The sequence below is a fragment of the Pelobates fuscus genome, chromosome 3 (assembly GCF_036172605.1).
Source record: "Pelobates fuscus isolate aPelFus1 chromosome 3, aPelFus1.pri, whole genome shotgun sequence".
Classification (NCBI taxonomy): Eukaryota; Metazoa; Chordata; class Amphibia; order Anura; family Pelobatidae; genus Pelobates; species Pelobates fuscus.
The window spans coordinates 322,543,027-322,783,778 of record NC_086319.1 but is presented as its reverse complement, the minus strand read 5'-3'; the positions used below and the strand labels follow the sequence as shown (position 1 = coordinate 322,783,778).

The following is a 240,752-nucleotide window of genomic DNA, read 5'->3' as shown; positions in this document are numbered from 1 at the left end:
GCCCACTGTCAGTCCCTTCGGGATCCATCCCTCATTCATCTTAATAAAGGTGAGGTAATCTAGACTTTTTTGACCTAGGCGACTTCTCTTCTCAGTGACAATACCTCCTGTGCACTGAAGGTCCTTTCTGACAGGACACTTGAAGCGGGGCAGGCCAGAAGTTCTATCGCAAATTGGGATAGCTCAGGCCACAGGTCAAGCCTGCACACCCAGTAGTCAAGGGGTTCATCGCTCCTCAGAGTGTCGATATCTGCAGTTAAGGCGAGTTAGTCTGCTACCTATCGGTCGAGTCGTTATCTGAGGGTGGATCCCGAAGGGCTGTGGCGATGCGTAGGACTTAAAAAGCTACGCATGTCCTCCATCAACAACACGTCTTTAAAGCGTCCTGTCCTTGCCGGCGTGGTCGTGGGAGGAGGAGGATGACTTTCACCTCTTCCCCTGTTAGATTCCTGTTGTGCTGTGACATCACCCTTATACGCTGTGAAAAGCATACTTTTTAATTTATTTTGCAATTGCTGCATCCTTTCCGACTTGTTGTAATTCGGTAACATTTCCGCCACTTTCTGCTTATACCGGGGGTCTAGTAGCGTGGACACCCAGTACAGGTCGTTCTCCTTCAGCCTTTTTATACGAGGGTCCCTCAACAGGCACGACAGCATGAAAGACCCCATTTGGATATCGTCATCATCACACCGTACGTCCATGTGTATAATGCTGCCTGCCTGAGACTTGTCCCTGTTATCTACATCCTCTGGCAATAATGGTTGTGCATCACTCATTTCTTCAAACGGATGTGTAAATAACTCCTCTGACATACCAAGTGAACCGGCTGTGGTGCTAGTGTTGGTGGTGGCGGCAGGCGGGTGAGTGGTATCTTGAGAGGTGCCCGAAGCTAAGCTGGAGGAGGATGGTGCGTCAAGGTTCCGAGCGGAAGCTGTAGAAGATTGGGTGTCCTGTGTTAGCCAGTCAACTATGTCCTCAGAACTTTTCAAGTTCAGGGTACGTGGCCTCTGAAAACTGGGCATTATTCTAGGGCCAAAGGGAATCACAGCACCACGACCACGATGGCCCCGGCGGGGTGGCCTGCCTCTGCCTGTCATTTTTTTTTTTATTAGTGGTACTATGCGTGCAAGCTACTGTGAGACCAGATATGAGTGGCAATGTGCACTGGCAGAGGTTGGCAGAGTACACGCTGTAGGCCTGACACCCGCTTGAAGACAACTAACTGCTATTCAATCTATAACAGTGAAAAACTTTTTCTTTTTAAATGCACACTATACTGACACCAGATATGAGTGGCAAAGTGCACTTGCAGAGGTTGGCAGAGTACACGCTGAAGGCCTGACACCCACTTGAAGGACACTGACGGCTATTAGCTTACAGTGAAAAACTTTTTTGCTTTTTAAAGGCACGCTATAGTGACACCAGATATGAGTGGCAAAGTGCACTTGCAGAGGTTGGCAGAGTACACGCTGAAAGCCTGACACCCACTTGAAGGACACTGACTGCTATTAGCTTACAGTGAAAAACATTTTTGCTTTTTAAAGGCATGCTATTGTGATACCAGATATGAGTGGCAAAGTGCACGCTGAAGGCCTGACACCCGCTTGAAGGACACTGACTGCTATTAGCTTACAGTGAAAAACTTTTTCGCTTTTTAAAGGCACGCTATAGTGACACCAGATATGAGTGGCAAAGTGCACTTGCAGAGGTTGGCAGAGTACACGCTGAAGGCCTGACACCCACTTGAAGGACACTGACTGCTATTAGCTTCCAGTGGAAAACTTTTTTGCTTTTTAAAGGCACGCTATAGTGATACCAGATATGAGTGGCAAAGTGCACACTGAAGGCCTGACACCCGCTTGAAGAACACTGACTGCTATTAGCTTACAGTGAAAAACTTTTTTGCTTTTTAAAGGCACGCTATAGTGACACCAGATATGAGTGGCAAAGTGCACTTGCAGAGGTTGGCAGAGAACACGCTGAAGGCCTGACACCCACTTGAAGGACACTGACTGCTATTAGCTTACAGTGAAAAACTTTTTTGCTTTTTAAAGGCACGCTATAGTGACACCAGATATGAGTGGCAAAGTGCACGCTGAAGGCCTGACACCCGCTTGAAGGACACTGACTGCTATTAGCTTACAGTGAAAAACTTTTTTGCTTTTTAAAGGCACGCTATTGTGACACCAGATATGAGTGGCAAAGTGCACTTGCAGAGGTTGGCAGAGTACACGCTGAAGGCCTGACACCCAGACGCTTGCAGACAACTAACTGCTATTCAATCTATAACAGTGAAAAAACATTTTTTGTTTTTAAATGCAAGCTATTGTGACACCAGATATGAGTGGTGGCACTGGGCAAGTGGGCACAGTATCCACTGTGAGCCTGACACAGAAGCTGGCAGACAACTAACTGCTGTTCAATCTATTACAGTGAAAAAAAATGTTTTGGTTTTTAAATGCAAGCTTAAGCTATTGTGACACCAGATATGAGTGGTGGCACTGGGCAAGTGGGCACAGTATCCACTGTGAGCCTGACACAGAAACTGGCAGACAACTAACTGCTATTCAGTCTATTACAGTGAAAAAAAAAATGTTTTTAAATGCAAGCTTAAGCTATTGTGACACCAGATATGAGTGGTGGCACTGGGCAAGTGGGCACAGTATCCACTGGGAGCCTGACACAGAAGCTGGCAGACAACTAACTGCTATTCAATCTATTACAGTGAATTTTTTTGTTTTTAAATGAAAGCTTAAGCTATAGTGACACCATATATGAGTGGCAAAGTGCACTTGCAGAGGTTGGCAGAGTACACGCTGAAGGCCTGACACCCACTTGAAGGACACTGACTGCTATTAGCTTACAGTGAAAAACTTTTTTGCTTTTTAAAGGCACGCTATTGTGACACCAGATATGAGTGGCAATGTGCACTTGCAGAGGTTGGCAGAGTACACGCTGAAGGCATGACACCCAGACGCTTGCAGACAACTACCTGCTATTCAATCTATAACAGTGAAAAAACATTTTTTGTTTTTAAATGCAAGCTATTGTGACACCAGATATGAGTGGTGGCACTGGGCAAGTGGGCACAGTATCCACTGTGAGCCTGACACAGAAGCTGGCAGGCAGGCAACTGCTATTCAATCTATTACAGTGAAAACATTTTTTAGTTTTTAAATGCAAGCTTAAGCTATTGTGACACCAGATATGAGTGGTGGCACTGGGCAAGTGGGCACAGTATCCACTGTGAGCCTGACACAGAAGCTGGCAGACAACTAACTGCTATTCAATCTATTACAGTGAAAAAAAATTGTTTTTAAATGCAAGCTTAAGCTATTGTGACACCAGATATGAGTGGTGGCACTGGGCAAGTGGGCACAGTATCCACTGGGAGCCTGACACAGAAGCTGGCAGACAACTAACTGCTATTCAATCTATTACAGTGAATTTTTTTGTTTTTAAATGCAAGCTTAAGCTATAGTGACACCAGATATGAGTGGCAAAGTGCAGTTGCAGAGGTTGACAGAGTACACGCTGAAGGCCTGACTCCCACTTGAAGGACACTGACGGCTATTAGCTTACAGTGAAAAACTTTTTTGCTTTTTAAAGGCACGCTATTTTGACACCAGATATGAGTGGCAAAGTGCACTTGCAGAGGTTGGCAGAGTACACGCTGAAGGCCTGACATCCGCTTTAAGGACACTGACTGCTATTAGCTTCCAGTGGAAAACTTTTTTGCTTTTTAAAGGCACGCTATAGTGATACCAGATATGAGTGGCAAAGTGCACACTGAAGGCCTGACACCCGCTTGAAGAACACTGACTGCTATTAGCTTACAGTGAAAAACTTTTTTGCTTTTTAAAGGCACGCTATAGTGACACCAGATATGAGTGGCAAAGTGCACTTGCAGAGGTTGGCAGAGTACACGCTGAAAGCCTGACACCCACTTGAAGGAAACTGACTGCTATTAGCTTACAGTAAAAAACTTTTTTGCTTTTTAAAGGCACGCTATAGTGACACCAGATATGAGTGGCAATGTGCACTTGCAGAGGTTGGCAGAGTACACGCTGAAGGCCTGACACCCAGACGCTTGCAGACAACTACCTGCTATTCAATCTATAACAGTGAAAAAACATTTTTTGTTTTTAAATGCAAGCTATTGTGACACCAGATATGAGTGGTGGCACTGGGCAAGTGGGCACAGTATCCACTGTGAGCCTGACACAGAAGCTGGCAGGCAGGCAACTGCTATTCAATCTATTACAGTGAAAACATTTTTTAGTTTTTAAATGCAAGCTTAAGCTATTGTGACACCAGATATGAGTGGTGGCACTGGGCAAGTGGGCACAGTATCCACTGTGAGCCTGACACAGAAGCTGGCAGACAACTAACTGCTATTCAATCTATTACAGTGAAAAAAAATTGTTTTTAAATGCAAGCTTAAGCTATTGTGACACCAGATATGAGTGGTGGCACTGGGCAAGTGGGCACAGTATCCACTGGGAGCCTGACACAGAAGCTGGCAGACAACTAACTGCTATTCAATCTATTACAGTGAATTTTTTTGTTTTTAAATGCAAGCTTAAGCTATAGTGACACCAGATATGAGTGGCAAAGTGCAGTTGCAGAGGTTGACAGAGTACACGCTGAAGGCCTGACTCCCACTTGAAGGACACTGACGGCTATTAGCTTACAGTGAAAAACTTTTTTGCTTTTTAAAGGCACGCTATTTTGACACCAGATATGAGTGGCAAAGTGCACTTGCAGAGGTTGGCAGAGTACACGCTGAAGGCCTGACATCCGCTTTAAGGACACTGACTGCTATTAGCTTACAGTGGAAAACTTTTTTGCTTTTTAAAGGCACGCTATAGTGACACCAGATATGAGTGGCAAACTGCACTTGCAGAGGTTGGCAGAGTACACGCTGAAGGCCTGACACCCACTTTAAGGACACTGACTGCTATTGGCTTACAGTGGAAAACTTTTTTGCTTTTTAAAGGCACGCTATTGTGATACCAGATATGAGTGGCAAAGTGCACGCTGAAGGCCTGACACCCGCTTGAAGAACACTGACTGCTATTAGCTTACAGTGAAAAACTTTTTTGCTTTTTAAAGGCACGCTATAGTGACACCAGATATGAGTGGCAAAGTGCACTTGCAGAGGTTGGCAGAGTACACGCTGAAAGCCTGACACCCACTTGAAGGAAACTGACTGCTATTAGCTTACAGTAAAAAACTTTTTTGCTTTTTAAAGGCACGCTATAGTGACACCAGATATGAGTGGCAAAGTGCACTTGCAGAGGTTGGCAGAGTACACGCTGAAAGCCTGACACCCACTTGAAGGACCCTGACTGCTATTAGCTTACAGTGAAAAACTTTTTTGCTTTTTAAATGCATGCTCTTGTGATACCAGATATGAGTGGCAAAGTGCACGCTGAAGGCCTGACACCCGCTTGAAGGACACTGACTGCTATTCGCTTACAGTGAAAAACTTTTTTGCTTTTTAAATGCACGCTGTAGTGACACCAGATATGAGTGGCAAAGTGCACTTGCAGAGGTTGGCAGAGTACACGCTGAAGGCCTGACACCCACTTAAAGGACACTGACTGCTATTGGCTTACAGTGAAAAACTTTTTTGCTTTTTAAATGCATGCTATTGTGATACCAGATATGAGTGGCAAAGTGCACGCTGAAGGCCTGACACCCGCTTGAAGGACACTGACTGTTATTAGCTTACAGTGAAAAACTTTTTTGCTTTTTAAAGGCACGCTATAGTGACACCAGATATGAGTGGCAAAGTGCACTTGCAGAGGTTGGCAGAGTACACGCTGAAGGCCTGACACCCACTTGAAGGACACTGACTGCTATTAGCTTACAGTGAAAAACTTTTTTGCTTTTTAAAGGCACGCTATAGTGACACCAGATATGAGTGGCAAAGTGCACTTGCAGAGGTTGGCAGAGAACACGCTGAAGGCCTGACACCCACTTGAAGGACACTGACTGCTATTAGCTTACAGTGAAAAAGTTTTTTGCTTTTTAAAGGCACGCTATTGTGACACCAGATATGAGTGGCAAAGTGCACTTGCAGAGGTTGGCAGAGTGCACGCTGAAGACCTGACACCCAGACGCTTGCAGACAACTAACTGCTATTCAATCTATAACAGTGAAAAAACATTTTTTGTTTTTAAATGCAAGCTATTGTGACACCAGATATGAGTGGTGGCACTGGGCAAGTGGGCACAGTATCCACTGTGAGCCTGACACAGAAGCTGGCAGGCAGGCAACTGCTATTCAATCTATTACAGTGAAAACATTTTTTAGTTTTTAAATGCAAGCTTAAGCTATTGTGACACCAGATATGAGTGGTGGCACTGGGCAAGTGGGCACAGTATCCACTGTGAGCCTGACACAGAAGCTGGCAGACAACTAACTGCTATTCAATCTATTACAGTGAAAAAAAAATTGTTTTTAAATGCAAGCTTAAGCTATTGTGACACCAGATATGAGTGGTGGCACTGGGCAAGTGGGCACAGTATCCACTGGGAGCCTGACACAGAAGCTGGCAGACAACTAACTGCTATTCAATCTATTACAGTGATTTTTTTGGTTTTTAAATGCAAGCTTAAGCTATAGTGACACCAGATATGAGTGGCAAAGTGCACTTGCAGAGGTTGACAGAGTACACGCTGAAGGCCTGACTCCCACTTGAAGGACACTGACGGCTATTAGCTTACAGTGAAAAACTTTTTTGCTTTTTAAAGGCACGCTATTTTGACACCAGATATGAGTGGCAAAGTGCACTTGCAGAGGTTGGCAGAGTACACGCTGAAGGCCTGACATCCGCTTTAAGGACACTGACTGCTATTAGCTTACAGTGGAAAACTTTTTTGCTTTTTAAAGGCACGCTATAGTGACACCAGATATGAGTGGCAAACTGCACTTGCAGAGGTTGGCAGAGTACACGCTGAAGGCCTGACACCCACTTTAAGGACACTGACTGCTATTAGCTTACAGTGGAAAACTTTTTTGCTTTTTAAAGGCACGCTATTGTGATACCAGATATGAGTGGCAAAGTGCACGCTGAAGGCCTGACACCCGCTTGAAGAACACTGACTGCTATTAGCTTACAGTGAAAAACATTTTTGCTTTTTAAAGGCACGCTATTGTGACACCAGATATGAGTGGCAAAGTGAACTTGCAGAGGTTGGCAGAGTACACGCTGAAGGCCTGACACCCAGACGCTTGCAGACAACTAACTGCTATTCAATCTATAACAGTGAAAAAACATTTTTTTTGTTTTTAAATGCAAGCTATTGTGACACCAGATATGAGTGGTGGCACTGGGCAAGTGGGCACAGTATCCACTGTGAGCCTGACACAGAAGCTGGCAGGCAGGCAACTGCTATTCAATCTATTACAGTGAAAACATTTTTTAGTTTTTAAATGCAAGCTTAAGCTATTGTGACACCAGATATGAGTGGTGGCACTGGGCAAGTGGGCACAGTATCCACTGTGAGCCTGACACAGAAGCTGGCAGACAACTAACTGCTATTCAATCTATTACAGTGAAAAAAAAATTGTTTTTAAATGCAAGCTTAAGCTATTGTGACACCAGATATGAGTGGTGGCACTGGGCAAGTGGGCACAGTATCCACTGGGAGCCTGACACAGAAGCTGGCAGACAACTAACTGCTATTCAATCTATTACAGTGATTTTTTTGGTTTTTAAATGCAAACTTAAGCTATAGTGACACCAGATATGAGTGGCAAAGTGCACTTGCAGAGGTTGACAGAGTACACGCTGAAGGCCTGACTCCCACTTGAAGGACACTGACGGCTATTAGCTTACAGTGAAAAACTTTTTTGCTTTTTAAAGGCACGCTATTTTGACACCAGATATGAGTGGCAAAGTGCACTTGCAGAGGTTGGCAGAGTACACGCTGAAGGCCTGACATCCGCTTTAAGGACACTGACTGCTATTAGCTTACAGTGGAAAACTTTTTTGCTTTTTAAAGGCACGCTATAGTGACACCAGATATGAGTGGCAAACTGCACTTGCAGAGGTTGGCAGAGTACACGCTGAAGGCCTGACACCCACTTTAAGGACACTGACTGCTATTAGCTTACAGTGGAAAACTTTTTTGCTTTTTAAAGGCACGCTATTGTGATACCAGATATGAGTGGCAAAGTGCACGCTGAAGGCCTGACACCCGCTTGAAGAACACTGACTGCTATTAGCTTACAGTGAAAAACATTTTTGCTTTTTAAAGGCACGCTATTGTGACACCAGATATGAGTGGCAAAGTGAACTTGCAGAGGTTGGCAGAGTACACGCTGAAGGCCTGACACCCAGACGCTTGCAGACAACTAACTGCTATTCAATCTATAACAGTGAAAAAACATTTTTTTGTTTTTAAATGCAAGCTATTGTGACACCAGATATGAGTGGTGGCACTGGGCAAGTGGGCACAGTATCCACTGTGAGCCTGACACAGAAGCTGGCAGGCAGGCAACTGCTATTCAATCTATTACAGTGAAATTTTTTTTAATTTTTAAATGCAAGCTTAAGCTATTGTGACACCAGATATGAGTGGCAAACTGCACTTGCAGAGGTTGGCAGAGTACACGCTGAAGGCCTGACACCCACTTTAAGGACACTGACTGCTATTGGCTTACAGTGGAAAACTTTTTTGCTTTTTAAAGGCACGCTATTGTGATACCAGATATGAGTGGCAAAGTGCACGCTGAAGGCCTGACACCCGCTTGAAGAACACTGACTGCTATTAGCTTACAGTGAAAAACTTTTTTGCTTTTTAAAGGCACGCTATAGTGACACCAGATATGAGTGGCAAAGTGCACTTGCAGAGGTTGGCAGAGTACACGCTGAAAGCCTGACACCCACTTGAAGGAAACTGACTGCTATTAGCTTACAGTAAAAAACTTTTTTGCTTTTTAAAGGCACGCTATAGTGACACCAGATATGAGTGGCAAAGTGCACTTGCAGAGGTTGGCAGAGTACACGCTGAAAGCCTGACACCCACTTGAAGGACCCTGACTGCTATTAGCTTACAGTGAAAAACTTTTTTGCTTTTTAAATGCATGCTCTTGTGATACCAGATATGAGTGGCAAAGTGCACGCTGAAGGCCTGACACCCGCTTGAAGGACACTGACTGCTATTCGCTTACAGTGAAAAACTTTTTTGCTTTTTAAATGCACGCTGTAGTGACACCAGATATGAGTGGCAAAGTGCACTTGCAGAGGTTGGCAGAGTACACGCTGAAGGCCTGACACCCACTTAAAGGACACTGACTGCTATTAGCTTACAGTGAAAAACTTTTTTGCTTTTTAAATGCATGCTATTGTGATACCAGATATGAGTGGCAAAGTGCACGCTGAAGGCCTGACACCCGCTTGAAGAACACTGACTGCTATTAGCTTACAGTGAAAAACTTTTTTGCTTTTTAAAGGCACGCTATAGTGACACCAGATATGAGTGGCAAAGTGCACTTGCAGAGGTTGGCAGAGTACACGCTGAAAGCCTGACACCCACTTGAAGGACACTGACTGCTATTAGCTTACAGTGAAAAACATTTTTGCTTTTTAAAGGCATGCTATTGTGATACCAGATATGAGTGGCAAAGTGCACGCTGAAGGCCTGACACCCGCTTGAAGGACACTGACTGTTATTAGCTTACAGTGAAAAACTTTTTTGCTTTTTAAAGGCACGCTATAGTGACACCAGATATGAGTGGCAAAGTGCACTTGCAGAGGTTGTCAGAGTACACGCTGAAGGCCTGACACCCACTTGAAGGACACTGACTGCTATTAGCTTACAGTGAAAAACTTTTTTGCTTTTTAAAGGCACGCTATAGTGACACCAGATATGAGTGGCAAAGTGCACTTGCAGAGGTTGGCAGAGAACACGCTGAAGGCCTGACACCCACTTGAAGGACACTGACTGCTATTAGCTTACAGTGAAAAAGTTTTTTGCTTTTTAAAGGCACGCTATTGTGACACCAGATATGAGTGGCAAAGTGCACTTGCAGAGGTTGGCAGAGTGCACGCTGAAGACCTGACACCCAGACGCTTGCAGACAACTACCTGCTATTCAATCTATAACAGTGAAAAAACATTTTTTGTTTTTAAATGCAAGCTATTGTGACACCAGATATGAGTGGTGGCACTGGGCAAGTGGGCACAGTATCCACTGTGAGTCTGACACAGAAGCTGGCATTCAACTAACTGCTATTCAATCTATTACAGTGAAAAAAAATGTTTTGGTTTTTAAATGCAAGCTTAAGCTATTGTGACACCAGATATGAGTGGTGGCACTGGGCAAGTGGGCACAGTATCCACTGTGAGCCTGACACAGAAACTGGCAGACAACTAACTGCTATTCAATCTATTACAGTGAAAAAAAAATGTTTTTAAATGCAAGCTTAAGCTATTGTGACACCAGATATGAGTGGTGGCACTGGGCAAGTGGGCACATTATCCACTGGGAGCCTGACACAGAAGCTGGCAGACAACTAACTGCTATTCAATCTATTAAAGTGAATTTTTTTGTTTTTAAATGGAAGCTTAAGCTATAGTGACACCAGATATGAGTGGCAAAGTGCACTTGCAGAGGTTGGCAGAGTACACGCTGAAGGCCTGACACCCACTTGAAGGACACTGACTGCTATTAGCTTACAGTGAAAAACTTTTTTGCTTTTTAAAGGCACACTATTGTGACACCAGATATGAGTGGCAATGTGCACTTGCAGAGGTTGGCAGAGTACGCGCTGAAGGCCTGACACCCAGACGCTTGCAGACAACTACCTGCTATTCAATCTATAACAGTGAAAAAACATTTTTTGTTTTTAAATGCAAGCTATTGTGACACCAGATATGAGTGGTGGCACTGGGCAAGTGGGCACAGTATCCACTGTGAGCCTGACACAGAAGCTGGCAGGCAGGCAACTGCTATTCAATCTATTACAGTGAAAACATTTTTTTAGTTTTTAAATGCAAGCTTAAGCTATTGTGACACCAGATATGAGTGGTGGCACTGGGCAAGTGGGCACAGTATCCACTGTGAGCCTGACACAGAAGCTGGCAGACAACTAACTGCTATTCAATCTATTACAGTGAAAAAAAAATTGTTTTTAAATGCAAGCTTAAGCTATTGTGACACCAGATATGAGTGGTGGCACTGGGCAAGTGGGCACAGTATCCACTGGGAGCCTGACACAGAAGCTGGCAGACAACTAACTGCTATTCAATCTATTACAGTGATTTTTTTGGTTTTTAAATGCAAGCTTAAGCTATAGTGACACCAGATATGAGTGGCAAAGTGCACTTGCAGAGGTTGACAGAGTACACGCTGAAGGCCTGACTCCCACTTGAAGGACACTGACGGCTATTAGCTTACAGTGAAAAACTTTTTTGCTTTTTAAAGGCACGCTATTTTGACACCAGATATGAGTGGCAAAGTGCACTTGCAGAGGTTGGCAGAGTACACGCTGAAGGCCTGACATCCGCTTTAAGGACACTGACTGCTATTAGCTTACAGTGGAAAACTTTTTTGCTTTTTAAAGGCACGCTATAGTGACACCAGATATGAGTGGCAAACTGCACTTGCAGAGGTTGGCAGAGTACACGCTGAAGGCCTGACACCCACTTTAAGGACACTGACTGCTATTAGCTTACAGTGGAAAACTTTTTTGCTTTTTAAAGGCACGCTATTGTGATACCAGATATGAGTGGCAAAGTGCACGCTGAAGGCCTGACACCCGCTTGAAGAACACTGACTGCTATTAGCTTACAGTGAAAAACATTTTTGCTTTTTAAAGGCACGCTATTGTGACACCAGATATGAGTGGCAAAGTGCACTTGCAGAGGTTGGCAGAGTACACGCTGAAGGCCTGACACCCAGACGCTTGCAGACAACTAACTGCTATTCAATCTATAACAGTGAAAAAACATTTTTTGTTTTTAAATGCAAGCTATTGTGACACCAGATATGAGTGGTGGCACTGGGCAAGTGGGCACAGTATCCACTGTGAGCCTGACACAGAAGCTGGCAGGCAGGCAACTGCTATTCAATCTATTACAGTGAAATTTTTTTAAATTTTTAAATGCAAGCTTAAGCTATTGTGACACCAGATATGAGTGGTGGCACTGGGCAAGTGGGCACAGTATCCACTGGGAGCCTGACACAGAAGTTGGCAGACAACTAACTGCTATTCAATCTATTACAGTGACAAAAAAATTGTTTTTAAATGCAAGCTTAAGCTATTGTGACACCAGATATGAGTGGTGGCACTGGGCAAGTGGGCACAGTATCCACTGGGAGCCTGACACAGAAGCTGGCAGACAACTAACTGCTATTCAATCTATTACAGTGAAAAAAAAGTTTTGGTTTTTAAATGCAAGCTTAAGCTATTGTGACACCAGATATGAGTGGTGGCACTGGGCAAGTGGGCACAGTATCCACTGTGAGCCTGACACAGAAGCTGGCAGAGAACTAACTGCTGTTCAATCTATTACAGTGAAAACTTTTTTTTGTTTTTAAATGCAAGCTTAAGCTATTGTGACACCAGATATGAGTGGTGGCACTGATCAAGTGGGCACAGTATCCACTGTGAGCCTGACACAGAAGCTGGCAGACAACTAACTGCTATTCAATCTATTACAGTGAAAAAAAAATGTTTGTTTTTAAAGGCAAGCTTAACCTATTGTGACACCAGATATGAGTGGCAAAGTGCACTTGCAGAGGTTGGCAGAGTACACGCTGAAGGCCTGACATCCGCTTTAAGGACACTGACTGCTATTAGCTTACAGTGGAAAACTTTTTTGCTTTTTAAAGGCACGCTATTTTGACACCAGATATGAGTGGCAAAGTGCACTTGCAGAGGTTGGCAGAGTACACGCTGAAGGCCTGACATCCGCTTTAAGGACACTGACTGCTATTAGCTTACAGTGGAAAACTTTTTTGCTTTTTAAAGGCACGCTATAGTGACACCAGATATGAGTGGCAAACTGCACTTGCAGAGGTTGGCAGAGTACACGCTGAAGGCCTGACACCCACTTTAAGGACACTGACTGCTATTAGCTTACAGTGGAAAACTTTTTTGCTTTTTAAAGGCACGCTATTGTGATACCAGATATGAGTGGCAAAGTGCACGCTGAAGGCCTGACACCCGTTTGAAGAACACTGACTGCTATTAGCTTACAGTGAAAAACATTTTTGCTTTTTAAAGGCACGCTATTGTGACACCAGATATGAGTGGCAAAGTGCACTTGCAGAGGTTGGCAGAGTACACGCTGAAGGCCTGACACCCAGACGCTTGCAGACAACTAACTGCTATTCAATCTATAACAGTGAAAAAACATTTTTTGTTTTTAAATGCAAGCTATTGTGACACCAGATATGAGTGGTGGCACTGGGCAAGTGGGCACAGTATCCACTGTGAGCCTGACACAGAAGCTGGCAGGCAGGCAACTGCTATTCAATCTATTACAGTGAATTTTTTTTAATTTTTAAATGCAAGCTTAAGCTATTGTGACACCAGATATGAGTGGTGGCACTGGGCAAGTGGGCACAGTATCCACTGGGAGCCTGACACAGAAGCTGGCAGACAACTAACTGCTATTCAATCTATTACAGTGACAAAAAAATTGTTTTTAAATGCAAGCTTAAGCTATTGTGACACCAGATATGAGTGGTGGCACTGGGCAAGTTGGCACAGTATCCACTGGGAGCCTGACACAGAAGCTGGCAGACAACTAACTGCTATTCAATCTATTACAGTGAAAAAAAATGTTTTGGTTTTTAAATGCAAGCTTAAGCTATTGTGACACCAGATATGAGTGGTGGCACTGGGCAAGTGGGCACAGTATCCACTGTGAGCCTGACACAGAAGCTGGCAGAGAACTAACTGCTGTTCAATGTATTACAGTGAAAACTTTTTTTGTTTTTAAATGCAAGCTTAAGCTATTGTGACACCAGATATAAGTGGTGGCACTGATCAAGTGGGCACAGTATCCACTGTGAGCCTGACACAGAAGCTGGCAGACAACTAACTGCTATTCAATCTATTACAGTGAAAAAGTTTATTGTTTTTTTTTTAATTTATCACCATAATTTCACTTATACAAAAAAGTATTAAAAAATTCATATTCATACACATAAACACTTAGACAAAAAAAAGGACAAGAACACAAAACAACCCACCCCCCCACAAAAGCTCTACATACTTCCAGCTTCTACTTCTTATTTCAAATGGTATCGATATTACATTTGTAATAGTTTTTTTTCCCAATTTGCCCATAGGCTCAAATTATCATTCAGAAACTTGCAGTGATCCTTCTCCATTTTAATTTGGTATATCAACTGTATTGTTATTAATTTGATATTAAATGCGGTATCTCTCTTCCAGTTCCTTGCTATTATTATTTTACAGGCTATTAAACAATGAGTAATTAAAAATGGATTTATTTTGTTTAATTGTGGCCATTGATAGTGTAATAGCATTATTTCAGGTTTTAGGAATATTTTTACACCACACAGTGTATGGATGATAAATTGAGCCCACTGCCATACAACAATCACTTGTTTACATGACCACCACATGTGGATATAATTTCCTTTTTCCTCTCTACACTTCCAACACTTTGTGTCCATGGATGTATCAAATTTAGCTATTTTAGTTGGCGTCATATACCATTGATAGGCCAACTTAAAGTGTGTTTCTATCAATATAAAAGAATGGACGTATTTATTGATTTTTTGTAGAGTAGCTAACCATTCATTTGATTCTATATTTATTTTTAATTATGAGTGGTGGCACTGGGCAAGTGGGCACAGTATCCACTGTGAGCCTGACACAGAAGCTGGCAGACAACTAACTGCTATTCAATCTATTACAGTGAAAACATTTTTTGTTTTTAAATGCAAGCTTAAGCTATTGTGACACCAGATATGAGTGGTGGCACTGGGCAAGTGGGCACAGTATCCACTGTGAGCCTGACACAGAAGCTGGCAGACAACTAACTGCTGTTCAATCTATTACAGTGAAAACGTTTTTTTTATTTTAAATGCAAGCTTAAGCTATTGTGACACCAGATATGAGTGGTGGCACTGATCAAGTGGGCACAGTATCCACTGTGAGCCTGACACAGAAGCTGGCAGACAACTAACTGCTATTCAATCTATTACAGTGAAAAAAAAATGTTTGTTTTTAAAGGCAAGCTTAACCTATTGTGACACCAGATATGAGTGGTGGCACTGGGCAAGTGGGCACAGTATCCACTGTGAGCCTGACACAGAAGCTGGCAGACAACTAACTGCTGTTCAATCTATTACAGTGAAAACGTTTTTTTTATTTTAAATGCAAGCTTAAGCTATTGTGACACCAGATATGAGTGGTGGCACTGATCAAGTGGGCACAGTATCCACTGTGAGCCTGACACAGAAGTTGGCAGACAACTAACTGCTATTCAAGCTATTACAGTGAAAAAGTTTATTGTTTTTTTTTTTAATTTATCACCATAATTTCACTTATACAAAAAAGTATTAAAAAATTCATATTCATACACATAAACACTTAGACAAAAAAAAGGACAAAAACACAAAACAACCCACCCCCCCACGAAAGCTCTACATACTTCCAGCTTCTACTTCTTATTTCAAATGGTATCGATATTACATTTGTAATAGTTTTTTTTCCCAATTTGCCCATAGGCTCAAATTATCATTCAGAAACTTGCAGTGATCCTTCTCCATTTTAATTTGGTATATCAACTGTATTGTTATTAATTTGATATTAAATGCGGTATCTCTCTTCCAGTTCCTTGCTATTATTATTTTACAGGCTATTAAACAATGAGTAATTAAAAATTGATTTATTTTGTTTAATTGTGGCCATTGATAGTGTAATAGCATTATTTCAGGTTTTAGGAATATTTTTACACCACACAGTGTATGGATGATAAATTGAGCCCACTGCCATACAACAATCACTTGTTTACATGACCACCACATGTGGATATAATTTCCTTTTTCCTCTCTACACTTCCAACACTTTGTGTCCATGGATGTATCAAATTTAGCAATTTTAGTTGGCGTCATATACCATTGATAGGCCAACTTAAAGTGTGTTTCTATCAATATAAAAGAATGGACGTATTTATTGATTTTTTGTAGAGTAGCTAACCATTCATTTGATTCTATATTTATTTTTAATTATGAGTGGTGGCACTGGGCAAGTGGGCACAGTATCCACTGTGAGCCTGACACAGAAGCTGGCAGACAACTAACTGCTATTCAATCTATTACAGTGAAAACATTTTTTGTTTTTAAATGCAAGCTTAAGCTATTGTGACACCAGATATGAGTGGTGGCACTGGGCAAGTGGGCACAGTATCCACTGTGAGCCTGACACAGAAGCTGGCAGACAACTAACTGCTGTTCAATCTATTACAGTGAAAACGTTTTTTTTTATTTTAAATGCAAGCTTAAGCTATTGTGACACCAGATATGAGTGGTGGCACTGAGCAAGTGGGCACAGTATCCACTGTGAGCCTGACACAGAAGCTGACTGTTACGGTTACCCTTAGGCTTGCTGAGAGCTGGACCGCTTAGTCGTCTGGATTCCTATTTGCTGAAGAGGAGAGAGCGGCTTTCCTTAATATTCCATAAGAGTCCTGTAAGTGTAGAACAATCCCACTAGCTATAGTATAGCTAGGATACCTTTCTGCCCAACAAAACGAGTCGAGGCTGCGATTTGAGGGTCAAGTAAGAACTGAGGACTGGGCTGACCAGCCTGCTTTTTATTGTGGTTACATACAAAAAGGATACTCCCAGGGGGAGGCATAAAATCACCAATCACATATTGGATACCTCCCACACATCTCCTCCCCTCAGATAAACAGTTAACATAATTATGCAGTACCTATTTCTAACCAAGTTCTGGATGTACCCCGAAACCAGGGGGTACCCCTTTAAATCCTACACCGCTGTACAGATCTTGTTCAGGGGAGCAACATATCCGAAAACCAACCCGTTCGGATGAATGGTTCGAGAGTTATGGGTTTTCAAAGTTTTGACCGACCGCACAGACTTCCTGGCCGAAAATGGTTCCACACGTTTAGGCCTTGCGGTCGGTCTCCGTTCGTACGGTGAAACTCCACAAACCCATTGCCATCCATAGGTATCCTGGGGGTCGCTGTACTCCCCCTGCGAAGGTTAATCGTCCTACCGAACGGTGAGCCGCTCGGTAGGTCCAGCACGAAGTTATACTATCCTGGAGGTCTCAGCGGTGTTCGCCTGGGTGCGTCTCCGTTTTCAGTTCCATGCGTTCACAGGCAAACACCGCTGTTCGCACGCAAGATGGCCGCGAACACGTGTAAAAGTCCCGAAATGGCGGCCACCTATACGTTTACACAAAGGATTCGTGCTGAACCATACCAACGACTGCAAATAAGTCAGACAAGTGAAAATAACATTTAAAGGCACATAGTTCAATAAGGTTTCTGTAACAGTGCTCCCTTTTTGTGGAACACTCTGGCAGACACCGTCTGACCCCTTTTCGGGGCAGACTAAGGCTGTCCAGACCGCTGGTTATGCTGGGCTGAGGTCCGTTTGTCTGGACAACCCGTCCGCGTTGCCATTCTGTTTCCCGGGTCGGTAGGTAATGGTAAAATTGAAGGGTTGCAATGATAAACTCCAACGTAATAACCTGCCGTTATCTCCAGAGACCCGGTTTAGCCACACCAACGGGTTATGGTCGGTGACCAGAGTGAACTCTTGTCCATATAAATAGGGAGTCAATTTCTTTAATGCCCACACCAAGGCCAAACACTCCTTTTCGACCGCTGCATAGCTGACTTCGCGGGGTAGGAGCTTCCGGCTGATGTAGGCAACTGGATGCTCCCCTCCATCTTCACCTACTTGGCTGAGGACGGCTCCCAGCCCGAACATGGAAGCGTCTGTATGGACGATAAAACGTTTATTAAGAGCTGGAGCCGCCAAGACAGGAGCATTAACCAAAGCGTTTTTGAGGGCCTGGAAAGCCTTTTCACAGTGGGGAGACCACAGGACCTGTCGAGGTAAGTTTTTCTTGGTCAAGTCAGTCAGGGGTTTGGCAAGTGTGCTGTAGTCGGGTACAAATCGTCTGTAGTACCCTGCTGTGCCCAGAAAGGCTAAAACCTGGGTTTTTGTGATGGGGGTGGGCCAGTTGGCAACAGCTTCTATCTTGGCCGGCTCTGGTCGCTGTTTTCCGCACCCCACCCGATGACCCAGGTACTGTACCTCGGCCATCCCAAAGTGACATTTTTCTGGTTTCAGAGTCAGGCCAGCAGCCCGGATCTGATCCAGAACCATTCCTACATGAGCTAAGTGGTCCTCCCAGGACTCACTGTGAATCGCTATGTCGTCCAGGTATGCACAGGCAAAACTCTGGAAGCCATCCAGGAGCCTATCCACCAAGCGCTGGAATGTAGCTGGGGCATTCTTCATCCCAAACGGCATTACCTTAAACTGGTATAAGCCGAATGGGGTGACGAATGCCGACTTGGGGATAGCCTCCGGGGCCAGGGGAATCTGCCAGTAACCCTTGCAGAGGTCGATAGTGGTCAGGTAATTTCCCCTGGCTATACGATCGAGTAGCTCGTCTACCCTGGGCATCGGGTACGCGTCCGTCACTGTTTTTTCATTGAGCCTCCGGTAATCTACACAGAACCGGGTCGTCCCATCTTTCTTGGGTACCAGGACAACCGGGGAGGCCCAGGGACTATCGGAGGGCTCAATCACCCCGAGTTGGAGCATCTCATCTATCACCTGCTTCATTCCTGTTCTAACTGCCTCGGGGATGCGATACGGGGGCTGGCGTAAGGGTGTTTGCCCGGGGGTGTCGACCTGGTGGGTAGTTAGGGTAGTGTACCCTGGCTTCTGGGAGAAGGTGAGGTGTTTGGCCTGGAGGAGTGTATTGAGCTGCTCCCTTTCAGTGGGGTTAAGTCGGTCTCCTATCTGAACCTGGGATACTATCCCTGTGGGGGGACTCTTTTCTAATAGGTCGGGGATGGGTAGACTGTCGGGGTCTTCCTGGGGAGGACAACATACGGCTGTCACGTTCTCGGGTCGCTCCAAGTATTCTTTGAGCATGTTTACATGGAACGTCCTCCTAAGGTTGTTGTCGTGGCAACTGGCTATGACATAAGTTGTGTCGCCCCGTTTCTCTACAATCTGGTAGGGGCCCTGCCATGATGCTTGCAATTTGTCTGTCTTTACCGGCTTAAGTACCAACACCTTTTGTCCTATGGTAAAGATTCTCCTTCGGGCCCCCCGATCGTACCATACCTTCTGTCTTCTCTGGGCCGACTGGAGGTTAGCCTGCACGGATCTGGCTAGCTGCTCCATTCGGTCTCTGAGTTCCAGCACGTATGGCACAATGGGGACACCGTCAGTTTCTGTCTCTCCCTCCCAGTGCTCCCGGATCAGGTTTAGGGGGCCCCGTACCTTTCTTCCGTAGAGCAACTCAAAGGGAGAGAACCCTGTCGTTTCCTGGGGCACCTCCCGATAGGCAAACAGGAGGTGCGGCAGGAAGCGTTCCCAATCTCGGTATTCTTGAGTGAACGTTTTGAGCATTTGTTTGAGGGTTCCGTTGAACCTCTCACAAAGTCCGTTCGTCTGGGGATGGTAGGGGGAGCTCAGAAGGGATTTAATTTTGCAGACCTGCCAGAGTTGTTGGGTCAATTCGGCTGTGAATTGGGTGCCTCGGTCAGACAGGATTTCCTTTGGAAATCCTACCCGGGAGAACACTTGTACCAGTGCATTCGCTACCGTATCCGCTTGGATGTTGGACAGGGCGACAGCCTCGGGGTACCTGGTAGCGTAGTCTACTACGGTAAGGATGTAGCGCTTACCGGAGGGACTAGGGGTGGCCAGTGGTCCTACTAGGTCAATAGCAACTCTGCTAAAGGGTTCCTCTACGATGGGCATATTGACTAGATGGGCTTTAGGGTGATCGCCTCGCCTTCCTACTCGTTGACACACATCGCAAGTATTACAATAAGTCCTAACATCAGCGTGTACTCCTGGCCAAAAGAATGTGTGGGTAATGCGGTGTAGCGTACGGGTCACAGCTAGATGACCTGCCAAGGGGATGTCGTGTCCTATCTTGAGGATTTCTCGACGGTATTTGTGGGGCACTACCAGCTGTCGCCTACGTTGTCCCTTTTTCTCCGTCAAGCGGTATAGTTTGCCTTTTTCCCATAGAAAAGTTTCGTTATCTGCCCCGCTCCCCCCGGTCTCTGCTCGTTCCCGGTATTTTTGTAAAGTCGGATCATTCCTAGACTCGGTCTCGAAAGTATCTGGGGTGTCCCAGGGTATGGGACCTAACATGTCAGGAACAGTCGGGGTCGGTCTTACCTGGGTCTCCCGCACTGGTGAGGGTTCTCGGTCCGTCCGGGCTTGTGCTCGGGTAGTCACTGGGTTCGCCTCGTTGTTGTACGCTGGAGCATAGGCAGAAGTCATGGGGCCCAAATCGTTGCCCAGTAGTACTTCCGCAGGTAAATTATCCATTATGCCCACGTTCACAGCCCCCTTTCCCGCTCCCCAATCAAGGTGTACTTTAGCGGTCGGAATTTTGTACACATCCCCCCCCGCCACTCTAACGGCCACGGTCTGCCCTGACCGCCTGTGTTCTGGCACCAAATGACTCTGCACCAGTGTGATGGTAGCCCCTGTGTCCCTCAACCCCTCGGTAGATCGCCCTTCGAGCCATACCTTCTGCCGATGGTGCTGGCGGTTATCTGAAGCAGCATATACAGGGTCTGCCTCGTGAAGCGGCCCCAAATATTCCTCCATCGAGGCCTCTTGGTTAACACAGAGGGCGTGGGCAGAACGGTATGGCCCCGAGGGGTAATTGTAATTCCTGGGTGTCTGGTGCGTGTTAAGAGGGCAGTTAGCCATGAAATGCCCTGGTTGCTTGCATCGGTGGCAAGTTGGTCTGGGACGATCAGAGTTGTTATTGGGTGGCCCTGAGTGTCGGGTGGGCCCTGCGGGTACCGGGGCTCGGAACTCCGTACGAGGAGGTGCACGGTAAACCTCTCTGGGCTCAACCCGTGCTGGAGCCCGGTAGCTCGTTGGCTCGTGAAGACGTGAGTCATAATGTTCATCCGCTAATTTGGCTGCTTCTTCTAGGGTGGAGGGTCGCCTGTCTCGCAGCCACTCCTTCCCCTGCTGTTCCATGCCATTATAAAAATGTTCTAAGAGAAACAATTGTAAGATTTCCTCACCAGTCACAGCTTTACTCCCGCTCATCCAGTGATTTGCCGCTCTCCGCATTCGGTGCGCCCATTCCATATGGGTGTCGTTAGGCTTTTTTTTCGTGCCTCGAAACTGCCGGCGATACGTGTCTGGAGTTACAGCGTACCGTCTTAGCAGTGTCTCTTTAACTCGCTCATACTGTGTCACTTCCTCAGTACCCAAGGTACGAAAAGCTTCCAGGGCTCGCCCGGATAGTTTCCCAGACAGGATCGTGGGCCACTCTCTGATGGGAATCTGGTGCAGGGCGCATTGCCTTTCGAAGTCCGCCAAGTATTCATCAATTCCCGTCTCGCTCTCTAGGAAGGATCTAAATGCCGCAAAGGGTATCTTGGGCTTCCCAGCGTTTTCGACAGGAACGATTACCTGCGGGGCTTCAGCATTGCGTTGTGCGTTTACTAGGTCAAGTGCGTGGGCTCGGGCCTTTCGTATATCCTCGTCTGCCTCCGCCATCAACTGCTGTACTAGTTCTATAGGTGGGTTTGGCCCGTATAGGGAGAGCCTTTCCCGAACAATCCTTGCCTTTTCATCACCATTCGTGGTTGGTGCTTCCGCCATTGTGAAGCTTTGATCCAGTTCGGTCAGTTCTGCGATCAGTTCTCTCCTTGGCCGGTTGCTGGCGTACCCTCCTCTGCTTTCCAGTAAATCTTTTAGGGTGGTACGCTTCAATTTTGTGTAGGTGCTCTCCATCCGTTCCGTACCTCTCCTAGGAAATCCAGGATAATCCCACCGCTGCCACCAAATGTTACGGTTACCCTTAGGCTTGCTGAGAGCTGGACCGCTTAGTCGTCTGGATTCCTATTTGCTGAAGAGGAGAGAGCGGCTTTCCTTAATATTCCATAAGAGTCCTGTAAGTGTAGAACAATCCCACTAGCTATAGTATAGCTAGGATACCTTTCTGCCCAACAAAACGAGTCGAGGCTGCGATTTGAGGGTCAAGTAAGAACTGAGGACTGGGCTGACCAGCCTGCTTTTTATTGTGGTTACATACAAAAAGGATACTCCCAGGGGGAGGCATAAAATCACCAATCACATATTGGATACCTCCCACACATCTCCTCCCCTCAGATAAACAGTTAACATAATTATGCAGTACCTATTTCTAACCAAGTTCTGGATGTACCCCGAAACCAGGGGGTACCCCTTTAAATCCTACACCGCTGTACAGATCTTGTTCAGGGGAGCAACATATCCGAAAACCAACCCGTTCGGATGAATGGTTCGAGAGTTATGGGTTTTCAAAGTTTTGACCGACCGCACAGACTTCCTGGCCGAAAATGGTTCCACACGTTTAGGCCTTGCGGTCGGTCTCCGTTCGTACGGTGAAACTCCACGAACCCATTGCCATCCATAGGTATCCTGGGGGTCGCTGTACTCCCCCTGCGAAGGTTAATCGTCCTACCGAACGGTGAGCCGCTCGGTAGGTCCAGCACGAAGTTATACTATCCTGGAGGTCTCAGCGGTGTTCGCCTGGGTGCGTCTCCGTTTTCAGTTCCATGCGTTCACAGGCAAACACCGCTGTTCGCACGCAAGATGGCCGCGAACACGTGTAAAAGTCCCGAAATGGCGGCCACCTATACGTTTACACAAAGGATTCGTGCTGAACCATACCAACGACTGCAAATAAGTCAGACAAGTGAAAATAACATTTAAAGGCACATAGTTCAATAAGGTTTCTGTAACACTGACAGACAACTAACTGCTATTCAATCTATTACAGTGAAAAAAAAGTTTGTTTTTTAAATGCAAGCTTAACCTATTATGACACCAGATATGAGTGGTGGCACTGGGCAAGTGGGCACAGTATCCACTGTGAGCCTGACACAGAAGCTGGCAGACAACTAACTGCTATTCAATCTATAACAGTGATTTTTTTTAAAATGCAAGCTTAAGCTATTGTGACACCAGATATGAGTGGTGGCACTGGGCAAGTAGGCACAGTATCCACTGTGAGCCTGACACAGAAGCTGGCAGACAACTAACTGCTATTCAATCTATTACAGTGAAATGTTTTTTTTTGTTTTTAAATGCACGCTTAAGCTATTGTGACACCAGATATAAGTGGTGGCACTGGGCAAGTGGGCACAGTATCCACCGTGAGCCTGACACAGAAGCTGGCAGACAACTAACTGCTGTTCAATCTATTACAGTGAAAAAGTGTTTTTTTTTAAATGCAAGCTTAGTCTATTGTGAAAACAGATATGAGTGGTGGCACTGGGCAAGTGGGCAAAGTATCCACTGTGAGCCTGACACAGAAGCTGGCAGACAACTAACTGCTATTCAATCTATTACAGTGAAAAAAAAGTTTGTTTTTTAAATGCAAGCTTAACCTATTATGACACCAGATATGAGTGGTGGCACTGGGCAAGTGGGCACAGTATCCACTGTGAGCCTGACACAGAAGCTGGCAGACAACTAACTGCTATTCAATCTATAACAGTGATTTTTTTTTAAATGCAAGCTTAAGCTATTGTGACACCAGATATGAGTGGTGGCACTGGCCAAGTGGGCACAGTATCCACTGTGAGCCTGACACAGAAGCTGGCAGACAAATAACTGCTATTCAATCTATTAAAGTGAAAAGGTTTTCTTTTTGTTTTTAAATGCAAGCTTAAGCTATTGTGACACCAGATATGAGTGGTGGCACTGGGCAAGTGGGCACAGTATCCACTGTGAGCCTGACACAGAAGCTGGCAGGCAGGCAACTGCAATTACATTACACAGAAAAATAAAATAAAAGATAAAATGCAGACTGATGTTCTAGCCCTAAAAAGGGCTTTTTAGGGTGCTGTTCTTACAGCAGAGATCAGATGAGTCCTTCAGGACTGTAGTGGACACTGAATACCCTAGCCTAGCTATCAATTTCCCTATCAAATGAGCAGCAGCTACACTTTCCCTCCTCTATCTAAGAACGCAGCTTCAGAATGAATCTAAAATGGATGCTGTACAGGAGGTGGGAGGGTCTGGAAGGGAGGATCTGCTGCTAATTTGCTGGAATGTGTCTGCTGACCGTCAAAGTTTACTCAATGATGACGAATAGGGGGCGGATCGAATGTGTTCGCCTGCCGTGGCGAATGCGAACACGCTATGTTCACCAGGAACTATTCGCCAGCGAACAGTTCGGTACATCACTAATCACAACTCACAAACACTTTTTTGTTAAATATAGGGGAATATAGTACTCAATAATACTCGAAATCCTAATGTAACAGAGCTTCCTCTACCCCAGTTGGATACCTCCACCAGCCACAGCTTATGGACATTTCCACTTAGGGGTGTACTCACTTTTGTTGCCAACGGTGTAGACATTAATGGCTGTGTGTTTGAGGGAATTACATTGTAGTTAAAGGGAAACTCCAGTGCCAGAAAAACGATCCGTTTTTCTGGCACTGGAGGGTCCCTCTCCCTCCCACCCACCAATCCCCGGTTACTGAAGGGGTGAAAACCCCTTCAGTCACTTACCTGGGACAGCGGCGATGTCCCTCGCCGCTGTCTCCGCCTCCGCGACGCTCCTCCTAGTGATTACGTTGGCCGGTGGGCGAGACTAATCTCGCTCACCGGCCGAGGAGACCTAATGCGCATGCGCGGAAATTCCGCGCATGCGCATTACGTCTCCCCATAGGAAAGCATTGAAAAATCATTTCAATGCTTTCCTATGGGGTTTTGAGCGACGCTGGAGGTCCTCACACAGCGTGAGGACGTCCAGCGACGCTCTAGCACAGGAAACCTGTGCTAGAACCCAGGAAGTGACCTCTAGTGGCTGTCTAATAGACAGCCACTAGAGGTGGAGTTAACCCTGCAATGTAAATATTGCAGTTTATGAAAAACTGCAATAATTACACTTGCAGGGTTAAGGGTAGTGGGAGTTGGCACCCAGACCACTCCAATGAGCAGAAGTGGTCTGGGTGCCTGGAGTATCCCTTTAAGTACCATTTCTTCAGTATTGTCACATCAAAAGATATGATAAAATATTTAGAAAAATGTGAGGTGTGTACTCACTTTTGTGAGATACTGTATATATATATATATATATATATATATATATATATATATATATATATATATATATATATATATATATATATATATATATATATATATATATATATATAAAAAAGACAACTTCAATGCCAAATGCTTTCTAAGCCACAGCCAAAAATTATACAAAAGTTGATCAACATTGTTTGTTGATCCTGAGGAAAGCCCCGGATGTGGGCTGAAACGTTGATTTTATGGAGAATTCCCGATAAAGATTCTTTTTTTTACACTACAAGACTGTGAGTGCTAGCCCCTTTTTCTACTTTTATATAGCATTATCTAAAGCATTTCAAATGTCTTCTAAATAAAATTTAAGTGCACTCAATTAATGCTTTTCGCTTACAAATTTCACGTTAACAACCTGTCACAACCCAAGTGCTGAGTACAGAAAGTGCAAATTAGTATGATTACCATAAACTGTATAATCAAGTTTTCATAAATTCTGAAGAATCCAGCATTAGGTAAACAAATTTATAAACAAAAGTACATAAACACATTTATAAAAAAATACATTTATTTCACAGAAATAAGTGGTTAAGTAAAAGCTGCAAAAATGCTTAAATAAGAGGTTAAATCAAAACAACAAAAGTGCTTACGTTTCTAAATTGCTTAGTAAACAAAGTGCAACAATAATGTTAAATTAAATGCATCATTGACAGTGTATACTTACTAAAAAAAAATTCCACCAGATTCGTGAAATGAAGGAAGAAATCTAGCACCAAGTTTTGAATATATTATAAATATATCCTAGGTCTGTCATCTCGTCTAATCATTTTTAATATGTATTGTCCTTTTAGCTTTATAATGTTTGTACAGATATCTATTTTCAATTCTTGGTGCTCGTTTACTTCTACACTGACAACTGTGGATATAAGTCATTATATCCCTCCATAGATCGCAGTGTTGTAGTCTCGCGCATGTACGCGGGTGCAGCACTGAGTTGGGCTCCTGGCAGGTGAAGCACCAGGAGGGCGGACACCATCATGTAAGTATTGCTCACCACACCCAGGAGCCCACACACAAAGTGGCGATATCACAATTGGGGTTGTCTGCAAAATATGCAAAGACCCTTGAAGATGATCCTTCAAGCCAGAGGTCAGCAACCTTTTTCTGGTTGTCATGTTGGATGCCATGTTGACTTTCTTCACTTAAAATTTATGGTGAGCTCATACAGCTTGGCTCTTTCCTCTGCAAAAGTTAATTACTTCAATACCCTCATAACCACACTCTCCCGCGAACGCAAACTACTATTTCACACATTTTATTCTCTTCTTCGCCTTGCTGTTCCTCCTCCACCTACTAACTTGACCGCCTCAGACTTTGCAACTCACTTCACTGACAAGATCTCTACAATCAGAGAAGAGATCTCTCATCTTTCGTCTTCCCCTTACAATACTTCCTCTAACTTCACTCCCTCTGCTGTTCTATGTTCATTAGCACCCTCTACATTGGAAGAGGTTTCTGCTCTGCTCCAGTCCTCCCGCCCCACCACCTGCTCCCTAGATCCAATTCCCTCGCATCTCATCCATACTCTGTCTTCTTCTCTTTCTCCACCTCTCACTAAAATTCTCAATCTCTCTCTCTCCTCTGGTATATTTCCATCGCCCTTCAAACATGCAACTGTAACCCCAATTCTAAAGAAGCCCAATCTTGACCCTAACTCCCCATCCAACTATCGTCCTATCGCTCTACTGCCTTTTGCATCCAAGATCCTTGAAAGAATTGTGTATGCGAGATTGACAGACTTCCTCGAGTCCAACTCTCTGCTAGACCCGCTTCAGTCTGGTTTCCGCGCTAAGCACTCTGTGGAAACGGCACTGACCAAAGTATCCAATGATCTACTCGCTGCAAAATCTCGTGGTCACTACTCTATCCTAATTCTCCTTGACCTGTCTGCGGCTTTTGACACTGTTGATCATCAACAGCTTCCTCCCTACTGCCTCCCTTGGTAAACTCATTAGCTCCTTTTGCTTCCAATATCATTTCTATGCAGATGACACGCAAATCTACCTTTCGTCTCCTGATCTCTCCCCGTCCCTCTTGACTAGTGTCTCTGACTGCCTCTCTGCTGTTTCTAATTGGATGGCTGCCCACTTCCTTAAACTAAACTTGACCAAAACTGAAATTCTGGTCTTGCCTCCCTCAAGTGTTGTTATTCCTGTGTCTGTCTCCCTCCAAGTCAACTGTCAGGTTTCAAAACTGACATGTAATACTTTTTTGTTTATTACTGGCCCTTTAAGTGAACTTCAGGATTTTCTCCTCTAGTGGCCTCCCTAGCCGCTAATCTATTCACTCACCCTATCATCCTCACCTGGATTAACTAATTAGGAGGATTGATAAGTCTACTCCCAGCACACAACAGGGCCTTGACATTGAAGTCTATGCTGGACAATGAAGTCTATGCTCTGATAAAGATGAAGTCTATGCTCTGATAAAGAATCTCTGTTCCTGGTAATATCCTGTATTTTATCTACATGATTTCATCTGTAGAGAACTTACCTGCAGTGCCTCGTCCTGTACTCATCTGCATTTCCTCATACTGAAAGGCACTAACCTGCATTACTTCATCCTGAATTTGCCTGAATTACATCTTACCGAATGACTTTCCTTATCAGCTTCCAAGAATCCTGATTTGTGGCGTATTGCCTTCATTGAAGAAGCTTAACTGCTTCAATTGCTGCATCTCTGCATGATCCTTTATTGCCTTATCCTAAAAGGTATTTACCTATAACTAGCTGCATTGCAAAGTATCCTGGAAATCCTTAACTACTTGGTATAACTTCAAGCCTGCTTGTTTACAAAAGACTTTTTTCATTTACCTTCTAAACCCTGTTTTTCTCAAAGTATCCTGTTTGTAGCAGACTGCCCTTTATTCTTTATTTCAGTAAATTTGTTATGTCTAATACGACAAATAAAGTTTTAACCAATAACCCTTGCAATCGTCTCCTCTCGGACCTGATCAGAAGCATGACATCAACGGTGCTACCATCAGCTCCACCATGCAGGCTCGCTGCCTAGGTGTTCTCTTTGACTCCAACCTCTCCTTCAGGCCTCATGTTCAATCTATCGCCAAATCCTGTCATTTCCATCTCAAAAACATTGCGCGCATCCGCCCCTACTTAACGCCAGATGCGACTAAGGTGTTGGTCCATTCCACTGTCCTTTCTCGCCTTGACCACTGTAATCCGCTTCTCAGTGGTCTTACGTGCTCCCAACTTGCGCCGTTACAGTCCATAATGAATACGGCGGCGGGGCTCATCTTCCTGTCAGCCAGCACCTCCCATGCCTCAACCTTCTGTCAGTCCCTACATTGGCTTCCTATAAAATATAGAGCTCAATTTAAAATTCTAGTTCTTGCTTTCAAATCGCTACATAATGCTGCTCCCACCTATCTATCCTCCCTTATACACAAGTATTTCCCGTCTAGGCCCTTACGATCTGCTGAAGACTTACGTCTATTTTCTGTCCGTACTCCCACCTCTGATGCTCGCCCTCAAGATATCTCGAGGGCTGCACCGTTCCTGTGGAACTCGATTCCCTCCTCCATTAGATGCTCTCCCAGTCTCCACTCCTTCAAAAAATCGTTAAAAAAACAATTCTTTATAAAAGCATATCATTTAAACTGTTAATAGCTCCTGACTGATTCATCTTCTGCAACTGTCACTAGTCTAATACTATCCTTACCTTTTTGTGTCATTTTACCCCACTCCCTCTAGCATGTAAGCTCATTGAGCAGGGCCCTCAACCCCTCTGTTCCTGTGTGTCCAACTTGTCTTGTTACAACTACATGTCTGTTCATCCACCCATTGTAAAGCGCTGTGGAATTTGATGGCGCTATATAAATATAATAATAATGGATGGAGGGCCACATTGATCTATATAACTACTCTTCCCTCAATTCTCACTTCCATTGACCCTCTTCTTTAGCAGCATACACCCCATGTTCTCCCCCAGTGCCACCCTACCCTCAATTCTCACTTCCAGTGACCCTCTTCTTTAGCAGCATACACCCCGTGTTCTCCCCCAGTGCCACCCTTCTCTCAATTCTTATTCTCTTGTTTATTAGTGTCCCCCCAGTATAATGATGCCTGATCATATATTAGGTTTAAAAATGGAAGTCTTTTCAGAAGACAAAAGGAGCCTTCACCACACTGTGTAATTAGTAGGCCTTCTTTGGCATTGAAAGGGTTGATTCAACATCCAGAATGCATGCCTTGCCAAATTTATGCTAGCCACTGATTTTATGTCAGAAAATTGCCTTTTCCACACCCAGAACGCTGCTACAACAACTAATAAATGACTAATTCTTTATACTTTCCTAAGGAACAGTTTTGCTCTAGAATAGATGGAAGCTTTTTATTTCTGCCAACACAGCTCAGATATATCAGCTAGTAAATCACATTTGGCTGAGCTTTGCTGTCATTGCAATTTATTAACACCATTTAGAAAATCGAGCAACAAGCATAGAGCAATCCAATAAATATCTTGTTATAAACAGAAAACTATGTATAACATCTTACTGATCTGTTACAAAAATAATACAGTTTAAAGAAACGAATCCTTATGCATAGATCTCCTCCAAAAATCTTGAACTCAGCATGGGGATTGTCAATGATGCTACAAAGGATTACTATCTCATGTTGTGCCTCTAGAGGATGCTGTGGTGCAACCTTTAAAATATATTTTATGGTTCTTTGGCCTGATGCTTGCCAACAGCAAAACAGCTCAGTGCAATAAGAATCTAATAAAAGCCATAAATTATTACTCTGTGGTTATAGATAGGGGCGTAACAGTATTCGTGGATGAATATCAATAACTGCAAAATATACAGATACAGTTAACACTTTATTTGAGTTAGAGAGCAACTACTACTTAGGAATTTTTTTTATATATTGCCCATTGTGATTGCAAGAGGGGCTGATACTTGGTAAATATTACGTACAGCAAAAAGCCCTCAATACAGGTCCTGAAACAACAGTCCTGTTCTCTTCTCTGGTGCTGAAAAGTAAAGTAAGCATGTAAAATGTACACTATACACTATATGGACAAAAGTATTTGGTCAACTGACCATTATACTAACAGAGACTTTTATGGCACTGCAGATATTAATATGTAGTTGGTCACCCTTTTGCAGCTATAACAGCTTTCACTCTTCTGAAAAGGCTTTCCACCAAATCTTGAAGTGTTTCTGAAGGAATATTTGCCCATTCATCCAGTACAGTATTTGTGAGGTAAGGCACTGATCTTGGACGAAAAGGCCAGGGGTTAATCCAAGGGCTCTCCACTGGTACTCAGGATTCAGCATACAGAAGGCAGGACACACAGCATAATGCCCATTCCCAAGGACCACACGACACATAGCCTGGGAGTCAACTGACAATTTTTATTCACGGCTCCAGGAGTTTACTGTCAACTGTCAACTTTTAAATGTTCTGCAATATGACCTAAAGTGGCCAGGTTTGCCACAAATAGGAATAGCAATGCAGTAATAGCAAGATATATGCAAGGACATTCTGTAAGTGGCTAGGTTTGCCACAGGGGACAGGGGCAAGTGATTGCCAAATACAAAGGGAAACACATACTTAACAAGGGAAAACCATCACAGTACATATTGGAGACACAAAATATAAAACCAAACCTCTGAATACTCAGGGGACATGGCACTTAGTGGCGATGTCCTGCCACAAATCTCCCCCTTGTCCACTCCCGGCAGCCCCAACCTGACTCACACGGGTCAGCTGGCTGCTGCCCGGAGTGGACACAGTCTTTTAGTGCCATGTCCCCTCCCAAATAGTCCTTGTCCCGACCAGCCCCCTTTGAGTCCTGGGCACGGCCGGCGTTGCACCCTGCACCCTCCCTGGGTACAAGGTGACTTAGACATAAAGTCTCTTTAGCCTTGGGAGCCATCCATCCCAGGCTCCGTTCCACAGGCGGTTTTGCACCCGGGCAGCCCCCCACCCAAACAAGGGTGCCCCCCTGGCTTGCCAAGCCCATAACAGCCCCCACCCAAACAAGGGTGCCCACCCGACTGGCTGGGGATGATGGGAGTTGTCTGCTGGGCTCATCTTGACTTGGCTTCTGGGAAGGGGAGCCAACTGTGCTCTCCCCCTGGCGCTGTTCGGGATACCGGGGAGGGGGAGAGCCTTCTATCTCCCCCTGGATCTCACTCAGCTGCTGGGGGGCTGTACCGGCTGCCCCTTGGTTGGAGCCGCGCCTCTGCATTTACAGGCTCCGAGGGTCCTGTACGGCTGCTGGGACCCGGTTCAGGCAACAAGGGTGAGCAGAGGCTACCTGCCCTCTGCCCGGAGGCCCGCGCCTCTACACTTAAGGGATCCTGGGGCAACAGGGGTGGACAGAGGCTGGCGGCTCTCTGCCCGGAGGCCCGCGCCTCCACACTCATCTGCTCCTGGGAAAGTAGCGAGCAGAGGCTGGGTGCCCTCTGCTCGGATGCCGGAGCATCCTTAGGGAAAGGGGTAGCGGCCACCGTAGCTTCACCTGCTACTTGCTGACCCGACCATACCAGGTCTCTGGGCTCAGCTCCAGGGAGAGTCGGAGGAGCCAACTCTTCTACCTGCTGGGTGCCCGTGGCGACCGCAGTCCCAGCCACGACACCCTCCGTACCTGTGGTTATCTCTCCTGATAACTCACACTGCCGCTGGGGAACGAGACTGGTTGTCTCCGTTCTCTGGACTTCACACTGCCGCTGGGGAGGAAGGACGGGGCACTTATCTCCCTGGACCTCACACTGCCGCTGGGGAACGAGACAGACTGTCTCCGCTCCCTGCACTTCGCACTGCCACTGGGGAAGAAGGACGACAACTTTGGCTCCGTGGAACTCACACTGTCGCTGGGGAGGAAGGACGGTACCTTCAGCTCCCTGTGATACATATTGCCGCTGGGGAGGAAGGACGGCACCTTCGGCTCCTTGTGACTCACACTGCTGCTGGCGTTTCTCCCTTGCCTGCTCTGCTTTGAACTGCAGTTGCTCTCCTACTATTCTCCTCACAAGCTGCACGGATTTCTCCTGTGAATTGGGTCCGAAGAAAGCCAGCAGACTTTCAACATAGCGTCAAACTCCTCCTGAGTATAGCTGGGCGCCATGCTTGCTCTGTAGCTGTCCTCCTGGGCTGTAGAAATGATCCCGTCGCTTGCCACCAATTGTAGCGGAGCGGCAGGGTTTAATCCAAGGGCTCTCCGCTGGTAATTAGGATTCAGCATACAGAAGGCAGGACACACAGCATAATTCCCATTTCCAAGGACCACACGACACATAGCCTGGGAGTCAACTGACAATTTTTATTCACGGCTCCAGGAGTTAACTGTCAACTGTCAACTTTTAAATGTTCTGCAATATGACCTAAAGTGGCCAGGTTTGCCACAAATAGAAATAGCAATGCAGTAATAGCAAGATATATACAAGGATATTCTTTAAGTGGCTAGGTTTGCCACAGGGGACAGGGGCAAGTGATTGCCAAATACAAAGGGAAACACATACTTAACAAGGGAAAACCATCACAGTACATATTGGAGACACAAAATATAAAACCAAACCTCTGAATACTCAGGGGACATGGCACTTAGTGGTGATGTCCCGCCACAGGCCTGGCTTGCAATCTCTGTTCCAGTTCATCTGAAAGGTCAGGGCTCTGTACGAGCCAGTCAAGTTCTTCCACACCAAACTCATCCAACCATGTCTCTATGGACCTTGTTTTGTGCACTGGGGCACAGTCATGCTGGCATATAAGAGGGCGTTCCCCACACTGTTCCCACAAAGTTGGAAGCATAGCATTGTCCATGATGTTTTGATATGCTGAAGCATTAAGATTTCCCTTCACCAGAAAACAAGGGCCTAGCCCAACTCCTGAACACCAGCCCCATATTGTTATTCATCCTCCAAACTTTAGTTGGCACAAGACAGTCGGGCAGATCTCCTCTCCTTGCATCCACCAAACTCTCTCCCATCAGACTGCCAAACAGAGAAGCATGATTTGTCACTCCACAGAACACATTTCCGATCACCACCGAGGTAAAGTTTTGACCGGTCTTACACGAGGACTAAGCCTAAAACAGGACCAGTGGCTTTGGCCAGTCAAATATCGGGAGCTTATATGGCTAAACAAAAAGGGGCTCTCCCTGGTTCTTTGGGAGCGAGGAGAGGGTCCGCCACAGCTTGATTTTTTATTTTGGAAATACTTCCAAGTGCAATAAAATAAAATACAATAAAACAGACCAGCATAAGTGTAGTACTCAAATAATCATAAAAAGTCTTGCTATAGGGTCCAATAAATCTTGGGTGATGATCTTTTACAGGGTTAAGATTAGTCTTGCAGCTATGTCACAGCATCTGTAGGTACATTGTTGCACTGTGGGCTTTTAACCTTAAAATGATACAAAAAGACCTATCATAGCGTAATACTGCAATATAATCAAGTTAACATACAAAACCCTTCCCGCAAATTAAAGACCCCTCCGTTTGAATATTCATTTGATCAGCGCTGAGATCGGGTGGGAGTGTGCACTGATGGTAACGGCTGCCAAGCCTCTGTGTATATTAAAGTGTATATCGTGGTGTCTTGGAAACGAGTACCACAACTTGCTGATGTATGGGTCTTTAATTTGGGGGAAGGGTTTTGTATGTTAACTTGATTAAATTGCAGTATTACGCTATGATAGGTCTTTTTGTATCATTTTAAGGTTAAAAGCCCACAGTGCAACAATGTACCTACAGATGCTGTGACATAGCTGCAAGACTAATCTTAACCCTGTAAAAGATCATCACCCAAGATTTATTGGACCCTATAGCAAGACTTTTTAATTTTATTTGAGTACTACACTTATGCTGGTCTGTTTTATTGTATTTTATTTTATTGCACTTGGAAGTATTTCCATGAATCCGCATTTATAAGTGTTTTACTTCAGATTGTGAGTGATCACCTAAATTAGTTTTTCAAGTATAGCGCTGACACTTTATTTTGTTGATATATTATGTGTAAAGTTTTTAATGATCTTTATATGTGTATAGCTGCTGAATTTACTCACGTTCTTATTTATATTTAGTTTTATTTACTTTTAAGATCTGCGCTCTCCTATTTTGTCTATATCTATAGGTACAGTATCATGCCATCAGCTATTGCACCCCTTACCATGGTAGGCTGCAGGGAGGCGTGAATGTGGAGCTAGGCTAAGACACCCATAAGGCTAAGCCCAACTTAAAAGCACTCCAGAGGCGAGGGAGCCAGGTACTGCGTTACCTCTTAGGAGGAGATGCAGTGTTTGCAGCTTGAGACAGTTGAGACTGAATAAAACAAAAGATAACAGTAATAATAATATCACAAATAAAAAAGGAAACTTTGAACCGCACTGTAGTATTACAGTCCCTGTGTAAATCAAGTCCCTGGTATTGGGATTGGGTAAAGAGCAGGCAGAGGAGGCACAGTGGTAGCATGGCCTTGTGTAGAGCTGCCTGGTAGTCTGCCTCGGTCCGATGAAGGCACCGGTAGGCCCAAGGCCTGACGGAGAGCTGATGATTCGGTCAGAGGTGTAAAATAAGAGCGGCGTCTTGCTTCTCAGGGCCATCAGCTGGTTCTCTTGTTATGAGACCATAAACAGCGGACAATAACATCCCTGGTCATAGATGTGGAAGCCCCCCCGATCCCTGGGGGCGATATGTCCCGTCCAGGGCAAACTTCTTGGCCTGGTTTGGTTGCAACACTGAGGCCACGAGGCTCCGTACATAGTGTGGGAGCTCCTCAGGTGTGACTGCATCGGGTATGCCCCTGATCGTGAGGTGATTATGGTGTAACATGTCGTCCAGCGCAGTATAGTGGATTGATAAGGCCAGTTGAGAGGCCTGTAGTTGGTGCACAGAGTCCTGTATTGCCTTCATGAGTGGTTCACTGACTTTGCAACTTTTCCTAAGTTGGGTTTCAAAGCTTTTGTATACAGCAAACACAGACTTAAAGGAATCCATGTTTAAAATGGAATGAGGCAAAAAATGGGATTCTTTGTTTAACTAATTTGCATATGCCCACCCTCAATCCTTTGCGGTAGTAACATCACTGCAAATGTGTGATTTCTGTGGGAAAAGCAAGTCTTATGACTTGACTGGTGACACACACACACCCACGTACCGGTACCCTGCACTGTTAATGTGTTGCAAATTCCTATGCAACCCACAGACAGCCTGAATAAGAAATAACAACAGTATTGTTATGCATCTTTATCAGCAAAACAATATAAAAAAAAGAGAGAGATTTAGCTAAAAAAATGTATAATCACATTTTATTGCTGTCACGTTTCTTAGAAGTATACAGCTTCCAATGTCACCTTCCCCCTTAAACAGAGAATATATAGAAAGAAACAGGATACAGCTGTACATGGAAATGATGGATAAAAAAGTGCCTTGAGGTGCCTCCCCTGATATCACTGAGGGCCAGAGCCTCCTTCACCTTTCTTGCCGCCAAACCAGGGAACAAATCTCAGGAATACAGACAGGTAGTTCAAAAGGTTTATTTTAAATAATAGTGAAAATTAAGTTTTAAAATTCTACAGGTCCAAAGTGTTTCGTCCTCACAGAGGACTTTCTCAGGGTTTACCTTTAATGATACAAAAACAACAAATCCAAAATAATAAAAGACAAAAAATATGGTTTACTTTATAGTTACTTCTTTTTATTAGCCTGGCCAATTAGCCTCTCATTTGACCTCATATTCTGGTCTATGGAGTCTGTACTGTAGGATACGTTTAACTCAGCACTGCAGTGGCTAGATGAACAGGCTGATTAGCAGATTTCAAAGCTCTCTGTGTGCAGCCTCAGTTCTGCTTAGAGGGGGGTTTAAGGTACCTATAGTCTTTAGCTTGCTTCTAGTGAAAATTGCTAGGTTAGCTACATCTCCCAGAAAGCTTTACTGTGCTTCCTGATAACATCTGTGTGTACAAATGTGTTATTAGACACTGTCTGTGTGATTATCCTGCATGACTCTGACCCCATGATGACAAATGGTTCCACCAGAAAAACAAAACAAATCATTTTGCATACTACATTTTAAATAATCTAACTTCACAAATTAACTTCTTATCTTACACTTTTGAGACATTTGTTTTCATGTAATTTTTAGTTTTCAGGATATCCCACAATCACAAAGAACCTCAGACTCATTGTGTTCTTTATGTCTTGCTATTTGTCTTGGTACTATTTCATTTTGGGACGATGCCAGTTAAACAAATATCTCTGCAGTGCAGCATAAAGCTTTTCTGGGAAGGCACAGCAGTAAAATATAATAAAACTAATAATGAAACACCTCTCCAAAGTATCCTTAATAACCGCATCTATATTTCTGTTTAAATAAAATGAGTTCACAAAACTTTCAAAAACTCTGTTTTTGTGCTTTCATGACTTTGTGACTGTGTCGTGGACTTTTAAACATTATGGATTGGCTAATATCAGTTAGATATTTTGGTTTTCATACTGCAAATCACTAGATTGCAGGTACTTTCCCAAATTAGAAGATGTATCAAGAATATATAATCGAAGCCTGTGCAGCATCAGCAGACAGCCAGGCTCAGCCCAAATTTACTTTGGGGAAAGTACCGTTTAATAGGTGTTGGGTGATGTTGAAACGGTTGGCTTCAGATGATTTCACACAGTGGTGCCTTCTATTTGGACTACAACTGTAACTTGAGCACTAATAACAGAAATCCATTAAAAAGGTGCTATGCGGGTGCAAGTAATATTAAAGCAAGCAATTTTTAGTTATACGGTTAATGTATAATTTTAATAACTTGCATTTTTTCATAGGCTATGGTGCATAGACTACCTTGGTCCCTGTCTGCATGTCCAAAGTAACTTACACTGCTGCCATTTACAGAAATTGCTGCAGATATAAGACTTCTTGAACCAGTGACATCAAAGCAGAAATTTAACTTTCTCCTTTGCAGTCCAAGATCTGATAAGTTAGTGCATGAAAGAGCCTAAGCCATGACAGAATGCAGATATGACTCTGGAGATCACTTCATCTTTGTGAACCAGGATGTCAACAGGCTACTATCAGTTTGTTTAACAGTTCCACTCATCCTATGCGATAAGTGGAACTGCAGCTCAGGGCTAAATGGCATAGTAATAGATCCTGTTGGTCAGGCTTTTATGAGTTAAGAAAATCACCATAGACCAAAAGAAGAGGCTCCTAACTGGTGGAGCCTCTCCCAACATGGGAGGGGTCTGTCTGCTGCAGACACTTTCCTGAGCAAATGCTGCAGGTTTTAGAAACTTAAAAGGTGGGTATTTTCCTTTTTGCATTGCATTTCTTATTTTTGGATATTTTTTGGTAAATTTCTGTTTATTCATGGTTTTCAAATTTTATATGCAGTTTTAAATATGGACACGCAGGTCCGCTAATAGAACTTTTCCGAGTACTTCTTGAACATGAAGTAGATTCCAAAGAAAAATAACAGTGGCGACGTGCAAGTCACCCAACATCTGTCAGCAATTGTTTCAGGTAGGGCTCGCAGGTCCTGCAACATATGTGTAGGTGGGCCGTGCCCCTTAACGAGTGGTTGCGAAAGCTATTCTGGGACATCTATTGTGGCGGGTGTTATCCCTGTCCTGTAACTTGGTATTTAGTGGGTCACGGTTTACTCCTCGGGGGAGTGTCAGGGCGATGTCCAAGTCATACAGGTGCGGGCCTAAGGTCTTCATCGTCAGTGGGTTTTGTCACTACCAGGCCGGTCTGGGTATTAGGTCTCAAGCCAAGTAAGGAACCCCTAGCTCGTGTCCCGTGTCGTATGGGGCGCCCGTCTGCCTAGGTTCTCTGCGTCCGCCTATCCTCCCTGCTGTGTCGCCTCTCGCGGGTTCCCCCGGGGAAGGGAAGGGGGGTGTGGCAGGGGGGGGGAAGGGGGGGTGTGAGTTAGTTTCGGTACAATGTTGATTTGTGGTATTTGCCCTACATGATTGTGCGTTCATGTCCGGTCTTGTTAGTCTTTCGTCAAGTCAGGCTTCTTCAGTCAGGTCAGCAAGTCTCGGAAGTCTGCTCTGGTCGTTGTCAAGATCCAGTGTGTCCAGATTGTCATATACGCCTGTGTCCTCCCCTCTGCCAGCAGGGAGAGCTCTTCCATTGCTCTCAGCTCCTCCATACGTTGGTACCATGTCTCTAAGGGGGGATTTTTGGATATTTTTAATGCATTATCTACATAACACACACAAGACTTTCAATATAATTGTTTGTCACATTCTTGATAAATGTTGCAAAAAATCTACTGGTAAAATGTTACACAATGGAATAGATCTACCTGTGCTGCAACCAGCAAGGCTGGCAACGATCCAGTGAGCTGCATTTTGTGCTATTCTTCAACAACTATTTATGAAATTTAATGCACGTTAGATGTTAGTGAAACTGCTGGTACTATTTTTTGTTATATGAAAGAAGCTCAGCATTGTGTACTCACTCTACTCCCAAGTGTCTTAGGCCTGGGTGTTCTATGTACTTTCTAAGTTAACATTTAAGTCCTGAGTTTATCTGACCTGTGTTTAATGTGAGTAGCAATGGCTTCTTTATATATACTGCATAACTGGATTGACTTCACCAAAATGATTAGGACTCCGTTTTTAGTAAGCACCCACAAATTTAAAGCCACTTAAACCTAAACCAAATCTGGACAGAGCTATTTGGGCGTAGTTATTGTTTGGATGTATTTTCACTATGTTTGACTAAGAGATCCTCATTGGATGTCTGACAAAATGTGTTATTGTCAGATAAGGCATGCATTTATTCTAGCTATAACTATTATTTAGCAGTTTTGAAACTTGTTTTCCTTGTTGAACTACGTGTAAAAATATTCCAGTTAATGTTTGGATTACTAAATTCTCAACCCAGACATACAGCAATATAAACGCACATTGCAGAGCTGAGTGTTTAAGGGAACATCGATTTCCATGAAAAACTATCTGAAGAAACTATGCCAGAAGATGAGATCAAGCTATGCTTTTTAGCAGAGGTATCTAATAGTGTCCATATCTTGCATTTCACTAGTTACAAGTATGGGAAATTCATTCTGCAAGGATTAAACTTAAAGGAACATTTCAAGGTCAATTGCATAGAAAATATGCATTTGTTGAATTAATAAAAAAAATAATAAAACACCTTTTCTGTGTTTTTGTCTTTCAGGTTTTAAGACGTCTCACTGAAGCATGAAATGGTTGGGTGCTCCCCTCTGTGACCTTCCACTGTTTTTTTCAAGCATATGCTTAGTAACCACTCATCCATATAGAGTATAACCATAACATCTTCCCAACAAATTAACTGTGTGGTCCAATAAATGTTCACTAAGTGCACCAGCAGGTCTCATTTTTTTTTTAATTAAACAATTCACACCTGAATTGGAAATCGCAATGTGCATGCACACAGCGCTCTGCGATCTCCCGGTGGAACGCAACGCAACCTGTGCGTGCATTCCACCGCAAGGACCTCCAAACCTGTGCACGTCATGCACCTTCGTGGCACCTGGCACGGAGGATCGGCGCTTCTCTCTAGGGAACAACAGACATGGGACCGCAAGAGGTAAAATATTTTGCCGGATTTTGTCCGACATAGGAACGCAAAGGGTTAAAGTTAATATGTTGTGTTAACTAACTCTTGTCATCCCCTGACTGTTGTGGGGAACCAACCAACACAGACGTTGCAACATACAGTTACATGATCATTATACAAAACAAAAGTATAGTCACAGTGACAGGGGTGGGGGTAAACACGGAACAAACGCAAAAATCTTACTTCGAAAAATTCATTACCACACAAAAGTATATTGTATTTTTTCATTACCTTGAGCATTTTTTTTTACAAGGTTACATCCAATTAATAAAAGGAAAATATATCTTTATAACAGCAGCACTCTGCGGCTTTCATAGAAACAAAAAGTGTTGGATGCAAACTGTTCCAACGATTTCTTCCTATATTGCTTCACTACTAGACACTGCAAATATTAAAGAACCACTAAGGTTACCCAGGCCATTCCATCTCAATGAAGTGGTCTGGGTGCAGTGTTCCTGTCCTTATAACCCTGCAATGCAAAAAACATTGCAGCTTTTGAGACACTGCAATGTTTACATTGCAAAGTTAAATCAACATCTAATTATTGTCATACCGACAGCCACTCGATGCACTTCTAGTCATGTGACGCAGAAGTGACCATATGAATGTATTGACTCAATGCTTTCCTATGGGGCAGATTGGAGGTGTGCATCCCCAATGCTTCTCTATGAGGAGCTTTGGATTGGACCATGCCTCATCCATGTGTGTCTGTTTTTGTGTATACACCCTGTTCCAAATTGTTATGCAAGTTATATTTTTCTCATTTACCTAAATAATTGATGTAAATAACAGTCAGCATAATTCTCATGTTATCAACTATTAAGAGTACAATTCAAATTGTATTGAACAAACCTCCTACTGATAACAGTATTTTTTTTTAAACATAAAAAACTTACAATGCACTGTTCCAAATTATTATGCACAGTAAGTTTCAAAACACTTTATAGGTTGTAAAGAACTGAAAATTGTCATTAGTTGTGTTTGCAGCATATTTACTGAAATCAAAAGCTATTTCAATCAAACTTATAACAACTGCAGCATATTTACTGAAATCAAAAGCTATTTCAATCAAACTTATTACAACATTTTAACTTTTTTAACATTTTAACAGGTCACGTTACATTCTAACATAGGACCCCTTATTTGATAGCAGCTTCACAAGTCTTGCATCCATTGAACTTGTGAGTTTTTGGACCGTTTCTGCTTGAATTTTGCTTGAAGATGTCAGAATAGCCTCCCAGAGCTGCTGTTTGGATGTAAACTGCCTCCCACCCTCATAGATATTTTACTTGAGGATGCTCCAAATGTTCTCAATAGGATTGAGGTCAGGGGAGGATGGAGGCCACACCATGACTTTCTCTCCTTTTATTTCCATAGCAGCCATTGATGCAGAGGTATTCTTTGCAGCATGAGATGGTGCATTGTCATGCATGAAGATGATTTTATTACGGAAAGTATAGTTCTGTACCAGGGAAGAAAGTGGTCAGTCAGAAACTCCACATACTTTGCAGAGGTCATCTTTACACTTTCGGGGACCCTAAAGGGGCCGACCAGCTCTCTTCCCATGATTTCGGCCCAAAACATGATTCCACCACCATCTTGCTGACGTTGCAGCCTTGTTGGAACAGGGTGGCCGTCCACCAACCATCCACTTCTCCATTCATCTGGACCATCCAGGGTTGCACGGCACTTATTAGTGAACAGGACTGTTTGAAAATGAGTCTTTATGTATTTTTCTGCCCAATGCAGCCGTTTCTGCTGACCATTGGTTAGTGGTGGCCGAATAGAAGGTTTATGCACAGTTGCAAGACTCTGGAGGACTCTACACCTTGATGTCCGTGGGACTCCAGAGGCACCAGCAGCTTCAAATATCTGTTTGCTGTTATGTAATGGTATTTTAGCAGCTCTCTCTTGATCTGAAGCATGGATCTGGCAGAAATCTTCCTCGATGTGCCTTTATCTGCACGAACCCGTCTGTGTTCTGAATCAGCCACAAATCTCTTAATATTGCGATGATCACACTTAGGTTTTCGTGAAATATCTAATGTTTTCATACCTCGTCCAAGGCATTGAACTAGTTCACTCTTTTCGGCAGCAGAGAGATCCTTTTTCTTCCCTATATTGCATGAAAATGGTGCTCTGCTTAATAATGTGGAACACCCTCCTTTAGTAGTTTTTCCTTAAATTGGGCTCACCTGGCAATCTAATTATCACAGGTGTCCGAGATTATTTTCAGTGATTAAAAGAGCCCTGAGACACAATGCTGTCCATGAGTTAAACTGAAAAACAAAATATTTAATCTTTGTGACACTTAAATAGAAAATGCATAATAATTTGGAACAGGGTGTTGAGTGTGCTTGGACAGTGTGGGTAGCAGTATGTGTTTGTGTGTGTAACAGTACTTGTATTAGTGTGTGTAAAAGTGTCTCTCCAATGCAGGGCATAAACCACAAATACATTAAAGAGATACTGTAATCACCAAAACAACTTTAGCTTAATGCAGGTTTGTTATACAGATCATGCACCTGCAGTCTCACTGCTCATTGCCTATAATATCCCTTTAATAAATATCCAAAAAATAAACAGTGCATTTAAATGAGGAGGTAAGGAATGAGATTACTACTCAGTAATATACCCCTATTCGTGTTGAGTTCTTAGTCTATTAATTATGACGACTCTTCGAGTGTACTGAAATAGACTGTCTGCCATAGGGATGAATCGCTATGTTTATGGAAACATTTTGTTTATCCCCAGATCGGATGGGCTTGCTCTCAGCTGTACGCTTTAATAATCGCTGCAGTTATAAGCCGCTCTCAGAGCTGAGAATGCTAGCAGTGTTCTCCATGCACCATCACCACTGCACTGCTGCACATTTATTGGGGTGCCTGGCCCTTTAACTGTCATCTCATGCATTGGCTGTTATCATCCCAGCTCACACAGTATAAAGCTGGTTAATCTCTCCCTATAGGTGTTACACTCCTTATCAGAGTATGTGAGTGATTCTCAGTGTGCTCAGTCAGTGCTGGCATGCAGGTGGTTAATGGCACAGAGCTTTCACCCTGTGACAAGCTGTCCAGCACTCTAAGCCCCGCCCAGGAGGTGATGACGTATCACTGCTGATGGCCTCTCGACCAATCACCGCCCTCCAGACTCTCTTTTAAGAGCAGCAGCGCACTCCCCTCTCTCCTCTCAGCCGCATTGAGCGTTTCTATGGAGACCGAGGCGGGCTCTGCGGAGGCCTTAGCCGTTGCCATGGAGACGGGCGCAGGGCCGGCGCTCCAGCTTCAGCACCACGGAGAGCGGCACACGGCTACTACTACTACTACTACTGCGGCGGCTGCTGCGGCCAAGTGGGACCCTCGGAAATACTACCTGCTCATCGTGGTGGGAGACATCGGCACGGAGGGCCAGCTGCAAGCGGTCAGGGATCACCTGGAGCTCGGTAAGTGGTCCCTGTACGGCGGCTGCCACGTCCAAAACACGGCAGAGAGTGAAGCAGCTCAGGCAGAGCTGGGGGACACCTGGCATGCCAGGACCCTCCTGGGGAACATGGCTCCCATGGTGGGGCTATCCTGCAGAACGACTGGCTGGGCATCATGGGAAATGTAATGCACCAGAGCTGGGGTGCCAAGGGTTAATCCCTGATAAATACAATGCAGCTATCATTTTAATACAAGTCAGGGGTGGCCAAAAATTCCAGTACCTCAACCCTCCCACTGTAAAGGCTTAGACAATGCCATGGGAGTAAAAGACCTTCAACAAATAGAGTGCAAATGGTTACTTTTCAAATATAAATACAATAATGTGATTAATTTAGCCCAAATCAGGGATGGATAGAATATAGGGTCCCCAGCTATAAGTAGAACTATTTACTGGAAGTGTGTATTGTCAGCATTAAGGCTTGGAAAGCATCATGGGATATGTAGTTCTACCACAGCTGGAGAGAGAGGTCTACTTTTTTTTAATCTTTCATTTCTTGGTCCAATGCTGCTGAGAAAATGAAGGTCTTTATAAATGAGTGCTAGTAGAATATTAAGAATATTACGTGACAGCAATAAAATGTGATTATACATTCTTTTAGCTAAATATCTCTCTTTTCTATAGTGTTTTGTTGATAAAGATGCATAAAAATACTGCATTTCTTGTGTGTGTGTGTGTGTTTTGTATAAGTAACCTGTATATCTATAATTAGCTACATTGGTGTAGTGTGTCAGAGTAATTGTGAGTACTCTATCAGCACAGCAGGCAATTTATTACTTATTACTATATCAGCCCAATAGGGAATTTATAAGTGGGTCAAATGCTTTCTTAACTAATATTCAGGATTGCAAACTTAACCTCTTCATGACTATTGGGTTAGGAAAATACTATTATATCATGGCTTGGCATTGTCATTAAAGTCATATTTTTATATTTTTCCATGTTTAAATAGGTAGGAATGTGTGTTGCCTTTTGCACATTATATAGAAAATGTTGTGGTTACACTTGTAAGATCACTCATTTAATTGCCATTGCACTGACTAAAGTTATTTTTCTGAGTCATGGCAATTGTAGGTCAATAATCCAATGCAGTGATCTTGGAGCAAAAAAATCTGCATTGCAATGCTTCTCAGCACTGAGAGCGTTAACAAACTTAAAGCATAATTACCAAATCTCTATTTTCTGGAGTTGTTTGAAATGAAATCATATTGATGATTCATAGTATATCCCTTTTATTGCTGTGGCATTTACTAGAACTAAGCAACTTCTGCCACACCCATAGATATTTCCTAAAATCTCTAAGTAGCCTTCCTGAGAAGGCATGGAGCCCATGTGTTTCAAGGGGAAGATCTGTGGCGCATTGCTGTTTAGTTACTTGAAGCACTGCGTCACATAGACTATTGCAGAGAGTTTTATATTTCCTGTAATGCAGGGAAACTGCTAAGCAGGCAGCTAGTGCAACCTTAAGTCCTGTTAAGTCCACTTTCTGAAATCCTATCTCACTTACCATGAGATAGGAAATCTTTAGCATTAACTGGATTACTTACAAAAGAGTAGCACTCATTTTTGCATTGACTTTATAAGCTGTTGGCTGAGCCTTATGTGTTTTTTTTTTATGTTGAGACATCTGTTCATGCCAATTTTGCAGGCTATTTGACTGTTGGGCTTAACGATTATGGAAAAATAGCAATCTCTGCACATACGTCTTACGTTATCACATTTATGGCTAACATGACGTGGCAATTCACGTTTCATTTTACAACAGTTATCTATTTATTTACCATGTTCGATAACATATGCTATGAATTACAGCTTATGGTATGTTTTCAGACATTTGAATGATAATTTTATTCATTCCTGATTTGTTTTTTTTATTATTATTATTATATATAATTATTATTATTTAATACCAATTATCCTTAATTTATAAATAACCATTGTATTATTTTATTAAGAAGATTTATTTGGGTGTACATTTTGTTTTTGTTTTTTATTCTTTATTTTTGTCTTAGACTCACTGTTGTGAGAAAACATTTTACGACAAACACTGTGAAATAATATAACATATGATGAGATAATAATACAATACGTAGCCAGAGTGCTGATGGTTTTTGGTTTCAAGAGGCTATGTGGCCAACCGCTTATGAACCGCTTATCAGCTAGTGGACCTGCGGGATATAAACTGGTGAGCAAGCAGCACTTTTATAGCACGAGGCATGTAAGGAGGTACACACTTGCTGTTAGTGTGCTTATATGCCAGCTGGCTGGGGTGAATACATAGGGTAGTGTGTTAAAAGATGAGGAGAACCCTGTTTGGTTCGGAATGGCCCCTATAGGACAGGTATGTCTTGTGAATGACGTTTGGTACTAGGTGGAAGGGATAACGCTCTCCCTGGGGTTTAACGCCTCACTGCCTTCAACATTTGTCTCATCTCTAGTAATTCGGAGGTGGAGGCGGGGAGTGATTTGGCCGGAAGGCTAACTTTATGGGCGTGCTGTGTGTTTTCGCCCTTTAATGGGTGAAACAAAAATTGCAGGGTGAATGGGTGACAGTAGTGGACATATGGTGAACTATGTTCAGTCCTGAACTTTTAAGTGGTTAGTGTAGGGCATGTTGCGGGAACCTTCAGGTGGTTGCTGCTGCGTAGGCGTCTGCTTCAGCTCACTGTGGGACGAACGGGATGATGTTTCTCAGATCCCATCTGTGGGTTGCGGCCAGGGCTTTCTTTTGTCACAGAGATTTTTGCGGGAGACCGAGGGTTCCCAGAAGGGCGCCTGCTCCGGTCATATCCTGAACTGTGTAGGTTGCGCCACCATATGTGGTTAGGAGAGAGCGGGGTGACTTCCAGTTGTATCGAATCATGCGTTCTGGGAGTAGGGAGATGAATGGTTGCAGCGATCTTCTCCAGCATAATGTTCTGCCGGAGACGTCATGATAAAATGAGAGGTTCATACCTTCAAATGCGAACTGGGAAGTCCCTTTAAGAGCAGCCATGGTGGATGACTTTTCCCTCATGTTTTGGAAGTGTATGACCAGGTTTCTGGGAGCTGTGTCAGGGGCTCTCTTAGGCTTGGGGATGCGGAAAACACCCTCTTGGGTCACAGACTTAGCATGTTTAGGTGTCAGGAGTGCTGCCAGTAAGCTCCTTACCAGGTGCGGGAGTTCCACCGCCGATATGTCCTCTGGGATGCCCCTTATCTTGAGGTTCATTCGTCGCCTCATGTCTTCCAGATTTGCAAATCTTTGCTCAGCCATAGCCTGCTGATGTTGTAGGTTTTGCACTGCAGCCTCCAAATCAAAGCAATTCTCCATGTGTGGCTGTCTGAGGACGTTTCTAGGGTGCACAGTCTGCCCACGAGGCCAGAAAGGTCTGTACGGAGGGAGGCCACATCGGCTTGTATATTTTTTTGCAGATTGCAGAGCAAGTCTTTCAGTGCCCCCATCGTTACAGGCAGGGAGTCAGGGCTCTGTGGGGTCTCAGGGATTGGGGCCAGTGTAGGTAAATTTACAGCCACCTCGTTCATCCCTGGTCTGGGCTTGTCGGGCTTCTGATGCTTTGTTTTCCTGCCCATGTTCGCCTGATCGCCACCGGCACTCGCCCAGGTCTGTAAATCATTTTTTGGGGGGCTGTTTTGTGTGGTTCAGTACCGGAGCACAGGCAGTGTGCGAACGTCCACTTCAAGTGCTAGGCTCCGCCAGGTGTACATTTTTTTTATGTGCAATCACATTTCATTAACAAGACAAACAAATCAATGCATGTCAATATTTTGTTAATAGTGTAGATAACTGTTTACGTGAGTTTTCTTTTAAATCTATACTTTCTTTGAAATTGTGTTAAATCCCATATTTCAATATAAAAAAGTGTGTGTGTGTGTTTTTTGTTTTTTTTTTTAAAGTATATAAATTCAAGTTTTTCATTTTGATAACATGAAAAATGCTGAACAATTTATTGTAACAATATATTTCCTTTGGAAATGGAAACATGCAGTGGGCCATATACAAAAAGAGCATTTTGACTACAGTGGTGAAAATAGGGCTCTCAGCAGGGATACTACATTTATTTCCATGGTGACTGTTCCACATTTAGGTATATTTCAGTGACAGTTCTATGTTACCTCGCCCTAGTAAACATTATTGTAGCATTTTTATTTCTTTATATATTTATTTGAATCTTTATTTTATTGTAATTAAAGATACAAGGTATAGAAAGGTGCAAGGAGGTCTGTAAAAAAAAAAATAATAATTACAGAGCTAAGAGTTATCGTGACAGAAGATCAGTGGTTCTGAAACTCAAACAAAGAATCGGCCCAGCTCAGAAGTGGACCAACCATACTTAGAGTACTCCTGGGACTATTCTGCTTAAATTACAGACTGAATGAGTGAAAGAGAAAAAAGTAAAACATAAGAGAGTTAGCCCCAGCCCACACCCTACCAGCCGTCCTGCCTGCCCCCTTGGACTAAGCTGGCGAGAGCTTCATGCCATAGTTACTGTTTCCCCACCCTCACCTACTGCAACATTTACAGAGAAATAACCACTATATGTGCACTTTGCATTTTATTCAGCATTGCTATATGAATGCATGCACCATGCCTACAGCACTGAAGGTGTTAACTAATTTACATGCCATGCCTAGTGGGCTTGGCACAGAATGTAAAAGAATATTAATATTTCATTCATGCTGGGATTGCCCTCAGATACATCCCTATTGGCAACATGTACACACCAAATATATCTCAACCCTAACAAGCCCAAATCTTTCACCAGAACTGTATTTATTAAATCGCTATGAAATGTCAGTCAGACTCGACTGTAAATCTGTACTCCCATTATTGGTCAATGCCACCAGCATTCATATCCCAGGGCTCTGGAGACTGAGCTAAAGGATAAATACTTACATAGAGTTTTTACCTCATTCTCAGAGGTCTATTCTCCTTGATCGATGGAGGATTCTGGCAGAATAAAAGAGGACCTTCTCCAGGAGACACCATATTGGGCCAGAAGTCAACTTTGAGAGCGTTGGAGTAGTTTGCCAGTTTCAGGCTAGTAAAGGCTTATCTGCCTTTGGCTTCTTGTTGTGTGGCCCAAAATCAAAAGGAATGTTTTAGCAAGGGTATACTCTCAAAAAATCAAACATTTTCTGTTAACTTGCAGCTTTTTAATTTGAAGTGAGGAACTCAGGGAAAGTGTGTCTGTACAGGTCAAATGCAAACTCCACCACCTCCACACTGCTGGGTTTTTATGTCTATTGTATTTTATATCCCGGGTTATATTAGATGAAAAAATAAAATGTTGTACAGTTTTGAGTACTTTAATAACAAGATATAATTGTAAATATCATACCAGTGAACTTTCCAAGTGCTTACCCACCATGAAATATAGTAGACATGTGCAATTCGTTTCGTTACGAATGTGAATTCGGATGAATTTCTGGAAATTTGGACATTCAGATGCTTCCGAATGTGCGAAGTGCCGAATTGCCGAAGTTCCGAAATCCCTCTACTTAACATAAGCCACATATCAGTTTAATTCATAGCAATTTACAGCTGTGTTAAAAAGTTATGGATGGAGTTTAAACCTTGTCCATTTGCACATAGACAGCTATGAGGTCCACACTCTGTTGTGAGGTATATTAAATACTTGATAGAGAAGACATGTATTAAGTAGCTGGCCTGTCATTACAGAAGTTTGTAAATTACTTAAAAACAAAAACACTGTTAGAGTAACCCTTACTGACCTGGTCCTCCCCACTCAAAATGAAAAAAGCCTAAAACTTACCTGTGTTTCAGCACCAAGGACATCATTTTCCAGCAGCCCAGTCTTCCTCAAGGGGTGGTGATGCAACAGGAGGACAAGCTAAGGGATGTACGTGGACGGCATAGGAGAGGAAGGCTGTGCCGCAATTGGCTATCTTTTGCCAATATGCTGTGCATGTACTAAAATAAAATTAGTTCCAGGCTGGGTAACGACGCTCCGGTAACAGAGCTATTTCTTTGCATGTGCAAAGTTTCATAGTGAAATGCTGCACCGGAAGACTCCAAACACCATGACGAGTTCAAATCACTAAAGTGGTCATGGTGTTTCTTTAACAGAAAACTGCGAAAATTTGCGAAAAGTTTGCAAAATGTAGCCCAAAACAGACAAGCTGGAAAATAGCTAAGCTGGCATTTTTTTTTTCCTTACAGTTTGATTATTTGACTTACATTTTAATTCACTAAATGGCAATTCATCATAATGCCTGGTTTAGTGAATACTTTGTTTTCTCTGTTTTCGTTCACATTCATATATTTTGATCAAACATGCCTGTATTAAATATTCCCCGTTACATGCACTGACACAGCTGAAATGTGGACTTTCTAGCTGACTTGGTATTTTGGAAACTCTGAATTGCTGTATCATTGTGTTTTTCTACCAGTCTCAGCGGTTATAGGTTTCTTTTACTTAGCCCAATGCTAAGAATGTTAAATCCGTTTAGGGAAATAAATGATGAGACAGTTTTAAGATAGCTTTGATGCAAATTTAAGTGTTTGATTTTCAATTATACATCAAATAACTTGCTTGAAAAATAAAGCAGAATTTGTAAAGTCCTTGGAGAATATTAGGGAATTTAAAACTAAGAAAAATAGTCAGATTAAATTATTTATTAAAAATAGAAAAATTACCATTTCCATCATACTGAAAAGTGGAACTGCTATGTGAAAATGAACTAATTATATTATTTTCAGTAAATACTATGATCTTCAAGCTGTAGGATTTAGTTAAACCGAAGATACTTTAAATATTGCTCAACAAACCAGGAATTGTTTGGCATAGTAAAGTTTAGACCAATATGGTCACGTTTGATAAATAACTAAGAATATTTCTTGCAATCCAGATATCTTGGCCTTCAATTTAAAATTCTCTTGAGTTTGGTAAAAACCTTGGCAGTTAATGACAGGAGTGCCCAAAAGGTTGATCCTCCATGTTTTAGAACTACAGGTCCCAATGTAATGTAAAATGTTATGCAGACTGGCACAAATATGAAAACACAAAGTCAAAATACAAACTCTAAACCCACATTTAAATATAAATATGACAAGAACTATGTTTTTAAAAAAAATACAAATATTTATTTTGAGTTGACAGCGTTACAAGTATAGGTCACAGTCACACATAATAAGTAGATCGTCTCATTATGCTACATTAATATCATTTTGTATCTTAAGAAATCAGCATGTTCTAGAAAGTTACACCTGCATCATAGCCACCTGGTTTTTGTATTTTTTTTGTAATATATTTTTTATTAGTTTTCCAGGATATGCAAAGCATGGTATGAACTGTGAAGACGGAGGTAGAAGAGAGTCCATAGTAAAACCAGGGAGACACCCAGGCCTCGTAGTCATTCTGGTAAAGCATGAATGGGAGACGCTCAGGTCTCATAAATTGTACATTGCAAGGGAAAGGGCACGCAGGTTCCAACACAAATGTAATATGTATTGTAAATAGTAAGAGTTTTCTAATACCCATGTGTCAATCGTCTGTCCTGTACTGGTATAAGAGAGAACAAATTAAAAAAGGGTAGGAGAGCTGTCCGATAGCTGGTGACGTTAAGAGCTATGTATTTTTACACTGATATAATTGTCTTTACATGGGTCAAATGTAGCAAAGTGAATGGGAGGCAGAACCTCTACACATAACCCTGGTCATAAGGGGGTTTCATAACCTTATAAATTTAGTTTTAAAGAGACAATTTGACAGCACTGATAAAATTGCATTGAAGGTTATTATGATGTATGAATCCTGGTGTGGAAACCTGTTAAAAAGCCAATTGCCCCCAGGGTTGTCATGTAGAAATGACATGGTCTAATTTATATAGAGCATATCTCGTTCAAATATTTATATTAAAGATTTTTCAAATAATGTATACATTTATACAATAATAATAACTAATACAGGAAATAACATATACTAAAACAGGGGATAAACTCTATAACTATTAACTCATCAGTGGGATACAAGTAGTATTATAATCAGTTTATATACACTATAATATTATATACAATTAAATATATACAACATATTGGCAATCATCATCCGGTCAGGAATGAGCTATAGAGCATATCTCAATGTATCCTTCCTGGTAAAATATGTTATAAATAAATAAATAAACATTAGACCTGTGCAATTCGTTTCGGTCCAAATATGTATTCGGACGAAATTCGGACATTCGGGTACTTCCAAATTGCTGAGGTCCCGAAATTTCCGAAATTCCGAAGTGTCGAAGCACAGTATTGCCTAAGTACTAATATACTTACCCAGTAAGAGAAGAAGAATGTTACATTGTATACAATTTTAAATAAAAAGTATACAAACATAGCCAGGATTCAGCTGTAAGCATTTGCAACACTTACAACAATCAAGTAACATACATTCATATAAAATGTAAGTTACTTAGCCAGTCAATGTAATGACAGGAATGAATGAGTAGATAACTCCCTAATTCCCACGGTATTAGGGAGCTATCTACTAAAAGGCTGAAAGACCTAAATTGGTCTTTCAGCCAAATTTACTAATACTAAGTAAAGATTATTTAGTATTAGTAAATTATGCCCCTACTCGCTATACCGCGAGTAGGGGCATGTCTATTAAACAGTGAGCAGCCTGTGGCTGCTCACTGTAAAAAAATACAAAATAAGTTCCCCCTCCCGAGCCCCTGGCCCCCACCCCTGAGCGGCGGGTGGGGACCCTAAATTATAATAGGGGGGACCTAATGTCCTCCCCTTGGCCCCCACCCCTGAGCGGTGGGTGGGCGCCCTACATTAAATAAGGGGGGGGGCCTAATGTCCTCCCCCTGGCCCCCCCATCCCTGAGCGGTGGGTGGGAGCCCTAAATACTAATAAGGGGGGGAAACTAATGTCCTCCCCCCCACCCCCACCCCTGAGCGGTGGTTGGGGGCCCTTCAGTAAAATAAGAGGGGGGGGGGACCTAAGGTCCGCCCCCCCTGGCCACCTTATGTCCTCCCCCCGGCCCCCACCCCTGAGCGATGGGTGGGGGCCCTACAGTAAAATAAGGGGGGGGACCTAAGGTCCTCCCCCCTGGCCCCCACCCCTGAGCGGTGGGTGGGGGCCCTAAATACTAATAAGGGGGGGACCTAATGTCCTCCCCCTGGCCCCCACCCCTGAGCGGCGGGTCGGGGCCCTAAATTGAAATAAGAGGGGAGGGACATAGTGTCCTCCCCCCTGGCTCCCACCCCTCAGCGGCGGATGGGGGCCCTAAATACTAATAAGGGGGGCCCTAAAAAAAATCCCCCCCCCCAGGTGACCAGGGGTCCCCAAACCCCAAAATTGGTGGATTAAGTAACCAATCAGAGTTATGAGTCAAATTACACAGCGTGGGAAAATAGCAAAGAACTTTTCCACGCTGTGTAAAATGACACAGAGCACTCTGATTGGTGGATTTCAAACCAACCAATCAGAGTGCTGTGACAGGTAAATGTAGAGACTTACCTGTCAGTCTCTTGATTTACCTGTCAGAGCACTCTGATTGGATGGCTTAAACCCACCATTCAGAGTGCTCTGAGCCTAATTGCAGGGCGGGGTAAGGCTTTATAAGCCTTGCCCCGCCCTGCAGAGCTTAGTCTGCGCGGAGCCCTCCATGGTTGAAGATGGATTATTTTTTTTGCGTTCTTTTTTTAATTTTTTTATTTTTATAATTGCGTCGGTTATTATGTTTTTTTATTTGGCCTTTTTGGGGGCTGAAAAAAGAAGATTTTAGAAGAAAGAAAACATTGAATGGTAAGTTTTATTTTTATTTTTTACAGGTACTTGGTTAAAGGTCCCCCCCTCATTAGTTTTTAAGGTGAGGGGGGTAGGTAGGGGGATAATTTTTATTGGGGGGGAAGGGGTGACTAGGGGTTTGGGGTCACATTTTTTTTAGGGCCCCCACCCGCCGCTCAGGGGTGGGGGCCAGGGGGGAGGACCTTGGTCCCCCTTATTAGTATTTAGGGCCCCCACCCGCCGCTCAGGGGTGGGGACCAGGGGGGAGGACCTTAGGTCCCCCCCCTTATTTTACTATAGGGCCCCCACCCACCGCTCAGGGGTGGGGGCCAGGGGGAGGACATTAGGTCCCCCCCCTTATTAGTGTTTAGGGCCCCCACCTACCGTTTAGGGGTGAGGGCCAGGGGGAGGACATTAGGTCCCCCCCCTTATTATGATTTAGGGTCCCCACCCTCCGCTCAGGGGTGGGGGCAAGGGGGGATGACACTAGGTCAATAAATGTAGCACGTTGGCAGCTGACAAAACGTTTGTGCAATAATCCTATGGTACACAGGGTCTAAATAGGGTCTAGGGAGGGGTGAATCTCCCATGGGGAGGAGTTTGGAGGCCTTTATAATTAAAGCGGTAACCTCCCCCAATTTGTATACAGCTATACCCCTTTATGGGCAGGTCACCATACCGGACTTCAAGCCTGTATCACCGCTCTTATCACCACTCTCCTCCCCCCCGATGTCCTGGTCAAGCCCCCAAGGGCTCAAACGCATGGAGGAGGATCCAGCAGGGCGGCAAGTCTTGAACAGAAAGGAGGCTGGCGGTCCAGTGAGTAGACACGGCACACCACTTATTCACCGGTGCACCGTAATTGTCCACTGATTTTGCATCACCTGATGTAACAGCTTAAGGTCATCATATATAGCATGTTGACCGTTAAAATCATTAAAGTGGGCTTAACTAAAAAAACAAAGTTGTGCATTCGTTTTCTTCAAAATTGCAATTTGTTCGCCTTCATGCCAACCTCTGTTTGGCTAAATGCCATATCTCCAAAGCACCATATGGCCATAGAGCCAAGCAAACGACCAGTGCAACAGCTAAAAATGTAAATTTCATTCGCGAGTAAGATTTACGACCAAAGCACCCAAAAACCAAAAAAGAGATGGTTGATAGAAATCGGATGAACTAAACCATTAACTAAACCAGTGTCAGAGTCCTGAACTTAGTTTAATTTGCTGGAAAAAATGGTTTGGCGGAACAAAACCATGCACATATCTACGAAGAACTCTGCAGTAGTTTACACCCGTATGGCCTCATCTAACATCAACCGTGTTTAATGATGTCGTTTGAATGCACCTATTGTAAACTTTGTCTCGTGTTCCCAGAAGCAGGCGCAAACATAGAACAGGTAGGATAGTGGGAAAATCATGAAAAAAGTAAGTACTGCAGGTTTGCATAATGAAAGGGAAAATCAATTATTTGAAATAGCAGAGCTCATTAGACAATTCGGTGAAAAGATAGGAAGGTTTTGACTTTACATAAACTGTTTGCTATGTGACTAAACTAAACATAGAAACATAGAATGTGACGGCAGATAAGAACCATTCGGCCCATCTAGTCTGCCCAATTTTCTAAAATACTTTCATTAGTCTTTTTTATCTAAGATAGCCTTAAGTCTATCCCACACATGCTTAAACTCCTTCACTGTATTAACCTCTACCACTTCAGCTGGAAGGCTATTCCATGCATCCACTACCCTCTCAGTAAAGTTATACTTCCTGATATTATTTTTAAACCTTTGCCCCTCTAATTTAAGACTGTCCTCTTGTTGTGGTAGTTTCTCTTCTTTTAAATATAGTCTCCTCCTTTACTGTGTTGATTCCGTTTATGTATTTAAATGTTTCTATCATATCCCCCCTGTCTAGTCTTTCCTCCAAGCTATTCATGTTAAGATCCTTTAACCTTTCCTGGTAAGTTTTATCCTGCAATCCATGAACCAGTTTGGTAGCCCTTCTCTGAACTCTCTCTAAGGTATCAATATCCTTCTCAAGAAAAAGGTCTCCAGTACTGCGTACAATACTCCAAGTGAGGTCTCACCAGTGTTCTGTACAATGACATGAGCACTTCCCTCTTTCTACTGCTAATACCTCTCCCTATACAATCAAGCATTCTGCTAGCATTTCCTGCTGCTCTATTACATTGTCTACCTACCTTTGTCTTTCAGAAATAATCACCCCTAAATCCCTTTCCTCAGATGTTGAGGTTAGGACTCTATCAAATATTCTGTACTCTGCCCTTAGGTTTTTACGTCCAAGATGCATTATCTTGCACTTATCCACATTAAATGTCAGTTGCCACAACTCTGACCATTTTATAGTTTACCTAAATCATTTGACATTTGGCTTATCCCTCCTGGAACATCAAACATGTTACATATCATCAGCAAAAAGACATACCTTATCATCAAGACCTTCTGCAGTATCACTAATAAAAATAGTAAAGAGAATGGGTCCAAGTACAGATCCCTGAAGTACCCCACTGGTGACAAGCCCAAGCTTTGAATATACTCCATTGACTACAACCCTCTGTTGCCTGTCACTCAGCCACTGCCTTACCCATTCAACAATATTGGAATCCAAACTTAAAGATTGCAGTTTATTGATAAGCCTTCTATATGCAACAGTGTCAAAAGCCTTACTGAAATCTAGGTAAGCAATGTCTACTGCACCACCCTGATCTATAATTTTAGTTAGCCAATCAAAAAAATCAATAAGATTAGTCTGGCATGATCTCCCTGAAGTAAACCCATGTTGTCTCTGATCTTGAAATCCATGTATTAAACCATATACATCAATACATTTTAATTGTAATTTATTTTCAAAGCACAAGTAGATATATTCCGTGTTTTACTGTTTCACAAATTAAGTAGTCTATAAGAAAATAATTTAGTCAGTAGAAATTATTATTGGGATTCTTGAGGAGCTTTGTGCTCATTTTCTGTCTGATATTTTCTCTTTTTACGACAGTGACTCAGCTGAATAAGGAACTGGCTCAGCTCGATGAAAACCATTGTATAATACAAGAGGACTTTGTGAATTCTAATCAATTCCATTGCATCAGCACTGCAGAGCTATCATTCTCAGCTCTGTTATTACAATGCATGCTGGGTTATACAGAATTACAGTATAAAACCAATATCATATTTAGTTACCAAGGGCTTATCTCAAGGACATGTACAAATCACTATCCAATTTCTACTGCCCGTAATATCTTTCAATGATTTGTCAGACTGCTTTAAAAAAACAAAACTTCCTTTTAAAGAAAAGTAAGTACTCATAGTAAATGAACCTTAAATGAAAACCTGTGTTGGTACGTGTGTGCACTTAAAAAATAATATTAAAAAAAATAATAATATTAAAAATAATACTAAACACAGCTATCTATGATATAGTATTGCTATTTCCTGACTCATGAGCAAACTGGAAACATGATGACAGTTACATAAGCTGAAAAGAGACATGCATCCATCAAGTTCAGCTTTTCTCATATTTTTGCTGTTTATAAAAAGAATGCAAAAAAACGTATGAAGCACTTTCCAACTTTGCATCACACCAGGACCTAGAAACTATTACCCCACAAATTAATATGTATTTGGAAATATTCATCCAGTTTCTGTTTAAACATCTGTACGGACTCTGATAAAACCACCTCTTCAGGCAGAGAATTCCACATTCGTATTGTTCCCCAATCCTATTCCTTAGACTAAATCTCCTTTCTTCAAGTCTAAATGTGTGACATTGTGTCCTATATATAGTCCTGATTATGAATTAATTTCCAGACAATGGTTTGTATTGGCTCTGAATATATACCCCACAAATTAATATGTCTTTGCAAGTATTCCTCCAGTTTCTGTTTAAACATCTGGACGGACTCTGATAAAACCACCTCTTCAGGCAGAGAATTCCACATTCTTATTATTCCCCAATCCTATGCCTTAGACTAAATCTCCTTTCTTCAAGTCTAAATGTGTGACATTTTGTCCTATATATAGTCCTGATTATGAATTCGTTTCCAGACAATGGTTTGTATTGGCTCTGAATATATTTGTATAATGCTATCATACCCATAATATACGATTTAGAGAAAAGTCACCACTAGATTTAAAATTTATTTGCCAATTTTCCAAGTTAGTGAAGTAATCCCATCTATTTTACATTGTCTATGACATCCCAGTTGATATGGGGAGACACCTACTGTGTGACAGCATCAGAAATAACCCCGGACAGAGAGTACTAATGGTCACATGGGTAGTGTTGATGTCTGTTGGCATCTGTCACTACTATTAGAGTCCATATTTAGGTTACCTGTAAACAGTAAGGCCTCTGTTTCTGTAGGACATAGTAAGTAAATGATTTTGACACTGACACAATTTTCATTATTTTGGATCTGTACACCATCACAATGGATTTGAAATGAAACAACTGAAATGCAATTGATGTGAAGACTTTCAGCTTATATTGTGTGTAACGTTTAGGAACTGCAACCATACAAAGTCCCCTTATTTCAGTAGCTCAAATGTAATTGGACAAATGAACACAATCATAAATAAAATGTTAATTTGTAATACTTTTTTCGAGAATTCTTTGCAGGCAATGACAGCTTGAAGTCTGAAATACATAGATATTCTCAAACGCTGGGTTTCCTCCTTTGTGATGCTTTGCAAACCTTTATTTCAGTTGTCTTAAGTTGTTGTTTGTTCATGGGTCTTTCTGCCTTAAGTTTTGTCTGCAGCAAGTGAAATGCATGCTCAATCGGATTGAGATCATGTGGTTGACTTGGCCATTGCAGAATATTCAATTTCTTTGCATTAAACTCCTGGGTTGCTTTCCCAGTATGTTTTGGGGCATTGTCCAGCTGTAAAGTGAAGGGGAATTTGGCTGAAGCAGAGTTGGCTGCTTCTGTCACATTATCAATAAACACTAGTTCCCCATTGCCATAGGAAGCCGTGCATGCCCATGCCATGTTTTACAGGCCTCCACCGTGTTTTTTTTTTTTAAATTCTTTATTTTGTTGTGCAGATTCAACAGAAATGTCCACATAGCCACAACAGCTCATGCAGGCATACTTGGCAACATATATTAATACAGTAGCAGCATATTTATATACATAGCACTTTTTATATATTAATTGTGTAGTCGTGTTGTAGTCTATTGTTTCAGGCATGTCTGAGACCTGGTGGATTCTGGGAGTGTGCCTTCTTGGGGTTTGTCTTTGGACATGTGTTGTCTTATGGGTCTGTTTGAATACCAGCTATGGAGGCGTATGTTATATGTGTGGTGAGGTCCGTGGGGTCCCCCCAACGTGACTGTCCGTCTAGTCTCCGGTGTGTGAAGATGAGCCTCGTCTTGGTTGGGGTGCCCTAGGATGGTATGTGTCCCTCGCCAGGGATACCCTTCTGTCACAGTGGGTATGTTTGTGTCTGTGTCTTCCATGTTCGTGTGGGGGGGTAGGTCAAATGCAGTTGCGGTCGGTAGTGAGCCCGGTTGTGAGTATTTGCGTTCCCGGTATAGGGTGTGAGTGCCGCTGTCGATGTGTCTTGGGTGCGTGAAATCTACTGCGGGGAGACCTATATGAACTTTTTGTTAACTAGGAAAAAGTCAACTTTGATCAACAAAAACTCTATGGGAAGGAGGAACTTGGGTGTTGACCATGTGTAAGTTCTCAAGTGAGCAGAGTGGGTTCATCTTGGGCAGGAGGCCATATCCTGGAAGAGTGCATTATCAGCAGTCTCTGGAGTTCTGAGGAGAAACCCCTTATTGCAGTTTCCCTCAGGGTATCCTTCGTTGGTGCGGTGGTCGGGTGGGTGCTACCGGGATAAAGTCAGGGACCTCGGCCGGGTCCAGTCTGTTGAGGTCTGAGCTTTCCCTGCGTGGGGGCAACAGTAGGCCCGCTGTGCGAAGTTGGGAGTCCAGTTCAGGGTAGCTCCGAGCTCGGTATGTGGTATCCTGATGTGTGAAGGTGACCATGTTCGGTGTACCCCATTTATACTGGATGCTCTTGTTCCTGAGGTGTTGTAATAGTGGCTGCATGGTCTTGCGCCATCCCATGGTGCTTTTAGTTAGGTCCTGAAAGAGGGACAGCGTGGCTCCCTCAAATGTCAGGGGTTTTCCCCCGTGCGGCCGCCAACAGCTGGGCTCTGTCTTGCAGGTTTTGAAAACGGAGGATCAGGTCTGTGTGTGCCGTAGCTGGTGCCGTTGTGGGCTTTGGCAGTCTAAATATACCATCTAGTCGCACTGCTTTTGCCTGTTTGGGTGGCAATAAATCGCCAGCAGGCGCCTGATAAAGTGCGGTAGGTCTGTCTGGCCTATTGAATCCGGGATACCTCGGATCTTGAGATTATAGCGCCTTCGTTGGTCCTCAAGGGTGTTTATCCGGTTGTTTGATATGCTTTGTTGTGATTGCACCTCCATTAGTGCTTGTTCTAAGGATGCTATCCTTGCTTCTTGGGAGGTAGTTGAGGCCTCTAGCCTCAGGACTCTGGTAGTGACCCCCTCCACTGCCTCTTTTATACCAGCCATGTCTGCTGCTATGTTGGTTCTGAGCTCTGCCAGCATGCTCTTAAGTATTGTGGCCGTGACAGGGTCTTCTGCAGGGGTATGTGAGGGCTTAGGGTTGGGTGGAGGGGCTTGTGCCATACCTTCTCCGGGGTCTATGGAGAAATCATCAGATGAGGGTGAGTATCCGTCGTCTCCCGCCACCATCTTGTCCCATGCGGACTTTTGCTAGTGTCGGAGAAGTTCCCCGATATCGTGGGTGGTCGGGTCTTTATCCGCTCGGGATTTCTTATGTTTGCATCCCATGGCTAATCCCGGGTCGGGTATGAGCAGTTGAGCCCTGGTGGATGTCGGAAATCGCCTTGTTTAGCGTTTTATTTGCGGTTCGTGTCGCGGAGCTCTCAGTGAGTGCGACCGCTCTGCTCCGCTTCAAGCCCCGCCTCCGCCTCCACCGTGTTTTATAGATGATGTGGTATGCTACGGATCATGAGCCGTTCCAAGCCTTCTCCATGTATTTTTCTTTGGGTACAGGTTTATCTTAGTTTTACCTGTCCAATGAATGCTGTATCAGAACTGGGCTGACTTTTTTAGACGTTTTTTGGCTAATTCTAATCTGGCTTTTTTATTATTGAGGCTTATGAATGGTTTGCAACTTGTGGTGAACCCTCTGTATTTGCTCTGTGTGGAGTGTTCTCTTTATGGCAGTCTTGGATAATGATATTCCTACCTCCTGGAGAGTGTTCTTCACTTACTGAATGTTGTGAAGAGGATTTTCTTTACCATGGAAAGGACCCAATCACTGTTTTTTTTTTTTTTTCCTGTGGACGTACAGGCTTTTTGTTTTGCGTACTTTTTTTTTTTCAGAATGTGCCAATCTGTTGATTTGGTCACTCCTAATGTTCCTGCTATCTCTCTGGATTTTTTTTTTTTTTTTTTTTGCATCCTAAGGATGACCTGTTTCACTTGCATTGAGAGCTCCTTTGACCGCATATTGTGGGTTCACAGAAACCGCTTCCAAATGCGAATGCCACGCCTGGAGTCAACTGCAGACCTTTTATCTGCTTAATTGATTAAAAATAATGAAGGAATAGCCCACACCTGTCCATGAAACAGATTTGTCCAATTACTTTTGGTCCTCTGAAAAAGATGGGGCTACATGTTAAAGAGCTGTAATTCCTAAACCCTTTCTCCAATTTGGATGTGAATACCCTCACGTTAAAGCTGCGAGACTGCACTTTAAGCCCATATACATTATTTAACGGTAACTTGGATTTATTTTGGCAAATAGCAAAACTGGTGTCAGTGTCCAAAAACAGGCCGAACTGTATTTTCAATGTAAGTAAATCATAGACTAGTTTGGATAATTGGTTAGTTCTTATTCCTTTTGATATAAAACAGTAATTGATTAAATGCATACAAAGGTAGATAGTGTGACTTAATAAATAGTAGGTAGGTATTGATGTACTCATAAACTCTGTAAATCTGTAATTATATTATCTGATCATGTCAACTTGATCTAATTAAAAACTGCAATATAAGAATGCATTAAATATATTCATTAACAGTACAAATATGATTTGCTTGAAGAAAGAGTAGGAATAAGTAGGGGGTACAAACCTTGCTAAACAGGTTAATGGCCAATAGTGGAGATAGTTACATAATGGCTAATTAAAAGTTACTCTTTATGGAGGACCCGTAATAAAGGATAATTTCACCAGGGTTAAAAGAAAATGTAATATAGGTATAAGTAACAGAATTGTTAGAAAAGTCTAGTTAACAAGCTTTTCTACGGAGTTGCTTAGGTGAATCAAAGCCTCTGGATAAAGAAATAGGATTTTTAATGGAAATTCTGTTATTCTGAGCTGTGTTTTAATCTACCAAAGAACTTATTGTTACCTAAAGGAACACTTCATCTCATTCAGATGTAATGAAATGTTTAAATCATATGTAGCAATGATTCTCACCAGCTTTCAGCGTACCCCCAGCTTGTAATGCACGTACCTGGGGTACATGTACTACTGGTTGAGAACCAATGATATATTGATATATAGTATTGTGTTCTGTAAAAGAATGTAGATGTTATGGTGAAAGGCATATTTTAAGTCACTATCACTTCATAGATCCCAAAGTGTCTAAACTATAAGCAACTTCACTATGCCACTTACACCTCTGATATTGCATTTACGGTTACAAATATGTATTATACCTTTAATTTAAATCCACTGTTTCATATTCCAGTGGGAGCAGCCATTTTAGATGTTAGTCTCAGGATTTGCAATATCATTCCTCTCAGTGACCTTGTTCCTCCCTTGTGATAGAAGCAATTTTTTGTCTTTCAGCATTAATAGATGTCATGCACATGTAGTGTTTAAGTCAGAGAATGATTATAGATGCTGCTTTTGCTGTATATGTTTAGAAAGCTAGCATACATGAAATAAGATATAGAGGACATTTTACCACGTGAATTAAAAAACAGCTTTGTACCGCGAAGTGAATTTTCATTAAAAAAAAATGCTGCTAGCTGCTCTCATAATGGCTTATATGGCTCATTAAGTGCTGGAGGCTCAGGTGTTGGACACACCTGGTCTTTACACACATGGCTATCATTATTCATACTTTTCCACCGGCTGCTGTACCATTGAATAAAATAGAACGATTTGTAACCTGGATGTAACAAGCTTGAAATTACTTTATTTCAAAAATCTAAAATCTAATGAACATTAAGACATGCTCATCTTAAGTAAAATAATGTATGTGTCTAACACATAGCTGATCTGTATGACTGCATTTCTAAAGCGCACCCAGTATGCCGTGGACTGTATGCTAATGAATGAAAATAGCATTGTCACTGTTAGATATTCCGCCCACATTTCTGTAGGTTTCCTTAGCAACAACCTACTGTTTTATACATAGCTATTCCGACCAGAATAACTGCGCCATTGCGCAATCATTGATTTAGGGCTTTGGTTATATCATTAATTTGTGAAAAATCTAATGGACACAACACATCAAACCAAAGAAATTATAAGCGAACACGTGGCGGATAACGCTTCACAAGCACCCCAGACACCACAAAAATCTGCACACAGCTGACTTAACAACACCCGCTCCAAAGAACGAAAACCGCATGCCCCGCTCCTGAAAAGCACGCATAACAAATTGGACATTATAAGTCCACACATTCAATATACACCCTATACTACTCTGATTGCAGGGATGACAACACTCGGAACAAGACATCATGGTACAGGCCAACCCTCAGCGCCGGAGAGACCCCCACACAGCTACAAAAAACGCCAACTAAACCGGGCGCGCACCTGCACACTCCCGTCTCATTACAAAGATTCTATCCGTTCTACAACCCACGGACCCGGCATCAAAAACGGCTACCCCACACGACCTGAATAGTGACATGATAGGAGGTTGACACACGCTTACCTACCGTTAATTGCACTAACCAATGCTTCCAATTGATTGGCCCCACGAGACCACAACGTCACCTCCCGATACAGAGACCTACAAGTCACGCTTCTGCTACAACTATACGCCTCCATAACACTTTACTACAACATCAGACATTAACATAACATACTCACAAAACTGCAGCCCCTGACTTCCAACGACCCCACCCAACCTACCCATTATAACACAACCCATACACGTACCCTGCCCTATCCCCGCTCTTAAGTGTATAAAGTTTCACTGCCAACCCAAAGTAACATGAAGGAATACTGAACACTCTGATGGCACAGGCTTTTTCACACCTAGCCATACCCTCAGACCTGATAAGATACCAAAGGATACAGAACAGACGCCACCACTAGGGCAAGTATAATGCCCCAACTGCATACTAACAGTTGTTTAACGCAGGGTCTATGCTACACGAGAGACTACAGCTGCTCTGTTAACTAACAGCCTTACACACAAATTGACGGGTATCTCACTGTCTTACTCATCAATGACAAGGCGAGCCTAACACCACAACCTAATATTAAAAACGGTTTACTGCTATGTGTACGCTACAAAGAATGAACATAGTTCCTTATTTGATCGCTGACACTACTTATACGTTGCTAAGGATAATGTCACTATATTACCATTGTTGAACCCAGTTGATATTTAATACATGAACATGTTGCACTTTAATAAAAGTGATATACCCCCTCTTAAAAGTAAAAAAAAATAATATATATATATATATATATATATATATATATTTGGCTGCGTAAAAGAGAGGAATGTACTCAAATGTGACCAAAGACGTTGAAATTGCAATACTGGATTCATGTTTCCCTCACTCCCTTTTCTTTTCTGTGCCCCATGTACCTTATAAAAGCAATAAAAAATCTTATATTAAAAAAAATCCAATGGAATCAGGTATCCGGGGACATACCTAACATTAGAGAATAAGATAATAAGTACATTTGTTACTATGTATTTTCCTGTGCACAGGATGCAGGTAAACGGATAGCACTGTGGCACATAGTATGGACTCAAACTGACAGGAAGATAGTTGTAGCAATGGGCTCAGTATCATCATTTCAGGAACAAGACAAGTATTGATTTCTTGGTCTATTTTTGCAAGGAAAACCAGTGGAAATAATATGTTCTGCCTCAGAAAAAAAAAAGCTTGTCTTTAGAGAGATTCTCTTATTTTAAACTGGTGATATTAAAATGAAAACATTCTATGTGTAAGAAAACAGTGAAGATGTATGATTTTTGTCACTGCCAGGAATATATGATGTGCAGGAAAACATAGGATACTGCAGTTTAATATATCATAAGCAGAACCACTTTAATGTTCTATTATGCCCTGGAGAGAGTCTTATAATAGAAATCCTCTATTGTCTGATATTCATCATTATACACAAAACCTGGCAATAGAGCTTACTGACAAATCATTTAAATAACTGGCTGAATTGTGTAGAAATAAAAAAATGGCTTACAAACCGACCATATACACCAGGGCTTCCCAAACTTTTATGGGCCGAGACCCACTTTTCAAAATGGTAATTTTTCGGGACCCACTTGCTTTTAATGCGTATTTTAAAAAGTGAACACCATGGCAATCCGCTTCAGAGGCATACAATTGGCACACCATGGCAAACCGCTTTAGAGGCATACAACTGGCAAACTATAGCAATCCGCTTTAGATGCATACAATTGGCACACCGTGGAAATCCGCTTTAGATGCATACAATTGGCACACCATGGCAATTCGCTTTAGATGCATACAATTGGCAAACTATAGCAATCCGCTTTAGATGCATACAATTGGCAAACTATAGCAATCCGCTTTAGATGCATACAATTGGCACACCGTGGAAATCCGCTTTAGATGCATACAATTGGCACACCATGGCAATTCGCTTTAGATGCATACAATTGGCATACCATTGCAATCAGCTTCAGAGGCATACAATTGGCACACCATGGCAAACCGCTTTAGAAGCATATAATTGGCAAACTATAGCAATCCGCTTTAGATGCATACAATTGGCACACCATGGCAATTCGCTTTAGATGCAAACAATTGGCATACCATTGCAATCAGTTTTAGATGCATAAAATTGGTACATCATGGCAATCAATTTTAGAGGCATACAATTGGAACATCATGACAGCTTTAAATACATAAACTTGGCACACCATGGCAATCAGCTTTAGATGCATAAACTTGGCATATCATGGCATCACTTTTAGATGCATAAACTTGTCACATCATGGAAATCAGCTTCAGAAGCATTCAATTGGCACACCATGGCAATCAGCTTTAGATGCATAAAATTGGCACACCATGGCAATCAGCTTTAGATGCATAAACTTGTCATATCATGGCAATCACTTTTAGATGCATAAACGTGGCACATCATGGCAATCAGTTTCAGAAGCATTCAATTGGCACACCATTGAAAACAGTCAGATGCATAAAATTGGCACACCATGGCAATCAGCTTTAGATGCATAAACTTGGTATATCATTGCAATCACTTTTAGATGCATAAACTTGGCACATCATGCCAATCGGCTTCAGAAGCATTCAATTGGCACACCATGGCAAACAGTCAGATGCATAAAATTGGCACACCATGGCAATCAGCTTTAGATGCATAAAATTGGCATAACATGGCAGTTTTAGAGGCATAATTTTGATATATCATGGCAGTTTTAGACGCAGAAACTTTACACATCATGGCAATCAGTTTTAGAGACATACAACTGCTTACTCACAGACTCAGAATCAGAAATGTTGTTGTCCTGCTCTTTCATCCAGGCACCTCACATGGATTATCCTAGTGGTGGAACTAATGTAGAGAGGACCGTGGTGCAAGTATGTTTTCTGGGCCCCCATCTAGTGAAAGTGTGGCCAAAAGGTAGATCTCCATCTGTCGGAGAACTTCAACAATAATATGCCAGATGGAGATCTACCATTTGCACATCATTGCAGGGTTATATTTGTGAGTAGTGTTTGAATGTAAGCATGTTTTTGTATTAAGTATATGTGTGCATGTATGAGTGTATTTGTATGTACTGTTGCTATTGGAATGTAGTGGTGTACTTGTTTGTAATGTTTGCATCTGAATGCAGGGGTGTTTGTATATGTAGTGTAGGATTTTAAATGCAGGTGTGCTTTTTGTGTGTAGTGTTGGTGTTTGAATGAAGGGGTGTTTGTAGATCATTTTAGTGTTTTAATGCAGGGGTGTGTTTGTATGTAATGTTTGCGTTTGATTGCATTGTGTGCGTGTGTGTAGTGGATGCAGTGTGTGTATATTGTGTTTATAAAATATACATATACACAATGTGTGTTTCAATGTAAGCATGTTTTTTTGTATGGAGTATGTGTGCAGTGTATACACACACACACAGACACACAAATACACAGCGATACACACAATGACACTTAGTTTCCCACACACAGATACACAGACACTCATGTACACAGATACACACAGATACACACAGACACACAAATACACACACACACTCTGACACAAAAGGACACGCAGAGACAGGAGGTGAGGGTGACAGTGTGGGAGGGAGTGTGTGTACTGGTAACAGTGTGGGGGGCAGTGTGAGAAAGGGTTACAGTGGGTGGGCAGGGGGAGAAAGGGTTACAGTGGGCAGGCAGGGGGAGAAGGGTTATAGTAGGCAGGCAGGGGGAGAAAGGGTTACAGTGTGGGGGGGCAGGGGGAGAAAAGGCGACAGTGGGGGGGCAGGGGGAGAAAAGGTTACAGTGTGGGGAGAGGGGCAGGGAGAGAAGGGGTTACAGGGGGGGAGGGCAGGCAGAGAAGGCGTTACAGTGGGGGAGGGCAGGCAGAGAAGGCGTTACAGTGGGGGCAGGCAGAGAAGGGGTTGCAGTTGGGGGGAGGGTAGGCTGAGAAGGGGTTACAGGGGGGAGAGGGGCAGGCAGAGAAGGGGTTACAGTGGGGGGTGGAGGGCAGGCAGAGAAGGGGTTACAGTGGGGGGGAGGGTAGGCAGAGAAGGGGTTACATTGGGGTGAGGGGGCAGGCAGAGAAGGGGTTACATTGGAGTGGGGGGGCAGGCAGAGAAGGGGTTACATTGGAGTGGGGGGGCAGGCAGAGAAGGGGTTACATTGGAGTGGGGGGGCAGGCAGAGAAGGGGTTACATTGGAGTGGGGGGCAGGCAGAGAAGGGGTTACATTGGAGTGGGGGGGCAGGCAGAGAAGGGGTTACATTGGAGTGGGGGGGCAGGCAGAGAAGGGGTTACATTGGAGTGGGGGGGCAGGCAGAGAAGGGGTTACATTGGAGTGGGGGGGGGCAGGCAGAGAAGGGGTTACATTGGAGTGGGGGGGCAGGCAGAGAAGGGGTTACATTGGAGTGGGGGGGCAGGCAGAGAAGGGGTTACATTAGGGTGGGGGGGCAGAGAAGGGGTTACATTAGGGTGGGGGGGCAGAGAAGGGGTTACATTAGGGTGGGGGGGCAGAGAAGGGGTTACATTAGGGTGGGGGGGCAGAGAAGGGGTTACATTGGGGTGGGGGGGCAGGCAGAGAAGGGGTTACATTAGGGTGGGGGGGCATTGTTTGGGCTCTGTGCCCTACCTTCATTAGACATCCCTGGTGGTCCAGTGTCTCCCTGGTGGTCCGGTGGGTTACCTCTCCGGTCTGAGCTCCGCCGGGTGCTGAGCTGCAGGCCGTGTAATAAAAGTCTCGCGAGTTCCCAGAGTGTTGCCATGGTAACGCTCTGGGAGCTCGCGAGACTTCTATCACACGGTCTGCAGCTCTGCACCCGGCGGAGCTGCAGACAGGAGCTGCTGGGCAGATTGATTGGAGGGAGCCCGGCGGCATACAGGGCAGGCCGCCGGGCTCCCTCCTGGTGTCAGTCTGCCTGACTGCCGGCGGCCCTGGATGTGTGGGTCAGCGCGACCCACTGGGAATCGCCCTGCGACCCACCAGTGGGTCGCGACCCACACTTTGGGAACCGCTGATATACACTATACACAGCCTGCAGCCTCCCATATGATTTGAACTACAACTCCCATGATTCCCATCATTCTGGTACAGGTTCATCTTGGTTTCATCTGTCCAACGAATGCTGTTCCAGAACTGGGCTGGCAGAACCCTGGTCATGTAGTAAAAAAAACATCTGAGAGGGAGGAGGAGGAGGAGGAGGGGGGGGGGGGGGGGGGGACGCAGGTTGTGCAGGCCTACTCTATACTGATAAAAAGAGGACTCTATGTTAAAAGGAATTGTAGATACCATGCTAATTTTTTTATCATGTTCTTTACCTGCGGACACTAAGGTAGATACATGTGAGAGGAATACTCTCAAAGAACTGCAGTAGGTGTTTCTTCTATGAACCTGAAAGTTGTTCATGGACAGGTTACATTCTGATAAAATAAGAAAAAAGGTGATTTGCGCACACAGAAGTAAATGTTGGATTTACCTTACACTTCCAGGTAACCACAATACAAGTACTTCTTAAAAACCTATATTTAAATAAATTAAAACACACATAGTGTAAACTGTATATATAAAACAGTATTGAAAATTAAATATTTATTCAAACTCACAATTTTCAGAGCCTATTAAAAGTTGGCTCCAGACTTATGGTGCTTTTCATCTCATCCGCGAGATATAAAACTATGCTGGTAGCTTAGGCCTGGTTAGCCCATTATGTAAATTTAAGAATTTACAGTGTATTGCACAAAACTGGGAAAATTCAACTTTAATGAGTTTGTTGCCTTTTTCATTAGGAACACCTTAAATATCTATTTTAGGGATATGCTAGAATGTGAATATATCATGCTCAAGGAGAAGAGACATATTTTCTTGGTCTGAGTTTTCTCAGTATATGTCACTATTCACAAGTGCAGTGTCTGCCCATGACCTTCTCCTGTCCGCTGCTCGCACCCATACGGCCAACCCGCGCTTGCAGGACTTCTTGCGGCCGGCTCCCTTCCTATGAAATAGCCTGCCTACCACTATTAGACTCCCCCCTAGTCAATAGTTTAAGAAGTGCCTTAAGACCCATCTCTTCAGGAAAGCTTATGGCCTCCCAGAGTAACCTCTACCTCACATGCCTGCTCCTTGCTCTGTCCTAAAGGGCATCACTCTACTCTCTCCTCCAGCTCTGCTTTACTCCCACCTTATTTGATTGCTATCTCCTGTCCTTTCGTGTTTTATAACCCACCTCCTATTGACAACAGCTCATTTCAGCAGGGTCCTCTTCAACCTATGGTTCGGAATCTGTTGGCACTATATAAATGGCGATATTATTAATAATAATAATAATAAAATATGGTGTTATGCAGATCTGCTGCAGTACTCATCTTTCACCACATGGTGTCACTACACAGATGGGCAGTTCTGCACATATAATATGAACCAAACCAATTAGACATTTTTCCTCCGTCTTGAGACTCCTGAAATGAGCAGTGTCTTTGACCATCAGTGATTAATATTCTAACATATTAGCTGTTATTAATTATGTTTCGATATTGACTACAGCCTACACTTTTTTGGCACAGTTCATGTAATGTCCCTTCCTGGATATATATGAAACAGGTATACTACAGAAACCGCATGAAATAACTATATATATTGTCCTTAATAACTTACATTTACAGTAAATATTTGGCCGCCTTGAAGTTCCTTTTTTGTGTTTGGATTAGTTACATGTGTTATCCAAGCAGTTTTCATTCATGGAGTTTTCCGCCCATCAAAATTAATCCTCTTTTTAACTAATGCTCAGGGGCCAAAACAATGCAAAGTTCAGAACAAATTAAGGACAATTTAGTGTTTGCAAAAACCAGAATGCAGCTGAACATTTCAAAATATCAAAATTGCATAATTTTATGATAAGACAGGAGGTTTGATATTAGGTTAAGAAATATAATACCAAACTATTAGTGTGTATTTGAGGTTCATATATATATATATAATATACTGACCTTAATCCAAAGCATTGCTATCTTTTCCAACATTGATTTTTATTTTTCTAGGATTTTCTTTCTTTGTTATCTATTTTAATCAATAGAGTTTTCTGTGGTCGAACACTTTTTAATTGTCTAAGGGGTTTATGATCTCAGATCATCCAATGCTTTCCCATAGCAAAGCATTCGGAGGCTATTGCACATGTGCGGCCAAATGCACCAATAATCATCTCCTCATATTGAATCAATGCATCTCTATGAGAAATGTTCAGTGCCTCCATGCAGAGCGTGGATATGCTGCACACTGTGCAGCACTGACACAGGAAGCACCTCTTCTTGTGACCGTCTGAGTGACTGCCACTAGAGGTGTTAGTATGTAGCAATGTAAACACTGACTTTTCTATGAAAAGAAAGCGTTTACAAAAAAACATTGAGCTGTAGTTGTTCTTGTTACTATAGTTTTCCTTTAAAGTCTATAAAGCTACATGAGAACTTGCCAGGTTTACACAGTCAAGTGCCATTTGTGGCATTCAGAGCAGCAGAATAAATTGAATTCAAAGGGACACTCTACTGCTAAAAAACAAACAAAACTGGTTAGTAGGTACACCACCAATGAATACCTGCATGATGTAATGAAAACATGCATGCAGCCTTTGCAAGCCCTCCCAATCTAACCCTACCCAGACTTTCTGTGGCTGTCCAATCAGAGACTTACCAATACAGCTCAATGAGAAGTCTTTGCATGGCAGGTGCTCTGAGCAATTACCTGCCTCTGGGCTAACCAAACCAGGAAGTTACAGAACCGTCTCTCTAATGAACCCAGGGAGGTGTAACAAGATTAATTTATAAAATATGACAATTTCTATTGAAATCTGCACTTTCTGTAAAATGTAAAAAGAAGAAGCTCTAAAGGGGGCCTGGAGTGTTTTTTTTAACCCTGGCCATTACTTATGTCATTCTGCCGTGTGCAGTCACTTTCCACCCTCTTTACAAGGGATCCATGGCATTTTAGACTGGTCTTGGTCTTGTAGATTTTAATATGGGATGCAAAAATAAATACTCCATTAAACTCCACCAAAGGTTATCAGAGAAATGGACTCCTTCCTCTGTATAAGAAAAAAAGGATAAAATGGTGTGAAAAAAAAAGAAAGGAAAAAAGCTTCTCACAGACTGACCATATTCAAAACCAAGGATCACAGAGGTACAGGACAGCATACTCCAGATAAGATGGTTAGTGCTCCACAAATCCCAAATCAAGTCCCAAAAAGTCCCAAATCAATCTGCTAACTATTCTTGTATAGTTAAAGATTAACATTTAGTTGTCATAGTTAAAAGTAAAGCAAAGCAATTGTGCAAAAAGAACACCCACTTCCAAAAGTAGATTAGTGGCCCTCCTGGTTACACATTTCGTGCAGCAAAAGGGTACTTAATCCTTGGCTAACTAAATGAAAAACAGACCGGGAAATTAAAGTGTGATGGGACTGCCAACTTTTTTTTTTTTTTTAAATTCTTTATTTTTGGTGCAAATAGGATTAACAAACATTCCTGTGGTGCCACGACAGTAGGCATAGGTGGAATAACGCATACAAGGTCATGGCGATATACAGTTGCACATTTTTTGTTATGAAATAGGATAACATGCTAGGAACACTTATGGTACTTCAAGAAACACTCATATGTAAAGTTGACAAGAATCAATGCTAAGAATATCATGTCGTTCTATACTGGAATGCATAACATCTAATAGGTGGGTCAGCGCAGTACGTAACCAAAGATCAAGAGGTGGCTTGCATTGTGTAGGTAAAACTCTAACGGCAGGCTATGTAATATGCATGTATGTACGCTGTGTACAACCACTACCTCACGCTCAATAAATAAAATAGTCGCAGGATTAGCAAAGTGCATTGCGACAGTTATAGTGCCACATCAACAGCTACTAGTTATGGGAGCTACATCTACAGAAAATAATATCACAATTTTGGAAATACTATGCACTTTTGATATAATAACAGCTTGCTGCCTTAGGTGTGTGACTATGCCCTAGGGCAGGGATAGGCAACCTTCGGCACTGCAGATGTTGTGGACTACATCCCCCATAATGCTCTTACACCCATAATGCTGGCAAAGCATCATGGGAGGTGTAGTACAAATCATCTGGGGTGCCAAAGGTTGCCTATGCCTGCCCTAGGGCTTGCTAGTGTAGCTAATTGTCGTGCCCCGTTTTGCGTGTGTAAAATTATAACATTAGACAGCATGCCTGTCCAAACATAGTCCGAGTCAGTGCACAGGCCAAGAGTGCCATGCCTAGGTTTGTGCCCATGAGTGCAAGCGTGGTCCAAGTGTTCGTCGAGTTAGGAGGGTTCTGTGGGGTCGTCTTTGTCGGCGTCATCACCGGAGCTTGCCAACAGGCAGTTCGGGTCCTCTCACCCGCTCATCCGATGCCCAGTCTGTGGGGAGGTGTCTGTCCGTTCAGACGTGTTTGACCGGCAACCGTGTTGTTCTTTGGTATGCGAGGCAAGTCAGACTCTTGGGCCGGGGTTCTTAAAGGTTGCTGTGGGTGTGCGGGAGGGTACAGCCGAGGGTCTCTGTGGTCTGCTGTGCTGGTTTCCCACGTGGTGGGTGGCGAGGCAACGAAGGGGTAGTCCCTGCTGGGGGGTAGGACGACTCACCGCTGTTCGTGGTCTGTGGTGTCGGGGTTTATGTCGGGGAGTCCTCCTCCTCCCTCCTGCCATTTTAGATTTGCCATTGCCCCTGATAGGAGCCGCGGGTCTCTCCCCTTGGGTTGCTGCTTGTGGGGTCTCCACATCCGTGCCCCTTTGACTGTAGATTTTTGCCCAAAAGGCGTCGAACAGACGGTCCAACCTCTCTTCCAGAGGTGGCAGCCAGGCGCCTTTCGGAGGTTCACATGTGGTGTCCGTCATAGTTGCAGTGATGATCCGGCTGCGTGGGTCTATCACCATTGCGATTTGGCTGCTGCTACTAATGCTGTTGGTACCGGGATATCCCTCACCAGTGGGGGGGCGGGGGGGGGAGGGAGTTTGCCGGAGAGACCTCCAAGTAAATGGCTGCAGTCAGTGCAGGGATCGGTCGCCTCCCCGCCCCGCCTGAGTAGGCCCCCAAGTAGGCATCAATCCCCGGTTAGGAGCCGCCGGCCGCGGTCGTGATACTAGGCTTTTTTCTCTGCAGTCTATGACTCAGTTTTCTAGGTCGCTTAGACTTTGGTTTGCCCCAATTATGGCAAGTTATGAGCGTTTTGGCCCAGAGCTCTTCTCCCGTGCGACCACACAGCTCGGCTGTTTGGCTCCCCCCCGGGACTGCCAACTTTTATTTATAATTAACCCTTTCTGCCCCCTACTAAGATAAAGAAGAGACTTAATGGATCACTATAGTCAACATATAAAAGCAAGAAAGACAGGTCCCCCAGCCTTCTTTCTTGCTTTTATATGTACTTTCATTTAATACAAATAATTTTCGAAGCGTTTTTATATTAAAAACGTACCTCCGTTCCAGCGCCGAGCTCCCCGCCAGGCCACGCCCCCTTTTTCGTCAAAATGACGAAATCGCAGGGCTCAATCAGACGATGTGGTGCGCATGTGCGGCTTCGCGCTGCACCAATCGCGTTCTTCATAGAGCGGCATTGAATGCTGCACTATACCGCGCATGTGCGCGGTTTGCGCGTTCGCAAGCTGAGCTGACTGACAGCTCAGCTCGCTGTGTGTGCCCGCCCCCCTCCTACGGCAATCCTCCTAGTCCAAACTTTGTATGCAAACACTATATCTAGAGATTTCTCTATATATAGTGTTTGCATACAAACATACACATATTGTTAAACATACACACACTTTAAATAAATATTGTTAAACACACATACACACTATTTCTATCTATCTATCTATCTATCTGTTTCTATCTCTAACTCTGTCTATCTCTATCTATCTATATCTGTATTTCTATCTATCTCTATCCCACAATCACTCAGTCACCCACACTCACACTTACTTAGTCACCCGCCCCCACTCACAATCACTCACCCACACTCACACTCACTCACCCACACACAGTCTCACCCACACTCACACTGTCTCTCACACACACTGTCTGTCTCACTCAGTCTCACTCACTGACTGTTTCTCAATGTCTCTCTCACACACTGCCTCTCCCACACTCTGTCTCTCTCACAGTGTCACTCACGGTCTCTCTCTCACTCACTGTGTCTCTCTCACTTACTGTCTCTCACACACACTGTCTCCCACAGTCTCAGTCACTGTCTCTCTCTCACTCACACACTCACTCTAAATTTTTTAAATAAGTGTACTTACAGTTTGAAGTCAGATCTCTGCATCCTCCTGCTTCTGCCTCAGCCTGTCAGCTCCTGCCAACTCCCACACGCTGCTGCTGCTGCTTACAGTCTCTGGGAGACAGGATGCTCGTGCACAGTGCTGCACAGAGCTGCCCTCTGTCTGCTGACAGCAGAACTGAGTGGATGGAGGCATTTTATGCCTCCATCAACTCAGAAGTCCCTCTGGTGGCAGTCTGAGTGACTGCAACTGGAGGTGTTCCTAGCTTTCAATGTAAACACTGTATTTTCTCGGAAAACAGTGTTTACATGAGAGGCTGCAGGGAGCTATAGTTCTCACCTAAACAACCTCATTAAGCTGAAGTTGTTCAGGTGACTATAGTGTCCCTTTAAGAACGTTAAAAATAAGACTTATTTTGACATTTGTTATATCTGACAAATTTTCAAAATCGAGAAAAAAACAAAAATAAACAAAAAAACTTGAGGGGGCGTAGCTTAGCCACCGTAGTGAACAGACGCATGACAGCTGAACTCTCCTTATAAACTTGAAAAAACTCTCGAAATACTAGCCCACAGCTAATTAAATTGAGGTACATTGACCTCTGGGGGTGCAGAGAGGCTACCGGATACCAAACATTGCCTTCATGTGCCTTAAAGGGCCAAAAAAATCAGCTTGAAGTACTTTTGGCCTAGCAGGACCCGATCAGGAGTGGCGGCCGACCTCCCTGCCGGGAACCTAGCAGACTCTGTGGCGGATGCCAATCATATCTGGTGTCTCTTTAGCGTGCTTTTACAAAGAAAAAAGGTTTCCAGTGTAAGCTAATAGCAGCCAGTTAGTGTCCTTCAAGCGGCTCTGTCAGGCCTACAGTGTGTGCTCTCCAGAACTGTTCAAGTGCACATTGCCAATCATATCTGGTGTCTCTATAGCGTGCTTTTACAAAGAAAAAAGGTTTCCAGTGTAAGCTAATAGCAGCCAGTCAGTGTCCTTCACAAAATGTGATGTTCAAGCCTGACCCATTTTCCTACTTTAACTAAAATCCTGTTTCTTTCCCTATATAAAAAAGTACAATGTTTTTAATGCCATACTACCGTTGCCATGTGAATACAAATCTGTTTGCACCAGCAGTTGTGGCAGTGCAAATCTACTTGTTCAATATCTGCACGAACAAAATAAAGAATTTAAAACAAATACATTTTTGATGAATTGCATATTGAGGTGTCAGATCTCAGCGATCTTTGCAAGGATCTTCTTAGCAATAGTTCTTGAGAAATAAAAATCACGGAGTGTAATATTTTGCATAATAATTTACAAGGCATAATAAAAGAACACTTATAAATAAATTGATCGTAAAAAATAAACACATTTCAATAACTGGAGTGAAGGGTTCACCAAACCATGGCACCAGGCACTATGTGAGAAGTTACAAATCAAGTAGACATGTATCCTGGGAACAATTTAGCTTCTGTTGGTTACCGTGTTACCATGGGGAAATGAAAGCTGTTAGAGGAATTTTATGCAGAACTGATTCAAACTCTCAAAATGTATCTATTGCCTGATTTGTAGACCATACACAGTGAGCCATGTATCATCGGAACAAAGACTATCCATGACATTTTCTGGTCAACAGAACCCTGCAAAGTTATTAACGATAGCAAATAGATCATTGTCTATTGTTGTTCAAGATCATTACAACTCTTAGGAATAACCACTCAGCAATGCTGCATTAATTATACCTCTATCATTAAATGCACAACAAAAAGAAATAAGTAGGAATGCAGAGCAGAAGATATAAACACTTCTAAGGTGTAAATAAGAAATATATATACAACCTTATAATAGCGTGGTGGACGATATCTACAGAAAAATATATAAACCACACATAGTGTAATGAAAATATGGATATACAGACACGCAGGATGACTATATAAAACTCACAAGATATCAGTGAATATCAGGCCCATCATTCTTAGTCAGAAGTGGTCTTCAGAGTAGATAGGCACTCTATCTACTCTGAAGACCACTTCTGACTAAGGATCATTTGCATACGCCTACCTAGAATCCCTTGCAGTAGTGAGAGCACTGTTAAAGTGAGATTTCTGTGGGAAAAGCAATTCTTATGGCTTGACTGGTGTGTGTATTTGTGTTTCGCAATGTATTAACTATCCACTTACTTCAGGTGGAAGGGGTTTTCATCCACACTTTTTTTTCCCCACCACAACTCTTTTGGTATGTACTATATATAAATATATAATTTTTTTTCCCAACTTCAATTTAGTGCCAGGTTTTGACTGGTATGAGATGTACTAACCATTAGTGAAGAAACTAAAGAAATTGGGGTACAGCCATTCATAACACAGCTGGAGCTTCTTAGGGAGCAAACAGTCATGTGGGGAAACCTTACTGCTAAACTCATCCCTCCCCTGCAACCGACACAGTCACACTAAGTTATCTGAAGTAATTTCTACGCCTTCCTGCTTCCTACTTCCTACTTAGTTCTAATGTCTATATTTAAGGCTAAAAAAAGTACTGAACTGAAAGCATAACTGATTTAGAGATTTAGAGATTTTCCAGTTTAGCTATTTTAACCTTACATTTGAAACTCATGTGGAATTTTAACTGAATTCTCACTTTAGTGAATAACCCTCAGAGAAATAGTTCTTGCAAAATCATACCCATGGATAATACCCAGATTAAAATAAATCAATGTTAAAAAAGCTGCACCACCACATACCTGTTTCAAGTGGGTAGTGTATAATAAATAGAGAATTGATTCACTTTCTAGGAGTAGTTATTTAATCAAACTGCATTAGTATAAAATTGGAATCAGCCAAACAATATCAACTTGAGACACATAGTATTTCAGGATGCCTCAAAGGACCTCATGGTATTGGCTAATCTCCTGGCATCTCTTGTATTAGCTTATGCCACAGTTATTGGGTGACCCCTAAACTTAGTACTGTACAGAGTGGTGTGGGAGGAGCAACACCAATAAAGAAATCATTTATGTCAACAAAGAACATTGTTTCCCATCTTAAATTATACAAATGTCTTCCTGAATGATGCTTACCACTATTGAATAGTTGAACTATTGACAAATGACATGAAAATGGAGGTGTTTGGCATAGAGGAGAAATGCTATTCTTGGGAATACTAAGCACTGTATTTCACTAAAAACGCCAGATCACAGCAGTGTTACATGTTTATTGAAATACCATGGTTTGCAGCTGATTTGAGGCCTTTAGATATGGACCGCATGCAATCATATGAAGAATAATGAGCTTGGGATTGTACCTGTGAATTCCACAGGAGAAGGTATCATTGTCCATCTAGGAGCTGAAGCTTAGCAGAAGGTAGTTCAGAATGACACCAAATCTAAACAGAGAAGTAAATATGTAAAGCAATTGCACTGGCTTCCCACTATACCTGTAACATGAATGAACTAATGGTTCTCTAGGATACAGGAGGTGTTTCCAAAAACTGGAACAAATCCAGTGACTGGAATAAAACACTAAGTGCAAACTGTTCTAAGCGAGCAGGGTTTATTAAGAAAGATCCCCTGTCTCATCTATTTTCAGGGTGGCACCACGTGAAGATGAATTAAGCATTCGTGATGAATGTGCTTTATAGAGACATAGGCTGATGAAGAGAGGATGGGTTTTCCCATGACCATACTATTGCTAAGGAGCATGTAGTCTGTAACTCCATTGGGTACAGATTATTATTAGTTCTGCATGATGATCTGAGCACTGCCACAAGGTTACTAGTCCAGCACTCTGGTTTACGTTACTGTGTAAGATTGGAGGTGTGCCACATCACACACAGACAGTAACACACTCATGCAGCCCTCCCTATTCATTCAAATCACACATAGTTAAGACGAATAGTAAAGACTCAAAGGAAAATGAGTAGATCTACAATTGTAAGCGAATGGAAACTGGTGGAGTTGGGAAGAAAGACAATGAAAGGTGATTGGCAGAATGGGTAGGAGACTGGGGGATTGAACGCTGGGGAACTATGAAGGTTAAAACACTGATGGAGACTGTGGGAAAAAAAGTCATGGACAGTTTGAGATAAAGAGAGAAAAATGTGGAAAAAAGACTGAGAAAGCAATGACATTACTATAGTATTGGTTCTTCTGTTCAATATGTGATGTTATATTTCAGTGACTGTTTTAATGACTTTAATGAGAGAAAAAAATCTAATGGTAAAGAGAGTAAACATGTGAAAATGAAAAGTAGCGACGCAAGAGAGGACTGGCAAGGAGTGCAATTACCCCCTGGGGTACCAGCATACCTAAATTGTGGGTCTCACTGTTTATTTGATTCATAGCATGGAGGTGAGTTGGAATGCCTGTTAGCAGAGTACTGCTAAAATAAGGCTTCAGGTTAAAACTGTGCAGGGCCCTTGCTAACCCAGCGCTATGTGGATTTGCCCTCTGCCTGAGATTCTAAGGCTATCCAGGCCCATTAGGATATTTCTTGGGATGGGGTCAGAAAGGCTATTCAAGTCCCGTACTTGCTACCCAGTCTAAATGTAGCTAGCCTTCACCTGCAGTTACAGCACATCTCATATCCAGATTTCATCATTACTTACCATTTGATTGAAACAGAACAATCGATGAACGATTGGTTACTTTGATAGTTGGTTTTAGAACCAACAATATAAATAAAAATATCTGTGAATAAAATGGTATAGTTTCTGTCTTTGGTCACATGGTCAATTTCATTGATCCATGAGCCATTTTTATATCTCAGCCAGTCATGGCTCAGTAAGTGGTTTGAACAGATTCACCAGTTGTACTGAGAGATGGCTTTTGACAGGAGGAAAGCTTTCAAGTACTAACCTTGACCCGGGAACTGGTTTTGAGAACATATACCCTGTCTATTCCTTACTGCTTGTGAGATGAGGTTAACAGGGAACATATTTTGACTTTTATGCTTAAAGGTAAGTATGATGCGTGGAAATATTTTGGTTGAGGAAAAATGACAGCTTGTCAGAACCATCATGTTGGCATACCAAAGAGATGCTTTATTGTCAATTTAAAAGCCTCTTTCTTTCTTGAGTATTACTGACGCATTGCTGTCTGTTTGACAGGTATTCGCTCATGGAACATCAGCCTCGACTCCTGTGACCTGAATCAGCAGCTGAAGCTGTTTGTAACCAGACATCTTGCCCATTTTTCTCCAGATGTAAAAGGTCAGTACTTTCCTGAATTAAGGTGCTTTTGTTTGGATCTCCATTATGAAACACTGTTTATTTGATTAAAACTGCATAAATATGGTACATGTTTCTGGTAGGTTAATATTTAATGCACAGATGTTTTATCTAAATAAAATATTTTAGCTAGATCATATAATTGCAAATATTGTATTAACTGCAGATTAAGATATGAAGAATTTCTATTCTTGGATAGCACTGATAAGGAAATATGTTAAGGTACTCAAGACATCAGCGTGACAAACAAAAAAAGACAACATACAACTTTGTTTTGGTAGTAATTAGGGCCTAGGAAATATAAAATGAAAAGAAAGACAGTCACGTGTAACACAGATTCTATACCTCTGGATCCATCCAGGTTAACTGGATAGGCGGCTGCAGTGTAATCCAGAGATGTCAGCATTTTAAAGGGGCAATTTCAAATCTAGGGGCAATTTACTTTAGTGATCTAATTGGCATCTTGTCAATAAACCTACAGACACAGGATATATCTTTCAAGAAGCTGCTGTCATATTGCCATATACCTGTAATCCCCAATTCTCAAATTAAAATAATACATCTCTGTCATCTTGTAGCATTGTGGCTTCTCATTTTTTACCATTTTTTTTTTTGCTTCCTCTAGTGGCTAACATTTCTGAGTTGTATTATTTTATAGGGGCCAATGCTGGCACTACAAGTTATAGAATGGCAAAACATCTCCCCTGACTGAAGTAAATGTTGAAAGGAATCAGTGATAGACAACACTGCAGTCCTACACTGTGTAGTACTAAATATGATAGTGATGCCTTGTTGCCTCATGCCCTTATCCTCTTGGATCACAGGTCTCAAACCCTTAATTCACAGTGAAACCAGTTTGTTGTGAGATGACATTATTGCATGTGGATAAAACTAAAATTAAAAATATATTTGCGGTTGTTCACTCAGGATTATACTCGTATACTACTCATTGGATCATAGGTATACATAAACATGCGTTTCCACAATACAAGTCTTTGGAAATACAGTATATATGGTCACCTTCTCTCACCTAGTCTCATGCAGCATAGAGGTTTTTGGCAACAAGGCTATATTACCCTGCGAATAAGGTGTAATATTGTACATTACATTATTTATGTTATCAGTTGTAGGAGTATCGGAGTATTGAGGTCTGAGTACAGATTATATTTTTTTTGTAGAATCACACTGCAAAAACATTTGAAAATGAAAGTACTAAATTACAAGAATATCCTTTGTATTATAGTAATTGAAAGGTAAATCACATTGAAAGCACTCAACACATCACATTTGCATGACATGAATAATACACTTCTATTTTCAACTTGCCAAACCATAAGTGTCACAGTAATTTAAATATAACACGATTTCAATCTCACTGTGAGAGTAAGGTAAAATGTGCTCACAATGAAAACTGCACCGGATTAGAAAGCTAATTTTATGCAGGTTATAAAACTCCACAGAGGATTTAGAGAAATTGTCATAAACACCCAGCAATATCAAAAGTGGTGAATAGATATTCACAGTATCAAACGTATAGAATGAAGAATCTCCCTAAATACTTTCTTCTCAAGCCAAGGTTTCCCTGCTGTAAGAATGGATTATGAGGTTGTACTCGCTTGAGAACATTTAACTGAAAGTCTGTTTGAGAAAAGGACAGTTTCCCGTCTTGGGCAACACACAGCCATACCTTGTATAAATATGATGGCGGTAGTGGTGGTGAATCATCTATAGTAAGGAAATCTATGGTTTCAATGAAAGATTAATGACACAGCTTAAAGCGACACTATAGTCACCAGAACAAATACAGCTTAATGTAATGGTTCTGGTGTCTATAGCCTGTCCCTACAAGCTTTTCAATGTAAGTGCTTCCTTTTCAGAGAAAAGGTAGTGCTTACATTGTTGCCTAGCAACACCTCTAGTGGCAGTCACTCGGATAGTCACCTAGAGGAGCTTTCTAACTGGCGTTCAGCGTCTCCATTCTAAGCATGAGGGTTCTGAACGTTCCCCATAGAGATGCACTGATTCAAAACATCTCTATGAGGAGATGCAGATTGGCTCAGTGTGGAGTTTTGCCATGCATGCGCAATAGACTCCCAATGCTTTTCTATAGGAACGCATTGGATTGGCTGATATAATCAAAATTGATGATCTCAGAAAAGGTACGTTTAAATCATTTAATGCCCACAGAGAGGGGGCTTGGGGACCCAAACAGTGATTCCTGCACTATAGTCTAACACCATAGTGTTCCTTTAACACATGAGCCCAAGCAACAAGTTTGCCATGCATTTTATTTATTTTTTTCAATTTGACAATTTTTATTTATTTATTTATTTTCTCCATGTTTCCGTATTTGTATTTATTTTTCCACAGTTCGACCCCTAGTGGCGGTGCAAGCATATATTTCAGGTTGGATACAAAAGGGAACGGGGGGGGGGGGGGCGGAGCCAAGCAGGCAAGCAGACCAGACGTGTCTGTTCAGAGCTCCCATGTCTGGAGGAGAAAAATGGGGATTAATGTCGGAATACAACCGCTCACAACCAAACCACTACAATACCCCTACTCAGAGGGGGCTACCAAATCGAACGGTGCCCCTCACGAGCTCCTGCATTGCCAACCTGACGAAACAAGGCTTGCGGCCTACCTGGGACTGAACCGCGGGGAGACGGCCGCTCTCTGGGGCACTGACAGCACCAGGAACCGCAGCAATACACTCCCCCCCCCCCACGACCGGCGGGGGTTATCCCGGTCATGAGAAAGCAACGGGACTCACCCGTCTCTCCCCACTGCCGCAGCACACACAGACAAGCCACTCAAATCAAGATGGCGGCGGCTGGCTGTGAGATGGAGACAGCGGAGCGGCAAAAAACACTGGAGCAGCGTCTGGACGACCTGCTGCAGAGATTCTGGCAAAAGCTTGAACTCAAAGCAGACCAACACAAGCAAGCACAGCGGGGAGGCTCACCCTTTGGGGACAGACCTCACCGGAGGGAACCCCCTCGACTGCAACAAGCACCAAGCGACACACACGTGGCTGGGCCCGCCATTACCATTATGCGCGCCCTGTCAAAAGGCCCACGAGACCCCCCGAGGGTGGACACACTGGGCCAACCAGGGAGACCCACACCCCCCAGGAAAAAGCGAAAAACCTATCACCGACGAGCACAGCGCAAGCTGCGAGCCGTAATCCAGCGGCAAGCCCAGCGGAGACCTGCTAGCCGCACACACCGACACCACCACCTGAGGGTTGTACTAACCCACACTCCCGGCACCCGAACCCAGCCACAAACCAAGACACGAGCCGGTGAGTTGGGGCGCAAGCGGCGGGGAACGAGGAGGGTGTCCTCGGGCACAGCAACAGCACAGCCAAGTACCCCTACTCCACGTAGCCCACCTAGGCTGAAGGCCACCAGGGCTAAAGCCCGAAAGCATCTTCCACAGCAGCTGAGGTCCCAGCGTTGTAACCGGCAGCACAACGCCAGACCCCCCAGCACTCCCACAAGAGGAGGAAACTCGGACTCTGGCAGACACCGGGTTTGTGGCACAGTGATGCAGGCCTGCTCACCAGTCTGGGGCTGGAGGATCACCACTTCCCGTACCCGCACAGCTGCGGCCCTGTACAGTCCGCCAGCGCACACCAACGTTTTCCCAGCGAGCCACAAAATGGACTATCTGCTTCAGCACACCAGTGGCGTAGGGTGAAGGTTTGTAGTAGCCTCTATCCCTGCGGCCACCCGGTCAGCAGAGCTGAACTAAAGGGGTATTTACCTTATTGTTGCCCTATACTCAGCAGCTTAAATGTATAGCTTAAAATGTTTTATATGCTTAATAAACCACACAATACTACACATACCTATGTCACACAGGACCGACAAGTCTAACATTGTCCCCACACTCAAACGCAGGTGACGAACACTCTCATACCTGTTATAATTATACTTCTAGAAAAAAGCCATCACCAGCTCCTTGTCAGATTTACATGATTATACCAGCCTCACTCTACCATCATGACACACAGGCCCAACATAAATATGCAATGTATGTTCTACTTTGTCATTTACCTTTCCTAAACTAGATACTAGCATTGCATGTTCGGTCCTTTTTGCATTTACGTTACCAATTTAAGCTATAATTTTTGATGTTAAGCTATAATTTTTGATGTTACTATGTCTAAAACCCGGTTACCTCACCATACCGGGACCAACCAAGTGTTAACTCTAAGGCACTAATCTTACGCTCCTACATATCCCAAGCCATTGCTATAGTCTAGCTATGTCCTTCATTATCAACAACGTGCCTATAACCTACTGCCCTATCGCACTAGTATAGCACTGTTCCTCATGGCACGTAAATGTTAAAATCCTACTCGATATTACGTATGTCCAATTAGTTTTAATGTTATCTTGTTAAACTTGTCAGTAATAATATGAAACTCCAAACTACCAAAATAAGAATTACCTCTTTTGTTTCACATGCCTATCTAACCATCATCATGCCTGAAAGAATATGCAAATAGATAGCATGTCTAGCCTGTATATCATAATTCTTCTCTTCTTGTTTTATGTACACTGTTATGCCTGACATTACTTACAAAAATTGTGCTGTATATTCAAATGCCATGTAACTGAAATGTCTTGTTTTATTAATATTTCTTGCCAACGCTGTTGTGGCATTGGAGAAAATCTAGGTTAAACTCATGCACACAAAAATAAAGAATTAAAAAAAAAAAAAAAAGGGAACAGGGGGGGAAGTAAAGGGGAACAATAAAACACTCTTATACATTGTCAAGTACTGTGGTCGGACATTGCATACTCCAAGTTAAAGATCTCACAAGTTTAAACCTTCTCTTCCACTCGTGCCCCCATTCCCTACACCCGGGAAGGCCTATTTCTCCTAGGCTTTGTGTGTCGGCTATACTGTATAGCGTCTTTTCCCTAGTGGGTTACCCCTGTTCCTTCCCTGCCTGATGTCTTGAAGGTACAACAGGGCTGGGGGGTGGTGGTTGCTGTCCGTGATCTGTCCGGTGGGTTGGGAAGTAGGGGTGGGAGGTGGGGGAATGTGTTGAAAAGCACTAACCTGGGAGACATGCCTGTGGCTCTATCCATATAGTATTTTTCCTTTTTTCTCTCTCTTGTCAGCCTGGTGGGTGTGGAGTTGTATTCCTGTTACTAGTTCGGTCCCTGTCTTAGTCTTACTGCCGTCAGGGAGGGGTCTGGCCGTCTGTGTTATTCTTAATCTGAGTGTTGATTAGGCTCTATGGTCCTGCTTCTCCCTTGGTTTGGCCTCTGGGTACTCGTTGAGTGGTGGCCTCTGGGATTGTGGTGCAGTTACCTATTCACGTGTCGAGTTGGGTATGGGGCCCGAGGTATATAGCACTGGGTGTCAGAATCAGGGACCTGGGTCTTGGTTGTTTCGCATACGAGTCGCGAGGTATTCCTCCCATCGTTTCCTCGCCCCAAAGAATGTTGTTTGTGGGACATCGCTTCATAGTCCAAGTTGGTCGTAACTTGTTGTATCAGAGCTTGTATGTTTGGGGCCCTAGTGGACTTCCATTCCCGTGCTATAGTCGTCAATGTTGAGATCAGTAACCCACTCTCTCCACCAAACTGGTCCAATGTTGGGAATAAAAGACCTAGTTTGCTATGCATTTTAAATGAATTATATAGCTCAATAGACGTCACACTTTTTTTTAGTCACACATAACAGTAAAGAAACCATACTTGTGCCCCTCAGCTTATGTGTATCAATTTGAAAATTACATAATGTTCTGTTAGTTCCCATGCCATTCCCAAATATTCATTCAATAATATAACCCCAACTGCCTCTCTCTCTTTTTTTCCGCTCTCACGGTGTCTCTCCTGTTCTCTCCCTCTCAGCTTTTCTTTTCTTTTCCTGTAACCATTCTTTCCTTTCTTAGCCTTCATTATAAATGAATTCCCTTTTTGCACCATCTGCCACATGTCATTCCTATTTTTTTAAAATAATTTTTGAAAATCTTCGCTTGTAACAAAATGACAAATCAATTACCTGGAACACAGTGGGATTATGTGCACCATTCCATAAGAACAAGGACAAAAACAGTCCTGCACTACCATTACTGTAAACAGGGAGCTTTTAGCTTCATTTGTTGTACTGGTGTCTATCAAATAAACAAACAAACTAAAACATAGAAAGAAATGTTGGCATAGTATCAAATATAGTCTTTAAAACCAAACATTATAAACTCTTTGATGAAGGCAGGTTATAGCACAGGTGCAATGCGATCAGAAAAAGGAACAAACAATAGACCAGAAAACAGACAAAAATTAAAGAGGACGGGTGTGTCTAAATCATCCTAACTCTAATGCATAACAAAGATACACTGTGAGTGCCCCAAACCTACACTCTGCCCAAAGCATGGCCTTAATGTTGCTCTGTCATCTCAAACTTACCTTTCTCCTATTGTTCCCTCTTCTCTTCCTCTTTAAGAATATATTCTTATTTTCTTCATTTCTGATCCAGTTCTCTTTAAGCACAAGACAGAGTAGGGACTACTTTATCTTATCTTATACTTTATACATATATTTCCTACACTTGACAATCTCGACAAAGGGTGGAGCTTAAGGCAAGCGTCACCCTTTATTAGCTTGACAGACGCCTTAAGCTCCACCCTTTTGTCACAATTGTCAGGAGTAGGAAAAATACATAAGACAAAGTGGTCCCTACTTGTATTTCAAAGATAAATAGATCAGAAATGATGAAAAGAAGAACAGTCTGAAAGAGGAAGTGAAGAGGAAACAATAGGATGAAGGGAATTTTGCAGCTTTTCTAAAATATTTAAAAATAGACAATTGAATATTATCTATCCAGTAACAGAGAGGAAGCCAGGGCAATGATAACAGTTGTAGTATGGTAAAACACAACATACAAAAATATTTGCTCATTGAACGCAAACCTGTTATTTGCATTTCTTTTAATATGTCTACGATCCTCTAGAATAATCCCGTCTGTATAGTTTATATTTAGGTCAGCTTTTTCTACCGATCAGGTGTGACTGTGTGCAGTATATATGACATAAATGAATTGAGAAATAGATTATTGAGATAAAATTGTGTTGTCACAGTCAGCATCTGCTCTTTATGACATTGGTTTATCAAGTGAATCATACACATATCAAAAAAGATTTGAAATAGAACTTTTGATGCTTGTGCAACTGGAAAGCCATTGCTAAAGGTCTCAAATCAATCAATCCGTGGTGTTGCACCTTGCAAATAATTAGAAATTCAATATCTTTATATCTCGAAAGAGTAATTCCTTCCATAATAGCCAGGTCTAAATGTTGTTCACCGCTGCAAATGTCTTCTTGAAAGACGGCCCTTGGTAATGGACAGGACAGAAGCATGCATTGTTATCATGCCCTCATATGACTCACAAAGCATTTGAAAATTCCAAGCATGTGGGGTACAATAGGAGTTGTAGGATGCATTGTACAGTGTCCTGTAGACTTTTTAATATTTGTATTCCTTATGACTATGCATAAAAGGCTAAGGACGTCAGAAAAAACAATCGGAAATGACTATTTAGCTATACATTCCTTAGGAATATGTATAGGACAATGTACAGATACATTTGTGATTAAGTGGTTTCTCTTTTTTAAGTGTTCCTCCACATCTACTTGAATAAGGGATAAGATGTAAAATGCGTATGTCTCTCTACCCTTTAAGTCATAAGTCAAAAGTAAATAACTTTTCTACAGACAGAGCACTTTAAGGATGTAATTGTAGCAGTGCTCCTAGCCCCCTCTTCTTTATCTTTTTTCCTCTTTACATACAGCTCCACATACTCACTTAAATATATCCAACCCCCCACCTTCTCCCATATGTGAGAAAATGAACATGCAAACATGTTAAACACAGCCCCTTGTGTTTATTTACGAGTATGATATGAATGAGAATATTACAATAATGGTAGAATTAGTTGCAGATTATTTCTAGATTTATTGGTTGGCCCAGAAGGTTTTAATAATGTGCTACACAGGAGCGGAAGCACTAGAACGTTCGATTAGGCTCTGTGCACAGAGCATGCAACTGTCTCTAGACTGCAGCAGAACAGGTGGTGCTCTATCAAGGATATGCGTGCGTTGCCATGGTTACAGTGCTCCCTTGCACCTCCCCATTTATATACATGAACTGCAGATACTTTGCAGATAAAGCAATGCAATGCTGCCTGCTCTGAATGTCAAGCAGCTACTATTAAAGCAGGGCTAGATGGTATCTTAGGGAAGTCCACACAGTATGCAGTAATCACATTCAAATACATACTTGGCAAAAGAAACCATGTTATTTTGAAACCATTGCAAAAGGTACATTTTTGATTTGCCTTGTTGTAAATGGGTTAAAAGAAGTGGTGACTCATCAGGTATACTTTATGTGATGAACAGCTCTACAAGTTAACATTTTTAACGATTTGTGAACCATTAAAGCAGTGATGGCTAACCGTGGAGCTATAGATTTGTATTAATTGTATTACTAATCATGCTCATACAACCCAATTCAAAGACACCAAAAGTTTACCATCACTGGGTTAAATTAATGCTTCCTTGTGACATCGGAAATTAAACCACAAAGCCCATTGCACTTGAGTTATCAGACAATTCTTCTTATTATGGAAACTAGTGTTACCATAACGTGATTATAAAAAATACCAAATAATGTTGGTCTTTATTAATACATTTGAATGAATTCTGCGGTTTATATTTTCCCAATTTAGCTCTAAAATAAGTGCTTTGATACATTAATTGACCTAAGAAGAAAGCTCTGATTTCTATTTTTGCCACATTGATGGGTGTTCTGAAGGGTGCTTGGGATCAGTGTGATAAAGCTACTGACACCTCTTGCCACTGCTGTCATGTTATTGGATAGTCCACAGATTATTCCCACCTGGGGATGGTGTATTGGCCAGACTGGCTCATTGGTACACCTGGAGTTTTGGCCAATCTGGTCTAACAGAGTTTTTGATAATCTGCTTATGCTGTCCTATGTTGTAAATCAGGTGATTTTGGCATTCATTATTATTCCTGGCCGTGGATTATTTTCTGCGAAACAGGTCCTGTTTGTGTGGATAGAACGTGGGAATTTGTAATTTCATGCCAGAAGAAAGAACCTTCTATGTTGGCACTCACCCATAATGCAAATTATCCATGTTTCCAGAGTCAGGGTAGAGGGTATTGGGAGGCAGACATTTAGAGGAAAGATGAGGAAGTAGAGGACATAAACATGTGGAGGAAATGGTGAGACAAAAATAAGTGGATGAGGGGGAAATGGGGAAAGAGACACAAATAGGTTGAGGAGATGAGACACGAGTGGGGGAAAGGGGTTCAAAGAAGAAGTAAAATACTAGGGAATAACTGGGGTAGACAAAGAAGTCAAAAATATAATATGCAATGCTCAAATACACAGCCACATTTTAAATTAAAATTTGATTAACACGCACTAACTCTCCACACAAACACTCTCCTGCATTCACAAACACGCATTGGTATTACACTATAATGCATCCTTCATTAATGTGCACATTTTGTTTGTGTGTGAATAAATAGGTTTTTGTTTCTTAAAGTGTGGTTATGAGTTAATCTGTTTTGTAGTTGAGTAAGCATCTGTGTTTTACTGTTTGTTTGGAATTATTTCCAAGACCAGTTTTTATCCCCAGTCTGTTCTATATTCCCCTTAAATAGGCATTACAGATTAATGGGCGAACGGTTGTGACCATAAATTCATAAACAAATCCAACCAACAGTCTGCCTTTCTGATGCGATGCCTACTCAAGAAACATGTTAATATCCAGAACATTTGAAGCATTTTAATGTACAGACTCATTATTTAATCCTTTGCTCTCACATTATGTGGTAGGCAGCAAATTAAGTTGCCTTATCTCTGCTGACGCTCAAATTCATGGAGGTGTTGATTTTCTCTTGGGGCACACTGCAGTGAAATCATCCATCTATCACTGTTTGTAAACCAGAAATAGTGCAGTGAATTAAAAGAAGCTTTTTTATCATGCAGAAGGAAAAACCGATTAGATCAGCCGTTAAATCTCATCTAAAGGTCACTTCCCCAAGCTTTGGGAATGTGGAAAACTAACAATGATCAGATATAGAAATATGTTTCCAGACATTCCAGTCTAGAAACTAATATCTAGTCTTAATCTTTCTTAACTTTATTTCGCACTTGCAGAAATTAATTCACTGTAAAATATCTTTTTGCACGTTTAGTTCGTTTTTAACAATATATTCACATTGTAATATAAATAGGATTTATACGTAAAGAATGACATGGGAATGTTTGGAAATAAAAGATTAACACGTTATGATGGATTAGTCAGATGGGTGATTTTATTTTAATTTTACTGTATATTTGGTGAACATTAGAATGTGCAGATTTATTTGTTTAGTATAATTTCTTCAAAAATGTGCCCTACAAACAAAAAAGAACAATCTACCAAAAAACTCAATATGATTTATTTAAGTGGCTACTTTACATTTTTTTTTTTAGATAAGTTGTAGTATATATACATAAGCCTAATAGATTCTTATAGATATAAGAAATACCGTATTTTTCTCAAATGTAATGTGCCATTGAATCTAATGTGCACTTCAAGTTTTGAAAACAATTTACTGTACACAGAAACCAAGTCTCGCATCCCTGTGACTGAAATACGAATGCAAAATTTGCCCCGGTGAAAAAAAATACCAGTATTTCAGAGAAAAATGATCATGTACAATTCGTGTAAATACGGTATCTATTTTCAAATCCTGTAATCTTCATCTAAAAATAATTGCTGAATTTGCCCCTTTGTAAAAGAAAATGTAACAAGGCACATGATTATACACTTTTTTTCTGATAACTGGTTTCTCCAATGCACATACTTCCCCGTGGCAGTCTAATATAATGCTCCTGCCAAGCTTTCTGTACCTACCAGAATTAAATTTAAAATACACAATAGGCTACAAACCTACAAACTCTGCTTGTGACCTTCCTTTGTCTGTTGTTGACATCCGTGTTGTGCTAATTCAGTTTTTTTTCAGAGGTAACACTTAATATTATGAAAAGGCCTACCTAGTCCTTGACTTTACTCCAGAGTCCTTATTATGTCACTGAAAACTCATCTATTTAGGATAGGATATCCTGTCACTGGGTCATTTATTTCCTTAAACCAGTTTGCCTGGTCTCTTCTAACATAAACAGTAGCTACACAGCTGATAAACTTTCTCACATTTCCTGTGAACATTTTTCCTGCACGTCTTACATTTTCATTAGTTTAACTAGATCCAGGCCTTAAACCTGCCTACCCCATCTCCATTTTGAAATGCCGTTCTTCCTCTAGTTTGGAAGTTTGTTTAAGCAGACCTCATTTTGCTCCTGTTAAACATTTTTTTGTTTCTTATTTGCTAATACAGCCCATTGTAAAACTGGATATGTTGTTGCTGTATAAATGCCAGGAATAATATTTGAAATTTAGCAACAGAAACACAAACTATGGCTTAAAACCAGTCTTGTCTAATTCTACAGGATTTTGAGAGTTTCTTTTTTTTTGACAATTAAGTATACACAATGTTTGAAAAGCAAATGTTAAAATATGTGTGTGTGTATATATTATATATATACATATATACACACATATATAAATACGTGTGTGTCCTTTTATAAAAGCAAATAATTTCAAAAACTTGAGCGTTTCCAGGAAACTTGCAATTCCAAACACTGCCAATTATTCAACACTTGATTCTGACAACATGTCATCTGCTTGATGCTATTTCAATATTATACGATCTAGGTGTGCACTAAATCATAGCTGATGGAAATAGAATAGAAATTCAAATCAAAATATATGAAAAATATAATATAAAATAAATAAAAATAATGGAATTTGCCTTTATTATTTCTGCTTACAGTACATAGCTAACCACCTTCTCATTTGTCTGTTATTGCTGTCCCACGCAGGCACACACCATAACCTCTGGCATCCTACACAGCAATAAACCCGTCTATGTGGCAATAGGCAGTGCCGATGTGTACATCTATTTATCTCCTACTCATCAATTTACCCCTTTTTTATAATGAGCACACTTCTGTCTTCCCACCTTATGAGAATGTGAGACAGCAATTTTCATATATCCACCCACAGAACATCTAACAAGTTATTTGACTACAAAATGCTGCACGGTTCTTGCATTTAAATGAAATGTTTTAGTGAATACTCAATGTTTTTGCCTCCTTTCCTTGATCCTTTGGAGTCAGAGTTAAACATAATCTCTTGATAAGAGTTAAACAAGCACACACCATTTCCTTACAGTCAGCTATTCAGTATTTGATGTCTCCATACAGGAGCAGATTTCCATTTTATCAAGGAACATAAAAAAAACACTCTTGTAGCTGTCTGCTCACTAATTGCTTTCTTGTAGCCTGTTTTTTCCTGAAACATAACCTGAAACATGGACATGAATAAAAAAATGTTTTGTTTTGGCAAACTTGTCATTCTTGCAAGTTATGCGTCAAATCCCTCCTCTTAACTCATGCGGATGTCTGTATATATACAGTATAACATACAAGCAACACTCAACCATAATCCAATATATTTAAATAATAATAATGAAATTAAAAAAACATTGACAATTAGTTTGTGTTCTGTTAACATTAAGCCAGAATTAACCTAAAAGGAGTCAGAAAGTTATTCATCAAGTTTGAGATGATTATTAACTGAATCGCATTACCGTTCTTTATTTAGTTATTGTTAAAGTGGATCACACTATACAGCATTGTGTAACCTAAATATTATATATTAAACAGTACAAATGGACAGTGTACAATGATCATGAGTAAATTCTACTATAGCAGTGATACCGTTTAATTGTATCAGGAAAAAATAACACAAATCTAGAATGTGTGGCCAAACAAGATTTCCCTTAAATCAAATTTGTATATCAAAATAAAGTTTGATACAGATGTTTTCAGCTGAATATGTCAATCATTGTTTTATTCTAGCGGAAGCCTCAAACTATGTGAGTGAAGTAGTTTTTTTTTTTGATAATTCGTTTTTTTCCCCCAATAGAATTTACCTTAAGCCATCCGTCTGTAGACAGAGCACCCTAGAATCTTCTTTCACTATTTTCTTCTGCATCGTTATTAGATACCACATCTACCCTAAGGCGCTTTAGTGTCTCTGACTTAGAAAAGATATAAAATATTCACTTTTTGGTTGGCATGTACACACTGTCCCCGGTGTCATACATTTTTAAAATGGTGAATTATATCAAGATTTCCCAAGTGTCCTCCCAGGAGTTCATGTCTCCTGATGCAGGAGAAGAGATGTTAAATTAAGCATGTCTACATTTTTGCGTTTGATAGAAATTACTGCATGCGTTACTGTAACTTACGTAGTTACATAGCAAAAAAGAAACATGCGTCCATCAAGTGCAGCCTATGTCACATTTGTTTTTGCAGTTGATCCTTAAGAAGTAAATTTTTTGCAACAAACTAGGAAATAAATCATTCTTGACCACAGAATGGCAGTCACATATCTCCTTGGATCAAGAAGATTTTACCATACTAATTAAAAATGATATCCCTGAATATTATGTTGTTGCACATATTTATAAATTTGATGTTTAAACATCTGTTTAGATTCCGAGGCAGAAAACCACTTTTTCAGGCAATTGTTGTTCAGGTAAATTGTTTTAAAGCATATACCTAAAGCTATACTACATAGACTTGGGCATTCATTTTCTGATGAACACGTTTTCATCTGACTTTTTGTAAATTCGTCCATTTGTATGAAAGATGATTAGATGAATACAAAATACAATGAATGAAATGAAAAATGAATTACTTGTTGGACAAAATTTCGTCCATGCTATTCATTCTTTCATTCGATTGTTGTAATTACAAGGAGGGAGCTAGTTCCTCCTTGAAATATTTAGAAATAGAAGAGAACCAATGAGAGTGCATTGACTAAAATATCACAGTGTGGGGGAGATTCCACATCCCTTCAAGCTCAGTCCTTTTTTTTTTAAATTTTATTTTAATAGTTGCGATGCAAGCTTATTGATTTTTATTTGACTTTTCTTGGGGCTAAAAATAGAAGGTGAAAGAAGACATCTAATTGTAAGTACGATTTTTTACAAATTTTATTATTTACCTTTAGGCCCTCTTTCACTATTAGCGTGAGAGGCTTAGGTAGGGTATTTTCTTATGGGGAGTTGATAACTGGCTTGGGGACCCCTAATCATTGGGGGTAGTCATTTTTATGGGGTGGAGACAATAGGTCCACGAAACAGCAAAAAAGATTCTGTGAGTGGTGACACACTAGTATACAGGCATATTAGTGCATGCAACTATATGTTCATCCACTGTCACAGAGTCAATACACCAGTGAGACACTTCAGGGGTGTCTCAGGGATTGACCCCTATAGTTCACTTAAAAAGAAGAAGAAAAAAGGGCTGAATCTTCTCACTAGAGTGAGACTGGAGCCCCCTGGATATACGACGGTGTCCTAACCATATAAGTGGTAAATAGCTACAGTATAAGCAAATGCAACAGAAAAAAGGAGCAAAAATAACTAGTGAATAATAAATAGTAATGACTTATCCTTATAGTCCTTTACCTCCTACTTCTCTGTTAAAGAAGGTCTAACTAATGTACACCACTGGCTTTATTATGTAATTGGCCACAATGAGCATAGTAAATAGAACGTGTAAATCAACAGTAATGAGTGGTGAAATTCTGTCCATAGGGGGTTAGACCCATGATACTTGAGAAGTAGAAATAACTCAAATAACATAGGGTACCAGTGATTGTCTGTCGATGTCCTCAAACTGCTATATACTTCTGACACTATATAAATAATAAAATAATAATAATAATAATATACGAGCCAGTATAGCCAGAATTACTGCTACAGGCTCACAAGTATACAAATGGTGTTATCAAATCCAAATGGGTCCTATTAAGGCACGAGTCCACAGTGGACCATCTAGGGAAACAATTAGGATAGAACAAGCCCCTCTCCCTTTAGAATCTAACTAGAAAGGTAAAGGAAATTAAAAGAGAGATTGTGAAATCATCATGTCATTCGATGTGTCTGAATGTCGCCAAACATGCCGTGCAAAAAGTTAATAACGTGCCCAAAAGAAAATAAATTTGTATCAGAATAAAACAAAACAACCTGATGCGCATTTTCGGTGCAAATGGTATGTGCGCCTTCGTAGGAGGTCCACCCTCCATTATTATTTCAGGCCCCCATCCGGAGCCAATGTGTGGGGAATGGGAGGGGACAAGAAATCCCTTGTTAATTAGGGCATTCATTTCATGGCAATGGGTAGGGGCTGGAGAGGGACACTAGGTGCCCTAGGGCCCATGAGGCACAGATGGGGGCACAAGGGGACCACTATTAATTTTATTTAATAGCTCCTGCCAGGGCCATGAGTGGGGGCTGGAAGCCTCCATTTAATTTAATAGCCTTCACTTGTGGGACACGAGTAGAGGCATGGGGGGGATTATTTTACTAGTTGACTCACTGGGCAGTAATAGCTGCTAGCTGCCCAGTTACTAGTAGACATGCCACTAATCATGACACAGCGGGTAGTGGCAGGAGGGAGGATTATTAACCTCCCTTATTTAATAACTCTTAGAAATTTTTACTTAGTAAAGTTGTCCAAAGGATTAAAATTACAAAAAGGAAGTGCTTTTCATAATTTTGGTCTCTCAGCTTCTAAGTAGATATCTCCCTAGTCCTTGCGAGATTGCCATAAGGATAGCAAAAAAATAGCTATCTACTAAATAGCTCCCTAACTTTGTACCCTTAAGTATGGCAATCCCACAAGGATACCAGTTTAGGGAGTTATGTGCAGCACGGATCGGAATTCCATTTGTCTGAATGAATTTCCGAAACAATAATGACAGGTGAATTTCTTCCAAAAACGAATGAACAAACGGCCAAAATTTGGTATACATAAAATATATACATAAGTTCATTGACCTAAAAACACAAGCTCACTCACTAGCAGACACACACACACATGCAAGCAAGCAAGCTCACTAGCAGGCGCACACACACACAGCTTAATGTAGTGGTTCTGGTGTCTATAGCCTGTCCCTGCAGGCTTTTGAATGTAAACACTGACTTTTCAGAGAAAAGGCAGTGTTTGCATTGCTTCCTAGTGACACCTCTAGTGACAGACACTCAGACGGTCACTAGAGGGCTTCCTGTGTCAGTGCGGATTGGCTGAGATCATCAAGCTTGATGATCTCAGTCATAGAGGCAGAGACCAGCATGACATTGGAAAAAAAAAGGTGAGTAAAACACTATTTTTACAAACACACACAGACACTACGACTGACACACACACCATGACAGACATACACACACCATGACAGACACACACCATGTCACAGACAGACACACACACACACACACACACACACCATGATACAGACACACAGTGACACAGAGACACACACACACGACACAGACACACACACACACAGCATGACACAGACAGACACACACACACAGCATGACACAGACAGACACACTCCCACTGGCATACATACTTGTTGCTACCTGTGTGGGTGGGTGGGCAGACTGATAGGTGCCTCTCCCCTTCTGTGCCCTCTTTTGCCCCCTGTGTGCTTTTTAGCCCCTTCCCCTCCTGTGCCCTTATGTAGCACCCTCCCTTCCTGTGCCCTCTTTAGCCACCTCCCTTCCTCTGCACTCTTTAGCCCCCCTTCCGACTTGTACCCTCTTTAGCGCTCATGGGGAATATCCAGTGTATTAACCCATTCACTGCATCACATGGGGAATATCCAGTGTATTAACCCATTCACTGCATCACATGGGGAATATCCAGTGTATTAACCCATTCACTGCATCACATGGGGAATATCCAGTGTATTAACCCATTCACTGCATCACATGGGGAATATCCAGTGTATTAACCCATTCACTGCATCACATGGGGAATATCCAGTGTATATATACTGCGCCGGTCTCTTTCTAGCATGCGAGGGAGGGGGAGCAGAGACAGAACAGCCTGCTCCCCCAGCGGCCACCAGAAGATCTTCCCCTGCGGCCGCAAGAAGATCTTCCCCTGCGGCCGCAAGAAGATCTTCCCCTGCGGCCGCAAGAAGATCTTCCCCTGCGGCCGCAAGAAGATCTTCCCCTGCGGCCGCAAGAAGAGCTTCCCCTGCGGCCGCAAGAAGAGCTTCCCCTGCGGCCGCAAGAAGAGCTTCCCCTGCGGCCGCAGGACACCGACATGTCTCCCCGGCCCCAGGTGCCGACGGCCCACCGGGAAATTTCCCGGTATCCCGGTGGGCCAGTCCGGCCCTGGTTGGAAGCAGGGGGAGTTGTCACAAGGAGCTAGTGGCACAGTCAGACAGCATGCATCGGCACCCGGGGTCAGCCAGACAGCACGCCAATCAACGCATGCTGTTGCCACCACCAGAATGCCGTCATTGCAGAGCTCAGCAGTGTGGCATTTTTTTTGTGCGATGCCATTTACAACCTGTGCCAAAAGAAACTGAGTCGTGGGAAGTCCAACACCCACCTAGGTACAACTGCTTTGCGAAGGCACATGATCGCACATCACAAACACCTATGGGATCAACACATGAGTACAAGCAGCACACAAACTCAAAGCCGTCATCCTCCTCCTGGTCCAGCATCTTCAGCCACATCAACCACTGCTGTCCTCCTTGCCCCCTCTCAACCATCCGCCACTCCGTCTCTCGCCTTGAGCAGTTCCTGCTCATCTGCCCACAGTCAGGTGTCTGTCAAGGACATGTTTGAGCGTAAGAAGCCAATGTCACAAAGTTACCCCCTTGCCCGGGATCTGACAGCTGGCTTGTCTGAACTCTTAGACTGCCAGCTTTTACCATACAAGCTGGTGGAGTCTGAGGCATTCCAAAAATTTGTAGCTATTGGGACACCGCAGTGGAAGGTACCCGACCGAAATTTCAATCCCTGAGGAAGTCACCTAGACGAAACGCGTCGGATTACACCACTTGGGGACTTACTTTGATGCTGTTGATACCACCTTAGTGTGGATTTGATGCTGTTTTACTTGGATGCTTTTGTAAGTGCATTTGTACATTAAACTTTTCTCTATATAATTTCTGTCTGCACTATCATTTGGTTTCTTCTATTCCAAGTCCATAGAAGAGTTTGTTACTCCATATATACTGAAGATCCTGCCTGACTGAGGATGATGGGCCTGTTTTACATTGCAATCTTGTGAGTTCCATAAAATCATCTTGCGTGTCATAACACTTTGGTTCTGTAATACACTATATGCGATTTATTTATTTTATACAGATATCGCTTACTTCATCATTATAAGGTTGTATATATATTTTTATATCTGCACCTTAGAAGTGTTCATTTTACACTTTGCATTCCTACTTCCCTTTTGATTTATAATATTGTCTGAACTCTTAGCCTGCCAGCTTTTACCATACAAGCTGGTGGAGTCTGAGGCATTCCAAAAATTTGTAGCTATTGGGACACCGCAGTGGAAGGTACCCGACCGAAATTTCTTTGCACAAAAGGCAATCTCCAACCTGTACTTGATTGTGCAAAAGGAAGTAATGGCATGTCTGGCACACAGTGTTGGGGCAAGGGTCCATCTGACCACTGATACCTGGTCTGCAAAGCATGGTCAGGGCAGGTATATTACCTACACTGCACATTGGGTAAACCTGCTGACGGCTGCCAAGCATGGAATGCCTGGCTCTGCAGAGGAGTTGGTGACACCGCCACGACTTGCAGGCAGGCCTGCTGCCACCTCCTCTACTCCTCCTACTCCATCCTCTTCCATAACCTCCTCGGCTGAGTCCTCTTCTGCTGCTGCGTCTTGCTCCACATCAACGGCACCCCCCCAGCTCCCCAGGTACTATTCCACATCCCGAATACGGCAGTGTCATGCCGTCTTGGGATTGACTTGCCTGAAAGCAGAAAGTCACACCGGACCAGCACTCCTGTCCGCCCTGAACGCACAGGTGGATCAGTGGCTGACTCCGCACCAACTGGAGATCGGCAAAGTGGTTTGTGACAACGGAAGAAATTTGTTGGCGGCATTGAATTTGGGCAAGTTGACACATGTGCCGTGCATGGCACATGTGTGTAATCTGATCGTACAATGCTTTGTGCATAAGTACCCATGCTTAAAGGACGTCCTGAAGCAGGCCAGGAAGGTGTGTGGCCATTTCAGGCGTTCCTACACGGCCATGGCGCACTTTTCAGATATCCAGCGGCGAAACAACATGCCAGTGAGGTGCTTGATTTGCGACAGCCCGACACGTTGGAATTCAACACTCCTAATGTTCGACCGCCTGCTCCAACAAGAAAAAGCTGTTAACGACTATTTGTATGACCGGGGTGCTAGGACAGCCTCTGCGGAGCTGGGATTTTTTTTGCCACGTTACTGGACGCTCATGCGCAATGCCTGTAGGCTCATGCGTCTTTTTGAGGAGGTGACAAACCTAGTCAGTCGCACCGAAGGCACCATAAGCGACATCATACCATTTGTTTTCTTCATGGAGCATGCCCTGCGAAGAGTGCTGGATCAGGCCGTAGATGAGCGTGAAGAGGAAGAGGAAGAGTTGTGGTCACCATCACCACCAGAAAAAGCCTTATCAGCATCGCTTGCTGGACCTGCGGCAACGCTGGAAGAGGATTGTGAGGAAGAGGAGTCAGAGGAGGAATGTGGCTTTGAAGAGGAGGAGGAAGACCAACCACAACAGGCATCCCAGGGTACTCGTTGTCACCTATCTGGTACCCGTGGTGTTGTACGTGGCTGGGGGGAAGAACATACCTTCAGTGAGATCACTGAGGACGAGGAACGGGACATGAGTAGCTCGGCATCCAACCTTGTGCAAATGGGGTCTTTCATGCTGTCGTGCCTGTTGAGGGACCCTCGTATAAAAAGACTGGAGAACGACCTGTACTGGGTGTCCACGCTGCTAGACCCCTGGTATAAGCAGAAAGTGGCTGAAATGTTACCGAATTTCCGCAAGTCGGAAAGGATGCAGCAGTTCCAAAATAAATTAAAAAGTATGCTTTACACAGCGTATAAGGGTGATGTCACAGCACAACGGGAATCTAACAGGGGAAGAGGTGAAAGTAATCCTCCTCCTCCCATGACCACGCCGGCAAGGACAGGACGCTTTACAGACGTGTTGTTGATGGAGGACATGCAGAGCTTTTTAAGTCCTACGCATCACCACAGCCCTTCGGGGTCCACCCTCAGAGAACGACACGGGCGTAACCCGTAACTACCTGATCGATACAACATCATACCTGATGTTTTAAAGCACGTAATTCCAAACAATTTAGGAATGTTAGGTGATTTATGCCCTTTATGGATTAAAACCAGACTCTGCATCAACTATGTAATTTTCCATGGGAGTTTTGCTATGGATCCCCCTCCGGCATGCCACAGTCCAGGTGTTAGTCCCCTTGAAACAACATTTCCATCACTATTGTGGCCAGAAAGAGGGTTTTAAAATTTGCCTGCCTATTGAAGTCTATGGCGGTTCGCCCGGTTCACCCGTTCGCGAACATTTGCGGAAATTCGCAATTTTTATGTTCGCGACATCTCTACCCACCGATTTTTAAAATATGTTCTCTTTTTATATATAAAGGTACAGTGCCTTTTTATATGTTTTATTATAGTTATTTCCAACTGAATTTTGTTTGATACTCAGAGAACCACGTATCAAAGGGATCAAAGTGTATAGAAGTGGTTATAACAAAAAAATACTTAAGAACTGAAAAGGATATTTAAAAAAACAAAAACCACACAAGTTCCCTGACATACAAGAAATGCCATCTATGTATAAAAATCTCAGCAGTATAACTGTATACTATTTTTGAAAAAAAAAAATATATACAGGAGAAAAATCTAGGTACTCTGTCATATGTACAAAATTATTTTTGCCAAAATGTAGCACAGCTTCTGCATCTTGTCATTTCCCATCACTTATCACAGGATAGATGATGGGGTCAGACATCTTTTCACACCTACGGGATCTCATTCCTCTCACGCTCCTGTATTTGTCCTTCCTTTAGCCCTCATGACAAAAGTCTGAAAAGAAGAAAAATACTTCAAACCTCAACCTTTCAGATTATTATCTAATGACCTTACATTACTTTATGCTTTCTGTAGAGAGAGCTAATCATCCATCAATTATATTTTACGTGTTCCTAAAAAAATGAATAACCCTTACACCTCAAACATTAGGTAGAATTAATTTTTATTAATATTGGACGCGTCCCCAAGCAACAATAGTTGTAGGATTACTCATGCAAATTATTGTTTGTCAAATTATGCTTCCCATCTTCTTATTAATTTAATTTAAGTAGGTTGATGAATTCACAGGACAATGGGCAGATGGAGATTTGCACTTCAAGTAAAGTGCCACCTCCACAAAGAAATGTGTATTTGCAAACTCATGCTCTGCTTATCTAATTGCTTATTTTATATTTCCCATTAACATATCTAATTTGCCGTTTCCTTTTCACATCCCTTTGAAGAGTATGTTAGTAAAATGAAAATATTCTACTAGCCTTCTATGGATTGACACAATATATATTAACACATGATAGATTAAGTAGTTTTATTTTCCGTTATTGCTTATTTTCACAAGACATATTCTAAAAATTAAGTTATAGCAACTTTAGTTAGCTGTTCTAAAACCTGTTTTCAACCTGTTTTGAAATCTCTCTTTGCCGATTGAAGGTTATTCTGGAACGGCTGCAAAGGCTATGAATGTGTTTTTCAGGAGCACATGGCGCTCATTGCCCTGATGAGATTATCCATACCAAATCACCTTCCCAGATAGTTTACTCAGTCACAACTCACATGTAAGAAGATCTGGCGATGTTTATTCGTCGTATGATCTGTAGAATGTGCAGTTACAACAGGTAAAAGAACAATTCTTCCATACAGGTAGGAGAGATATCACAAGTCACATATAGATGTACAGCATAGAATACACTAGAACAGGAGGGGGGGGGGGGAGAATCTGAAACAGCATGAAAACTATGGAGTGGCCCAAGAGACAAACTTAAGATAAACATTAAAGAAACAGTACATTATAATAAAACAATATCATGTAACATGACACTCCCTGCCTGAAATCTTTAGATTTCAAAGCCTATTATATATATATATATATATATATATATTTATATATATATATATATATCTTTATATATATATATCTTTTATATATATATATATATATCTTTATATATATATCTTTTTATATATATATCTTTATTTATATATATATATATAAAGATAAGTCCAAATGGCTAAAAGTCCAACTTGAACCTGTAAGCGAAGAAAACATAGGAAAATAATACTGGTGAGTAAACCAAAGACACGAGATACCTGCAAACAAAGAAGGTATGCAGTAAATGAACAACCAAACGTGAAGTCCAATAACGGATGGCTAAAGTCCTGTAGTCTACAGTTTATAGCCGTGGAGCTTCAACAGTGGCATAGATAACAGTTATAGGGGCATTCTCCCCGCCATATTACCGTCCAGTCTTGTACTCTCGCATAAGTCAATCGCTTGAGAGAAGAAGTACCAATTCTGTGGTTGGTCGTGAGAAAGTCCAAGCTGAACCTCCTTTGGTTTTCTTAATCTCAACCTTGCGAACTTTTCCATCATCGCTGGGCATTACACTTGTTACAAGACCCATAGGCCACTCGTTGCGACAGACTTCTCTATCTTTCACTGCTAGCACGGCTGCACAAAGTTCAAGTTTGGGTATGGTATGCGCAGGTTTTAGTGTAAGCTTTGTCTTGATTAGAACAAAATTGCAATGTATGTCTCCATTGATCCCTGAGGTCTTCAAATAGGCCACTGCAGCTTTAGCTTCAACTGATGCGTCTGAGAAAATATGGATTTCCTTCAGGTTAGCAGCTGAAATGGAGACTGGGGCATAGCAAAGATGAATTTTGAGCTGTTCTAGTGGCTTCAGAGAACCTTTCCATTTTTCCCATCTTTGTTGTTTCTCAATAGGTAACGGAGTGTCCCAATCTATGTTATCAGTAGTAAGCTGTCTTAAAAGCATCTTACCTTGGGTAGTGACTGGGGCTATAAATCCCAGCGGGACGTAGATGCTATTCACTATGGACAAGACTCTTCTCTTGGTAAAAGGTTTGTCACAGGTTGACACTTGAAAGGTGAATGTGTCTTCTTTGATGTTCCACAGCAGACCTAGACTTCTCTGCCAAAAAGGCGTGTCTGACCCAAGGTCAAGGTCTTTCACGCTGGCAGCATAGTCCTCAGAGTGAAATGCATTCATTAGCTCTTGGCTGTTGGATATAATCTTGTGGAGTCTCAAGTTTGCTACGGATAACATCTCCTTTGTTCGGGTGAGAAGATCAATTGCTTCTTTAGCAGTTGGAAAGTATTTGAGCCTGTCGTCTACGTAAAAGTTTATTTCGACTAATTGACTAATTCTCCAAGCTGGGCTGTCTTTATTAGTCCATAGATTGCTACAGCTGGGGAAGGGCTGTTCCCAAAGACATGCACCCTCATTCGGTAATCAATTACCTCTTTGTTGAGGTCATTGTCCTTGTGCCATAGGAACCTGAGGTAGTTTCTGTTGTCTTCCTTGATGATGAAGCAGTGGAACATTTGTTGAATGTCTGCCATCACTGCTACAGGTTCTTGTCTAAAGCGATTTAGGACTCCAATCAGGCTGTTGTTCAAGTTGGGCCCTGTGAGGAGCATGTTGTTAATTGAGATGCCTTCATGTTGGGCACTGGAGTCAAAGACAACTCTGATTTGGTCTGGCTTTCGTGGGTGATACACACCGAAGGAAGGGAGGTACCAGCATTCTTCTCCTTCTTTCAGTGGAGGTGCGGGTTCAGCATGACCTCTATCAAAGATATTCTGGATAATGTCTACAAAATGTCTTTCCATCTCTGGTTTCCTGCTTAAAGTACGCTTTAAGGAGGAGAATCTTTTAATGGCTTGATGTAGATTGTTCGGTAGCTTCTCTCTCGGGAGGCAAAAGGGTAGGGGTGCTACCCAACTATTGGAATCTTCCTGAAATAACTCGTTGTCCATTACTTTAAGGAATTCTTTGTCTTCTACTGAAGGAGCTAACATGTTGTCTTCACTGCTTGTATTGAAAACTGTAAAGCCAAACCTGTTATCATATGTGCGGGAAAGGTTTGTGTTGCCATGTTGCAACTTGCAGCTAGTTACCTTCTCCTTTACCCAGTAGATGTGGGCATGGCTCAAAGTTAGTATTACGACCATTCGGCAATACATTGTCTTAAATGAAGAAATGTTAGTAGGCCTTTTCATTTTCCTTATACAGACATTACCTATGATGACCCAGGTACTGGGCAAATGGAGCATCTGGGGGTCCGCTGACCTGCCTGTGCACCTTGTGGACCTTTAGAATATATCTTCCCAGCAGAAGAAGGATTTTAGCATCTTTGTCAAGTGGTGGGATTTCACTTGCTATTGACTTTAGGTGAGGGTGGTAGAAGGCAACTTCTGGTGTAGGTATTTCTTCTTTGTTGGCTGGTATCTGGCTGCACTCTACAAGTGTAGGTAAGGGTAATTGTAAGTTATCTCCTAGAGAGGACACAATAAATCAATGTGCCCTTCTTCCAAAGACCTCTGTAGTGCCGCTACAAGTGCCTAAGGTGTAAGGGTGAACCTCTCCTCTTATGCAAAATATATCAAACTGTTCAGATCGGGCAAGTGATCGATTGCTTTGATCATCTAAGATAGCATACACCTTTAAAGTCTTTTCTGGCTGATCCTTGTGGTGAACGTTCACTAGGCATATTTTAGCACAAGACTTGTCACAGTGGTCTTCCCCACAGACTTCAGTGCATGAGGAAACTATCACGGTGGAATTAGGCACTTGATCTGTACTCTTCCCATCATGATTTGGCCTGGGAAAAAGGTTTGCAGGTAGTGAAGAATTGGACTCAAGTGGATGGAGAGCTTGCACGTGGTCCTCGGAACCGCACTCTATGCACTTGATAGGGATTTTACATTCCTTGGCAAAGTGATCAGTGGAAGCACAGCACCTATAACATACCCCAAACATCTTTAGGAGTTCCTTTCATTCTTGTAGGGGCTTCTTCCTAAAGCCGATACATTTTTTGAGAGGATGTGGCTTCTTGTGGATAGGACATAATCGGTTTGGGTTTTCGATCTTGCCGCTCTTGTTTGAGGCGGGAGCTGAGGTGGGAGTGGGAATAATGTCTGTCTTCTTAGCAGACACGGGACCTCTATGGTTCCTGTAGCTGATTTGTAGGTTGTCACCTTTCAGTGAGGGAGTACTGACCTCACCAAATGCAAAACTAGGATCGTTCTTGGTGTCAGCAATGTTCCTGACAAATTCGCAGAAGTAGGAGAAAGGGGGAAATGAAACCTTGTTTTCCCGTTTGTATTTTGACCCAATTTGGATCCACTTTTCACGTAGGCTATACGGAAGCTTGTAAATGAAAGGGTTAACTCCTCGAGCAGTGTCCAGGTAACTGAGGCCCAGTAGTTTAGGGTCGGTTTTGGCAAGCTGGACTTCGAGAAGAAGGTCACTGAGTCTCTGGAACTCTTTATTTTCCTTACCGGATATCGTTGGGAAATTTTCCAATCGTTTGAGCAATGCATTCTCTATGGCTTCAGGACTACCATAACTCTGTTCTAGACGTTCCCATGCAGCGGTGAGACCTGCAGTTGGATTGTCGATGTAGACTGACCTGAGGCTCTTGACACGTTCTGTAGATTGTGGGCCAAGCCACCTGATCAGCAGATCCAGCTCCTCGGCCGCAGTAATGCCATGATCACCTATAGTAGTTTTGAAGGCAGCTTTCCAACTTCTGTAATTTTCAGGATGGTCATCGAAGCTTACTAGGCCTGACTTGGTGAGCTCTCTTCGAAGTATATACTTTACGAATACTGCTGTATCAGTTGCCTCTGACTTCACGTAGGAGGTCGCTGGTTGAATGTTGCGGATTGCGTTTTTTATGGTATTGTTGTAAAAAGACGTGGGAAGATATGGTGCAGCAAGTGCGTTCAGCTGAGTTGTTGGGTTAAAGTCTGGAACGGTACTATTAGCAGGAGGTTGGTGAGTTGCTTGCAGATTGGTGTGCAATTCTGTGACATGCAGAATCAGCATGACAGTCAGGCGCTGCACTGGGGTGGTTTTGCATGTAGGAAGTTGCTGGAACAGCTTTTGCCTGGTGGTGTAGTGAAGTCCTTGCGTTGTCGTGCAGAATGGAGGCAATTGAGTGTTCACTGCTGTGGTTTAGAACATAGTTCTTAGTGCGTTCGAATGGATCTTCCACATCTGCCTTGAAGCTGACCCTTTCACTAGCATTTTCATCTGCACCGATAGCTTCTTCCAAAATCTTTAGTCTTGCTGCACCTGCCTCGTAGTTGCTCTGTTCCTTTAAAGCTTCAATTGCTGCCTTTTAATGTGCTGTCTGAGCTTCCATTGCTGCCCTTTGACGTGCTGCTTAAGCTTTAGGACAGTAGGTCCCCCCCCTTCGTTATCTTTATGGCCCCCACCCGCCGCCCAGGGGTGGGGGCCGGGAGGGAGGACAGTAGGTCCCCCCCTTCATTATTATTATGGCCCCCACCTGCCACCCAGGGGTGGGGGCCGGGGGGGAGGACAGTAGCCCCCCCCCCTCATTATCATTATGGCCCCAACCTGCCACTCAAGGGTGGGGGCTGGGGGGGGGAGGACAGTAGGTCCCCATTCCCATTGTAATTTATGGCACCCACCCGCCGCGCATGGGTGGGGGCAGGATAGTAGGGATTTTATTTTACAGTGAGCAGCCACTGGGCATCGGGGAGATTTTATTCTCCTTTATACTATTATGGGGGTCATATTGACCCCCATAGAGTGAGGTGGACCTGGGGGGCTTATGAAGTGGTGGGGAGCACTGCTCCCTGCCGCTTCTATTTTTACATATTACAAGGAGGGAGCTGCATGCCGGTAGCTCCCTCCTTGTAATAAACTACACGAACAAATGAACACTGATATTCGGTGTTAGTTTGTTCGTCTGATTTTTCTATTCATTCATTCGTCTTTCTGACGAATGAATGAATAAATGAAATTCCCGTTCGCATGTCCAGGTGTTTCACTGGACATGTGCGGGAATCTCAGTGCTATCTAGTGTGGGCAGATGACGTGTCCCACAGGGACTTCACCTACCCACACAAAGATGGCGGCGCCCTGAATATAGATCGGGGCAGAAAATACAGATTAATAAATAGGTAATCTGGGGGGCTTAGGGGCATTTGGGGGTGACTAAGGGGTCAATTGGATGTAGTGGAGGCGGGAGGGGGGTTAAAAAAAAAAACGGGATTCGGCATGACAGTGCTGCTTTAAGAAGTCTGTAAAGTTTCTCTCACTTTAGTAACTGTGCACCATGTAATAACTCAAGAAATTGAGAAGATTCTCATACTAGAATGCATCCTTTTGTAATAACACACATCTGATATCTGACCGACAATCAGCCTGATGTGTTCCTTATGATCTAACCTGTTATCAGTAATTGAAGACAGTTTGAGGACAATTCTATCCCCTGAATTAGGAATTGTACTTCTGCAACAGGCAGGGCCGGACTGGCCCACCGGGATACCGGGAAATTTCCCGGTGGGCCGCGGCAGCTGGGGGCTGCGCTGGGAATGTATGTGCCACCGGGTGGCCGGTCCGGTGGCACACACTCTGAGGGGGCCGGCCGGCGGCACTCCTGTCACTAATGCTGGGGGCTGAAGGAGGAGGGAGGAGCATGTCTCTGTACCATGCTCCCTCGCGGTTCCCACAATTCCCAGCACAGGAACCGCGAGGGAGCATAGTACAGAGACATGCTCCTCCCTCCTCCTTCAGCCCCCAGCATTAGAAATGCCGCCGGACCGGCAAGGCTGCAGCATGAAACGTGGCTGCCCCCCCTGACTCCTCTCAGGTGCAGGGCCGGCGCTTTCATCAGGCCACCAGCTCCCTGGGGGCACCACAGAGGAGAGCCTGCTGCTGAACAAGCCGGCAGGAAGATAAAAAGATTTCCCTGGCCGGGCGAGGTGTCGGCCGCCCCCTCACTTTCCCTTAATAGAGCAAGACCTGGCAGCACTAGAAGTCTCCCTACCAGGTCTTGCTGTCTGTTTGCTGGAAGGAGTGCTCGGTCCTGAATAAGAGGAGGGGATAGGGAGTAACAACACGTCCCCTCCTCCTTCTACTCACATGCTGTGGGCTCCCTCCCAGCACTTGGTAAACACTGCAAGGAGGAGCTGTCTGCAGGAGGAAAGATTACTGCAGAGGCATGCTGCTCAGGGGCTGGAGGAGAGAGAGAGTGACCACACACCAGAAAGAGGTAAGTTAGAGCAGAAATAACGGGGGATTGAGGAGAACAGCTAAGGGGTGATAAGAGAAGGAAGTGGAGTGATAGTGACAAAGTAAGAGATGACATACTCACAGGAAAGAGAGAGCCCTGGACTGTGGCTCTGCATAAAGCTGAACATTTCATTTAGGCATAGCCACAGTCTAGGGCTCTCTCTTTCCTGATTCTAATCCCCATTATTGCCCATTATTGCCCCTAACCCCCCCCCCCCCTACAAATTTGTAACCCCACTACAGCACCTAACCACGATTACAGCTCAAAACACCCCACCCCACTATTGCCTCTGATCAACCAATACTGCCCCTGACACTTACACTACAGGTCTTGACCCACCCCTACTGCTCCTTATATCCATTACAGCCCCTAACCCCCATGTACTGCCTGAGATCCCAATCAACAGCAAACCCCCAATACAATTAGAGATAACCCTGATTCTCCCTTCCCATCTTATGCTAAATGGAAATTCCTCTACTTTTTACATGTTTTTCCTACACCTCACACATATCACTCACAGTGGCCCAAACTTTTCACTCATGGCTACTCACTCAGCTACACATAAAGATACCACTCACATCTACCCACATGCAGCCACGCACATCACGCACAACTATAAACAGAGCCAGCCTTATACATCACGCACAGAAATCCACAACATACACCTAACACATAGCTACTACACTTACAGCCACCCTACACAAGACGCACACCCACACCACACATCCACTCAACATTTTAATAAATATTCACATTACATAATATTAAAAGAATAACATAGGGGAATAATTTCCTGGTACACATCCTACTGAAATACACTGCACATCCCTATGTGCAGCATGTAGTGGCCTTACTGTAATCTGGGCAAATAAGCAGAGATGGGTGAGTCATATGGGTGTTACGTCACAACATAGGGGGGGCGGCAAATTGTTTTTTTGCCTAGGGCGGCAAAAATCCTTCCACCAGCCCTGCTCAGGTGGGTGGGGGGGAGAAAGGTAGAGGGTTCAGGGAAGAAAGAGACAAGAGACAGAGGGGGGAGAATAGAGAGACAGAGGGGGGAGAATAGAGAGACAGAGGGGGGAGAATAGAGAGACAGAGGGGGAGGGAGAGTGCCATAGGGAAAGGAGGGAGAAAGAGACAGAGGGGGGAGAATAGAGAGACAGAGGGGGAGGGAGAGTGTCATAGGGAAAGGAGGGAGAAAGAGACAGGGCAGAGAATAGAGAGACAGAGGGGAGGGAGAGTGCCATAGGGAAAGGAGGGAGAAAGAGACAGAGGGGGAGGGAGAGTGCCACAGGGAAAGGAGGGAGAAAGAGACAGAGGGGGGAGAATAGAGAGACAGAGGGGGGGAATAGAGAGACAGAGGGGGGAGAATAGAGAGACAGAGGGGGCGGGAGAGTGCCACAGCGAAAGGAGGGAGAAAGAGACAGAGGGGGGAGAATAGAGAGACAGAGGGGGAGGGAGAGTGTCATAGGGAAAGGAGGGAGAAAGAGACAGAGGGGGAGAATAGAGAGACAGAGGGGGAGGGAGAGTGCCACAGGGAAAGGAGGGAGAAAGAGACAGAGGGGGAGGGAGAGTGCCATAGGGAAAGGAGGGAGAAAGAGACAGAGGGGGAGAATAGAGAGACAGAGGGGGAGGGAGAGTGCCACAGGGAAAGGAGGGAGAAAGAGACAGAGGGGGAGGGAGAGTGCCATAGGGAAACGAGGGAGAAAGAGACAGAGGGGGAGGGAGAGTGCCACAAGGAAAGGAGGGAGAAAGAGACAGAGGGGGGAGAATAGAGAGACAGAGGGGAGGGAGAGTGCCATAGGGAAAGGAGGGAGAAAGAGACAGAGGGGGAGGGAGAGTGCCACAGGGAAAGGAGGGAGAAAGAGACAGAGGGGGGAGAATAGAGAGACAGAGGGGGGGAATAGAGAGACAGAGGGGGGAGAATAGAGAGACAGAGGGGGCGGGAGAGTGCCACAGCGAAAGGAGGGAGAAAGAGACAGAGGGGGGAGAATAGAGAGACAGAGGGGGAGGGAGAGTGTCATAGGGAAAGGAGGGAGAAAGAGACAGAGGGGGAGAATAGAGAGACAGAGGGGGAGGGAGAGTGCCACAGGGAAAGGAGGGAGAAAGAGACAGAGGGGGAGGGAGAGTGCCATAGGGAAAGGAGGGAGAAAGAGACAGAGGGGGAGAATAGAGAGACAGAGGGGGAGGGAGAGTGCCACAGGGAAAGGAGGGAGAAAGAGACAGAGGGGGAGGGAGAGTGCCATAGGGAAACGAGGGAGAAAGAGACAGAGGGGGAGGGAGAGTGCCACAAGGAAAGGAGGGAGAAAGAGACAGAGGGGGGAGAATAGAGAAACAGAGGGGGAGGGGAGAGTGCCATAGGGAAAGGAGGGAGAAAGAGACAGAGGGGGGAGAATAGAGAGAAAGAGGGGGAGGGAGAGTGCCACAGGGAAAGGAGGGAGAAAGAGACAGAGGGGGGAGCACACTATGCTGGCGCGATGCATTATGGGGCTGGTAAATATTTTTTTCCAGGGCTGCTTTTAATTCCCAGTCCGGCCCTGGCAACAGGGGGTTCTATATTTTGGTTCTAAGTTACTTTACCAGCTGTAAGGGTGTCAAAGCATGGGATTTGTAGCTCTGTAATAACTGGAAATCGACTACCTGGCCACCCCTGCCCTAAAACAATGTACATCTTGTGTATACAATGCTTATAAAAGCAGAAAATATTTTACATAGTTGACTAGTTTATATTTTTAAATCAATCAGATTCCATTCTGTGCTTAGTGCTCATAAATAGACATGTGCAATTCGTTTCGGTCCGAATTAAAATTCGGCCGAATTTCAGGTAATTCGGTCATTCGGGTGCTTCCGAATATCCGAATAGTTGACTTGCCGAAGTGCCAAATTACTGAAGTCCCGAAGTGCCGAACTTACCTAATTTCCGAAGTGTAGTAGTACCGAAGTGCTGAATTGCTGAAGTGCCGAAGTGCCGAAGTTCTCGAAGTTCCGAAGCACAGTATTGCCTAAGTACGAATATACTTACCCAGTGAAAGAAGAAGAATGTTACACTTTATACAATTTCAAATAAAAAGTATACAAACATAGACAGGATTCAGCTGTAAGCATTTGCAACACTTACAACAATCAAGTAACACACATTCATATAAAATGTAAGTTACTTAGCCAGTCAGTGTAATGACAGGACTGAATAAGTAGATAACTCCCTAATTCCCACGGTATTAGGGAGCTATCTACTAAAAGGCTGAAAGACCTAAATTGGTCTTTCAGCCAAATTTACTAATACTAAGTAAAGATTACTTGGTATTAGTAAATTATGCCCCTACTCGCTATACTGCCTATTAAACAGTGAGCGGGTGGGGGCCCTAAAGTAAAAAAAGGGTGGAGGACCTATTGTCCTCCCCACTGCCCCCCACCCCTGAGCGGTGGGTGGGGGCTCTAAAGTAAAAAAAGGGGGCAGGACCTATTGTCCTCCCCACCGGCCCCCACCCCTAAGCGGTGGGTGGGGGCCCTAAATAAAAATTGGGGGGGGGGACCTAATGTCCTACCCCCTGGCCTCCACCCCTGAGCTGTGGGTGGGGGCCCTAACTACAAATTGGGGGGGACCTAATGTCCGCCCCCCTGGCCCTCACCCCTGAGCGGTGGGTGGGGGCCCTAAACACAAATAAGGGGGGGGACCCTAATGTCCTCCCCCCTGGCCCCCACCCCTGAGCGGCGGATGGGGGCCCTAAATACATATTTAGCCCCCTCTCCCCCAGGTGACTAGGGGTCCAAAAAACCCTAGTCACCCCCTCCCCCAAAAAATAAACTCCTACCTACCCCCCTCACCCTAAAAATAATGAGGGGGGACCTTTAACTAAATACCTGTAAAAAGAAATAAAAATAAACTTACCATTCAATGTTTTCTTTCTTCTAAAATCTTCTTTTTTCAGCCCAAAAAAAGGCCAAATAAAAATCCATAATAACCGACGCAATTTAAAAAAAAAAAATCCATCTTCTCCCGGCAAGGGCTCCGCGCAGACTGAGCTCTGCAGGGCGGGGGAAGGCTTATAAAGCCTTGCCCCGCCCTGCAAATAGGCTCAGAGCACTCTGATTGGTAGGTTTAAACCCACCAATCAGAGTGCTCTAAGCCTAATTGTAGGGCGGGGCAAGGCTTTATAAGTCTTCCCCCGCCCTGCAGAGCTCAGTATGCGCGGAGCCCTCAACGGGTGAAGATGGATTTTTTTTTTGCACTCGTTTTTTTTTTTAAAGGGGGTGACTAGGGGAGGGGGGTTATATTTTCATTAAGGACCCCCACCCACCGCTCAGGGGTAGGGGCCAGGGGGGAGGACATTAGGTCCCCCCCTTATTCTTGTTTAGGGCCTCCACCCACCGCTCAGGGGTGGGGGCTAGGGGAGGACAATAGGTCCCCCCCATTTGTATTTAGGGCCCCCACCCGCCGCTCACGGGTGGGGGCCAGGGGGAGGACAATAGGTCCCCCCCTTACTTTTGTTTATGGCCCCCACCCACCGCTCAGGGGTGGGAGCCAGGGGGGAGGAAAATAGGTCCCCCCCTAGTTTGTATTTAGTGCCCCCACCCACCGCTCAGTGGTGGGGGCCATGGGGGAGGACATTAGGTCCCCCCCCATTTGTATTTAGGGCCCACACCCACTGCTCAGGGGTGGGGGCCGGGGGGGGACAATAGGTCCCCCCCCTTATTCTTGTTTAGGGCCCCCACCGCCGCTCAGGGGTGGGGGACGGTGGGGAGAACAATAGGTCCTCCCCCCCTTTTTTACTTTAGGGCCCCCAGAGGCTGCTCACTGTTTAATAGACATGCCCCTACTCTCGGTATTGCGAGTAGGGGCACAATTTACTAAAACTAAGTAATTTTTACTTAGCATTAGTAAATTTGGCTGAAAGACCAATTTAGGTCTTTCAGCCTTTTGGTAGATAACTCCCTAATACCGTGGGAATTAGGGAGTTATCTACCAAGCGGCTGCAACAAAAGTCCCGAAATGCCGGAGTTCCGAAGTGTCAAAGTGCCGAATTGCGGAAGTCCCGAATTGATGAAGTCCCGAATTTCGGAATGCCGATCCGAGCCAAATAATTTCCCCATGCACATGCCTACTCATAAATGTCATTATAGTTCAATATGGAAAGGTTCTAGTTAATGGACGCTATGGGCCAGTGAGTGACTACGTGGGCCAGTGAGTGACTGCGTGGGTCAGTGTTTGTTTGTGTCTGCATGCGTCAGTGTGTGTGTTAGTCTGCATGGGTCAGTGTGTGTGTGTGTCTGCTTGGGCCAGTGTGTGCATCAATCTACATGTGTCAGTGTGTGTGTGTCACTCTGTGTGAGTCAGTGAATTTGTGTGTGCATTGGTCACTGATTGTGATTGTGTGGACCATTGAGTGTGAGTGAGTGAATGAATAAGTGTGTGCGTGATTGTATGTATGTATCAGTGATTGCATTTGGGCAAAAAGGACCATTTTAATAATATAAAAAAAAAAAATCAATACGAATATAAACCTGTATTCCAAATACTATAGTGTCTCTGTCCCTATATAGATTTAAGCCCTCCCCCCCCCCAACCTCTGCACTGCTTGCCTCCTTACCTCGCTCAATGTCACTGATGGGCCAACGCCGGTCCAATCAAATGTTCCTCATACATGAGCATTGGGGACCTGATGTGCATTAGTGGCAAGCACTTTGCACTTCCAAGGCTTCTCATAGTTAAACATGGCATTGTTGGTTAATCTTTACAACAGTTTTCACATTTCTAGACATCTGTTGCTGCACGATCACTGAAATAAACAGGAATAAACCAGCAGTCCATCCCCTTCCTTTAGAACTAAGTGCCTGAGAACTTTTAAAATCTGAATTGAAGTAAATTACACCAGAATTGTTCCTAGAAACATATATCTCCTGGTATAGGAGGCATTCTGGAATCTGAACCTTTCAGTGTATAGTGGGAGAAGATCACCTGATACTTTGTTGGCTTCTCTAATGGCGTAAGAGTGTACCAATCTATGTTTTGTGTTGGTTTAAAGATACAACACATTTTCTTTAGCGTAGAACAGGGGTACAAGAAACATTTTCCATTAGTTTTGGAGAGTACTAAATCACACAGTACTTATTATAGCTGAGTCCCGAAATTGTTTTATATTTCTGTAAATAGTTTTCTGTTTCTGTGCATTTGAATTGGCAACATTAAATATTTAACTCACTCAATATGGTAATTATGTTGATTTATGATGAATTGAAAGGTTATTTTTCATTATTTGTGGATAAGGACTATAGGTAATCCCCAAAAATCCACAAAAAAATTATGTATACGAAAAGAGTGCACATTTATTGATTTTAAAAAAGTATGCATGTCAAAAAGTCACGGTGTCATGCTGTCACTGCAGCCCTCATAGCTGCTAAAGGTAGTACAGGCATATCGCACCAAAACATTGCAGTACACTGAGATTACACAAATTTCCCAGCAAGAGAGAAAAAAAGTTTGAAAAATATCAATATCAAGTGATTTAACTCCTAAATGACAGTGAATTGAGCAGTGAAATTGCAGGGGAATGATCTATACACTAAAACTGCTTTATTTAACTAAAGTAATTTAGGTGACTATAGTGTTCCTTTAATGATGTAGATGGCAGAGTAGCAAAATGACTGTCCATGTGAGACAATGCCAGTGTCCTGAAATCAATCTGTAAATGCCAAAAAAGATAAGACAAACTAAAAGAACTGCTCACTCATTGGCACAGACAGGTTGAAATAACTTGGTTGTGATATTCAACTGAGACTAAGGGTACAGTAATAGCAGGTGTTGAAGCAGCTAGCAGCTTGCAATTAGCACTTTCTCAAGAGCAACGATCATAGCAAACTCTCTTGTGACAGACTTTAAAAATGAACAGACTTCATAACCTGCAGATACTGCCTTGTACCTTGTATCATTATGTGAGATCCAAGTATGGATTTTTAACAATAAGAAAAGGAACATGGCGGTAGAATTAAATGGTTGAATGACAATGCTGAAAGCTTCTGAAGAGGAAAAGCGCTTCGTTGCTATGACTGTGATGGAGCTCAGCACTCAGCTTGAGTGTCTTCGCCGAAGGTTTCTTTCCATGCTGGCTACCTGGAGTGATTATAGCTGTTATAGCTGTCTCACCCAAACGCTACATGGCCCCAACAGAATTTTATACACATGGCCCCAAAAATTTAAATCCCACCCTGGCACCTATTTGTCTGGGAGATAACTAGATCATTAACCCTTAAGTTAATTATTTCCCAGACATCATGGTACCAGTGGCGTACTAAGGGGGGGGGCGGCGGTCCGCCCCGGGTGCCATCCAGTAGGGGGGTGCCACACTCTGTCCCTCCTGCTGGTCGTCCTCTCCCTCGCGGCTCAGGCGCTCAGTGAGTGAGTCAGAGCACAGGGAGGGGATTCCCAGCCTGTGTTCTGAGTCATCACTGAGCACCAGGGAGGTTATTATGGAGTGTGCCAGCAGGGGGCGTAGAGCGTGCATTCTGCCAGGTTTCTCCCCTGCGGCCACTCTGCCTGCACCTCCTGCACTGCCTGGGATGGAGAGAGACAGCCATTGAATCATGGTAAGAAAATATTATTGTAAATTCACTCTCACCCCCTCCCTCAGTCACCCTCTCACCCCCTCCCTCAGTCACCCTGTCACCCCCCACTCAGTCACCCTGTCACCCCCCTCACCCTCTCACCCTGTCACCCCCTCCCTTAGTCACCCTGTCACCCCCCTCAATCACCCTGTCACCCCCTCCCTCAGTCACCCTGTCACCCCCTCCCTCAGTCACGCTCTCACCCCCTCCCTTAGTCACCCTCTCATCCCCTCCCTCAGTCACCCTCTCACCCCCTCCCTCAGTCACCCTCTCACCCCCTCCCTCAGTCACCCTCTCACCCCCTCCCTCAGTCACCCTCTCACCCCCTCCCTCAGTCACCCTGTCACCCCCCTCAGTCACCTTCTCACCCCCTCCCTCAGTCACCTTCTCACCCCCTCCCTCAGTCACCCTCTCACCCCCTCAGTCACCTTCTCACCCCCTCCCTCAGTCACCCTCTCACCCCCTCCCTCAGTCACCCTCTCACCCCCTCCCTCAGTCACCCTGTCACCAGTCACCCCCCTCAGTCACCCAGTCACCCCCCTCAGTCACCCTGTCACCCCCTCCCTCAGTCACTCTGTCACCCCCCTCAGTCACCCTGTCACCCCCCCTCACCCTGTCACCCCCTCAGTCACCCTGTCACCAGTCCCCCCCAGTCACCCAGTCACTCTGTCACCAGTCACCCTGTCACCCCCCCTCAGTCACCCTGTCACCAGTCCCCCCCAGTCACCCAGTCACCCCCCCAGTCACCCTGTCACCAGTCACCCTGTCACCCCCCCTCAGTCACCCTGTCACCCCCCCTCAGTCACCCTGTCACCCCCCCTCAGTCACCCCCTCAGTCACCCTGACAACCCCCTCCCTCAGTCACCAGTCAACCCCTCCCTCAGTCACCCTGTCACCCCCCTCAGTCACCCTGTCACCCCCCTCAGTCACCCTGTCACCCCCCTCAGTCACCCTGTCACCCCCCTCACCCTGTCACCCCCCTCAATCACCCTGTCACCCCCTCCCTCAGTCACCCTCTCACCCCCCCTCTGTCACCAGTCACCCCCCTCAGTCACCTTGTCACCCCCTCCCTCAGTCACTCTGTCACCCCCCTCAGTCACCCTGTCACCCAGTCACCCCCCCTCAGTCACCCTGTCACCCCCCCTCAGTCACCCTGTCACCCCTCCTCAGTCACCCTGTCACCAGTCACCCCCCCTCAGTCACCCTGTCACCCCCTCCCTCAGTCACTCTGTCACCCCCCTCAGTCACCCTGTCACCCCCCTCACCCTGTCACCCCCCTCAGTCACCCTGTCACCCCCCCCTCAGTCACCCTGTCACCCCCCCTCAGTCACCCTGTCACCCCCCCTCAGTCACCCTGTCACCCCTCCTCAGTCACCCTGTCACCAGTCACCCCCCCTCAGTCACACTGTCACCCCCTCCCTCAGTCACTCTGTCACCCCCCTCAGTCACCCTGTCACCCCCCTCAGTCACCCTGTCACCCCCCTCAGTCACCCTGTCACCCCCCCCTCAGTCACCCTGTCACCCCCCCCTCAGTCACCCTGTCACCCCCCCTCAGTCACCCTGTCATCCCCCCTCAGCCACTCTGTCACCAGTCACCCCCTCCCCAGTCACCCTGTCACCAGTCACCCCCTCCCTCAGTCACCCTGTCACTCTGTCACCAGTCACCCCCCCAGTCACCCCCCTGTCACCAGTCACCCCCTCCCTCAGACACCCTGTCACCCCCTCAGTCACCAGTCAACCCCTCTTTCCCTCACTCTGCTACCTGTCACTCCCTCCCACGCTCTGTCAGCCCCTCCCTCCTACGCTCTGCCACCTGTCCCCTCCTCACTCTGCCAACCCTATCCCACAACACAATATGTGCCTTACAATGCCCTACACACACTACATCCCACCCCCAAACTATGTGTCTTACCCATACTACATCCCTATCACCCCTACACCAGGTCTGTCTCCTAAATTACTATCAATAAAGATTTGTATCAGGACAAGTAGATTGTCACGGCAGACAAGTAGATTGGGCAAACACTTTAGTCCCTGGACAAGTAGTTTTTTTTTTTTTTTTTACATTTCAACACCCCTGCCCTCTCTGCCATATACACCCCCGCCATATACACCCCTGCCTTGTCATAATATCCTCCCTGCTATAAACCCACTACCTGGTCATAATTCCCACCCTGGCATATACCCCTTTAACATGTCATATAGTACCCACACTGCCATAATCCCCTCCCTGCTATATACCTCCACCGTATCATAATACACACCCTGCCATACACCCTGGCCCTGCCTTGACATAATATCCTCTCTTCCATATAACACCCAATCCCATTGTTCCCACCCGTGACATAAAACACCATATACTCACCACCTCACCTGCAGTCACCTCCTTCAATCCACTGTGTGCAATGGCACACACTGTCATAGTATCCACCACACTGTCCCACCCTGCCATATACCTTTCTCCTGATAGTAATACTCACCCACTTACATATACATCCACGTTGTCACATTCCCCCAGACAGATAGGACAGATATATACTGGAAGGCAGTGAGATTAAACATTTTTATGGACCATATAGGAGTTTGTGTACGCCCTGCAGTAAGCCGGCAGCCGGGGTATGACATCATCCTGGCATCGGCATCACTACTGGTCGTGCAAGTGAGCTGTGAAGGAAGAGCACAGAGATCCCAGCCCAGCAGCAACCGCTTGTCACTCCCAGAGTAAGGTAGGGAGGTTGGTTCATTCACTCACACTTACTCCATACAAAAGCATGCTTACATTGAAACCTGCAAGCACTGCTCAATGCTACATACATTAAAAAAAATGTGGGTGTTTTGTACATTTTAAAGTGCAGGGTGAGGAGGGGGGGGGGGGGGCTGCCAAAACTAGGACCCGCCCCGGGTGCCATATGCTCTAGAACCCTAAAACATAGAAAATAATATAAATAACCCCCACATGTATTATATACCCAGATAGCTCTCCCCTCTGCCTCCTTTGGTAAAAAGAGAGCTCTTGTTTGAGGGATTCTGTGTGTCTGAGTGATTGTGTGTGACTGTCAGTGAGTGTGTGTGTGTCTAAATCATTGAATGTGTGTGTCTGTGAGTGAGTGAGTGTGTCTGTCAGTGAATCTGGGTGGGTGTTTGTCAGTGAATGTGTGTGCATCTAAATCGTGTGTGTGTCTGTCAGTGAATGTGGGTGGGTGGGTGTGTGTATGTCAGTGAATGTGTGTGTCTAAATCATTGTGTGTGTATGTTAGTGAGTGTGTGTGTGTGTGCCATTGTCTCTGTCAGATTGTGGCAACTCAGTGAGTCTGTGTGTATGTCAGTGTATCTGAGTGTGTCTGGCAGTCAAAGTGTGTGTTAGTCTTTAACATGAAGAGGTGTGGCCTTGACAGGAAGGGGTGGGGCAAATTTAAATAAGGGGGTGCCTGACTTCTGTCATGCCTAGGGCAGCACAGATCCAAAATACACCACTAATACAGTTCTTCCATAAAGTCACATCAACTACTTTGCCAAGACCCATCAATGGGAACTCTACTCCACTTAGATATATTAATAAACTCCTATAACACCTGACCCATGGCTTCTTCCCACTTGGTAGCAAAGGTTAGTCAACTAGTGAAAAGGGCCTCTGGTCAAGAAGAGGGATTTAGAGAGTCCTTTTATAGGGCAATCCCCAGATCAAGGAATGTGGTACCCACACCTGGAAATTGTATTAAAAGTAAGAACATTTCATAAATTTAACACATTCTATATATGGCATATTGTAATACTCAATCAAGTAATTAGATATCTCATGAAAACCTCAGAAAACCAGTAAGTGTGTTTAATCACAGTCTGGGATTTAGATCTTCTGGGGACAGAGGATTCCCAAGCGAGAGTATTAGTCTAGGTCCATTCATCAATAGTGTGTCCTTCACTTTATAAAGTGCCCAAAGTCTACTTTAGTGTTTGTATTCTGGCAGAGGAATGACCTAACATAGTGCTTAAATGTCCTATGCTACCAGCCAGGTGAGTGGAAATGTTGATACCTGACGTAATATATTGACAAATGTGCATTCATCCAATTTTCAAGTGCCCAAGAATAGCAGAAGTAGACAAACGTTCCGTAGATATGTGTTTATTCAATTATTCAGTTACAATGGCTTATGTCACCTACTGTCCTTCTTCAAGCTGTTTTGAGAAATACGTCATTTCCTCCCAAACTGTATTTTTCCAGCTAAAATGCTAACATTTTAGAGGTGTACAATGCGACATAACTTTATTAAAATCCATGTATACTAACTCTGGAATAATAATGTATGTGTTCCATTTTCCAGATGAGCCTTCTGATTAAAATGTGTCTACTGGAAGAGAATTTGACATTTTAGTATGTCTGTCTGCTGCAAAGAGTTGAGCAGTCCATCTGTTGAAAGCTGACAAAATGTCATATAAGGAGCTGTAACAATGAGCTCCAGCTAAAAACTAAGCTATGACTATAAAGATAACACCATCTTACTATACACTCTTTATGACTTCATTAATAACACCCTATACAAAGGTGAACCAATATAGCTATATAACTTACACTTTATGATAGCATAAGTAATAACAGTATTAACAATAAAACGATGAGGCCCCATCTTTGAAACTCAAAGGCAACCACATTGAGTGCTTGGTTAATTATATGTGTGAAAAATTTTAGATTCTGAACCAATATTCCTTATTTCAATGCATATAGAGTGTTGCATTATTTTGGTTTGTTTTTCCTGTTGTTTTGTTTTCCGATTTTGTAATGTTTTTGATTTACATGTCCTTTAAAAATACTGCATAATAGTTTATGTATATATTTTTATTTAATTATTTTTACTAACTTTTAATGGTTTTGGTATTATACTTTACTTAGCTGTATATTACGATTTGATTTTGTGACTTAAAAGGTTACTTCTGGTAAGCAATATAACTGAATATAAACATTATGATAGAAATTTTGGAGGAACAAATCCAATACAAGGCAAATTCACAAAATAATGGCAACACCCCTGAACTCTCTCACACATCACCCTCTCACACATCACCCATCACCCTCACACACAGCACCCTCACACACAACACTCACACACATTACCCTCAAACACACACAACACTCTCACACACATCACCCTCATACACACACACACATTACCCTCACATACACACATAGCTCCATCTCACACACACATTACCCCCCGCACATACACACTTCACCCCTCAGACTCACAGTGCACTTTCACATACACAGCACCCTCACATACAACACACACACACATTTCATCCCTCACACTCACAGCATCCATCACACACACTGCACCCCTCTCACACACACTTTACCACACACACACACTGCACCCCTCACACACACATACTGCATCCATCACACACCCACTGCACCCTTCACTCACTGCACCCTTTACTCACACCCACTGCACCCTTTACTCACACCCACTGCACCCCTCACACATACACACATAACCTCACCAACACACTGCAAAACACACACACACAGAACACCACCAACACACTGCACCACCCAAACACACACACAATACTTCCAAACACACACACACACACACAAACATATATATATATAAATATATACATTTATATATACTACAGCACCCCTCACACAAACATTGCACCCCTCACCTGTGTTACATTACACCACAAACAAAACACAACTAAAACCGACCTTATTCCACAATACCACACCACAATCAGCTCACTCAACACACACGCAATCCCACAAGCAGACTCCAAACACATGCACAATACTCTTTCCCTGCCCTTTTGTCTCCTGGTATCCCATTTATAGAGACATCAGAGACAAGTTACAAGGAAACACAGCGCAAGCATGTTATTAAATTTGCGTGCACTGTGAAGAACAAATACAGGGCCTCTTTCTCATGCTAGAGCTCTTCAGCAGAGCTCTGTGCATGACCTGCCCTGGAAGAGCATTGAACTATCATGCTCACTTTGAGAGGGGGCGTGCTTGTCATTGGTGATGACAATACACACACTATCCGGCCTCGCCCCCTTCTCAGTGGGCCACTATGATTAAAAAATTCCTGGGTCGAATTTTTATCCCACTCTGGCCCTGATATAAACCGATATATGCTAAATAAAAAGATTAGAAACATAGAAACATAGAATGTGACGGCAGATAAGAACCATTCGGCCCATCTAGTCTGCCCAATTTTCTAAATATTTTCATTAGTCCCTGGCCTTATCTTATAGTTAGGATAGCCTTATGCCTATCCCACGCATGCTTAAACTCCTTTACTGTGGTAACCTCTACCACTTCAGCTGGAAGGCTATTCCATGCATCCACTACCCTCTCAGTAAAGTAATACTTCCTGATATTATTTTTAAACCTTTGTCCTCTAATTTAAGACTATGTCCTCTTGTTGTGGTAGTTTTTCTTCTTTTAAATATAGTCTCCTCCTTTACTGTGTTGATTCCCTTTATGTATTTAAATGTTTCTATCATATCCCACCTGCCTCGTCTTTCCTCCAAGCTATACATGTTAAGATCCTTTAACCTTTCCTGGTAAGTTTTCCTGCAATCCATGAACCAGTTTAGTAGCCCTTCTCTGAACTCTCTCTAAGGTATCTATATCCTTCTGAAGATACGGTCTCCAGTACTGCGTACAATACTCCAAGTGAGGTCTCACCAGTGTTCTGTACAATGACATGAGCACTTCCCTCTTTCTACTGCTAATACCTCTCCCTATACAACCAAGCATTCTGCTAGCATTTCCTGCTGCTCTATTACATTGTCTGCCTACCTTTAAGTCATCAGAAATAATCACCCCTAAATCCCTTTCCTCAGATGTTGAGGTTAGGACTCTGCCCTTGGGTTTTTACGTCCAAGATGCATTATCTTGCACTTATCCACATTAAATGTCAGTTGCAACAACTCTGACCATTTTTCTAGTTTACCTAAATCATTAGCCATTTGGCTTATCCCTCCTGGAACATCAACCCTGTTACATATCTTAGTATCATCAGCAGAAAGACATACCTTACCATCAAGACCTTCTGCAATATCACTAATAAAAATATTAAAGAGAATGGGTCCAAGTACAGATCCCCGAGGTACCCCACTGGTGGCAAGCCCAAGCTTCGAATATACTCCATTGACTACAACCCTCTGTTGCCTGTCACTCAGCCACTGCCTTACCCATTCAACAATATTGGAATCCAAACTTAAATATTGCAGTTTATTGATAAGCCTTCTTTTTTTTTTTTTTCTTTTTTTTTTTTTTTAAATTCTTTATTTTGGTAGTGCATTATTCAGTACATAGCTCGGCATGAACATGTTATTAGATTGCGTTACAGAGTGTCATGAGTAATAACGTTATACATGTTAAGATTGCTGCACATTTTTTATATTAGACAAGAAATGGTTAACATGGCAACAAAATGGTTATATTCATCGCTTATGGAGGGAAACTGCCATATGCTGCCTATTGGATACGATAATGAGCATTACAACATAGCGAGCAATAGCAAGCATGAATCTTTAAAGATTAAAAGGTAAAGATGATTAGGTAAAGGTGATTGCCACCGGTGTTAGACCTGTCTTTAAGCATGTCCCTGTCCCCTGAGTGCTGTTTATTCCATCAGTGTTCTGAGGTAACATGGGGGGGCACTGCGTGGTCGGCAAGTCCAAGGCTGGGGTCAGCCATCTTCATTAGGTGATGAGGTATGGGGGTCTGTGCTTGAGTCTCCTGGTGTGGGCGAGCCGTTCGTAGGTTGGTGGCGCCTGGTCATCGGCTTAGGTTTTCTGTGGGTGCCGCTAATGTGTCGCTTCCGTCGGCCTTTGTCCAGGTCCAGCCTCAGGGAAGTCAGGTGTATGGTGCTTCTGTGGGCTCCGTTTGCCGATGATACCCTCCATCTCCTGCCCCGGCCTATTTTGGTAGTGCATTATTCAGTACATAGCTCGGCATGAACATGTTATTAGATTGCGTTACAGAGTGTCATGAGTAATAACGTTATACATGTTAAGATTGCTGCACATTTTTTATATTAGACAAGAAATGGTTAACATGGCAACAAAATGGTTATATTCATCGCTTATGGAGGGAAACTGCCATATGCTGCCTATTGGATACGATAATGAGCATTACAACATAGCGAGCAATAGCAAGCATGAATCTTTAAAGATTAAAAGGTAAAGATGATTAGGTAAAGGTGATTGCCACCGGTGTTAGACCTGTCTTTAAGCATGTCCCTGTCCCCTGAGTGCTGTTTATTCCATCAGTGTTCTGAGGTAACATGTTAAGATTGCTGCACATTTTTTATATTAGACAAGAAATGGTTAACATGGCAACAAAATGGTTATATTCATCGCTTATGGAGGGAAACTGCCATATGCTGCCTATTGGATACGATAATGAGCATTACAACATAGCGAGCAATAGCAAGCATGAATCTTTAAAGATTAAAAGGTAAAGATGATTAGGTAAAGGTGATTGCCACCGGTGTTAGACCTGTCTTTAAGCATGTCCCTGTCCCCTGAGTGCTGTTTATTCCATCAGTGTTCTGAGGTAACATGGGGGGGCACTGCGTGGTCGGCAAGTCCAAGGCTGGGGTCAGCCATCTTCATTAGGTGATGAGGTATGGGGGTCTGTGCTTGAGTCTCCTGGTGTGGGCGAGCCGTTCGTAGGTTGGTGGCGCTTGGTCATCGGCTTAGGTTTTCTGTGGGTGCCGCTAATGTGTCGCTTCCGTCGGCCTTTGTCCAGGTCCAGCCTCAGGGAAGTCAGGTGTATGGTGCTTCTGTGGGCTCCGTTTGCCGATGATACCCTCCATCTCCTGCCCCGGCCTATTTTGGTAGTGCATTATTCAGTACATAGCTCGGCATGAACATGTTATTAGATTGCGTTACAGAGTGTCATGAGTAATAACGTTATACATGTTAAGATTGCTGCACATTTTTTATATTAGACAAGAAATGGTTAACATGGCAACAAAATGGTTATATTCATCGCTTATGGAGGGAAACTGCCATATGCTGCCTATTGGATACGATAATGAGCATTACAACATAGCGAGCAATAGCAAGCATGAATCTTTAAAGATTAAAAGGTAAAGATGATTAGGTAAAGGTGATTGCCACCGGTGTTAGACCTGTCTTTAAGCATGTCCCTGTCCCCTGAGTGCTGTTTATTCCATCAGTGTTCTGAGGTAACATGGGGGGGCACTGCGTGGTCGGCAAGTCCAAGGCTGGGGTCAGCCATCTTCATTAGGTGATGAGGTATGGGGGTCTGTGCTTGAGTCTCCTGGTGTGGGCGAGCCGTTCGTAGGTTGGTGGCGCCTGGTCATCGGCTTAGGTTTTCTGTGGGTGCCGCTAATGTGTCGCTTCCGTCGGCCTTTGTCCAGGTCCAGCCTCAGGGAAGTCAGGTGTATGGTGCTTCTGTGGGCTCCGTTTGCCGATGATACCCTCCATCTCCTGCCCCGGCCTGTTTTCCGTGCAATCAGAAGGCACTTGCATATTTATTTTGATTTCGCCTGCAGGCATACGAGATTGTGTGGCATTGTGCAGTTTGCAGTGCCGCCATTTTGGAGGCCTGGCTCGTGGTGCGCGCCTTCAGGTAGGTCCGGTGCTGGGCTTTGTGGGGTGATGATTCCCTCCGGTGGGGACCGGGATAACCCCCCGGTCCATGGGGGGGAAGCGAGGCCTGTGAGGTGCATCACAAGGCTGTTGCGTGGCGGCCAGGTTCACAAACAGGACGGCGGCCGTCCGTCCCGCTCTCCACCCTCATAGGCCTCAGACCCCGAAGTCCCATATCGCCCATGGGGGGCTCCGGCACTCCCGATCTCGGGGTCTGCAGTGGCTCCAGCTTCTGCCCGGATGCTCGACAAGTATTCTGGTCGCTCAATTTGCTTTATTGCTTGTCATTTTAGCTATATTGGACCAGCTTGATCGGGAGCCTCTACGGCCTGCGACCGGTCAGCATGGCGGTCAGGCCCCGCCCCATTGATAAGCCTTCTATGTGCAACAGTGTCAAAAGCCTTACTGAAATCTAGGTAAGCAATGACTACTGCACCACCCTGATCTATAATTTTAGTTACCCAATCAAAAAGATCAATAAGATTAGTTTGGCATGATCTCCCTGAAGTAAATCCATGTTGTCTCTGATCTTGAAATCCATGTGTTTTTAGATGTTCAACAATCCTATCCTTTAACATGGTTTCCATCACTTTCCCCACTACTGAAGTAAGGCTTACTGGCCTATAGTTGCCCGACTCCTCCCTATTACCTTTCTTGTGAATGGGCACAACATTCGCCAACTTCCAATCTTCTGGGACTACTCCTGTTAATAATGATTGGTTAAATAAATCTGTTAATGGTTTTGCTAGTACACCACTAAGCTCTTTTAATAGCTTTGGGTGTATTCCATCAGGTCCCATTGACTTATTTGTCTTTACATTACACAACAACTAACCCGGGAAAAGGGAATGACTCCATAGAACCTGGGTGGAGCCCTGAGGCACCATTAGAGGACATGCTACGCTGGTCCCTGACCCCATGACACGGGCATACGATGACCGAAACTCACTATTATAGGTAAGGGATGCCTGGTCCCCTCCGTTCCCATTACAAAATAGCCATATCCATCCCACACATTAGACAGGCCAGATATACACCTGCGGCCTAAAATGTTCTGTATTGCTCCATACCTTTACCTCTGTATTGTAATATGCTTTTGTCTTTACTAATGTGTTACCATTGTTACTTTTGTTCTTTTTATTGACTTGAAAATGCAAATAAAAAATTACAACAACAACAAAAAAAATCACTGGAAAGTGACAGTCCACATTTAATTTATATGGGTATATGGCACTTTCCTTAGAAATATATTTTTAGTTCACTGTTAAACAAGCCTTTTGTTTTACCTTTTTACACTTCTGCTTGAAGAATATCACTTTAACACTATAAGAATATGGGTATGTTTAATGCTCCAGGCAAAAAGCGATCAAGCAGTAAACCATAGTTCCATCTATTGTATATTTATGATTCTGTGTTGCGCCAATTATACAATATGTCGTGCACGAAATGATATTCAGGGTCATATCCATTTGCCATACACTTATGCAGGGCTATATAGGAAGTAATCAGATGCACTGCATTTGTGGCAATTACTGTCATCATTAAAAATACAGTAGTCAGCAAAGTAAAATATATTGCCTTTTTCAACAGTGAATAAAAAATATGAGTCATTTAATAGGGACAGAAGAACCCTTGCAAACATAGTATGCATATTTGCATAATTGTATCCATTATAAATGCCATGCTGGGATTCTTTATTTAGAGGTAATCTAAAAAACTACCGTAATCACAGCTTTATAGCTGAGGGGTGTAGCCTAATGATTCCAAGTAATCATTGTAATCTACTGGAAAATCTATGTCATGATATGTTCAGTTAGTGAGTGTGCAATATTCTCTATGGGGGTTATTCACTAAACACCAAATTGTAGCAAATAAAATAGGAATGGCAAAATTGAGGCTAAAATAGCTGAGTGGAAAAAAATCTCCAATGTGGCTAAAGTCACAACTTGGCCGCTTTTAATTTTTAAATTCATTGCGATTTGCTGTTTAGTGAATAAGCCTCATATTTTGATACTATTGTACTTTTTTTTTTTTTTTTTAAACACTTGTGGTTCCTATATTCAAAAAGGGTTCAAAATCCTTGCCTGGAAATTATAGACCTGTAAGCTTAACTTCTGTGTCTGGTAAAATATTTGAGAGGTTATTAAGGGATAATATTCATGAATTCATACACGCATGTACCCACATATAAAGCAGTTAAAGGGACTCTATAGTCTACATATAAAAGCAAGAAAGACAGGTCCCCCAGCCTTCCTTCTTGCTTTTATATGAACTTACATTTAATTAAAAAAAAATTCGAGGTGTTTTTATATTAAAAACTTACCTCCGTTCCAGCGCCGAGCTCCCAGCCAGGCCGCGCCCCCTTTTTCGAAATCGCGGGGCCCAATAGGACGCTTCTCTGAGAGAAGCGTCAGGGCGATGTGGTGCGCATGCGCGGCTTCGCGCTGCACCAATCGCGTTCTTCATAGAGCGGCATTGACAGCCGCCCTATGAAGAACCTGAGCGCTTTACCGCGCATGTGCGCGGAATGCGCGTTCGCGAGCTGAGCTGTCTGACTGACCGCTCAGCTCGCTTTCTAAAATTATCAATAAGGGGGGACCTACTGTCCCCCCCCGGGCCCCACCCCTGAGCGGTGGGTGGGGGCCCTAAAATTCACAATAGGGGGGGACCTACTGTCCCCCCCCGGCCCCCACCCCTGAGCGGTGGGTGGGGGCCCTAAAATTCACAATAGGGGGGGACCTACTGTCCCCCCCCGGCCCCCACCCCTGAGCGGTGGGTGGGGGCCCTAAAATTCACAATAGGGGGGGACCTACTGTCCCCCCCCGGCCCCCACCCCTGAGCGGTGGGTGGGGGCCCTAAAATTCACAATAGGGGGGGACCTACTGTCCCCCCCGGCCCCCACCCCTGAGCGGTGGGTGGGGGCCCTAAAATTATCAATAGGGGGGGGACCTACTGTCCCCCCCCCGGCCCCCACCCCTGTGCGGCGGGTGGGGGCCCTAAAATTCACAATAGGGGGGGGACCTATTGTCCCCCCCCCGGCCCCCACCCCTGAGCGGTGGGTGGGGGCCCTAAAATTCACAATAGGGGGGGACCTACTGTCCCCCCCCGGCCCCCACCCCTGTGCGGCGGGTGGGGGCCCTAAAATTCACAATAAGGGGGGGGACCTACTGCCCCCCCCCGGCCCCCACCCCTGAGCGGTGGGTGGGGGCCCTAAAATTATCAATAGGGGGGGACCTATTGTCCCCCCCCGGCCCCCACCCCTGAGCGGTGGGTGGGGGCCCTAAATACAAAGGGGGTGGGGACCCTAGTTAACCTCCCCCCCCCCCCAAAAAAAAAACTTATCTCCCTACCTACCCCCCTCACCCTAAAAATAATGAGGGGGGACCCTTTAACTAAAAACCTGTAAAGAGAAAAAAATAAGATAAAAACAACTTACCATTCGATGTTTTCTTTCTTCTAAAATCTTCTTTCTTCAGCCCCAAAAAAGGCCAAATAAAAATCCATAATAATAAAATCCATAATAACCGATTTTACAAGCGTGGGAAAATTCCAAAGAACTTTCCCACGCTTGTAAAATGACACAGAGCACTGTGATTGGATGGATTTCAAGCCATCCAATCACAGTGCTCTTTGTCATTTTACAAGCGTGGGAAAGTTCTTTGGAATTTTCCCACGCTTGTAAAATGACACAGAGCACTGTGATTGGATGGATTTCAAGCCATCCAATCACAGTGCTCTTTGTCATTTTACAAGCGTGGGAAAGTTCTTTGGAACTAAGGTCCCCACCCCCTATTGATAATTTTAGGGCCCCCACCCACCGCTCAGGGGTGGGGGCCGGGGGGGGGACAGTAGGTCCCCCCCCTATTGTGAATTTTAGGGCCCCCACCCACCGCTCAGGGGTGGGGGCCGGGGGGGGGCAGTAGGTCCCCCCCCTTATTGTGAATTTTAGGGCCCCCACCCGCCGCACAGGGGTGGGGGCCGGGGGGGGGGCAGTATGTCCCCCCCTTATTTTTTATTTTAAGGCCCCCACCCACCGCACAGGGGTGGGGGCCGGGGGGGGACAATAGGTCCCCCCCTATTGATAATTTTAGGGCCCCCACCCGCCGCACAGGGGTGGGGGCCGGGGGGGGGACAGTAGGTCCCCCCCCTATTGTGAATTTTAGGGCCCCCACCCACCGCTCAGGGGTGGGGGCCGGGGGGGGGCAGTAGGTCCCCCCCCTTATTGTGAATTTTAGGGCCCCCACCCGCCGCACAGGGGTGGGGGCCGGGGGGGGGGCAGTATGTCCCCCCCTTATTTTTTATTTTAAGGCCCCCACCCACCGCACAGGGGTGGGGGCCGGGGGGGGACAATAGGTCCCCCTTATTGATAATTTTAGGGCCCCCACCCGCCGCACAGGGGTGGGGGCCGGGGGGGCAGTATGTGCCCCCCTTATTTTTAGGGCCCCCACCCACCGCTCAGTGGTGGGGGCCGGGGGGGGGAGGAGAGTAGGTCCCCCCCCCCCCCTTCAACCACTATTGTGGCCAGACAGCATCCCTGTGGGTTCGGGCTTCAGCTGTCAGCTGAAGCCACGCCCACAGCAGTGCTGACAGGCTGTCAGCACACAAAGCGCGTTCACAGTGCTTTGTGTGCTGATAGCCCGTCTGATGCATTCACCCAGAATGCATCGGACGAGAGGCCTTTTTAGGGCCTCTGAACTCGGAAGTCCCTCTGGTGGCCGTCTGATTGACTGCAACAAGAGGTGTTCCAAGCTTCCAATGTAAACACTGCATTTTCTCAGAAAATACAGTGCTTACAAGAAAAAGGCTCCGGGTAGCTGTAGCACTCACCTAAACAACCTCATTAAGCTGAAGTTGTTCAGGTGACTATAGTGTCCCTTTAATGCTAAAACCTGGCAATTGTTTTGGAGGGCCAATCTCCTCGGTTAACAGTAGCACATGTGGTGGAGTTAAACTGGCTGAGAACAAAGTACATTGCCCACTGACACCAGGACCGGGGTGCCCGTGAGGGCCAGCGAGTTCATATCACCACGCCGAGCTATCTATCCAATTTGATTTTTAATATGCTATATTTCAGGCATTAGTGTAACATTTGTAGCATTGTGATATCATTTTTACCCCAATATTTAGCATTATTATTATTCTATCCTGAAAATAATCATATAGGTGTAAATAATGTGACTTTGTGATGGTAACCTGAAAATAGATCACGTATTGATAGTTATTGTGGCGGAACCCACCTCGCCACTGGACATTGGAGGGGCCTGGCTGCCTGCCTCTTACCTGCTGACTATGGCCCCTGGAAAATTGGTACACTTAAAGATTTATATTTGGGCATATTGTACTGTATATTGCTGCTACTGGCCCTTTTAACAGCATCTATGGACACATTGGGGGAAGGATTTATTGTATGCTGTTCCAGTTGACTGCTAGGAGTACAAGCCTATTCGTATGGTTCCTATTCAATGGTCTACAGCATTCATACGCTTGGGAGAATTTAAAGGTTTCTCGGATTCGGTGATTATGGTGTCTGCCAGAGTGCTTGGAGTCCTCAGGAAGCACTAGGAGCATCCATTAACGGAGGTACCAAGTCGGGGTGCCAGGTGATCCGTTACATTGGTGGCAGCGGTGGGATGGCGTCCTAGTGTGAGGTAAAGCAGCTCAGAGACACTGTTTGGATTTACAAATTGAGGGCAACGCTAGCAGTCGTGCAGCGCCCCTGGGAGCAGACAAGTATGGAAGGTTCTGGCTCTGGAGATGATTGGCTGGCCGAGGTGAGGCAGCGAGTGGCCGAGTATGGGGATGATATACCCATGGAGACACGCCGGGTGATCTGGAACCAGGTCATGGCTGAGCGAAACACAAGGCTGGACCGAGAATTCCGGTTGGCGAAAGAGAGGAAGTATGCTCAGCAGCAGGAGCGTTACAGCAGCCGAGTAGAGGCTGCATCCGAGGAGGTTAGCCGTCTTTCCCTGAGGCGGCGGGAGGAACCCGAAGTGGGGGTCCTCATAGACTGGTCCTGTGAGGAACCACAACAGGCAGGTAGAGATGGGACCAAGGTCTCTCCACCGGGATGCTGGGCAACCGGCCCAGATCCCCAGCAGCAGCCAGAGTTGCCAGGTGGGGAAGCAGGTGGCCCTTACTCACAAATGTTGAGGGGCCTCACGGGTTGGTCCTGGGAAGACCCACAGATGGCAGGTGGAGATGGGACTGCAGTCTCTCTACCGGCCCTACAGGGATGCTGGGCAGTCGGCCCAGATCCCCAGCGGCAGTGTGAAGTGCAGGGAGAGGAGATCAGCGTCCTCCCTCCCCAGCGGCAGGCTGAGTTACAGGGGGCAGAGGTAGTTGGTCCTACCCCCCAGCAGCAGCGTGATTTTTTGGGATTAGAGAGCCCAGTCTCCGTTCCCCAGCAGCAGGACACTGAATTGGGAGGAGAGACAGTCGGTCTCCCTCCACAAAGACTGAAAGTAGGCATGGGAGAGGAGATTGTTACCTCCTCTCCCCAGCGGCAGATCATCAATGGGCAGAGTGTTCTAATGGGAGAGGAGATTGTTACCACCTCTCCCCAGCGGCGGATCATCAATGGGCAGAGTGTTCTAATGGGAGAGGAGCTGGTTACCACCTCTCCCCAGCGGCAGCTTAATGTACCAGGGGGAGACTGTAAGCCCCACACCAGCACAGATGGGACCGTGGTCTCTGTGCCCAAGTTACAGGGAGCTGAAGGGGCCGTCCTCCCTCCCCAGTGGCAGTGTGATTTGTTGGGAATTGGGAGCCCAGTCTCCATTCCCCGGCAGCAGAGTGTCCAGCAGGGAAGAGAGAGCCCAGTCTCCTTTCCCCAGCAGCAGGACACTGTATTGGGAGTAGAGACAGTCGGTCTCCCTCCACAGAGTATAGAAGTATGTAGGGGAGAGGAGCTTGCTACCACCTCTCCCCAGCGGCGGATCAGTAAAGTGCAGGGAGAGGAGAGCAGCGTCCTCCCTCCCCAGCGGCAGCCTAACACACCAAGGGGAGACAGTAAGCCCCACACCAGCACAGATGGGACCGTGGTCTCTGTGCCCAAGCTACAGGGAGCTGAAGGAGATGTCCTTGCTCCCCAGCGGCAGTCTACGGTTCAGGGAGAGGAGGTTGTTATTCCCTCTCCCCAGCGGCAGCACAGCTCACCAAGGGGAGACAGTAAGCCCCACAACAGCACAGATGGGACCGTGGTCTCTGTGCCCAAGTTACAGGGAGCTGAAGGAGCCGTCCTTGCTCCCCAGCGGCAGTCTACGGTTCAGGGAGAGGAGTTTGTCATCCCCTCTCCCCAGCGGCAGCTTAGCACACCAAGGGGAGACAGTAAACCCCACAACCGTGCAGATGGGACCGTAGTCTCTGCACCTACACCACTGGGGATAGGGACAGTCGGTCCTAGTCCACAACAGCCAGACAAAATATCGGAAGGGGAGACAGTCGTTTTTCCCCAACAACAGCTGTGTTCAACCAGGGGAGAGGACACCCTGGTTACTTTTTCCCCAAGCCTTGGACTTACAACTGGACACGAGTGGCAGGGGGCCATCTGGACAACTACCCCCTGTAAGGACAGCCAGCCGACTATCAGAGCCCCAGACCGACTGGAGGTCTGGAGTCTGGATAGTCTAAATGGGAAAGGGGAGAAATGTGGCGGAACCCACCTCGCCACTGGACATTGGAGGGGCCTGGCTGCCTGCCTCTTACCTGCTGACTATGGCCCCTGGAAAATTGGTACACTTAAAGATTTATATTTGGGCATATTGTACTGTATATTGCTGCTACTGGCCCTTTTAACAGCATCTATGGACACATTGGGGGAAGGATTTATTGTATGCTGTTCCAGTTGACTGCTAGGAGTACAAGCCTATTCGTATGGTTCCTATTCAATGGTCTACAGCATTCATACGCTTGGGAGAATTTAAAGGTTTCTCGGATTCGGTGATTATGGTGTCTGCCAGAGTGCTTGGAGTCCTCAGGAAGCACTAGGAGCATCCATTAACGGAGGTACCAAGTCGGGGTGCCAGGTGATCCGTTACAGTTATGACTCGTTAATTTAGGCACACGGAATCCGATGATTGCCTTTGTGACTTCCTACCATGCTATTAAGAACCTGTTTGTCAATGCACAATAGGGGATTGTTAATTCAAAATGAATCGGTGAATTAAATATTCAGCTCGTGTTAAAACTCTAACACAACTGCAGGAGATAAACTGTTCTTTTCATTTTTTTCTCTCCTGCAATTGCCATCTACAGAATCCATTCTGTCCTAATTCAAGGTGGCAGGATTTTCATTAGATTGCTCTCCTGGCTTTAAGCTAAAATTAGGTGACCTCTTTCATGCAATTTGCATTATTAAAGTTCTTAAACATTTTTCTTAAGGAGTGACTTGCTTAATCGTCTTCGTAATTCCAACAATATATCTTATAGAAATCAGTATGACAGCAATAAATGCCTTAAATGAACCTTTTAGCTGCATTTATGAAGCTAAATATAATTCAGGATTTGTCCTTCAGATCACCTTTGAGATCCCCGTGGGAACAGATGACAAAGATAAATGACAATAGATTTAGATGCTCGATGTGAGTTGCAGACTGGATGCTTTTGACAGTGACACACTGTACTTCATGCAATACAAAGCAATACACTTGAGTATTTCATGTTTTGCATGAAGAAATTAAATTGTCTTCTGTTTTAATTATACAAATCAGTAATTAACAGCAGAATGTATATGTAGAAGATATATAGAATACTCATAACTAGTTATTATATTTTAATAGTATCACATTTGTGGAGTCATGAGTGTCACACGGTAACCTTTCATAGGCAGCTGTTAAAAAGCAGCATATCAGCATATCTGTACCAAGGGTGCTGTAAAACACACCGAAAAAGAAAAAAAGGCAGGAAAATGAATGGAGCATTGTGACTGGCTGGGATAACGTAGCCAATCATATTTCTCTTCAGTGTTAAAACTGTTTCATTTCATTTGTAAAACAAGCACTATACAGACATACAATAAAAAACAAAGAAAAAAGTTACTTGTGCACTACCCCAAATCTCTATGCATATTTAGATAAATGGAGGTTTTTTGTTCCACTCCATTGGCCATTAGGTGTAAGCCCATCTGCCACGTCAAGGCATATCTGTTGGTCCTAAACTAACAATTCACCTTGCTTGCTTCAGGAAAAAAAATCTCTAATGAGACAGAGGGGTATTTTTTTTCAACCCATACATACTTATTACCCTTAATAGGGAACACATGGGGTGGGTAGCAGCATTGTAACATGGCTGTGTCCCACAAAAGCAAATACAAGACTCCCACTACTCCTTGGCAGCAGCAGTGACCATAGTACACATCAGCCACAATAAATATAATAAAAACCAAAGAAAAATGTTCCTTGCACACTATTTCAAATCCCTATGTATATTTATATAAATGGAGGTTTTTAGTTCCACTCCAGTGGCCATTAGATAAAAATAAATAAAAAAAGATAGGAAAATGAATGGAGCATTGTGACTGGCTGGGATAGCATAGCCAATCAGTGTTAAAGCTGACTTATTCATTTTCAAAACAAGCACTATACATACAGATTTAGATATGCTCTTTTTGTTACATAGTTACATAACCGAAACGAGACATGCATAAATCAAGTCCAGCCTTGCTCTTATTGTTTTTTACCGTTGGTCCCAAAGAAGACAAAATACCCAGTCTGAAGCACTTCCAATTTTCAACAAACTAAAAATCCTTCTTGACCCCAGAATGCCAGTCAGATGTCTCCTTGGATCAAGAAACTATTACCCCACTAATTAGAAATGATATCCCTGTATATTATGTTTTTACAAGTATTTATCCAATTGCTGTTTAAACATTTGTATAGACTCTGATAAAACAACTTATTCAGGCAGAGAATTCCACATCTGTTTTGTTCATACTTTAAAAAAACATGTGCCTTGGACTAAATCTCCCTTTTTTCCAGTCTAAATGCCTGACTTTGTGTCCTATGTATAGCCCTGTTTATGAATAGATTTCCAGACAATGGTTTTATTTGCTCCCCCCTGCCACCCTCTTTACCCCCGATGTGGATGGCCAACAACTCCTAGAATTGTTTGAATGCAGACACACCTTCTCTATGTGTGAAAAAAAACTGTAGTTTTTTTTCTTTGATATTCATTTTGACGGCCCTGTGTGATATTTTGCACGGTAGGGGATACTGCCTGCACTCTAAAGCTTCATTCTCCAAAAATTCTATATTTATAAGATGAGCAAAGAAATGATAAATAAAACATTTTATACATTTGCATATTTTAGTTTGTGTAAAAAGTAATCTATACACAAACTGCTGTTTTATGTCCTAGCAATGCATCCCATGTTTCAAATAAATGTTATGCTAACAAAAAGTGCTTGGTAGAGAAGTGGTTAAGGTAATAGGCACTAGGGAGTTATATGCACTGTCAGTGACAAGACTGGGAATTCCCCTGCCCACGCACTTGCATTGGTGGTTACAAGCCCTGTTAGTCCCTGGACTCTGTCTTTAAATGTGGGATGTGGTGCAATGAATAGGCAGGGGCATTGAAGATTATGTGGTCTGTAATTTAACCTTGAACGCACAAGGCATGGTGGCAGGAGTGAGGTAGCGATAAAACCTATTTAGGAGCCCTCATTGTTTTATTAACATTCACTTTCATTCCCTTTGTGTAAGGATTGGGGAATCTTTATGACCCAACTGGTTATTATAATTCTAATATTAAAGGGGCATTCTAGTCACCAGAACCACTACAGCTTAATGTAGTGCCTCTGGTGTCTATAGCAGATCCCTGCAAATATTTCAGTGTAAATTCTGACTTTTCAGAGAAAATTCATTGTTTACATTGTTGCCTAGTAACACCTCTAGGTGCAGTTACTCAGACCACCACTAGAGGTGCCTCCTATCTCAGTGCAGCACCTACATTCAATGTCAAGATTAACCCCTTAAGGACGGCGGGCGTTCTATGCCATCCTTAGGGAACCGGCTCTTAATGCCGGCGGGCGCCATAGAACGCCCAAGCCGTCCTTTGTACTCACTCGGTCGCCGGCGATCGCGGTGTGTGGACTTACCTGGGAGCCCAGGGAGTCCCCCTCCTTTCTCTTCGGCCCCCCTGGGCCATGTGATCGCGAGGTCCTTGCGTGGACAGCATAGCGGTCCATAGCAATGGCAGCAAGGGCAGTGCCTGTAATGACAGGTACTCCCCCTGCTGCCTGTAAAAAGTAAAAAAAAAAACTTTAAAGTTACAGTTGAAAATAAAATATATACTCAGATCATATATATATATATATGATCTATGTATATATATATATATTTATATATATGTGTGTGTATGTGTATATATATATATATATATATATATATATTTATTCTATATATGATCTATGTATATATATATATATATGTGTATATATATATATATGTGTGTATGTGTGTATATATATATATATATATATATATATATATATATATATATATATATATATATATATATAGATAGATAACGAGGGCTTGCACTCCTGGTGTAATCCTGTGGTGCCCGGTGCTGGTCTGGCAAGGATCATGTAGACATAGCAGAAATGACTGCACTCCAAGGACTTTATAGAGATTTTCAAATAAAATTTAACTTTTATTCAATCCATTTAAAAAGTCAAAGTTTCAGCTCCCACATGGAGTTTTCATCAGGACAAAACAGGATGTTTTGTTTTGCAAATGGTATGCCATCATGGGGGTAATTCTTATTTTATTGCAGTAGTTGCAAACAGTATTAAGACACTCACTTAAAATGTCACGTAGAACTAAATTTTTTTTATATTCTTATTTTCTCCCATTTTTTATATTTTATTCATATTAAATTATGTTTCATACCCAAATATTTGATGTTAAATGAAAGCCCTGTCTCCCCTGAATAAAATGATATATAATAAGTGTGGGTGCACATAATATGAAAGAGGCGAATTACGTATAGCGCAAATTCAAGTTTTTGTTTACGTGTACATTTGGCTCAGTCCTTAAGGGGTAATGCCATGGAGGCAGGGCCAGCCAGAGCGAGACTGACCCAGCGATGGAAAAAATGTAAGTTGAAAACCTTTAATCTCCATGCTGACGAGGACCAGGACCTAAACAGCCACTCCAGCACTATAATGTTAGGATTATATGTTTGTATTCCTAACATTATAGTGTTCCTTTAACAGTCAGCCATGTGTGCAGTGTGAGAATAGAGCTTAACATGTGAGAGTTTAGGACTTGCCAGTTCAATGAAATATATAAAAAATCATTGCTTGTAACAGTTATATATATATAGGCAGTTTAGTATATATAGCTGTTTTCTACCTTTGGTAAAGAATTCTAAGAGACTCCATCCAAGTTTCTCATTAGTATCTTCTAGTCCATCAATCACTATAAAGGAGATCTAAAAAGCTTGTGTTTTTTTTTTTCAAGAAAACAGCTCCACAATATATTATCACAAGCTAGTTATATATTGTGAATACATTGATTAATTGGTACTTCATGGTACAGAGTTTAGAGGGCGATCATGTACAGGTTTGGACTCATTTCCTGGTAAGTTGAGTATAGGATATTGAAGGACCTCAATACTAAATTAAATTAAGCCTCGTCTCAAGTAAAATCAACCATATTTTTTTTGATAAACCTGGATGCCTAAGATTCTGTTTTCATAAGAATTGTTTTCTTAGGGATGCACGTTGGTTCATGTAACCACTAGTGATTACTTTTCATGATGTTCATAAAGTAATTATTTATACACTTATTTTGCTTCAATAGCAAATGAAATCTTAACATAAATGGGACTCCACAATACAATTTAATGAAAATGCTAATTCAGTAGCTATACACAATTCATCTATACAGTGTCCTTTTGAGAGTTCCATCAGATGAGGATACCCAAGATACCCACCAAATTAAAGGGACAGTGTTGCTTTAGAAATACATAAATGTATTCCTAATGTTATAGTCTTAATGTCCCTAGTTAGTTTCAGCACCCTTCCACATGCACTTTAAAAATGAAAAAACATAATACCACCTCTCCAGAGCCGATTCCCCATCAGCACTGCCATGGACTCCTCCTCATATGGGGATGAGTCTACAGGATTACAGTCCAATCGATTGTTTCTCATAAAGGAGAACATAGGTGCATGAGTGTGTGACATCACATTATGCTAGGTTATGAGAGGCAGGAAGTAATAGTCCTGGCTCTCCAACTCAGAGGGCGTGGAGGTGTGGCTTGATGCAGCCCTTACAAGCCTTCTAATTTAGCAAATAAAGACTATGGGACCCCTAAAAAGGGGGATCTACACTATACATTATAACACATGCATTTAATAGACGTTGTCATATAACCTTTTAAATACAAATACATGCCCAAAAAAGACACCCGCTTGATCCCCAAATTCTCGCTATTTACATAGCTAGCCAATCTTTTGTCTAGAACAATGAGGAAAACAATAAAATGGGACCATCACATCTGGCATTCTGTCCCTTTAAACCGGCTTTTGATAGGTTTGAATCACATATGACAAGTGTTTGAAAGAATAAGATTTGTATAAAGATATCGCTATGTTAACTAAAGGTAAACTGACACGTGTCTAATAAAAAATGAGAGTTGAAATCTGAGACTGATAATCTGCTTTAGATTTTTTTCTATTAATTTTTTATTTTCTTCTTTAAACACTTGGGTAACAGCTTCTGAGTAAAGGACAATTTTATAGCATAAGATTATACCATCTTTTTTCTTTTAAATTATATTGCTCTTTTAATAGAGAATACCTATTAAAAATACATTCTGTACTTTACAGCTTCTATGCAGGCATTCAAATGTGATTTCAGACAGTACATGTTAAGAAAATAGTCTGTACAGCCCTGTGTATGTATGCATACGCTACTATACCTTTAAACCTACACCTGTTCCAAATTATTATGCAAATTTTATTAAAGTGTCACAAAGATTAAATATTTTGTTTTTCAGTTTAACTCATGGATGGCATTGTGTCTCAGGGCTCTTTTGATCACTGAAAACAATCTCGGACACCTGTGATAATTAGATTGCCAGGTGAGCCCAATTTAAGGAAAAACTACTAAAGGAGGGTGTTCCACATTATTAACCCCTTAACGCCGTTATGGCGTTCTATGCCGTCGCGGCTTTAAAGGGCTTTAAAGCCGTTGCGGCGGCATAGAACGCCGTAACGGCTTGCAGCCCCAGGAGCTAGGAGGTACTCACCTCCGCCGCGATCCTCTTCTGGGGGGCTGTCTGAGAGCCCAGGCAGCCCCCCTCCGGCAAATGAGGCCCCCGGGGGCCATGTGATCGCTCTCAAAGAGCGATCACATGGCCGCCTATAGCTGGCTATGGATCTGCCAGCAGGGGGACTGTCTAAAATATTAGACAGTCCCCCTGCTGGTAGGTAGTGTAAAAAAAATAATTAACATTTTATAAAATAAATTAAATGCCTTTTTATATATATATAATATGTATATATATTATATATATATAATATATATACATATTATATATATGTAACGTCATACGTAATGTATTTTAATATTAATATTAGTATATATATTAGTATTAAAATACACTTAGAATGACGTTACATATATATAATATGTATATATATTATATATATAATAGATCTACATATATATATTATATATATATATATATACGTATAATTACAATAATAAATAAATAAAATAATTAAATAAATAAATAAAATATTGAAACAAAATATAAAATAAATGATATATTCATATGTAATTTCATTCTAACTGTATTTTGTTATTAATATATATATATTGGAAACAGAATACACTTAGAATGACATTCTATATATATCTATCTATATATAAAATACAAATAACCGCAAATATATATATATATAGAGATAAATACATATAATTACATAAAAGATTACATTAGAATACACGTAGAATTTATATACCTATAAATGCATATATATTAAAATTCTACGTGTATATTTAAGTAATTTTTTAACATAATTATGTCATTTGATTAATTAAAATTTGATTGACATGCCTGACAACACAGGGAAAAAGTGCAGAGAATTTAATTCGCAAGCACTATATTTGACCCTGTAACTCTCCAAGACACCATAAAACCTGTACATAGGGGGTACTGTTTTACTCGGGAGACTTCGCTGAACTCAAATATTCGTGTTTCAAACTGGTAAATTGTATTACAACGATGATATTTTAAGTAAAAGTGACGTTTTTTGCATTTTTTACAAGCGAACTGCACTTTTATGGTCTATATTATTGTTGTAATATGTTTTACTGTTTTAAAACACGAATATTTGTGTTTAGTGAAGTCTCCCGAGAATAACAGTACCCCCCATGTACAGGTTTTATGGTGTTTTGGAAAGTTAGAGAGTCACATATAAGGCTTGCATTTCGTTTTTTTCACATTGAAATTTGCCAGATTAGTTATGTTGCCTTTGAGACCGTATGGTAGCCCAGGAATAAGAATTACCCCCATGATGGCATACCATTTACAAAAGTAAACAACCCAAGGTATTGCAAATGGGGTATGTCCAGTCATTTTTAGTAGCCACTTAGTCACAAACACTGGCCAAATATTCGTTTTTTGCTTTTTTCACACAAAAACAAATATGAACGCTAACTTTGGCCAGTGTTTGTGACTAAGTGGCTACTAAAAAAAACTAAACATACCCCACGTTCAATACCTTGGGTTGTCTACTTTTTCAAATGGTATGCCATTATGGGGGTAATTCTCATTCCTGGCTACCACACCGTCTCAAAGGTAACATTACTAATCTGGCAAATTTCAATTTGAAAATGGAACGTTCTATATTTGACCCTGTAACTTTCCAAAACACCATAAAACCTGTTAATGGGGGGTACTGTTGTACTCGTGAGACATCGCTGATTACAAATATGTGCATTTTGTTGCAGTAAAACCTAACAGTATTATGACATTTACAGCTAAAATGTGAGGAGGAACTACAAATTTAAAAAAAAAAATTAAAATTTCTCAGTTTTTTTTTTTATTTTATTCATAATAAATTGTTCCATATACAAATATTTTATATGAAATGAAAGCCCTGTTTCTCCTGAACAAAATGATATATAATAAGTGTGGGTGCATTTAATATGAAAGAGGGGAACTACGGGTGAACAGACATATAGCGCAAATTCCAGTTTTTGTTTACATTTTGTTTTGATAAGAACGTGTACTATTGACTCCGTCCTGAAGGGGTTAAGCAGAGTACCATTTTCATGCAATATGGGGAAGAAAAAGGATCTCTCTGCTGCCGAAAAGAGTGAAATAGTTCAATGCCTTGGACGAGGTATGAAAACATTAGATAGTTCACGAAAACTTAAGCGTAATCATCTCACTATTAAGAGATTTGTGGCTGATTCAGAGCACAGACGGGTTTGTGCAGATAAAGGCACATTGAGGAAGATTTCTGCCAGATCCATGCATCGGATCAGGAGAGCAGCTGCTAAAATACCATTACATAGCAGCAAACAGATATTTGAAGCTGCTGGTGCCTCTGGAGTCCCACGGACATCAAAGTGTAGAGTCCTCCAGAGTCTTGCAACTGTGCATAAACCTCCTATTCGGCCACCGCTAACCAATGCTCACAAGCAGAAACGGCTGCATTGGGCAGAAAAATACATGAACACTAATTTTCAAACAGTCCTGTTCACTGATGAGTGCCGTGCAACCCTGGATGGAACAGATGGATGAAGTAGTGGATGGTTGGTGGACGGCCACCCTGTTCCAACAAGGCTGCGACGTCAGCAAGGTGGTGGAGGAGTCATGTTTTGGGCCGGAATCATGGGAAGAGAGCTGGTCGGCCCCTTTAGGGTCTCCAAAGGTGTAAATATGACCTCTGCAAAGTAAGTGGAGTTTCTGACTGACCACTTTCTTCCCGGGTACAGTAGGAAGAACTATGCTTTCTGTAATAAAATCATCTTCATGTATGACAATGCACCATCTCATGCTGCAAAGAATACCTCTGCATCAATGGCTGCTATGGGGATAAAAGGAGAGATAGTCATGGTGTGGCCTCCATCCTCCCCTGATCTGAATCCTATTGAGAACCTTTGGAGCACCCTCAAGCAAAAGATCTATGAGGGTGGAAGGCAGTTTACATCCAAACAGCAGCTCTGGGAGGCTATTCTGACATCTTGCAAACAAATTCAAGCAGAAACTGTCCAAAAACTCACAAGTTCAATGGATGCAAGACTCGTGAAGCTGCTATCAAAGAAGGGGTCCTATGTTAAAATGTAACGTGACCTGTTAAAATGTTTAAAAAGTTAAAATGTTGTTATAAGTTTGATTGAAATAGCTTTTGATTTCAGTAAATATGATGCAAACACAAAAAAAATGACAATTTTCAGTTCTTTACAACCTATAAAGTGTTTTGAAACTTACTGTGCGTAATAATTTGGAACAGTGCATTGTAAGATTTTTAAGTTTTAAAAATACTGTTATCATTAGGAGGTTTGTTCAATAAAATTTGAATTGTACTCTTAATAGTTGATAACCTGAGAATTATGCTGACTGTTATTTACATCAATTATTTAGGTAAATTAGAAAAATATCATTTACATAATAATTTGGAACAAGGTGTAGATGTACTATGGACACAAATCTCTATATGTACACTTATAGGAAGCTTTCATCCATTAAGTCTCTCTGGTTAGGAATCAGAGCTCCCAGTAGTTAGTACGAAAAAAAAAAAACAGACAATCTGGTGATCCCATTTCGGTATAGGATTAATTGATGTCATAAGCCATTAGACTGCTAGTGCCATAATTCTCGCACCCATCTCTTGAGAAAACATATGTTGCTAAAGCTGTTTCTGGCTCATTTCCAAGTCTTTTGCCTCTGTCATTTTTTTTTTTTTTTTTACAATATCCCTTTACCATTTTTAAGAAGGGAGCAATATATTTACCCCATTAGACTGCAAACCTTGTGAGCTCTAAAAATGTTTTTGTTTCAAACAATGATTAAACCAACAACCAGTCTTACTGGTCTCAAGAGACCACTGAATGCAGAGGAAGACGAGTTTTACGTTGTGCTTCTAATTAATGATTTGATTTGCAAGAACATAATGGTGACACTTACCTAATATGGAAGTTAGTTTGATTTTTCATATTAACAGATCTATTGATGCAAATCCCTCATCTAAGTAGATTTCAACCAGTGCATATATTTAAACATGATGTTTTGATTTTTTAATAACTGGAATTGGCATTTTAGGAGAGAGACCTAAACAATGCATTATTTTTAAATGTGTCTGGTATGATCTAATATGTTGAATTTTCATTGCTACTTTCATTCAAGTAGAACGCTAAGATTTTTTTGCAGTGACTTGTAATATGGTTTTGTGCTTTAGTACCATGAAACATTTTTGCTTGGCAGTCATAGATTTTGAAGATGCCTTCATCCCTGAAAGGCTTCTCTGTAAGTCGTTTGCTTTCCTCTTGCTAATTAAGAATTAGTGATTCTGAGGTCAGGTCCCAAATGTGTGTAATGTAATGATGGGGAGCATATGGACATTTTTGTGCTAATACATATACTAGATTAATGTCTATGAACTAGTTTCTTTGCTTGAAAGGGACACTGGACTTTTTGCTTTCCTTTTAACCCCTTAAGGACCAAACTTCTGGAATAAAAGGGAGTCATGACATGTCACACATGTCATGTGTCCTTAAGGGGTTAAAAGATACTTATTTAATCTATGCACTATGGCGTTGATTTTAAAATAAAAATAATGTATGTACCAGATAAAGATCATTGCTGGAGCTGATGTGAATGTGTATGGGTTTTATTATAAAACATTTTTTTTTCTATTGTAATGCTGTGAAGCGGCTAAAAAAATATATATCCATTTACCTCTAGTGTTCTTTTGCACTTATCTTTGCATTTTTTTTTCTTTTTTCCCACCTCCACTTACCATGAACCCTTGCTGTCAACCTGAGTAGCAATTTGAATAATTTCTGTAACTGTTGTGTTAAAGTATTGTTTTCATTTACCTCTGCATGCATACAAATACATCAAAAACCTTTAATAAGATATATGTTGGTTAAAAAAAGATAAACACTGTTTTCAGTGCATAAGGTAAAAACATTCAACAAAAAAAAATCAATAATTGCTTATTTTGATTACAATATTTTAAAAAATATATCTATGTGGTTTTAATCCAACACATATACTACATTCCCATGTCGAGTTCTAAATAATTTACTATAACAATTTCCTTGGAGAGAATAAAAACAGATTGATCTTCTTTTAATTAAAGTATGTCTCAGGCTTGTATGATACCAGTATGTACCAAACAATTAACTATCTTTACCTTTATTCCCAAGCTGTTATTTTGTCCTTAATTTTGAATTAATAACAATAATGATGATAATAATAATTACATTTTGGGAAAAACTGTGTCCTGTTAATCTTATCCCAAACAAGGTGTACATCTTGCATTGCTAGGTCCCATCATAGTGTTACTTTTTCTCTTTATTTAGTAACTTCATGATAATATTTTTTGTAAAATAATAAATCAAGAAAATAAGAGGCACTACCCAAAATAAGCATTGCTTGGTAAAGATGCTGCTAAAAATAAAAATACGTATACATAAAACACTTTTATTGACAATAGTCACAGGGCTACCTAAGATGACAGTGATGCTGAAAGATCTAAGCCCTATTGACATTTAAATTTTTTATTTTTTTATTTTTTTTTAGCTGAGATTCACTTTCATAAGGCACAGCATCCAATAGCTATATTCTCTTTGAAAGCATGCCCGGGTACTAGATAAGATCTGCTGGTCTGTTTGACAAATAAAAACAAGCATTGCATTGTAGGTTTGTGCCCTTTAGATGTACCTTTTCCAATATTTTCTGAGCATTACTTGTGCTGGGGTTTTACACTGATGCTTGTGAATGAAAGTTCTGTCTCAGGCATGTTTGTCTAAAGGCAAGGGTGATTTCAAAGTGCAAGCTCTGTGTTTTGATCAATAATTCTCAATGATTAATTATTCAGTAGGTTATTGATTTGATATTTGATTATTTGTGCATTTCCCCATTGTGTGTCTTTTAAAAGGTATTAGAGAGAATGAGAAACATGTTTTACAGAGTTCCAATAAGAATAATCATGTAGCCTAAGCCTAATGATTATGAATGCATTATATTAGGTCTGCAGAAACTTTCCTGTGACACGTTTTACCATTGTGCATCTTTTGTGATTTTTATGTTTTTTGTTTTTTTTAAATTCATTTTCTTAATTTTGTTCTATCGCTGTGGGAAGGTCAGAGATTGTTCTCTGACATTTCAGCTTCTGTGGAATTTAAAGCACACAGGGTTATTCTCTAAAGTGAGAATTCAAAGTGAATTTCAAATTTAAGGTGAAGTTAGTCAAACTGGAAAAAACTTGTCAGCTTTTTTTTTCAGTTCTGCTATTGGGCCTTAAAGGAACACTATAGGGCAGCGTTTCCCAATTGTGTTCCGCAGAACCCTGGGGTTCCACGAGAACATAAATGGGGTTCTGCGAAAATTTCTGAAAACAAATTGGCCACAGGCAGCGAGGGAGCAGTGGGCAGTGATCTCACTGCTCAGCTCCCTCGCGCACACAGCAGTGATGCTGGAGCCGGTATATGACGTCCCTCCAGCTCTGGCATCACTAAGAGATCACTGCTCCCTCGCCACCCATTCGCCAGCCGCTCAGCAGCCCCACTGGACCCCAGGGACCGCACGCTCAACCCAGCAGCCCCACTGGACCACAGGGACATAGAGACTACATGCCAGCACTCGCAAAGGTAGGGAGGCTGGGAGGAGTAACATTTTAAATAAATAATAAATTGTATGTGTGTCTGTTAGGGAGTTTGTATGTGTTTGTGTGTCTGTCAAAGAGTGTATGTGTGTTTGTCAGTGAGAGTGTATGTGTGCTTGTCAGTGTGTATGTGTTTGTCAGTGAGAATGTATGTGTGCGTGTCAGTGTGTGTGAGTGTGTATGTGTTTGTCAGTGAGAATGTATGTGTGCTTGTCAGTGAGAGTGTATATGTGTCTGTCAAAGAGTATGTGTGTCTGAGTGTGTCGGTGTGTGTATCGGTGTGTCAAGGTTTGTGTATGTGCCAGTGTATATTGATGTGTTTGTATGTGCCTATGTGTGTGTGTATGTCAGTGTGTTTATATGACACTGTGTGTATGTGGCAATGTGTATATCTGAGTGTGTGTTTGTGAGTCAAGATGTGTGTATGTGTCACTGTGTGCATCTGAGTGTGGGTATGTGTATATGTGTGTGTATCTGTGTGTCAAGGTGTGTGTATCTGTGTGCCACTATGTGCCAGTGTTTGTGTATCTGTCAGATACACACTGACACACAGATACATACACACACACAGATACACACTTCTTCAAAAAAGAAAGCAGCCAATGAGAGTGTTATGAGTCAAATTACACAGCATGGAAAAATTCCAAAGAACTTTCCCACGCTGTGTAAAATGACACAGAGCACTCTGATTGGTTGGATTTCAAGCCAACCAATCAGAGTGCTGTGACAGGTAAATGTAGAAACTTACCTGTCAGTCTCTTCATTTACCTGTCAGAGTGCTCTGATTGGTTGGCTTAAACCAACCAAACAGAGCATTCTAAGCCTAATTGCAGGGCGTGCAGAGCTCATTCTGCGCTGTGCCCTCGCTGGGTGAAGAAGGATTATTTTTTTATCGTCAGGATTTTTTTTTCGCGTTAGAAAAATATTCACTGCTTTATTTAATGAAAAAACAGGCTGTTACATAGTGTGGCGGTTCCCAGCCCAGTCCTCAAGTACCCCCTAACAGTCCAGGATTTAGAGATTACTAGGTTGTGTCCAAGGTGTTTTTAGAAAAAGAAAAAAAACACTTTAGACACAACAGGGTAATCCCTAAATCCTGGACTGGTACTGGGGGAACTTGAAGACTGGGTTGGGAACCCCAGGCATAGAGACTAAAGAATACTAGGACCTGATGAAAGTCTTGTGTGTGAGACTGAAACGTTCACATGTATGCTAGTGCCTGTTTTTTTCATTAAATAAAGCAGTGATTTTTCTACAGCAAATCCCGTGAGTGCACTTCCTTGTTTGTTGAGTGTGTGTATATATGTATCTCTCTCTTTCTCTCTCTCTCTCTATATATATATATATATATCACACATAAAGCTCTGTGTATGTGTGTGTGTATATATATATATATATGTTGTTGGTTACTTTTGCTCACTTGTTCAGTAAGCCAACCAAATGTTGTAAAAATATGCCTTCAGTGTACTGCAAGAAATATACATAATATTTATTATGTGCTGCAATAGGAATGATATACCCATTGTTTCACAGTGCTGTTCTATGCAATAGGGTTTCCTATTGAAATTACTGTATATAATATCTTTAGTGCGGCAAGTCTCACCCCTTCAGAATTAAAAAATAAAATGCTGCTACACCTCCATGTCTTTCGGCATACCCCACTCACCCTTGTGGGTCTTTTCTGAGCCTCTGCCCTTACCCCCTTGTTTGCCTTTCCTTACATCCTCACCCCTTGTGTTTGTTTTCTGACACCTATTACCCCATGTGTCTCGCTCCAAACCCTCTCACCCCCCATTTTGTCTCTTCTTACCACAATTACCAACTTGTATGCCTCTCCTTACCCACACCACAATTACCAACTTGTATGTCTCTCCTTACCCACACCACAATTACCAACTTGTATGTCTCTCCTTACCCACACCACAATTTCCCACTTGTTTGCCTTTTCTTCCCCACTCATTCCATTTTGTCCTTTTCTCGTTTCCCCAGTTACTGCATTATGATCTCCCATTAGGCCCGCATTCCCAGGTGTCTCTCCTATGCCTTCTTTGTATCCTCTTACCAGCTCATCTTTTTTATGCCCCACTCCCACCTTACCCACTCACCTCTTGTGGGTCTCTTTACACAGTCACAACCCTTTTTTGTGTCTCTTCTTACCACAATTACCAACTTCTGTGTATATTTTATGCCCTTCTCTTCCTCAGTTACCTTCTTATTATCTCCCATTACTCAATAATCTTTTTGTGTGTTCATTTTACTTAAACTACCCTTTCTGTGCCCCCCCCCCCCCCTGCTTAATACCCTCTGTCCCTATTTCACTTACCAGCTCAGTAAGACTGTGGCAGAGGCTTTGCCAGTTCCTCTGCTCAATCTATCAATATAGTACTAGACTTCTAAGTGAGCAGAGAGAGGGCAGAGAATGGTGTTTAGACTACTGACGGGAGGCTAAAGTTGCACTTACAGACCAGGCAGAGGCACATGTAGGGACTCTGCTGCAACCCTGGTCCTCTACACTACAGTCAGTACCCACCTCCCATCTATTAACCAGGGAGGGCCGCCTTGTTATGCTACTGATAATAACAGTAAATGATAAAATAGGAAAATGTTCTAATGGGCTTACTATATAGCAGCTGGTCTTGCGCCATGTATCTGAGTTTCTTCTGGTTTGTTTGTATTGTTGCTAGATGACTTTGTAGTTTAAGTCTATTTATGATTTTATTATGGTGCCAGGCTTTATACATTTTCGCTTAAAATTGAATTGTATTGGAGGGCTTCCAGATTTGAAAGTGGAAAATCTCTCTTTTTATGACAAAAGCATCCAGCCTGGGTGTTGGCTATTGCTTAAACTAGGTCAGCGTCTCAAAAAAGGGGCCTCACAGCCTTAATGGGTTTTTGGAACTAGAAAAGATTTAGAGCAGGTAATAAAATGCTGAAAAGCAACATATTCTAATATAATATACTGGGAAGTAAAATTGCTATCACAATTCACATGTCTGATCATCTTTTTCCGGTGTATAGAGTTGCAGAATATGCTAGTCTTTTTTATATACTTTAATTGTAAGATTATTTTATCTTTTTAAAAATACATTCTTAATAATAACAATAATTATAACTATTGTAGAGAAGGCGAAGTCAATAGAATATTAAGGATTTATTTGTTAACCTATGTGTTTAAAACAAAAATAAATTTAAGGGCCGAGAGACCCGCCAAAGATGGCGGAGACCACGCGGCCTAACGGCTGCCACGCAACATGGCAGGGCTCATTGATCAGCCTGGAGCAAATCCTCACGGACTTCTGCCTCAATATGGAGCTCAGGCTGCGGCAGAGGACACCAACGACGCCTGACTCAAGCGGCATACCCCGCCACCCACCACCCAACCCACAGCAAACACCAACAGCCCTGAAACAGCCCAGAAAGGCAGGAAGGCGGCGGAGAGCCAAACTGCCATCTTACCGGCACAGACCGGCAAAAAAGAGAGAGCCGCCAAAGCCAAAAGCTAGCACACCTGGAGCACCCTCCACCCTGAGAGCAGCCATACCCCGGCGCAACGACTCACCTCAACTCCCATCACATTGAAACATCACACCCTGCAGATAGGTCTGGACTCTGTCTGACAGCTAAGGGCATAGGCTGAGTAGGACATGCCCTAGGGGACACTAGATTTGCCAGAGTAAAAGCATATTGTTCCCTCTCACACACAGCACTGTTATTTAGCTACTGCATGTGATTACTACCTTGCTCTAAGCCTGCACCACCTTGCCTCCAAGCCCATCAGATTTTTCTATCCTACTCTAAGCAAAAGTCTGATAGGCAAACCTGTTAGCGACACTGACACCCTCATGACAAAACGTTCTTAACCTGTGTATCTTAGAAATCTGCCAGTACTGATGATAGTTTATTGTCACATCTGATTGAGCTTGTTTGCATACTTATCTTACAGTACTGCTGAAGCTTCACTGAACTAAACTGTTTATATTATAAAAATGTGCCAGATAATCTAATGCCCCGCATGTTAAGCGTGGAAAAACTCTTGATGACTGCTCTTGGGGCACCTCGAGCCTGCATGTAACGTTCGCTTGCACTGCAAAAAAAAAAAATTAAAAAAAAAAAAATACATTTTAATGACAACATAAAGAGTCTAATTAGATCACCCAATATTAAAGAAGAATAAAATGATGCAGTAAGGTCAGTCCTGGTATCTTTAAATAGGGTTTAAAGTCCGTCTCACAAATTTATACTATGATATGAATTTTATTTTATTCTGGTTATACAAAAATGTACAGTTACAATGCTTTATATATCTATTTAATTTAATGATGATCTAATCGACTAGTTATCTAGCTTATTAACTGCTAGTATTGTATCAAATAAACATTATAATGAAAACAAAATGCAACTAAGGTGTTAAATATTCATCGGGTACATTTATTAAGAAAACATATACCATCATGCTTTTAGGTCATTATCTGCTGTCTAAATGATACCCATTGCCCTGGGGATGTAAAAGAACGTTTGTCAATGTAATGCTGTCCTGTTCAGGGACATCTGTGACCGACCATGTGACTTGCATCTGTTTTCGCAACCTGTATATAGCAAAATTATTTTTGTAAATGTAAAAGCATAAATACAGGATCACAAGAAATAATGAATTGCACATTAATTTTCTATTAGCGTTTATGTTTATAAAAAGGGGTATTCTAAGATCCTACTTATCCATTTTAGCATACTGTATATAGAACAGTCAAATATCTCTTGCATACAGCAGCAGTACTTCTAAGTGCTTAAGAAAGTTAAAATCCAGAATTCTGTTTTTTACATTGTGGGACATAAGCTTCAATGATCTGGACCTTGTCCAGTTTGCACTCCATGAGTCATACATTATTAAACCTACACACCCACACTTACTTATATTATTATTATTATTATTATTGGTATTTATATAGCGCCAGCTTATTCCGCAGCGCTTTACAATAAGAGAGTAATTTAGCAAATGAGACAATAACAAAACGTAAAAGAAACATTAGGTAGTTGGGGACCCTGCTCAAACGAGCTTACAGTCTAGAGGAGGTGGGGTATAAAAACACAATAGGAAGGGTATTGAGGGAGCCAGCAAATAGACATGGTGGGAAAGTAGCAGAACTGGAGGTGAGAGTGGAGTGTGGCCCTTTAGGAGAGAGCGAGAGTAAGGTTTGAGAGATAGAAGTTACATAAGCAATCCTGAAAAGATGGGTTTTGAGGGACTTCTTAAAGGATTGAAGACTCTGACAGGGGTAGGCAGGCTGTTCCAAATGAAAGGAGCTGCCCGTGAGAAGTCAATTTGAATTTGCAGTAAGGGTGTGAGCAGCAGACAGGAGAGCATAAAGCGGAGAGACCGAGTGGGAACATACCTATGAATCAGTGAAGAAATGTAAGAGGGGCTAGAGTTGGTCAGAGCTTTATAGGTAAGGGTAAGTATTTTAAATTGGCGCCTGTAGGGTACCGGAAGCCAGTGTGAGGATTGACAGGGGGTGAGGTGTGAGATGAGCGACAGGAGAGAAAGATCAGCCTGACAGCAACATTCACCACAGATTGTAGGGGGGGGCAGTATGGATTCTGGGGAGACCAATTAGGAGAGAATTATAGTAATCAATGTGAGAGATTACTAGAGCATGAACAAGCTCCTTGGCTTAAGAAAGGGGCGTATGCGGGCAGTGTTTTTAAGCTGGAATCGACAGGTTTTAGCAACAGACTTGACATGAGGCGCAAAGGTAAGGCCAGGATCAAAAATGACACCAAGACAGCGAGCTTAAAAGGATGGGGTGAGGCAGGTACAGTCAACCTGCAGGGAGAGTGAAGGAGCAGGATCGGTGTTATGAGGAGGAAAAATAGGACACTCGGATTTAAAAAGATTGAGTTTCAGAAAGCGGGAGGACATCCAATACACACACAGGCCCGAGCTGATCATCAGGTGTACCTTTAAAATGCTCAGTGGCCTGCGACACTGCAACCAAGCCCAGCAGCGGATTTTGTGCCACTGGGCCAGCGTATAACACCCTCATGTCTTTTTAAAAACAAGGAGAGGTTGGAGTCCTCTGAGGAAGCCACTGGAATGCTTCCTCCCAGAGACTGCTGCATTCATAGTAACAGTCAGCCCATGGTTTACTTAATATATCCCTTTAGCGACTCATAATCATATTATGGAGTAATCTGTCACAAATCCTTGCAGAATCCCTTTCATTCTGAAGCTCGTGCAATCTTCAACTCAATGTAGATAGGAGCCAATATCTAATTTATTGTACAGGCAGGTATTTGATAGAAGAATGGCAGTATAGAATCAGACAGTTTTGGAGGTGGGCATTTTATGAATCATAACGGGCATGTAATATATTTATAATATATATACATGGAGAAGAGACATGGCCATTTCATTGTTGACAGTGGGAATGTGCTGGCTAGGGACTGGATCATGCAGTGTATGGCAATGTCTAAAATGTATTTGGGGAGACCGGCATCCAATGGGTGATGGGGATAAGAGATAGATGTGGAAAAAGATATTTGATGTATGACGTGTGGCATTAGGGACAATTCCTTGTTTACTGAATGAACCCCATTGATTCCATTGGTCTGGTTTTTAGCTTCACTACCGAATGTGGCCTTTGTGAACATCAATTCACTTTAGTGGTGGCTTAATACATATTTTGTATAATATTCTTTTATAATCTGCGCTGAAGGTCTGTGGTTTTAATGAATACCAGAGAGCTGGTTTATTGGCTCACTACATGTGGGTTGTTAATCCCTACATATTTATATAATAGTATCCTATCCTCTGTAAGACAGTGTTTTTTTTTCTACAATAAACAGTTGCAGTTTTTCTAGTACAATTTTTCTTTCCCTTAATAACTTTGTAGCTGCCTCTGTGACTTTTCCAGATCATTGAAACGTGGAACCCAAAACTTCTCCCCACATTCAAATTTAGGAGTCTTGTCATTGATAGAAATGTTTTTTATTTCCCTTATGTCCTTACTACTGACTGACATTGCATTATTTTTGCCCCATCTTTTGCCAAGAAACATTCCCAAATCTACCTAGTTTAATAGCTTTCATTACTCAGCATCATTAAGAGTATACCTTGCAAGTTTATTTGGTTCTCCAAATGCATATCTGTGTTTGTTAAACCTCATAAGTCACTTCCCTACCCAGACACCTAATTTGTCTGAAACCCTCTACAGAAAAGCTGAGTACTCAGACTCTGTTACTTTGTACCGCCTTCATATATTGAGACATCTGTGCTAGTGCAGAGATCAATAGTAATAAAAAAGGAGACATAAAAACGAAGGCAGCTAAATAGGTTACATCCACGATAACGCTATCATTTATATTTTTAGTCCTTTCTTCAAAGAATGTTTTGCTGCCTAGACTTCCAGGAGTCATTACACTCTTTTGCATAAAAGTCATATACAGCGTTACTAACATTTATTGGAAATATTAAAAGAACGTTACAACACCTTCAACAATATCAACTTGGAATACGCTGATTCCACCTAACATGTTTTGTGCTTATTGTAGCACATGTTCACAGTATAACACATACTCACACAGGTGACTCCATAAATACCACCCTTCTATTAGACAGTCAAGATAAACTCTCTCTGTTTCAAAAAGAGGAACTCTGGCAAATTCATGTATGTGGATTAACATAAACTTAAATGTAAAATATGAAATTTAGATTTACAGGTGATACCTCTACCTAAGGTTAGTCACTGAAACTGCCTTAATGATGACGTGTGTGTATATATATATATATATATATATATATATGTATATGTATACGAGAGATGATATCCCATGGAGTAACTCCCTTGAAGAAACAGGACCAAATCAACAATAAATTAAATATATCCAATAAAAACTCCATCTCCATATATGTTCACTCCATCTCCCAACATGAAAATATAGAATATAAACATAATATATTAAATAGAATTTAGGCCAGCAGGGTACCTTGTTTGCATATGATAATCTATCGTGTCCCCAAATATTTCAAACTATTTGCTACATCACCACTTCTATTCAGAGATTTGACTTTCTGTATACCTTGTATCTGTAAGTATTTCACATTACTTTGTCTAAGGTTTTGTGCCACTGGAGGTTGTGATCTTAACACCTACATATTCTCCCATAATGTTCTTGATGACAGAAAGCCGTATGCCCTCCCAAAATATAACAGGTCATGCCTGGTCTAGATCAGGTGTAAGCAACCTTAGACACTCCAGGTGTTGTGACAGTAATGTTCTTACTGTCATGAAACTGGCAAAGCATCAGGGGAGATGTAGTCCACACGATTTGGTACGTAGAAGGTTGCCTAGCCCTGGTCTAGTGCCACATTTAGATGTTCTTGTTTTATTCTACAAATCACATCCCTTTTTTATGTCATTATAAATAGAGGGGTAAAAATTGAGCCCAATGCAGGAGCTATTTTAGTAACTGCATTGCAACCACTTACTATACTCTATCCAGTTTTCTGTCTGCAGACAATATAGGTAAGTCCTTGTTAAAGGGACACTGTAGGCACCCAGACAACTTCAGTTCAGCCCATTGCTCCCATCACCCTTAACCCTGCAAGTGTAACTATTGCAGTTTTTATAAACTGCAATAATTACCTTGCAGGGTTAAGTCCTCCTCCAGTGGCTGTCTACCAGACAGCCACTAGAGGGACTTCTGGCTTCTTAGAAGACTTTTGGTCGTCTAAACGACGGAATCCCCAAAGGAAAGCATTGAATAATGCTTTCCAATGGGGAGGTCTAATGTGCGTGCGGCCATTGCCGTGCATGCACATTAGGTCTCCTCCGCTGGTGGACATCGGCAGGGGAGAAGCGTGGGCAGAGCCTAACCCAAAAGAATATACAAAGGAGGACGATCTAGAGAGAGATAGGGAACACCTAAACTCAACCCCAGACCTCCCAAGGTAGGAAACCCCTTCCTAACTGTAATGCTAAAACTTAACCTTTAATTCGGATATAATAAAACAATGTGAATACTAGTAGAAAAAATAATAATAATAACGGTGAAAACAAAAAATAAGGAGTGGAGCCCTAATAAATGTGGTAATGGACAATAACAATGTTAGAAAAATCAAATGGTCGTCCTGAAAAACCACCTATGAGGAGATCTAATGTCAAGACTAGTCACAGCTAAAGGAGGAAAAGGGGGGAACCAGAGTAATACTGGAAAAGCCTTCCAAAAGCTCCTATATGGGAAGGCTAGAAAATATGGAAGAACTGGTGCTAACAAGCAACAAAGTTGCGTAAATATATAAAGTAGTACCAGTAGTATCAGTCCTGTAACAAAAAATCGTATGTCTATAGAGATTCCCATACAGGATAAATGCTGGAGACCACCCACATTCAGCAGAGTGAGTGTATCTAAACTAGGCTAAAATAAAACGCCAAATAGTTCGACTACATACAGAATTCCCTCCTAGTACACCTCCAAAAACCCAGGATCTAAAGCTTGTAATCTAACCTGACTGTAATCTAATCTAAGATCTCAAAGGCTGTAACCACTCCAGTCTAAACTACCTAACGCGCGTTTCAGCGCTTCTAAATGCGCCTTCGTCATAGGTAAAGCGTCGTGCTGTCCCCCTGCCTGCTATTTTATATGATCCGAGCAGGCAACATGCAGAGGGAGTTGCAGACCCGTTCGCGCCAAAAAACGGCGTTCAAGTCCGTACCGCCCTTCTGAATACGTCACTGGATGATTGACAGGGTATGCTAATGTGTCTCCGGAGTCCCATCACCTAAACACTCAATTGAAAATAACATTTAAGAACCCTTAATACTTGCGGATAAAAAGTAAATAATAATAAAAGAGTAAGGATATACAAATCCTAATTACTCATATGAATACAGTATGGCACATGCTTAACACAAAGCAGCAAGGTCAAGTAAATCTGGAACCATACTGATGAGAAAATAATAATAATAATAATTATCCAAAGTAGAGCAACATATTAAGGTAGATCTAATAATAATATTGATATGTCTTAAAGGTGACAGCATCCAAAGCTCACATATCTTAAAGGGACAGACATATGTAATCCTTGTTAATCAAGTTATGACAAAAGTATTTACAAAAATTCTTAGAAATATATACAATGTGGGTATTTACAAAAATAGTAATAATAGTGCCATCTAAGGAGAGATGCATTACTGATGGTGAAACATAATAATACTCTCAGAGTAACTCATTTTTCAATGAAGGGAGTAAACGTAAACCCCTCATTTAGACCATTGGGGGGGCCAGTGTGTTAAAACTGTAAATCCAGAAGGATTCTCTTCTGAGGAGGGTACGATCCAAGTCTCCTCCTCTACGACCCAATAACACTTTCTCAACCCCTGCAAATTTTACCCCTCTCATGTCGCCGTGATGGAAATTCCTAATGTGTCTAGCGACTGGGGTGTCTTTGAGGTTTCTGACTGAGTGTATGTGTTCCATAACTCGCCTCTTAAAGGGGCGTATGGTTTTCCCCACATACCTAAGTCCACAGATGCAAGTCAAGAGGTATATGATGCCTTTCGTGTTGCAGTTAAAGAAGTGTTTCACTTGACATACAGATTTGTCAATCAGATTAGGAAGCATTTTAGAATCTTTCATCATATATTGGCAGGCTACACACTTGCCACATTGGTAGGTCCCCTGCACTGAGAGCCAATTTTTTGTGGCACATCTAGAGGACAGGTGGCTAAAAACCAGGACATCTTTTAGATTTCTACCTCTTCGTGCGGTAAGAGAGACAAATGGAGTCACAGCTCCCTTAAGTTGGGGATCTTGAGAAATCAATGGCCAGAACCTGCCCAATATTCGTTTTGTCTGGTCCCATCCTGAGTCAAACGTTGCTATGCAACGAATGGGCTCCTGTTTGGATGGTATTTCCTTGTCTTTTAAAAGGTCCTCCCTGTTACTCAACAATGCCCTTTGATAAGCCCTCTTGAGGCAACGATTGGGGTATCCCCTCTCTTTGAATCTTATTCTGAGGAGTTTTGCTTGATTGGTGAATTCCTCCACCGTTGAGCAATTTCTCCTTAAGCGGAGGTATTGTCCAACCGGAATCCCGTTTTTCAGGGGGGTTGGGTGGTAGCTGTCCCACCTCAACATGGTATTTGTTGAGGTGGGTTTCCTATAGAGGGTAGTGTCAATCTCCAAATCTTTAGAGATACTAAAGGTGCAGTCAAGAAAATTAAGTGTGGATCCACCAATCTCAAACGTAAATCTTAGATTGAGATCATTGGAATTCAGACTTTCCACAAAGGATCTGAAGGAATCCTCCGTGCCTGTCCAGACAATGAGGACATCATCAATAAATCTCTTCCACAGGAAGATATATTTTGTGAATGCTGTATTGACGTTTGAAAATACCACATTTTCTTCCCACCACCCCAGGTGCAGGTTGGCATATGATGGGGCACAAGACGTACCCATAGCTGTGCCCTGCACCTGGTAGTAGAACTGGCCATCAAAGAGGAAGAAATTGTGGGTCAGTACAAATCTCAGCAGTTGGATCACGAATTGCGTATGGCATTCATGTGACTGACCCCGTGTGTCTAGATAGCATTTGGTGTGCATTAAACCTTGGGTGTGGGGGATCGACGAATACAGGGCCTCAACGTCGAGACTGCACAAGAGTGCGTTACTTGGTATACTGAGAGACGCTAGACATTTTAGTGTGTCCTTTGTATCTCTCAAGTATGACGGTAATTTTTTGACATATGGTCTAAGTATTGTATCTACATATAAACTGGCCCTGTTCGTTAGATTATTAACCCCCGACACGATAGGTCTAGCTGTCAATTGGATCGATTTTTTTTGTGCACCTTGGGTAGGCAATAGAACGTAGAAACCACTGGATTTTTATTGTAAATGTAGTTGTGTTCATCTCTACCCAAGATACCTTTGTCAAATGCTAAGTCCAAAATAACCTTAAGATCAGACAAGAATTTAGTGGAGGGGTCAGATTTCAGGATACGATAGGTTGTTTCATCCTTCAGAATGTTAGTTGCTAACTGGATGTAGTGCACTCTAAGACCACAATATTTCCACCCTTGTCTGCCGGTTTAATGATGATGTCCTCGTCGTCCCGCAGGCCACGGAGGGCTCGCCATTCCTCCCCCGAGAGCCTAACCCAGCGCCGAGGAACATCAGCGCTGGATTCAGGTAAGTTGTCTGAAGGGGTTTTAACCCCTTCAGCGACGTGGGGTGGGGGACACTCCAAGATTCTACAGTGCCAGGAAAACAGGTTTGTTTTCCTGGCACTAGAGAATCCCTTTAATTATTCTTTTGATAGTATTAATTTGACAAGTACAGTTTGTTACAAAGATAGGAAAACACTATTTTGTATATGCAAGTGAACAAAACAAGGATCAATGGTGGTGCAAGAGAGGGGGTTCTTGGGTAAAATACATTTACTACCATCCACAATGGCTGATGAGCAAACCAACAAGTCTGTATATCTATTTTTTTTTTTTTTTTTTTTTACGAATAATGGATTATTGGAGAAATTCCTACAAGGAAAAGCCATATCATAATAGAATGGCAAAAACACAAAAATCATATGTACACACAGGGTCATGAATGCAAGTAAAAATACAATGAATCAGAACAAAGTGACATTTCTCAACATGAGTACACATCACCACATAAACAACAGAAAACATCAACAGAAATACAAAAAAGAGAGGAAGAAAAGAACTGAAAGATAAAAGGCAGTAGAAGTGAAAGAGAGCATAATAACAGAAGATGGGAATGTGGATTTGGGTAAGAAGGGGGAGAGCTCATTACATTTTAATTCCAGTGCACCTTTTCATGAAAAGTATTATTTTGTAAAAATGTGGTCATGACAAGTCGCCTTAATCCATAAAATGATACTTTGTATATTATATTGTTAAATGGAAGTCTGTAGAAGAAAAGAATGCTGGGTAGCAGGAATGCCACATTCAGTTAGTGATGGTGATGATGGTACAAAATGGGGCTTTAGGCAAGGTCTGCTTGGAGTTACAAGGAGAGGTTTAAGGAAACCCTTTTTTCAGGCATTTGAACTTCTAAGATCATCTTTGTTTTAGGTGAAAGGTAGTATTTCACTTGCATATACATTTTCAGTAGTGTATAAACATTAAGTAGCTGATGAAATCCACCAGGGATAGAATGTATAGGGAACAAACAAATGGTCCCAAGACAGTATCTTGAGGAAAGCCAACATAGTGATAAACATGTGATGAGGAAAACGTAGCAACACAGACATTGAGAAGGAAAGCTGCAATACTTGATATACAGAAAGTGACATTTATTCATTAAAATATTGTATTTATTAAAAGAATAGAAAACGTTCCCTATGTGTCACAGCCTGTGAATTTGCTGTTAACTGTCACTATCCTTGAAGGATTCTTTAGTCACCTTTCAAGTACTGTGGGGTATGCCAAGAACTCCTATCTCATGCCAAGGGTTCTTTGGCGATTCCCTCATTGCTGAAGGTGTTTGTAATATTTTCATTGGTTCATCTTGGCTGCCTTTCTGTTAATCCTAATGGATTTTTATTAGATTACAGTTATAATGGCCAATATACAAATGCTGATCAGATGAACAATGCAGTTTCTCTATAATCTTCCATTATACTTGGTGACTTTGATAATTTATATTTGTGAACTTCACTCTTCTCAACTTAATGAGATTATAGGGGTTACTTATAGCACATGGGGGGGGGGGAGGGCTGGCAAGATTTTGAAAGTAAAGCAATCAACATGAACATTCCATTGGTTTCCATGGTGAATGTTTTGCTTTAGATCTTCACACCACATTTGCTATTGATAATTAACCCACATGTACGTTTCCCATTCATCATGGTTTTAAAACATCTGTCTCTCTTTTTGCGAAGATTGAATTTGTTTTTTTTTATCCTTCTGGTCTCTGTTTCCAAATTGAATATTGTCTAATACCATAAATTGTACATTTTATTTTTACATATTATAAATATATTAGTATTTGTTTATTGACCTAAAATCTTGTTAACAATACTTTGTATACAAATATGGCAGGGGGCGGGGGTGGGCCGACGAGCCGACTGGCAGCCATGAACTTTAGCTCCCGATCCAAGCACATGAAAATGGCACAAAAAGACGGTGCAGACCACTCCAAAGACAACTTCTCTGCAGTCACGGAGAAGAGCATAACCCCAGCTCCAGAATGATACCCACAAATCACCAGATGTACACCGGGGAAGCAGATTCTGACACCCCTGGCCTACTCGCAGCTGAGAGCCTGGACACATGCAGCATTTGAATGGGGTCATAGTGCCCGTTACTGGATGCCCCAAGTGAGAGGCTGACACCGCATGAGTAATGCTTTCCTGCAGCGCGGTCCCGCTCACCCCCCAATGGCCGAAGGGGGTTTTCCTGGCCTCATGGTGACGGCCCTCACAGTGACGGGAGCCCCCCCTTCTGGAGCCTCACGCCGATCACTTGCACTGGCAAAGGCTGCCCGAAGAACAGCCCACCAGAAGATCTGAACAGACAAACATCGATGCTGGCACGGAGGAGACTGCTCGCCTCCATAGAGAAGCTCTTAAATGCAGATCTGAGGACCCGGACGGCTGCTGACCTGGGGAAGGATCGCCCGGGCAGCCTACCCCCTGTAGAAGTAAAGGACCCTGCCTCTGGGTTTGGTGGGGGCCCAGAGAAAATTGTCCCTGGCGCAGTGAGACCTGTGGGTCTGGAGAACAATGGGGAGGTCTAATGTGCCCCATGGGGAAAGTGCCCCAGGTCCCAAGTGTGAGGACCGCATGGGTCCAAGCGCCTCATGGAAGCCTATGAGGTACTGGGGAGGTGCAGGAGATAGTCGGTACATGGACTCCCTCCCACCAGAAATCCTTCCAACCCCTTGCATGCTCCTGTGCATCCTGAGCTGGCTACATGGTCCAGTCATAAGCTTATCTATGAGAGTACGGACTCATATGATGTCAGACGGAGTAGGGAGGTCATTTTAAATTTTCATCTGGGAGGACCTAATAGCAATGCCCAATAGAGTTATTTTTAATTGTATGCTGGGGGCAGGATACACTGTTTGAAGAAGGCAGGCAGGCGGAGGCAGTGTTATGCTCTAAGCAATGTTCTGCTCGGAAACCTTTAGTCCTGGCATGTGGATGTTACTTTGACACATACCATCTACATATTGTTGCAGACCACATAGAACCCATCATGGCAAAAGTGATCCCTGATGGCAGTGGCCTCTTTCAGCATGATAATACACCCTGCTAAACTGCAAAATGTGTTCAGAAATGGTTTGAGGAACAGGACAAAGAGTTCAAAGTGCTGCCTTGATCTCCAAACTCCCCAGATCCCCAGAGCATCAGTGGGATATGCTGGAACAACAAATCCCTTCCATGGAGGCCCCACCTTGCAACTTGCAGAACTTAAAGGATCTGCTGCTAATGTCTGGGTGCCAAATACCACAGGGTACATTCAGAGGTCTTGTGAAGTCCATACCTTGACGCATCAGGGCTGTTTTGGCAGCACAAGGGGGAGCTACACGATCTTTGGCAGATGGTTATGTTGTGGGTGTATATATAAACTCAGGTTTACTTTAATGCTGAAATATGCAGAGCCACATCTTGTGCTGCAACATGGAAAAAAAAAAACATTTGAAATTCATTACTTTGATTTGTTGTTCAGTGAATATCTATACATTTATTTTATGTACAACACAATCTCTGTTGTTTCTGAATCACTATGGCCTAGTGTGTTTGTTAAAATGCGACATGAAAAACGTTCAAACTGTACCTATGGACACAGGAAGTAAATCTAACGGTCTCTGACAGGCTTATCCACTAATTTAAAGTTAGTTCAAAACAGCTGAACTGAAAACATGGAGAATTTATATATGGGCTTTTTTGGCCTAAAATATAAAATTCATTATGAATTCCCATCAATTAACACATTAGTGCATAACCTAAACCGCAATAATAATCATTGGCAAATAGTGTCACATGTCACAGTGTTTACCATGGTGAGCCATGGATTGTTTATGGTTGTAACTCTTTTTAAAATTACCGTTATACAATACAATATGGATATTTTACGTGTTTCTAATCAACATGGCCATTCCAAGACGTGTACGTGAGCTTCAGACACAAGAGCAATGCAAAATGTAGCACATACTGAAACTAAACAGATAATATGTATAATTATTAAAATTATTATTTCTTTTATTCATTTATATATATATATATATATATATATATATATATATATATTCTTTTTATTTGTATTTATTTATTTTATTATTTATTTTTCCTTCGCAATAATGTGTTCTCTGTGTTTTAAGTCAAAAGTATATCCTGTATACCTAATACCCTTGTCCACCGACAATTCATTTTAGTGCAAAAGAGTTAAGAAGCACCAGTGTCAGGGATGACTGTGGCATAGTAGGGGTTAAGTCTGCCTGGTGCATTGTGGAGTGGGTGTCAGATAGAGGCTGGACTGCTCCTCCCTGATTTGCTTTCACACAGCAGCTGCTTTCTGCTGGCTATTCCGTACGATTGTATCACTGAATCCCTCTGTCCTCTTTCATTTGTGTTTTAATTTTTTTATATATATTTTTTTAACACACTATACAATTTTCAAGACCTTTTCTGTAGTCTTCTACTTTCCTGGCACATGCAGCAGTGATTGTCACATCTTTGGACTACTCAGAGAAGATGGTATGTTTTAAGATGGCTCTTTACTCTGTACCTAGAAACATTGTCATATTAACTTTGGTTTCCTTTTTTTTTATTATTTTATTGGTGTATTGGAACTGTACGGCTTAATATCACAATAACTAAAGTACTGGGTCTTGCACAATGTGACATCAAATTCTAAGAGTTTTAGTGTATCTGTAAAGCTGAGATTAGCCGCCGTCTGCATTTAAGAAGCCTAGCGCTAAAAACAGATTAATTGAAGCTCTCTCTCCCTTGCTCATGCGAATGTTATGTCTGGGTGTTTCCATCCAGCTGGAATCTGAGATGGAAATTCTGTAGAAGCCAACCGTACAAGGCAGAAATATGTACATTTATGTTTCCTTGTCACCAATATCCATTCTGCCTTCCCAATCATTACTGTCCACTCAGGGTGCTAAGCGAGAGGGTGAGCTTGGGATCTGGTCCAAAGTGTAGCATCCTTACAGGCAGGGTTCAAGGACTGGCCCTCCAGATGTATTGGATTGCAACTCCCAACAAGCTCAGCTGGTTTTTAACCAGCAGGAAAATTCTGCTACCTAGCCCTTCATTAGCCAGTGCCCTGGAAGATACTGATTGCTTTAGTTTATTGTAAAAGGCATCATATAAAATGACACAAGTGATGGAAGGCAGTGAGATGACTTAATTGTTGTTTTCGTATGGTTATTATACTTGATTGTTATATTTATTCCTGCATTGGCTTTACCATCATAAATGGCCCAGGTCGATAATGCTGGGTAGGTGTTTTGTCAGTAACAATAACTCATACTATACAATTGATGTAATAATTACATGTTAGGTACTGAATCTAGGTTTTTCTTTTTTTTTTTCTAACCATTTCCTGGTTGTCTAGAATGTTCTCAGCCATGATCTCCAAGAAAGGGCCTTTGATAAACCTCTCATCCCTTAAAGCAATGCAAGGGACTGAAAGACTCAGCATTTTAATGGAAGATTTCATCTCCATGGTAACTGTTTCCTATAGGTACCCAGAGCGTTTCCCGGCATTTCAGCTTCATTCACTTTAACCCTTTAGTAGGTAATACTGTGGCCCGGAAGATCTTCACAGGATTTTACACATTTGGAATATGCATTTTTATCTTGGCAATGTCCGTGTCTCCTTTCCAGAACAAGTCTAATAATTATCTCCTATTAGATGATGACTGGAGAATTTGGGCTTACAAACTAATGACACTTATGAGATGGATGGCAGAACATAGTAAATGAATCAAGGATCTTAATATCGATTTGACTGAAGATCCTTCAATTTCACCCGAGCTCAGTAATATTAAGATTTGGCCTCTTTCCCAAAGGATGTACACAATAATGACCATTATTCATACAAATCTAAATTTGTACAGGCGTTTTATGCTTTCTATAGACAGAGTTAAAACAATATAATTGGATCTATTGAACTAACATTTAGCTAAGTGAATTTTTAGATTTCATAAAGAAGAGTGCCAATATTTGGCTATATTCAAAGCATCGATTTATTACCCTATTAGACTATCTATCTATCTATCTATCTATCTATCTTTATTCAATAATTATGGAAGATAACACATTCGTTACTGATAAGTCTTTGAACTCTGTTTCCCAAGTATACACGCACAAATAACTGAAAAATGAAAGTAAAATAATAATGAATCCTTTTTCTGCTGAATTGTTTAAATAGCAGAGTGAAACAATTTAGCGATTATGATCTAAATAATAATAGTTACTTGTTCTTTGAGAAAAGCACAACATGGTAAAGCTTGGCAATAGCTATAAAGGCAGATTTGCATCTGATTCAGTAGTTTACATCTGTACTTGTCACATTTATAGAGCTGACAATTTTTTTTTTTTTCTTCAAAAATTCCCAGCTCACAGGTGGCATCGGTGATGATTAAATAATACCAAGACTGCAACATAACTGTGATTCCGATTAATCAGCTGAATATATTTGTAGAAATGTCACTGTCTTATTTTTGTGTAAAAGATTTGGGTTGAAGTCTGATATGGATATCACGCATTCAGTAAGAATCAATATACTTAATGTCTTATATTGTGTATAAGAGACATCTAATAAAGCCGGTATTTAATATATTAGTATATTGTTTCATGTTAATCTCGCCAATGGCAAGCATCAGTAACGTATATTACTATAAAATTCCAAGATACTGCTCTCTCCTGGTTCCCAAAGGGTTAAAACTAATGGCAGCTGTACACTAAGGCTCAAAATACTGAATACTGATAAATACTCTGTTCCATGCATTAAAACATTCCCTAGTCCCCTTTCTATGAAACGTATCTGTAAGACACGCATTTTAATCACGGTACAATTCACTGTGGCATAAACTGAGAGTTTGTAAATAAATTATGATTTGATGAAATAAAATTGAGATTGCCTATCACATGGATTGTACTATACTATAGGTGTTAAGAAATGGAATAGAATGGAATAGAATGCAATATTACGTTGTTTTCTATGTCATTTCACAGCGATACACTTGTCGCAGGTGGGTGTCTGCTTTATCTTGTGTAATTCATTTAACATGTGGTTTCTAAATTGCTACATGATGCATTTCTTCCTTTTTACACTTACGCAATTCTCGGCTAGCAGAGCGACTAGCGTATTGTTTCAAAAATTCAATCAAATCATGTCTGCATGCTTCTTCTCTTAGTGTCGGTTAAAAATATAAGGCATCTGTTTCACACAATCCCCCTACACTGACATATTGTATCATGGGATCCAGAGGAAGTAGCCGGTGTCATGTTACACACAAAAATAGGTTGTTGTTTTTTTTATCTTTTTTATTTTTTTTTCACAGTGTGATTCATTCTTCATTTGCCAAACATAAGGAGAACAGGAATATAGCTTTAAATAGCATTGATCCTGTGCATTGTGTACGATACATCAGCAGAATGCTTTTTAATGGGGGGAGGAAGGATGGATGCTGGCTTTGTCACGGATTATAATAAAATGACCATCGTCCAAACACAGAGATAGAATTGACATTGGCCGTCTGATAGGCTGCTTGTACAGGCTCATTCATCACAGTGAGATATTGTTGGTTTGGGAGGGGCCGGTCATGGCACACACACGCACTCACACTGCGGCAAACGCTGCAGTGGATACCTGCTAGCTGCAGAGCAAGCCATTTTCTACCTAATAGGAAATCATATTTGCACTGTTTTGAACTGAACACACATTCCTCTTACATAAATCTATTTGGAAATCTGTGACTGCTTGTCGTTACTCTGTATTAACTGTTTGTTTCTCATCATTATCATCAAATGATTTGTAAATGATCCTATTCATTTTCTATAGCCTTTTATGCCATAGCCAGATTAATGACTAAATGACTGGGTAGCATGCCAATCCACAGATTATTTATATATTTGGCAACTGCTGCAGATGACAGAGAGCACAATAGGGTGGCATAAATATGTTGTGTCACTGGCTGGTATGTCAGTGGCTGGAGAAACGTGGCATTACAAATCCTTGAAAAGACCCACCCATTCCAAGAAAGAATGCAGGACGGAGTCTATTCTTTAAATATCCACACTTCCAAAATGATACTGTGTAGGGCTTCTGCCCAATGACTGTGCCTGTTGTCACTGTGATCTCTGTCTGGCTTTTATAAATACAGCCTGCTAGCAGCAGACTGGATGGATGGATGGATGGGCGGATGGACAGATAGACAGACATTGGTTTTTATAGTAATAAATACAGAATGGTCAGAGAAGAGCCAAAGGATTAAAATTGTGTGAAAAGGGGGGGGACACAGTTATTTATATCTGGAAGGAAAAGGACAGGAAGGTAGCTAAAGCCCAGACCATTTCCACAGATATTGGCTTACTACTTAGTCTTCTAACATGTTCCAAATAAAGATAGATATATAGATAGAAATAGACAGACAGACAGACATATTGTAGATAATTTTAGAGAAAATGTAGAGATCGTGTGTAAGAGAGATGGGAGACTGACAGATTATTGAGTTAATAGGTGATACATTTACAGGGAGTTAGTAGATATAAAAATGTGCAAATTGACAAATAGTTAATAAATACACCAGTAAAATAATTGTAGATCAATCTGTCGATAGGTAGCTAGGTTGTAGATAAATAGATCATATAGATAGTAGTAGGTAGAATGGTATATAGTAAATAAAAGATGAATCTGTTTTTGATTTAATATAGAGCTCTTAGACCATGTAGCTATACAGGTAATAGATAGACATATAGGTCTATTTATCACTTGATATATCAAGTAAATGCAAAGGAGCATTTTGTTTCACACCACAGCTCTGTTGAAGAATAAATGGCACTGGTCAGCGTTTGGGGTTGTGAGTCGAGCTGGACAGAGGTCATTATGGCTCGTTTTGTGCTTTTTCAAATGTCGCCATCCAAAATTTAATGTTCAGCTCTCCTTCCCTAACCTCCCTCTATACACAAATACAACCATTATGTGTTCCAATGGAGCATTTTTTTTGCCTTACCATGGTAGGCCTCAAAAAGCTTGAAAAGACACATTGGATGGAGAGAGTGAGAATGCACGATCATTCCCTAACCCTTTGGGTACCGGATATCCTTCATAATCTATAGTCAGTTATTTAACAAATATTAAAATCATTTGCTCTGCTATTACCTGAGATAAATTACAGCCTTTGAAAAACAACCCCTGCTGAGGTTCACTTATTTTCTAAAGGGATCCAAGAGAATTATGGCATTTGCAACCCATCAGTTGGAAGGCTGCAGTTAGACACTCTTTGTGTAGAGTGTTTTTTCATTATTATTATTATTATTATTGAAATATGCAAATAAAACAGTCATGTGTGTCGGCTTTTTATAGCTTGTGGTGATGGATAGACAAAAAAAATATCCTTTTTTTATAACAAGAAATAATCCTTATTAAATGTATACCTTCCCAAATCAGGGCATTCCTGGGGGGAAAAAAAGTCATTCATCTTTGTTTTAACAAACATAAAACTGGTTTATGCCAATGACTTCATTATGTTATGAAATATATATAATATCTAATTAATATAAATATATATAAAAATATATATATATATATATATAATATAAAATATGAGTTTGTAATTGATATTACTAACCGTGTGTAGATCAAATTGCTCACAGTTTAGAGATGCCTGACAGATACACTGTAAATTAGAAACAATATTTCTAATATTACAATATGTATGATCTGAAACATATGTGAAATCCTAAAGAAAAAAAAATTACAAATTAGAAATGTCAGTGATTCATAAATCATAATCTGGTTGTTACCTTCAGTTTGTGTTGCAGGCAATGTTTCTTAAATCACATTCACAGGCCAGTAACTCTAGCCTGTGAAAGGACTCTGAAAGGAAGATAGGCCTCTATTCTATATCGCCTGAAATATTGGGTTTTCATTCTTCAATTTGAAGATTATTGATTTTTCACTAAATATTCATAGAACAGGGAAAGGGGTAAAGAAAACAAAAAGTGTGGTGGGACAAGAGGGTAAATATTTGATTTTAGCAGAATCTCTAGATATTTGAGAATGGGGGTGCTGTTTAGAATTATGGGGTGTGATACATAAATTAATTTTAATGTAAAGCCGGTATGGTATAGTTTTGTTTTTTTCCATCCTAATTCCTATGCAAAGCTTGAGTTATGAAGTGGACCAGAGAGGATTTAGTCCCCAGTGGGATTTGCATGTCTGTGCATTCATATAGGCTGACCTTATTTCCAAATGAATGGAGTTTTCTTAGAATATAAAGCAATGACATCAGCCTTCTCAAACAATTAGCTCCATTTATGCAGCATGTTCTCAGCTCTGCTTTGGGTTTAGTACTTGGCTTCCTCCCTCTGTGCTCTACCCATGGATTTTACTTTGGGTGGATATAATGAGATGCTCATAGAAATGAATGCATTGGTTTCTTTTTCAGGATAGACAGGAATGCTGTTTCAAGCTAATTTTCCCACATATATTTGCTTATTAATTATTTACTTTAGCATATGATGCTGTGACGTAGTATCAATGTATTCTAATAGACAGCAAGGCAGCAAATGATCTTTTCAACATGTGTATTTCTTTTTGGTGATAAATGTTTGTTTAATGGAGCATTTCTGTTTTAAGAATCCTCTTTCAACTAGTTTGTTGTCTTGTTTAATGTACCAGTACATGTTAATTTACTCTGAAACATAGAAAAAAAAATATTATTATTTATTAATATAATTAGTATTCAGCAAACGCCAACATCTCCAGCAGTCTGGAAATAGAGATATGAAAGAAAAATAAAATAATAAAGAAAGTTTTCTGATACAAATTGCCGAGAGCAAATAGAGAAAAAATAACTCATTTTATAAACCAAATGCATTATATTTTAATAATGTTTCCATGTAACTGGACTAATTTGAACAATATCTACTCTGAGCCTAAAATCAGTTACTGCATTTAACAATATAAAAAAAATCAACTTAGTAGGTGGGGATACAAACAAGAGCAATGATTTGTAGATATTCTTTGGTCTACTTGGGAGAAAATACACTACTGAACCAGGCTATTAACCTCTGGCCTGGGACCAAAAATGGGCTCACTCTTTTCAGTGGTTTCCCATTAGTGGGAACAGACACATATCAAGTTTTTCCCAGTGCGGTGAAGATCCCCATGTCAGATGTTTTGCTCACATTATTTTGAAAAGTATTATTTTACCAAATATAAGCTAGTATTACAGTTAGGGTCAACAAGGTAATGCAATGTACACATTTTTTGAGTCACAAATAGGTTTAGAATCTCTGCTTTTAAACACTAATACCGGTTTGGTATTATACCAATGGAAGCCCCAGTTCAAGAATGGGAGTTTTTCACTCTGGAAGTGGAGATCTGTGTCTCCACTGACATAAACCTACCTTCCAATGTCCCATTGTTGGATTATTTTATATAACATCCGAAAAGTCTTGCACTCCAATCGTAGAGTAAATGACCCCATGTTTGGCAAAACTGAATTCCAAAATCAGCCAGCACTCCTAGATAGTTCTCAAATTATCATTTTTTTTTTTATTAATAATCTAACAAAATTATATACATGGCAAAGTCGCCGTTTCAGTCCTTAGATAGGACTTTCATCAGGACATGTGTCAAACCTTTGCAACTGTGTATATCATGACTGCAAAGGAGCACATCACAATAATTAGAATTAAAGTAACATATTCCACAGCATACTAAGTCTACTAATATCAGTGTAGATCTGTGTCAGGGGGAACAAAAATGTCATTTATTCAACACCAAATAAAGTGGAGACAATGATCTTTTCTCTTTGACGGCTACATTAACAAAACCCTGGCATCATGGGCTCAATGGTCAAACTGGTTGGTCAGGAACATTAGATGAATGATAGTGGGTACTCATAATGGTATTTGTTGTGATGCTTGTTAGAGATGCTTGGATGCCCATATCACAGAGAGGGTATAAACCAGACATGATACAGCATTGCTATCAGAACCATCTTGGAGTACCATGGAGTAATAGAAAATGATCAATATCTAATTCTGAATAATAACCCATCAAAAGAAAATAAACTATCTTGTCTGTATTCATTAACTATATTAACTGACAATTTTCATCATTCTCTCCATTCCTTATCTATTCTGTAAAACCAATATAAAATTCAGACATGTTCGTAATTAACCATAGTTTTATGTTACAGGACTTTAGTTCCTGGTCTCAATGTATCCTAAGTGTTATTTAAGTACTGAAGCTTTTGTGGATTGCCATATTATGTTGTGCAATGGAACCCAGTAATTCAAAAGATTCATCTGAATATTAGTTAACTCCTTCCTTCCCGATACTGTGTTACAAAATGTAACCCATAAAGTCCCACTTATATTAGCTTGGGCCCTAAATTGTGTTTCATTCTGGAAAGAAATCATGTTCTGCCTGGGCTCAAAACTTCCCTTCTGGATCTCTGCTTTGGGACTTATAATGGCAACCCCTGTTTCCCTCCCTTAACAAAGTAAGCAAATTGAATGTAGACCGTTTTTACATGGAGGCGGGATGCAGAAAGAGCTGTAAAACATTTAGTGCACTACTAGAATTATTAGCAGCTTGAAAAACCCTGTATATTACATATTGTTACTGCGTCAATACCTACAGACATTATTTTTACATTCTGGTGGCGTTTTAAAAAGCTTGAAAGTGTCATCAGACTCCTTAGTAATATCCATAAGTATGGTTATTTTTTTATTTTTTTTTAATTCTTTATTTTATTGAGGCATATGTTTTGTACGGTACAGAATGAAGAAGGGGAATGCACAAGAGTTGCACAATATAGGGATATCACATCGTGGTCCAGCATTTCCTGAAAGTAACAGCCTCATTTTATAGTATCTATGTGTCAGCATACATGTGCATATTAAACAGGCTAAACATTGGCATTAACAGTATGGCTATTTTTATGTATGTATTGTTATTATATCTACGGTATATGACAAAATAGCATTTCTACTTCTATGCTACTATTTCAGTTCTTGTGGGAAATTTTGCAAGAAAATGGATGCCATATAGTCTACAAAGCATCTCATCCCCTAAATATGTATACAGTAATTTAATAATTAAAAATATGTACATTTACATAATATAATTTTTTTTTAAATCTCTGAAAATCAATATATATATATATGTGCGTCTCACCAATCAAATAAGACACATGCTTCTATTCTGTAGAATAAAAGGTACCTGGAAGTGAAGGAGTTTATGAAAAAGAACAACGTGTGAACAGCATGTTAATTAAATAAGCCCTCTCGGGGAACACTGTGTTGAAACTTTTTTTTTTTTTTTAAATATCAAAGTAAAATAAAGTGACCGGGTTATTTAATATGCCTTCTGTCACAGTTGTCAGCAGAAATGCCTTCTGGGCATTTGTAATCTTTGCTTCCACTGTATTGCAATACATAAACATATCTCTATCTGTGTCTCTGATTTAGCATACGTTTAATAAAACATTTGCCAAATAGAATACATGGATACACTGCTGCAGGACTAGGCTATCAGAACTGCTTGAAGCTCTATGTGCAGAGTATATCCCTAGTGACACAGGACGCTCTCGTTAAATTCAACCTGTCAGATTCGCGCAACATTGCATATATTGATTTGGCTCTCAAAACTATAACTAGTGCTTACCATTCTTAACAGTAAATAATACCTCCAACTTCATATGAGTGTGAAGAGAATAAAATCTGACAACTCAATATGGCAAACCAAGCCACTTTATTGGCTGAAATTGCAAAACGATGATAGAATAGAGTATAATAGTGCTTAGTATTAAGTATAATATATATCCTATAGGGAAAACATGGTTAATACTCTTGGTTTGCTGAAACATTCGACAGGTGTTACCGTCAGACTGATTTACCTTTTGGACCACGAGTTTGTAAAGACTAACAGTATCAAGGTTAGGCTAAACCAGGGATTGGCAATCTTTGGCACTCCAGATGTTGTGGACTACATCCCCCATAATGCTCTTACACCCATAATGCTGGTAAAGCATCATGGGAAGTGTAGTCCAAAACATCTGGAGTGCCAAAGGTTGCCTATGCCTGGTCTAAACACTATAAGCACTATGTGTTATTGCAAAGCACATGGTACTCAGAGCATCCGGAGCAAAATCTAAAGTCTGAGAGTGACTTATAGTGGCAGAAAATTGGCCCAAAAATGTGCTTCCAACAATATATAGCTATCGATTTATACACACATACACTTTGGTTTGTATATTAATAAATACAAAATACAGAATGGTCAGAGAAGAGTCAAAGGATCACAATTGTAGGAAATAAAAGTGGGTAGAGTGATGGATATCTGTAAAGAAAAGGACAGGAAGGTAGCTAAAGCCTAGACCATTTCCACAGATATTGGCTTACTACTTAGTCTTCTTATATGTTCCAGAGAGAGATGGATGGATGGATAGATGGATAGAGATTTTCATTTCTGCATTTTCTGTTTAACCCCTTAAGGACACATGACATGTGTGACATGTCATGATTCCCTTTTATTCCAGAAGTTTGGTCATTAAGGGGTTAAGGATAGCAATAACGGATTGTCTGTAACAGTGTGTTGTATATTTTTGACATATTAATTGCGGTTTAATCAAAATGTTTTGCCTAGATTTTTGGTAACATACCATTTATATAACAATGACTCATTACATCATCCTATGAAAATAACGGGGAACTCCTGCTTTTTTATTAGCAAACATCACTATTCAGCATTTACTGAGCATCCTGCATCTACAGCGGGCTCCACAGTCCTTATTAACTCTGAATAGGAATTGATTATTGGTTGTGCAATACAATGTAATCAAATTAACTGGTATAGCACACACAGGAAACTAGAATGCAAAGCTAATTACACATGTAAATGAAAGAAAAACGAAATATAAATGTTACCATGTTATTAATATAATTTACAACCTGTCTGAGCATCGTACGACCAGCCTAAATTCATTAAAATAACTGAAATAAAACATTTGGGATATATTTACCACAAAGTAGGACAACAAGCTTCTAAAGTATTCGCAAAAACATAATGTGATGTGGCACTCTATGAATAAAAAACAGAGAAGCAAGGCCCCAGTATCGTACGCCGCAGTGGACGGAGCAATAGTATTGAATACTTGGGTTCCACAAATTTAGCACATCAGTATAAATTTTTTTGAAATAACATTATATAAAATATGTAGTTTTGTTTTTCCTAATAAATCCAATTTGATTTTAACTAAAGTATTCAGTCCAAAATTTACAGCATCACTTACTATTCCCAAGTGCACATTTTCTACAGTTTCATGGTGACATAACTGGACATTCTTTTTTTGGATGCCAAATATAGGAAAATATGTCCTTTGTTTATACTGTCTCTGCAACAATCCATAAAGCAAGTGTTTTTGTAGTGGACCCCGGGTAACCAGACTGGTTACCTCCGCTAATATCTTCCTTCAGCCGTTCAGGAACCACTTAGAGTATCAAAAGATACATTTCCCCCTCAGTAACTGGATGACACACAGCTCTGGAGGTACAACACGATTTTATTGAGCCACATATGGCATTTATGCATGGCCCCATGCAAGGGGTCTTTAAAACACACACACTTGGGTCGTATACCAGGATCCTCAACACCAGGGAGCCCAAGTGTGGGAACGGGGGGTCGCTGTCCCTTTGTCTCCCAAATATGGAAAGCCCGCCAATCAGGCGAGAGGTTTCCCACCCAGGACGACAGGGGGGTCTTCATCCCAGGAGCCTCTGTCCCTGGGAGCCAAGGCGTGGGAAAAGAAGCCGTCCTTTTGTCTCCCATGCACAGGAAAGCCCACCAAACTAGCCAGTGCCCAAAAAGTGTCCCCACCAACCTCAGACGACCTCACATTGGCACATTCCCCGACCGACCTTCGTTCATGAGGTTCCTGTGCTGAAACCTGCAAGGGAAGCATCTCCTTTCGGGGTACAAATGTTGCCCCTGGTTGGCGTTCGTCTATACGAAATGGCAACCACCCAGGGAAGCCCAAATAATGGCTTCCCTTGCGGTTTCACACTTATGTTGCCAGTGCGAACGTTGCGGTTTCACACTTATGTTGCAAGTGGGAACGTTCTGATTAATTAGTGAGAACATAATAATGGGGCACCGGGGTGGTCCCCGTTCGGGAGACGAATGGGTTCCGTTCGTATGAACGCTGTTGAACAGGAAAATAGAGTATAGGATAGGACACGAATTACACGTCGAAACACACGAATAGGCGGTGGTTCCTCCATAGTTTTGTTTAAAGAAGTAATGCAAAATTGTAAAAGGAGAGGAATATGCCTGTGCTCGTTCTGCTAGTTTCCATTGTGATTACCCTATATTATGACTTTTAACTACGGTACTTTTTGAACAAAACACATTGATAAATCTCTCACAATGAGTTGGAGGCTGCTAGTTGACTATTGGTGATTAAAAAATAAATGATGCAATCAGTGTTATTCAGTAAACCATGTATTTTATATAATAGAAGAGGGAATATCACATTATAGACCAGAATAGCTGTACTTTAGAATAGTTGAGTTGCAGAATGTTTTTAAAATATGGCTATTTTGACACAAATATGAAATCAGGTCCAATTGTGGGGCCCTGATCAAGAAAAATGTGCAGGGCCCCACGCCCCCATCATTGTTCACACAAACATGTATTTAGCCATGCTCATTTACATATACATAACTAGCTATTCACGCACATACATAACTTGACGCACAAGCAAATTAGCAACAATCTCTCACATGCACATCAGCATTCATACATAGGCACATATTAACATGCATACGTAGACATACACTACTATACATACACAGACACAGTAGACACATACATAGACATATACTGAAGAGTATGCAGACTAACACTAGCACATACATTAACACTCATACTAACACTCATACACAGTGGCGTAACTATCACTGTCGCAGGGTTCACAGCTGCGACTGGTCCATCACTCCAGAGGCCTGGCTGCACTGTCTACAACTGCTTATGCTGCATTAATTCAGGGTCGGTGCATGGCCACATTGGCTTGGGGTACGCAGTTGCAGAGTGGCTATCACACAGCACAGCGCTCCCCTCCTGCCGATCACTGCATGTAGCATGGCTGAGCCAAGGACCGCGGTAGAGAATCTCCTGTGACATCTCAGTGAGTACTTCCTGTCAGAAACAGAAGATCCACCACCGTGGTCTGCTCAGCCAAGCTACATGGATGTCAGCAGGTTCAGGAGGAGAGATGGATGGGGATGAGACACATGTAGGGGCTGCGGGGGGGGCACATGTAGGGGGGATGAGGCACTTTGAGGGCTGGGGGGAATCAAACAGATGGAGTGGCTGGAGGGATGAGATACTTGGAGGTGCTGGGGTGAATGAGACACATGGAGGTGCTGGGGGAGATTAAGACACATGAGAAGACTGGAGGAAACACATTTGTAACACTCACTTTATGTCAATCTCTATTTTGCATTTCCTGATCCAGTCTATTTTTCCATCTTAGAAGCCCCACAGCTTTCAGCTGCAATCTCTCTCAAATCACAAACTCTGAATCCTCTTTCTTAACAACTCATTTTTTACACTCTTCACCTCCCCTTCTTACAAGGTATGCAACCTGGTACAAAGAAATAGGTGGATATGGTGTAGCAGAGAGGGTTTTATGTCACATGGTCACTTAATGAAAGGAGGATGTCAGGTGGGCTGTTAGACAAAGAGAAATAGAAGCAGGAAGAACATTCGCGCAATACAACAAAAATCTGCTTTGCATTCACTGTCTTACAACCAGGGAACCCACACAAGTGTTGTTACCCTGTGTCCCTTATAAATTATCATCCTCCATTCCTTCTGCATAACATCATTCAGTAAAAGCAAATGTGGGGTAGTGAAGCAAAAACAAAAGAACATTTTAGGATCAATGATCCTATTCCATGAGCATGGTCCTGGATGTGCAGCTCCATTAGCTCCTATGTTAATCCGGCCCTTCGATCAGGTTATTTACTTCCCAGCTTTTCTTCCGATTTCATTCCGAAAAACCTCCAGGTTGCCTCATTCAGTAGATACATTTATCCATAGAAAAATTTAATGTTTTGCGCAATTAACAGGGTTTTCAGGTGTGATTTATCAAGAATTTAATATCTTAATATGTTAATATGTTGCTGCTATATAAATAATTGTAAGTTTAATTCAAAATGATTCTAAACTAAAATAAATAAATAGAAATTTAAAAGTTTTCTACGTCCGCTATGTTTAACAATTCTGGCCTAAAATATGAAATTCACATTAAATTCACTGGCATGGTTTCTTTAATTCATATGGCCAACACTCTGGTCACCTGGTCAAAATGGCCAGTCAACTTTTTTGACATTCAGAAGATTTGCATTGTATAAGAGATTGTTCTTGGGGTTGTATAATATATATATATTAAGTCTTTAAGTGTTAATTTACTATACTATTAAAAGCTCACATTTTCATGTATTTCTATTACCCCTGTCTCCTGCTGTTACACAATTCTTTTGCATAACCCTGTTTGGAAAGCAGACAATTGCATCACATAACAAGTTTAAAGTCCCAAACACTTTGTGTAAATAAAACGTATCTGTTCTCTTTCTCTATTCTTAGATTGCTTGTTCAAACCTGCTGCAATAAATCATTATGGCTGTTTGTCTCCTCTCTCTCTCCTTGCTGCTGGTGCTGCTCTCACATAGCCTATCCATCTTCCCTACTTTCCCTTGCAATCATTGCTTTCCCTTAGGCTAAATTAATGCAGGAGAAATGGCCAAATGAGAGTTTCCCTGATAACAGGCATACAGAGCACAGTCTTGATATCTCTGTCCTGATTGGCACAGACTGAACTGACTGATAGAAGGGGTAAAGGGTAGTTTATTAACCTCTGATTTTAGATAGATGTAGGCATTTGCAGGCAATTCTTCTAGCTCAGACTTATAGATAATATTTAACATTACTGGTACCCCTTCAAAAAATGGTTGATCTTTATGCAGTAAAATGAAAGCCAAATCCTCTTGCAAACAGAATTTTTGTTGTTGATCATAACGCCTTTATTTATCAAAAGGAAACTGGACAATTGCAGCATCTCATAAGGCAACTAGGCTTAAAATAATTTCTTAAAAATAATAATAAAAAGTATTGAGTATAATTAATTTCAGATATAAAACTTGTAGAGATCTATTCCAAGAGATAACTGTATCTGTCTTAATAAAACCAAGCCAAACATAAATATAACAGCACTCCAAAATTGAGTTTTTTTTTGTAACATGTGATGCCTTAATGGGTGATTTATCAATGTCAATATCACATTCGGAACCTAGGCCTTTCAATGTATGCTACATGAATAGAGTTTAAAATGTAACTGTAAAGAACAATCTATAGTTCAATAATGAATTTATAAAGATACAAGTTAGTTTTAAAACTTTCAGTACTACGGGAACAGAAACGTTTTGCAAATATTGATTATAAATGTAGTCTAAAGTCAGCAGGATATGTTTACTGTGGATTTGTTCAATATGAACATCAGCACGATAGAGATTTCACTTTGTTAAATGAGTCTAGACTGCTTTCTGATTATTATTTTTATTTGTTTATAATATTGATTTTAGGAATGCTGATTTGTTAGGTATTAAACTGTAAATTATTTAAATTTAGGTTGCCATGCTGGGCAATGTCGTCACTAACTGGTGTGTAAAAAAATAATCTAGTATGCTAAAATCAAATATTACATGCTGAGTTATTGAGTGGCGTGCATACAACGTGATGGTTGCTATTTGTTTTTAGCAGAATGCTGCTTCTAAAATGTTTTTTTTTTGTTTTTATTAGTGCTGTCATTAAACACTATACATTGTACTCAGTACAAAAGATTCATAGTCCGGAATAAGTTTAATGACAGTTCCAAGTAAAAGTGTTGTTGGGTTAACAGAAGGTAATAAATTAGACATGTTCTTCAGTGAAATTTTCGTTTCGTACAAATGAATTTGTACTAAATAAAAATTTAATTCGTTCATTACAAATTTCGGCCATAAAACATTTGTTTTTTGGACAAAAGTCGGTAAAAAATAATTTGTTTTCGCCCATTAGGATGAAAATAACACTGCACAAAACGAAAAAAAGCAAGGAGGGAGTCGGCAGCGGAATTGCCGAATTCCCGAATTGCCGAAGTCCCGAATTTCGGATTGCCGAACCAAACCGAAGTGCCGAATTGCCGAAGTCCCAAATTTTGGAAGTGCCGAACCGAACCAAATTTTTTGCCCATGCACATCCCTACTGCAATGTTAAACATTGCAGTTCCAAAGAATGTTTACATTGCAGCTCTAAGTCTTCCCCACAGTGGCTGTCTTCCGGAATCCTCACAGACCTCCAGCATCAGATTTTCCCCATAGGAAAGCATTGAATAATGCTTTCCTATCGGGAGATCTAATGCACTGGCATCCATTGCCGCGCATGCGCATTAGGTCTCCCCCGCTGGCTAACGTCGGCAGGGGAGGAGCATGGGCGGAGCCTGACCCAGGGACATTGGCGCTCGATTCAGGTAAGTGGCTGAAGGGGTTTTAACTCTATAGTGCCAGGAAAACCGCTTTATTTTTCTTGCACTATAGGATCACTTTAGGCCTTTGATCCCCACTGATGCCTAGGAGTAGTAGGAGTTAAACACGGGGCTTTATTTTGCATGTTTGTATTTGCTTTCGTGTTATACATTCATGCTGCTGCCCATTCAATGTGTACGCTATTAGGGTTACTAATTAGGGTTTATGAAAATACTCCTTTTTGTCTTTTTTGAGATTTTGCCTTTTAGCAGAAAGCAGCAAGTTGAATTATCATTATAGATATAATACTAGAGCTATGTTACCGCTCAGAAAACTTTGTTTTTTGCATTAATATACACCACAGTTAGTATATGCAATACACCACCAGCATATGAATCTAAGCCTCTGGCTCACTCTCGAGGTTGAATAACAAGCTATTTACTTATTCCTTGACATTTTTATCACTTAGTACTATTATTAGAAAAATGTGGAGCATATTACTGCCACATTTGCTTAAGTGGAGTAATGTTATTAATGCATTATGCATTACTTTTGCATATGGATATTGACAGAAAATTGAGTAAAGAAGTTATTGAAAAAAAGTAAGAAATATGTATATGTGATTTAACAACAAATATGTACTATACAGCACAACCCTTCTATGAATTAATATAATATTAGTGCAGGATTCAGGCAATTCCATTACACTAGAAAATGCTAAATAAAAAAAAATCATACAAATTATAGTAATTGATTTGCACACACAATAAGTACATTTACTAATGATTTATTCAAATGTAAGTTTAAGAATTATTTCTTAACTCTTTCTCATATCCTTTATAACTATAATGTTATCACCAATAATGTTATTATCAATGTCAGTGAGTGATACATCACAAAAAATATGGTCAATGGTGTCAGTGTGTCGATTACAAAGAGCTTTTAGTCAATATAGTCAATTTTTAAAAACTTTTTTTTTTTCACCAACAACAATAAAATATGAGTTGCAGAAAATGTTTTTCCCTTGCAGGCACATATTGGGTATCTGATCATTTCTGACTAATACTGTTGTATCAGTAAATGATGTAGGGAGACACTGATCTGAGGTATCGGTTGAACACATTTTCCAACAGAGTGTTGGACCCTGGTGGCCACACGTACGGACATTATTTTCCATATTTTTTATTTTTGCTTTGTCAGTTTTATACTTGGCTACTACATTTTTGTGCACAAATTTTTTGGGTATATAAATTTTTTTCTTCTTCTATTTATTATATGTCTGCAAAGATTTCTACCCCTATATTGTGCGATTGTAGCGTTACTCACCTTTCCCAGGGGCTGGCCGCGATCCTCTCTTCAAGCCGCGCGCGGCTCATCCGATGCTTCAGACAGGAAGGCGGGCAGTGACCGCGAGATGCGGTCACATGTCCCGCCTGAATCTAAGAGCGCGCCGCGAGTCTCGGGCGCGCTCTTAAAGAGACAGTGGGAGCCTAAATTGCCAAAAGGCTCCCATTGGCCCCTGTCATCCCACACACCCCATACACTTAGCTTTTGGGGGGGTGGAAGTGACAGGAGCCAATCACATTAGTTTTGAACCTATTTATACTTACCCTTTTCCCTTAGTTCCTTGCCCTATCGTGGTTTCTGCTACAGTTCCCTTTAGCACTTGTTGTGTTCAGTTGTGTTTCTCCGTATTTGACCTTGGCTTTGTATTCTGACTTCGTTTTCGCTTTATCCTTGTCTGTTCTGTTTGCCGGCTTGCTGTTTCCTGTGTACCAGACCCCGGCTAGTTCTCGTTTACGCTGTCTCTTTGTGCCCTTGACCTCGGATCGTTCCTGACTCTGTACTTCTCCTATATACGTCGAGTCCGGCCACTCTAAGGTCCGGTAGACGTATCTCTCCTCTGTGCTGTCTTCTGTTTGGCTGGATCCTGCGTGTAGGGGTATATTCGCGTTACATTACGATAGGGCCATGGACCCCGCAGATTTAGCTCAACAGATGGCGTCCCATGAGGCTAGATTTATAGAGCAGGATCACCGTATGGATCAGATAGCTCAGGCTCTCCAGACGCTCTTAGCTAGAACCATTCCAGCAACCACACCTAACCCTCCTACACCCCTGCTTCCTGAAGTATCCACTTTGCCTACTGCTTTGGCCCATTTAACACCTCCTCCTAGGTATGGAGGGGATTCTAAGACATGCAGATGGTTAACCAAATAGAGTTTCACTTTGAGATGTATCCACGTTCATTTCCCACAGAGAGGTCTAAAGTTGGGTTCTTTATGCACCAACTTACCGACAAAGCACTTGAATGGGCAAATCCTATTTGGGAAGCTAATGGACCTATGGTGCATGACTTTCACAGTTTTCTTACAGCTTTTCGCAGAACTTTTGACACTATGAAAAGGTCTAAGAATGCCGCAAGAGCATTAATGAGAGTTAAACAGGGTTCTAGGTCTGTGGCTGATTTCGCTATCCAGTTTCGTACCCTTGCCTCACAGGTAGATTGGACCAACAATGGGTTAACTACTGCCTTCATGGAAGGCTTATCAGACTCTATATTGGATGAGGTAGCAGCTAAGGAGCTTCCTGTTGCCTTAGAGGACCTTATTGACTACCTCATTGATATAGATAATAGGATTCGTGACAGGCTCTATACCAAGAACAGAAATAGACGTTTTGTTACACCTATTCACCCCAGAGTTAATACACCGGAGAGTGTTAAAGTATCTGAAGAGGAACCTATGCAATTAGGGGTTGCCAAACTCTCTGATAATGAAAAATTACATAGGAGAAGAGAGGGACTCTGCCTATATTGTGGTAGGAGAGACCATATGGTAAAGGAATGTCCTTTGCTCCCGGAAAACTCTCGCACCTAAGACCTTATAGGGGACTGGCCTTGGGTGTGATTTCTAAGTCTCCTACATTGCCTCCTAACCGACTGCTTCTCCCTGTTTCTTTACATATGGGAGAGAGTTGTATAGTTGAAAATATAGACGCTCTGGTTGACTCTGGGGCAGCTGAGAATTTTATAGACTCTGGTTTTGTAAAAAAAAAAAATATTCCCATCAGGGAGAAGGAGATACCCTTGGCCGTTGAGGCCATAGATGGTAGACCATTGATATCTCCAGTTGTTACTCATGAGACTGCACCGTTACACATGTACACAGGGGTTATACACTATGAAACCATTCGGTTCCAGGTCATCACCTCTCCCTCTTCACAGTTAGTGTTAGGGTATCCATGGTTACGTGCCCACAATCCCATTTTTTACTGGGAGACAGGGCAAATAAAATCATGGAGTGAAGCCTGCCATGAGTCATGTACTATTGAAGTCACGCCTGTGAATTCTATTAATGTCCCTACCATTCCTCCTTTGTCTACGGCTATACCCTCTCAGTATTTATCTTTAAAGACTGTTTTTGATAAAAGAGAGGCTGACAAATTACCGCCTCACAGACCCTACGATTGTGCTATTGACCTGTTGCCTGGCACTATACCTCCAAAGGGCAGGGTGTACCCTCTATCGGTTCAAGAAAACCGTGTCATGGAAGAATACATTAAAGAATCATTAGACAAGGGATTTATTAGGAGATCCTCTTCTCCGGCTGGAGCGGGGTTCTTCTTTGTATCAAAAAAAGAAGGTGATTTAAGACCTTGCATTGATTATAGAGGTCTTAATAAAATCACCATCAAAATGCTTACCCTATACCATTAATAACAGAATTGTTTGACAGGCTCAAACATGCTACGGTATTCACCAAATTAGATCTTAGAGGAGCATACAATTTGATACATATAAAAAAGGACCACGAATGGAAGACAGCCTTCAACACTAGGTCAGGTCATTATGAGTATACCGTCATGCCATTTGGGCTTTGCAATGCCCCAGCAGTATTCCAAGAATTTATTAATGATGTCTTAAGAGACTTTATTCACTCATTTGTTATTGTGTACTTGGACGACATTTTAATATATTCTACAGACTTACACACTCATCACAGACATGTTACGACAGTTCTGAAGACCCTTCTTGCGAATGGTCTTTATTGTAAACTAGAAAAATGTCTATTCGACCAATCCGAAGTCCAGTTTTTGGGGTATTTGATTTCCGCTAAGGGTTTTCGTATGGATCCCCGGAAGCTCGCTGCTGTCATAGAATGGCCTCTGCCGCAAGGCCTAAAAGCCATCCAGCGTTTTCTGGGTTTCTCTAATTATTATAGACGTTTTATCAAAGGTTTTTCGTCTATTGTAGCACCTATTACTCGTATGACAAAAAAGGATGGCAATACTCGTGTCTGGTCTACCGAGGCACTTCAAGCTTTTGACTTTCTTAAGACTACGTTCGCCTCTGCACCTATTTTACAGCATCCTGTCCCCTCATTGCCCTATATACTTGAAGATGATGCTTCAGATATCGGGGTAGGTGCTGTCTTATCTCAAAGAGAGTCTCCTGAGAAGCCATTGCATCCTTGTGGCTTCTTTTCTAAACAAATGTCCAAAGCAGAGAAGAATTATGATGTGGGTAATCGCGAACTCCTTGCTATCATTTTGTCACTCAAAGAATGGAGACATTTGTTAGAAGGTACTAAGGATCCCATCCTCATATTTACGGATCATAAGAACGTGTCCTACCTTAGCGAAGCTAAAAGATTGTCTTCCAGGCAGGCTAGGTGGTCACTGTTCTTGTCCCATTTCAATTATATAATCACCTATAGGCCAGGTGATCGGAACACTAAAGCGGACGCTCTGTCCAGACAGTTTGAAACTATTGACAAACAGGAGATTGATGTTACTCCTGTCATTTCCCCAGACAGGATAATAGCAACTACTGTATTGTCTATTTCCTCGTCCCTCTTGCAGGCCATACAAGCGAAACAAAGCATGGCACCTAGCGAGAGGCCTAGTGATAAATTGTTCATTGACGTTCCCGAGAGACGGGATATTTTGTCACTATATCATGATACTAAGACTGCTGGACATCCTGGTATTTCCAAAACAGTGTCAGCTGTTTCTCTGTATTTTTGGTGGGATTCCTTACGAAAGGATGTCACTGACTATATAAGTGCTTGTACGACTTGTGCCTGTATGAAATCCTCTCGTAGAGTTCCTTGTGGGCTGTTGCATCCGTTATAGGGATCGACCGATATTGATTTTTTAGAGCCGATACCGATACCGATATTCTGTGAACTTTCAGGCCGATAGCCGATATAATTTGCCGATATTCTGTACATTTACCATTTTGGAAAATAAAAACTATTTCTAAAGGTAAATGCACAAAATATACATGCCACGTGTAGTGGATGCAGTGTGTTTAGACAGGGGAGCTGTGTATGTTTGTGTAGTGGATGCAGTGTGTGTTTGTGTAGTGGATGCAGTGTGTATTTGTCTAGTGTGTAGTGTGTGGGTAGTGTGCGTAAAGTGAATGCTGTATATACTAAATGCAAAGTGTGTGTGTATTTGTGTAGTGTGTGTGTATTTGTGTAGTGTGTGTATAGTGAATGTAGTGTGTTTATATAATGCAGAGTGTGTGTGTTTGTATAGTGTATGTATATAATGCAGAGTGTGTGTGTAGTGTGCATTATATAAACACACTACACAAACACACACTGAATTATATAAACACACTACACAAACACACTGAATTATATAAACACACTACACAAACACACTGTGTATATAATGCAGTGTTTATATAATGCAGTGTGTTTGTGTAGTGTTTATATAATGCAGTGTGTTTGTATAGTGTGTGTATAATGCAGTGTGTTTGTATAGTGTGTGTATAATGCAGTGTGTTTGTATAGTGTGTGTGTATATATAATGCAGAGTGTGTTTGTATAGTGTGTGTGTATATATAATGCAGTGTGTGTTTGTATAGTGTGTGTGTCTATACAAACACACTGCATTATATACACACACACAATACAAACACACTGCATTATACACACACACACACACTATACAAACACACACTGCATTATTATACACACACACACTGCATTATATACACACACACCATTCAAACACACTGAATTATATACACACACACACACTATTCAAACACACTGAATTATATACACACACACACTGAATTATATACACACACACTATTCAAACACACTGAATTATATACACACACACACTATTCAAACACACTGAATTATATACACACACACACTATTCAAACACACTGAATTATATACACACACACACTATTCAAACACACTGAATTATATACACACACACACACTATTCAAACACACTGAATTATATACACACACACTATTCAAACACACTGAATTATATACACAGTGTGTTTGTGTAGTGTATGTGTATAATATGTGTATGTGTGTGAGGGGGCATTTTTTATATTAAATTTATATATTTTTTATATGTTTAATTATTTATTTTTGTTGTCCCCCCTCCCTGTTTGTTGCCTTGCCAGGGAGGGGGGTCAGTGGCAGTCAGTGGCATTGGCTTAGCTGTGGTCCTGGGGGGGGCGGGCAGCAAGCGTTTACTCACCTCCCAACAGCTCCTCCAGCTCCCCAGTGTAAATCTCGCGAGACCCGCGGCCGTCAGAGCTGGCCGCGGGTCTCGCGAGATTTACACTGGGGAGCTGGAGGAGCTGCTGGGAGGTGAGTAAACGCTTGCTGCCCGCCCCCCCAGGACCGCCGGGCTTGTAATGAGCCTGGCGGTCCTGGGAGGTATTATCGGCAATATCGGTATCCCTATTGGCCGATACCGATATTGCCGAAAATACCGAATATCGGCCGATTATATCGGTAAAACCGATAATCGGTCGATCCCTAATCCGTTACCTGTTCCCGAGAGACCTTGGTCCAACCTATCTATGGATTTTATTGTTGAATTACCCCCTTCGAATGGTAACACAGTCATCCTGATGATAGTTGACCGATTTTCCAAAATGGCTCACTTTGTGTCTCTTCGCAAGTTGCCCACATCCAAGGAACTGGCCCTTATCTTCGCTAGAGAAGTATTTCGGTTACATGGCATTCCCTTATCTATTGTGTCCGATAGCCAATTTATTTCCAGGTTCTGGAAAGCCTTTTGTACAGAAATGGGTATTTCTCTCTCGTTTTCTTCCGCTTACCATCCTCAGTCTAATGGAGCTGCTGAACGTGCCAACCAGTCTCTGGAGCAGTACCTCCGTTGTTTTGTGTCTCACCATCAGGACAATTGGTCTGACCTGCTTCCTTGGGCTGAATTTGCTCGGAATAACGCTACTCATGATTCTTCCGGCAAAAGCCCTTTTTACGTCGTCTATGGCCAGCATCCAGTTGTTCTCCCGGCTGCATTCTCCTCACAGGGCATGCCAGTTCTGGATGAGCATTTGGCTGGTTTGCGTAATACTTGGGAGCAGGTTCAGCGTTCTTTGGTTGACTCTGCTGCTCGCCAGAAGGCTCAGGCTGACAAGCATCGCAGAGCGGCTCCTTCCTATGTTGTGGGGGACAGAGTTTTGCTTTCCACGCGGAATATTCGCCTCCGGGTGCCTTCTATGAAATTGGCTCCCCGCTTCATTGGTCCTTATCGTATTATACATAAGGTTAATCCTGTTTCTTATGCCTTGGGTCTGCCTAAGAATCTGCGCATACCTAATGTTTTTCACACCTCGTTGTTGAAGCCTTACGTGCGCAACCGCTATACCCGGCATGCTCCTCCTCCCCCTCCTGTCTCTGTGGAGGGTCATGAGGAATTCGAAGTGTCTGCTGTTCTTGACTCTCGTTTCCTTAGGGGTCGGCTTCAGTACTTGGTACATTGGAAGGGTTATGGGCCTGAGCAGCGCAGTTGGATTTCTGCTGATGCTGTTCATGCTCCCCGCCTTGTGCGTTCTTTCCATTCTCGTTTTCCTGCCCGACCTAGTCCTGCCCGCCTGGAGGGCGTGTCCTCAGGGGGGGTTACTGTAGCGTTACTCACCTTTCTCAGGGGCCGGCTGCGGTCCTCTCTTCAAGCCGTGCGCGGTCCTGCGGCTTTTGGGTATATAAATTTTTTTCTTCTTCTATTTATTATATGTCTGCAAAGATTTCTACCCCTATATTGTGCGATTGTAGCGTTACTCACCTTTCCCAGGGGCCGGCCGCGATCCTCTCTTCAAGCCGCGCGCGGCTCATCCGATGCTTCAGACAGGAAGGCGGGCAGTGACCGCGAGATGCGGTCACATGTCCCGCCTGAATCTAAGAGCGCGCCGCGAGTCTCGGGCGCGCTCTTAAAGAGACAGTGGGTGCCTAAATTGCCAAAAGGCTCCCATTGGCCCCTGTCATCCCACACACCCCATACACTTACCTTTTGGGGGTGTGGAAGTGACAGGAGCCAATCAGATTAGTTTTGAACCTATTTATACTTACCCTTTTCCCTTAGTTCCTTGCTCTATCGTGGTTTCTGCTACAGTTCCCTTTAGCGCTTGTTGTGTTCAGTTGTGTTTCTCCGTATTTGACCTTGGCTTTGTATTCTGACTTTGTTTTCGCTTTTTCCTTGTCTGTTCTGTTTGCCGGCTTGCTGATTCCTGTGTACCAGACCCCGGCTAGTTCTCGTTTACGCTGTCTCTTTGTGCCCTTGACCTCGGATCGTTCCTGACTCTGTACTTCTCCTATATACGTCGAGTCCGGCCAATCTAAGGTCCGGTAGACGTATCTCTCCTCTGTGCTGTCTTCTGTTTGGCTGGATCCTGCGTGTAGGGGTATATTCTCGTTACAGCGATATTTCCCGATTTGGAAACCTGTTAATCTTCTCCCATGACCATGTTTCTATTATACAGGTTATCTGCAAATCTTGACTATCTATCCTATCTGCATTACTACAACAGTAATAGTTAGAAATGATCAGACATGCATATGTGCCTATAGGAAAAAAAACATTTTGTAATATGTTTCACAGTTTTTTGGGGAAAGAGCTTTTGTTCAGCTCTTTGTAATTGACTAACATTGACAATATTTTTCTAATTTATTACTCACTGACATTTGATATGATGTCCATAACCTTATGGTTTTAAGTCATACGAGAAAGAGCAAAGAAATTCTTCTCATTTTTCTCTTTTAATAAATCATTAGCAAACTACCTTTTTGTGTGCAAATTATATTATATATTTTGTAACTGGTTTAAAAAGCCTTTGTTTAAGAGAAAAAAATCTTAGCAATAAGACTTGAACTGCAATGTAAAAAGTGAATTTAAAATGATTAAAAACATTCAAACTGCAACACATATATGCAAACAGTGCCAATGGCTTCTACGTGCAACTTGGAATGTAAATTAGCTGCACAAGTCGTTGATATTTTTATACAGTATTACGCAACCAGTTATTACTCTTTTCAATATGCCAAAAGAATTGTGCTCATACACATGTTTTTATCTTCCAAATCAATTACAGAAATTGCGAAATATTAATATGGCCATGCTTTACAGATTCAGATGAAATATTGTATTTTGCCAGTGTACAAACAAATGGAATTGCCATCATCTGTCTTTCTTGCACAGAAATATAATATTAAGAGAAAGTAAGTTAGTAAAACCTTGCTATATGCCTCCATTTTCTCCAACATAATGTCTATTGGTTGTTTCCGTGCACTAAGAATTGAATATATTGCTTAAAATGCTAATATATACATACAGTTCAGTTTGAATTTTCAATTTCTATTCTAATCCATGCAAAATTAATATTCTTGGTTGCCTGGGGCCTGAAATTAAAGGGACCCAATAAGCACTATACCCATTTCATCACATGGAATTGTGGTTATAGTGAATTAAATTTTCTAGTGCGCTCGGTCCAATCGATGTTAAACCATTCTCCAGCAGTTTAACACTGAATGAGGGTCCCTGGCCACCCACAGCCTGGCCCCTACTGGAAGCTTGACAAAAGCACAGATTACACACTTTGTTCGAGCCATACCCATTTATACCAGCAATAGGTGCTGTGATAGGCTGAAAGTGGTCAGCTGGCACTCTCAGCCACACAGTTGCTAATTGCTGCTCAGGATAATGTGTTCTCATTACCCAAACAGCATTAAACATTAAAATGGTGTAACGTTGAAAGGAAGGATGGTGCCAAGGGAATCCAGGCACTATAACCACCTCAAAGAGATGAAGCCGTTACAGTCCCCACAGTGTCAATTTAAGAAATACTGTCAAGCAGCTAACCTCGACAAATGATTAAATTGTCTGTATAGTCGTCAAATAAATGTGGACCACAGTGAAGCAAGAGTGATTTTACCCCTCCACTAGCTTTTTGAAAGTTTCCTCACAAACCACATTACTAAAGTGCTGGAACTTGCATTTGTCAGATTCCCTTGGTTACTGTGTTTACTCCATCACTGATTCCTGTTATGCAAAACGCTGGTTTTCAGTCAGGGTTGAGGAGGAGTTATGTATTGTCTTTGGAACTATTGCCCCTTTGAAATGATTGCATCTCATTATTCACTGGTGGAAAAGAGGCCAAGTGCACATCTTAAAGAATTTTAATCCTACCAAATCAACCAATACATTGCAGAAATAAAACCCTTTGAAGTGTTTCTTAGAACCACAACTGTGTTCTGTCAAAACAGTGATACTTCTTTTTTAAGGGCTTTTCCCCCACTTGCTTCTAGGTTTCTCTGGAACATTAAAATAAACTGTTTTGTGTATTAAATAGGTTATGCATTTGTACTTCCTGTAAAACTATTTTGAATCGGACCCAATACCCATCTTCAGAGTGCTTTTACTGGTTGGATGTGGTATCAAATTTCCTTCCAACATAACTTTGGGTAAAATACATAATTGAATACTATAAAAATGTTTTAAAACCTTAGACATTTGAGAACAGCAACCACAAATTGTATTTCGCATTGATCAACGTGAAAGTCATAAGGTCATTTTCTTGATAATCATAAAGTTAAAGGATTGTATTCTGAGACATAAATGTGTAACCCAACACTCACCTGCATAGTAATTATTTATATTGTTATTCTGACTTAGGAAAACAAAATCTATTGGCTAGAGATGAATTGTCACATATCTGAAGTTTAAAGGATCACTATAGTGCAGGAAAACAAACTCGTTTTCCTGACACTATACAACCCTTAGGTCCCCCCCACCCTCAGGGCCCCCCTCCCTTGGCTTCCCTCACCTTAATCCAGCGCCGGGCGCTGGTGACCTCTCCTCCCACTCCGACGTCGGCTCCCAAGTGGAGCGGAATGTGCATGCACGGCAAGAGCGGCGCGCGCATTCAAACAGTCCATAGGAAAGCATTTCTCAATGCTTTCCTATGGTCTTTCTGCATGCTGAAGCGCCTCTAGCGGCTGTCAGGAAGACAGCCACTAGAGGCTGGATTAACCATGCAATGGAAACATAGCAGTTTCTCTGAAACTGCAATGTTTACCTGTGAAGGGTTAAAACCTGAGGATCCTGGCACTCAGACCACTTCATTGAGCTGAAGTGGTCTGGGTGACTATAGTGTCCCTTTAAGTTATACAGTGTTTTCATCACAAGAAACAAATGGATGATACAAAACGATTTGTCAAATAGAAAATGACCAACTAAAGTCAACATAATGCCTTGTCATGTGTTTTTTTTTTCCCCTTTGGTTTTCATTTTAATATTCCTTTCTATATATTTGATATTTTCTTCTTCGGGCTGATGTCTCAATACCTGGGTGCGGCCATTTTGGTTTTTTTCTCTGCCCACAATGTTTTATTCATCTTGCTATTTCAATGTCAGTGCATGAAGATTTATCAACTTTGGCTTCAGTGAGTGATGAATCATTTTGAGAGTTTGTGTAAGATGTATGGACATTGACAATAACAGGGGCTCATTTCAAGGGTTTTCCAGAGACAAAAAAATAAATCAAAGAAAGTGTGACGTGTTTTTATTTTCTGGGTTCAAGAATACTCATAATTCCCTTTAATTTATTTACTTTATCTTGATGAGCAATGCCTGGACTCCTACTCTCTACACGATGATGCCCTTTTGGAAATTTTAGTTTCCCTATAAGCTGTCAAAGTACATTGAATGCTTGTGGCTGAATGGCTAGATAACCCTATGACATCAGTGGGTGAGGAGGTGGAGCTTGGAAGCTGTAGATCAAGATGAGAATTAAGGAAATAAGAGCAAATGACATGATAATTTAGCAGGGACAGCTTCCTAGCTCCATAACAAATAAGCTTTACTGATTATCCCTTAGAGTGTCCCTTTAAACAGGGATCTATGAACTTGCATCAGTCCATCTCAAATGTTAGTTTAATTTGACATAAAATGAGCATACAGGAATATATCATGATATTATATACATTATAAATAAATGGAATATACAAAAACATTTTTCATACAATCCGCTATTGTCTCTTTTTTTTGGTGTAGCTGCATTTTTTTATATAAATTCTCGTAAGTGCCTAAAACATTTACAGCTGCGGAGATAATGTCTTAGCATTAGTTTTACTTATTTTAAATGCTGTGTGGGAAGTCAATTGGAATTTGATTTACGAGTAAAATGAACAAAAATTGCTTTTGTTCCTTTCCATTGAATACTTATTTTCTTCCTCTCAGTGCTATACAAAGATGTTTAATTCCAGCTCGATGTAATATATGGAGTCTAAGTCAATGAATTAAACAGATACTCATTAAAACAAACATTGTAAAGTATAAAGGTTAATTTGGAACAGTTTGAGTCAAATGTACCATTTTCAGTTAATGTGCTGTTTTGTTTGTTTCGTGATTGTTTTACTGGTTTTTGTAATAAATGCATGTTATGTCTTCACAGGCCAAAGAACTCTGCAGCATCGGAGTGATGTTCTTGAGACAGTAATCCTCGTGAATCCCAATGTCGAAAGCATTCTTCATGAGGTACTAATTTTGTTATTTGAAACCTACTCTAGTGTATTATTACTATATAAAGTTGGTGGGGTTTTTTTTTCGTAAAAAAATATACATTTGATTATTTTCAGCATAACGAGGTATTAGGAGATACAGAAACTGAAGCGGTGAGGATAGAGATAAACATGATACAAGTATATCGATATCTCAACTAAATGCTTTATGGACTGGTCAAAATCATGCTGTTACGAATAAAGTTTAAAAAAATCCGTTAATTCAGTGTAAACATGATCAATATCAAAATGTTATAATGGAACACAATTACAAGATACATTAATTGTCTATTAATAAAAGAAAGTCATAGTTGTACACACAGTAACCTACCGGTAATTCTGTTTGATGTATTGGACTTGTCATGGTCTTCCCTTTCACAGTTTCTTGGTTCTGGTGAAGAGAATTTTTTTTAATAATACTGACCAATGAAGGTATACTGTCTATTACAGATCTTCGCGATATGGATGTTGCCAGCTCCTAGAATGTAATAGAATAGAGCTTTATGTAGAGTGTTTACAGACTATGAAGCCAGTTTTAAAATAAGGGTCTGATGGTTAAATTATATGCGGGTATTGAGAATAGTTTGTAAGACGACGTGAATCTGTAATTTGTGGCAATTTGCAAACCTGGATGGGAGATGAAAAAAAGGTTTAAACATATTTTAGGTATTTTTTTTTAATTCCTCTTTAATTATTGAATATCTAATTTAGTATAAACATAAGTTTTCTTTAAATAATTAATATGTTCTTGTGTTTTAGTTTAATTCTTTTTAAAAATTAGTTTTAATTTTTTTATTTATTTTTTTAAAGTGTTACGAAGATACTTTCTCCATATTTTGTGGTCCATTTTATTATTTCTTTCACTTTGCAACTTGAGATGTCCCGTTTACAGTACAAGGTTCTGTGCTGCTGTTGTACCCCTTAGGAAGCCTCGTATCTATAGAATAAGAATGGCAGGGAAATAAGAAATTATGTACTTTTATAATGATTATACTCTTAACCATTATAATAGCATTATTTTGTTTAATGTTTAATATCCACACATCTTTCTCAATGAAGTGGTCAGGGTGCAATGGTCCTGTCATTTTAACTCAGATTTTTAAGAAAGCAGTTGTCATACTGAGTAAAACCTGAATCCAATTCTTTCCCTTGTGGAAGTTTGGATGCGCTCATGGTGCTCACTGCGCATGTGCATCAGGTACCCAATTCTCCTCCATCCAATGCTCCTTCCACCATTGGAATGGACTATCACTGGATGAGGTCATGCCGTCTCGATGACATTGCGGACAGATAAGCAGCACCGATAGAGTCTGGGTGCCGGAAAAAAAGGTGAGTAAAACAGTTCTTTTATTACGGCGAATGGGGGGACACACTAAAATAAATAGGGTCAGGGGAACAGCAGCATTAAGAATACAGGTTTGGGGGGGCGGAGTCTTACAGCCGCGCTGACTGGTCGCACATCTTGTGGGCTCTGGGGAAATAGCGCTAAAAAAGCAAAAATCCCCAATCTTAAGCCTGAATTTCTACTGCTGGACTCTCCAAGTGGCAGGGGGAGATCACAGCAGTGGCAAAACTCTTGTTCCAGGTCGAGATCGGCGGCTGATATGGGGAGCAGACGTGAGGCCTACAACAGGCCTATTCACAGTACCTACGAGGGAGGCGGCCAACCCCTTGGCTGGGTGCTGTATTCTATGCCTGCAGTCTCTCCTTCCTTCTTCCCCCTCCCCCCCCCTGCCGGTGGGGGTTATCCCGGCACACTCTACGCAAGCTGTGGTGACGGATTACCAGCGATGCACCCTCCACCGCAATTAGCGCGCAAAGATCAGCAGGGGCACCTTGACTGGCGCACCAGCAATGGCGGACGCCACGTGTGATGGCGATCATCATAAAGCACTGGCCGGAGCGCTCTCAAGGCTGGACAGCATCTTTGAAGCATTCTGGCAGAAGCTACGCCTCAGATGCAGCTTGCCTGCCCCACAGGCCCCTCTACCCCATTCACCTGGGCAATCATCTCGATGTCCTTGGGGACAACCCGAGGATACCAATCAGCGAAAAACGCGCGTCAGGCGGAGAAAGCGGAACTCGAGACGGGCTGCGACTAGACCTGCTCCAGCATCACACAGTGCAAGCCCTAAGACCCCTGAGCGGGCAGCAGTCAGAAGGGGTACACAGAGGGAGCCAGAGAGGCTGCATATTTTTTCTGACATCACACCTACCGCACCCAAACTATCAGACCGACAAACCCACACTGCCTTATGGGACTCGACCCTGCCTGTAGCAGGTATTGGCTGACTTTGACCCAAACATGGTCTGGCTTGTATAGCCCAACTGCTCAATATATGTATGAGGGCTATTTAACACTAAGCATTACTGTTGTCATTAACCAATGAGGTCCTGTGGAGTGGGATATTGGCTGGTCAGCAGTCACCCAGCCTACATAGAAACATAGAAACATAGAATGTGACGGCAGATAAGAACCATTCGGCCCATCTAGTCTGCCCAGTTTTCTAAATACTTTCATTAGTCCCTGGCCTTATCTTATAGTTGGGATAGCCTTATGCCTATCCCACGCATGCTTAAACTCCTTTACTGTGTTAACCTCTACCACTTCAGCTGGAAGGCTATTCCATGCATCCACTACCCTCTCAGTAAAGTAATACTTCCTGATATTATTTTTAAACCTTTGTCCCTCTAATTTAAGACTATGTCCTCTTGTTGTGGTAGTTTTTCTTCGTTTAAATATAGTCTCCTCCTTTACTGTGTTGATTCCCTTTATGTATTTAAATGTTTCTATCATATCCCCCCTGTCTCGTCTTTCCTCCAAGCTATACATGTTAAGATCCTTTAACCTTTCCTGGTAAGTTTTATCCTGCAATCCATGAACCAGTTTAGTAGCCCTTCTTTGAACTCTCTCTAAGGTATCAATATCCTTCTGAAGATAGGGTCTCCAGTACTGTGTACAGTACTCCAAGTGAGGTCTCACCAGTGTTCTGTACAATGGCATGAGCACTTCCCTCTTTCTACTGCTAATACCTCTCCCTATACAACCCAGTATTCTGCTAGCATTTCCTGCTGCTCTATTACATTGTCTGCCTACCTTTAAGTCATCAGAAATAATCACCCCTAAATCCCTTTCCTCAGATGTTGAGGTTAGGACTCTATCAAATATTCTGTACTCTGCCCTTGGGTTTTTACGTCCAAGATGCATTATCTTGCACTTATCCACATTAAATGTCAGTTGCCACAACTCTGACCATTTTTCTAGTTTACCTAAATCATTTTCCATTTGGCTTATCCCTCCTTGAACATCAACCCTGTTACATATCTTAGTATCATCCGCAAAAAGACACACCTTACCATCAAGACCTTCTGCAATATCACTAATAAAAATATTAAAGAGAATGGGTCCAAGTACAGATCCCTGAGGTACCCCACTGGTGACAAGCCCAAGCTTTGAATATACTCCATTGACTACAACCCTCTGTTGCCTGTCACTCAGCCACTGCCTTACCCATTCAACAATATTGGAATCCAAACTCAAAGATTGTAGTTTATTGATAAGCCTTCTATGTGCAACAGTGTCAAAAGCCTTACTGAAATCTAGGTAAGCAATGTCTACTGCACCACCCTGATCTATAATTTTAGTTACCCAATCAAAAAAATCAATAAGATTAGTTTGGCATGATCTCCCTGAAGTAAACCCATGTTGTCTCTGATCTTGAAATCCATGTGTTTTTAGATGTTCAACAATCCTATCCTTTAACATGGTTTCCATCACTTTCCCCACTACTGAAGTAAGGCTTACTGGCCTATAGTTGCCCGACTCCTCCCTATTACCTTTCTTGTGAATGGGCACAACATTCGCTAACTTCCAATCTTCTGGGACTACTCCTTTTATCAATGATTGGTTAAATAAATCTGTTAATGGCTTTGCTAGTACACCACTAATCTCTTTTAATAGCTTTGGGTGTATTCCATCAGGTCCCATTGACTTATTTGTCTTTACTTTTGACAGTTGAAATAGAACCTCTTCCTCTGTAAACTCACGTGTAATAAATGACTCATTTATCCTTTTTCTTAACTGAGGTCCCTTTCCTTCATTTTCATCTGTAAATACCGAACAAAAATATTCATTGAGGCAGTCAGCTAGACCTTTATCCTCATCTACATACCTTCCTTCTTTTGTTTTTAATCTAACTAATCCTTGTTTTACTTTTCTTTTCTCATTTATGTATCTAAAAAAAGTTTTGTCTCCCTTTTTTACTGACTGTGCTATTTTCTCTTCTGTGTGTGATTTGGAAGCTCTTATAACTTGCTTAGCCTCTTTCTGCCTAATCTTATAGGTCATTCTGTCTTCCTCACTCTGGGTTTTTTTTATAATTACTAAATGCTAACTTTTTGTTTTTTACTATTTTGGCCACATCTGCGGAGTACCACAGTGGTTTCTTGAATTTTTTGCTTTTACTGACAAGCCTAATGCAATTTTCTGTTGCCTTCAGTAGTGCAACTTTTAAATAATCCCATTTCTTTTGGACTCCATTTAAATTGCTCCAGTCTGATAATGACTCCTTTACACATATTCTAATTTTAGAAAAGTCTGTTTTTCTAAAGTCTAAAACTTTTGTTTTTGTGTGGTGTGACTCAGTCACTGTTCTTATATTAAACCACACTGACTGATGATCACTGGATCCTAAACTTTCACCTACAGTAATATCTGATACCAAATCTCCATTTGTTAACACTAAATCTAGTATGGCCTCTTTACGAGTTGGCTCCTCAATGACTTGTTTTAGAGACAATCCCAGTAGGGAGTTTAGAATATGTGTGCTCCTGGCACAAGTAGCTATTTTTGTTTTCCAATTCACATCAGGAAGATTAAAGTCACCCATGATGATAACTTCCCCCTTCATTGTCATTTTAGCTATTTCTTCAACTAGTAGATGATCTAACTCTTCAATTTGTCCTGGGGGCCTATAAATCACACCTACACGAGTTACTGTGTGATTACCAAATTCTAACGTAACCCAAACGGACTCTATGTTCGCCTCACTAACCTTTATTAGGCTAGATTTTATGCTATCCTTTACATACAGGGCCACCCCTCCCCCTTTCTTGCCTTCCCTGTCTTTTCTATATAAAGAGTACCCTGGTATTGCTATGTCCCAGTCATTTTTCTCATTATACCATGTCTCCGTAACAGCGACTAAATCTACACTATCAGTTGCCATTATTGCCACAAGTTCATGGATCTTATTCCCTAAACTGCGAGCATTTGTAGACATGACTCTAAGCTTATAATTTTTTAACACACTTGCTACAGGCACCTTCTGTCCTTGTTTGGGGGGACAATTGGATTGATGTTTTATCACCCTTTTGCCCCCCCTCCTAGTTTAAATACATCCTAGCAAAACCTCTGAACTGCTCACTGAGAACATTTGTTCCCTTTTGAGAAAGATGCAAACCATCTTTTTTGTACAGTTTATTTCCATTCCAAACAGAGCTACCATGAGCAATAAAGCCAAATCCTTGCTCCCGACACCATTCACCAAGCCACAAGTTAAAGTCCCTAATACGCATCCGCCTGTCGTTCTGAGTGTTATGCACAGGCAGAACTTCAGAGAATGACAGTGTGGAAGCAACCTGCCGTATATCATTGGCAAAAACACTAAAAACTTCCTTAACCTCTGATACCTCATTGCAAGCCAAGTCATTTGTCCCTAAATGGACAAGTACATCCAATTCCCCTTCCTGCTTTGCTTGCTTAACAATATTACAGATACGCCTCCTGTCTCTGTGAGCAGTAGCTCCAGGAAGACACCTCACAAGACCACCATTGTCCATCTCCACACCTCTTATGATGGAATCCCCCAACAACAACTGCTTTCTATTAGGCCTCACCATAGTCTTCAAGCCTCTCTGCACAACACCACTAGCCTCAGTGCCTCTCTGCACAACACCACTAGCCTCAGTGCCTCTCTCCACAACACCACTAGCCTCAGTGCCTCTCTCCACAAAACCCCTAGAGGCAGTGCCTCTCTTCACAACACCACTAGCCTCAGTGCCTCTCTGCACAACACCACTAGCCTGTCTATTAGCTTGCACCCTTTATGTTCCTATCCCTCCAACAGGCTGCATACATGTCTAGAAAGTTTTAGCTAGATTCATAACATTGTTTTGTTTGCCTCATAGACAGTTTGATGCAGCTTGTTTATTCTTCCGTAATGTACACCAATTAAGCAACATCTCATATGTGCACATTACTTTGATAAAGCCTAACCTAGCATGGTTTCTTTACTGCACATAGTAAGTCAATAGCCACCCTATCTGGTGGTACATTATGTTGTTATTAAGCTACTTCAATATCCTTTCATTTAAAAAATGTGCATGTAATCTTTAATACCCCCCTGTTATAAGCAATGAAAATAAGCGTGAGGATTGCCGTCGTGGTACCCCACGCGTGTTGTAATATCTTTATGCATTGCAAAAAAAAAGAATTAAAAAAAAAAAAAAAAAAAGAATACAGGTTTGTATAACTAATATTGTAGTGTTCATTTAAAAATAATAATACAAAAACTAAAGGGACACTCTGGGATGGATCATATGTTTATCCTTTATAGAGATCATGTATTGAGATCTCCTGGTCTGAGATAAACTTGGTATTTTCATAGTACCAAGATGTACAGAAGTGCATGTAGGAGGCATACAAATAACCTGTAATGCTTCTTATTAATTCACTCATTCGCTATTCAAAATCAAGTGAGAACTGCTAACTACAAGTCTTTTGTGCATTTGTGCTTCTCTCATTGACTTTAATGAGATTATGACATATATATGGCATCTCACCACTCATGGAGGACATGAAGATGATGTATTGTATAATGCATGATTTTGTTTGCAATGTTTGCATATATCATGCACGTGGCATTATACAAATAATTATGCTTATTTTTTAAAGATGTTCTGTCGAATGGATTCACGCATATTTTGTGTTTGGCAGAGCCTTTAAGCAAGCGACATGTCAGAAGTTTATGATAATCATGAAACCCAGTGCATGATTTAATCTAATCAACAAACTGCTTAATTTTACTGCCAAATAAATAAATTAAAAAAAAAATATATATATATATATACACACAGGGCCGGAGCAAGGATTTTTGACTACACAGGTGAAGATGCATTTTGCATACCCCCCTACCCGCCCTCTTGAGTTTCTTACCCACATTAGTGTTTCATATCCCCTCTCTTGAATGTTTTACCCCTTTGTGCCTTACACACCCCTTTAGTGTGTCTCTTACAACCCATCTTATGTATTTCTTAATTCCCCGCCAGACCCTTAATGTCTTTCTTCCCGTTAGCCCCTATTTATCTCTCTTTCTCCCCCAGCCATTATCTATCGTTCTCCCATATAGACATAGATAAGGCAAAAATTAATTTATGCACAAATATACAAACATACAGACACACAACCATACAAGCACACATACATAGTTATAATGGCACACAGTCACAAAGATATACAGACACACAGTCATAAAAGGCACATGATCAAACAAACACAGTCATACATCTACACATACAGGTAAACTGTTATGCAAGCACAGACATACATTCATACAGACACAGGCTACAGAGACATACATACACAGTGATACATAGACAGACATACCCAGACAGTCATATAGAGACATACACACACGGCATACATAGACATAAATACACAGACAGTCATAGACTGTCATAGACTGTATGTCTCTGTATGACTGTCTCTGTATGACTGTCTGTGTATGTATGTCTGTGTATGTATACAGGCTGGCTAAAAGATAGATCCCCATATGTCATGCAACTTCAACAATGCTTTCAAAGCTGGGACTCTACCAATTCCCCATACTTGCAGGATTGTATTTAGCACTGAGTAGTATTTGTGTGTTTGAAGTATGGTTTTGTATGGAGTATGTATGTGTGAATGTAGGGGTGTGTTTGTATGTAGTGTGTGCGTTTGAATACACACATGCATTTATGTGTTGGTTTTTGAATGCAGGGATGTGTTTATATATCATTTTGGTGTCTGATAAAGAGGTGTGTTTGTATGTAGTGTTGACATTTGAATGTGGGGGTGTGTATGTAGTGTTGACGTTTGCATGCAGGGGTGTATTTGTGTGTAGTGTTGGTGTTTAAATGCTGAGATGTATGCACATATGCACATACACTGCCACACACACACACTGTGATACACATACACGAAGATACACGCACTGACACACATGCAGATACAAATATACACAAACTGATGCACAGATAGACAGACACACAGATAGCACTGACAGACACACAGATAAACACACACTGACATACAGACACACTGACAGACATACAGATATATGCACACACTGACACACACACATACACACTAATAGACATACAGACACACACATACATATTGACAGACATAGAGACACACACACTCTAACAGACATACAGATACACACACACAGACATGCTGGTCAAAATATACACTTTTCTAGCCACCTTCCTGTTTCCTACCTTGTGGGTTCAGAAGGGTGGCTTACCTGGGATCCAGAGTACTGCCTGGGGTAGTTGGGAGTTGGAGGAGCTGGCCCTGCCCAGCGCCCCTCCTCTCTGCTTTCTCCTACTCTCGCACTCCAGTCTTCTTGGGAGGAAGTCCTCCCATGCCGATGAGAAAGGGGCCGGCAGTAGCTCCGCCCCTGCTGGGCGCCAGCCGCGCTGTGTGCTCCAGGGGGAGCAGAGATATGACGTGTTCATATCCCCGCCCCCTCCACACAGTCCGTGGCACTGCAGAAAGGAAGGCAGGCTGGAAGGGTTTGCTGGCACTTGGTCATGCTACGAGAAGTGACCGACAGGAGAGGGGCGCTGTGCACTTCCCTCTTGCCGCCTATGCCGCCTTATGGATGCGCCGGCCCTGTATATATATATATATATATATATATATATATATATTTAAACAGCCAAGATGTACAGAGGTGTTGCCATGCTTTAACAGCTGTATAGATACTTTGGGAGATTGACCAAATATTGCTAAGTTTGATAATTAAGCAGGAACACTTGATTTTTATTGTGATTTCTTGACGTTTAGAACTTTGCTACACTTTTCTGTTAGCACTTTACTTAAAAATGTATTTATATTGCTTGACCTTTGTTGTAGTTGAACATGCTGAAGCAATCATTTTTCCTGCCCATCAATTCCTTATTAGTATTATTAACTGGTGTCAGTGACAAACAAATATAATTGTTAATTTTCCAGGTACGCTCTTTGATAACAGATTCGTCTGCACACAAGCTTCTTATTCTGAGTGGTCAGTGGTTGGATCCAGAAGGAGATTTGATTCTGCAAACTGGGACCTTTTCATACCAGAAGTTTGAGCAGGTGTTCAGCAATCCAGAGGTTAGTTGCAATATATTGTGCACTCACATATATTTTTGCTTAAAAAGAATGCTATGACACACACATCTACAACATCAATATACCACAGGGCAATCTCACACCTTTCCCATATACATTATCAAAGTATTCAACACTTATACATCCCTGTGTGATATCCAGTCTGACCCTCACAACCACTCCCCCACTGCAGGTAGGAAGACACTTCAAAATGATTACCCACAGAAGCAGCTGAGACCTTTATATACACCCATAACACATACCTTCCAACATTTCAAATGAATAAAGAGGGGCTTAATTAATAACAATCGATGCAATTAAAATGCAATTTAGAACACAAATAATCTACTTTATTTACAATGACTGATTTCTAAACATAATTATTGTAGTTTAAACCCTTAAGGACACATGACATGTGTGACATGTCATGATTCCCTTTTATTCCAGAAGTTTGGTCCTTAAAGGACCACTCTAGGCACCCAGACCACTTCAGCTTAATGAAGTGGTATGGGTGCCAGGTCCAGCTAGGGTTAACTAATTTTTTTATAAACATAGCAGTTTCAGAGAAACTGCTATGTTTATCAATTAGTTAAGCCTTCCCCTTTTTCCTCTAGTGGCTGTCTCACTGACAGCCGCTAGAGGCGCTTGCGTGATTCTCACTGTGAAAATCACAGTGAGAGCACGCAAGCGTCCATAGGAAAGCATTATGAATGCTTTCCTATGCGACCGGCTGAATGCGCGCGCAGCTCTTGCCGCGCGTGCGCATTCAGCCGACGTGGAGGAACGGAGGCGGAGAGGAGGAGGAGAGCTCCCCGCCCAGCGCTGGAAAAAGGTAAGTTTTAACCCTTTTCCCCTTTCCAGAGCCGGGCGGGAGGGGGTCCCTGAGGGTGGGGGCACCCTCAGGGCACTCTAGTGCCAGGAAAACGAGTATGCTTTCCTGGCACTAGAGTGGTCCTTTAAGGGGTTAAAAACATGTTATTGAGTGTATTAATGCTAGGAGCTCTGGTATACACTCAGCTACTTCAAAAGAGGGACATTAGAATTGAGAAGAAAGACAAAGGGATTGGGGTCCATAATTGGGATTGTTTATTCGAAATATCGACAGTTAGGTGAAATAATAATGATTAAAGAAATCTAAATGGCAGCTAATCTCACCCAGACTGGTTTTCGCTGGGATATTCTAAACTTATGAGGACATTTTATATCCAAATCAAGCGGCAGGTTACAGTGAATTATTGAAACGTGGCAAGATGAGGATGGACTTCCTGGCTGCATGTTTACTGTGCTAACCCAAGGATGCCTAGAACCCATTTTCATGCACAACTTACAGAGCCATTTCCTTGCTTAGCTGTGATCTGAAACTCTTTGTCAAGGCCTTCACCCTCCACAGAGTGATATACCTGACTATTAGATCTTGTAAATAAACACAAAGCCTATAGGCATTGACTACCATACATCTGACACAAATTATGGATTGCTTCCTCCTGCTACTCCCCACCAATGCAAAAAAGTGTTTAATCAGGTGGACTAGCAGTCTATGTGGACTACACTGAAGCACTGGAACAACATTATAGGGTTATTAAGCTGATTAAGCTTATAGGGTTATTCCACACCACCCTTGTGCAAGAATCTGAGTCAATAGTGCCCTTTTATAACTATATGAATGCTAGACGACACCAGACAAGGGTGCCCACTCTCTTTCCATTCTTTTAATTCTATCACTCGAGCCATTGCTTACGCCTATCTGGATACACCTAGACATTTCAGTATGTTGACAAACATTCTTACAATATAAAGTATAGGCATATGCGGATTATGCTGTTTTTTTATAACAAATCCAAATCAAGCATCTCCCTTCTAACCTGCAGAAATGCAGATCACATGCATCAGCAATGCCAAGCGCAGGCAACAGTAATAGATATGTATTGTATTGCTCATTGTTAGTAAAATATTGCTAAAATAAAAAAAAAATATATATGTAATTTTCATTTTTGTTTTGTTAGGGTTATCTTTCCATTTTTACATTATTTTGCTCTCTGTTTGTCCCACTAGAACTATTGAAGGATCACAGGTTAATACTGAAAGGTTTAATCCAAGCATTGTAACCACAATAGCCTGCTGTAGTGGTTCATGGGAGTAGTACCCAGTAATGACGCAAACCCTTATGCAACGGTTTGCTCTCTTACCTGGGTCCTTGCCAGGCACAGAGGCTCCTTGCATTTCTGTTGAGATCTGTCCGGCTTCTGCAGATTTCTCAGCCAATGCATGTCATTCTGTCAAATACATATATACAGAATTAGCTAGCGCTAATTTGTTGTTCCAGACTGGCTAAGGCCCACCAATGATGTTCCTGGAGGTGGAGTTGGCAGCAAAGGGGTTCAACTAAGTATGTGCAGCGTTTTATATATGGACTCCAGGCTTTATGATTGCTTCAAATCCCTTAAGTGGTCATGGTGCTTGGAGTACCCCTTAAATCATAATATGAAATGCTTTCTATTAATAGTCTGTGTGACAAATGAAAATCACATTTCTATCTGTCTTTGCAGGTGTGCCAGCTATTCAGTAACACAGACCCTGATATTAAAGCTTCTCTTACGGTGTCGTGCACTGAAGAAGGAGAGTGGGGCAACCTCGGACATTCGTCTTTTCAGGATATAATTCGTTTGGAGCTAAATCCTGATCCAGTTTTGCCTGAAATGGATGGGGTTTCAGAGTTTGCAGATTATATCTCAGAAACTGTTGATGTTCCTTCTCCTTTTGATCTCTTGGAGCCACCAAACTCAGGTGGATTTTTGAAATTATCAAAACCATGTTGCTATATATTTCCTGGTGGCAGAGGAGATTCAGCCCTGTTTGCAGTTAATGGATTTAATATACTAGTGGACGGGGGCTCTGAGCGGAAATCATGCTTCTGGAAGCTTGTCCGCCATTTGGACAGAATCGACTCCATACTACTCACACACATCGGGGCAGATAATCTTCCGGGAATTAATGGACTTCTTCAGAGAAAGATAGCAGAACAGGATGAAGAGCAGTCTCAGGGCTCTACTGCCTACAGTGATTGGATGAAGAACCTCATTTCACCAGAACTTGGGGTTGTGTTTTTTAATGTTCCTGATAAACTCAAAATGCCTGAATCAAGTATGAAAGCTAAACGAAGCATTGAGGAAGCCTCCTTGACATTACAGTACTTAAATAAACTTGGAATTAAACCAGAACCTTTGTACAGGGTTGTGAGTAACACTATTGAACCATTAACATTGTTTCACAAAATGGGTGTTGGTAGACTGGATATGTACATTTTAAACCCAGTGAAAGACAGTAAAGAGATGCAGTTTCTAATGCAGAAATGGGCAGGAAATAGCAAAGCTAAAACTGGCATTATATTGGCAAATGGTAAGGAAGGTGAAATATCTGTTCCCTATCTTACCTCCATCACAGCTTTAGTTGTTTGGCTTCCTGCGAGCCCTACTGAAAAAATAGTGCGTGTATTATTTCCAGGAAATGCACCACAAAATAAAATTCTTGAGGGACTAGAGAAGCTAAAACATCTAGATTTCCTTAGATACCCAGTGGCAACACAAAAGGAAATTTCTGCCGGTGTTCCTCCAGCTACTGGTAAACACACAAAGATCAAACAGAGGGCTGACAGCAAAGAAAGTCTCAAGTCCTCTTCACGACCTAGCACAGGCAAACCAGCTAAGAAGGATGATATCGCTGAAGAGTTAGCTAAGGAGGTTAAAGCTGAATTGGCAAAGGAGGCAAAAGTGGAGAAAAAAATTAAAGATATAACAGATAAGCATATTGACAAACCTTCAAAGGTTGAAAAAATGAAAACAGAAACTACTGATTCTGCCAAAGCAGAAAAGAGAAAGCTTCTTAATCAGAAAATAGGTAAAAAGTACTCAAAGGACAAAATGTCTAAACTCGAAGAAAAGAAAGACAAAGAGAAAAAGGAAATCAAAAAAGAAAAAATAGATATAAAGAAAGAGAGTTTTAAGAAAGAGGAAAAGAAAGACACAAAGAAGGAAGAGAAAAAGAGAGACATAAAACCTGAAGCTAAAAAACTACCTAAACCTGACTTGCGCCCCTTTACACCAGAAGTGAGAAAAACACTGCACAAAGCAAAGATTCCAGGCAAGGTCAAAACAGAAAAAATTAAAACTAAACTAGAAAAAGAAGCAGTTGCTGAACAAAAAGTTAGCCAAGTACAACATATAGCTGTGGAAAAACAACGACAAATGACTGATATCGCAGAACAAAGATTAATTATGTCTTCACCTGAAGATCTTACCAAAGACTTTGAGGAGCTGAAGTATGAAGATAAACTGGAACAAATAACTAAATCAGTGCATGATAAACCTTTGTTGGAACTTGAAGTTTCTGAACTGCGACCCTCAGATATTTTGGTTATGCAGGGTACTTTTAAAGAGGAGTTGACTTTAGATGAAATAATATCAGATAAGAAAACGCCACTGGAGTCCCCAGATGAAGGTATTACTACCACAGATGTTGAGGGAGATTCACAGCATGAAGAGAAGGCACCACATGCATCAGAGGAAACATTAGAAATGGTCGATGAAGGGGCAGCTATGGAGGAGCCTCCTGAAATGGCAGACTTTGATGAAGAAATCATGACAGAGGAAGAGAATTATATCACCCAAGAGTTAGAAAATAAAGTACCTGGTAGGAGCAGATTGGAGTCTATGCCAACTTTAGACATCCAAGATTTAGAAACTGATGAAGAGAAAGAAAATGAGTTGGATGAAAAAGGAATTCTAGACAGAAAGCAGAAGGAAGAAATAATTGAAGAATGTGAGGACTACTTTGGTAAAATGGCAGCAGAAGATGAGAAAGAATGTGAAAAGAGTGTTGAAGTTGTGGAAAAAGCAGATGTGGAAGAAATGGAAGAATATGCTGAAGACACTGGAGATGATCTGAAGTGTAAATCTGCTGAATATATAGACAAGGCATATGAACATGAAGACATTTCATGTGATTTCACTATGTCTGTTTTACAAAAAGAGACAGATATGGAGATAAAGGTCTATGAAAAAGAACTGTCTAAAGAGACTCCATATATGGGAGGTGTACCCATGTCAACTGGAACTACAGCAGAACACATCTCTTACATACAGGATGAAACCATGCCAGGTTATTCAGAGACAGAGCAGACTATTTCTGATGAGGAGATCCACGATGAACAAGAAGAAAGGATCCCACATTTGCAATACGATGTAGGTAGTTATGACATATCTGTTCCTGATCACCCTGGATCATTTGATGCTATACACGGCATAAACATTATTTCATCTGATGTTTCTGCCAAAGGCTATGCAATACAAGAACCTGAAATTGTGGCTTATCCTACAAACATTGTTGCAGCTCCCTTGGCCGAGGAAGAACATATCTCTTCAGCAACATCAATAACAGAGTGTGATAAACTTTCTTCTTTTGCAACATCTGTTGCTGAAGATCAGTCTATTGCATCTATTACTGCACCCAAAACAGAAGAGACAGGAAAAAGCTCTTTATTGCTAGACACTGCCAACAGCATTCCATCTTCTCATACAGAGGCAACCCAAGGTGTAGAATATTTACCATCTGCAGGAACAATATCTCCTACGTCTTCCCTGGAAGAAGACAAATGTTTCAAATCTCCACCTGCAGAAGATTTTCAGTCACTGATCATTCCAGGGAAAGCACAACCAGACGAGAACTTCCCTGGAGTTGAAGAAATGGATGACAGTCCAAATTTTGAAGGACCTGCTAAAAGTAATTACAGCTCACTCATATTTTCAGAACATCTGGGCCATGATGTATCATATGTATTTGACGGAGAAATAAGGAAAGATACTGATATTCTTTCAAGTGAAGAAGCAAAATTATATCAGGTTAATACAGGCTTTGGTGAGAGTGAGGAAAGATGTCTAAGTCCCGATGACAGTACTGTCAAAATGGCTTCTCCTACACAATCTGGTCCTACTAGCACTGGGCATACACCATTCCACCAATCTCCTGTAGAAGATCGGTTTGAAACTACACAAGCAGAGCTTTTCGAAGCAGCAGACAAATTAATACATGACAAAAAACAAATCAGTGATAAGCAATTTGAGCCTGAATCTAAACCATCCATGGAAAGTGCAGGATACAAATACGAACCTCTTTCTCCCAAAGCAGCATCTTCTGAAATTGTGGAGGAGATTAATGAAAGTAAACATATTTTAACAGAAAAAGGGTCTGAATTTACAGATCAGTTAGATAAACACTATGGCATTGAAACACTGACAACCAAGGAGGCAATGGATGACAATGATATAATTAAAAAACAAAAAGAATATTCTTCAGAAGATACAATGTTTAATATCTCACAATCACCACATACTGGAGGTTATATGCAATTTGAAGAATTAATTTCTACCAGTGAAGTGTCCTGTGAGGATTATACATCCCTACAAGTGAAGGAGCACGGTGAACCTCAGACAGAGCAGTTTAAGTCAATTTCATCCAAAGAGTTTTTATCAGAAGATGCTAAATATGTTGGTTTTTCAGATGAGAGCCCTATAAAAGATGAAGTATCAACAGAAAGTTCTAGTCAAGACAATTTCATTGAAGATGCAAAGTCACTTTCTTTCACAGAACAAGGAAAAGAAGATGACACATCCTTACAGATGTCTTTGATAGAACAAAGTCCAGTTATACATGAAATATATCAAGAAAGTCCTACAAAAGAAGCATGTTCTGAAAATGAGAAATCTCTTCAGTTGACTGATCCTGATCTAATGAAAGAAATCAAGTGTACGTCTGATGAAATGTCACCTGGATATGGGGAATCTTTGTTGTCTACAGAGGAAAGCCTTGCGGAAGATCACAAGCCTCTAGAGGGTTTTGATAAGCATTTCGAAGATCAAGTTCAATCTCACCTGCCAACAGAATATAATAATCAAAAAGAAACATCAGCAGATATATTCTCAGAAGAATTAGCGGTGGATGTACATTTAGATAATTCTAAAGATAAAATCTCACAAAAGGAGGAAAAAGATTTGGGGCATTCGGCATCCAGTCCAGATGACTCTGAATCAATTTCTTTTACAGATCATAGTGAATTTAAAGAGAACAAGTCACTAGAAACACATGTTGATAACAGTTCCATTACCTTTACAAAAACTAGTACAATTCAAAAAGCAGATCAGACTTGTTCACATGCAAGTGACACTCTGGGTTATATGAATACAAACGTTATTATGGAAACAACTTCAGGAAGTGAGAAGTCATCTGATGCACTCATAAAAGAAACATTTGCAGAGCATGAAGTTATTGAAAGAAGATCTGTTGAAGGAGAAAATGGTTTCATAAAACAGATAACTTCTGAAAAGAAAGTCTGGTTTACAGAGAAGAAAGAAGAAGAGGAAGAAGTAGTAGAAGAAGAAGTAGAAGAAGTAGAAGAAGAAGAAGAATCAACACATATGCTAAAGGAAAGCAAACTTCGTTACACAGAAGAGGGAGAAAGCACTTTTCTAGATGAAGGTCATGACTGGGATACACAATCATCTTTAAAATCTAATGTTTCTAAGCAATCAACCCCAGATACCATAGATGCTAAAGTATTGGGAACAGAATATGCTTATTTACAAGAGGAAAAACAGACAGAGCACATTCAAAAAGCGCTGAAAACATCTGATGAGATTGCTGAATTCAAGGCATCATCTCAAGAAACTAGATGCCAATCAGCTACTGAGCATCTTTCACCAGAAATAGACATACTTGAAAAGCTACCTTATGTCACAACATCATTAACTTCTGATATTTCTTTAGGAAAGTCAAATGAAGATAATCTTCATTCATTTAATCAAAGTACTTGCATAGAAAGCTCTAATATTAAAACACATTTTGCAGCAAAAGACTTTGGAGAAGCATTGTTTTTAGAACAGTATGACAAAGATGAAGAAAAAGAATATTCCTATTCAAAATTTATTGATGATGTTCCAGATCCCTCCTGTGAAACTGATAACCTTAAAGGCAAAATTGACACTGAATCAGGAGAATTTACAGCCAATATTTTGGACAAACATAAACAGAATTTTGATAGTGAAAAAAGCCCATTTGTCAGAGAAGAAATACTAAGCTCTGAGTCAACCACAAATAAATCATCTGTGGAAGATCATACATATGAAGAAGATGAAAACAAGCAGAAATGTGAAATATATAACTATTCTAGAGAGCACATAGAACAAGACTATGTTGAGACAACATATGTAAAAGATTTTGCAATGCCAAAAGAAAACATTGAGTTTAAGCTTGACGTTCAGCATGAAGACGTAAAAAAAGATCTGGCTTCAAAATTTGAAAAAAAAGTCTCTCCTGTTTCACTGGACTGCTATACAGATACCAGTTTAAAATCATCCAGTAGTCCATTCGATCTTTATTCCCAAGAAAATGAGAGTTCTGGAAGAAAGTCTAAAATAGAAGAAAGGGAACCAACACCCTATCCAGATGATAAGTCTTTTCAGTATGCCGATATTTATGAAAAGATCATGGTGTCAGGACACAGTGATCACATTGTGGAAGAGACAGAACCATGCAGTGCCGGTTATTTTGAAAAAGAAAAGACAGATATCTTATCTTTAGAAAGGACAGGGTCACCCAAGAAGGAATTGTATCATCAAATGTCTTCTAAGGAAGAGGAATCACATTTCTATACATCATCTGAAAAAGAACTCTCGTCACCTGTATCACCAAGAGACAATGTTGAGAAGGCCACGTTTGAATACACAGAAATGCATGACCATTTTTCGAAGGTGACCACAAAAGAGGAAAAAACAAGTGTTCCTGATTTCAAAGAAACTGACATGCTAGAGACTGAGGGAGCCCTCAAACATATACCATCAGAAGAACCAGAAGATCATTTTATTTCATCACCTAAATCAGATGGATCAGAAAAGAGCGAAAAACATGAGCACTGTAAACTGGAAACATCAGTGTCGTATCTGCAGGCAGCACACCATTCAAATGAAAATATTGCATCACACAGTGATAGTGATACTATTATTCCACACCATGATATTGATAATGATCTCACCCCAGAGGCTGAGGGATTTAGTCCATTAGAAGCACAATCTCTTCAAATTAAAGATCCCTACTATGAAAAAACAAACATATTGGACGAAAGTGCGAGTGATTCTGAACTAGAGAAAGGCGCCAAAGAAAAATCTGAGAAGGAAACAAAGTGTCCAAGCCCAGTGATAGACAAGTCTTATGAAAACATTTCTAGTATTGTAGAAAAGGATGAAAACAACCTCTCTGCATATGGAATGCTTTCTGAACAAAGAGATTTACATTCTGATCATTTTAAAGTTCATCCCCATGTTCAATCTACAGAGAGTGCAGCTCAGCAGGTAGATCATTCCACATTTAGTGCAGGATATAGCTCACAAGAAGATGAAAAACATAGGGAAGACAGCGATTCAGAGTACACCTACTGTCCTTTCAAGTCAAGAACAGAAACCACAAAGGAGGAAGAAAGGTCATGGTTTCAAAGTACTTACCAAGAATCACAATTCACCACAGAGTCCCATAAATTAGATTCCTTCTTAGATAGCTGCCTACACAGTGATCAGGATAAACAAAAGACTTCTGATAAGCAAGACTTTGATGTCAGGGCTCCAGATTATGCATATACTTCTGGAGCTGCATTTTCAGTTACAGAGAAGGAAACTTTATCGTTTCAAGAACACTTTGAACCTTTGTCTGTTACGGATATGAAAACATCAGTGCCAGATATTACAAATATATCCCACTCAACAAAAAGGCAAGATGAATACTTAGAGGTTTCTGAAAGGGTTTGTGAATTAGATTCGTCTCTAACAAGATTCACGCCACTAAGCCTATCAGAAGAAAACCCTCTATTCTCTAAAATTCCTAGTCAACAGTATTCAAGGACAGAATACCAAAAAGAGGACTCTCAGAGCATCTCAGAATCTTCGTCTGCAGCCAGCACTCCTGTTAAGAAGGACACTACAGATAGTTTTTACTCTCATATGATTAGTAGCTATACTGCAGATTCAGAACAAAGTGCAAGGAATTTGTGGGACGTGTCTCCTCTTGTCCCTGCTGATTCCATGAAGCCTTGCTTGTCAGCTGAGAAAGATGATGCTGAGTGCCAGGACTCTGCAGGTTCATATGATATGGATGATTGTACTTTGCCATGTAGAGTAGACTGTAAAAAAACACCTTGCAGTGAAGACACAAGCATAAAAAATATTACCAGTGTGCCAAAAACAATGGCAGAAGATGTAGGGGGAGTGCAAACACTGTCTAACATACTGACATCTTTTCCACCTCCTCACCAAGATGAGATATCTACGGCAAATGGCCCTACAGAAGTCCACACAAGCCCAAAGTTATATCGACAGGCAAAACATACAGATATTGACTTTTTTAGTGCAGTAAGTGTGAGAGATGAAAAGGCCTCTCCGGATTCAGACAGGGCATCTTCTCCATGTTCTGAAGATGAGACTGAAAAACCAAGTCGACCGTCTTCTCTAATGTCACCTACGCATACATTCCAACCGTATTTTCCAGATTCTCAAAGAGCTGGTAGAAGTGAGGATCATGGAGATGCATCTCATGAAATTGAGCCATGTTTGGGAACTTCAAGTGAGTATGAGTGCAAGATATCTTCATCAGAGTATATGCACAGGAAAGGGGAACTTTCTCCATCATTCATCAATCCTAGCCCTCTTGATCTTTCTGATGACAGCGATGTCTCACAAGATGAAGGTCATCCTTCAGTTAAAGGCAGAACACATCATGTAGCTACATGCCATGTTCAGGGTGCCACAGTTGATGAAACCCCTCCAACATCTGTTAGTGATTCAGGAACCTCGCAGTCAGATTCTGATGTCCCACCAGAAACTGAAGAATGTCCATCCATAACTGCTGATGCAGCAATGGACTCAGATGAAGATGCTGACTTTCTTCCTGTGGACAAAGCAATGGGGAATTCTCATCACAGCAACACAAGGCAAAGTCATGATCCACATCCCACTCCAATGATGGATCCATATCCTCATCCTCCTCATCCTGATGTCTGCATGGTCGATCCTGAAATGTTAGTTAATGAATTGCATCTTAGCAAAAAGGATCTTAAGGAGAAAACCAAAGGTGTAAGGAAACCTTTCACTAAACCTAAGGCAACGTCGCCTGCTCGGAAATTAGATTCTAAGAAACATTCACCTATGCTCGCTAAGCAAACATCCAGGGACACAGCAGAAAAACTGCCAAAAAGTCTAGCACTTAGGAAAGAGAGGGAAGCAACAGATAAGCAGCAGAAGCCGAGAAGTCCAATGCAAACACATTCATCCAGGGGAGATGACAAAGAGGAGGTTTCTAGAACAAGTCACAGTACTAGCAAGTTGGTCAATGGCATCAAACCAGCTTCAGGTAAATGTAACACATATGCTTTCTGTATAGATAGAATCAACCAATATATATTTTAATTCATGTTACATGAAAATAGCTGAACATTTTTAAGATGTAATATTGCAAAATCTAGTCCATACCAGAAAAAACAGTAAAAGTAATATTTTTTTTAGAACTGATCACTTGCTCCATTTATTTAGAAACTAGGTGTTTCAGTATATATATGTTTAACATTTTATATAAAAGACGTATTTAAAGATTGTCCGGGTTATTTACTAAAGTGAGAATTCAACGTGGGTTTCACAGGTAGGGCCAGAGTAGCCAAACTGAAAGCATAACTGACTTTTATTTCTAGGTCGCCAATTTTGACCCTAAATTTTAAATTCACTTTGAATTCTCCTGTTAGTAAATAACCTGGCTAGTGTTTCTAATACAGAACTGGTTTGATAATTGACATTACAGGATTAAGTTTTAGAATATTTTAGTAATAATAATATAGAATGACAGATTTCCTTAACGTTTATAACCCTATGTAATAATAATGTAACTGGAAAAAAAAATATCCATTTTATATACCAGTAACTATATAACTGTAATCCTACCAGGTTCAAACACTTCAAAAGGAGGTTCTACAACACCCCAAGGCAGCCCTGTATATGTAGATTTGGCTTATATCCCTAATCATTGCAATGGGAAAAACACAGATATGGAGTTTTTCAAGAGAGTTCGAGCTGGATATTACGTTGTCAGTGGTAATGATGCAGCTAATGGAGAGCCAAATCGGGCAGTGCTTGATGCTCTTTTGGAAGGAAAATCACAGTGGGGGGAGAATCTCCAGGTAAACGTCACTTTCTTAGACTGTTGCTGATGTATTAGGGAAATTGCATCTTACAATATTTCACTGTGGTTTTTTTTTTTGTTTTTTTCCAGGTCACCCTGATACCAACTCATGACACTGAAGTGACCCGTGAATGGTACCAGCAGACCCATGAGAAACAGCAGGAGCTTAACATAATGGTTCTTGCAAGCAGTAGTACTGTAGTCATGCAAGACGAATCCTTCCCAGCATGCAAAATTGAGTTCTAAGCTCCTCAACAGTCAGCATTGAGTCTATAAATACGTATAGGATGTGTTTTTTAAGAGCAGCTCTGCAGCAGGTTTCTATGGTGATTGATCTACTTTTCGAACATTGCCCCAGAACTGGTCTTTAAGCATATCCTTTATAAAGTTTAGATATATGTCCAGTCACGGCTCAGTTCTCTTGTAGTTCTGGTTAGTAAGTATGCCATCTGCCTGTTCCATTAATTATTTATTTGTGTCTCAACTACATGTTGGTATTTAACATTATTTATTTTTAAGAATATTGAAGACTCAATAATTTTAAGGGGCAAATTTGTAGAATTTATTTGTGAAATGATTCAGCGGTGTGCCACATAATTATGTTCTTTAAAAATGTAAAATATAAAAAAAATATATAATTACGGTCAAACTCCAGGGTAAACAACTATACACAATAATCCCAATCATGAAGCATTTGTCTTCTGTTTTTCAGTAGGCACAGACTGATGTGTGATGTGTATATTTTTGAGAGCTGGGTTAAGACAGGACTTGGACCAATGAATGAAACACAGTGTTCAGATGTGAGTGGCACCATATAATTCCATGCTGACCATGTGGCTTAGTGTAGATGAACAATTAGGTTGTAGGTGCTGTAAATATTTAGCTTAACTTTTTAACCTGCTAACTTAAGACTGCACATGTATGATCACAAACCATTTAAAATGTCCAGATTATTAAAAAAAACAATTGAAGCATGATTTAAAAGTCTGATAAAATCAATACAGCTAAAACATAAATACAGGTACGCAACACACACTCATGAATTGCAACAAACCAAAGTATTTTGGGATAAAGAAAATTAATTTACCTGCAGACAAGTTTTTTTCTGTTTGTGGAGCTTTGACACCGTTATTTTAATTCCTATTGCAGGATCAGTATATGAATGTCTCATATCTGTGAAAGATGGGGTATTGTCCTGCATTAGGTGCTTAGTCAGAGCTATGAAGCAGCCTAATGCTTTCTTCATCCCAGGATGAGACGCTTTAGATATGTTGTAGACCTTATTCTGTAAAAGAACTCTCCAAAACACCAATATCAATACCCAATTCAATGTATCTTTTTTTTATTTCATCCACTTTTTTTTTTTTATCAGTTATCAATAATTCAACTTGACCAGACAAAAGTGCAAATAGGGGGGGTTATGTATAAAGAAAACGTCTGGAGAAAAGATCGAGTAGCATAAACATTTCATTGGTTTCCATGGTAATGACCACCTTTAAACATTTCTACTACAACTGCTGTTTATCAATAACCCTCATTGTTTTGGGTCTGCATCATGGTAGCATTGTGATAATAAAAAACATAAAACAGACGAGTAAAGGACTTGGAACACAAAACATTAGTACAATGTGTCTATTAAATAAAATGAATAACAGGGCTTCACCAGCCAGTACATATCATAGACATACCCTAAGACCGGGGTTGGACAACCTTCAACACTCTAGATGTTGTGGACTACATCTTCCCTTATGCTTTACCAGTTATATTGCTGTAAGAGCATTTTTGGAGTGCCGAAAGTTGCCTACACGTGCGAAATATTATTTCATGCATGATGTGAATGATATTTGACAATATACATCGATTGTGCATCTTTTGTTCTCATATATCACCATGTAACTATTTTTATTTCTCTATGATTTTTATTCGCTGGTTAAGTAAACTTTTATTGAGTAAAGGACTAATCTACGTAACTAGAAATGTCCAACTGACAGCTGCTTGATTGAGAGCGAAGAACATAAATGATCCGGTTATTCTATATAAAACATTTCACTTTTAGTATTTGTATTTTCCATGTGTACTTTCTCACCATTGCTTTAAGATTGTTCCATTCTTTGTCTACATGTGTTTTTTTTATTTCATTTTTTTTTTTTGTCTAGTGTACATACATGTTTGCTTTCTCATTTCTTTAAATAATTTTCCAACTGGAATATATGTCAGAGTTTGCTTATTGGGTAGCTATGAAAAAACCCTCAAGCTCTCTCTTTATATACATATAAAGATACAGCTGGACACCCAACAACATACAGCCCTTGAGTATGTATATTATATGGTCATCACTCTGTTCCTATAAGAACAGTATATCACATGTTTTGTTTACCAGACCATTGAAGCTGCTACATGCAAACTTACATTTTATTTTATTTGTTTTAATGTATATTTTTCTGTTTGCCGTAGGGAATAAAATGCCTTCTAAAAAAAAGCCAAAATCCAAAAAAAATAAAAATATCCCATAAACAAAAAGAATAAATTCTTTGATTACTGAACAACATTTATATATCAGTGGTGTACATTGCTGTCTTATTTATATATATATATATATATATATATATTTATTTTTATTGTTAAAAGCCTATGTCCTCGGCTGCTTTTTAATTTATGTCTAAACATGAGCAGTATTTCTTTTTGTTTTAGAAGTATAATAGAATTTATAAAAATACAAACAGGTTTAAGATCCATGCTGGTCCACGCAAAGCAATTTTTTTTAACCATTTAATGATAAAATCTTCCTCATAAGGATTAATTAGGTCAGAACTTTTATTAGGAACATGTTTTGGAACTCAACGCTCTGTATTGTATTTTGTCATGCTGTTGCCTTTCAGTAAAAAACATTTTTTTATGTTGTATCAAAGAAGAAGAAAGTCAGGTTTACTCAAAGTCTTGCACTAGTGTATAAAGTCTAGAAATCAGTGTGATACCCTTGCATTTTTTGCACATACAAACTTATATATTATTACCAGCATCCTTAAAGGTTTGTAGTCTGCAATTACAAGTCTTGTGGTTGCTTGGCAACAGTTCTCCAGTTTGGTTAGCAATTGGTGATAACTGTTTCGGGAAATTTAAAAAAAAAGTCTAAGTCGCAGAAGCAATTTTGTAGACCAAGGTAGATTATTTGTTGTATCATTTAAAAGTTTTTAAATCTTAGAACTCACCTTAAAATTTACAAAGACTGACTAGCAAATATCTGGATGAGAAACATGTTGCCCTTGATAGGTGTGTTAAAAAGATAGATTCCCAGCCAATGTGGAACTTGAACTTCCATTATGTTTTGACATCCCTAAGGCTTGAATAGCATGGTGGAAGTTTCATATCTCCAATAGCTCGAGAACTCTGCCCTAGACATTTTGCGATATACAATGCTTAATAAAAGCTATTTCTCTAAAGTAAATTATGGAATCTATACATAGATTTCAGCAGGTTCCTGGCTTCAAAGCACATCACTCTTTCTCATTATCACTTTAATAACATCACACTTTAACAGAAAAGATTTGGACCTGCCATACTGTGCAAGGAATACTGACCTTGATATTGGCTTTGGCTTGTGAAAACCAACACAGGTCGTATGGGTATATAAAAAGTTAGTTTGTAGTTAGCTAATACTAAAAAATATATAGGTATGATTTCACAAACCCCCGATAGACCATGTATTAATTCAATTTTAAAAGAAAATTATTTTATATGTGTTTTGTATATAGTTTTGTCTAGCAATGTAAGCAGCAGTTTTCTTCAGGAATGTGTTTAATTGTGAATGTCTAATATTTGTCAAAAGCCTTTTTTATTCTTATGTTTAAGTCCAATTCTCTCTCTTCCTCCTAAAAAAAAAAAAAAGAGTGTGCAGTGCTGAGTCCAGTGCTGAATGCTATTGAGCAGTGCATTACAAAGGAATAATTTGCACTCCCCTCTGGCAATCAGTGAGCTAAGAGAATTGCACATTTATTCGGAGCTGATGTTTGTTGTTGTGCTGGAATTGTGTGTTTGTGTTTTTTGTTTTTATTAAAGCTAATATTAAAGGGAAAATGCACGTACAATTTTCCAAGCACATGCCTGTTATATCCCAGCTAGCCCTCTCTTTGTATAGTTTTATTCTACGTAGGTGTCTAACCTGCAGACCCCTCCAAACTGCTGCAATGCTTGGGGCTAAACGCTAGTTACATAGGTGCCTGGGATGCCTAGTGTGGTCTGTTAATAGAACATTCCAGAGCCCACCCATTTACTTATCTAGGCAGAAAAAGCAAATGCACTAAATTAAATTCAGCTATGAATGTTTTTATCACACATAAACTTGAAAGGTTAAATAAAACTAAAAAAAAAACTAAGGGGAACTCGATGATTAAGGTCACTTAGACACTTGCCTTGTAAATGACAATGCTGAATGGAATAACCTAACGCCACAAATAGGTTTTGAAAAAACGAATGTACACAATTATCTAGAACGTTGCTCCTTTATTTCTGTGCATTAATAATTTTGGTTTCAGTTCCCTTAAATAAGAAGCTTTGTGTAATTAAATAGGGAGACTATGACAATTTACCAAATAGAACGTCCCACTGCGGCCTTTGGTATTGTTGTAGATTTGTAGCATTAAACATATGTGAGGCTAACACGTTAGTTTAAAAGTTGCATTTGCAATTTAGCAACTTCTGGAGACCTAGTTTGGCTAGGCCTGGACTTAGTAGACCCCACAGACTGTCAAGCCCTGACTCTGTCATATAGAACTGATGGACAGAATCTGAAACATGATATCATCTTTATCAGAAATCAGAATCTTTAATCTTAATGGGTTTTATTGCACAACGCGTTTCACCACTACAGATTCTCTGTAAATCCATTAATGACATTAAGTATAACATATAGGTGATAAATACATCTAGAAACATTTAAAATCAGCTGTTGCTTGTTTCTGCATGTTAACTACAACAAATTATACTCCTGTATGTAATAGATGAAAAAATAAAAATACTATTTTACAAAATATATGAAAAGTGAAAATGTCATAATTGTATTGAAAATCGCAGACTGTATTCTGATAGCTTCTTTCTACGTTGGATGTTGTATAAACCAACTCAACTTTCGAATTCTTTTCTTTCCGTTCTGCAGCGTTACTAATAAACTCGTTCCCTAAAAGCCTTTTTTGTTCTGTTAGTTTCATTACTCCCTCTTTTCTGTAAACAATTCTCTGTAATTCTGAATCTATGTAACTGGAAGCCGCCTGAATGCGAAAAATAACATGAAATCAGTAGAAGGGTCGATCATTTTCTTTTTGTTTTGGCACTGTTTAAGTGCTGACCATAACAACTTAACATTCTGGTTAATTGGACAATAAATCGTCACACCAGATACATATTTGTGAAAGAAATATGAGCCTGTACATATACGTATAAAACATAGGAATATAATAAATTATGTATAAAATAATAACTATGGATATCTGGATAGAGTTAATCTCTATTTCAATATGTAAATGTAAGTTTTAACGGCATATGATTGTAGGCTCTGGGATGTAATAACACACAATATATTATTGGAGTTTATTCACTTTTAATAAATAAAAAAAAAAACAGAATTGCAAAATTTAGGCTAAAACAGTCAATCAGAAAAAAATGATCCAACAAAACTATAGTCGAAGCTCTGTAATTTTTCCTAAATTAGATTTTTAGTTCATTATGACTTGGTGTTTAGTGAAATAACCCGACTGTGATTTTACTTGCTGTGGAGCTCTGTGATGAATGGATAAACACTGCATAACCTCAGCTCATAGAACAGGAGAACAGGGGTTTATAAAGTATGTGCTAGTATTATATTAAGCAAACATTACTGTTAGTTTTATTGATGTGGAGCACCATGATACACTCAAACATGCCAGATATGCTGAGCTCCTACCAAAAAAGAATAGATGAGGAAGAAGTGCAGACTGGTTTGTTTCTATAATTGGTACAGCCCTTAGGAAAAGGATACTAGAAAATGTATACAAAATGATGGAGATTTGGTATACACCCTCTGTTACATGCCACCTATATTTCATAACGTGGTTGTGTACTCATAAATTTACAGATATACTTTGTAACTTTTAGATTCAAGGCATGTATTTTATATGCTCAGAAAATTAGCCTAAACATAATTGCCATTAGCCTGGAGCTAAAGTAAAGTGACAGAGCCCTGCACCACAGGGGTTTAATTATTATTACATCACGAGCTTGCAATTTACCATTCGGTAGTCACAATCAAACACATTTACAATGGTAAATTACACAAAGCCGAAGTTCTAATCTAAAACTTATTTCTCTATTCTAATTTGAAAATAATTACAATAACGAATATATAGAACCATAACTTAAACTAGGTATTGCTCGGTTTAATTAATCTTCTGAAGTGCTTGAGCATGCTTAAATAACAAAGCCTATATCATTCTTCAAGCTCTGCTAGAAGCACAGGTCATGACCTAGAAGAGGCTGGAATTCCAGTCTCCCAGGCTGAATCCATCCTCTGTGACATAGTCCTAAATTATTAGATTCTTTGAATGTTCAGTGAAGAGTGGGAGCATTTTAAATAGGCAATCATTTTATATAAAGAGAAGGCGCAAGTCTGAACCGACAGTATAAATATAGGACTCAATAAAGTATATTTAGACCTTAAAGCTGTATGTGCAATTAAATATTTCAAATGGGAAAATGTAGTGACTCGAAGGGTTCCTTCACTATTTAATTACTTCCTATAATCTTTTGGCTGTTGAAACCAATAATTTTTATTTAGTTTTTAGATTTATTTTCATTTGAAACCAATTATTTTCACTAAAGATCGCTCCAGGCTGAATGATTCATCTGGATTTCACAAGATTAAACTTGGGTATCTCCATTATCTCCATTCCATAACTTGATAATACCGGTTTATTATAAGTCATTTATTTAATAAAAATTTTGCCTATATATGGATTGAAATTAACATTTCATATTGTTCTCTTTTTGTAATGCTCTTGAAGAACACCACAATCTAGATAGAAAAAGCCTCACTTTTTTGGGCCTGCCCATTACTCCACAAGTTCTGGGTGGAGGTGTGCACGATATTCCAAACACTTATGCCATTTTCTATCTCATATCTCCAAACTTTCCAGACATCATATTAGCGCATATTTTCCCACTACATATGCATGGTCCTAAGGCAGCCCTTATCATGCATATATAAACGGCTACCAAGACAGCTATTGCACAGCGATGACCACCAATCCTCTCCTGCTCAAGTAAGTTGTAGAGCAAGTAAATGCAACAAAACTCCAAGAAGAAATGTCATGTATAATCTTGGGTACAGTGTCCAAGTTTAGGAAACTGTGGTAAACATGGAAATTGTGACCTTCATCGGTCACTAGGTGCACCAAGTCTCCCCCTTCTCTCTTCTTCTACTCTCATTCCCTTCTTTTTTCCATATTCCTCTCTTCACTCCCAACAGCTCAACAGCCTTTCTATGTACTGATCAATATTATACCAGGGGTTGGAAAACGTAGATAGTGTTTGTCTTAAATTGCATTGTATAGCTGCTCTGAATTGCAACATGCCCGTATGTGAACTACTGTGCCAGCCTTCAACTATCTTTGTTGTTTCATAAAATCTTGTATTCTGCAGTTACTTCTTCCAATGTATATACACTGTCAATAGAAACCTAATAAAAGATAAACATGAAAAAGAAAACAAATAGAAAACAGGAATTTGTCTAGGAAATTCTTCGTACCTGGTCTATAACTTGCCAATGCAAATGGGAAGGGATAATTGTTTTTTCATTGCATGTTAGTATGCGTTAAAGCTGTACCAGCTATCACTCTAAGACTAGGTTAGAGTAACTGTAGCAAAACACCTGTGCTACCCATAGTTCTGCTTCAGCACTATTACAAAGGATCAGCACCATCTGAGTTATCCTTTACTTACTAGGAGGAATTGAACACAGTTGTTGGTAAAATATGGAACATACTCCAAAAACTGTGTATTTCTTTAATGTCTTCTCTTAGCTTTTACTATGTTTGTCTCTAGTTGTTGGGCAGGGTGCACACGATGGCAACCTGCCCAGGATTCAAGTTCTTAATACAACTCAGATTCCCAATTAGGAATTTGCTGCAGTTTAGTGTCCTAATACTACAATGAGTCTTTGAAGGGTATTTACTCGTGAGTGGCAGGTGCTGAGAAAGGAGATAACCGCCTTAGAGCTGCCAGGGGCCATTCAGCACTGTCCATACTGGGGTATCAGTCACAGCCAGCTGCAGCTTATCCCAAGCTTTTTTAACAGACTCCAGGGACAAACCTTTTTATCCATGTAAAATCCCATTTATATGATAACAATGTACACAGTGCTGTGCAGCATTCTATTTAGAACACTCTGTTTTAGTAAACAGAACCCTATGTTTTGAGTGACATCACTGCATGTGTCAGCAGACCCACAGAATAAGACAGATTCCATTTGATGACACGTCGTAGAGTCTTTGTGTTATTTTGCTGTAAATAAAGCCTGTCTTGAATGATAGCACTGTTCTTCCTGGCACCTTCTTTGGGCCCTTTCACAAATAGCTGACTGTGTGGCACGGCATCCACACAGCAAAAACAAATCAGGACCCTGACAAACAAGGGCCGTTCAGAGCTGGCGCCATGATCAAAATTCTAATGAACTTTCTCCCCCTCTTTTTGGCACACAGGCTTAATGTCTTTCTTTCTCCAACCAATGCAGCTTAGATAAGAAAGGATGGGGGGTTGGGAAAGATCAAGAAATGCTTTATCATCCCAGCTGCTCGATACGCTTGCCTACTCCCATGTACACTAATTAACAGAACCACCACCTTCAATATCTGCCAATATCTGTCAATATCTTCACAATATTGAATAGATACACGCTGTCATGTTTGCACATACATGTCATAGATGTACAGTCGTCTTTTGAATGTCAATTTGGAAACCACAAGTTAAACCCTACCCTGTACACATCATGAGCAGCATGATAGCAAGAGAGGGCATCTCACACACAGTTAGTCACATCATATTCACCGGTCAAGGAGAAGACAAAGTAAAAGGACCCACAATTCGAGAAAGCACTGGCTCTAAAACGTAGAAGCTTCATATCCTGTCTAGTTGTGCTTGTTTGAGTAGAAACTTCTTCACCACTTTTATTTTTTCCGTCAATTACGTTCTGTTATTTATTGTCACAGTATTATTTTAAATCTCTGCAGAATATGCTGGCGCCATATAAATGCCAATAAAAATAATTATAAGATTGCGGTTTCTCCACTCAAGCATGATCTAAGTTTGGCTGTTTACATATTAATCAGTCATTTTGTCATGACTCTCGAGGGAAGTACAAAGCAGCAAATTTGCTTAAAGTACCAGGTGAAATTGTCAGGCATTACCATTCTATTGTCATGACAACATGATTGAATACAAGACCACGCTATTGTCTAATTTGATGTTCTGAGTCTGTACAATGATGTAGCGCCACAGCCAAGTTCACAATGGTCGAATTACAAATCCATCATGGGAGCTGAAACATGTCCCAATCTGGCATTGCCCAAGTCAGATTCTAGCACTTACATTGTCATCTCCAAATCATAATTTACAACATTATGGCTGATTATGTGGATCATCTGGTAAACACAGAAAAGCACAGACAAAGCAATGACAGCTAGTTTACAGCCCGAAATTTGACATCGAAATAAAACTGGGATGTTATGAAAACCTTATTGAGGAAAACCAATGAAAATTAGTAAAAAAAAAAAACAAAAAAACAATATTGAACTGTTTGTTTTTTTAACAGGACTGAAGATGTTCCACTAAGAGATGTCGTTACAGTAAGAACAATAAAGATGTGCAATGATTTGCTTGGGGAGGCTGGTTAATCAGATTCAATATATGTTTTTAAAAGAGGTCTGGATGTTTTTCTGTTTTTTGTTGTGGTTTTTTTTCAAAACAGGAAATTTTTAGCTATAGTAGTTGATATTGGTGGTTTCAACAACATGTCAATCCAAAAGAAGTCGAATTTCCACTTTGGAGTTAAAAAGGAATTTCTAACATCTCTCTTTTTTTTTCTTTACAATTTGAAATTATTTCAAGATGGATCTTTGTCAAAGTACTCCCAGAAGTGGAATGCTGCCAGGTCAGCTTAATGGCTGAATAAACTAAACTTCTGGCACAATTTGGATTGAGAATGTTTCATTTGTTAGCTAATAAATGGTTGGAGCCAAAGTACATAGAATCATGCTCTCTGTGTCTAGTGTCAGAATCGATGTTGGGCAGCGATATAAGATGAGAAACGTAAGGTAATGAGATATACGTTTAGCAGGTAAAATGACAGTAAGAGATACACTCAAGAATGGGGTGGGGTTTTGACAGTAGGTGGTCTCTTCATTATGGTCATATATTGAGAATCCTCGAGGCTTTAATTTTCTGCAGACACAAGATTTTGGGCAAATATACTCTTCTACTCATAGAACCATCTGCCCTTTCCTTTCTATAATGTAAGCCCAGAGCAAATTCATGCTATACTTACATTAGTCCAGAATGGGTCTGGTGCACTGAGATTATTTGCATTCTCCATTCCAGTGCCCAATGATTAATTAAAAGGTATCTAATATCATGAACTAATTGTATAGCTTCCCCCCCCCCCTATATAATAATAGGCTTTATTTTTGTATCTGCATATGTGATGCAAAAGCTCCCTTTATGTCCCTCGTACCTTACTCATAGTACTTCTCCAATAACACAGTTATACATGTCATTAGGAAATAAACAAAATAATGGTTTCTGTTAGCAGGACATCAGCTAATAGCTTTCATAAGTAAAAAATAACCCCATAACTTAACTGAAAGATCCATAAACCTCTGCTCTGAGCAGACCTTTGTGTGTGCGCGCAGAAAGCATTAATATATATGCTATTAAGACCTTCCTTCCATACACTGTGCAGAAACACAGTTGGGATTCCCAGATTTATACAAGAGAAAAATGCACATCAATATATGTGTTCTGTACAGGGATGATAGAACTTGATCGACTCATTAAACCTTCCAGTGCCGTGGGTTATATGTCCAACAGTTCAGACTCCATAGACCGGAATCCAAGGCTCCAGATTAGTCAAGATACTCACTAGAGATGGCAAATCTAAAGACTGGCTGATTCGTGGGGATTTACACAAAATATTGAAATTATAAAGGTATCTTTACATGATAATCCTCAAGGTTTGGTCTAACCAAATATAATTTCCTTTACTTCCCACTGAAATGAATGTAGAGATCTATTCCTTTTATAGGTGTCTGTGTGAACGCCTCATATCAGGATCCATCCTCAGGAACTTCTTAGGGGAACTAAGCCACATTAAAATCCTCAACATGATATCTGATAATAATTTCCATATAATGGAATAAGCTGTAACACAGTCTCCAGTTTTTTTTAAAAGTACTCTAAACACCAGAAACGTGGCATTTTCTAATAGTTCTCACCTCCAACAAGACTATTCATGTTCCCATCCTGGAATATACTTATTGGGTTTGTAATTGTACATTAAAAATGCCTTAGTGGCTGGGTTCTACCTTATAAGAATAACATTATAAAATGCAATTTTTCAGATTCAGAATTTTAACACCAGGGTCTACAACAGGGGTAGGCAACCTTCGGCACTCCAAATATTGTGGACTACATCTCCCATAATGCTCTTACAGCCATAATGCTGTGGGTGCAGCCACAATGCATCAGGGTAGATGTAGTCCACAACATGGACCAAAGGTTGCCTGCTCCTAGTCTAGAATGTGCTATAACATGGGATATACTAAACTGAACCACAAATTCTGACATACTTCCCAAATAATATGACTGTGTTCCACCATCAGCTCAGTACCATACAACTGTGCATAAATCCTTGTTTTTCTCATTTTATTTCCATTTTATTCCTTTTTTCCCCTTGTTTATATTTTATTTTATAGCCATGCTTGTGGAAAGATATGCTCTTTTCCTGATTAAGAAGACTCACCTTTAAGGGAATAAAAGATGAGAGTTGGATTAAACCTTCAAGATCATTTGCCATTATGTTCATTGAGTATCTCAACAGAAATACAAGTCCAAGGCTGCATTGGGTTAAAATATTTTCACAGATATTATTATCTAACCCAAAATCTATGTTCTCGAGGAAATAAAACATAAACCATGTTTTCTGAATTCAAGATTAGAACCACAAGTTCACTAAATAGTCATCACCGTCTGAATGTAGCTGCGGGCACCGAATGCCCTTGGTTCAGAATAGAGTAAAGTTTTAGCAGAAGCAGACAGACACAGCAAGATTACTTTAAGCAAAGCTATAAATACCCTCTTTGTTTGGCACATGTAGTTTCCGTGCCAAATCAGGCATCACACAGCTTTGTGCATCTTTGGCCTGGATCCAATATGCTGTGGTGCTTTCCGCATTCTAGAGGATGTTCTGAGATCTTAAAATAAATACATTTATTGCAGCTTAGGGGCAGACTTTTGTTAGGAATAACTGACCAATCGAGTGATATCTCGGGTTTTCTAATTGCTATAATATATACCTTCAATACTTTATATTAATTAGGAGACCACTTCTATTTCAGAGCGAATGCAGGTATTAAATAAGTGAAACAGGTGCATGTTTCAGACATTCTCTTCGTATCCACTTATTCAAAGGGGTACAACATCATGTAGTATGGCTTAAATATTTGAGCAAACAAGGAATTGATTTTTACATTCTATATAATTCTAAGCAAGCTAAATTATCATAATTAGTGTATGACAATAACGATACATCTCTAAGCGCAGAATAGCGCCTAGATTGTTTTTTTGCAACATTTCTGTTATGTAATTGCCATTTTTATCCTGACAAACTTATATTTTTTTAATAAAGGTATGGTTATGTCATTGAATGATTACTATATCACCTGATCATTTTGTTGACATGATATTTAATTTCCCACATCCATGCTTAGAGACCTGTTCGTCGTTATTGCATTTTTTTTTTAGCCTTTGTATAGATTCTAGACATATGGATTACTTTGATGGGTCTTGTGTTTTGGTTATACAGATTTTCTTAAGGGATTTGAGTGCGTGTTGGTGGGGTCATATGTTCCATGCTATTTTATTTTTGTGTTGTTTTTTTCATTGGTCATTACATATTGGTTCAAATGCATATGGGTCATTACATATTGGTTTTTCATTGGTCATTACATATTGGTTCAAATGCTGTAGTCTCGGAACACATTCTGTAAAACTGTAATTGGAACTGGAATGTTGTAGTTATTTTAGCCTATTGTAAATATAGAATCCCTGTTTTGTGTATAAGAGAGCAAGACTCCTCCATTTATGATGTGGAGTCAACATACAACATGAAGTAGGAAATTACCATATCCAAATGGAATAAAGATAACTTAATCGGCTTTAGAAAAATAAAAACACTTTCATCCTCCATATAAAACTTCGGCATGGTCACGGGGGAAAGTTCTGTATAGAAGACGCTAAAGTAACACCACATCCTGAAAATTAATAGGTGTTTTCTATCCTGTCACCATGCTGAAGGTATATATTGGGGAAGAGAGTGATTTCTAATTTCGTACAGTTTTTTTTTTTTTTTTTAGACAATCTTTATTTTGAGTTTCAGAAAGGTATTACAAGGAAAAGCAGAGTAGTAACATGAGAGTGCTGTTGAACAACGTGTTCTGCGTACAGTGGAATCATACATTTAGATCACAGTAGACATTTGTAGGTTTTATGCATAATTACAGTGTTGCTGTGCATAGGGGGTAGAGGTCCCCCCATCTGGGAACAAGCGTTCCCTAGCATGTACCTCGACTGCTCTTACTGCACCGAGAGTAGTCTTGCGTGCAGGTGGCATGTCACAGTTGTTGGGGTACAACAATATACGTGTTTCTGCAGTGTGTGTTCCCAGTGGCTCCTGCCCATCCTCCTCTCGGCTTACTTTGTGGTTGCAAGCGGAGACCTCGTGTATCACTCGGGAGTAGTGTTCCATGTGAAGTTTTCGGCAGACCCTGTTGGTTATGACTCCGGTATGGAGGTGAATGAGAAAGTAGTGCAGCGCACTCAGACTACAAAAATACAAAAAACAAAGAAGGCTACTAAAATGCCTAACTAAGTATAAATATGGGGATTTGGTTCCACCATATGGCCATATGTTGTTAAGCCCACCACTACTTTCAAAGTACCCCATTATGGTGGAACCAAATCCCCATATTTATACTTAGTTAGGCATTTTAGTAGCCTTCTTTGGTCACAGCGGCAGCACCTTTCATGCAAAATTCAGGTCTCGGGAGTGCCCCCTATCCTTTCTCTGTTAATACTATATTTGGAGTCCAGACCAGATTCCTTAGGGGTTAAGCACCCCGCCCAGGCCCCCCCAGCTTCAGAGTCTCCTTTAGAGGTGGCCACAGGTGTGTATATTAAGGAGGAGTTTGTCATTAGTCTAGTCACTTTTATTATTTTTTCCAGTGAACACAGTCATCTGCATTAGTGAGTATACTCATTTTCAGCACTAACACATTAATTATTTAGTTTTAACACTGCTTTTAATTGCTTTCATCACTTTTGTTTGTATACTCACTATGCTCTTACTAGTATTTAACACTATTTTATTTATGACACTATTACTATTTATTTGTCTCCCACATTGTAGTGTAGGACCCACCGATAATGGGGTACTTTGAAAGTAGTGGTGGGCTTAACAACATATGGTCATATGGTGGAACCAAATCCCCATATTTATACTTAGTTAGGCATTTTAGTAGCCTTCTTTGTTTTTTGTATTTTTGTAGTCTGAGTGCGCTGCACTACTTTCTCATTCATGAAATTTTGGTCACAGCGGCAGCACCTTTCATGCAAAATTCAGGTCTCGGGAGTGCCCCCTATCCTTTCTCTGTTAATCCGGTATGGAGGTGGTCGCGGTCCCAGTAACTGAGTAAGGTAAATGAGTAACGCAGTGTCAGCTGTCCATCTTCAGTCACTGGCCAGTCTGAGGGTACCAGAATGAAAGCGCAGAGAAAAAGGGGAAGGAGAGGTAGAGGGGGAGAAAGAAGAGAAGAGAGGAAGATAGAAAAAAAGGGGGGAGAATAGCGTGGAGGAAGGTCTATGTCAGTGTTGTCGGATGCCTTGTGCATCCCTACATAGCCTCACCCCTGGTGAGGGGCGTCTTTCGATTTCTATCTGGCCGGGATTAAGCTTTTGGCTGCATTAAGGAAGTGTCTCGTGAGGGATTTCTTATAACCTGCGATCAGAATCGTGGTGTGGTTAAGGAGCATGGGGAGGGGTTGCAGAGGTATATCTCAGTTCAAGAGTTCAGTGAGTTTGTTATGTATCTGTTGCCAGAAGGCAGCAATTGGAGGACACGACCTCCATATGTGGATGTCTGACCCCTCTGCGGCTTCACAGTGCCAACACGTGTTGTTCGGTACAATCCCCATGAGATACAGCCTGGCAGGGGTCCTATACAAGCACGTCAGGAGTTTGTAGTTGAGTTTTTGTAATTTGGATCTGAGTATCCCCTGGTGCATGAGTACATGTATTTTGTTCCACTGTGGGTCCAAAAGTGTAACGCCCGTGGCCTGTTCCCATATTGATTGGTAGTTCACCGGTGTGCCCTGTTCTGCTGACAGCAACATGGCATATACCGTTATGCCTTGGGGTAGATGTCCGCCATCAGCACATAGCACCTCGTACTGGGTAAGGTCTCTGTGTACAGGATTTCCCCAGGAGCGAGGTGTAGTAGAATTGCACCTGGTGATATTGGTACTTGAGTAACCACGTTGAGTGGTTCTGTGCGAGCAGGTCCTTTCTTAGGTCCTCAAAGGGTTTTAGGTTGTTATTTGAGCACCACGCTCGCATGTGCAGGGTGCCTTGCCTGCCGAGCCCAGCGACGTCCTAGGCGACCCGCTATCTCGGGGTTATGCACTATCAGGGTTAAAGGTGTCGGTTTGGTCATGAGCCTCAGCTTATATCTTATCAGTGACCAGACCCGCAATGTCACCCCGATAAATGGATGTTCCCTCAGCTCCCGATCCTGCAGTGGGTTCTGCATCCATATTACTGGCGGGATGCATCCTCAGGCCCAGTTGGACCCACTGCTTTTCCGTTGTGGACACATGCCAGTCTATTATCCACAGCAGATGGGTGGCGCGATAGTATATCTGCATTGATGGCAGTTCCGGTGCTTCGGGAGGATGAGCTGTGTCTGTTTAATCGCCCGTCCATATGTACTTCAAGATCGCAGAGCACAGTATTCTGAAAAATTCCTGAGGGATCCTGATCAGGATGGTTTGAAACAGGTACACGAGGCGCAGTAACAGATTTATTTTCACAGCATTAATCCTGCCAAAGCACAACACACATAGGCGCCCCCATCTCAGCATATCAGAGCGTAGCGTTTGGAATATGGGAAGAATATGGGAAGAAAGTTCTCCTTGTACAGCCGGGTCAGGTCTTTTGTCAACCAGAGTCTGAGGAATTTGAGTCGCTGCGTTCACCACCTGAAGGGGAAGTTTGTTTTCAGTTGCTCTACCATCTCTGTGGGAAGGGAGAGGGGGAGTTCCTCTGATTTGTCGGCGTTGAGCTTCAGATTGGAGATCCCCCCCTTACTTTTCGAATGCTGCTAGCAGGTTGGGCAGCGTGACTGGTGGATTTTCCACAAAGAAGAGGAGGTAATCAGCGTATGCTGCCACTTATGGACCACTCCAGCGCCGGTGACCCCCGTGATACCCCCATCCCATCTGATCGACTCGAGAATTGCTCAAGAGAAAGGGCAGGAGGGGGGACAGTGGGCACCCCTGTCGTGTCGTCAGTCCCGGGTAGAGGATTCAGTTTATCTTGAGCCACTCCCTCGGGGCCGTGTATAGGGCTGAGAGATCCTAGGCTCGAATCCCATCGCTTGCAGATTTGCCTGCAGAAACCGCCAGTCCACCCGGTCGAACGTCTTTTCAGTGTTGGTATAAAGGAGGAGGCCTCCCCTTGCGGTGTTCTATTTCAAGTGCATGATGTTGAGCGCCCTGATGGTATTATTCTTTGCTTCCCTGCCCGGTATAAAGCCTGTTTGATCTCAGTGGACAAGAGTCGGGGCCAGGCGGCCTATGCATAGTGCCAAGATCTTTGTGAACAATTTGAGGTCGGCGTTAAGTAATGAGATGGGCCTGTAGCTGGCACATGCAGTGGGGTTCTTGTCTTCCTTTGGTATTACGGCTACGGTGGCTAGGAGCGTGACCTCTGGGAACCGCCCGTCCTCCAGTTGGTAAGTTTTAGAGTCTTGTGTAGAACTCCTTGAATTCACTGACTATCTTGTCAGGTATTTGGGTGAGGGGGCCCCTGTTAGTTTTGATCTTAGTAATGCGGCTCCATTTGTTAGAGAATTCATGGAGGTATTGATTTTATTTGCGGAGAGAGTGTGTCAGCCTCTGCGAGAGCAATTGTCGCAGGGAGTGGCGTGCCTCTAGGAGGGCCCGGTAAATGTCTTCCGATTGTGTGGTATAATGTTCCTGTTCAAGTTGGGTTACTCTCGCATGTAGTTCCACCAGTTGCCTGCCGTGTTCTTTCTTGCGTGTGGTGCTTTTGGAGTTTTATGAAATGGCCCCTAACAACACACTTATGAGCCTCCCAGCGGGTCAACAGTGGAGTCTCGGTGGCAGTATTTTCCTCAAAGTAGTGTCGTAGCACCGTCCTTGTCTCTTCTAGGGCCAGCTGGTCGTTTAGTAACTACTCATTGAGTTTCCACTGTCTGCCCATAGGCTTATGTAGTGGCGAAGTTAGGAGGGCCAGGACGGGAGAGTGATCCGACCAGGTGGAGGTGAGCATATCGCATGTTTGAAGAAGGTTAAAATATTCTTGTGAGATAAGGATGTAGTCTAGCCGACTGTATCCGCGGTGTACAGGGGAATAATATGAGTAATCCTTTACGTCTGGGTGTAGAACACGCCAGCAGACCACCAAGCCCATGTCTTGGAGCGCTTATTGGGTGGCCTTGAGAAAGGCCACTGGGAGTGAGCTATGTCCCTTAGAGGTATCAGCCCGAGAGTCAAGGGGGACATTGAGGTCACCCGCTATTATGAGGAGCCCCTCTCGGAATTGCTCCAGCATCTTTGGAGATTGGAGATTAAGCTTTGCTGTTTAGAGTTTGGGGCATATATGCAGGAGAAAGTGTAACGCTTGTCGGCTATAGTGCCTTTTAGGAATAGGAATCTTCCATATGGGTCCGCCCTTTCCTCGGTGCAGATGAATGGCACGTGATTGGCGAAGAGTATGATTTTTTTTGAGTTTCTGTGGTTAGCGAAATACTCAGTTTGGTACCACTTATCGCGGAGAATGGGGCAGGCTGTCCCCCGGAAATGAGTCTCCTGGAGGAAGGCTACTTAGGCCATGACCGCCCAGCTTTCAAGCCCCGGACATTGTAAGACCAGAGGCGCAGCGGTGCGGGGGGAAACCCCCAGAGCCAAGGGAGGCCAGGCAGGGCCAACACAGCGACGAGAGGGGGGAGAGAAAAAGGAGGAAAGTGAACAGTTGTAGAGACAGAGAGTGAAGGAGGAGTAAGGAGACAACGGGTACAGTGTGGGGAGTGGGATCAACCGTTAGGGGTTAGGGGTCGTCTGGGTCGACGTTGGCAGTCAGACCTAACAGTAGATCTATGTACAAAGTGAGTCTTGAATGTCTAGGTGTGTGAGTCAGTAGGGAGCCTCCCGCCCCATTAAGTGAGTCCCTCACCATCACCCCAACCTATGAAACCCCCAGTCTGTCCGCACGTGGGTCGATGTGAGGAGTGGGTGTTTCTAGTAATGTAAGTCCAACTTACATCTAGCACGTTCGTCACCACCCACCCCCGGCCCGTATTATTTATAGAGTGTCATTCTTCCAGGAGAGAGCAGGGTCTGTGATAAAATGGGTTAAGTCCCGCTCATGGGTATTCAATGTTAGCAATTTAGGGAGGTTGATTACAAGTTAGCTCTAGAGGTGGTGCACCCCCTGGGGCCACCCCTATTGCATGCCAGCTATGTGCCTCCGTGTTATGCAGTAGCCTGCCTCCCCCCCCTCACCCCCGATCCACCCCAGCACCGCTGGCAGGGGCACACAGAGCCTGTATATATATGGTTGACAGGGTTGATGCAAACATACCCTCCCGTGTACCCTCCACTCCCAGGCAGCAGCCACACCCCATGTTGTCCCCCCCTCCTGCCGCGGGACCCTCCATGTCGCCGAGCAGCAGTCCCATACCTCCTCAGTCCCCCATGTCTGGATCCCCACCCCATCATAAAGTCCAGGCATCCCGCTCCCCACTCAAAACCCAGGAGCAGCCATGGAGACCCGAGTATCCACTGTGACGGTACAATCCGTTACTCCGTCAAGCATTCCACAGAGCATCCACAGAGTAATAAATTGCTGGTCTCGCCAAATAATCCACACATGAGCCAAGGCTTAATGCTGGAACAAGACTGACTTTTAATGACACACACTCTGCTTTTATGCAATTCTCCCCTGCAAGAGAGACGCCCACAGACAATTATGAATTACCCAATCACACAATGGTTACATCCCACACATCTCCTCCCCTTAGCCTGAGAGGTAACCCAATTATACGTACAGTTTAACACATACTTTGTACCTAACATTCATAACTCTAAAACCATACATCACATTCACATAAAATTTACATATTCACAATCAATCCATTCAGGGGAACAACATATTAAAAAATGGCATGAATCAGACCAGGGGTTCAAAAGTTAGTAAAAGTGTATTTTGGTCCCTGGCTGGCAGCATGGCAATCTGGTTTAAACAGGTTTTACAGAGGCCTCTATCCTGGAGACAATGGGGAAAGTAACCCAATTATCCAGGGCTAGAGGCAGACTCCATTGAGCACATGGTTGCAAAAAGACATAAAACACTTTACAATACATAAAGTCACCTTTTACACATAACACACAGACATTTCTTTTATACATTTTAAACCGAACAGATACAGGTATTAAAACAGCAGGGAGAGGGTTTAACTGAGGGCCCACAGGCAAGTACATGGAAAATCCTTCACATCCACTATCTCAAGGGTTAACCTGGGGGGGAGAGGGGGAGAGAAGGACAGGCAGTCCAGGTGGCCATAAAGCCTTGTGCAGACGGGCAGTCCTGGGGACATATACAGCTCTTACAGCTGGGCAGTCCAGGGGGAGCAAGCAAGCCCCAATTCCCCCCCCTTATGTAAAGCTTTTGTTTTTTTTTGCCACCCTCCCCACCTAAGCTTAACTGTTCCCCTTAGGGGCGATCATGGATCCAGACCCAGGCAAATCCCCAGTACCTTGCAGCGTGGCTGCTTGCCAGGCTACGGCTACGCCTCCGACTTATTCTTCAGCCCCTACTGGGCCTCCCCACATCTGTGGTGTATGCGCTCCCTCTTTCGGAGCTGTGGGTGGCCGGTCTCACTCTTCTGCACCTTGCCACGGGGCCAGTGGGGCATCCAAAAGTCAGTTGTGGATGCAGATGTTTGGCAAGCGGAGGGTCCGCAAGACCCGCAGGACATCATCTGGCCAGTGCACGTGGAGCCAGGTGCTTCCCTGTTTCACCTGAAGGCTGAAGGGGAACCCCCACCGATAAGCAATACCTCTATCCCGCAGGGCCGCCGTCATGGGTCGGAGGGCTTGTCTAGAGTCTAGGGTTAAGCCAGACAGGTCCTGGTAGAGGGCTACTTCGGCTCCCCGGAACGTGATGGTGTCTGTGCATCTGGTAGCCGCCATCAGCTGTTCCTGCAAGCTATAGGCATGTAGGCAGCACAGGACATCACGTGGCTTACCATCTGGCCTCTGTGGACCTAGGGCCCGGTGTACTCGGTCAAACTGGATCTCTTTGGGGCACTCCTGTCCCAGGATCTGCTTGAAGAGGGCCCTGAGTATCTCAGGCAGGGGTGATGTGTCAGGCTCCCGCAGGCCTCGAATCCGCAATGCTGCGGTTCTCCAAATCTTCTACTTGGTCGCCGCCGGGAGAGGAGTAGGTTTCCCTGGCAGGTGGTTGCAAGTTCTGCAGCCTGGTGTTGCGTGGGTCTCGCTTTGGCCTCCGTTTCAACTGCCTCCACTCTCACCTCGACAGCCTTCAGATTAGTGCGCAGGGCCGAGATCTCCTCCGTGACAGCCGCCCGGAACTTCTGCAGGAGGCCTCCCGTGTCAGCCTTGGTAAGCATGTGTTCAGAGATCATGGCCAATTCCTGCCTTATTTGTGCCAGGGCTTCATCCTGAGTGCTACCCTGAAGTGAGTCTCACACTTTCCTGTGACTCAGGCGCCATTTTGTCAGGCGGCCAGGAGCTTCTATGCATGCCCGGGGTGGACACAAAAATGTACCAGTGTGGCAGTGAGGGGAGCCTCCCAGCGACACTCCCTGTGCATGAGGCTTCTTATTTTGGACCATTTTGTGCGAAAAAGACGCTCTATTATAGCTATTAGTGGCCAGGGGTGAGGAGCTCAGTCACTACACGTCTTGTTGCATGCTCGGTTGATTGAGGTATCTTTCTTTGTTTTGTGATCTGGTAGTTCTTCTACTTTAAGTTGACCATTGCCGACAACCTCTTGCTGCCTCTCAGTATGGTTGGATCACAGCCCCTGGCTGCTAATACTGCTAGCTGTGGAGGGATCACAAGTATTTTTTATATATAGGTAGCCATTACACAGCCTAATACAGAAAGGGATGAATCAACAAACTTTACTCTAAGTCATAAATTAGTGCATATGCTTTATATATAAGTTCAACCAACTGGAGATATTAAACATATTTGGAACATCTAGTGCACGCATTCTAACAGGAACACACAGCGCTCTCATGCATAATGAAGGATGCAAACAATGGCAATTCAATAAGAACATATCTATTAAACTATCATTATTTGTCTTTAAGAAGCAAACCACATTACGTCAAACAGCTCACATCTGTATAACCCGCCTCCCATAATGTGAAGTATTTTTATTTTTAATTCCATTCTCAAAATGCTTGACAAACTGTTACAGTAAAAGGATGTATGTGAGAAAATGAGACATTGTCATAGCAACATTGCTAACATCATTTGGTGAGTCATTCTTAACCTTAAACTAGCTTGATCTGCAACACAGTTGAAAGATAGAGGCAGCGTAGAGGGAGCATTCAGGTGGATCCGCATGGTGGGGGGAATTATGTCCACCTGAATCTCACAATTCATGTCGTTATTAAAAAAAAAACAAAAAAAAACGGAATTTAAATTTGTTTCTGTTCCACCATTTCGTTACCGCAGTGGAGGGGGTTTACTTTGGAGTCAAGCTGTTCCAGCAACAGAAAAATCATCCTTTTCTCACCAGAAGGTGATGATTACAAAAAAAAAAATCTCTGCGCTTTATCCCTTATTACACTTGTATATATTCCTATCCACTAATAATGCAAAGAGATAAAAATGAATATAACAAATGCCACAAAGTTTATATTTAGTGGATGCATCCTATGACGCTCCATCCTTGGGTATGTGTTATCCACACTCCACATTGAATCATCAATATTGCAAGAAATCTGAAAAAACGTGCAAAAGGGGCCCTAAGTAGTGTAATATTAATATGAGATATAGGTTTCATAGGACTGCGCCTTCTTCCTCAGGAAGTAGCAACAGTCCTTCGAAACATGTTCAGGAAGTAGGAACAGTCCTTCAAAACATGCTCAGGAAGCAGGAACAGTCCTTCGAAACATGTTCAGGAAATAGGAACAGTCCTTCGAAACATGTTCAGGAGGTAGGAACAGTCCTTCGAAAAATGCTCAGGAAGCAGGAACAGTCCTTCGAAACATGCTCAGGAAGCAGGAACAGTCCTTCGAAACATGCTCAGGAAGTAGGAACAGTCCTTCGAAACATGTAGGTACTGGTGATCACTATATAACGTTAACTCTTGCTAGCTGTGTGAAGCAAGCTACTTCTCGGCATCCGCACCGACAAAACTAGGCTTTTAAAAAACTTAAACGTGTAAACTGTCAAGGACAGTTGAGGAAAGCAGGAAAGCAGAGGCTGCTCTAAACCTACACTGTTTTGTGCTATGCTGTGCTAAAGTGCATATCTATTGGAACTATAATTATGAGTTCTCATTTGGCATTTGAATTATTCTTATAGTAATAAAAGATATTACACCATGGTCATCTTTAATATTAACCAAACCCTGGGCCACCATTTGCTTGGGCCCCCTGGATCCTGCCCCCTCCCACTCCCTGACACACACTGACAGACATACTAACACAAGCAGACACATACACTGGCAGACACAGTGACATACACACAGACACTGACAGACATACTAACACAAACAGACACATACATGGTAGACACACATTTACACTTTTAAATCCACCATCCAGTTTCCTACTTTGGAGGGTGGTTTCCTCAGTGTCCAGACTGGTGGCTGAGGCTGCTGGGAGTTGGAGTCTGGCTCTCCCAGCCCAGACAAGCTCCTCCCTGCCTCCTCCATTTCTCCCGCGTGGCTCCTCTCCTCCTTTGTGGGAGGAAGTGACTCACGCCCGTTACTTCTTCCCAGGCTATCCGAAATGCAAAGGGCCCAGTCGTCCTATTAAAGGGCCACAGCGTGTGACCGGGCTCCTGCTTACAAATGCCCACCGGCGGGCTTATGTAAGGCGGGCCCATGAGGAAGAAAAATTGAAAGTGGAGGGCAGCGGGGACCCATGGGGGTTTGCCCTGCATTAAAGATGGCCATGTATTACACTATTGTTGGACCCTTTTGCATTTGGTTTTCCAGATTTCATTTAATATTGCACCAGTAACAGGCAGGTATATAAATCTGCAAAAGATGTGCAAGAAACAAAAGATGGAAATTGCCTACTTTGCAATTGCAATCACCCCTCTAAATATGATGTCTGTCTCATAATCCATATAGGATAAATATGAACTGCTACTCACCATACATGTGTACATTACCCAGGATTCCCTACTCGAGAAAAGTTAAACAGTCTGGTAAATTAAAATAGTTCCTCTCTATTCACATTGTGTCATGCCTTAACTATGGTATCCTCTTACTTCCTGGTTCCACGGAGCCTAGCCACACCCCTTTATGACACGGTCTGCCTATTTAATCTGACTGCACCAGCTGATCAGGGCTGGATTATTGAACTACGTTCCTTACTCACAACCCGGCTACAACTTCGTTGTGAAAGCCTCTGCTACCAGACCGGACTGAAAGACTCTGCAAAGTTCCCTTCACCTTTCCTCATCCACGGCTAAAGCTGAACTCTATCCATGCAGGATAATCTGCCTCTGAGGAAATCTCGGGAACCAGTGTTCTATGTGCCGGAAGCTAAGTAAAACTTCTCTGATAAGCATTGCATCTAAAGCTGTTATTTCCTGTCTCCAAAGTCCTTCGTTAAAGCCAACCGTTACAGCTAACTTCAACTCATACTTGTCTCAGTTAGCTGCATCTATCTTTCTTCATTTAAAGTCTATGGAACAGCTATTGTAACTTTTTATCATCTAATTAATTAATACTACTAAAGGACTCTTGCTGCTTCAGTTACCTTTTACTCCTTAAAGCTACAGTGCTTATAATTGTGGACTTCAGTTATCATTTACTACTTAAAGCTACAGTGCATATAATTGTGGACTTCAGTTATCGTTTATTACTTAATGCTACAGTACCTGTAAAGTGGAATTAAAGTCTTTACCTTTTACTTTCTTTAATAAATATTCAAACTATACGAAATCTGCAGTTGTGTTCCTTCATAACAAATGTTTAAACGTGACACATTGACACCATGTAGCATTACCCTCCAGGGCCGCCATCAGGGCATGACAACCGCAACGGTTGTCATGGGCCTGGCGGTCCTGGGGGGCCCGGACTGCTCAGGTCGTCCGGGCCCCACATTCAGTGGGAACATACCGGGTCACAGGGGGCCCTGCGACCCCGGTATGTTCCCACTGGGCCAGCCTCTTCTCCTGGGGGGCCCAGCAGCTGGTCACCTCAGGGCCCCCCAGAGGCTGGCCCTGCTGACACCCGGCAGGCGCGCGAGGGAGCACTCTCCTCTGAGTGCTTCCTCTTCAGCTCCCTCGCGCACCGTACTGATGCCGGAGCCGGAAGATGACGTCATCTTCCGGCTCCGGCATCAGTACGCGGCGCGCAAGGGAGCTGAAGAGGAAGCACTCAGAGGAGAGTGCTCCCTCGCGCGCCCGCCGGGTGTCAGGAAATTTGAGTGAGTGGGGGTGGGGTGGGGGGGAGAGGGAAGGGAGGAAATTTGAGGGAGGGGGGAGGAAATTTGAGGGAGGGGGGGAGGGAGGGAAGGGAGGACATTTAAGAGGGGGGGAGGAAATATGAATGAGTGGGGGGAGAGGGAGGGAAGGGAGGAAATATGAATGAGTGGGGGGGGGAATCTGAATGAGTGGGGGGAGAGGGAGGGAAGGGAGGAAATTTGAGGGAGTGGGGGGGGGAATCTGAATGAGTGGGGGGAGAGGGAGGGAAGGGAGGAAATTTGAGGGAGTGGGGGGGGATTTGAATGAGTGGGGAGGGAGGAAATATGAATGAGTGGGGGGGAGAGGGAGGGAAGGGAGGACATTTGAGGGAGTGGGGGGGAATTTGAATGAGTGGGGGGGAGAGGGAGGGAAGGGAGGAAATTTGAGGGAGTGGGGGTTGGGGGGGAATTTGAATGAGTGGGGGAGAGGGAGGGAAGGGAGGAAATTTGAGGGAGTGGGGGGGGGAGAGGAAGGGAGGAAATGTGATGTGGGGGAGAGGAAGGAAATTTGGGGGGGAGAGGAAGGAAATTTGAGGGAGGGGAGGGAGAGGTAGGAATTTGAGGGGGTAGAGGAAGGGAGGAAATTTGAGGGAGGGGGGAGAGGAAGGAAATTTGAGGGAGGGGGAGAGGAAGGAAATTTGAGGGAGGGGGAGAGGAAGGAAATTTGAGGCAGGGGGAGAGGAAGGAAATTTGAGGGAGGGAGGGAGGAAGGAAATTTGAGGGGGGAGGGAGAGGTAGGAATTTGAGGGGGGAGAGGAAGGGAGGAAATTTGAGGAAGGGGGGAGAGGAAGGGAGGAAATTTGAGGAAGGGGGAGAGGAAGGGAGGAAATTTGAGGGAGGGGGAGAGGAAGGGAGGACATTTGAGGGGGGGAGAGGAAGGGAGGACATTTGATGGGGGGAGAGGAAGGGAGGAAATTTGAGGGGGGGAGGAAGGAAATTTGAGGGAGGGGGAGAGGAAGGAAATTTGAGGGAGGGGGAGAGGAAGGAAATTTGAGGGAGGGGGAGAGGAAGGAAATTTGAGGGAGGGGGGAGAGGAAGGAAATTTGAGGGAGGGGGGAGAGGAAGGAAATGTGAGGGAGGGGGAGAGGAAGGAAATTTGAGGGAGGGGGGAGAGGAAGGAAATTTGAGGGAGGGGGAGAGGAAGGGAGGACATTTAAGGGGGGAAAAGAAGGAAGGACATTTGAGGGGGGGGAGAGGAAGGGAGGAAATTTGAGGGGGGGAGGAAGGAAATTTGAGGGAGGGGGAGAGGAAGGAAATTTGAGGGAGGGGGGAGAGGAAGGAAATTTGAGGGAGGGGGAGAGGAAGGAAATTTGAGGGAGGGGGGAGAGGAAGGAAATTTGAGGGAGGGGGAGAGGAAGGAAATTTGAGGGAGGGGGAGAGGAAGGAAATTTGAGGGAGGGGGAGAGGAAGGAAATTTGAGGGAGGGGGAGAGGAAGGAAATTTGAGGGAGGGGGAGAGGAAGGAAATTTGAGGGGGGAGAGGAAGGAAATTTGAGGGGGGAGGGAGGAAGGAAATTTGAGGGGGGAGAGGAAGGAAATTAGAGGGGGGAGAGGAAGGAAATTGGAGGGGGAGAAGGCAATGAGAGGGAGGGGGAGAAGAAGGAAATTGGAGGGGGAGGAGAAGAAGGAAATTGACGGGGGTAGGGGGAGAGATTGACATCCATCACACACACACACAATGCACCCCTTGCACACAGAAAAACACACAATGCATTACACACAGACACACATACACAAGCAATGCATCCCTTACACACAGCAACACACAATGCACCCCTTCCACACACTCAGTGCATCCCTTACAGACACACACACTGCATCCCATACATACACAAACTCACCTTGCAGCCCTTACACATACAAACACAGATTCACACAATGCATTCCTTACACACATCAGGACATCCCCCCCCCCCACACACCCCTGTGAACAAACTCATTCGTGGAACATGAAGTTGGACCCTGGGACCCAGACCTTGAGCTGTGTAAAGGGCCCTCAAAAAATGGAGCTGCTTCCCGTTCTCCCAGAACATTGATTTTTGTGACCACA

General features: G+C 42.0%; 1 protein-coding gene across 2 annotated transcripts; it reads left to right on the top strand.

Annotated features, from left to right (window-relative positions):
- The first annotated feature begins 43,136 nt into the window (after window positions 1-43,136).
- Window positions 43,137-218,606, top strand: MAP1A (microtubule associated protein 1A). Of its 2 annotated transcripts, XM_063448944.1 has the most exons (7): window positions 43,137-43,376; window positions 79,498-79,599; window positions 191,643-191,725; window positions 201,029-201,169; window positions 203,713-212,608; window positions 213,193-213,425; window positions 213,518-218,606. In XM_063448944.1, exons 1-7 carry the CDS (start codon window positions 43,145-43,147, stop codon window positions 213,671-213,673), a joined length of 9,843 nt encoding a protein of 3,280 aa, XP_063305014.1. In that variant the 5' UTR covers window positions 43,137-43,144; the 3' UTR covers window positions 213,674-218,606. The 2 variants fall into 2 exon arrangements, with proteins under 2 accessions (XP_063305014.1, XP_063305015.1); XM_063448945.1 differs by lacking the exons at window positions 43,137-43,376; window positions 79,498-79,599 and adding an exon at window positions 162,638-162,838.
- The last annotated feature ends 22,146 nt before the right edge of the window (window positions 218,607-240,752 follow it).

What these genes read in the sequence shown, in the direction of transcription:
- MAP1A (XM_063448944.1), top strand. Translation starts at nt 43,145, where the DNA reads ATGGAGACCGAGGCGGGCTCTGCGGAGGCCTTAGCCGTTGCCATGGAG. An exon ending in CAGGGATCACCTGGAGCTCG is followed by an intron (nt 43,377 to 79,497) that starts GTAAGTGGTCCC and finishes TCTGTTTGACAG; the next exon opens with GTATTCGCTCATGGAACATC. An exon ending in TTTTTCTCCAGATGTAAAAG is followed by an intron (nt 79,600 to 191,642) that starts GTCAGTACTTTC and finishes ATGTCTTCACAG; the next exon opens with GCCAAAGAACTCTGCAGCAT.